The sequence below is a fragment of the Aphis gossypii genome, chromosome 2 (genome assembly GCF_020184175.1).
Source record: "Aphis gossypii isolate Hap1 chromosome 2, ASM2018417v2, whole genome shotgun sequence".
Lineage (NCBI taxonomy): Eukaryota > Metazoa > Arthropoda > Insecta > Hemiptera > Aphididae > Aphis > Aphis gossypii.
The window spans coordinates 86,223-309,646 of record NC_065531.1 but is presented as its reverse complement, the minus strand read 5'-3'; the positions used below and the strand labels follow the sequence as shown (position 1 = coordinate 309,646).

The 223,424-nt window shown below is 25.8% G+C and overlaps 8 protein-coding genes across 23 annotated transcripts; 5 read left to right on the top strand and 3 right to left on the bottom strand.

Moving 5' to 3' along the window:
* The first annotated feature begins 952 nt into the window (after positions 1–952).
* Positions 953–18,818, top strand: LOC114132744 (presenilins-associated rhomboid-like protein, mitochondrial). 3 transcript variants are annotated; one of them, XM_050199224.1, is made up of 9 exons: positions 959–1,367; positions 1,440–1,588; positions 8,281–8,388; positions 12,230–12,386; positions 16,752–16,859; positions 17,493–17,650; positions 17,861–17,977; positions 18,038–18,138; positions 18,625–18,817. In XM_050199224.1, the coding sequence occupies exons 2-9, from the start codon at positions 1,451–1,453 to the stop codon at positions 18,713–18,715; spliced, it is 978 nt and encodes a 325-aa protein (XP_050055181.1). In that variant the 5' UTR covers positions 959–1,367; positions 1,440–1,450; the 3' UTR covers positions 18,716–18,817. The 3 variants fall into 3 exon arrangements, with proteins under 3 accessions (XP_050055182.1, XP_050055183.1, XP_050055181.1); XM_050199225.1 differs by lacking the exon at positions 16,752–16,859 and having other exon boundaries at positions 953–1,367; positions 18,625–18,818; XM_050199226.1 differs by lacking the exon at positions 8,281–8,388 and having other exon boundaries at positions 957–1,367.
* A 2,728-nt stretch (positions 18,819–21,546) lies between these two features.
* On the top strand, positions 21,547–34,969 carry LOC114132743 (transcriptional regulator ATRX homolog). 3 transcript variants are annotated; one of them, XM_050199215.1, is made up of 24 exons: positions 21,547–21,902; positions 24,238–24,359; positions 24,674–24,778; positions 24,857–24,990; positions 25,172–25,928; positions 26,528–26,604; positions 26,691–26,857; positions 27,237–27,379; positions 28,244–28,389; positions 28,865–29,041; positions 29,116–29,182; positions 29,590–29,715; positions 29,780–29,917; positions 29,991–30,107; positions 30,436–30,599; positions 30,669–30,958; positions 31,245–31,420; positions 31,639–31,854; positions 31,914–31,977; positions 32,166–32,346; positions 33,697–33,897; positions 33,967–34,144; positions 34,464–34,634; positions 34,695–34,969. In XM_050199215.1, exons 1-24 carry the CDS (start codon positions 21,845–21,847, stop codon positions 34,908–34,910), a joined length of 4,191 nt encoding a protein of 1,396 aa, XP_050055172.1. In that variant the 5' UTR covers positions 21,547–21,844; the 3' UTR covers positions 34,911–34,969. The 3 variants fall into 3 exon arrangements, with proteins under 3 accessions (XP_050055172.1, XP_027854090.1, XP_050055171.1); XM_027998289.2 differs by having other exon boundaries at positions 29,113–29,182; positions 34,698–34,969; XM_050199214.1 differs by having other exon boundaries at positions 29,113–29,182.
* Positions 34,970–36,061: 1,092 nt separating this feature from the next.
* LOC114132760 (N-alpha-acetyltransferase 30-like) lies at positions 36,062–39,704 on the bottom strand. The gene is made up of 4 exons (XM_027998320.2): positions 39,117–39,704; positions 38,889–39,009; positions 38,761–38,816; positions 36,062–36,401 (listed from the first exon to the last, which is right to left on the bottom strand). The coding sequence occupies exons 1-4, from the start codon at positions 39,561–39,563 to the stop codon at positions 36,264–36,266; spliced, it is 762 nt and encodes a 253-aa protein (XP_027854121.1). The 5' UTR covers positions 39,564–39,704; the 3' UTR covers positions 36,062–36,263.
* Positions 39,705–45,808: 6,104 nt separating this feature from the next.
* On the top strand, positions 45,809–65,186 carry LOC114132765 (2-oxoglutarate dehydrogenase complex component E1). 6 transcript variants are annotated; one of them, XM_027998325.2, is made up of 18 exons: positions 45,809–46,483; positions 49,078–49,334; positions 49,409–49,621; positions 53,684–53,789; positions 55,192–55,254; positions 55,524–55,779; positions 55,941–56,175; positions 56,256–56,435; positions 57,780–57,960; positions 58,803–58,930; positions 58,993–59,145; positions 59,269–59,497; positions 59,765–60,043; positions 60,203–60,381; positions 60,473–60,595; positions 60,660–61,126; positions 61,520–61,633; positions 64,397–65,186. In XM_027998325.2, exons 2-18 carry the CDS (start codon positions 49,083–49,085, stop codon positions 64,494–64,496), a joined length of 3,258 nt encoding a protein of 1,085 aa, XP_027854126.1. In that variant the 5' UTR covers positions 45,809–46,483; positions 49,078–49,082; the 3' UTR covers positions 64,497–65,186. The 6 variants fall into 6 exon arrangements, with proteins under 6 accessions (XP_027854126.1, XP_027854128.1, XP_027854127.1 ...); XM_027998327.2 differs by lacking the exon at positions 55,192–55,254; XM_027998326.2 differs by lacking the exons at positions 53,684–53,789; positions 55,192–55,254 and adding an exon at positions 50,484–50,598.
* Positions 65,187–68,409: 3,223 nt separating this feature from the next.
* Positions 68,410–166,697, bottom strand: LOC114132770 (uncharacterized). 7 transcript variants are annotated; one of them, XM_050199217.1, is made up of 14 exons: positions 166,405–166,696; positions 166,228–166,328; positions 159,401–159,655; positions 138,421–138,474; positions 134,056–134,270; positions 99,613–99,875; positions 97,518–97,735; positions 96,305–96,460; positions 93,102–93,336; positions 92,688–92,903; positions 82,379–82,652; positions 79,094–79,585; positions 75,125–75,859; positions 68,410–68,792 (listed from the first exon to the last, which is right to left on the bottom strand). In XM_050199217.1, the coding sequence occupies exons 3-13, from the start codon at positions 159,492–159,494 to the stop codon at positions 75,131–75,133; spliced, it is 2,946 nt and encodes a 981-aa protein (XP_050055174.1). In that variant the 5' UTR covers positions 159,495–159,655; positions 166,228–166,328; positions 166,405–166,696; the 3' UTR covers positions 68,410–68,792; positions 75,125–75,130. The 7 variants fall into 7 exon arrangements, with proteins under 7 accessions (XP_050055174.1, XP_027854137.1, XP_027854140.1 ...); XM_027998336.2 differs by having other exon boundaries at positions 166,232–166,328; XM_027998339.2 differs by having other exon boundaries at positions 75,146–75,859; positions 166,232–166,697.
* Positions 105,557–108,235, top strand: LOC114132771 (small nuclear ribonucleoprotein-associated protein B). The gene is made up of 6 exons (XM_027998341.2): positions 105,557–105,761; positions 106,327–106,420; positions 106,490–106,774; positions 107,181–107,306; positions 107,415–107,504; positions 107,565–108,235. The coding sequence occupies exons 1-6, from the start codon at positions 105,759–105,761 to the stop codon at positions 107,591–107,593; spliced, it is 627 nt and encodes a 208-aa protein (XP_027854142.1). The 5' UTR covers positions 105,557–105,758; the 3' UTR covers positions 107,594–108,235.
* Positions 166,698–170,836: 4,139 nt separating the features above from the next.
* On the top strand, positions 170,837–213,006 carry LOC114132759 (H(+)/Cl(-) exchange transporter 7-like). The gene is made up of 17 exons (XM_027998319.2): positions 170,837–170,971; positions 171,061–171,165; positions 178,981–179,073; positions 179,158–179,457; positions 180,157–180,300; positions 180,950–181,133; positions 182,700–182,834; positions 182,904–183,078; positions 183,164–183,302; positions 183,911–184,004; positions 184,910–185,079; positions 185,923–186,102; positions 188,415–188,627; positions 188,708–188,884; positions 189,113–189,196; positions 206,995–207,075; positions 212,621–213,006. The coding sequence occupies exons 1-17, from the start codon at positions 170,969–170,971 to the stop codon at positions 212,711–212,713; spliced, it is 2,370 nt and encodes a 789-aa protein (XP_027854120.2). The 5' UTR covers positions 170,837–170,968; the 3' UTR covers positions 212,714–213,006.
* Positions 190,885–193,363, bottom strand: LOC114132758 (histidine-rich glycoprotein-like). Its single transcript, XM_027998318.2, has 2 exons — positions 193,196–193,363; positions 190,885–191,293 (listed from the first exon to the last, which is right to left on the bottom strand). Exons 1-2 carry the CDS (start codon positions 193,286–193,288, stop codon positions 191,036–191,038), a joined length of 351 nt encoding a protein of 116 aa, XP_027854119.1. The 5' UTR covers positions 193,289–193,363; the 3' UTR covers positions 190,885–191,035.
* Positions 213,007–223,424: the final 10,418 nt, after the last annotated feature.

The window sequence follows — 223,424 nt, the reverse complement described above, 5'->3', positions numbered from 1 at the left end:
AGCATTAAATGCTAAATCAAAACTATTATTTAACGAGATTGAACTTGTTCCAAATAAAAAAATTGTTGCTATAAATCAAAATCAATTTATTCAAAGTATAGTTGATAGAATGACGACTCGATTATGTTCGAAGTCAGAGGATGAGAACCATCAATTACTTAGTAATATTTCAGCACTAGATCTAAATAACATAAAAACTGGAAGTAGTGGAAGTATTAGACATGGAGAATTAGAATTACGAAGAATTTGTAGGCGTTTTGATGTTGATGAAATACAAGCTGTTCAAGGATTAAGAGCCTTTATAGAAAATAATAAACTGATACCAGATAATTTTAAACCCATTTTAAATACAATCGCATCATTACCATGTTCTACAGCTGAGTGCGAAAGAGGTTTTAGCCTTATGAATAATATTATTACAAATTTGAGGGCATCACTTTTAATTTCAAACGTATCAAGTTTAATGTTTATTAAAAGTAACGGTCCACCTATTGAAGTGTTCAACCCAGAAATGTACGTGAGATCGTGGCTAGAAGACCATCGTTCAGCTGATGACAACCGATCAAGATTGAAAAGAAATAATTTAACAAAATCGGAATCCAGACAATATTTATGGGATATTTTTCAATAAGCTTATTAAAAAAAAAATGTTTAGTTTAGTTTTAATTTTAATTTGTACAATTAATGTATGTGTGTTGTGTTATTTACCTTCTACCATGGTATTCGGTTTGACGATTATGCGTTTTACCTAATTTAAGACATGATACCTAATGATAGTATAAATGTTTAATATTACAACTCATAGTATACCCTCTGCCTTTTTTAGGACTACAGCACTGAGTATACTTAAATAAATATAAATAAGTAACCACTATAGTTTTTTCATAATTAATAATGTATAAACAATATGTTGACTAAGTATTTATTGAGTATAGATAGTACTATCTATAATACTCAATATCATAACCTGTTAATTATTTTTACGCTATTATACAAATATGGCTGCAGGAGTATTTTATAATAAAAGATGGTTATAAAAAGAAAGACTACTCGTTTGGTCGTTTCAAGAGAAAAGTACCTATTCCTTATATCGTCATTTGAGCATAAAAAAAATTTATCTTATAAATGCATAATATTAAAAATATTTTCATCCGTAACCTACTCCTTCTATAACCTCATACGTTTATACATCGTTTGGTTGCCAATGAATAATAATAAGATATTAATTATTATTATTAAAATTATTCTATGTTTAACAAAAAACACATTTTACATTTTTTCGAGTAAAAATACAATAATAATACGTAAACATCGTAAACACAAAATTATACTATAGAGACATATTATAATAAATAAATTTAAATTAAGTATACATATTTTACTAATTATATTATACAACAAATAGGGCGTGCAATATATTCGCATTCAATTTATCGTAGATACTAATATAATGAAATCCAAGTTGGGAACAAATGTCCAACAATTACGTAAAATATATGAGCCGTGTTTCGTTGAACGAAATTCGTCGGTGAATAATTTGAATCACACTACAATAGCTGCAATCTACCATATGATGTTCACATTAACCGTAAGAAAATTTTAATAATATTAAATAATATTAAAATAGATAACTGTAGATCACTAGATAAAGGCGGGTTTCCACTACATATACGTGTACGTGCATAAAAATACTTTTCTGTGATTGGTTGTAACGTATAAACTTTCTGGTATACCAAAAGTTTACCATGTATACCAACCAATCTGAGAAAAAATTTTCTATGCACGTACACGAACACGTATGTAGTGAAAACCCGCCTTTAAGGCTGGACTGCTGGAGCTATACACGGCGATATTCGCTGCGAAATTCGTTGAGCGGATTTCGCATCGAATATCGTTTTGTCCGGCTATACACAACGAATTCCGTCACGCGGGTTTATGGATTGTGTGATTTTGAAAAAAGTCGTCGCCCACCAACGAATATCGCGGCGATTTAATTCGCAGTGACATTGTATAGCCATGATTTAAACATATAGGTTTTCGACGACAACGAAATTCTCTGCGAAATTCGTCGAGCGACTTTCGCAGCGAATATCGCCGTGTATAGCTCCAGCCTAGGTTAGGTTTAACCTAAGGGTGTAAATCATGTGAATCACACACTGCAGCGGACACCACGCCGGTATTCGGTATGTAGTGTTTATAATAATTATGTGCCTACCTAGGTAACAACTGGATTGTCTGGATTTTAACTACAGTAAATGGTAATTTACATTTACCAAGTTACAAAGTATACACCACTTCACTAAAATTTAGATATTCATTTTATACGAGTATAAATAACAAATTTTTGAAATCGCCATTCTTTATCTACCGTATTTCACCACTAACTATCTATCTAATGAACCATAATGAGGCATTTTATTTTATATTATTATAATTCAATAAATCTCATTTTATATTTCCTAAAAATATTGTTATTTCACTTTTCTGTATTATTTTATGTTTATAATTATCAAATTGTATTGATTGTGAATACATAATTGGTATATAAGTAGACTACTCTACAGTGTAGATTGTAGACGTATAGAATTACGTACTTGAATTACAAATTTTAATTGTTTAATGTACCCATATTGTATTATGTATACTTTATTACTACTATTATTTATTTTTTTAATATTTTATAGTTAAAAATGTACACATTTTAGTAATTGAATCACATAATCTATATCAGATCATAATTGGCGACTATCGTGTATGTTTACCGGTAATGCCGGAATTCCTAAAATACTTCCCAACTTGGATACAATATACAATAAATACAACAGCATTGATATATTAATGTCACCCTGTTCAATAAAATAAGAATATTAATAAATAAAATCAGGGCTTCAAACCATAATGATTTTTTGTGGTTAATGGTTTTAGTTCGTTTACTATTTTTTTCGGTTTTAAAAACTGGTTAATATTGGTTTCATATTTTATAGTTTTTTAAAACCGTTTTCAAAATTAATAAAACCGGTTAATTTTGTTCTTTTAAAAATATATTATATACTTTTTTTTTTATATAACAACTTTATAGATACCTCAAACAATTTGTTGTCATGATTATGAAATAATTAACACATTTTTAAAATGTAATCTTTAATTACAATATTGTCAATATTCAAATATTGTTAAAAAATATATAATATATATATATATATATATCTGCGAGCCAGGCTAAAATATTATTAAATCGTGGTTCGTGCATACCACTATAATTTTTCATATTATTACAGATTAAATAAAACTAATAAATTAATTAATCTGTGATATTATTACAAACATGAAACAACACAGTCGGACCAACTTAGCAAAATCTGTAAAATTAAATATTAATATATTATTATTCATAATAATTAAACATTTTTTTTATTTCCGTTTGAGAATTAAAAATATTTCTGGTTAACTATTTCGTTTTCGTTCTATAAAATAACTAATTTTGGTTCCGTTTTTGTTTTTGTTCGTATACATTTTCCAATAAAACCGGTTAATAACAAAAACGGTTTTAACCGTTTTGAAGCCCTGAATAAAATATTGTTTGTCCCTAAGTAGGTAGGTACCTATTAATTTTTTGTCTAATATAAAAATACAAAATTGAAAATAAAGTAAGTCCGTTAAAATATAAAATAAATAAATATAGATACATGTTTATTATTTATAAATTTTTACTTATGGGGATCTGCAAAATTCTGTACACTGGGAATATACCATATATATAATAAATATGGGTCGACAGCCTATATTAATTGTACACTGACCTGTATTTTTTACGTATTTATATAAGTACACATTTATTGAAAATATAATTAAAATAGGTATTTTATTTTCATTCTAATGGTTATTTAGAGACCTAATATGGCAGATAAAGGGAAAAAACGTGAGCGGTTGTTGGGTTCACAATACCTCAAGAAAAGATTAGCGCGTGAAGTCGATTTAATGAAGCAAAAAAATTGTTTATTAAAATTTATTAGGTACATCAAATCAATCAGAAAAAGACGATCAGAATGAAAACCAGAATAAAGGTGAAGATATTATTAATGATCAAAATATTGGTATGCAGGACGAAAAAGACGAAGAAAATTGTAATGACAGAGAAGAAAATTATGGCACTGAAAATAATGAAGGTCAAGATATTAGTATGGAAGATATAGATAGTAGTAAAAAAAAAGTCGATAGTGAGGATTATTTTGGAGTTGTAAATAATGAAGGTATAGATATGAAATATGTCAATGTCGTTACTAATGGTGATATTGGTGATAATCTTAACAAAAATTCAACTGATTTTAAATTGATGGATGATCCTAACAAGTGGCCAATGATTGATGACAATTTAAGACTCTACTTAATACAATGTGAACCTAAGCAAATAAATATGAAAAAATATCCTACTAACGATAGTGGTAGATCATTTTCAACATTTCACTATTTTAGACGTTTGCCTAATGGAGAATGTATAAAACGTACTTGGCTCATTTATTCAAAATCAAGCGATTCGGTATATTGTTTTGTTGCAAGTTATTTAATAACAGAACAGTTTCTCTAGCAACGATTGGTAACAATGATTGGAAAAACATGTCAAATATATTAAACAGACATGAAATGTCACCTATACATAAAAAATTATACGAAGATTGGAAAGAATTAGAAGCAAGATTTAAATGTGGAAAAACTATAGATGACATAAATCAATCAAATATAAAAATTGAAACTGAATATTGGAAATATATATTAAAACGAATAATAGCCTTGATACTAACAATCAGTAAACAGAATTTGGCTTTAAGAGGAAAGTCAGATACACTTAACACACACGATAACGGAAACTTTCTAAAATTTATTGAATTTTTATCAATGTTTGATCCCATTATGAAAGAACATATAAGGAGAATATCATCAGAAGAAATTCATTGTCATTATTTAGGAAAAAATATACAAAATGAAGTTATTCGATTACTAGCCAATAAAATAAGATCTCATATATTAAATGAACTTAAAAATTCGAAATATTATTCTATAATTTTAGATTGCACGCCAGATTTAAGTAATATTGAGCAAATGACTGTGATAGTCAGGTTTGTAACAGCTATTGAAGCAACCACAAGTAAAAAAGAACATGTTTCTATAAATGAACATTTTATTGATTTTATAGAATTACATAGCACTACCGGTTTAAATATGACAGAAGTTATTCTTCAAAAACTTAAAGAAATGGATATTCCTATAAGTGATATGAGAGGTCAAGGTTATGACAATGGTGCTAATATGCGCGGACATAAGAGTGGTGTTCAAGCAAGAATTCGAGATCTAAATTCAAGAGCTTTCTATGTGCCGTGTAATGCACATTCTTTGAATTTGGTATTGAATGATTCGGCCAGTTGTTGTTTAGAAGCTGTTTTATTTTTTGATACAATACAAGAGACTTACGTATATTTTTCAGCATCAACACAGCGTTGGGGTATACTTCTAAAACATGTTAAAAACTTAACTATTAAACCGTTAAGTCAAACACGGTAGTCCAGTAGAGTTGATGCTATTAGAGCTATGAGATTTCAAGTTGGTGAGATCTATGATGCTTTAAAATATATAATAGATGACATCTCACTCATTGGTGAAACTGGAGTTCGAAGTCGAGCTGAAGCTAAAGGTATAGCTTTGAAATTAAAAAGCTTCAAATTTTTATGTTTTAGTAATTTGGTATGAATTGTTATATGAAATAAATATATCTAGTAAACTGTTACAAACAATATCATTGGATATTTCAAAAACAATTTATCAATTGAATAAAACTAAAAATTTTTTACAAAAGTATCGTACTGATGAAAACTTTGAAAAAATTCTAAAAAAAACAAGAAAATTGGCTAGTGAATTGGATGTTGAAGATAGTTTTTCATCGGAACAAGTTCGAACTCGGCGAAAAACAACACATTTTGCATATGAATCCCGTGATGATCCAGTAGTTGATTCCCAACAAAATTTTAAAATTAACTTTTACTATCAAATATTAGATACAGCTATTCAGTCGCTTAACGACCGATTTGTCCAACTCGAAGGCCATGGCAAATTGTTTTCATTTCTTTACAATATACCTAGTTCTGATAATTATGAATATGTAATGAAATGCTGTAAAGATCTACAAATTTCACTTACATCAAATGATTCATTAAGTTCTGATATCAATGCTATTGAACTTTGTGAAGAAATAATCGCGTTGCACAGACGTTTAAAAAAAGAAGAGAGTGACCCACAGGCGATTTTACAATATATATGCAAAAATAAATTAGTAGAAATATTTCCTAATGTATACGTGGCATTGAGAATTTTGCTAACTATACCAGTAACTGCAGCTTCAGCAGAAAGAAGCTTTTCTAAATTAAAAATTATTAAAAACTATTTGCGTTCAACAATTTCACAAGACCGTTTGGTAGGACTAGCAACAATTTCAATTGAACATGAAATCGCTGACGACTTGGACATTGACGATCTTGTCAAAGATTTTGCATCTTTAAAAGCAAGAAAATTAAATTTTTTATGTTAAGGTTAAATTAATAAACATTTTACTGTAAATATTTTAAATGTATATATTTTTATCTAATAAATCTACCTACTATTATGTAGTATATCTTACAATATAAAAGGTTTACTTTAGTTCTAATTAAAAAAAAAAAACAAAAACTTGTCTCCTATTTATTTGGAAGAAACACGATTAGTATACAGGGGCGGCAAAATTAAGTTTTGCCTACGTATAAACAATCACTAGAGCCGGCCCTGGGTATATTGTATTATTGTAACAAAAAATAAAAAATGTAACACTCATTTAAATAGGTGTCGTGTAAATAGATAGCGGATTATTATTGATAGCGGTTAATTTATAGCGTGTATAAATTGATCGCGAGTGAATTTTCATTATTTGGCAATTTGTAACGTCGTATAGAATTATATAACCAAACATTAAAGTATTAAACAACTATTATTGAAAATTATTACAATTAAAGTTTAACCAATAAAAGTTATATACACAATTTGACAATATTAATAGAATATTTATTGAATATTTATAGATACAATATTTATATTAAAAATAATAATAAAATAAATTAATAAATCTGCTATCTATATTAACGTGTACCTATCCATTTAAATATGTATAAATATAAAGTTAGAGGTACCTAATATAAAATTTCTAAATTGATGCAATCAATCATTGAGACTGTCATTTAATTTCTGAAGATAACCATTTTTTTTTGTATGAAGTATGTACAATAATCAGCATAATTTGGTTTATTTCTATATACTATATACCTAATGTATATTTGATTTAGTCACAATATTATGTATAAAACATTTTTGAAAAAAGTTGTATGATTAATATGAATATATTATGATATAGGTGTATGAAAAATTTACCTATACTATTATTTGCCATTGATAAATATAAAATAATTATGATTATAGAAATGGATAGTAAACAATACCATTGTTTTTCAATTTTGTTTTATTGTGACTTCAAATTACCATAGCAAAACAAACATTTTGAAAACCACAAAATGTACATTTTTAAACTTTATTAGGTACCTAAAAATACCTATCTAATTTCCATATGTCAGTAGTTCTCAACCGGGGTTACATGTCATCCTTAGGTAATATGGACCCAGCTTAGAGATGACATGAAAAATCAACGAAAAAAGGAAAACAAATTTTATGAAAATCATCATACCTATTACTATGTATATATTAATATCAACGTTTTGAACGTTTTTTTCTGTGTACTATATTTTATATATATATTTATATATATATATAATAGAATAATTTATATATATAAAGCTAAGATTGCTTATTGTTTTGATGTTAGGATGACGCAGTGTTAGATTCTAATGATTAAAGGTGACATGAATCAAAAAAGGTTAAGAACTACTGCCATATGCCATATGTTTTATTGAGAATTTAAATGTAAAAAAAATAATTCTGTTTACAGAAGTTTGATGACTCCTCTTGCACAATGGGATTTATACTTTTTGAGCTAATATAAGAATTTATTATAATAATCGCCATATAATCTGTATACTTTTGAATTATATCTTAATTCTTAGTTAACTCATATTGTATGAGAGTATGCTCGTAAAATATTATAATGTAAATAAAAATAAACATATATAAGATAAAAAAAAAATCTATTGGTTTTTATTATTTGAATTTAAAATAAAATAAAATTTAAATATTGAAATCATTTTTTTTCAGGTGATTTTTACAACAGTAATATTTGCGACTATTATTGAACATGGACGTATGTTTAATATTTATTGGAAAACTTTGTTGAATATTAAATTGGAAATTTTAGATAAAATGGTTAGTTTGATGATTTTGTACGACGTAATTATAACAGTTACATAATAGCCAGTAGGTACTAGGTAGGTAGGTACTCATACATTATACATGATACATCCATAACAAATTAATACAATACCTATATTAATAACTATAATATTATTAATTTATATGATGAAGAATCCAATAATCATTAGTACCATTAGTAATATTAATAATAAAATATATTTAAAATTTAAACAAAAACTCAATATAAGTATTATAGATAATAATAATGAAATATATTAATAAAAATAAAATATCATTAAATGATGATGCCAACTCTAAGATGAAAAATAAAACTTCACATTTAAAATATACTAATTTATATACTGGCTTACGCTTATTTACATTACTTAAAATTACTTTTGTAAATTTTTGTTTTAAAGAAGAATGGTTTTTAAAAACTCCCTGGTCATTGAATTATATTTCAAAATGTTGCAATCTAATATTATAATATTAACTATTAAGAGAATGATTTTTGACAAATTAAAGTGAGTATAGTGAGATTAATATATACTTATGAACTATAAAGCCATATAATAAGATACACGTATATATGACCTAAAAGCAACAAAGTCTATATAAGTTAGTGTATAATTGTATAATTATCTATAAACAAATGTAGAATTTTTATTTAAAATACCTACTTTACTATAATTTAATATTTTTCACTAAACAATATTTATTGAAATGATTTTTCAAATTTTTATATTATTAATGTAACTGCTTTACATATTATATGTAGGTAATTATTAATTATTGAAAGTACCAAGAAAAGTAATTTAAATAAAAATACAAATTTTTTTGCAAACACTATAGTATCGATTTTTCTTCTCCTAGCCAATGACTTCATGACAAATTCATTATTCACATTAATTTGTCGAAAATGTATTTATATTAAATTGCAACATTATGAAATTTTTTTTTTCGTTTGCAAATTCAATTTGCAAAAGATTTTTAAAAACGGACCTTTTCCGTTTATTCACTACCAATGACTACACATGCGTGTTTCGGCACTCGTCGCTACGCTCCTCGGCGCCGTCGCTACGCTCCGCACAAATCGAAAATATCCCTCGACTTGCTATGCAACGACACCTCAAGTAAGTCACAGGATAATCACTGCCCATATACTACGACATAACTTACCCTGTGACCTACTTGAGGTGGCGTTGCATAGCAAGTCGAGGGATATTTTCGATTTGTGCGGAGCGTAGCGACGGCGACGTCGCCGAGGAGCGTAGCGACGAGTGCCGAAACACGCATATAGTTATTGGTAGTAACTATATACACATAAAGCACACTTCATACCCCCAGAATCTAAATAATATGTTTATGGATTAATGTTAGTGAATGAACAGAAAAATCAAAAAAAGTAGTGGTAGTGAACTAACGGAAAAGGTCCTTAAAAACATTATTCTTTAAGGCAAAAACTTTGTTTTATTTAGGTATTTCATTAGTATTGTTTTGTCGCGAAATTCGAACACGATTAATAACTCGACGTTAAGGCTGGGTGCTACCCATGTAATTATTATAATAACAAATAACAAATATTTAATAAATGGACTGTATAAAAATATGTATTGAATAAATGAAATAGTATACAAGAGAGAACTTAAATTATGTTAGTCCTAACAAATACAAATATTAATAAATAAAATACTAAATACTTATGGCATAATATGCCGGATAACAGTTATTATCAATAACAAATAATAATATTAGGTATATTAAAAGGAAACGAGATACGTCTGACCTGGTCATCTCTTTCTTGTTCACTCCGGGTCAAAGCAACTTGCACCATACGATTGAATATAACAATATTACAAGCGCACAAACGTGACGTAACCAAAAATAATATAACAATACGGACGGCAATACGCGACGACTATAAAATGCGTAATGCAAGCCACACGCGCAACGACAGCCTCCTTTTACCAAACGTTGTTTATACACGTTTAATGCACGTTAAATTATAATATTTTAATATGCGGAAATCAACTAGAAAATAGCGATTAAGTCCAACATATAATAAAATAAAAACAAAACCGACGCTCAAACAAAAACGCAACTACGAACGCAATTACGCTGCGACAACGGGCGATAACGGCGAAAAAAGCACGAATGAAATAATAAATGGCGGCTCATACAGTACATTTTTTAATAAGAATAATATAAAATATGTCGGCTCGGGCCGACGCGGGGTGGCGACGAAGATAAAAATAATAATAGTAATAATCGCCATGGAGTTTACTGTCTGGCCCGAACAATTATTATTATTATTATTAAAAATTTAAATATAATATTAATTTGTATTCAGCTTATTAATAATTATAGTACTTAAAAATATAAATCTACTTTGTTGTTGGATTTTACTTTGATATTTATAAGGCATAAATAATCATACTGCAAAAAAGTGGGTACCTAATTCTCTGCTGTAGATACATTATAGGTACCTACAGGCCCTGATTTACGCAAGTGCAGATGGAGCACTTGCACTTGGCCCCCAATTTTGGGGGGCCCCCCGATCTCCGTGATTGTAGAAAATTTTGTGTATTAAAATTTTTTTTTAAATTAATTATTTTTAATAAATTATAATTCCTATAGACCTTATACTAGTATAAGTCATTCCACACCTCAATAGTCAATATAACATATTAAAATAATAATAATAGAAAATTGTTTGAACATCGGAAATATTTGATACGTAATAACTAATAAGTAATAACTATTTATAGATTTCTTCCAGCCCAGAATTTACAGATAACCCGTCGTTGGTGACGCATTTCGCTCCTACAATTACCATTTTTAAACCATTGGTTTAGATTATTCAGTTATCCACGGAAATGAATAGCGAAAAACATTAATAAATGTTATAAATAAACTAATATAGTTATAGTATTTATAGTACATGAAATAATGTACAAATATTTTATGAGTTTTGGGATATTTATTTAATACTTAACATATAAATATTTTGTTTTTATTATCAATATTTCCCCCTCCTCTCTATATAGATTTTTTCTGGAACATTTTTTTGACTTGTGGTGGTGGGGGTAGGGGGTAGGGGGCCCCCAAAAAAATAGTGCACTTGGCCCTAATTTTATTAAATCAGGGCCTGGGTACCTACATATAGCCATATTATAGGTGCCATGCGGATCACTATATTATGTACCTATAGGAGTGAAAAAATTTGAATCCAATTTAAGTATCATTGTATATAAAAAACGATTCTGAACGGAGATAGTTTGTCAGCCTAGGATATAATATATTAATATATAAATTAATATATAACCTTGATAAGTCGAAATTCAAGGGAAATGCAATTTTTTTCGAATTATCGAGGTTTCGACTTACTAATATTTTCGAGTTACCAAGGTTTTAGAAAAAAAAATTCGGCTCAAAGAGTTTTTAAAATACGATAATAAACACAATAAACGCGATTAGATCAAATTAACGCATAAGCATAATCGATCGATCGCAACTGGTAATACCGATACAAATGAAAAATAATAAACTTTAAGTAAGAAGTTGAGCGTTGACCAATTAATAAAATGTTATTTAAAATTTAAATCTTTACGAAATCAAAAACCCACGTGTAAAATAACGATTTACTGTCAAATAATTTTAGATTTATTAAAGTTAAAAATTACTAGTCATCGTAACTTGAAACATACTCCAGTTGTTTAAATTGGCATTTTTTATACATAATTTCATTTTATAGGTTCATCGTATATGAATTATTGACATCTTGGTACAGCATATTTTATTGCATTTTTAATTCACCAATGATCAAATATTTTTTCAAGCAATTTTGTTACAGATGTTGAAAGAGAACACTGTACTATCATTCTGGAAATATCTAAGTTATGGAGAAAAAACATTTGGTATTATAGTTTTCGTAAATGTTGCCATCTATCTAGCCTGGAATGTGACAAAATGGAAATCTACAATGCTTAAATATTTTATAATTAATGAAGGTAAGTTCTTTAGCTATCTTTTATTTATTATAATTTATTATACCACATAGGTATTGACTTTTAGTTTACTTATAAAAAAAATAAATAGATTTATCATATTACTTCATTGAGGCGATTTAATCAACGGGTGGATCTGATTAGGCTAAAACTAAAGGTTTAGGTGTAAACTGTATAAAGTATATCTTATTCGTATCTACATAGTATGTAAAATATAAACAATTATTATAATTTATAGATTTACCTAACATTTTAACCAAACCTTTGGGTACCTAGTTTAAATAATAAAGTCCCAAAGCGGCCAAAGCATTTTTTTTTATAAAGATGTGGGTACCGCTCTGCTGTACATTACGAGTATTAAGTATCGAATGCGGGTCCCTGTTTGCGCCGAAGCCGCTCCTACGTAGCCTACGCTGCAGTAAGCGGAAACGACTTGCGGGATGCTGGAGATGGGAAGGTTACCCAGATATTATAATAAATTAAGTATATAATATAATATAAGTATAATTAATATATATAATTAATTGTTTTGTCGAGCTTTTGGACGCTCCTATATGAACTGTAAAACGTCGATTTGTTAACATCTCATATAAAAATTTGTAAAAGGTTAAGCATTTGGTGGTTTTTAAAAATTTGAACAGTAGGCCTTCTCTCCATACGGTGTCATACGCAGCTGTTAGATCGATGAGCACGATTGTTGTCTTTTTCTTATTTTGGAACCGTTTTTCGATTCGAACAGAGATTTCTAAAATCGAACTGTCAGTTATCATTAATACTGAAGAAGTGTAGACATATACAATGTTTTTTACATCAAGCCGTTATCTGACTTCTCCGCATATGCCCGCTATCTGATGTATCAAAATGTGTGCCAATTCACTACTATCAAACTACTCACCCATTCCAAACTTATGTAACGAATTTAATTTTCAATTTCGAAAAATAAACACAAAATGTTAACACTGCGAAAAAAGTACGTAGACGGTAAACTGACATAGGCACATAGCAGAAACACGAACACAACTGACAGTAAATAGGTATAGACTATAATATAGACAAATCATGTAAAATTATAGTATAAGTAATAATAAAATAATAATTCAGATTTAGTATGATCTAAAATACAGTCGAGTCTCGATAGCTCGAATTTTAAGGAAGCTAAAAATGTATTCGACTTATATATTTTTCGAGTTACAAATATTGCATTGAGTGTATAGAAATTCTCTAGGGACAAAAAAAATTCAAGCTATCGAGACTCGACTGTATAATAAATTACTTCTTGGTGGTGGAAAATTTGATATCAGCAATGATAAGTAATAAATAATCTGAGCGCACGGTAGTGCGCTAGGCCAAGTTCCGGCAATGACAGTGTATCTTTACACGAATCAATTCGCCCAGTTTTTCTAACTAATATATCTCTGTTTCCTCTTAAGATAAACTTTTGAAATTTAAAACACAGATTAAGTATTAAGATCAATATTAAGTAGCATAGGACGCAGTAAGAATATGAGCCCTTAATATCGTGCCATTGCAAAATGGGAGGATGTCAACATTTGTAATATTGTTACTGATTCACTCACTAACTCACTCACTCATCATCAAAATTATAAGACATTTCCAGTATAGGTAGAAACGTGAAATTTGGCACAAAGGTAGGATTTACAGTTTAATTAAAGGGAAAAATCTAAAATTTGAAGTTTTTTCAAAATTAATACCACTTCAGAGAGTGTATTTCTAAACGTATGAAGTTGCGCACTTATTGACAAGCATAAACGTTTTCTTTCAAATAGCGTTACGATATCAATGTGGTAATAATAATTTGTTTGTAGTTGACTTATATATATATTTATAAAACATTATAATGTTTTCGTAAATTTATTTTATTCAAATACAAAATATTATATAATTATTCAAATACAGAATATTTTAATAATATTCGTCGGTTTACGGACGAATATTTCACGTGATAACGTTGTGGCGCGTAAGTATTTGGTACCGCGGTTGTAGCACAAATTTTCCAATCGGTCTAAAACTTACTGCCAACATGTCGTTGTCGATCTGACTCCGCGTGAGGAAGGATTTTTGTGGAGGCTAGACAGGCATAGAGGTAAAAACTAAAAAGTGACGCGAGTGCGTCGAAGTTCGTATATTTATCGTAATAATAAAGTTTACATGTACAAACAAATCGCGCGGGTGACTGGGCGTACAGTAATGAGTAATTGCGTTTCGTCGGGTGCTCGATGCTCAGGCGTGTGGTATAAGCGTTGGGGCGCACGTGAGTTCGTGTGGTTACCGTGAGCGAGTTCGCAAAAACGCGAGAGTAGGCGATATCATGTCGCAGAGATCGTAAACGTCGTGGATGTGTATACCGACGCGACGAGAGCGGGTCGATTCCTGGTTCGAGTTAAGTGCTCGTTTGTCATGGTAATCGCGAGGGATTTAACGAGACCTAACTCGGGTCAGCCATAACACCTCGTAATTCGCAATCGTCGGTGCGCGTAGTCGTGGTCACATACCCACGTGGAAAAGCGCATTAACCGTGATGGATCGGGTCGGCGATATAAAAATCAGACGGATTTGTCGTGGTTGTAGCTTGGTTGAACGTCGGGAGCAAAGAGTTAAGAAACAGAGCTTTTGTACACGATTGGTGTCGGAGCCTTCTCCAGGCCGATTTAGCGAGTACGGCGGAGAGTGAGGAACACGATCGCTGCGTCGTACCAATAAAAACGTATATAAAATTCACAATGGTCGTATACAAGTAAAAACATAAAAACGAATTTAATAATTCAAACAATTGTTAACGAATATAAAATAAAAGGTAAAATTCATGTGTCGAAAATGGTAACATCGGTCGGGCGGACTGACCAGTAAAGTGGTGACAATCGGTGTCGCCACAACGTCATAAGGAAACATTGATGAAAAAATTTATACTTTTATGAATTGAATGGAATTAATATCACTGAATTATCATTATTTTGTATAATACAAAGAAGAAATTTCCGAAATAGCCACGACCATATCATAAATTACAAAAAAAACCACTTCGTCCACGATGTTGAAGCCCAGAAAAATAAATGATACCCCCAACAAAAACCAAACGGTGAAAAAAGACTAAGTTCTAAATTGCTCCCTCCTAAAAAAATTGGCATATCAAAGTAGTAAAATCTACATTGTGGCCAAGTCTGCAAAAAAAAAAAGTCTGCAATTTTTTAATTCATAACCTCACTGCACTCCTACATTAAAGTGCAACACTCCTCTTTTATTTGTATTGTTTAACACTTGGCCAGCTTATGAATGAAGCATATAAAACATCATTATCGAATGTACTCACTAATGACTTAGGTACGTGGGTGATTGGGAGAATAGAACTCAGAAAAAAGAAAAAGGTTTAGATTTCTTCTTAAAAAAGACAGCAAATCATAAAAGTGGTAAAAAGTGGTATCTACATTGCAGACAAGTCTAGTTTATGTCCCATTCTGCAGAAACTGGCCAAGTGTTAAACACAAAGGCGTATTTGAGGAGGATGAAGGCCGAAGGGGGCATTCGCCCCCCCCCCTCACTCATATTTTTTCTATATAATACATTGATTAAATAATAAAATTCGGTACTCATATTTATATTTATTTACGCGAAAAAAAAATTAATTCCCCCCCCCCCCATGGTCACGACTCAAATACGCCCTTGGTTAAACAATACAAATAAAATAGAAGTGTTGCTCTCTAATATAGGAGTGTAGTGAGGTTATGAACTACAAAATAGGAGACTTGGCCACAGTGTAGATTTCACTACTTTAATTAGGTTAACTTTTTTGGAAAAGAGCAGTTTAGATGTTTAGAACTTGGTTTTTTTTTACCGTTTGATTTTTATTGGGTATCTACTATACAGGGTGTATCTTGTATCGTTGTACGTGGGTTTTATTTTAATGATTATGGATCGATAACATGGAATTTAAAAAAGTTTTTTTTAATTTTAAATGGCCAATTTTTGTATAACAATTTTAAAATTTTTAAGCAAGTACCTAGTTTTACCAATATCAAAATCAACTTTTTTTCAAATGGTAACAACTATATCTTTTAATGAATCTATTAAAAGATATAGTTATATAGTGTTTAAAAAAAAAAAAAAAATTGTATAGTTAACTATTTTTAAAAATATCACCTTTTGTACAATCACATATATGTAGTATTGTAGCAACTACTTTTACAAGTAGGTACTATAATTACTTATATGATAGATCCATAAAGTTATTATAATAATTAAAAGCATGTATATTGTGTTCCCTTGTGACATAACGGATCCATTCATTTATTATAATTTTTACATACTAATCAAAAGTCAAAAGCTTATAATAAAATTAATTATATATTTTAGACAAATCAAATTCTGTTTGGTCAAATTTACTTAGTGCGTTTAGTCACACTTCATTGTGGAATTTAACAGCTAATGTTATATATTTATATTATCCACTATGTAAATTAGGTAAGTCGGTAGTCGTTTAATAATTATTATAAGACATAATATATATAATAAACTATATAGGCTTCTCTATAGAAACCTAGGCAAATATTTATTGTATTGCCGAATTGGTACAGTTTATTATAAATCTTTCATTTTAATAAAATTTTGATGTTGGAATTTCATTTAAATTTTAAAACGATAAAATAACATGTAAAAATGTAATTTTAATCTTAATTTTATTTCTTGAACGTTATTAAATAAAAAAAAAAAAACATAAGTCATTGTGTAGGTATACATTAATTTATTAACATATGTGTCATCTATAACTAAAGGCTACAACTTATATTTCCATTATAAGTAATAGTCTTAACTTCTAATTAACTGTTATAATAATATTATTTACCTTTATCTATAGGTACCTAAATATGGTACAAATATTATTATATTTTATTGTATTTTTGTCAATAAGACTATAGAAACATTGGAAACTAAATGTATTAATAAATTAACCAATTTATATTTAATAATGATTACTTTTCAGGATATTTGTAACATAAATAATTATAATAATAAATAATTTGTAAAATAAAGTCTTATTAGAGATTATTTTAGAATTTTATATTATAGGTATATAAGTACACATCTATGTTATAGGATTTGTACGAGCGTGGCCGATCTCCATATTTCCACCTTATATGGGAATAGAAGAATTTTTCGTTTTTTACATTAGTGCTTGCACGTTTTCTTCTTTATCTAGAATTTACATCGAACCAAAACTAAATATTTCCAATAAGAAGAGTAAATACGGAGCTGTAAGTAATATTCGATTGATAGGATTTATTATACATATTACATAGACTTCTATAATATTTATGTGTGCCTGTATGTAAAAATATTAATTACTTAATATTATTACTACCAAATTTTAATTACTAGTCAGAACCTTTAATTAGAAGTTTTAAGTTTTTTTTAGAAGTTTTAATTAACACTTTTCATTTTCTGTATGGTTTTTTCCTCGTAAGTCTGGAGCAATATCTGCAGTGTTTGGTTATACTGCATTAGGCTTTCCTAACCGCAAATTATTAACTATACCAATAATAGTCGAAGATCAACTAAGTGTTGACATTACAGCATTTGAAGTAAAAATAATTTTATTTAACAAAATTACTAATATAATAAAAATAATGTAATAAATACAGGCTTTGCTATGTTTGTTTCTTCTGATTGTCTTGATTGTTTTCGTAATGCAATTCTCGTGGATCAACTCTACAAGCATAATCTCAGGATGTATTTTTGGAATGTAAGTAAAACATTCACTAAAGGTATTTATTTTTCTACACGATCGTTTTACGATGTCATTATGTATTTGTGTTTTATATTGATAATAAATTATATTGCATTAATACAAATTACAATAATACTTATTATGAATAAAACTCATTTTACATTTATTTATGTGAGTGTTAGATATAGTTTAAAAATGTAACTTCGACAATAATGCACAAGTTAACTATACTGTATAATTTGAAGTTTTTTTAAAACTTTTTTTATAGTTTGTCATAATCATTACGAAGTTACTTGAAGTCTAACTTCTTATATTGCTATAATAGGTATGTTACCTATTATACCTACTTACCTAATAATGCTTACTGCTGTTTCATATACTTAGGTATATATAAGTACTAGTTATTCTTAAAACAAGCTTGTTATAAATTGTAACTTATTGTAATACCTATGTCTATTACGTATCTACTTAAAGTGTAACATTTTTTTTTTTTTTTTATAGTTTTTGGTACAAATTAGGATCAAAAATCATTTGGGACAACAGAAAATATCTAACAAAAATTCTCGAGAACAATAATTATATACCTATTTGAAAATTTGTATAATAAATATATTGTACATGCCTAATATAACATTATTGTAATAGAAATAATAAATCAAGAAAAGTAAACGTATAATAAATTAGGGCATTTTTTTTTCTGGTGTTTTGAAACGTTGGTCCATAAGTATAAAATGTATTTTGGGTATACTAATTATTTTAAAGTAATTTTTTGACAAAATTAACCTTAAATGCATTTTTTGACGATTTTAATGCATTTTCTTAGTTTTTAGAGCATTTTTCACAATTTGTTCATAAAATAAACGAAAATTGTTGCGACTAATAACAAAAGCCTTTTGGAATACTACCGACGGTACGAATAATAAATTAATAAACTATATAGCACAAGTTATCATCGATGATAATTTTATCATAGCTATTATAGGCCTCATTAAGTAGGTATTAAATGAATTTTAATAAAATAACCTTTTACTGAATTAGTAACCAATTAGTACGTCCAGAACTAAACAAGTAACAAATAATATAGTAACATTATTATAAAATAAAAAATAAAATATAATATTTTTTTCCAACTTTAATAATCTATATTGTAATTATTATAAGGTTCGAATTTGAAGGCCAACGCTTTTTTAATAATAATAATAATAATAATAGTAAAATATTTTTTATCTAAAATTGTGTTTCATTTGATATCTAACTATCTAAGACGATGCAATTAATGTATTTTTTTTTACCTTTTTAGGGTTTCGTACCCAAAAGGTAAACCGGGACCCCATTACTATAAGACTGTCCGCTGTCCGTCCGTCTGTCATCAGGCTATATCTCATGAACCGTGATAGTTAGACAGTTGAAATTTTCACAGATGATGTATTTCTGTTGCCGCTATAACAACAAATACTAATAAACAGAATAAAATAAATACTTATATAAGGGAGCTCCCATACAACAAACGGGATTTTTTTGCTCGTTTTTATAGATAATGGTAAGGAACCCTTTATGTGCGAGTCCGATTCGCACTTCTTGGCCGGTTTATTAAAATTTAAGAGTAAATAAAATAAGTTGTAGAATTAAGTTATTTAAAACCAATCGAATGACTTAATTAATTTCTGTTAAAGAGAAAAGATAAGTTACATATTATATGAATTATAAAAAGGTAGGAACCTATAATCATTGACTGTTTATTTTTAAAAAGGTTTAATAAAAAAACTTATGTCGATCTAAATAAATGTTCATTTTATGATGTCTTTTCGTATTATTTGTTTGAAAAAAACAATTATTTTTACTTTTTTTTAACCTTTTTTTTAAGTCATCAATATTAATAAAGATGATTTTTGATTAAGTTACTAAAAATTCTCGACCGACTGTATTCAAATATTTTTTCCTGATAATTTATTTGAAAACAATATTGTATAGTATAATTTTAATTTACCTATAACAAATTTATATTTATTTTTAAAGTGAAAACTTTTTTAGCCGCGTTGGGCACTTTTTGGTAGGGGGTAGGGAACTTATGGGTTCGCGTCATCAACATGATCATGACTGGCGCGTGCGCGTTAGGTTTTTAACCGTCTAAGGACGGAACGGTTCTGTATTCTGTGGTAAGTTAGGGACCGTCGTGCCGTCTAGTGTTGCGTTGATCCTGTGTTCTGTTCCTGAGTTCCTGACCCGGCCGATCGTCGACGGTACATGGCCGACGGGGTTCTCTGCCGCTCTGGCGCTGGTCGGTCGGTCAGCCAGCCAAGTCAGGAACAGAACACGGGACCAGCACAACACTCAACGGCCACTCGCCACTGACAATTGACACGGAGCAGTGGCGACGAATGCCGCGGGAAACCAACGTTATCGCCGCCGTGCAGCCACGCGCAATATCCAATCACAGCGCCGCAGCGTGCGTAACCAAGCTAATAAATACAAGTTTGGAGCACAAAATCTTTCAGTTTTATGTTTGAATATTAAATCTAACCCCCCACTCACCTAGATACACTACTTGGTATATATGATTACCTTATGGCTTAAATTATCAAAGCCTCAAAGGCATACACTATACCTACATATTTACACGTTAATAAATAACATTTTAAGTTCTTGTTCTTATATAGGTAATATGTTATACGCTATCGTTAAAGTATTGGGAAACGTGTTATTTTATTTCGGGGATTTTTGTCTTAGGTTTTGTCTCGGTCTGAGTTTTTTTTCCCCGAGAATTTTTATTCCGATTACCACTTTTTAGTTTTTAGCCCGTAGCCATAATTAGCTTTATATGATACAAATGAGTCATGATAAAACTTTAACATACTTACATATTTATGTTTAGAAAAAAAAAAATCAATACGCAGTATTAATTTAATAATAAATAAATAAATGTGTATAGGACATAGGTACTAGCATTGATTATACGAGTATATATAAGTATATAGTATAAATATATTATATAGTATATAATCGTATATAATCAATGGTAGGTACTAGGTACATCAATAATTATTCTTAGATAATACACATGTGTATTATCTAAGTAATTATTATATAATTCTATTCAAATATTGAATACATAGATAAGGATAAAATTATCTTGAATTATTTGTTCATGGATTTCCGAATTTGACATAGTATACCATAAATTGTATTGTTTTATAATATGTCTTATACCTAACCTACAGTATACACATCGTGGTATCATGGTAAAATATCAATAATTCTATGTTCCACTCATGATATAATTATATCATGGTTCCACTAATAATATTCCCTGGAAAGTAGAAAAAAATAAATATATATAGAATATAAATTATAGACAATATAGACCCGCAGGCCGCAGTCCACACACACTGCACTGTCTGCACTCTGCACTACTGCAGCGATGGTATGGCGGTAAAATTCTTTTGTCTTCCACTGCGGCGGTAAATTATTATGTTCCAGTCATGATTAGAAATATTTAGTTATTTCTAATTTCTATCATAGTTCCAGTGTTCCACTATAATTAGATGTACTATGTAGTGTACTAGTGTATTACTGTCATAGTGATTACTGATTAGTGACATATACATACACGCTTGTATATTTGACACATGCTTTATTAGTTTGAATATTATTGGAAACCGATTTTTAGGAAGTTTTTCATTTGTACCTTTGATTAATTTTCAAATTATATTAATTTATCAACATGGAAACCGTTTATCCAAATAACGACGAAATACAATTCCGCAAACAACATTTTGGAGGTGAATAAAAAATTGTCTAAAATATTTCTATGATTTTACTATTAACTACTACAACAGATTATAAAATATACTTCTATAATGGACAATAATATGTTATGTATGATACTTTAATTAGAATAATGTATTTAGTTATAGTTAATTGTTAGTTATAATGTTTATAGTCTTAAATATTATTTATAAACTATTACATTTTAATATTAAGGTTAGTTGCTATCTAAAAATAAGTTATCGATTTATATGTAAGTTAGGTATCTTCTTTATTTGTGAGGTGCGTTCTCTTTTTGAAAAAAAGTTTTTGGCATAATTTTAGTTTGGCTTCCAAGCGATTTTTTGGAATTTTTTTTTTTGGCAAAATGTGTGTTTTTGTATTCTTTATTTAATAGTTCTTTCAAAAAGAAGTTATTTTCAAAAAACTTCAAAATTTTCGATTTTTCAATAAATTATATTTTTGTATTTAAAATATCGAAAATTTGTACCACGTTGGATGTATTATGTGTTTTTATACATTTTGTTTAGGTATATTCCGAGACTTATCTAAGGTGGTTTTACATAACAAGTCAAGGGATACTTTCGATTATTATTATTATTATTTTCTACGCTCACTCAGACCACGCTGGGTGTATTATGTGCTTTTTTATAATTTTACATATTACATACCTAGGTGTCAGGTGATGAAGGAACAATTGTGAAATAGTACCTTTAAATAAAAACTTCTTTATGTCATTAGTGTACTTTGTACACACCAAATGAGAAAAAAATTTGATAATACAAGTATTTGAAATATTGTAGCATAACTTTCAAATGAAGTTTGAGCGACTAAGTATTATTAAAAAAGGCATACAAAAACTCACATTTTGAAAAAAAAAATCTAAACCTTGCTTTAAGCTAAACTAGAATTGTTCCAAAAAAGTTTTGTATTTAAAAAAAAAATTATTAACCTACCAAATTTTAATATGTTTGGCTTGTAGGTATATTGTAGTAGTATTAAATCAATGTAGATTTAATAAGTATTAAGGATACCAAAAATATGAATTTCTACTTAATGATTTAGGACATTTAGGTAGATACCTACTTAAATTCCTTTAACATAGATATGTACTAAACAATTACCAACATACTAATAGCAAAGGTGGACAAGTTAATGAAAATAATTAACTGTGGCTAGTTAAGTTTATTCGATTAAATTGTCTTCAGTTACAGTTAAAAGTTAACAAAAAAAAAAAAAATTAACTAGATAAGTTAAAAGTTAAGATAGAAAATAAAATTAACTTAACTCAGTTAAAAAAAAGTTAATTTTTTTTCAATTCATAATATTCATGTCATAAATTGCACTAGTATTTTGATTTGTACAAACATTTATCAAGACGCTTACCACTGTGTAAACATTAAATTAAAAAATTATTATTATAGTACATACTAGGTACATTGTTACTAGAAACTTATAGGTTACATCTATACGTAAAAAAATTAAAATTATCTGTAAAATAATGATAACCCTGCCTTTCTGTAACTTTCTTCACATTTCTGCGATCTGTGATTTTAATCATTTTGTTTGACTGCCCCTTCTTGTTGGCAGAGCGTCCTCGCTTCTTTTCTCTCCTTCACTCTCTTAACATCACACTTGACACTAACCATATACTTTCCTTTCAATCTGTTACTGCCGTTACTGCCACGATTTCTTTCTTAATTGTGGATTGCTTTTATAATTTTCTATAGCATGTACACATAATTGTCGAAATTAATTGTAAATAACAAAATTTCAATAAGTAAAAATAAAAAGTAATATACCCATGTTTTTTTATATATATATGTAAACCATCCACTAGCAAAGTCTATTACATTTGTGGTTCTGAATTCTATAGTAAAAATATCCCAATGTGCACCTTAAGCCAATTTTTTTAATTTGTAAATAAATAATTTATTTATTAATTTCATAATAATTAAAAAACATGAAGTAGGTAATTCAGTAATTTTTTAACATTTTTAAACATAGTCATTTCAGCGATACCTATTGTCTAAATATAAAATATAGGTCTAAAATAACCATTTAATTTTATACCACCACTAACCCTATACAAACACAAAAATACTTGTTTTTCATGAGACCCTCTTTAATTGTAATTGTTATATTGTAGATATATAAATTCATAGTAATATTTTTTTTTATTATACTAAGAAAACAACTTATTCTAATGAAAAACTAAGAATTTTAAGTATTAAACTTTGATAAAAATATTCCATTGGTAGGTGCCTAATATAAAAAATAATAATATATAACCATAGGTACTTATTTATGAGTTATTACTTTTTAGTACAATTTATTTTATTTTTCTAGTTGTTGAAGACATTTTGAACAAAAAAGTTAAATGTACAATTTGTTACAATGATCTTTTAAATGAAATTATTTTGAAGAAAATAATAATGGTTCATCAAAGTCATCTATTCCTATGTTGTCGCGTGAGTTTTATGTATAAAAAAAGAAGACTATCACTGATATTAATTAGTCAGGATAAATATCATTCTACTAAAATAACTATTACTAAAATTGTTTTTCTTGATAATTCAAATAAATTATTTATTTGTGCCTCCTTGTTTAGTTCTGTTTAACTCTTAATTGTTTCAGAAAGCTATTTGTTATTACTTAAATGCCTTATGTATAATTTCTATAAATTAAACTTAAGAATAAAGTAATAAACATCATTTTTATAACAATAACTATTTCTTGTTTAATATGTAAACACTAATGCTTGTACTTAAATTTTATTTTTCAGAACTGCTTTTACAAATTATGTGAAGGCAGTAAATATAGTTGTATATTATGTACATCAAATAAAAATCTATCTATTTGTGTAAAATGCAATCTCAATGTTTGTAAAGTAATTAAAAATTGCATAATATATAATATCTATTTCAATAGACAATTATGTTAAAAATAAACTTATTTAATTTTTTAGCTGTGTGTTGAAAATTATAATATTGAAACACTGTCTAATGGTGTTTTAAGTAAATGCTTTATTTGTGTACCACAAATGTTATGGAAACAAAGAGCTCTAGCTGCTAATATATTAAAAGTATTTTATTCTCAGTTGTAAGTAAATTTTATAAAGTGAATTATTTATTTCTAAAAACATCTTATAGTTTGTTTTTATAAATAATTACAACAAATCTAATATCTTTTAATTTTTAAATTTGTTTGAATTATTTTTTTATATTTTAATAATATATAAATTACTTAAGTATACTTATATGTATATTTTATATATTTTCAGATGTATACCTAATGGTTTATTAGTAAATGAAACAGGACACGAACAAACTGTTTATAAATATTTAATAAAAGAAGCTAAAATTGGACAAAATTCCATGATAAATAGTATTAAAACCAACTTATGCATTAATTTCATTTTAAAATCATACAAGTCGTTTATTATGAATGAACTTATAGAATTTTCTTTTGATGATACTATTCCTTTTAATGAATGTATAAGTGAATTTTTTAATATTTTTGAGAATATTTTTGAAAAAACCTGTTCTACTTTCACCAATTTTAAGAGCATATTTAATATAAATTCACGTTTAAGTCATAATGTATCTGATATGATGAAATCGTTATGCTTGGATGACGATGAACTTATATTAATAAGTGATGCAAGAATAAATGAAAATTTGGATAAAGTAATAAAAAATAACTCAAACAATCTATCATTAAATAAGTCAAATATTTGTTCTACAAGAATTTTAAGATCACAAAATAAATACAAAAAGGATGATGATAATTTAAATTTAACAGTTTCTTCAAGCTTGCAATCAGAATCAAAAGCCTTAGATAAGAAATTAACTGTTGTTAAAAAACAGTCTTATGAATCCAATACATCAAGTATTCTCAATAACAAGTCCTTTAATGAAGTTCAAATTGATTTAGTAAATGATAAAATAACTGATCCTAAACATTCATTTGAAGATCGTGATAGTGAAATAGAGTGTACAAGGGAATTAAGAAATCATAGTGTATTAAAAATCATTAAGGTAAAATATCCAGCTAACTTTTTAAATATTTAGTGCTGGATTTAGTATCCTATTTAATATCAAAGATCAAAATATAAAAATAAAATTTTCTCTCAGACCATTAACCTTGTTTTATTTAAAATTTAAACAAAAGTTTATTGTTATATTAAATTTAATTTATTTAAGTTCTTCAGTGTTAGGTATATTAATTTAATGTAGTATAAATATGAAGTTTTAATTAAAAACAACACATTATAATAAATAAAATAATAATAAAAAAAAAAACAAAGTAAAAGTTAATATGATTTTTGAATTTGAATTGCATCAACCATTTTATTTGATTTTGATAGAAATCCTTAGAAATAACTAATATTGCATTTAAGTGGCTATCGGTTAATCATGAAACATATTTACTTTTTCAAAATTTCATCAAAATTTCATTAAAATAAAAAAGTTTGCTCATAAATATATTTGCTTCTTAACACTGATAACTTTTGTTTATTAAAATATTTTAATAATCAAAGTGTAAAGTTAATATTTTGTTCCCCTTTCATATTATTCTATTATAGTAAATTAAATATATAAATGTGTGTCATAAATTTTTCATTTATATTATCTAGATAAATAATCAATCAAATAATTCAACCAAAAATCAAAAAATACTTAGTGACAAATCTCATGAAAAAAAAAATGAAAGGTATAAGTTATAAGTTTATTTTAGAATAATAAATTACAATGAATAAAACTTCATAAAATAATGTAATTCGCATTTGTTTATTTTAGCTTGATGTATTTCAATGATGATGAAAACTGTTCTACAAATAAAATTGGAGATAATACTAATATTAGTTATTCTCAAAATACAAATTTGAAAATATTTCCAAAAAAAGAAGTTAATAAGTTGGAACAAATATACCAATTTATTCAAACAACTGAAGAAAACGACTTTGGTATTTATAAACTTAATTTGTACTAAAAAAAAAAATTGCTATTCATATTAAATAGTTATTAATCACTAAATAATATACAGCTATTTGTTGAAAATTAAGATAATGTTTGTAAATATTTTTTTTTTGGGGGGAGGAGGGATATTAATCCTAAATGCCCCTTCCCCCGCTTTTTAACTGAAAGACCATCACAAGTTTTTCTTTCAGACTTTGAAAATAAAGTTAAGTGGTTTAAATTAAAAATTCAAAAATTATTATTATTTTATTGGCCTAAAAAAAAAAATTATCAAGTTTTCACAATTTTGTCTGGTGTTTAAATTAACTATCAAGTTATCGAGTATTCAATAGTTTATTATAATAAATTATATTTTCATTTTTATAGATGATGTGATGTATTCAAACTTAATTGATTCTAAAAAATGTGATTTTGATTTATATGATAAAATCTGTGAAGAAACAAAATTAAACATAAATAATATGGATACTATTCATGGTTCTGTTGAATTAGAAAATAAAGAAATTCTTGTAAGTCAATTAATAACTTAATGATGTTATGTACATAATATATTGTATTAAAAAGATCAGTGCCGGCGCTAGGTTTTGCGCTGCCCTGTGCCAAACTGCCAATTACCTACAATTTGGCGCCCTTATATAATTTATATATTTTTATTTATAAACAATGCTGCCCCTAAAATTTCAAAAAAATTTGCCGCCTTGAGCGGTCTCACAGGTGCATATGCCTTCCTCCAGCATTGAAGAAGATGCTACCCATGCATTTGTTGTCTCCATCTTACATACGCTCGACATAGCAAAATTTTGTTCACTAGTTTCAATAGTGTGCTGTTAATTTTGATATTAGAGTGAATTGACCAATTATACAATTTTTAGATTATAACATTATCTGTGTTTAAGCATTGACTTCTATTCTATAGATTAATTTTCAAGCGAGATATGAGCATTTTTAATTTGTGACATTTCACTGCATTCTTGCTCATAGTATGCTTGAAAAAATTGAAAAATCGCCAACACTTAAGCAAAGATAATGTTCTTACGTCAGTTTAATCTAATATCAAAACTAATAGCAGACTATTGAAACTAGTGAACAAAATTTTGCTATGTCGGGTGTGTATAAGACGAAGACAACAAATGCATGGGTAGCGTCCTCTTAAAAAGAAACTATGAAGGTAATGGTTTTATTCTTTTTGGAACCGAAAACGCCTGATAAATGTCTTTGCAGTACATCTCCATCTTCAATGCTGCTACCTTTTATTGAAAATAATATAAAAAATATACATCAATAATACAAATCTTATTGGTGTTATTTATCTTGTTTAAAGAAAAAAAAAATTATAAGTTAATGTTAGTTATTAAATTTTATTTTATTTCAAGGAAATGTCAGTTTTGTCATCTGATAAACTTAATAATAAAGAAATAACTTGTTCAAAACAATCATCTTCATTTACTATACCATGTGTTAATAATGAAAAAGATGATTCTCATATTGAAGATAATATAAAAAATAAAGGAACAAAAAGGTGATTTAATTTTCTTTTAACTAATGAATTTATTTTGAAATTATTAAATATTTTAAGCACTTTATATATTATAATTTTTTCTGCTTATGTAATGTAATGTTTCTGTATTTACTATATTTAAACAATAATATCTATATAAATAGAAATAGAAATACCTAACTAATGGTAATAGCTATTTAACGCTTAAATTGTATACAATTAAAGAAAATTGATTTTGTTGTATTCTTAAAATTTGTATATTACATACTTATTTATAGTATTATCAACTATTAATATTACTTAAAATATAGAGTATATGAAATATATTGTGTATTGTGTATATGAAACTAGACTTCAATTTTATGTATTTCATAAATATTATAATTTTTCCGCTCTTGTCACACGGAATTCAATTTTATATTTTGTCTTTTGGTAACATAATTGTTTGTTATAATTTACTAAAATAAAAGAATTATTATATTTTTGTTGAATATAGAATTTTGATGACATCTAACTCGTCTAGTGATTCAGATTCATCATTCAAAAAAAATAAAAAACGTAAAATCAAAAATCGTATGATAAAAAAAAGCATATTTGATTTATCTACTAGCAATAGCAGCAGCAGTTCTGATGAAAGTTCATCTTCTCTAACAGTTAAAAATCATAGAGAAATGTAAGTTTTTGTATGAAAACTTACATTAAATGTAATTTAATCCTTAACAATGATTTAACTATATGTTATAGTAGACAACTATCTAATGATAATAGTTTTGATGAAGATTCTGACAATAGTAAATCATCTCATGATCATAATGTAAGTATATCCACAGAGCACAAAAAAATTAACTTGGTATCATTTCTGATTTATAAATAATGATAAATTTTTGTTACATCTCTACTTTTAGATTACAAAATGAAATAAACTCAAAACAAATTATATCCATGTATTCTAGTTGTTTTTTGTTTACTGTGTAATTTTACCAAGAAATTGTTTAATAAAAAAAAAAAAATGTACATCAGTCTTAAACTCCTTAATATACACAATAATTTTAAACAACAAATTAAATATTTGGAAGGTTTTACTTACAAGCCATTAATATATATTAATGATATTATTAGCCATTTTTAATTTACTTCATAAATATATCCAAAATAATTTGTTTAATATTTATATATTGAAAATTATATAATTTATAAGTTTTACGATCTGTTATTATTTAGATATTGATGAAAGGACGAAAAAATATTAGAAAATTAATAATACAAAATGAACTTAGTGAATCCACCCAAAATGCCATGAAAGAAGAAGAATTGCGGAAGAACCGCATTCAAAAACGTCAAAAACTAGTATATAATATATTTTTACTATTTTATTATGAATTTGATGTGTTAGTACTCTTAAATATTTTAGTATAATGAAATTTGTGACATAACAACACCTTTGGAAACAGAAATCTGTACAAAATTAGTGCTAAATTTTGATGATAACACAAATGAGGAACTTATTGCAGTTCATCCAGATCTTGTTAAGTTTCTCAAACCACATCAGGTTAGACCAATGATTCATTCAAGAAACAAATATGAATTTGTTTAAATTAATAATTTTATTTTTAAATAAATAGATGAAAGGAATAAAATTTCTGTGGAATTCTGTATTTGAATCATTATCAAGAATTAAAGAACATAAAGGAAATGGCTCAATTTTAGCTCATTGTATGGGTCTAGGTAAAACACTACAAGTATGTAATATTATACATTTCTCATAATAATTTGTACAATGTATTTATTCTTAAATATTAAGTGTCAAGTGATTGGTTTCTAATTATGATATAAATTATTGTTTATTGTATTTTAGAATTTGGTTCCTATTTAGCTATTATATTTTTTTTGTCTACACATAAATGTTAATATATTCAAAAATAATTTTTATTGATTTTTAGCATTTTGTATAAAATAAAAAAAAAACTATTAATTTATATCAACTAATTTTACTGTATTCTTATGTAAACTATTTAATAAAGAATTTTTTCTATAGTATATACAATAAAATAATTCATTTTTTTTCAGATTATATCTTTGATTCATACATTATTTAGGTACTCAGAAACTGGCATTAAAACTGTATTAATTATCACTCCCAATGCAACAATTGAAAATTGGTGTAAAGAATTTCATAAATGGTTACATGGTATTGATGAAAAAAAAAACTTTTTTGTTCTAAACTTAGCTGAGTAAGAATATTATCAAAATATTTTGGCATTTAATTATTAATTTAAGTATCTAAACAATTTTAATTTTAGATCTAAAACATATGAAAGCCGAAAAAATATTATAGATGAGTGGCGTAGAGAACATGGTGTATTAATTACAAGCTATGAGTTGTATAGATCAGTTGTTAATTACAAGTATATTGATAAGTTTCCTTCAATCTTAGAAGGACTAGTTGATCCCGGACCAGATTTGGTCATATGTGATGAAGGACATGTTATAAAAAATCATATCACAACAGTATCAAAAGCAGTTAATCGTATTAAAACACTTAGAAGAATTGTGTTAACTGGAACACCATTACAGAATAATTTAAAAGAGTGTATGTATTGTTTGTTAAGTTTCATAATTGTGATTAGTTCACAAATTGTTATTTCAATAGCGAATTAAAAATGTTATAATAAATGTTATGTCAATTGAAATAATTGTTTATCATACAATTGAGATAATGCTAAAATACATCAAAGGTTTCACCTTTAAAATATACAAAATGACAGAAAATTTTTAATTATTCATCTATAATATCTATGTCTATCTTAGATACACACATACCCTAGAAATAGAAATATTTTTACCATAGTTAATTTATTTTCTTAATGTTTCTGTAGATTATTGTATGGTTGATTTTATTCGACCAAATTTATTAGGATCATTAAAAGATTTTACTAACCGTTTTATAAATCCTATTACTAATGGACAATACTCTGATTCAACTCCACTAGATGTAGAATTGATGAAAGGAAGATCACATGTGTTGCATAAAATGCTTGAAGGATTTGTACAGGTATTCTTTATTATTATATTAATTTTTACAAAAAAAAAAAAAATTAATATTAAATTTAGTTTTGTTATTTAAAAAATTTAAAGTTTATAATATTTCTAAATATTGTAATAATAGTTTTTACATTAACAATATACAACAAAAAATGTCAAATAGTATACTTTTTTTTTTAATTACACTGTTATTATAAAATTATTGATCTTATTATTTATTTATTTTAGAGATTTGATTATAATGTTCTTACACCTTTTTTACCTCCAAAACATGAATATGTAATTTATTTGAAACTAGCTGATAAACAAATAGAATTATATCAAAAATATTTAGATTCTTACAGACAGCCAGAATTATTTACTAATTACAATATGCTTCAAATAGTTTGGACCCATCCTAAATTATTAGAGTTATATGCTGAACGAACTGAATCAAAAAGAGAAGTATAATATTTAAAAATGTTCTATTAATAACTAATATTATTAATATGTTTTGTTTTTAGAAACAAAGATGTAAAGACATTAATTATATTGAATCGTATTCAAATTCTACTGAAGAAGTTGAAAGTAAGTAAATAAAACCAAAAAATTAACATAATTAAGAATGGTTTGGATTTATGTATTTTAAAGTTGAAGTAATAGGTACTCGAAGTAATATTCGTTTTGTTAGAGAAATCTATAAACATTAATTAAGATATTAATTTCAATTTTATTATTTTAATATTATTTTTGTAGTAATAATTTTAATTTTATAGATAGGCACATACCAGTACCAATCTCAGTTCTTGACTCAACAATCACCAAAAAACCGAATACATATCTTAAATGGTGGAAACCATATGTAACAAAAACTGATTTGGAATCTGTGTACCCATATTCAAAATTTATAATGATGTTTTCAATACTTCAAGAATGTGAAAAAATTGGTGATAAAGTGTACGCATAATTTATATTTTTCATTAGCTTTCAACTTAGATTATTCTTTAAGTTAAATTTGAATTTAGGTAAATTCTGAAAAATGGATAAAAAATTTATTTGGTTATATGTAGGGCTGAGATTTTAATACCCTAAAAAAATTTCAAAAAATGCATTTAAATTATATTTATTAAAGCTTACAAATTGGAAAAAAAATTATACTTTATTTTTATAGTATTGTTACTTTATTATTTTTTACATGTTTAGTTCTGAATTGGTTACTAATTCAATAATGCTTATCAAGCCCTAGCTATGATAAAATTGTAATGGACGATAACTCGTTGTGCTATATATAGTTTATTATTTGTACCGTCGACAATTTTCCTAAAGTCTCTTGTTAATTGCAACGAAGTTTTGTTCATTTTATAAACTAATTGTGAAAAATGCACTAAAATCGTCAAAAAAAAAAAAAAAAAAAGTTACTTGAAAATATCAGTATCACCCAAAATACATTTTATACTTACAGACAGACCAACATTTCAAAATATCAGAAAAAAAGATGCTTTTGCATCAAAATCCCAGCTCTACTTTTTATAAAATATATAAATATATGATTATTTATAATATTTTATTATAAATAAAGATTGGATTTTGCATAAAATGCATGTTGCTATTTTTAATATCATTAACATGCAGTCAATAAGTGTCCATTAATCATTACTTGATTGATTTAATATCAACATTTTATAGTGTATATTTTTGCATATTATTCTGACGTTAGTGCATATTCTGCATATTTTAACAAAAAACCATATTAATATACACCTAACAATCCAAAAGGTGATGAGCAAAATAAAAAAAAATAGTTTATAGGTACGTTAATATAATATTAATATCAAATTTCTTACGTCTCAAGAATATTCGGTCGCTAAAAATAGGTTAGGTTATTGTTTTTCCAATTAACGTACTACATTATTTTTTTGTACTTTTTTCCTGTTCATATCAGTTTATCACCAGTGTATCTATTATTTAATTTTAACAAAATATTTTTTACAATAAATCAATGACTAAAAATTAAATTACAATTTAACAATTACATTTTTGTTTTGCAAATTTGTTATTTTATTCTTTGTTTATGAAAATTTTAATAAAATTAATAAATAATTATCATTGCCAAATTAAAATCAAATATTAAGTGTAATAAAAATTGAAATTTTATATTGTATATTTGGATGCATATTTTAAAATTTTAAATGCATATAATTTCGGTCTTTAGTTATAAATGTTAAAAAACCAAATTTTTAACACAAAACAGAAAAACTGATTATTATTTGTTTGGAAACTCAAAATAACTTTTTTACACTATTATAGGTTATTATTCAGTCAGTCATTATTTACTCTTGATCTCATTCAAGGCTTTTTGGAAAATGCTGAAGATAAAACTTATGATAAAGGGGGTCCTTATGGTAAATCTTGGAAACACGGTACAGATTTTTATAGAATTGATGGTTCAGTAAATATAAAAGAGAGAGAAGATTATTGTGAACAATTCAATGATATTAATAATTCTAGGTATATATTTTTATTTTCTAATATTAAAGCAATTCATTAAATATTTACTATGAAATAATTAATTTTCAGGTTGCGTCTTTTATTATTGTCTACAAAAGCTTTTAATTTAGGTATTAATCTAGTTGGTGCTAACAGAGTAATTATTTTTGATGTAACATGGAATCCATCTCTAAATGTTCAAAGTATATTTCGTGTATTTAGATTTGGACAGACTAAACCATGTTATATTTATAGATTCATTTCTGAGGTAAATAAAACAATAAAATATACTGAATAAATTTTATTTTATAATGTTTTTCTATTTAATATTTTTACTTATTATGTAACTAAATAATATTTCAATATTTATCTCATCTCTACCTATTGTAATTATAATTAAATATTTTAATTCTAGAAATTTTTATCGTCCACATTTTTAAAACCCAATTAATATTAAACATCCATAGACATTTTTTCTAATTTATATTTAATAAACAATAAATTATTCATAATAAATAATTATTGATGTATTAATAAAATAAGACCTATATTATAAACAAATTAATATGTTTTATAATATAATAAAGGGAACCATGGAGCAAAAAATATATGAACGTCAAATATCAAAGTTATCACTGGCTTTTCGTATAATTGATGAACATCAAATTGATCGTCATTTTAATGCTAAATGTCAGGAAGAACTTTATGAATTTGAGCCAAATACTACTAAATCTAAATCAATATTAAATTTACCTAAGGTACCTTTATTAAATGTTTTTTTAAATAGGATTTTAAACTATTTTTAATGTTAATACTAGAAGGATCGTTTGATGGCTGAATTGATGTTGAGGCACGAAGACCTTGTAATGAACATACTAGAACATGACTCATTATTACAAAATAATGAAGCAGAAGAATTAGACGAAGATGGTAGAAATGCAGCATGGGAAAATTATGAAAAAGAAAATGATTCAACTGAAGTTTCTATTAAACAATCGTTATTACCCATATTTTGTGGATCTGAAAGTGACTAGTAAATAAAGTATACATTGTAGGTACTTTGTCACCTATTACTAAATATGTATAATAATAATTTACTTATTGAAAAAAATTGTAAGTAATTCTAATACTCTATTTGATTTTAAATTTAAAATTTCACTTAAATTCTGATGATAAACAATGTTTTTTATATTTTTTACTATTAGTATATCTTAAGCATTATTTAAACAATTTACTAATATGTGTATTAAATTAAAGAATGTAGCAAATATTAAATAGAAAGTAAAATTTATAAAAATTTTATATGTACGTAATTAGAGATTCTTTTTACTTTTAAATAATTATTATTTTATGTTTTTAAATCTAATTTTTATAAAGAAATTATCTCAATAATGTATACTAGACATTTTATATTATTATTTAAGGAAAGATTCTAATATTTTTAAGCTTTGAGTATTTTTTTTTTAAATTGTATGTGTTATTTAAAAAAATATGTATTGATTTATTTAAAATTAATAAATACGTTTTGTTTTAATATGGCTTACACACTAAGTTTCTGTTTTACAAACATATTACCAATCAAATTTTATGGTTTTGATAATAGTTACTAAAATAATTATTAACAAAAATGATAAGTCTACCTATTATTTGATTTTAATCATTGTGGATTAGTTACATTATATCTGAAATGTAATTATCATTGGAAAAATTAAACTTTAACCCTAATTATAGAATTGGAAATAACTATATACATGACATCTAGTATGAGGATATTAATATTTCTGAACTACATAAAAAACTGTAAACATTGATAATAATCAAAACTTGGTTATTGCTAATTGTAATTATCATAAAATATAAGTTCAAATTCCAGAACACTGAGCAAGCTATAAATAAATAAAATATACTCAATAATAAATTACTTGTTTACCACTTTTGGATGATTGAATCTATTAATCATATTTTGTACATACATATGAAAACTATAATAAAAAATCGGAATAAAAATACTAGTCTTTAATTAAAATACAAATCTTATATTTGTAAAATACATAGAACATCAGTTTGTAAGTATTAAATTTACTATGAAAACTTAATTTCTGTTATTGTTTTATATAATTAATAGATCTTTCAGTTACTTATTTGAATTTATTGAAGGAAACTACTTTCAAAAATAAAATGCAAATAAAATTAAAAACGACATTTTATTGAAGAATTTTTATATAACGACAGGTAATAATAAATTTACACCATAATTAATACACATATGAATATGTATGCATAAAATAAACTAAATCTACACATAGTATGCACAGTATAAAATAAGTTTTACTGTTTTTATTTGTGTGTCATGAGACGTTTTTATAATTTAAAAGTATCATTGCAACTTATCTGAGCCATAATTTTAAACGTAATGCATCCACACCATTCAAATAGTAGCAAAAAAGACGTTTATCACGAACAAAACCCAAGTTTTCATATAATTTTAATGCTGGTTTATTGGTTATTTCTGTTTCAAGTACAACCTGTAATTAAAAAAAAATATAATTTACTAATTATTAATATTTTTTTAATTAAATCAAATATTCAATAAGATTATTGGTATTTATGGGTCTAATATTACACGTAAAATAAATACTTGACTATATCTATGTTGAATAAATAAGATAGAGGAATATCAATAAGTACCATAATTACAAATAAACTAGCGGTTTCATTATAGAATTCTAAGTTCTAACTTGTCAAATTATACAATGAAAGCACTTATATTATTTATCAGTATTCAATTTTAATAATTTAACCATTAAACTACTTAGCTTAATCAATATTGATTAAATAGTTTTAGAGGACTTTGTATTTGCATGAGCTGTCTCTGTCTTACTAACAAAATAGAAAATATGACATTTAGAAGAAAGCATTTTACTATTATTTTTAATATTAAAGTGAATTGACCTATTGAAAAGTTTAAAATTAAGAATATTTTAAAATTATTAGGAATAGTCATTGATTATAGAAAAGACAAGTCTACAATCAATGGTATAATATTATCTTTGATAATATTTTTATCATTAAATGTTATGATATTCACTGTAATATTAAAAATATAACAGTAAAATGGATTCTTCTGAATGTAATATTTGCTATGTTATGTGTTAGTAAGACAAAGATAACACATGTAGATACTATGTCCTTTAAAAATATATTTTTAATCAATGACTATAGTATGAAGTCAAAAATACTTATAACATAATTGCTACAGGTACATTAAGTGTATGAACTTAGATATTTTAATTGTTACAAAATTGCTTAGTTAAATATATTTTATGTACACCTACTAACATACAAAATAATATATATTTAATATAAATAAAATACAAGGTTGGATTTTGGATTAAATAAATATAGAGTGTTGTACTTATAGCTATACTCTAAATTAAAAAGACAATTTGGTGGCCGATTTCAATGTACATAAGCTCATAGCTTAAGTACTTGGAAGGCATACAGATGGTAAACTCAGAAGTGACAAATGAGTATTGTTTGATCACTATCCAACAAAAACTTATAATCGCCACTCACCAGGTTAGCTTCTTAACATGAATAGTGTGTATTCAACATGAGCGCCTGAAAGGATGGCGATACAGGGCAACCCCTCCTCGGGCTTCATTATATTATATTTTAATATAATATCATTTTGAAAATATTTATCTTGATTAATGATTATTGATTAAATAAACATTTCATTGATATTCGACTTGAATCATAGGCGTAACTTGGACTCTTTTCAAGGGGGCAAAAATAAATTTTTTGTAGCAAATACTAATTAATTTACAAACTAAAATTAATATAAGAATAAGAGATAAATTGCTCCATAGGTGAAAACACAATTTACTAAAATGATAGGTAATGTAATATAGGGTAGACTGAACAATGAACTTTAGGGAATATGGTACAAAAAATATTATGGTGAAAAATCCATCTTTAATTTACAATATATAAGACATAGATATTTTTAATCTAATGTTGGAAAATTCTTAGAACAATACTTTTTTTTGTTAAATCTGTCTTAAAAATTTTAATTACCAATTCTGATACAAAGTTATTAATAATAATGATCAACTATAACCAATAAAGCAGGCACACAGTGATTTAAGAGTTAAATTAATTGAAAATTGTTATTTTTTCGTGATTTACTCAGCATACACACAATATGGAAATTAGGATGTTTTTTTTTTCGATTTAACAAATTAATTATTAGTACAGCAAAAATATATCTGTACACAATTTAAATTTATGAGTAAACCTCTAGATTCACTTTCTTTAGTTTATGATTTTATACCACTAAATCTAAATATAAATGAAAAACAAGAAATCAACAATTTTCATAATTTAAATTTGCAGAAAAATTAAAAACATAAATATGGAAAAGTTAATTCCAAGTAAACTTGACAAATTAAACTGGTTTCTAGAATCCTTAATACTTAACTATATCTATCAGTTGAAATGAAAACATATAATATAATGTGATGTACAAAAACAAAAAATTATTGCTTTCAATCCTAAGGCCATTACAAAGAAAATTAGACATAGCTAATTAATATTGACCTTGTATTAATTGCAAAATATATTTGTTTTTTATAAAATTTAAAATTAGAAGGAAAAGTGAGCCATGCACAAAAATACTTCAACATTTCCTCTAATTGGTAAAAAAAACCTCTATGGAATTTTTAACTAAAAAAATAATATGTATTTCAATATAGAATAACAGCTCGACTACTTGTATAATTATACCAAACAATTATTCATGAATTTAAAATATCGATTAGTTTATGCATTTAAACTCAGAATGTGACTAATTAATATAAAATTATGAAATAAAAGTATTACCTCATCAGCTCCATCATTCACCATGGCTTCGATTGCATTTAATACTAAATTAGAACCTAAAATTGTTAAACATTCCTTATTTAAAAACATTAATTTAATTTATTAGAGTAAGTAACGAGATAAAATACCAATATGTTGTTTTCGATAATTTTCATCTACTGCCAACATTGCAATATAACCTCTTCTAACTTTCCTGTGTGCATCTAACTTACAGACAATTGCTCCAACACTTTTATCTACATCTACAGCCTGTATAAAACATAATAATATAATAACAAACAAAAAGTTTTATGAATTGTATAACCTAATGTTGAACTTGCACACTTATAGGAAATGACTATATAATTAAAACTCACAAGGAAACATAGTTTAGGCCAATTGTGTATGAAATAACGGTATGTATAGATTGAATATGGTTCAGATAAGTCTTTTTGAATTAACCGCATAATGTCCTTCATTTGTTGCTCGTTTTTATAACAAACATATTTGACACCGTCAATTTGCTGTAAGCCTTCGGCGAGATCGCTATTATTTACAGCACTAGACGAACACGATGGCTTACATTGACTAGACGACGATGAGGAAGTCGACGATATAGAATTCAAACAGGGCAAAATACTTTGCGCCACATCGCCGTTATAGACATTATTTTCGGATATCGATAACAGATTCACATCCGCAATTAGTTCGGTATTTGAGTAAACGATGGAATCGTTTACACGGTTGACAACGTCAGACAGCACTACAGCCTTGTCATCATCTCTTGTGTCTAGCTCGTGGGATTGAAGTTGTACGTCTGCCATTTAAGTTACCGTTTAATTCCGGCATTAATAGTTATTATGACATATTAATTTTTGATCCAAAATGTTATGCATGTCGAAATGTAGAATTTAACTAAGAAACTTATGCAGTAAGTTATGCACTATTATTTTATTATTATTATTATTATTATTATTATCATTGGATTACATTTGATTATGGTTGGAGTGTTAACACATTTTCATGGAAGAAACGAGTATAAATATATTTATACTATCACGATGAAAATCTAAGAAAGTTTTTTTGTACTAAAATAGATTTTTAGCATGCAGTAGCACAGAAGTACAGAACAATAGTTAACAATAAGTTTATCTTAGTCTGTGGTAGGACTAGACTGGACTACTAGAGATAGTAGAGAATAGAGAGTCAAAGTAGACAGTAGTAACATTAGTAACAACTAACAGTACCTTGAGTACCTTATCGTTATTGTGTGACTGAAATAAATTTATTCAATTTTAATTTTTAATGTTTAATATGTCTAATTCAATGTTAAAATATATTAGCAAACGAAAAACGATTCCGAGAAGAATTTTCCGAAATTTTTATATAGGTAATTAGTGAAAAAAGACTAGAAAAACTTAACCCACCACCTTCCGTCCTTCCCCATGGACGTACCATGTACTCTTTCTAAGGATATTTTGTAGTCTATTATTATTTATATTACTCTATTAGTCTATTAGGCCCGGTTTTTCAATCATACTTAACCGACAGTTAGTGAGATTTAACTGCCAGTTAAATGTATGTCTCAGTCACTGTTTATCAAGCCTGAATTAAGCTAACTGAAAGGCTTAACTAGCAGTGATTTAGTAATTTAGTAATTTAGTGATTTATTTAAATAGATTTTAACCTGTCTACTTTATTATCTAATCTAACCTTACTAAAATAGAATATTATACTACTATACAATAGATAAAAATTATGGCATTCAGATTTTAAATTAGTATTTTTTTCCCATCTAATATCTATTGAAATTGTGTATTAACTATTAACACGTTTGTCATACGTAATATAGGTACCTTCTACCTACATCGTATCTACGTCCGTATACGACGACGTGTCCCTGACTTACATTAAGTAAACCGTATACTCCTTTCATTATTGTTAATATCGTAGTATATTGTAAATTATTCTTAATGGCTATTACTATTACAATTATGGAACTATTATAGGTATGAACCTATGTCCTATAGTGAATCTACTAAAATTCCCTCCCATGCGACCATGATCCCACGACGTTCCAATTAATACCCATTGCCCGTTGGGCGATTGCCGATTACACTTGTTACTTTCCCGCACGCGTATAAGTGCAATAGCCAATAATATATATCAGTTAATAATATGGTAATTTTTAATAGTTTCAAAGAATCCTACCTTCACTGGTTTATTATAATGTATTGATGTTATTTTAACGAATTGGCATTGGAATTTGGAAATTTAAAATTTTCATAGCCCACATTTAATTAAATTTAAGATAAATGTAAAGGAAACAAAACTGAATTGTTTATTTTAAGTCGTGTTAATTATAATATCATTCTATAAACTGGTAATAACTAAGTCATATTATATAATCAATAATCATTAATCGAGTTTTAGTTTAGTATGTTTAAAAGTTATAAATGTTATAATGTTTTAAGATTTAAAATACCATACTCGCGTAACATATAGTTAAAATTGTTTTGCGTTGGATGACTTTACTCCCTCGATATTTATACCAGAATTACCCAAATTTTAAATCGAATTTTGTAAAACTTTATCTGCGTTTTAATTTTTTTGATAGTTGTAACAATGAATTTTTAATAATTTTTTTTTTTTTGATACTATATTTTCTTTATTTCCTTTATAAATTACAGCACATAAATAAATAATTAATATAATATCTACTTCTCAGTGGCGCAAATTGGGTGGTGGCGTGGTGCAAGTAGCAAATTATATTATTGCACCACCATAAAATCATAAAAATTTGTATAAGTACCTACAATTACCATTTTCAAAAGTATACATTCTTTTTACAAATTACAAGTATATGTATAAAATTTAATTTTTGTGCAATTGACATTTTGTATCTATATCATAATTCCTATTTCAACGGTACAATTTGTAAACATTTTTCCGACGATAATATAAATTTTCTATTAGTATAATTGATAAATTTGATTCAATATGTTTTAAAAGAAGACGTCGACGTCTTGTTTAAAAATAAATAATTATTTGTAATTTTTTTTTTAATTTTATATAGGTAATAATAAGTTTTTACTACTAAAATAATTTAATACTTATTTATTACCTAATTTAACATAAAAAAAATATATAATGTTTATTGAGTGGGGATCTTCAAATAAAGTTAGTATTGGTGGATTAAAAATTAAAATATTTCTCTGCATCACCAGAAATTGAGGCCTGCAATTTACGCCACTGTAACTTCTGTAAGCCTATAAACTTGTGATAGAGTAGAGTTCATACTTCATATTAAAAGGATATAGAAGTTCTTAAAATAAAAATTAATTAATAGAATAAAATAAATAAATCAATATTACAACTATTTAAATTTTAAAACATATTATTATAAATAAGAAAAAATTCTAATAGATGTCAGATATAAAAGATATAAGTATATAACATATAAGATATAAACGTAAATTATGAATACAATATAATTTATAAAATATGAACGCAAAATTAGAATGCAATGCAAATATGCAATGCAAAAAAATAAACTAATCTAAATCTAAAATATGAGTTTTATTTAAGGAGTCATTAATTTAAAAAATAACCATTTATATTTTACAGACTATCTACTTATTTTTCCTATTTATTACTCCCCCATGCATATGTATTTTTTATATACGTAGGTAATAATTGCATTTAATTAAAATAGGTAGGTTCTAAAAAAAATAGTTTACAAAAATTGGTTAAAGGATTTTTTTGAATAATTCACACTTTACAGGTAAACTGTATAGGCCTAACTATATGCTCTTTTAAAGTGAGAAATGTTTGTTGTTTGTATGGGGTTAATTCATTTTTTTTATTATAAATAAAATTGCCAATTATATAATAATTTCTTATATAGGTATCTTATAGAGAGAATTCCTAAATTTATGTAATTCATTATTGTAGAGCTAACTCTGCTAACTAAAGATTTTTTATTTAATATAATTCTTAATACATTATTTTGATTTGATTGTATACAAGGGCGTATTTGAGTCGAGACCATGGGGTGAAACTAATAATTTTTTTTCGCGTAAATAAATACAAATATGAGTAACAAATTTAATTATTAAATCAATGTATTATATAAAAAAAATACGTGTGATGGAAGGGACGAATGCCCCCTTCGACCCCCTCAAATACGCCCTTGATTGTAATGATTGTATAGAGGTTTTAAAAACTTTCTTTGACGCCTCTCCAAACTAGAAGGCCATACTAGGAAATGGATTGATAAAAGGCAAAATAGACGGTATAGATACGTTGAGTTTATAATGTGTAGCGGTAATATATCTTTAAGTTTAATGAATTTGTGTAACGTATAGCTAAGCTCTAAGCTGTCCAACTAAATTGATAATAATATGATATTTCCACCTCAAATTACTATCGAAAATGATTTCCAAATTAATAAAAATCCAAAAAATACCTTAAGTTTTCAAACTGAATTTTATTGTATTCATGTTATCAAAAAAATTAAAACTTCGACACAGATAAAGTTCTTCCTAATGCAATTTAAAATGTTGGTACCTAGGTAATTTTGTGATATTGATATAAAAATATCGAGGGAGTAGTCATTCCGCTACTGTACTTACATGTGTATAAGAAAAAGACAACGCATGAGAATTGAGAATACGACGTTCTCTTATAGTTATTTATTGTACTATACTACTATAATTAGTATTACTGTAAATTGATTTAATTTTTATCGAGAAATTGTATTTATGATTTTATTATTAATAGGTATTATATTATAATAATAATAATAACAATTTAAATATGATCTATATAAATGTATTATTAATCTATTGTTTTTAATTTTTTAGTTAATAGGTATCTTATCGTAAATTTTCCTTTATTTATTTTTGTTTTCCTGATCCTGATCATTAAAAAATTTACTGAAAATAAAACTATTTTTACTGTCTTAAAAAGTGATGACTAATGACGATCGACTGACACACAATAAAAAGTATATTCATCCTTCTATATCCAAAATTTAAAATACTAGAAAAAGTTTGTTTTTTTTCTTGCTTTATTTTTTATATTGTTTAATTTTATCGAATTTTAATGATTCTTCAGACTACAGACCGTCAAAGCGTCAGGTTACCAGGGTCTTGTAAACTGTTGATACAGGCATATATCAGCCACGTAAAAATTAATTTCCCAAGAACCATTACAAAAAAGTCGGCAAGTGGGTACCGCTCTGCTGTACATTAGGGGGTGGGGTGGACCTCGGACTAGGGTAGGTTAAATTTGAATGCAATGATAGGTATCATTGTATACGAAAAACGATTCTGAACGGAGATGATTTGTCAGTCTAGAATACTTAACGTTAGATATAAATATAAACAATTTTATGAATTTTGAATTACAAAATAATTTGAAAATATTCATGATTTTGACTAATTTTTGTCAAAATTTGAACTTCCAATGCTAATAAAAAAAAATTGTGCCTATGTATTCTTATAATTTTTTAATCACTATTAGAATAACATATGAGAAACTTTGTATACAATTTTCAAGTGTTTTGATTGGGCTTAAAAAATTTTATCGACACTTCAAAAAAAAAAAAATTTCAGAAAAATTGAAAATTTTAGTTGTCTATAAATAGCTCAAAAAAACACAAAATATTTTGAAAATTAAATCATGTAAAGAAAATGCCAATCTTAATAACTGGTAAAATTTTCAAGTATCTACGACTTATACTTTTTGAATACCTAATAACAAATATTTAAAATCGTTTGAGGATAAATAGTTATCGTTACGCGATTTCGTAAAAATTTAAAATTCAAACGCACTTAAAATTTTTTCTATAATGATGCTTCGAGTTTTATCTATAGCTACTTGAAGAAAAACCTATGGAAAACTAAGTGTTGTATTTTTAATCCTTAGTTATAAACACAAAATATTTTATGATTTTTCAACTTCAAAATTATTTGCAAATTTTCGCGTTTTCGACAGATTTTGTAAAAATTTGAACTATAAACGCTTATAAAAAAAATTGTGACGAACGATTTTTATTTTTTTTAGCTACAATAAGAACAACTCATAAGGAACCTTGTATTACCTAAATTTTCAAGTTTTTTTGGTCATCCAACATTTTTTTACCGACACTTTAAAAAAAAAATCACATAAAAATCGAAAATTTCAGTGGTCTATAAATAACTCAAAAAGTCAACAATTTTTGAAAATTTAACTGTATTTAGATAACACTAACATAAACATTTGGTGAAAATTTCAAGTATTTACAGTGATTAGTTTTTGAATTACAACCATATAAAAAAATCGATTCGGTCGAAAACTGGTTTTGCGTAAAAATTCCCGTTTTTCCGTCATTTTTTTTTTCTCGATTTTTTTGAAAACTGTTGGAAAATATTTACTTTTTACCTTTATAATGCACCAAGGATATTCACTTTTCCATCTCAAACCACCCCCGAAGTTTGAAATTGAAGCATTATTTCGACTAGTTATGCTGTACACAGACACAAAAAAAAAAAAACATACATCATTGTAAAATCAATACATTCATCACTCCGTTCAGAATCTAAAATAAATAAAATATTAATATTGGAACAATTTTATTACAATATTACAATATTTTACACACACATTGTGTATTTGTGTATAAATGTGTAGGTATACAAATGTATATTTCTATTTTTTTTATTTTTGAGTCTACTCGTCATAGTTCTTTTTTACATTTGGTTTTGATCTCATCATCACCAGTCATCAAGAGACATCAGAAAATTTAAAACGTTATTTAAGTTTTTTTTTTTATAAAATCGTGATCTAAATGATCTAATTGGTCAACTATTAATCTTAGATAAATTTGACGGCGTCTGGCGCCGCCGCCCCGGTAGACAGTGGTACGATAAATGATAAGCGGTTATCATATTTTACCATTATAGTTTTTCTTTTAAGGTTTCTTATCGATTTATGTTACGACGTCGAAGTCTCGACGACTCCCTGACCCTTACCACACTACCATAGTACCATACGAATATACGATTATACCGATCTGAATCAAGTACTGAAGTGCACAACGTTTACCATCTTGTCGGACGTCGCGCCCGTGTCACCGTGATAACACCGCGTTACACTAACTGTTTTTGCATTTTTTAGCTCTCTCTCTTTCTCTCTCTCTCTTAATACACTTCTATTTTCCATATTTTTCACGTCATTTTCGGTTTGTCCAAGGACTTCCGCGATTGTCATCAAGTTAGTTGTTGTACGTAGGTTTCTACACATGATAGTACGTACACAAGCACAACTTCTTTGCGACTAATAATTATTCATTATTTAATATGCGTTCCGTCGGTGGTCAATAGTACAAATCGTGGTATCGATACCTATTTCTCAGACCAGCTAATGATCACTGAAGTTCAGTAGTTCAGTTGCTCACTGTTCAGTAGTCCACGACACAGCTGTTCGTGCGGATGTCGTAATCGTTCGTTTGAAGGTTTTACACCATATCACTACTGAAGTATTGAACCCCCATGTATGTACTCGTGCCGAAACAAATTGCAAGGAACGGTTTTCAATTTTTTTTTTAATCGATTTCTTTTTTCTCGCGCGTGAACCGATTCACGATAACGACACGCTTGCCATAGCAGCCTATAACATACATATTTGATCCGGTGACACCGTCGTCTGACACGATATCTACAGTATCATCCATCGCGCGGTTTTCGTCCGAACGCATAAAGTAAGTCCAATCGAACATAACGTTTTACTTAGTATTTATTTTAAACAATATTTTCTATAATGGTTATGTTTTTTTTTTATATAGTCATGAATCCTTATCAAGTTTTTTTTTTTTGATTCTTGTCCGTCATATGACGGACCACTTACCTTCTTCCGCTACATTGCTAAATGAAATATTAACGCTTTTTTTTATGATTAGTTCCCAACATTGATGATTATTAGTTTAGTTATCCGTGTCATCCTACTTATCCTAGGTCAAGGTGACATTTACATAAATCATGTTAAATGATTCGAGTTCAAATCGTTGAGCCCCTAAAAACCCATTTGACCCACTGCTGTAATTAACACAAATTGATGTCATTTTTTTCTTATATAGATTAATACCAACTGTAAACATCGGCTTAAAATTTTAGTATTGCGTTGGTGTATTATACTGCAATTATTTATTGCCATAATACAATTATTTTACATATTTAAATATTTAATTCAAAATACATTTACACTTTGTATCATTATAGTATACTTTATTTGTTTTTATTGTTGTGTATTTATTTATTTAATTTTTATTATTATTATTATATCCAAAGACGATAGACCAATAAAAAATAATTTATCTATACATTAAATGTATATTGCGTTTGGTAAATGTAGGCTTCCTATCATATCATTTCACAGGGACCTATATAATAAATGATAGTGTATTAGTGTTGTGATACATATTACATTGATACTAAATTATCAAGAAACTTTTAAGAATGCATTTTACCAATTTATTCTGATTTCATATGAATAATTATCTGATTATTTTTACAGTTAATTATTTAATTTTTTTAAATAATTGGATGATAAACATTTAATACATAACACGTGTCAAATGTAAAATATTGCTCAATATTAATTCCTGTAATCTAACAATTTTGCTTATATTGATAAAAAAGAAAAACTAGTAGTTATTTAAATTACTCAATTATAAAGTAGGTAGTTAACTAGAAATTATATTGAAATGCTATGTGAAAAAATAAATACCAACTTATAAAATAATCAATATTTATTATTACACATAATGTTTATAAATTAACATACAATTTATTGGACTATTTTACCCTTATAAAAATATTTTTTCTTATAATGAGAAAAACTAAATGTCCTTGTACCGCTTTCAATTTATGTTTGGCTTTGTACCAAAAAGTAAATTGTTGAATATTCTATTTATAAAATCATTATTTGTCTTACATAAAATTGTAACGTAAAATTAAAAAACAAGCATATATATTTCATGTATACCTATAGATAATTAAAACTTGAAATTCATACAATTGTCAAAAATACATAGGTTATATTAGTATTTATTAACGTCTTATTAGGTATCTCAGTTTTTACACTAACATTCACATTTTTCTTTTTGGTATATTATACATATACAAATAAAATGTCTGAAATATTGAAATACCTATATCAGCGGTTCCCAAATTTTTTTAGTTTACGCCACCCTAAAAATAAAAAAAAATAATTGCGCCTCCCATAAATAAATGAATAACAAATTTATAGTATTTAAATACAAAAATATTTTTATTGTTATGACAAAATAACACGGCTAGTGCCTCCCCTGCCAAGTGCTCGCGCCTCACAGTTTGGGAACCGCTGACCTATATAATAAATTATAATCGTTAATCCCTATTGTATTTTGTATTTTTACATTTATATAATTTATGTAAAGTTACAGTAGCCAGTAGATTTGTATTCATTTCTTCTACTTAGTCAATTTTTAATTATATTTTTTGATGAATCACCTATAATTAAAAACAATACTTAGATACTCTATGTAAGTACACTAATTATTTAGCTGTTTTCTATTTATTATTACTTAATCTAATTATTTGTTTAACTATTTACTTTCTTTAAAAATAATTCTCAACATTATTAAATTAATTATTTAGTGGTATCTAATTGAATAGGGTATCTTATTTTTGAACTTTTTTACAACCTATTGTACCATCTAATTGTTATAATACTTTTTTACCGATTTTACTTAAAAATTCAGAATTTGTCTATTTTAAGCTCGATTTTAAGAGACTACATATTGTTAAATATATTAGTTCAATATTCTACATAAAGTCATATTTTTAAAAATATTTTAAATTTTAGTTATAGTCATAACATTATATATAAATATAAATCACCTATATTTTTAGAAGAGAAAAAAATAATTTTACTTTTGTAACTTTTTGAGGTTATTACTTTTTTTTTATGAAAAGTCTTTCTTAAAGTAAAATATTTTTTGTAATAATTTGATGTCTAAAAATTGAAGTTTTGACAATTAGATTATGTGTCATAAGTAATTAAAGTTTAGTTTTTTTCAAAAATATTATTTGTAATGAGTTATTTTTAATGACCTAAATTTATTTAAAAAATATATATGTATTTAAAATTGTTAGTATTTTTCTAATACAATGAGTGTTTTAAGTCAAATGAATCATCTTGTAATCTGTATGCATATAATAAATAATATATGTTTTGAAGTATTCTAAATATTGATGCATAAAATATTTTGTTAATTTTTTATATCTTTTAACATTTATTAATGAATTTGTTTAGGAATAATGCATCGAGCACAGTCAGTTGTAAATCAATTAGTTCCTTGTGTGCCAACAATTGTTGGCAGACAAAAATTTGCAACATGGTTAATTGGACCAAAATCTAGATCTCTGATAAGAGCTACTCAATCATTACCCATTATAGAGAATAAGTATTCAACTAATGTTAACCAAGAGCAATTTCTGAATGGTACTTCAGCTTCTTATATTGAGGATATGTACAATGCATGGTTAGCTGATCCTAAAAGTGTCAATGTTGTAAGTACCTAAATATGTTTAGATTTGTTTAAAATATAATACTTTTTATTACTTATTGTTTTACGTTTGTTTAGTCTTGGGATACTTTTTTTAAAAACTGTGATGCTGGAGCTCAGCCAGGTGCAGCATATCAAGCACCACCGTCCCTTTCTCCACCAGGTAAAAATGAGGTATTGTTGTCTAGTATATTACCTGCAGTTCAAAGTACAACAGCTATTGGTGGAGTATTTAGTGAAAAAATGATAGACGATCATTTGGCAGTACAAGCGATTATAAGATCTTATCAGGTATAATACCTTATTTCATAGTGCTGTAGGATCTTAAGATTTTAATTTATAGTACTTAGTATTAGATTAAAATTGTTTCATAAGTACCTATAATAATAATAATAAATTAGAATATGTATTTAGATTTATACAATAATAGATATGCAGATATGCTATGGTACTAGTATGTCTCATTTGGCCCTTAAAAACGTTTTCAGATAATTGACAAAAAATATAAAAATTCATACTTTCTTCCTAAAGGCCCTTCTCAATTTTTTCATATAGCAATCCTAGTCTACTTTCTCCTTAGTCTACACTTGTTGAATGTTGATATATATTTAAATCTATTTTACATAGATGTATATTGTCACGAACAAACTTTATGTTTTTAGGGCCTTAGCATAAATCCAACATAAATGTATTGTTAATAATAATTAATTGAAATATAAAATTTTAATTTTATTTTTTATAAAAAAATAAACACATATATTTAAATAGTTGAAATTTAATTTGCATATTATATTTTAATCATTGAGTATTATTAATTATAATTTAATTTAAACTTTTGGTATCTTATTTTTAGTTTATATGTGATATTTATTATTTAAACTAATTTTAATATTTGAATAAGCAGTATAATTAATATATTTCAATATTTAATAAAATTTAATTGATATTTATGGTGATATCAATGTCTAATATTTTTGTGATACTATAATACTATGTGTATTATTTTTAATTTGCATTATTGAATTTTGAAACTTAAAAATGTTGACTGATGTTTTTAAATGTAAGTTTTGTTTTAATTGATAATAATAATATTTGTTTGGAAAGTTAGACATTATAAATGAGGAATATATTACTTAAGTTTTATACACTATAGGTTCGAGGTCATTTTGTATCTCAAATTGATCCCCTTGGATTTACGAATGCAGATCTGGTAAATGCTCGCAAAAAAGGTAGACCTCATGATGTTGTTCTAAGACAACATTCAATTGGTAAGATTGGGCTAAGAATATAAATAGACATGTAAGGTATTTTTAAACTGTTTTGTTTTTATGTTATCAGTACTAGTGTGTGCATGTCGAAATTGAGTTTTTCTGTTAACACTAAGTAACTAAATTATTGATTATTTTTATTTAAAATATTAATTTTGATCAATTTCATAATATAATACGAGTGTAATTATATACATACACATTATACTAATAAGTAATTTTTATTCATGTATTTTATAATATTGTTATAAATATTTCTATAAAAAACCAGGGTGAGTTTTTTATTGAGATAAGACTCAAAATTAATAAATATAAAAAAATATTAATAAACATTTTAGAGTAATTTTAATCCAAGGCCCATATATGAACACGTGCAAAGGTTTATCATAAAGTAAATGGTATATTATACATACATTATCTACTAACAATATTCCAAAAAAATAATTATTATAGTAATAAATAATTAAATAAAAAATCCATAAACATAATAAAAATATGGAAAATTATGAATATATTATTAAAAGACTAGATGTTGAGTGGGGTCACTGCAATGTATGTACTAAATTTGAATTCAATAATGTATTAGTGTGTACGTAAAACAATTCTGAGTGAAGATAATCTGTTGTCAATTTATCAACTAAAATTATTTTGTTATTACTTATAAAAATGTATAAAAGCTTTAATTTTTATACTTAAGGTTTGACAAATACAGTGTTCCTCATGACTAGTTTATATTAGACATAAAAAATCCAAAAAACTAAAATCATAATTATTTTTGTATAGCTGATATTTTAAGTTCAAATTTAAATATAGTTATGTATTTTATTGATGAATAACAATTTTAATTATTTTTTTACAATTCAAAAACACTCATAGAAACGTAAAACGTGTACATATATTATTATAAATTTTACTAGACAAAATAATATTTTAAAAATATGGGTATATAGGTATGTAGATTAATTTTAAGATAATATCTATCTATATTCTATCCTATCAAACTGTTTATGGTTAAGTGGTTAATATCAATGGTATAATATGGTATAAATAAATTTTATTATAATAATTAAATGCTATTAATATAATAAATATAATATTCTTAAAAATTATATCAACTTACTGTAATACTAATATTGTATTAAATGTTTTAAACTAGTTATGTCTAAAACATATGATGTACACTTAGTGTAAGCTAGGGGTGTCCAACCCGCGGCCCGCGGAAGATTTTGATGCAGCCCTCACTTCAATTTAAAACCCATGAATTAATTATATATAATAATATATTAATATTACGAGAACAAATTTATTTAAAAAGTATAAATCATCAAATAACATTCGTGTTTTTACCGTTGCGGCATCTTATCTTGTATTACATACGGATATGTGCATCAACAACTTCAATCGATCCAGATATTGATTTATTACTTTCACAAAAAAAGCAATTTCAAATTTCACATTAAACAAACTAATGACTTAACTTTTTTAAACTAAAACTTTTTTTTATTAGAAATAAATTTATTTTTCTGTGTACTTATAATTAAATTATTAAATATTAATACTTATAAAAATATTTCTGCTTATTATTTGCTTTTATAAAATTATAAAAAAATGTATTGTTGTATTATAGATTATAATTTAATCATTAAATTTGAATGTATTATTATTAAAAAAAGTATGTGGCCCACAACAACTTCTACCTATATGATGTGGCCCAATCTTTACAAAAGGTTGAACACCCCTGGTATAAGCTGACAGTTCATCTCGCTCAAAATCATTTTTCGTTTTCATTGATATATTATTAAATTTAAATTTAACACATCCATTACAGTAATCCAGTAGACATCTAATATAACGAATAGCAGAGTAATTGTTGTATTAAGATGACGTTATACCCATATATGTTGTCACTGTATTAAGCATGTGTGACATAGACAAAACGCGTTTACACAGTCTGACTAGAACTTGCACAATTTTGGTTTTAGGGTAAATATACTTATTAAAAAATTGAATTGTGACAATATTTTTGAGAAAAAGTCACTGTGTTTTTTTTTAAAACAAATAATTTTGAAAAGTTAAAGGTTATTTAAAAATGTTGACATTTTCGTTATTTAACGATATTGTGAACATTGTTTTGGGAATAATGAAAAAATATCATCATCTTGCCCTCAGAAATAATGTCGCAATGCAATTTTATTATAGATATATTTACTATAGAACTAAAATAGAGAGCGAGTTCTACTTAGACTGCTTGAACGCGTTTTGTCTATGTCATTCATGTTTAAGACGAAGACAACACATGCGGGTATGATGTCCTCTTAAGTTAATCGCTTAAACTCTGGTAATTGGAAATAAGTTTAGTTTTACTGATAATTCATTTTTGGCAACTTTTTTTATAATTTCAAAAAATTAGCTAGTTTTAAAGAAGCTTTTTACCATTTTCTTGACTACAGTTGACTAATATCTGTGTTGATTTAATATGTTTTTTATTTTGATATTTGTAATATATTGATCAATTTAATTGATGGGAAAATTATTTTTGTGTAGATTTTTTCTATGTTTAACTTATTGATCAATATTAATTAAATAAGTGTGTACAACGAATCTATAATTTAAAATTATCTGAAAAGCTTTTATAATTGATTGGTTTTAGATATTAAGTTATATATTATATCATTGTATATCAATATCAATATACATTTTAATTATGTGCTTACAATTTTTATACTGTCAATTGTCAATTTAATTCAAACCATATTTTAATCAGATTTAAAATTTTGAATCTTATATAGTATGTTTTTACTACAGTTCAATAGAAAATATGATGTTTAATTATTATAGTCCATAGGGGATAGATCGATCGTCATACACAATTTAGTTAGGCATTGGGTACTTATATTATTTATTTGTTTTTAATTTTACTGTTTGTATATTTTAATAATTAAATTATTATTTGATCCTATAAAAAGTATGATCATAACCTTAAAATGTATCAAATTAATATGATTTTTGATTTTTACTAATATAAATTGTTTGTTTGTTTTAAATAAATATGTTTGTGCTTTTTTTTTGTTTGTCGTCCCATTAGATACGAGGACATCATATTGCACGCCTTGATCCTTTAAATTTAAGTAAAGTCGACCAAGATGATAGACTGCCCCAAGAGATTTTATATGGTTGCTACCCTCCATTTGGTAAGTAGTACAGTTTGCATTGTACACTAAAATCTTAACTACAATATTGTGTTGGTTTATTAAATTTGTTTTGTGAGTCTAGTTTTTAGCTATTTTTTTAAATAAATTAATAAATACCTAATAATATTTAGTTAATTTTAATGCGTAATTTGCATGAGGTTTTAACTAATTTTTAGTTTATATAATATATTAATATTTATATAATTCCCAATATATTATGTAAAGTTAAAAGTTTATTATATTGTAAACTTCATTTGATTAGTTCTGAGTAAAATATTCAATCTATAATATTAAGTATTTTAATTATTATAATATCTAATAAGTAATAACATTTATTCAATTTGTTAATAACTTTTCTATTGCATGCTTATGATTGATTTTTAAAATAATTTTTAGATAATATTTTCATAGATTAAAAATGTAAAATGTATAATGTATATTTATTTTTAAATATTTAAAGATTTTAAACACTGATAAATTAACTGCAGATTTTATGGAATTTATAATAAGAATATTTATATATACATTACATACCTTATTTAATGGGAAAATGTACATTAGGTAACAACTTAAAATATTAAACTAAAAAATGTAAATGTATTTTCTATTTTTAGGTAAATGTTAATAATCACTAATAAATAGTTATTCATCAAATTATATTTTATTATAAAAAGAGCAATATTTTCTCATTATTTCTGTTAATATTATACATAATATAAATGCACACAATTTGATTTATATTTGAATTACTGCATTTTGTATTAACACAAAGTATTAGCCACATTATTTCTTAATTTATTAAAAACAGGTTCATAAAATTTGCTTTTTGTTCATTGCTGCTTGTTTTGTCAATCTTGCTTTTTCATATACATTTATAATTTAGCTCAAATTTGATAATGACAAGTTAGTATCAGACCATTAAATTATAGTGTTTACTTTAAATCAAGGCCCTAACTTTAGTACAAATTAGTAAATTAAAGTGACATTTTATGTATCTCAAGAAAACAATTTGTTTAGAAAATATAAAATTAACATTTATTTGTTAAAATAATAAAGAAATCAAACTTAAATTTATCTGTGACTTAAATTATTTTGAAAGTTATAAAATTGTTTTGCTAAATGTCAATAAAACAAATCTGTTATCATTTATTTAACATTGTAGATTGATAATAAAGTTTAACTTAGTAGAAATTATTTTATCAATTAGATTTTATTTTAGTTTTAATAATTTTATACTTAATACAATGATCTTTTACTTTTCACTTATAAGCACTTATTAGAAATAATTATTTTAACCATATTTTTTATTTTTCTCTAATTAAGTATTTCTATTTTAAATTTAATTAATGTTTTTATTGATTTTTGGACTTGTTTTTTTTTTAAACTGAGAGTTTATTTGTAGGCAAACCGCCCGATAATACTACATATTCTCAACACCTACAGAATAAAGTAGCCGAATTAATGGGTATGTAGTATGTGCTATTTATACATATATTTTTATTATTATTTATGCATGCTATACATTATGATGATTTTGTGTGTGTTCTGATTGATTTTTAACTAACATAACTATTTAATTAAGTTTTGTATATCTGTATAATCTCATTATTTAGGTGCACCACCTACACTTGAAAAGATAATGTATTTTGACATTTGTTTTATTATTACTATTATTATTTTTTTTACTGTTATTTTTTAAGTTAATTCAACTTCTTTGTTCTAATTAAATAACAGAGGAAGCTGATATGGAACGTGTATTTAAGCTACCATCTACAACATTTATTGGTGGCAAAGAAAATGCATTACCATTAAAAGAAATTTTAAACCGTTTAGAAAATACTTATTGTCGTTCAATTGGTGTTGAATTCATGTTTATTAATTCATTAGAACAATGTAATTGGATTAGACAGAGAATGGAAACACCAGGCATAATGGAAATGGAAAAAGAACAAAAAAGGCTCATATTAGCTCGACTAACTCGCGCCACAGGGTATAAATTCAATTTATTAACTAAAAAAACAATTAAATATATTAATTTATTTAAAAATATCTAGTATTTCTAGTTTATATTTAATTTAACATGCACCTAAATCATTCCTGACAATATAGTAATTTTTTTAGTGAATAAAATGTTTTAATTTTTTTTATTAGATTTGAATCTTTCTTGGCTCGTAAATGGTCTAGTGAAAAACGGTTTGGCTTAGAAGGATGTGAAATCTTAATACCAGCTATGAAACAAGTTATAGATAAATCTACTGAATATGGTGTAGAATCAGTAATTATGGGTATGCCTCATCGTGGAAGATTAAATGTTTTAGCAAATATTTGTCGTAAACCTTTAAGTCAAATATTTACTCAATTTGCTGCATTGGAAGCTGAAGATGATGTAACTTAATATTTAATTTATAATTTAATCACATTTAAGAAACGATTAAGAAATCTATTTAAAATAAATATTATTTTTAGGGATCAGGAGATGTGAAGTATCATTTAGGTACCTATATAGAACGTTTGAATCGAGCAACAAACAAGAATGTACGTTTAGCTGTTGTGGCTAATCCATCACATTTAGAAGCTGTAGATCCAGTGGTACAAGGAAAAACTAGAGCTGAACAGTTCTATAGAGGAGATGGCGAAGGAAAAAAAGTTAGTATTCCAACTAAGTTTTATTGTCAGAATTTCAATTAAAAGTAAATAGAACAATACTATTAATAAAGAAATAATAACTCTATGTAAATGGATGTAGTTATAAAAATAAACTACACTATCATATTTTGAATATGAATTAACCAAATAATTTAAATTTAAATATAAATGTAACTTACAATGACATTACTTTAGCAGCACATTACCTTCAACAACATTTAAACCTTATAGACATCTGGTTTACCAACTGCATGATAAAAATCAACAAAAGTAAATCCTCTTAGTCACTTTTGCACTTTGTCCAACCATAATATTAAAAATAAAAACATACTAGTTCTAAATGAGACCAAAAACCTAGGTATTACTTTAGATACGCACCTTAACTTGAAATCCTTATCTAAAAAACAACAACAAGCTTGCTAATAGCAGACTTCATCTCTTTCACTCATTCCTGAAGTCTAAACTGAATCTTAAACTAAAATTGTATTATGTAATACAATGATCAGACCCAGCAGGTCATCTACCATACAGATTTAGGGGCTGTCCAAACCATCCAATATCTGTCTTCTCTAGTTTTTCCAAAGCATAGCTCTTTGTACTTTAAATGAGGCCCAATTATATATGTACATTGTCCAACTACTCACTTCATTAATAAAGACTTATAAATTAAAAATGTCTTAGATTTTGCTTAACTTAATTACAATCGATTTCATGCTATAATTAACTCCAGTATTAATCCTCTCATTAAAAATGTAACAATAGAGCATATTACAGGACACTGCCCGATCTGAGCTTTTAATGGAACAATCACTGATATTCACGGCATTTCTGATGCAGCTTTTGCTTGGTTGGGATCACTCGACGTTCCCCTATAAAGTGTTACCCCACTACACAGAAGTTACCAAAAGTTCAACCAAAAACTTGACTAATTATATTATAACTTTATTATTTATTTTCTAACCTAACCTTTGTTTTATTTTTATTTTGTTGTTGTGCTTGCTGAATACCATGCGATATATATATGTATTAAAAATATGGCTACATTATAAAACCCCATCAAATCTCCTCACAGGCTTAAATGAAATTGGTGATTTGTTTTACTAGTGATTGCAAATTCAATTAATTAATGTTAGTTGGTGATTATTGATTAGTGATAACCTTTTCAAAATTCTTTCAATGTTATGTTTATTTAGTGTCCAAATTACTTATACTATGATTTACAGATAATTTTGTGATTTTTAATAAAAAAAAATACATGTATATTGTATACGTACACAAATATGTTTTAGTTATATAATGTATTGTATTTAGTATAATTTAAAATTATTATTGTTTTTAATTTAGGTTATGTCTGTTTTACTTCATGGAGATGCAGCATTTTGTGGTCAAGGTGTTGTGTATGAAACATTCCATTTATCTGATCTTCCTGATTATACTACCCATGGAACAATTCACATTGTTGTTAATAATCAAATTGGTTTTACCACTGATCCGCGACATTCACGATCCTCACCGTATTGTACTGGTAAAGTTTTCAAATAGTACAAAATATATTAATATTCATATAATATGAAATGGTTTTATAAAAAATTCATTTATATTTACTTATATATGTACATTATTACAGTAAAAAAAAATTATTTAATATCAATTTTTTATTTAAACTCTAGATGTATATTTATTTTATGAATAATAAGAGAGGTGGAACTACATATGATTGAAGGCGAGATTTTCTGAGGGCCTTGTCGTTATAGGAGTCTCCCAGTAAAATTTTGTATTGTTTAAAAAAATTTCCGTTCAAGTAAATAAAATCACGGAATATTAAAATAATACAAAATATACTAATTAGTGATAACTGAACATTTTTACTGATTAACCAATGTCAATGTGATAGTATATAGACATTATTTTTCATTGAAAAATAATACTAAATTGTGATTCGTATACAATCATTGTGGTCGTTGATGTTACTTAAATATTAGAATCAGTCATATTAAAACTAAATATTTTCCATTACATCTCCACAAAGTATTTTATGTTATTATTACATTTTAAACATAATAATATTATTTGATTCTAATTTATCATTATTATTGTTATTGTAATTATAATTTAATAAATTATTAATTTATTACGAATATTAATTAATTTTTTTATTGTATACAAATAAACTACCCAATGTTTAAATAGTTAGATTACAAATATAATAGGACCTCTAAAAACATATTCACAGGCCTCAATGATCATAGTTCCACCACTGAATAATAATAATATGTACCATAATGCACATTTGAAATAATATTAAAAAATTCTAAATAAAATAATATCAAGATTAATTAAATATATTATATTAATTGTTTGTTATAGATGTTGCTAGGGTGGTAAATGCTCCAATTTTCCATGTAAACTCTGATGACCCAGAAGCAGTCATGCATGTCTGTAATATTGCTGCTGAATGGAGAAATGTTTTTCATAAAGATGTTGTCATTGACCTTGTAATGATTTAGTAATAAATATATATTTATGTTCATATTTAATTTCTATATTTCAATTAAAGGTAAGCTATAGAAGATATGGTCATAATGAAATAGATGAACCCATGTTCACACAACCTATTATGTACAAAGTAATAAAAAAAACCCCGCCAGTTTTAGATAAATATGCAGAAAAATTAATTGAAGAAAAAGTAGTTACAAAAGAAGAAGTTAAGGTAATCAGTTGAATTTTGTATTTTTAATTTATACAATGTTAAATATAAATTTTAAAGTAATTATATTTATATATAAAATTATATGGTGTATAATTCTTAATATATTTATACTTTGCTTTTTAGGATGTTTGGGATAAATATGATAAAATTTGCGAAGAAGCTTACTTGGCCTCACGAAAAGAAACAACTATTAAATATAAAGACTGGTTAGATTCTCCTTGGTCAGGATTTTTCGAGGGTAAAGATCCTTTAAAAGCCTCTAAGTCTGGAGTTAAAGAAGAAACATTAACACATATTGGTAAACGATTTTCGTCACCTCCTCCAAATGCTGCTGAATTTGTTATACATAGAGGTACATTAAAAAGTATTATTCATTTATTTTATTTTTTTTAGTGAGAGAAGAGTATTTGAGATTTAATTAATTTTTTTTTTAAAAGAATACATTTAATACATCACAAATTTAAATTATTAATTTAAGGTTTTATTGAAATTAGATAATATTAATATAAATTGTGCCGCGGCAGTAATGCGAAAGCAATTCCCGCGGCGTCATCGGTTCAAACAGGAAAATAAAATATTAATATAAATTATACTTTTAAATATATAAATTTAATTTTAGGTATTGAAAGGATTTTAAAGGCTCGCATGCAAATGGTTGAAAATCGTACAGTTGACTGGGCATTAGGAGAGGCAATGGCTTTTGGATCTCTATTAAAAGATGGAGTTCATGTTCGATTAAGTGGACAAGATGTTGAAAGAGGCACGTTTTCTCATAGACATCATGTACTTCATCACCAACTTGTTGACAAAGCCACATATAGACCTCTGTGCAATTTGTACCCTGATCAGGCACCATATACTGTATGCAATAGTTCTTTGTCTGAATTTGCTGTGTTGGGTAACTTTTTTTTTAATATTTTTATTAGTGAATATATGCAAGTATAATGCATACTTTAAAATATTTATTTTATCATTTGATATTTTATCTTATTTTGGGTTGGATAGAAAAATAATGATAGATTTAATTTAATTAAAGTATACCATGTTTCCGCTTAAGGTTTTGAGTTAGGATTTTCGATGACCAATCCAAATGCTTTGGTATGCTGGGAAGCTCAGTTTGGTGACTTCAACAACACTGCTCAATGTATAATTGATCAATTTGTTGGTTCTGGACAAGCTAAATGGGTTAGACAATCTGGTCTTGTTATGTTACTGCCCCATGGTCTTGAAGGAATGGTAATACATTAATATATTATTATTATTATTATTATTATTATTGATTTTTTTGTATAATTAATTGACATTTAATTATTTTTATATATTTCAGGGACCAGAACATTCATCAGCCAGACTTGAAAGATTTTTGCAAATGAGTTCTGATGATCCAGATTATTTTCCTCCAGAAAGCGATGAATTTGCTGTACGTCAATTGCACGATATTAATTGGATTGTAAGTTTAAGTTTTTTTATTCAAATATTTACTATTTTTTTTAAAACATGGTTTTTTCTCATAGGTTGCAAATTGTTCTACACCAGCTAATTATTTCCACATACTTCGCCGTCAAATTGCCCTACCGTTCCGTAAACCACTGATTATAATGACTCCTAAATCTTTATTACGTCATCCTGAAGCTAAATCTAGTTTTGATGAAATGAATGAAAATACAGAGTTTTTGAGAATAATCCCAGAAAAGGGTACTGCAGCTGATAATTCAAGCAATGTTAAACGATTGATATTCTGTTCTGGAAGAGTATACTATGATTTAACCAAAGCAAGAGAAGAACATAATCTTGTAGATACTGTAGCTATTGCTCGAGTTGAACAAATATCACCATTCCCATTTGATTTGATCAAACAAGAATGTGCCAAGTACCCTAATGCAGATATTGTATGGTCACAGGAAGAACATAAAAATCAAGGACCCTGGCCTTATGTACAACCAAGGTTTCACACAGTATTGAACAACACCAAGACTATTGGGTGAGTTAATTTAAAATTTATTTGGGAATATAAGAGTGTTATTAGTTTAAAAATTAAAATACTATGATTATGATAGTAGGATAGAATACACAACTATAGACAAATATAAGCATATGTATTGTAATATTGTAATGGTTACGCCGGTTCAAGTTTACAAAGCATATTTTTTCTTTAATTTTTATATTGTAGAGGTATTATTTACAATCAATTTAATTTTAAAATAGTACAAAACATTTTTTTTACCTGAAAAGAAGGATTTTGCAATAAGTTTTTGACTAATAACATAAACTTTTGGAACTTTAATTGCTTTCCTGGCCTTATTTATATTTAAACAAAATACACAGACAAAGAGTATGCATAGGAAACAACAATAGTATTTTGTTATTTGTGCAGGCCATTTGTTAAAAATTCTGACGGATTTTTTTCACGAATATTTTCTTCGTGGTCAAATGACGGTGTTACAAAAACAAGTTTATCCGACCAGAAAAATACAACTCGAAGTATTAGGTGAGATTTCAATTAATACGTTTACTTTAAATTCTGAGTAAGACAAGAAATGCGTTTATGTAAGAATAATCGAATGATGTTTGTTTTTTTTTATTAGTCATAATCTTTTGGAACAGTAAACATGATTTAATAGTGAGGTGGTTTCTGGAAGAATATTCATTCTAGTTGGTAGTTTTGGAGGTTTGGGAGGTTATATTAGGTTAATACCAAGTTCTTCATAATTTGTTGATTTTTCAATTAAAACATTTCAAAAATCTATAGTCACAATAGGTTAAGTTATTAGTTATTACATACAGGTTACTATGATACATTAGATATCGAGTGGGTCACTGTTAAAGGTATATTAAATTTTAGTTCTACAATATATCATTATTTATTATATAAAAAAAATACAGATTTTAAGTAGAAATGATGTATTAGCCTGAATCACCAGGCACTATGTTTTGTTTGATATAGCTATTAAAATATTTTATTTTACTATAATATTTTAGTAAGTAGGTTGATGTAACTTTTTTTTGAAAATATTGTATTTGCTTGTATAATATTAACCCTTGAGCACACGCATCACAGCCAAAAACACCGGGTTTTTAGAATTTTGTCCATTGCTTCAAAAATATGGAATATTAATCTAACCTAATCTAGGTACCTTCTAATTAAGTAATTAACTAAAATTTGATACAACTCCCAATTGAATACAATTTGATGTTTGTAGTATAGAAGGGTTCAAAGTTCATTATGTATTGAAAATACTGTCTACAAGACTGTGCGCGTGGTATACTGTGATATAACCTTATATAGTTATATGTAATAACATTTATATGAAAGTATAATTTGTTTATATTAAGTATCAATAAAAGCATTTGACAATTTTTATTTATTATTTATTATTTATTGTGAATTTGTGATTATATTAATTAGTTTAACTCAGTAATCTTCTGTAAATACTGTAAAATAGTAAAAATTGATTCATAATAATTATAAATCGATAATATTTTAAAATAAATCAAAAATGTCATTACTTTATAGCAAAAATCTTACTGGAAATATACTTAGTGATATAGGTTGACATACTGTCTCCACTCAGAATTGTTTTTTGTATATTATAATGAATTAGTTCATTATATCGTTAAAATCAAATTTAACAAACTCATAATGGTGACCCACTCGACATCTTATGTACAGCAGAACAGTAGCTACTTGTTAACTTTTGCTTGGAACTTACTAGACTTACCAGTCTAGATAAAATTCAAAGTGCATTCCTAGGTGTTTAGCTGGATAATTTTGTGGGGTTGATGATTGGTTGATTCAATACAATTTGGATATTTTTTGGTTTATATAATGTATAGTCAACATGTACCGATATATTACATCTTAATTGCCGTATTGTTGGCAAACAGTTATTGTGTTGTTTGGTATGTAGTAAATACTAATAGTTCCTAAAACATTATCTTTTGGTACTCCTATTGTTATTTTTTATTTTTTTGTTAATTTTTACTGACTCTTTGTATCTATCTCAGAATTGACATTATGTATAATTTAAGAACTGCACATCAGATGACATTGAAAATAGGCGATATCTGTTTTGATATTCTCACTCGAGTTGTGGTAGTGTCAATGTTGAAAAACTTACTAAGATCAGTTAAAAAAAATTAATGTACATTAGTATTGTTGAGTCGTCACTTTCTTTACATTAAAGTTAAATGTAATGTTGAATACTTTATTGGGTTTAAATGTTTCATGTGTTATTTGTGGGAACATATTATGTTGCATTGAAGAAACACAAAAATAAAACCAAATAGAGGGTGTTTTTTTATTATTAAACACTCATTATTTAAAAATCTATTGATGTTTTAATAAATATTTTTTTTTTTTTTTACATAATTTCTTCTCGAAATAAAACATTAAAAAAAAAAAAAATTATTCTTTTTCTTTTTTAATGACAACATACATTTTTAATTTTGTATTCCAAAACAGAATATTTTTTGAAGTGTTTCGATACACCAAAAAATCAAAATTTATGAATTAAAGTATTTAAAGTTAAAGTTAACGGAGTGGAGTGATATAGGGATACTCTACAAAATGTTGGTCTTCTACTCTGCTTATCTTTTAAATACTTATAACTACTGTATTGTGTACAGAAAATATTAATATAAAAATTTGGTAAAAATTTAATTACCTATCTATGGTTGTTTGTATTTAAAATATAATATAATAATAAAATCGATTTTGTCAAAAACAGGTTTTGCCTAAAAATTCCAATTTTTCCTAATTATTTTGACCAACTAGAATCACAGTTCTGATAAAATAAGTGAAAAATCAAATTAATTTTTCTATTATAATTGAATAAAAAACAAACACATTGTAAAATTAATACATTTTATTGCTCTTCTCAGAATAATAAAATTAATTAATACTCACAAAATATTAAATATTTTAAAAAAATACAGTGTAGTCTTGTAAGTATTTAAAACTGAATACATATAAAATTTATTATGTATATTAACTTTTAATGAAGTATTGCTTATAATGAGTACTTAAATGATATAGATAAAATTAATCTTTTATAATCTAAGAATGAGCGTTTTAACTTTGAATACAAACAAATCACCACAATTATATTCATTTTCCTATCTGACAGTAGTTGCTTAATTTTTTTGTCTTTTTATAAACAGATGACTTATAATACTTATATTTATTTATATATATTGGAAAAAATGTTTATTTATTACATTTAATTGAAAATTATTGTATTTGTTTTTATAGTTATGCTGGAAGACCAACAGCTGCATCATCTGCTACTGGAAGTAAAATGCAACATTTAAAAGAGCTTAAAGCACTTCTTGATCGATCATTCGCAGTTTAAAATCAATAAATAAAACTTAAGTTATTTAAATATCAATATATAATATCCAAGTATGTGGTAGATGTTATAAATCAAATCCTCTGTATCTTTCAAACATAATATGCCAACACTTAATGTATGATTCAAACTTATACATACATTGTATTAAAAATTGTTAATTTATTATTTAATAAAAATGTTATTAGTGTATAATTGTATCATAGTATTTGATTTACAGCTTTAAGTATAAGTACTTTATTTTTTAACTTAAATATTATCGATTTAAAAGCTATTATTTGTTTTTAATTTCTTGAACAGTTTCTTCATCACACCTAAAGATTTTAATATCTACTATAGAATTTGTTTATTGAATTCACAAAATGTTTGCAAACCAAACCAAACTAAATTATGTACTTATATGATTATATGTGAAAGTATTTATAAGATAGTGAATATTTAAATTGACTACCAAAAATGTATTTAGTTAACTGAGTCTTCAGTATTGTATGTTATGTTATATTATTATGGTAGTCGTAAATAATTTAAATAATTAAATGACTTGTACCTACTACAAAAGTATTCTTTTAAACAATCACTAATGTTATTGATTAAATGCACCAATTACCTACGATCAACTTGTATGTATGTTTAAAGCTATAAAGTGTTATTCGTTAAAATATATTTTGGTCCACACTATAGACTTTTAATTTATATTGTGTTGTATTTTGTTATGCTCTATAGAGCATACTTATTGAACATTTTAGAAAGTCAAGTTTTGTTCCTATATCCTTGCATTTTTGAGATGTTTTTGTTTTCAAATTATTATCTCACAAAGTAATTGCTATTACTTTTGATATAAATATATTTAATATTAAAATAATCAGTTGTACTTAAAATGTTTGATGCTCTAATCCCAAAGAAACTCGTTACATTATTATAAAATTGTATAACAAGGGTGGCCAAACCGTATCAAAAACGTTTGTGGGATTTGCATCTATCGTAACATTTTTACAAAAAAAAAAAATGTTTAATATGAATTTATGTGTATTATATAATAATATGACCCCTATTTTTTTTTTTTTACATTTTGGCTCTTCAATGTTTATTAATATATTTGGTGGCTTGCGAGTCTCTTTTCGCTGGTCACCCTTGTTATATAAGCCATTATCAACATGGTTTTCTACTAAAACATTCTATTTTCACTATAATAATCTTATGATCTTCTGTGTTACCAAACTTTATGTTGATGATGCTAAACTCAACTATCCAATTAATACTATTTCAGACTGAACTTTTGTATAAGAACTTTGGTTTGTTATTTAAGTCATATAAAACTAATGATTTAACTTTAAATATAAGGTATTATTTCCTTTACTTGTTTCAATAATTCAATCAGTTTTAAAAATAGAATTAATGTTGTGAATAATTTGGGTATTAATTTTGAACATGATTTGTCATTTAAAATTAATCATCCTAATAGAATTATTTCTCTAATCTACAAATCGGGTCTAAAAGCCAACATTATTAACTATAAATTGATTACAAAATTATCTTTATTTTGTAATTACTAAAAAAACTAATAATTTTTTTTTATCTTTCTTTCAATAATTTGTTTAACTCTAATCTGCAATACTTTATAGAAACTATAGAACTTCGAGGATGGTGCAATGGTGCATTGTAGGTTTTACCGGTATAATAGCCAACAGGAAAACTATACCTCCAAATAATAATACCCCCGGGGGGTATGATTTTCAGAATTTCCTAGGTTAATAGTATTAACTTAATACTATTAACTTAATAGTAGTTTATATATTAATATATATACATTAATTATTACATTTTTATAAGATAATTTATTTAATTAGTAGATGTTTGATTATGTTGGGAGGTAAAGTCAAATCCTGAGAATTTTTTTGTATAAGAATAATTTATAATATTTAAATTGGTACATTTAATAATGACTATAAATGTATTTTACAAATAGCATTCAATTAAAAATTCACATATCGTAAAATTACCTTGATATTTTTTTTATACTCTAATCTAAAATAAATTTTACTTTCAAAAATGAAACGAGAAAAGAATTTATCAAAAGTGTAGCAAATAAGCAGAGAATAATATAGGTAAAAGTATAAAGATAGTATCAGCAGACTGATATTTAAAACTACAATATGTTATTATTATTAATTATTAATTTTTATTTAAGACGAAAATTACAAGAAAAAAATATGTCGCAGAATAGAATGATTATGTGTAGCCTGTGTAGGTAATGTTAAATAACATACATTATAAATATAAATATTTAGTTAACAGTTCAATTATATTATTTCGTGTTTAAATTATCAAATAAAATACTTTAACTCTATATCTGAGTTTATTAATACTTTCAAGTTTCAATCCGTAAAAAAATATTTTTTTTGTAAAAATTTTCGTAAAAAATATTTTTTTTAAGAATGATTGTACGAATATATTTTAATGTAAATTTTAATAAATTATCTACGATAATGTGTTTTTAAGATAGGTAAATAAAAAATTAAAACAAATTTAAATATGTTTTTGCGAACATTTTCTTTGATTTGTTTTTAAAAAATACTTGACATTTTGACCTTACTAAAGTACAAACTAGATCCAATTTACTATACAAAATCACCCTTAAATTTGAAAATTGAAGTACTGTAAAACTTCGATTACCCGTCAGTCTTGCGACCACAGTTTTGACGGATAATCGAAAAGACAATTAAGCGAGCAATAAACATTTTTTTAAGCATACCTACATACATATTATTTTTATTTTTTTAATAATTATGATATGCATAGATATTGTATAATCAGGTACTATTACTTATCTGATGATAAAAATGCTAGTCGGTTTGCAATAACCTGTATATTTTAATAATGATGCATGTATACTATTGATGCGTACTTACTATAGTTGTATATAACCTAACGTACTAACGTAGGTAACCTTTTTTCAACATTATAATTATAGCTGGAATTCCATTCCCTACCAGAGTCTTATGCTGTTGAGTATAAGTCATTATTTAAAAACATCCATATTCATCCATTATGGTTTCAATCCCTTAAGTTGAGCCGCGCCGCCATAACCTGATACACCAGATTACGCACTGGTCAACAGCCTACTACCACACTACGCATTTAAATTCGGACTCAAATACTCAACAGTAGTACGTATTGCTCTCTACTCAACAGTGGTGGAGATTACTATGATTTCCAACACTTACTTCTAAATTGTTTATTTATCTCTATCCAAAGAACTCAGTTAAGACTCTTTTTTCTACCTTTGGTATTAATTTTTCCCTCTGCACTGACGCGCAATCAACCGACAATGTCAACTTAATTATTCAAATGGTAAATTTTATGCTATAATCAGGCCTCCAAATTTAAGAGTGTAAGCTTTACCAACTTCTATTATATGTAAACATATACAGGTTCATAATTATTGTCGAGATACTATAATAAAATGTTAAAATCTTATTAATAAATAAAAAAAAAATCATAATTGAATTATTATTTATTATCATAACACAGGTTATTATGTGGACTCAATGAATATTTGTTTATAACTTTCATAAACTTATTTTATTTTATGTCTCAGTGTATTTAAGTCACTACCAATAATTATTCTACCTGTGTATACGTAATTATTATTTTAAAACATATGTTTAATTTATTATAAAAAAAAGAATAAAAAAAATTAGGTACCTCGTTGGTTTGTTCATAAGTGTTTTTTCTTTTCAAGTTTGAAAAGCTTCTTTCTGAAAGTGTGGCTGTTGAAACAAGCAGTACAGCAATACTTTATGTACATTATATATACTTAACCAAACTTAACCTTGGTGTTGGAGGTATTTGCATCTTGGGTAAATTACTTTACAGATAATAGATATCCAACAGAGAGTAATAATATAAAATCGACTTATCCATATCTTAGGTATATTTTTTAATATATTTTAATATAATTATACAACAATAATATTCTATAGTCTTTGTACAATAAATTTAGTTAAAATCTACTTTGTAGGTATTGAAACAATTAATAAATGAGCTTATTTAATTTATATTATATAATATTATTATAATTTATAATTGAGTAGCGTATACGCTATGTCGCTATTATTATATAAATACGTTTTCATTCATAGTTTATAGGTAGGTACTTAATTAAAAAAAAATTATAATAATAGTGATAATGAGCGATTAATTCATTCGCCGCATATAGATATAATATAATATTATATGTATATGGATTTTTTGTTGTTGATCCGCAAACTTTTCCGATTATATTCGTGTTCAGTAATCCTGTGGAATATACGTGTGCGGATTAATTATAGTATACAATTTTAATAAAATAATGTTAAATTACTTCGATAATTACTTAAGTATAGGTAACTAACATTATTGATAAATATTAGTACAACATAAAAATGACAAGTATGCGAGTATAAAACCATTAAAACCATTTGTTAATTTTTTTTATTTTACCAATATAATAATTTTCGTAAAAAAATTTAAAAAAGTTTGTAGTTACCTATTTATAATCTTTAACAATTCCTAAAATATTAATCTGTTTACGGTAAAAATGTAAAATAATCACTTTGTTCTGTTAATTGTATAAGTGGGCATTCTATTCGTTATTGTATATTATGCTAAATTATAGAATATATTTTTGTCACGCCTGCACCGAAAGTTTGGTTTTCGACCACGGTTGAAGCGTTCGAAAGCGTCCTTTTTCCGTCCAGCGGGTGGTAAAGTGGAAATCCCCAAAGTGCCGGGCGGAAAAGAGGAAATCCCCAAAAGTGCCGGGCGGAAAAGAGGAAATCCCCAAAAGTGCCGGCCGACGGGCGCGTAGGTATCCCCTGCACAACCAGAAATTAAAATGTACACCTACCACGGTTCTTACAAAACATAAACTTTTGGTTACATCTTAAATGTATAGTAACCTCCTTGCATGACGCATAAACATTTAAACATATTTAATTTGCATTGTTCCTATATAAGTGCGTCGAACGATGCGTTAGTAATAGTCTATAATTGTTGCATAGATCCCTGCATAACCTTTTTCATGAACGCAGGGGCGTGACAAAAAATAGTATGTGTGGCTCGCGCGGGAAGGCCATTTCAGTCTTGGGCGAAATGCGGCACTTGCCTACGGCTCGTGCCGCACACAACGCCCGCGACTGAAATGGCTCACTTCCCGCCCTTGCCACACAATATACTATATATTGTATTAATTATTAAAACTTGTAATTTTCATGTACATTTTCCCAACCCCACCCATATCAAATTTTCCAAATTTTTCTAAGCTAATATTTAACACGTTATTTGCATGAATTCGTATTGCCTAAGAAGTAAGTATAAACCGTATTCGTAAATATAATAACTTATATTGGAACTCTATATATTGAATTCTTATTAATATCCAAGAATTATTTTTATCTATCAGGTCTGAGGCGAAAATACACATAAATTTCATGGATATTAAACGACCAATAGGTACAATCTATTTTTGTGATTTTTAACGTATTCACATACTAAAATAATATTATCTAGCTATAAGAGATAATAATTCAGTTGTCAGTTATTGTTTTTGCGTGATACACTTATGGATGTTTTTTATAGATGTAATGTTTTTGATCGTTTAACTGAAATCTAAAGTTGTCACGAAAAGTCGAAAAGGAAAAAACAGGTTTAATAACAAAGAAAAATAGAAATTTCGTATAAATTAAGAATCAGTGGCTAGGGGGACCGCATTATATTCTAATATGCAAAAAAAAAATCGTCATAAATGAATGTAGAGTGGTACTCGTATCTGGTACACGAATAAAATGAAATTTGTCAGTCTAAAAATAAAATCAAAACATTCCGAGAGCTCGTACTGAGACCAGATCGACAATAATAATTATTATTGTTATCATTTATTACCAGTTTTCAACAACGGTTATATGAACACAACTATAGAAATTGATATATTATAATTCTGTGTTTCGATGATATTAGTTGGTATTATGATTATGTAGGTATGTAATAGTATATTGTGTGGCTGCAAGGGAGGGAAGTGAGCCATTTCAGTCGCGGGCGTTGTGTGCGGCACGAGCCGTAGGCAAGTGCCGCATTTCGCCCAAGACTGAAATGGCCTTCCCGCGCGAGCCACACATACTATTTTTTGTCACGCCCCTGCGTTCATGAAAAAGGTTATGCAGGGATCTATGCAACAATTATAGACTATTACTAACGCATCGTTCGACGCACTTATATAGGAACAATGCAAATTAAATATGTTTAAATGTTTATGCGTCATGCAAGGAGGTTACTATACATTTAAGATGTAACCAAAAGTTTATGTTTTGTAAGAACCGTGGTAGGTGTACATTTTAATTTCTGGTTGTGCAGGGGATACCTACGCGCCCGTCGGCCGGCACTTTTGGGGATTTCTTCTTTTCCGCCCGGCACTTTTGGGGATTTCCTCTTTTCCGCCCGGCACTTTTGGGGATTTCCTCTTTTCCGCCCGGCACTTTGGGGATTTCCACTTTACGGCCCGCTGGACGGAAAAAGGACGCTTTCGAACGCTTCAATCGTGGTCGAAAACCAAACTTTCGGTGCAGGCGTGACAAAATAATAATTATACACATAATAGGTATATTAAAAAAAATAATACATTTATATTTGATAGATATTATTTTGAGTCAATGTAAAAGAAGCGTGGTCAAGTGGGTATCGCTCTGCTGTACATCAGATGTCGTGTGGATCACTATTATAAATAGTAGTGTTAAATTTGAATCCAATGATTATATGTATTATTGTATACGAAACACGATTCTGAAAGGAGATGATTTGTCAGCATATGATGTATTTTCCACTAGGTGGTGAAAAAGGTGGTTTATGTTTTAATGACCTGAAAACCTCAAAATTAAATCATGTACAGAAAACGTCAACTTAAACAACTGGTGTATATTTCAAGTTTCTACGACTCATAATTTTTAATCAAAAAATATTTGATAGTAAATCGTTATTTTGTAATTGAATTTTTGATTTTCAAATTTAAACTAAGGATAATTTTTTTTTAATCGTTCAAGTTCTCTTATAATTATTGTAATCCAAACTTATAGAGAATCTTGTATTAAATTTTCATCCCTTAGCTACTCATAAAAAAATGTTTATAAATTTTAATTACCTTCAAAATAATTTGTAAATATTCATGATATTGACGAATTTTTGTCAATATTTGTATATTAAATGCTAATAAAAAAATATGTGCCTATGTATTCTTATAATTTTTGAATTAGGTACTACAAGACTAACTCATGATGAACTTTGTATTAAATTTTCAAATATTCTGACTCGGCAAAAAAATATTATCGGTTTTTATATAAAAAAAAACTGAACAAAAACGAATATTTCAAATGCCTATACATAACATTAAAATAAGCAAAATATTTTGAAAATTAATTCATGAAAGGAAATCCCATTCTAAATTAGGTATTGATGAAATGGGCGTAGACCATTTGGGCGAATCGACCCAAAATATAGTCTGTTTGGGCGAGAATTATTAAATTAAAAATACCGTTTGAACTTAATGAAAATGCTTATAATATACACTTAACAATTAATTAAACATAATCATACAAAATATAAGTAATCTACAATCAAAAATCATATAAAATATAAGTAATTTACAGTCAAAAATCATATAAAATATGAATAATTAATAATAATAAGTCAAAAATCATATTACATATAAATATTTAATAATAAGTCAACTATTATAAATAAAATTACATGTAATATAATTATAGTACTGTTTAGAATAATTTATAATTAATAATAGTGATTAATAACGATTAGCAATAATATCATCAGTATCTGTCACCCGGTTTTTACCTCGCCCAGGTAAAAATAATTTCACTCGCCCAAACGGACTATTATTTTTTTGGTAAAAAGTATTACCTTCGATTAAACGACCACCACCCGATGAATTTTTCAAGTATTTCGATTTATAATTTTTGAATCATAACAAATATTGAAAATCGTTTGAGGAGAAATCGTTATCGTTACGCAATTTCGTAAAAATTTGAAATTCAAACGCTCATAACATTTTTCCTATAATAAGGCTTCGAGTTTTTTTATAGCTATTTGAAGGGAAACTTAGTGTTGAAATTTTTAACATTGGATATATATAAACAAAAAATTTCATGAATTTTAACTACAAAATTACTTGCAAATTTTCACGATTTTGACGTATATCATAAAAATTTGAACTAAAAACGCTTTTAAAAAAAATTGTGAGGAACGATTTTTGATTATTTCTAACTAAAAGAACAACTTATACAAAACTTTATATTAAATTTTCAAGTTTTTTTGGCCATTCAAAATTTTTTTATCGACACTTCAAAAAAAAATTTCTCACAAAAACGAAAATTTCAATGTCTATAAATAGCTCTGTTCGCGCCACGCGTCGTCGTATTCTCCGATAAGTATTATTATGTTTCTCCACAAATATATAGGTAAATTCTGTTCAACATTTATATTATCTTGTACGAGGCCGTTGGCCAAAATACGTTGCACAACAGCATGAGATTCGGAATACAGTCGGTCTGCACTCTGTCTGGTCGATCGTCGCGAATAAAACGCTGCAACGGGCACGTTTGACGTTGGGAGGCGTACAGATGAGCTACTAACCTTCCGCCGACTGTAAAGGACCGAATCTATGTGCTGTGTCATAAATGTTCATTACACCAGTAACGGCATAAGGGCTCACGGTGAGCAAGGACAAAGCGTTTGGCGACCCGCGCGTTCTGCGCCGGAGGAGCCAGGGTCTGCACGTTGGCTACTGTGACACACTTAACTAAACGGCCGGTCCCGTGTTCTATGACGGAACGCGGAAGCGCCCACGCGCTTTAGCGAATCACAGGTTAGAGTACGCGTATCTTCGCGCGCTTTAGCCAATCACAGGCCAGAGTTTGCGTATCTCCAAGCGCCAACGAATCACAGTCTACGGTGGGCGTGGCTTCAAGTGCCTTAACGAATCACAGGCCACGGAGGGCGTAGTTACGACTGCAATAACCAATCACAAGACAAACGCGGGCGTCTTCGGCGATTACACAGCGCTGCCGCCTATAAATACCAGTGCGGAGCACAAAATCAGTCAGTATTCAGTTCTACCTCGACCGTAGCAAGACCTACCCAGACAGACTTGAGTGGTTTTGGGACCTTCTGAATATACGGTACCTCGCTGTAGCAAGACCCACCCAGGGCAGACTTGCGCAGTTTGGGACCTTTTTGCCTACGTGACTACTGTAGCAAGATCCAACAAGGGCAGACTTACACAGTTTGAATCGTACGACAAAAAACACAGCGAAAACCACAAGCGAACGCACGGCAACCAAAATTACAGTCCACTTGTCAAGGAACAATACAAAAGAAGCTCAAAAAAGCCAAATTATTTTGAAAAGTTAACCGTGTATATATTATGCTAATTTAAACACGTGGTGAAAAAAATTCTAAGTATTTCAGTGATTAATTTTTCAGTTATAAGTGTTACAACCATATAAAAAATCGATTTGGTTGAAAACTGGTTTTGCGTAAAAATTTCCGATTTTCCATCACTTTTTTTTTTTCATTTTTTTTCGATTTTTTGGAAACTGTTGGACCTAACCTAACCTTACTTTTGACCTTTATAATGCACCAAAGATTAATTAGCCATTGGAAACCACTCCCGAAGTTTGAAATTGAAGCATTATTTCGACTAGTCATGTCGTACACAAAAAAACACACACATCATTGTTTAATCAATACATTCATTACTTTGTTCAGAATCTAAAAATTAATTAGAGTGTTATATTATAAGATAATATATTTTGTTATGGTAATATAATAATAATTTGGTCATTCTTATAAAATAATTCAGAAAATATAGTATATTATGACTATTTTAAATGTCGTATACTCGTATCATATTATTTATTGCAAGTAAAAAGTTATTTATGTTTCTATGACCAATAGAACCATCATATATGTTTTAGTTTATTTTGAATATTTTGAAATTTTTTTTTTTTTTTGATGGTTTGTTCTAATCCTCTTTTTAACAAATGAGTTTTGATAATATTTTTAATGGTTGTGTATTAGTTGTATAATACTAAATAATAAATAATAATATAATGTACTTAAGGCTGATATTTTTTATTTATTATTATATTATTATGTAATTTTACATAAATAATAATCATACGGATTTTTTTACGTGTCACCATCATCTATACTTTCTAGTCTATACTGATGTTAAAAATTTATGTTATTACTTAAATTATGTTTTTGGCGGCAGTAAAGACTAAAGACATCAAAATTGCTCAAGTTTATCGGTCGGGGAAAAACTTACTAGTCTTTACAGGATGCAAGGGCTGATTTTATAAATTCAACACTTAGTATACAAACATTACGACGTCAAGCTATTAAGTGAGTCTATATTTATTCTGCTGATCCATTTACCTGCAGTAGTATAGTTACTGTATTTACAAAATTTTTCTTTGAAAAGAGTGGTTTTAAACTTAAAGTTCTTAAGTTACTGGTAACCTATACCCCATCCCGGAAATTAATAAACCAGCGATAAGTACGCTTAGATAGTTACGATAATATACCTTTTATTATTGTAAGGTTACCGTAGAATAAATACGATCAGTTGACCTGTCACTCAAGGCCATTGCACGACGACCGGACGCCTCGGGTCTGTCACTTCGGAGTAATTGGCGGCGGTGGCGGCGACAGTAAGTGCTGGCCGCGAACAGCGATGCGCTGAAGACAACTATGGCCGCAGTGACAGCGGCAAACAGCGCAATGGCCGCTAGGGCACCGGGGTCGTCACCAACACCGGTGTCGACAGACCCGACCGATCCATGGTCCCACCGGTTACACGTAGACGGCGACTCGTCGTTGGGGACACCGGGACAGTTTACCACGCCGTTGCACACGGCCCGGGCTGGTAAGCACAGTCGCTCGTCACCCGGGCACAAAAAGGCACATTCATTGTCGGCCTCAGACGTCCGCCTTGCGGCACGTGGTGTTCCGTCTGGGTTCCGCGGCAAGTGGCTCAGTTCAGACCACGCTATCTTAAACTGCGCCTTGTGCGGGTAAGCGTTGCCCACGAATCGGACGTGCACATAACGCCGCTGCCGTCGCCGCCGCTGAGACGCTGAGTTGGCCGTTGTTGACGACTTGTCGACGACTTCTTCGACGTCCTTGGAAGTCAGCAGTGGTAGGTTTTTGAGCGCCGTGGCGTTGTGTCCACACGCCGACATGAACGGGTAATCTACTGACCTAGAAGGTAAATACACTTCGAGCCGGCCATCTTGACAGTCATCTGTCACAAAGTTCACCTGTGCGTTACAGTATAATAGTAATATAATATTTTATCATGCTCATAATACGTATATACCTTTATAGATATATAGTACTTATATATATATGCATATATTAGGTCAGTATTTGTCATGTTATGAAAACATTTCAAAAAGGTAATGAATTATCCTATGCTATACTATTATACAGTAAAATATGTTGTTTTTTTTACCTTTTTACTATTGTTATATTTTAAAACTTTAATAATATTTGGTATAACTATTATTACTTATTTTTTAATACTTAGATGTTAGAAGTCGGATTTTCAAAATAATAATTATATTTATATTTATATTAATATATTTTTCATAAAATCGTGCCTGAAATTTAAATAAATAATATATTAATATAACGAGTATATAGGTATCCGACAAACTCACAACATTAGTACCGATACAGAATTATTATATAATTATTGTTAAAAAAAAAAAAAATGATTTTACTAACATTTTTAATATATTGTTTTTTTAAATTTTATATAGGTATTATACATGGTGTTTTAAATAAACAAACTTTACTGTATTACGGTTTTTAATGGTATGAACATTTTTTTGATTGAAACTTAGTCTGTATCTTATTTTGTGGAAACGGGTATTAATGGAAAGGAGAAGGTACACTTTTAATGAAAACATGTTACTACGCTCTGAGTGCGGGAGATATAACACAACAATGCTGATGACTTATTTTCTTCTTCGTATGAACACTGTAAAATGAAGTACTTTATATTTACATAAAAGGTGGTTTTATCCCTTAAGAAACTTATTCAATCGACTACAATTTAGGGAGACAAATTTTTAAGCACTTATTAGTCATTTGGCAAAAAATATAATTTACTCGTACTAAGAATATTCGCACATAATATTATAATTTATATTATACAGGGTGTTTCAAAAATCTTCATCCGATAACGAACTGATATAGCTCGGCAACGGTTTATCGCAGGTTAATGACCAATGTATTAAGAGGATGTCAGAGCACTATTTGTTTTCTCTCTCTGGCCCACACGCAACATAGACAAAATGCATTTACACAGAATCATTTTTTCTATGATTTTAAGTAATCTTAGAGTAAAAACACCTATTACAAAAAAGATAGATAATAATGTTTTTGAGGGAATGACATATTTATTTTATATTTTATTGTTATTTGACTTTCAAAATAAACGATATAATGTTGTAAATTTAAACGATGTTTAAATTGTTTTGAGACCATATTTTGACAAATCGATAGGTTATTCCCTCAAAAATATTATTCTCTGTCTTTTTTGTAATAGGTGTTTTTACTCTAAGATTACTTAAAATCATAGAAAAAATGATTTTGCAGAATTGCATTTTGTCTATGTTGCGCGTGGGCCAGAGAGAGAAAACAAATAGTGCGCTGACTCCTCTTAATGGGAAAATTAGATAATCAAATTTATTTTAAGTTATCTGGTTGATAAATTGGGCGGATCTATTTTCCTTCAAAAACGACATACCAATTTCCTCAACTGTCCATCCCCCCCCCCCCCCCCCAAAAAAAAAAATTAAAATGTTGACCTTTTTTTATTGGAGGAAAAGGGTACCTCGTTTTTGGAGGAAAATGACTACGGTCAATAAATTTTGTACCGGAATAGCGATGGATTGAGCGTAAAGGAAACGACGATTTGGTGATTTATTCTTGGGCATCACGTTTCCCCGACCTCACAGTGGCTAATTTTTTTTATGGGGCCACGTAAAAGAGAAAGTGTATGTACCATAATTACTTAAAAACGTGGAAGAGCTTAAAATCAGAATCAAAGATTCTGTTAATGCCGTGACACCAGATATGAACAGCAACCTTTCTAGTATAGCCCCAGAATAAATTTACGACCAATCCACTGCCATTACGGTGCCAAATTTACCAAATAGATAACTTATTAAAATAAACTTGGTTTTCTAACTTTTCCATTAGTACATTGGTCATTAACCTGCGATAAATCGTTGTTGAACTATATCAGTTCGTATCGGATGAAGACTTTTGAAACACCTTGTATATAACGCAAATTCTGCTGAATTTGGGTTTTTCTAGGACCTATATCACTTCCGAGAAAGATTCTAAAAATTAGCACCAGCACTGGACTATTTTCTGAATCTTTGAAGTAATGTATGCCAATTTATTTCATCAAAGTGGCTTAATATTGTTAGTGCCCCTGCCGCCTAGCTAGATCTATTATAGCTCCAATAATTCCATCCATTATTCTGTAAAAAGTGATCTTTTCTATTTTTTATCCCATCGTGATTTGTTATTTAAATAGTACTCAAATTTTACAGAGGGGTTTTTTATGTATTGAGATTAACTTACTAACTTGTAGTTGTACCGGTTTTTTTATGTAACTAATAATAAATAATCAATAGTCATCTATACTATTATCCATACTACGGTTTTTTTTTTATGAAATTTGAATCAGATTTTTATGTATATTACTTACCAATTTATTGTTCAATTCAACTATTGCTTATTAGTAGCTACAAATTCAAAGAGTTAATTTAGTAGTTAATGAGAAAATTATACTTTTGATTAATTGTGTCGCCGATGATAGGTCAAAAATTATTTCTCTATTATATAAAATAAGTCAACAATTTTTAAATTTTTTCAGAAATAAATTGTTATTATTAAATTCTTTATAAATCATATTTTTTGTTTTTAATTATACTTAGTATACAAAATATATTTGTTTGTTCAAGATATTTATTTTAGATCTTTAGGTCTTTTAAATAATAATATTTCTAGGCATTTAAAAAAAATTATACGTTTTAATATGATTTTGGTTACCCCCAAGAAAAGATTCATATTTTCTATCTATATTTCTAGTTTAATAATTGTTAAAAATGTATTTCAAATAATTCATATAAATTTACCAGTTTTTGTAATATCTTTTATAATGTCTAACTTATGTAAATACAACATAATATCAATATTATTATTATATATTATGTAATAATATTTGGTTTTTAGATCCTAACTGTTCACCGTTTACCACAACGAACTTATATAGTTATATATATATGTATAATATAAACTTGAGAGATTAAGGTTCCTATAATATATATAAATTCTCGGCCTCTAACATAGCGTTTACTCCAATAACGACGACTTTTAGGTAAGTAGAAGGCACTATTATTATTGGCTAAAGGTACCACCTATCTATTGATTCTATTGAGCATTACGATAATAGTTAGCTTCTTACGACTTACCTGGTTAAAATGTAACCATAAATCCCGGTCTTCGCGAACCCGTATTTCCCAAATACATTCGAGCGTTTTCGGTGGCTCTACAAATCCCATGGCGTCAAACCGTGGAAATATAAGCTCGCCCTCGTCGACCGGCTGTATGATAGAAGGGCCACATAGAGGACCGTGCACGAACTCGTATCTGGCTTCAAATAACGGCACGTCGTACTTGAAATAGCTAAGGGCCGCATGCAGTGGGTTTAGATTCAATTCGACGTTCAACGAGTTTCCCGACGAGACAAATTTTATTTCACTGGTATACGGGTTGGACGTCGTTCTCGTTTTATTTACATTGTTGAACAAACAAAGACCGTTGTTGGTGTTCGATTGATTGATAATTGTCCGATTTAGACCAAAACCTGCATCGATCTCCTCTGGTTCCCATATCAGTAACTTGTCACGTTCACTGTACCAGCAGTCGTTATCTTTTTCAATGGGTGTCTTATAATTGTGGTCCTGTAAACACACGTTATAAAATCAAATGAATTGAAACCAATGAAATCGTTTTATAAGCATACCTACTCCAAAAAGTTATATACTTAATAGTATAATAGTAATAATAGTATTCTTAAAATGTTAATGAAAGGTTTATGTCAAACATACAAATAAATTGTTGTATTCTGTCTTTATTTTCAATGCATTATAGTATACGAAAATCGAATAATAAATTGTTCGTTGTGTAAATTATCTACTCATCGTTAGTTTACGTTATATGTTATTTTAAATATTATTACGTATAATATTGTTTATAATGAACTGAGAGATAAAATTATTAACCATTTATACACTCTACAGGAAACGTCAAGTCCAAGACATAAGCATGAAAAATAATTTGACACAACTCTGTTAAGTGTGATATACCTTATTCCAGCACGGTTATCGTGTATCCCCGTAATCCCATCAAAACATAACCCATCCGACACGGTGGGACAAATAGCATATCACTTATAATCTATTTTTTTTCTATTTTCAGTCATCTGTTAGGTTAATTAAAGATATTTAATATATTTTCCATTATATATAGCTAATGCATATAAATTCTTAGAAGGCTAACATTATTAAATATAATTTAATTAATTTTTTCAAATTATTATTTTTAAATATTTAATTCTTAAAACCTATAATGTTTAGTTTTCTCTTTATTGAATCGGTCTATTTGTTTGATTATTATTTCACTGGTTTACAAATATAATATAGTTTATTTTGATTTTGGTTTTAATTAGCTATTCTAAGTATATATTCTAAAATCTATGTTTGGATACATTTCTAAATACAAAACAGTAACGAAAAAAAAAAATTATAAAAATGTATATGTTTGTGCAACAGGAGTTAGAAAATACTCAAAACCTCGTGCATGAAAGAGGTAAACTGTAAAAAGGCTAGTCTATAATCAGTTTTGACGGTTCAAAAAGTTTTAATACATAAAAAAAACAAAAACAAATAGAACAATTTTAAATGGTATAGTCAAATTAGTACTCGAGTGGGTAACGCTCTGATAATAATTTAACAGAAGGTATCGAGTGGATCTCGGACATAGAGTAGGTCACTATAATGGATTTGTTAAATTTGAATGCAATGATACTTGATAGTTATCGTTGTATACGAAAAACGATTCTGAACAGAGATGATTTGTCATCCTAGGATATATTTACTACTATCTAGTATGTGGTGAAAAAGGTGGTTTATGTTTTAATAATCTGAATACCTCAAAATTAAATGATGTACAGAAAATGCCAATTTAAACAATTGGTATATATTTCGAGTTTTTACGGTTACTAATTTTTAACTATGAAAAAATCTAATATTGTTTGATAGTAAATCGTTATTTTACGAGTAAATTTTTGATTTTGTAAACATTTAAACTTTAGATAAAACTATTTATAAGCATTTGAAATATTTATTTTTTTATATATACGTATGTAAAAATTCTAACATTAAACGCTTATATTTTGGATATTTTTTATAAACAACTTATATCTCATCTTATAAGGAATTTTCAATATTTTTGATCCAGTAAAATAATTTATTGATATGCGTATAGAAGAAAAACAAAAATAAATTGAAAATGAGCAATGTTTATATATATTTGGCTTAAAAAGGTAAGGCTAGTTAAAATGTTTTGAGCATTTTATAATATATAGAAAATATTGGTAATATAAACATTAGATGAAAATGTCAAGTATCTAAGGTTAAATTGCTTTCATCAAATATTAGTTTTATGTAAGAATTAAATTTTTTTCTTTTGAACTTTTTACTTTTGAAAACCTCCCCCAATAAAGTATTAATAAGATCTAATGATCAGCTATACTAAAAAACTACTCTTTAAAGTTGAAATGGCATTTTTACTTCCACATATTTCCTCAAGAGGTAATTTTAAGCACTTCTAGAATCAAAACCTATACAACATTACTTAACTTGTCAGATCAATACATTATTTTTTCTTATCAAAATCTAAAATATTGTTTGATGAAAACATTCAATAGATAATAAAAGCGCACAAAATTTTAACTTACTATTTTGTATTCTATCGAAAAAAGATCGATTTATTTATCAGAATATTATGAATCTCTGAAATATAAGTTCACACCTTCAAATCACCAAAAACTCATAGGTACATTTTACTGTATATTTTGGGTCACTCTCTTAATAATATAGTCCATCTCCAAATTTTCACAAAAAAACTAAAAATTTTAAATACTTGCCATTATAGTTAACTTGTAAGGCTTGAAATTTAGTTATGCACTATAAATCTATAATACAATGAAATATGTAGTTACATACATTTACACTAAAAAAACTTAAATACTGCAGGTATGTATAATTATTTATTGTATTATCAAATATTCAATTATGTATGAATAACCTTCAAAATATGTATAACTATTCAAAAATTGTAATAATATGTACCTATACAATTTTTTTCTTTTAAACTTAAATGATGTACTAAATATTTAGATACAAGTGTTTCAAATTTGCTACTCATCCATATCCCAAATCTCAAGAATTAGAAAATACGGTATATTTAATACCTATTACCAAGAATCAAGTTTTAAATATTGAAATAAAATATTAATTAATATTATAAATTATAAATATTAATTATTAAAAAAAGGTGTTAAGCGTTAGTTAAAATAAATCGCATTTTGATTTTTTAGCACTTTTGAACCTATAATTTTGTAATTATAGAACATATTATTATATACAATTAAAATGATAATATTTCGTTTGTTTAATGAAAATAATTCTAACCTTGAATTTAATAGACTCAATTTTCAATACAATGCGGGCGAATAATCGCACATCTGTCATAAATTTATAATGACAAATTATTGGTTGAGATTTTGCATCAGGATCTGTAACCGTCCCTTGTCGTTTGTAGACCAATGTGTTCACTGGTGATCTGAAATATCCCGAAGAAGGTTTCCAACTAACGAATTCTTCATCACACACTGTATCTGGTATAGCAGTACCAAATTTCGTATTGTTGAAAAAGTCATAGTGAGCCCAATAATACAACGATGACCTAAAAACGAATTACACCTCTTATGTATTATTTTATTTACTTAAAAATTACTTTGATTAATATTGTAAGGTTAGTACCTCTTTTTTATGTGATTGCCATTTGCTAAATAATAAACAGTTGAATATTTTAGATTTCTAATCATGTTTAGAATATTTAATATACCCATTGTGTCCTTTTGTTCATTAAAATAACCGGTACATTATTATGTTATGGATACAATCGGTTTGGGCGTGGCCTGTTTCGCTCAAAATCAACCTTTCCCGTTGACCTAACCAAACCTAACCTAACTGTTTTGACCAAAGCCATTTTAGTCGTTTTGAAATTAAGTTCACTTGACTTTGCTACTTGGTATACATCTATAACTCCCGGTGGCGTAATTTGGTCATGTTTGTAGGGGGGGGGGGGTGAAATATTTTACATTTTACCTATAACCCCCCCCAAAAAAAAAAAAATTGTATTTGTCATAAGCATCTCCTTTCAGTGCAATCAATGTATTTACGCATGTGACATGGAAACAAATAATTACAAAATATTCCATAATACACAATAATATCAGTAAATAAATGTAATTAACTAGTCTTTTTTTTTTAAAAAAAAAAAAAGTTCAAGGAGGATACCCGGATATGACACCCAAATTCTCCCCGTAATTATGTCACTGATAACTCCTGCACTCCCATTCCCTCCGTGGTTTCATAAATAGCCCATAATAATTATTATATTGTTCGTTTTTCGAGACTCAGATTAGGGCACAATTTACTTCCTGCTCATATATTTTTTTCCTTTCCTTAAATGACTCTCTCCTTTGTACTCGCTATTTTGAAGAAGATATCTGCGACTTCATTCATATTTTTGCTTACATTTTGTCCATAATTCTCTAATCCCCATTTACAATTATTTTATTTCTTATAGTAACAATATTATCCCAATAGACCCTCAAGTAATTTTTAGGCCTGTTGTAATTAATATATTAAGAATTTTGAATTTTCTGGTTTCTTAATTTCATTGTAATGTGATTGTGTAAATACGTTTTCAGTTGTATTTTTATATACTATATATTATTTGTAGTGACCGTTTTTCTTTTTTATAAATATAGTGTTAATACAAATAATTAATAATTATTTATTAGTCAATGAATAGTAAGCAATTGACTACAATATTTGGTGCAATATTGAAATGTTCTATCTACATATTAAGTATAGATTTTTATGAGAAATCTCAAAATTGTTTTAGTAAAAAATAAAACAATTCTGTTTTCTAAATCGTTGATGTGTAATAAAAATTGTTTATTTTCTTAAGTAACATCCATCTCGTCCAAAATATTATGAACTAAATTTCTCGTTTCAAGTAATTTTGGAAAAATTGTATTACGAGCTAGTACTAAATTTTTTATAGGTACAATACATCAGTAGTTATATAAATATCTATTTTATATTGTCTTAATTCTGCGTGTAATAACTATGAAGGCTTTTCACCTAATAATGATTCAGTTAATGCTTTTCGATTTTTAAAGAGTTACTAATTTCTTGTATATAAAGAATTTGTTCAGATAATAGTATATGATTATTATGATTCAACTTCCTTTCGTTCAATATTATTTTATTATTTCATTTACTTTTAAAAAAGCTTTGCATATTTTTGCTATACAGTTCTACCGTTTTTTATTGAATTTTAACTTCTTCCAAAAACTAAATTAAAAACCTTAAATTATTTTAAAACATTTGATATTTATGGTAATTATGTTTCGTATATTGCATTTATCTATTCTAAACACTAGTTAAAACATTTAAAATAGATTAATAATTTGTAAAAATAAAATCGTAAAACGAGAACGAGTGTTGAAAATCAACTAAATGCGATGGTTAGGTAACCTAACCTAACCTAACTCGATCACTTACGATAGCGTATATTATTTATAAATAATAAAAGTCTAGCTAACGTCTAATTTGAATTGCAGTAGTCTCCGCTTAATGTAATAACTTTGGCAAGGGACAACATTGATAACATAAACCACTTAATACCGCTTAACGAAATTTGAAAAAATAATAAAACATATTATGTTAAACTAAAAAAAAATAAATAGTGTTATGTTGAATCAAATTAATACATACATAATTATAAAAAAATATTATTTAATTCATTACTATTTAAAATATGTAGCTTTAATAAATTCAAAATTGTTTGAAAAAACTTAAAATGTACATATTAACTACTGTCAATTACTTAGAACTTTTTTGAATTATGTCTGTTATTGTGCTGTTAAAAGACCATTGATAAAATGTTTCTATTTGTAATATAGTTCAACATTTTACAAATGATTTTACACTCTTCTTTGCAATACTCGTAGGGCCTTCTTCATCTCAGAAGAACTTGGAGGTTTTTCAGTATTCGTTTTTGGCTCGAGCCAATCTCTTCATTGTCAATTTCTCTAGGTTTATTTGTTTTTATCTTAATTATGAACCATTTGACTAAAACCTTGATTGTGTATATTTAATACTTTTATTTAATTTGGACATAATGTTGATTTTATGACCTCAAATTGATAGGTAATGTTAGGTTATTAGGTTATACATTTACACTGGGTGTCACTGGTTTCCGCCAAAAATTACCTTTCCGTTTTCCGCCAATACCTTTTTTCCGCCAAATTAGAAAAAACGTCATTCCTTTTTCCGCCAATTATAAATTATAGAATTTCAAAGTTTAGGAACCCTTACGTATCATAATACTCATAACGATAAACCTATGGTTTATTTTGAGATATAATAGTCTATATTATGGTATATAACATCTTATATGGTGGGTTTTAAAATTTTATACCTGTATGCGTCTTTATCTACGCAGAAAATATTATTTCATAGATATAGATAATATTATCTAATCTGTCATCTGATATCATGCTGCAATAGTTGGTTCGATTTGTTAGAAATATTACGGTATTGAGTACTGAGTAGTGACTAGTGATGTGTTTTAAGTTTTAGCTACAGTAATGTCTGCACAATTAATTACGAGTAAACGCGAAAAACCACAAATTGTGATTGATAATTTTAAATTTAGTAAGGTATATGAAGGAGTAAATAAAATTCGTTGGAGATGCATTAACAAAGTATGTGATGCAAAAGTATATACAAAAAAAAATTTCGATAATGAAGTATTGTACACGGAAAATGAACACCATCACGAAGCTGTTAATGAAAATACCATAAATCGGCAAATTGTTAATACCTCGTGCAAAAGGAAAGCGATAGAAGACGTAAGTACAAGACCAAAAAAAATCATTTTACAAGAAATAGTACATAATGAGTGTGACAAAGAAATAACAGTAAACGACATTAATAGAATAAGAAAAAATATGTATGAAAAGAGACGCAAAACCCTCCCAGCAAATCCAAAATCCATTTCTGAGGTACACCAAGCTTTAAATGTTTTAAATATTGAAACAAAACAAAAAGAAAATTTTCTACTATTAAATAATGAAAAAGAAAATATTATTATTTTTTCGTGTTCCACAAATTTAAAATTTTTGACTTCGGTAGATACTGTTTATATGAACGGGACATTTGATTATTGTACTCGCTTTTTTATGCAAATGTTTACTATTCATGGATTTCAAAACGGCCACTATGTTCCACTCATATTTTGCTTATTACCAAATAAACTAACATCTTCCTATATTTTTGCACTTCGTTCTATTTGTGAAAAATGCAAAGATATGAATTTGATTTTTTCACCTGCAAATGTGACTATTGATTACGAAAAAGCTATTATAAATGCAGCTACTGAAGTTTGGCCAGAAAGTAATATAATTGGTTGTAGATTTCATTTGACTAATTCTTGGTGGAAGAAAATACAATCTCTTGGTTTATCAATGGAATATAAAGAAAAAAATTCCGAAATCGGCAAATGGTTACGACACACATTTGGTCTTTTGTTTCTTGATGCGCAGGAAGTATCAGATTGTTTTTCATATGATTTTATGAGTGATCGTCCTAAAAATGACGATTAATCGAAACGTTAATGAACTATTAAAAAAATACTCTGACTACTTAGTTAATAATTACATAGGAGACGATTGTTCTTACCCTCCATCACTGTGGGCTTCGTTATCGGCAAGTTTAACTAGGACGACGAACGCGTGTGAGTCATTTCACGCTGTATTTAAAGATCATTTTTATAAATGAACACCACATATAATACCATGGATTACTGTACTTATAGAAAATATTCAAACTAATGTTTATGTTACTTTAAAGAGTATTAATGAATGTAAAACACCAAGAAAAAATATGAATGATAAACGTAAACGAAATGAAGAATTAATTTCAAAATACCAACGAGATGAAATCAGTAGATATGAATTCGTAAAACTGATATCAAATCATTATGCTAAATAAGGTTCGAATAAAATATTTAAAATATTATATACTTATATTATATATATATTTAATTTTATTTCAACTATATTTCAGTTTTTTACAATGTGATTTCAATTTCAAGTTTCGGCCAATTAATCAAGCGCTGACATAGTGACATATTGTCATCAAGACAATGCAAATATAAATATCATTTTTTTTAATACTTATATCTATATTATATGTATATCCTATGTATATCTATCTTATATCTTATATCTATATTTTTTAATACTTATTTTGTCGGTACACTAATATCATTACTAATATTAGTAATATATAATAAGTAATAACTGGAAAAAATATTATTATTTTTTAACTCTATAGTATGCAATTATTAAATCTTTACGTAAGGGTTCCTAAACTTTGAAATTCTATCATTTATAATTGGCGGAAAAAGGAATGACGTTTTTTCTAATTTGGCGGAAAAAGGTATTGGCGGAAAACGGAAAGGTAATTTTTGGCAGAAACCGGTGACACCCTTTACACTGTATGGTATATTGTACAAATAACCGACATAATTTACTTAATATTTATGTAAGTATAAGTATAGGTACATGTGGCCTGTACTTAAACTTGTCAATTATAATAAATGGTTGATAACTTTAACTGTGATAATAATAAACGGCAACTACTGTATATCTTATCATTACATAAAAAAGTATATTATCTTAATTCTTAGTAGTATATGTAAAATCGTATCAAACATTAAATAGTTATAAAAAAAATTATGACTTAAAAATTACAAACTTATTTTAATATCTACATGATATTTGAAAATGTTTGGAACTAATTAGAAATTTATTACCTGCCCATTAGGAGGAAGGAAACTATACGTAGGTACTCAAACCTTTTTGTTTCATCATAATCATCATTATATACAGCTTAAGGGACCGTTGAGGTCCAATGCTGTCATCACAAATGTATTCTATTATTTTCTATTGTACACCATGTCCGCCTGAAGCATTTCTTGAATTAATTTTAGATTCTTCACGACAGAGTCCCTCCATCATATCCTGGGCCTGTCCACAGGTCTTTTACCTCTCATTTCAGCCACAAGTGCTTGTTTAATAATTCGGCCATCCGTCCTCCATACATGATACATGTTTTAACCGTTCAAGTCTTATGCTTCTCGTATATGAAAGAATATTTGGTCTTCTGTATCCCTCTTGTAATTCGTTATTAAAATTGGCGTGAAAAAGGGGGGGACTTAGTTAGCAAAGTCCCACCAGTCTATAATTTAGTAATTAGTAGATAGTAATTTTTAAATTCTGTGGTACTAAGCATATATATTTTTATTATTATTATGGAATATGGGGGGGGGGCTTTAGTCCCTCCAAATAAAATTAGGCTATTTGCGCCTATGGTTATTATGTATTTTTCAAATTGTTCTGTTTCTCTGTTTTATAGGGCAATACATTTTTCTTAAAAATTTCTTTCAAAGGTGATTACGCTTTCGCGGTTGACCATGTATCACATATATTTTAGGATCAGCCTAATGTAACTGGTGTATAGGATTTTCTTTGATTCATAAGATAGATTTTTTGATTTTTTTTTCGGTTTGGAATCGACGACACCGCGGGGACTGCTTTCGCATTACTATTTACTATCGCGGCGTAAATATTTTTTGATTTAAGTAATTTAAAAAAAAAAACTAAAAAATAAGCACTTGTTAGCATTTGCCAATCTATCTCTTATTCCATCATGCCTAACATTTGCACTGTTCATGTTTACTCTTAGGTATATGAATTGATCTACTCTTCCGAAAGTAAGACTATCTACCTTTATATCTAAGTTATCTGCCTCTGTTCCTTATTGTTTATGGTAAAATTTAGGTTTCATCGGAAGATAACTCGTGTAAATTTGGGAGTCAATTCGTATAAAGATGATTGACCTTTTTGACTTCAGGAGGCAACTAATATGCGCACTTTATCTCGCTATAGAATTAATAACATGATAGTAGATTATTATGAAGGAGTTTCTATATTAATGTAACAGTTTCGTAATAACGCAAAAATAAATAACAAGGAAAATAAAGGAATTAAAAATATAATTATTTTTATGAAAGTAATTGTTTTGTTTTAAATGAAGTAGTTTAAATAAATTATATCGGCAACCACAAGGACACAAGCCTTGAATGATCGCCTCAAATATATTTATAAGTTATTAGAGATTTGTCGATTATTTTAGCCTATGTTTTATCACTTTAAATTTACGGAATCACCTTCCTCCTGATGGTCGGAGGGTTCTCGAGGTCATGCTTCGAGAACGATCAAGTAAACTCTATAATACTATTATTATTTAAATATGGATGCGCATGCACCTTACCTTATCCGCAGCTGTCTTTGATTGCAGTCGACGTGACAAGGATAGAATTTATTAATTTTTATAGCACTCAAAAAGAAATAACTAAACACTTCAGCAAATTTCGTTTTTAGAAAAAGGAAACAGTAAAGTTGTTGTAGGCAGTGTCTTTTGAGTGGTCGTGTGTAAGTATGCTGTGCTCCTGCACTTGTCTGGTTGAGTGGTGCTCGTGCACTTATGTGTTTTGGATGTGCTCATGCACTTCTCGCTATGGAGGGTGCTCATGCACTGATGAGAGGAGACGAATTAGGTCAGGCCCGCCAGAGTCATCGGCGGCCCGATCAAAGGTGTCGGTGTTCCCAAAGAAAATTGTCTTTCTCCCTGGTGAAAGCGACCTTGACCGGACCATCCCCTGTCTCCGGCGGCACATGAAAGAAATCGCATGTGTTGCACCGTACCGTTATAATCCCGTACAGTGTCCTGTACGTGATTAGATAATAGGAATCGTTCCAATCATCAGTGACTTGATTTATTGGGTTTTTTTAGAGTATATTACATGCGTGCGACAACTCGACCGTTATTTATTTTATTAAATAAAAATAACGACTTTACAAAAATCATGATATGTAAAATCGAGCATATCATTACAGTTTCATAGGACAGTGTTTTTAATTCAACTTTATGGGCATGCAATTCGGCGAACTTTCAATTAACATCAAATGCGTTAATAAAAACGTTTATTCTAATTCTCCACCAGTCAAAGTTAGTTGAATATTATACGCAATGAAATCCAAATAGAAAAGTATATATAAAAATGAATAGCGTAGACGCGTTGAAATTCTAATTTCTAATGATAATAAAAGACATTTGATAATAAATAATACAAATGAAGAAAAGTCAAGATATAACAAAAAACGTATACTTTCATATAGATCTGATAAAATAACTAGGTATGAATTTGTAAAAAGCACGTGTATAAATTTCAAAAATAAAAATTTGTATTTTACTATGATTTTTTACAAAAATTTTAGTAAAAAATAATGATATATTGTATTGTTTAAAAACCATTGCCAGCTTAATTTTCTAATGATTAAATTTGCTTTGGTAGAAACGGGCATCTGGCCAAAGTGGGTACCGTCAGATCATATTCACAATTATTCATACTAAAATTATTTATTTATTATCTAACAAACTGAACCCGTGCACGTCATAGCCCTTTGAAAATCCCATTTCTTATATGTCTCAAGCTGTGTGTTAAATTGTTTGTGTTTATTTGTTTGTCCTTTATGCATTCCTTAATGACTAGACCAATTGCGACGAAATTTGGTACAGAGATATATTTAGACCTTTGGGCAGAAGATAGGCTAAGTTGATAAGTATAGGCCCACCAGGAAGGTGCTCAAACAGACATTTTGAAATTTACGATGGAAAATTTTTGTTTATAGATGGTTAGTCATGATGTTTTCATGGCAGCAAACAAACACAGAGGACAGACAGATGTTTATTATTGAAACTAATAATAACCATCTATAAACAAAAATTTCCATCGTAAATCTCAAAATGTCTCTATTTTATGCTCTATTTACCCTTTAAAATGCAATTTTCAAAAAATCTTTTCTTAGTGCGTCTATATATAGTAATAAATACATTTACTGAAAATTTTAAATAAATCGGTTCAGTAGTTTTGGCTGTACGTTGATTCCACCCTTCATTTATATACAAAGATATCTATATTCTATATAGTTATTATACTAGTAAATCATAGATACTATTGTTTGTGTTAAGATTTTATAAGATTTCTATTCAAGTAAATAACATACTAGTCTATATTAAAAAATAGGTATCAAAGTATAGGGTGTTTTAAAAGTCTTCATCCAATTACAAACTGATATAGTTCAGAAACGATTTATTGTAGGTTAATGACCAATTTATTAATGGAAAGATTGGATAACCAAGTTTATTTTAAGTTATCTACAGTACGGCCAGCGAAAAATGTGCCGTGACCGTCGTGTTACTAGTGGTGAATTTTAGCGTAACCAGGGGTTCTCCGTTTGAAACATGGCGGAGTACGGAGTGGTACGGCGAGTGAAAAGCGAGCGGTGACAAAAAGTTTTAGTAGCCCTGACAAAATTCGGTCACCCGAAGCACTAACCTAACCTATCACGGCTCATTTTTCGCTGGCCGTACTGTAGTTGATAAATTGGGTGAGTCCATTTTCCTCCAAAACGGTATCTTGTTCTTGGAGGAAAATAGCTACGGCCAATAAATTTGGCACCGTAATGGCGGTAGATTGGGAGTAAAGGAAACGACGATTTGGCGATTCATCCCTGACCTTACAGTGTGTAGTTATTTTTTTTTATGGGGCTATGTAAAAGAGAAAGTGTATTATGTACCATAATTACCTAAAAACTTGGAAGAGCTTAAAACCAGAATCAAAGATGCTGTTAATGGCGTGACATCAGATATGATCAGCAACCTTTCTAGTATGGCCCCAGCATACATTACGCCCAGCCCATCGCCATATAATCTAGATAAATTAAAATAAACTTGGTTATCTAACCTTTCCATTATTACATTGGTCACTAACCTGCGATAAACCGTTACCGAACTATATCAGTTCGTAGTCGGAGAAAGACTTTTGAAACACTCTGTATATATATTTAGTAAAGTATAAATTATAAAAGTTATTGTATTATATGGTAGAATTATAGTTAATTGTGTCTTATTAAAATATTGTTGGAAACTGAAAATTTAGTACACTCTTTAGTCTTCCTAAATTGTTTGTATTACATTTGATTTGAATAGTTGAATCTAATACTATACTAATACTATACACTGATTACACTGCTAACATAAAACCAATCTCAGTAAAGGTTAGGTTAAGTATGCCTACTTAAATCAACTCTACACTTCCTTTAGATTGTAGGCCCTGATTAGGATTTATATATATATATATATATATATGGAAAGCATCCTTAGAGTTGGTACTCACACTCTTTTTTAAAATATATTTTAATTGTATAATTATGATGATTTTACGCGTGATATATTACACAATTAAAAATAGTGTCACTACTCAAGACGGTGCACTAGGACTATTGCTGTATAGTCCAATTTTAGAGTACTAATAATTATAATATATTTAACAACAGGTAACCTATTGTGTCTAATAAGCTCATCGCCCGATTAGAAATATTAATAATATTTATGGATATATTATGTATCTTTCTACACAAATTAATTATCATTTAAGTATCTAAGTATAGAATAAAATATTATAGGTTTACATATACTTACAGGCTATAATAATAATTATTATTCTTACCCCGAATAACTACCGGTTTTGCTTTCGAATCGGATGAACATTGAATTTCCAGTCGATACGAAATCGTGTTTTTCAGCTGGCTTAGAAAATGTATCACAAAATGTTTTTATGATTCTCGTGTCATCCGGTTCGGCGGCATCGTAGAGTGTTAAGCTTTCCCCGCAATCTCCAGTCCAGTCGCTCGTCACTGGGCTCTCTATCCCATTTACTCGGAAGCTAGAATACCGTTAAGTATTTTTTAGATAATTTCTGCACAATTAATCACTATTTAAAAAAATAATATTAAGTATGTAAGGAAAACATAGGTTTCAATAATAATAATTATTATTTTTATTATATAATAGGTAATTACTAATTAATTGTCATTGAAGATCAAATTATTTTATAAATAATGTTTAGAGCGAGTCGACATACCTGGGAAAATAAACTCGAACTACTTGATTTGGCAGTCCTAGTAAATGATAAGTGCAAGATGTGTGTGGAGGATACCAGTGAGCAATTGACATGAATATTCCTTCGGTATGGTGATCTCTGCTCAAATGTTCGCTCGATAATATCCAATCGCAAGAACCATTTTTTTCACCGGCAGTCTGCATGTGACCGGGCATATTCCCAACATTAAAATGGAAACCAGTATTTAAAAGCGGGCCTGTATTAAATAATAAATTAAATAATTAAGAGCAAGTATTCATTCGCACTTATATTATTATTACGAGTATACACTATACACGTAACATAAAAGTATTAACTCAACAAGAGTATCTAGAAAAACAAATACATATTTATTAGTTATTAATAGGTGTAATTTCGAAAATTTTTGTAAATTATAATGATTATATATCAATTGAACTATCCATAATATAAAACAATAATACAATTTCTTAGGAATTCTTCGAATCTATTGCACTCAATAAAATTCAGCCAATTGTCAATTCTATTATCATGGATTAGCAGCATGGGTTCCGGCCAGGTCGATCTACGTCTATATGTAATGCGGTCTTTTGAAATCATATATTTAAAGCCTTTAACGCCCATTCCCAAATCGACGTCATTTACACTGATTTTGCGAAAGCTTTTGATCGTGTTGATCACTTGTCCCTTATGAGCATTTTCTTAAAGAAACCGGCTTTGGTTAGCCACTTCTTTCTTGGTTTCGTTCCTACATTAATAATAAAAAGCAGTGGGTAAAAATTCATGGTGTCTGTTTTACTGTCCTTCCCATGTCTTCGGGCGTTCCCCAAGGTAGGCACCTATCCCTCTTGCAGGTACACTTCTTAGCGTTTGCGGATGACATACAATTATTCTATCAAGTTAACTCGTTGGCCAATTGTTTAATACTTCAGAATGATTTGAATAATTTAGTTTTCTGGGCTACTAAGTTAGGTCTACAGTTTAATACCTCTAAACGCCATTCAATGATCTTTACGCGTAAGAGTTCTCCTATTAGATTCAATTACACTGTAAGTGGCTCTTCTTTGGTTCCACTCGACAAATCTGTTAATGATTTAGATTTTGTCTTTGATCCCAAACTGAATCCTAGCTTGCATATAGAACAGATCTGCTGTAAACTTCTCAAAACCCTCGGTTTTATCAAGCTGATAGCTGCCGAATTTAAATTAGTATCCTCTTTGAAAGCACTTTATTGCTCTCTAGTTAGACCTATTTTAGAATATGGCTGTCATCTGGGAACTTCAAACAGCTTGTAATTCAGTCATGCTCGAAGGAGTTCAACGAAAATTTCTGAACTATGTTGGCAACACTTTAAAAATTGAATGTCCAAATCACGACTATACGCCAGTCCTTAAGTCCCTTTAAACTAGAAACTTTAGCAAACCATAAGCAAGCAGCAAATCTCACCTTTTTGGCTAAATTATTGCAGGGGAAAATTGACTCACTGTGCTTACTATCCAAAGTCTCGTTCAATGTTCCAGTCCAAACCTCTCGCCATCCTGCTCCTTTTCACTTGCCCCCTCTTCTACTAACTTAGGTCAAAATGAACCATCACGTCGCTGCACGCATTTAGCTAATCTAGACCCTTTCTTCTCACTAAGTCATTTTTAATTTTTTTGTATATAATCTATCAATTGTACTAAATTGTTTTATTGTTAATTGGGCGTAAGCCTGTGTTGTATTATAAAATAAAATAAAAATAAAAATAAATTATTTGTTATTAAATATAGGTATGGTTTGTTTTAAGCTTTTAAAAATAATAACTTTTTAATAACTATAATTACCTTCACTGAAATAAAAATGTTAAAGGATTTTAATATTTCAATTAAACCAACCTAGGTCTACTTGATACATAACATACTATATTAACATACTTATCCATTATTCTTACTATTTATGTGTACAATTCTAAAAATGTCTGAATAACGCATTATAGGTTATTAAATTATTGCCATTTAATCTAAAGTTTTAAAATGAAAATATATTATTATATTAATATACCTACTGGTTACTACATACTATATAATTATACATACCTATTTGTTTCTCCTCACACTTAATTAAATTTAAATAATCGTAATTCATGAATTATAAAAGTGAGGAGACGTAAAATAAACGATTAGATGGAGAATAATATTTTGCTGAATAGTTTTATGACTTATAAATAAACTTTAAGCCATATTAACAATACGCAAACTAATATTTACTATTAATTATAGGTAATAAGTATATAATATTATTAAAAAGTTAGTCTGTATATAATAATACTATAATACGCTGAAAGATATTTTAAGACTTATATAATTACAGTAAAATACGATTGTGTATATAGGTATTTCAAAGAACATATTATGTTTACATTACGATGTAATGTAATGATAAATATATTATTATATAGGTTATTTCTTTATGCAGTGTAGCACGAACTAAGATATATATAACTAAGTATATCTTAGTTCGTGCAGTGTAGTGATGGGATTTTTCGTTTATTTTAGTGAATCATTTCTTTTCTTCCAATTAATTCATACCATATATGTCCTCTTTAAATATACAGAAAAAAATGTTTTGGTAACTACCTATATAACATCTATGTTTAATTATCAATTTAAAAATGTTATGTGTTTGAGGTAGAAATTATAAATAATTATTATTTTATTATATATATTTACTATGATATTAAGATCTAAAAATTATCTATAATTTACCAAAATAATCACATAGAGCTTGTAAACTAGGAAACTACGAGTAGACTCTTATTTCAGACATAGATACGTCTTGACTACAAGTATAGCCATATAAAAACTGAACCGATACAGTAAATATAGTATATACATATTACGCATAACCAGGAATGGGCAAAATACTCAAAAATCAGTATCGCGATACTATAGAATATAGATACTAGGTATTACATTTAGAGTTTAGAGTATAGAGATAGTAAATAATCGATATTTCATATAATTGTATCGAGATACAAGATATTAGATATACATTTTACCTAAGATACTTAGATACTTTTATATCAAAGATACTGTCTAGCACTGTACATAAAATACCTATTTATTTACTGTATAAAAAATCTTACTAATTTAACCATTTTAAATATTTTAATTATAATTTTTAAGATTTGATATAGATTATAAAAGTATAAATTAGACTGTACCTACCTGCAGCTGATGTAACAAACTCCACAAATAAATCTTCACTTGTGCCAACAATTGAGTGGGGAAATTTTCCCATTCCACAAAAAGTTCCAATCTCTGGGCTAGATGCGTTTTTACCATCATAGATTTTTATGTAATCATATGGGCAATACTCAGCTCCTTTAATATATTTTAATTGTTTAATAATTAATACTATCATACAGTCAATATAAGTTTATTTGTTAAAATTAAAAATATTAAAGAATTGTTAATAACAAATAATTTATTAAAATACTGTTGGTATTCAATATACCACCAATCATTGTATACCATAAAAAATATTTGCATTCAATTATATTATTTATTTTATCTTCACTGTGCGTCGAATATTATACAATATCTATACCTAGGTAATAGGTTATTAATTTTTGCTTTAGAAATGAAACTATTATTTCAAATGTATATAATTAATATCATTAAAGTGAAATACCTATGATCATTCTATTAATAATTTTAAAATGCATATTTTTTTATATTGAATTTAATTTTAATTCCAACTTTTTGTTTTTTAGACAGATGAAGTATGTATTTAAATAAACTGAATGAATTCCATTTTTAAGGTGTACTATACACTGTACAATAATCATAAATGACCCTTCAAATGTTGGAACAGATTATAAAGATAAAGATTAATGTTAAACGTTAATCAAAATAAATAGCAAATGTGATGGTTTACAAATATTATAATTTATATACATAATATACAATACACATTACACATATTAATTTTTAATGATAAGTACCTATAAAAAAGTGCTATTTTTACGGTAGTTTTTACACTCAGTGGATTGTTAACTATTAATTTTTTATCTATCGTATGACATTTAATATATTCACACTTTTTATTATTTATTTTTCATAAAACTATCTGGGTCAAATTTGTAAAACAAGTGGGTTCTACATAAATTAAATTTGAAATTTTTCTAATGTGAAATATTTAAAAATACATCTTAGATTAATAAATGAAATAGTATATTAGTAAGTTATTATTGTAAAGATATTTTACTAAATCTAAGTCAGTTTTCTTAGGGTCGAATTCATTCAAAATCGTTTTTCTGGAAGTACAATAACTTTTATCATTCATTTTTTTTTCCAGAAAATATATTATATAATAAACAATATTACAATACATACATGATACATAGATATGATAAAACCCATATTATTGTATGGTTACCTGAAGTGATCGGTCTCATGGGGCATGTGATTATATTTTCACAACGTTGACCGTCCACATTAAATTCTTCGTTTTGTATGTATAGACGGATAAACGGATTTTTAGTGTTCAACCAATAATTGCACTTGAGATTTCTTGGATACACTCCTGGATACGCTGGACTTTGGACATAACACGTTTGTAGTCGACATTCTTTAAATGTCCTATCACAATAGCTCCTTTAATCAATTTAAATATGGTACGTTAATTTTTTACATTTTTTTTTTTTTTTTTGATTTAATAAAAATGATTTGCAAATTTCTGTTTTAATTATGTAAGTTAAACATTGAAAAACAAGTTGAAAATCTTTGAAGATGTATCAACAAATATGCGGTAGGTTTAATTTTGTTTAAAAAATAAAATAAAATTTTCCACAACTTAACAAATATTAGTGTTAGATCCACTCTTTTAAAGGGTATATTTTTCATAAATTAAGGTACCCTATCATAATATGTGACACCGTTTGGAGACTTTGAGGCGAAGTGATGACATTCGTCAATTTTACAATAATGTATTTTTTTTCGGTTTGTTGACTGTCATTACTTTTGGAGCAGTAAAAATACTTAGATTTTAAACGTTATAAGGGATGATTTCTGGTATACAATTGAATCTAGTTTATACTTTGGAAGATCAAGATTAAAAAATTTCCAGTACTTGGAAAAACAGTCAAGAAAAATAAAAAAAAAATAAAGAAAACCCGGGACTTTTTATACTAAACTAGTTCGAAAAGGTTAAGTACCTACCTATAATTCAAATTGAATAACCAACGAAAATTGAAATTTTCACTAAATATTGAAATTATCATTTTTTTATGCATAGCATAATTTTAAAATACTTGTATTTTGATTCTGTTTGAGTAAATTATAAATATGAGAAATTTTTGATTTTTTTAAACATTTTTTCAATGAATTTGATAAAAAATAGTTCACTTGGTAAAAATACTTAAAAATCGAATTGTTTCTTTTTCATAAGTTATTAAGACAAAAATTCAAAAATATTAAAAATATATAATCACAATATTTTTTAATAAAAATTTACAAATTATTTTGAACACTAAATATTGACACTTCAAAAAAAAAATTTTCAGAAAAATTGAAAATTTCAGTTGTCTATAAATAGCTAAAAAAAAAAGTCAAAATATTTTGCAAATTAAAATGCCAATCTAAATAACTGACGAAAATTTCAAGTATCTTTATCGTTAGGTTAGGTTAGTTATCGTTCCGATATTTCGTAAAAATTTAAAATTCAAACGCAATTAAAATTTTTCCTATAATGACGCTTCGAGTTTCCTCTATAGATACTTGAAGGAAAACTTATGGAAAACTTAGTGTTGTATTTTTAATCCTTAGTTATTAACACAAAAAATTTTATGATTTTTCAACTTCAAAATTACTTTGCAAATTTTCGCGTTTTCTACAGATTTCATAAAAATTTGAACTATAAACGCTTATAAAAAAAAATTGTGACTAACGATCTTTAATTTTTTTTTTAACTACAATAAGAATAATTTGTAAGGAACCTTGTATTAAATTTTCAAGTTTTTTTGGTCATCCAAAATTTTTTTACCGACAATTCAAAAAAAAATTTGCATAAAAATCGAAAATTTCAGTGGTCTATAAATAACTCAAAAAAAGTCAACAAGGTTAGGTTACAAAAGAAAATTTAACTGTATATAGATAACACTAACATAAACATTTGGTGAAAATTGTAAGTATTTACAGTGATTAGTATTTGAGTTACAACCATATAAAAAAATCGATTTGGTCGAAAACTGGTTTTACGTAAAAATTCCCGTTTTTCCGTCACTTTTTTTTTTGTTTTTCTCGATTTTTTGAAACTGTTGGAAAATGTTTACTTTGACTCCTATAATTACAGTGACCCAGTTAACACCAAATGTAGGTACAGTATTACAACAGAATGAAACACTGATACTCACTAACTCACTTGCCTACATTCTTTGGTATCTTATTCATTTAATTAGCATTAGCAAGCACACCAATTTTTGTAATAAAATAAATAAAAAATATTTAAAACATGTAATTGATATTGTTCTTACCCAGGGTTCAGCAAGCCTCTTCTATTTGGATAAAGTTCTGGATGCTGTCCATATCGTAAGTAAACTTGAGTTTCTTGTTCAGCTCTTGAATCGAAACTGTAATAAGTTTGATCTGTAAAGTTATTTGTCTGAAAAATAACTCTAACTGAACTTGTTTCCGATAAAAATGTTTGTGGTTGTTCGATTTCACCACAATATGATCCTGGCACTTCTTTTTTAGATGTTATTGTTGCAGCGTTACCTTTGCCCGCATGATCAAGTATCTTAAATCAAAAAAACATATTTATTTATCACATTAATTTCAGTACACATAATTAAAATTATTTTTCAATTTTTTGACAGTTATTAAGTTATTATAAATTTATATGATAGTCTTTTACGTTTCTTGTTATTTTTTACATACTTATCTATAATAATTTCATTAGAAGACGTGATTTTTACTAAGCTTAATCTATAAGATATATTTATCTTTATAGGTATATTATTTATTTTTTTTATAGTTAATTTTACGTTAAATAATCAGAAAATCAGTTTGAAAACATTTGTGACTATCAAGATACATCCAAGTCTTAATGAGTTCAGACAATTAACACTGACTTTATGCACGGGCATAATTTATGAGGGTAAGGTTATGATTAGGGATGGAGTGGCCAAGCGTTCTAAGGCATCGGTTGCGAAGCGCACCGTTGCTGGTTCGAACCTCGGTCACGGTCGGCACCTTTCTTCGGGCAAGTCACGGTGTCTGGAGAGAGAGACTGCCATCCCCCACCCTGGGCATGGCAGAAACCTACGGGTGCCCAAATAGTAATTCTGCCTATTAGGCGTCCGAACCAGGTCTTCGGGCCTACTCCCGGACCATATATTAACCTTATAACCTAACCCAACGTCATACGAAAAAAAAATTTATGAGAATTAATTAGGTTAGGGCATATAATTATTATACGTGCCTCTACTATATACACACATATAATATTTAGGAAAATGAATTATTATATAAAGTTCTCTGATCAAAGATATTTATGGTTGAAGTCGGCATCAAGAACAAGAAAATACACCAATTTAGTAAATTTCGTTAACATTATTCATTTTTGAATGTAAAAGTTCTTCTAGTAATACGATTTACGCCATGTGTTAATACTTCGACACTTCGAAAACTTACCGAAATAAAATATCATTTGAGTAAATTATTGTGACCCTCCCTCGGAAGAGCTATAAAAGAGCTATAAAGTTCACAACTATTGAATCATGAAAGAAACTATCTGTAAACCTATGCTAGAGTTCACGAATTATTTACTTTTTTATCACGGGGCGTTCAATAATTTATTCGAATTATTTGAGGACTGAGATTTTGTTCACAAGTGTATAATATATAATAGATAATAAGTTCATAAAGTATTATTACAGAAATAAAATGAATTGAAATTTATAAATAGTATTGAAACCTAAAATCTAAATCATATAGCTATTTAAATGCATAAAATAAATAATTACCTAATTCATTGTAACTTTTGGTTTTTCAACACTCAACAATAGCTTCGGTTTAAAAATTTAAAATACTTAAGTTACTAAAATTACTATTGTATTTTTATTAATTTTGAAATATTAATGAAAATAACCTAACCTAACCTATTCGTATATAAAATTTAGTTTGCAGTATAGACTTTTGGCATCAATAACTAATCACCAACCACTTATTAATTAAATCAAAAACTTGTATCTATATTATTATATTATTTAACTTTAACACAATACAATAAACCAAAACCAGTATCTACCTATTTGTTAAGACTATTTTAATAATTTTTTGAAATTTTGACTTATGAATGATACCTATAAAAATGTACGATATATTATAACAAATAACAATATAATATGAACAAGGTCACACAAATTAGTATTTTATATTGACGTTGATTTTATAGTAACGAATATACCTACCATTCAAACACCCGATATAGTTTATAAAAGGTTGAGTTGTTGTTATATTTTTAATTTTTATTTAGACGCCAGATCAATAATTCATCTTGATATGATTCATTACATTTTATGTTACTTTATATTTTAAAATGTAATTTTTATATTATGCATTGATAGATTAATTATTATTTACAAGATCTAAGTTTATATACATTAATCATAATCATATAATACTACGAGTATAAACAATCTGAAATGTTTGAATTATTTTCTTTAAAGTTTTATAAAGTCTGTTAGAATATGTCTTATATTATAGTAGGTATTACTAGAAAAAGTTTAAGATCAGTAATGCATACCTATTATAATAAGTTATTTTACTTACCTAAGTTTTTTATTTATATTTTGAACGGAAATAAGAAAGTTTAGTGATTTAAAAATATCTACTATAGGTATGTTTATTTCAAAGAATACTTTCTGATATTTGCACAATAAAAGTACTTTAACTGCAGTTATATGTAGCATAATGGCTAATCATAAAAAAATATTTATTAATTATTTACCAAGTTAGTACCAATACGGCAATACAGAAGCAACTTAGTATCTACCGACTATCATAATTGATGATAAAATATTATTATAAACAATAGGTATAAACATAGCAATTAGAACTATACATCACAATACTAATTTATTAATGTAGTTACAATCTTTAATTTAAAATTAGGTACCTATGCATAAAAGCTTTTTTTTTCACAATATTCAAACTCTTCAAATGAAATGAAATTGCAGGTATTTTACCCTATTTTATTTTCTGAAAAATATTTTAAATGATAATCTATCAGCAAATCACTTATAAGTTAAAAAATCGAATAATTACTATATATATATGCTGGATAGGATTTTCATAACTTAACAGCAGCTCAGCGTTTTATCGGCCGTAGCCATTTTCCTCCAAAAACGAGATTCAATTTTCCACCAAAAAAAAGGTTATGGTTTCCATTTTCCTCCTCATTATTTTTGACTAAAATAATGTCTATTTTCCTCCAATTTTTAGGCAGTGTTGCGTTCTGTATTATAAAGATAGAGCAGAAATTAACCTGACACAATCACGGTTTCGAATAATTCAAAGTTTTGGTTTAGTTTAAGAACCAAATGTGAAAAATGTATAAATGTGAACAGACACGTACATTTCAGAATTTGGGAAAAATCATCATCTTCATTATTATAAACTATACCAATGTATGCAAGTTATTCCATTCACATTTTAAAGAAAAATAAAACATATTTACTTGGCTCAATATTATGAACTCAAATATAAAATATTTATTAAATATAATATTAAGCTTAAGTTCAAACTTATATTTATTGTTAAATAAGAAGTATATTCTGGTATTCATACTCCAAAAAACTCGAAAGACTACCGAGCAAACACACATCGTATTATTATACTTTGCATTACTTTATATTATTAAAAAATATAATATTATATACTATTTTATTATTTTATTTATTGGAGGAAAATAGACAGTAGAGGAAAACGGTATCTCGTTTTTGGAGGAAAAAAGACCCGCCCGTCTTAGCAGATGTTTATATCATTTAGTCATACCCCATAGGTCACAGTGGGCAAATTTAAGTTCCTATACGAGACCTATCAGGTAAAAAATATACATATATTAGTTCTTACACGTTAGAAACAGGTATACATAATATGTAAGTTATATAATAGTTGTAGACCTGTTGTTATATTTTGTCAAAACCATAACAACCAAAAAAGAATTAGCGAAATTAGTCAATGTCCATCGTAAATCTCAAAATCACAGTAATAGACTAACATAACAAGTTATACCAAGTTTTATTGTTTTACCGATAGGTAACAATAAAAAAACCACGAGATGATACATTATTGTATTTTATCCACCATAATAAAAAAAAACTTTGAAACTTAAGGGTTAGAAATTATAAACTTATGTACACATCTCACGGGGTCCGCAATCCATCACGGGTTGATTGCCTACCTGATAATATACTGCTTGCATAGGTAATCATAAGAGTCTCACCACAGAATAAATCTATTCTGTGGTCTCAGGGGCAACGCCGACAAGCAGAATGACTATAATATTATTATTACTTGACTAACTCACTGACTGATAAACGTAGAGCGTGAACAATGATAGATTAATGCTTGCAATTTACACGGTACATTCGTACAATTGTACCACAAATTTAGTGTGCAATAAGAAAGCATTTTAATGTGGTGCTTTCAAAGTTTTTTGATAATCAAGATAGTCAAGGAAAATGTCTAAGTTTTGAACACCGTTAAACTGAATATTAACAAATTAATCAAAATTCGAATCATATTATAGAATTGGCATTTTAACGGGCAACGAAGTGCACGAGTTCAGCTTGTATATATATATATATGGCCATATGGGTAGCTGAACCCTACATGTCTCAATTTGTTGGCGATGTGATGTATTGTGTTTATTCATCGATCGCTAAAAAAAATGAGAAAAGTTTTGCCTGCGCCTCCCGGCGCATCCTGGAAATACAATCCATATCCACCGTTGTTTTTTATTTTTGTTTCCATGGCAATAATAATTAGTGCGAAAGAAATTATTATAATTACAGACACAGGTCTTTACTCTTTATATCCTTTAAAATGCGAATTTCGAAAAAACCTTTCTTAGTGCGTCTATGCATAGTAATAAATGCATTTATTGAAAATTTCAAATACATTGGTTCAGTAATCTTAGCTGCACGTTGATTCCACCCTTCATTTATGTATAACAAATTAGGTAATAATAATAATCATTTTGTCTGGGGGTAAAAAACGCGTTTAACAAAAAAATACAAAGGTTTTTGATTTTCTTAGTAAAGAATTATTTCGCAAGATGAAAAATATCGGGAAACATGTTCCCAAATTGGTAGGTACACATTTTAACATTTTTTATTGAATATTTACAAATACAAAATTATAATTCGTACTTTTCCCATCATAAATCATTAGGTACTTAGAACTTACTATTACTTGTGGATATAAATAAATACCTACCTATCTTATGTTTTTCCTAATATTGAGAAACTAATGGTTTCTTTTGTGTTTTGAAACATCACATTTTCTATTTTTCTATCATTCTTGTACTGCATACAAGTTACGGCACCTTTTATCTTCAAATAATTTGGAACTACAATTTTTGTAATTTAAATTTTAAAATATCTTTCTTTACCTATCAATGTACGATATTATATTAAAAATCAAATACCTAATCATTATTTACATTTTATTGACTAGATAGTAGATATTAACAATAACAAGTATTTCTTAAAGACATTTCAATATAGAAAATAAAGATGAAGAATAAATAAACCTAACTAGTAAAAGTAACTAACAACTTACTGTGGACAAGTACCTAGGTAGGTAAGTAAGTAGTAACTAGTACCTAAATATTAAGTAGGTACCATAATAATTGCATTAATTGTTCTGACTTGAATTTCATTTGTGATGACTGATGACTATGACAGTCGTGATTCGTGAATCGTGAAGGACTGATGGACGATAGTTTCAAGTTTGGTAAGTTTGGTTGTTTGGTAATTGGTATTAACTATCAAGCAGTGCTTAATAAGCACGAACTAAGCTGCTGGTAGCATAGATAATAAAGAATGGATAGGCCACGCCTATGCTTATAACATTAGGTGCCTCGTTCCTAAAGAGCAGATATCTTCTGTCTCACAAAGGTGCCTGTTATCTCAACTTTTGGTTATCCCTTATTGAAAATCTGATATATATATATATATATGGATTAATAATAAAAGCACCTACATTCATAATTGTTTGAGAACGTATGATAAGGTCGAATGGCCTATCCATTCTTTATTATCTATGGCTGGTAGTCACTAGTCCGACAGAAATCGTGGATTTGTCGTTGGTTGTTGTTGGCACTCCTGTTGAATGTTGATCCGTTTCCATAACTCAGTACGCGGCGAATATACGTGCCTCAGTTCAGTTTATAAGCAGTGAGCGGCGAGCGCGGCCGCAATGCTAAGGTGTCTACGGTGTTTCGTCGTTTGTTTACTGATTAGGAAAATCATAAAGTACCGGATCGTGTACTCGATTTTTATGTGAAAACTAAACGTTTTTTAACGTATCGACTTACTCGAATTTCTAAAATTCACTTCAAAATATTCACATTATTTTTTGTATCCTGTAGTATTACGCATTAGCAGCAAAAATGGTGAGTATTATTTTACAACAATATTGTGTTTTGTTATGTCTTATTTTGTATTTTGTAATGCGATTTGTGTGTTCAAAAACCTAAACGTTAAGTTGTATTTTTCTTCAACAGAATTTCATATAATATTTAAAAACCAATGTGATATTTTCATATTTTTTTATCTATTACAACTTATTTTATCAATTCCCATCAAAATTCACATCAAAGTTTATTGAAGATAGTTGTCTCGATAACTCGAATATTAAGAGAAATAATAAATTTGATACAATTTTATAAACACCTCTAGGAGTAAAAAAAAAAAATTCGAGTTTTTAGAAAGTTTTTTAGCTATCAATGTTTTATTCATTGTGACTTGTCTGTCTTGCAGGTAGATTTAACTTAGGTATCGCCCTAATTGGCTTAACATAGTTCATTAATTCAGTAATTAGACAAATGCATTTCTTTTAATTAGTTATTCACAAATACATTCAATTGTTACTTGTTTTATTTCATAATATTTTAATTGTATGTACTATTGATGGGTAAACTGTCTTTTATCGTGAAATAATATTTTTATTGCTTATAGCCTGTTACAAAGAATAACAAGATGATGCAGCACATCAATTATAGAGTGCGCGTTATATTACAAGATTCCAGAATGTTTATCGGCACATTTAAAGGTTATTTTTTTACTGATATACTTAACTGTTGACATTTGATCATTTATTAAATTGTTTTGTGTTTCATAGCCTTTGATAAACATATGAACTTGATTTTGGCCGATTGTGAAGAATTTCGTAGATTGAAAAGTAAAGCCAAAGTACCCACAATACCCGCTGAACCGAGAGAAGAAAAGCGTGTACTTGGTTTTGTCTTATTACGTGGACAAAATATAGTATCTATAACTATTGAAGGACCTCCTCCACCTGAAGAAGGTCTTCCTAGAGTACCACTGCCAGGTGGGGGTGGTCCAGGTTCTAGCCGTGCTGCTGGACGAGGGATGCCCTCAGTTATACCATCAGCAGCTACACCTGGTAATATTTTAGAATTAAATATTTTTTATTCTTTAAGTTAAGTGAAAATAGCATTTTATATTTTTTTAATAACTAGGTTGGTTTTTATTTTATTAAAAAAATATATATATTAACTTGCAATTATTTTCATAAACATAAAATAGTATTTTTAATTAGACCTTGAGTATCTATTTGTAATAACTGAATTTATTTTGTACAATAATATCATTATCACTTTATAGATAGGTTGTAGATGATTCATAATTTAATATAATATGTAATATATTAAATAAATATTATTTTAAATTTGATTTTTTTTTCTCAATTATTAATTTTACTATTTTAGGAATTCAATTGTTATAATAAATTATATGTGTATGATTTTTATTTTAAAATTCCATGTTATTTATTTTATTCTTATCAATAGGTTTACAAGGACCAGTGAGAGGTGTTGGAGGTCCTTCACCAGCTGCAATGGCACCCACTAGAGGTGCTCCAGCTCAACCACCAATAAGAGGTCCACCAATGATGGCTCCTCCACCAGGCATAATGGGTAGGTTAGGTTATTAGGTTAATCTTATAGATTAATTTTGAATATAATACATTATTTACTACACATTATATTGATAATGTATTTAATAATATTTTAATCATGTCTTAGCTGGTATGCCACCAATGCCTGGCATGGGTCGAGGTGGACCACCACCAATGCCAGCCAACAACATGCGTGGTCCTCCACCTATGATGAGAGGTAAGTAGTGCTATATATTAAAATAAATAAATTTTTAAATTTACAATAATTTCTATTTAGGTCCTCCAGCTGGTCCAAGAGGATATTAGTAGGTAATACTATTATTATCTGCTGAAGATTTGATATAACTAAATAAATAATTACATAATATTTAACAGTTATATTACCAATTTCATAAATAAGTAATGTTCAACTACATATTTAATTTAATATTGTAAATTCTTTTGATTTAATAACTACTAATGATAAAATAACATGATTCTATGTACTATTATAATATGTATAATATAAGTATGAAATTGGGCAAATCTATAAAATAATCAACGTCTATTAGTTATTTATATTGGTTCATCTTTGTTGGTTTTTTTTTTTAGTATATGGACTGTATTTGCTAGTTATTTTCGTGTGTATTGCATGTATAATTTTAAAAATTAAAACTTAAACTATTTTCTATACATCATATTAGCAAGTATTAATTTACTTGCTTATAATTTTGTACATAAATTAGTATAAATGCTCACATATTGTGTTGTAATATTATTTTTAAGGCATAATTTTATCTCATCTATAAACTAAATTGAAAAAGTTAATCAATGACAAATATTGCAACAAATTATATAAAATAAAATAATTGTATTATTTATAGAATTAAAATGTCTGTAATTGTTTTGATATAATTACCTTATTTATATTCCATTTATTTTGAATAAATAAATGTTTATTTTTTTTCATATAGCGTGTGTAGCAAATTTAACTTATAGGTACTATCAATTTTTAAATAAATTACTGATATTCTAAATGGTTATTATGGTTTGAAAGTACATTTTGATATTTTAATTTTAAAATTAAATTATCGACCCTTATCTTATAAAATATCAATAATATAATACAAATTCAATCTAAAACAATGTAGAAACTATTTACTTTTAAGACTTCTTATTTTAATACTATGGGTACAATTGGTACATGAATTTTTTCCTATTATCAAAAATGGAAAAATCATTGCAATTATTATTAATTATTTTATTTTTGTGTAATAACAAATATATATTTATATTTAAATAAATATAGAATACTATCTAAATTCAATTTAAATAGGTAATTATTTCATTCAAACAATGATATTAATATTGTATATTATTAACTAATATAATAAATAGAAAAATAATTATGGAACTTATGTACCTACTACCTACCTAATTTTTTTTATTTACAAAACAATTATGTAATAGACAAACATGTATTTACTTAATGAAGATTAGTGATACTCATAGACCTAGGTTAATTAATATCAATTATCAACTGAACTGTACTCAAATGTTACCTATATTTTAAAAGGTATATGTAAAATAGGTGTATTATTCATTAGGTAGATTAACTTTTAAAAATAAAGCATATAGAATAAAATAGATTGATGATAGCTATATCTCTGTATAGTGTATTGGTACATCTTTTTATTAACTATCAATGTAAAACACACAATTTCTTTAAAAAGTAATATTTAAAAATTGTATTTAGTTGCTGAAACATTTGATTTTTATGAATTATATTTGTTATAGATAAAAGTGTAATAAATAAAAGTATTTAAATTTAAAAGACCAATCTTTTGAAAGTATCTATTAAGTAGATTTTTATCAACCTAATAATACAGCCATAAAGCCACAGTTTTCTGCAATCACGCATTCACGAATGAAAGGGTGCGATGCGTAATCATGCAAAAATTGAAATACTGAAAAACAGTTCTGTTTATTAATAATTCTCGCGTATGAACAAAGCAGTGTAATAACATACACAAGCACATAAAAAAAAAAATAGAATTCAATCTCATTAAAAAAATTAAATTCTTATTATTTAGTTTCTAGTGATTCTCGCAAACCGAGATTAGTTGAAGTACACATTATACATTTCCGATATTTAAGCTCTAATATTTTTTGAGCATTATAATATATTACAAACCTATACCTACAATCTATAATAAAATAAACTTTTCTGATAAATATAAAAAAACATATAGTTTCACTCTTCAATTATTTATTGGATTATTTTTATAGAAAGTGTAGGTATTTATATTAGGGTATTTCAGGATAGGTACACCCGAACAACTTCACTCCACTCAACTTGTTTACACTTTTAAACACTTACTAATCATCTAAACTTTAATTTCCATACATTGCACTCTTTGCAATTCTCACTTATTACTGTTGTATTAGGATTTAATGAATTTCAATAATTAAGCAATAATAAAAAATAGAATTTAAATAGGTTAGATAACAATTATGAAATATAGTGTTGTTAAACTTTTATATTTTAGTTAGCATAGTAATCAAAACATAGTAGTAAGAAATGTAAATAAAATTAGTTATTAATTGGGTTAAAATAATAATTACGTAAGTTAAGGTGTATGAAATGTAAATTAGTATAATAAGAGAATCGATAATTACTCAATTGTAAATTTAGTATATAAGAGATATGGTTAAGGCAGAAAAGGGGTCATTACAGGTAGTGATCGTGTGACTCGATTACCACTGGACGTCGCGTTCAAATAAAGTATTTCACATCATTTTTGGTCTTACTTTATTTTGGTATACGTCCGAGTAATTGGAGTATACGACATTACAAAAAAATATTTTTATTTTGGATAAGAAACTAGGTTAATTATTTATAGGCATGAACAATTTAAATTTGTTTTAACTCAAATTTATATAAAAATATTGAAAATAAATAGGTACAATTTGTTTTATATACCTATATTTAAAGTTGAAATAAATTGTGAACTGTTTTGTAGTTAAAAATGTATAATACAATTTATTTTTATATATTTTAAGTTTTAAAAATTAAGTATAAGATACCTTATAAATGGTTCTGAGTTAATATAGATATCATAAAAATCTAAAAATATAATATACAGCCAATAATTTTTAAAGAAATTTATTTGTGGTATATATATGTATGTATGTAATTCATATGTTATACGTATGATATTATTCTAAATGTTACTATACGCAATAATGTTTTTGATTTCTTTTAAAATATTATCTTTTTATACTATGAATAAATTACTATTTTACGGTACTTTAAGTAGTATTTTACTAGTTATTACTTTTATCAAAAAAGTGTGGTCAAGTGGGTACGCTCTGCTGTACGTTAGGTGCCGTGTTGTGTGTGGATCACTATTATATATAGGAGTGTTAAATTTGAATCCAATGATAAGTATCATTGCAAACGATAAATGATTCCGAAAGGAGATGATTTGTTAGGATATAATATACAAAATATATTGTATTTTAAATTGGGTGGTGAAAAGGTGGATTATGTTTTAATGACCTGAATAAGTAGGTGTTAGGTACCCAAAAATTAAATCATTTAATCATGTATGACAAATGTCAATTTAAATAACTGGTGTATACTGTATGTTTCAAGTTTTTACGCCTAGTAATTCTTAAATATAACAAAAATCTAAAATTTTTTATAAATAACATTTACATATTATATTTAATACAACATTTACACATAACATTTTTTCCTATAATGACGCTTCGAGTTTTCTCTATAGTTATCTGAAGGAAAACTTAGTGTTGAATTTTTTAACCTTAGATATAGACAAACAATTTTATGATTTTTCAACTACATAATTACTTGCAAATTTTCGCGATTTTGACATATTTCGTAAAAATTTGAACTTATATTATAGACAACTGAAATTTTCGATTTTTCTGAGTATTTTTTTTTTTTTTTTGAAGTGTCGATATAACAATTTCGGGTTCCCAAAACAACTTTTTTTTTTAATACAAGGTTTCTTATTAGTGTTGATCTTATTGTATCTAGTTAAAAAAAATCGTTGTTATCAAAATTTTATTTTTTAAGCATTTAAAAGTTTCGCAGAAGTAATGTGAAAGCAGTTCAGTTAAAAGTTCAACATTTTACGAAGTATGCCAAAGTCACGAAAATTTGCTAGTAATATTGTAGTTGGACATTTATAAAAATTTTTATATTTATATCTATGTTAAAAAAATTTCACAGTAATTTTTCCATAATTTTTCCTTCAAATTGCTATAGAGAAAACTTGAAGCTTCATTATAAGAAAAAATATTATGATGTGCGTTTGAATTTTAAATTTTTACGAAATTGCTTAACGGTTAAGATTTATCCTCAAACGATTTTAAATATTTGTTATTATTCAAGAAGCATATAGGTCGTAGATAGGTACTTGAGAATTACATCAGTTATTTTGATTGGTATTATATTTACAGAATTTATTTTTCAAAATATTTCGCATATTTTAAGGCTATTTATAGGTATTTGAAATATTCGTTTTTGTTTAGTTTTTTTTTTATAAATATCGATAATTGTTTTTTGGCTGAGTCAAAATACTTGAAAACTGAATACAAAGTTCCTCGGAAGTTAGTCATAAAGCGCAGATACAAAAATGATAAGAAAACATAGGCACAATTTTTTATTATTAGCATTTGATGTTCAAATATTGACAAAAATTCGTCAATATCATGAATATTTCGAAATTATTTAGTAGTTAAAATTTATAAAAAAATTTTTATAATTAACTAAGAGTTGAACATTTAATAAAAGAATTTCGATGAGTTTGGATTACAATAATTATAAAAGAACTTGAACGTTGGCCAATTAAAACAAAATTTATCCTTAGTTTAAATTTTTACGAAATGCAAAAGTCACTCGTAAAATAACGATTTACTATAAAATAATTTTAAATTTTTGTTTTTCACTACAAAAATATATAGGTATCTTAGACTGACAAATCATCTTAGTTCATAATCTTTTTTATGTATAATGGTACCTATCATTGTATTCAAATTTAATACACTCATTGTACCTAGTGACCCATTCTATATCAAAGATCCACTCGAACCCTATTGTAAAGTAGAACGTTACCCATAATACCCACTAGAGTACTAGACCACCTTTTATTTAAAATTTGTTTTGACAATTTGTTGAGCTTGGATTCTTGATATCTATTCGGTATATTATTTAAATATTTTATAGAAAAAAAAAACAAAATTATTATTATTAATTTAAAGTTTAAACTCTGATTATATATTTACTTACATAGATATATAGTTACTATGGGTAAGTATATAGTACTTAGTTCTATACACTATACACTGTGTAATAGTATAGCAGTTGTACATTCGATTTATTTAATAGTGAACACTTTATTGTTGAAAAATAATTTCAATTGTTTTTTAAAAATATTTTTAAGGTGTTATTCAAATCAAATACATCATTAAATGCACATATTATCAATCCTTTTCACTTTTATGTTTGTTATTGGATTTACTATTAAATTTTTATTTTAAATTAGCAACTTATAATTTTATAATACGAAGCTGCAAAAGTGCTGAATACCTACATACATTTCTAAGAATGCATACAATCATCGTTTTATGGAACGTATAAGAAGACGTATCTATAGATTGTTTAATTCAATGAATTGTGGATCATTCATACATTAAGCCAGTGTACAAAACTACAAAGGAATAACTGTTAATAAACATAAACGGCTATAGAATTAAAAAAATGTAATTGCTCTTGCGTATAAATGTAGGTAGGTACCTATTAAATAGTAATTATACCAAGTATACCACCATACAATGTATAATATAGTGTTCCTTTTATTATTTTAAACGTATTTTATTAATTATATATTATTAATTATTATAGTCTTCTGGTCTTCATCTAATGATTGCAGTTTTAAATGTATAATAATACTTTCGTATTTCATTAATGGTTATTTCTGACCGGTCTATTATTGTTTCAACTGTTTCAAGTAAATAATCGTGTTAATTGCCAGTATAATAATAACATTTGGTTCGTTTGTATTTTATGGCTTGTTATAAACTTATAAAATTATTTTAGATGAATTAAGTTTACAATTTGAAAAAATATTATAATTGAATTGAATTTGTTTAATAGAACTTTATTTTTGAAAAATTATGCATGTATAGGTAGTTCCGTTATTGTTGAATTTAATATAACCAATTTATTCGAATTCTTTGAAGAGTATTCACGATCACGAACAAATTAAAATAATTATAGTTAGATATAAGAGGACAATATTTTATGTAATGTGAATACACTTTTATTGTTTTATATACATTTTGAATTAATAATTACAGTAAAGATATAAATACAGTACTTATTGGATAATATTTTTAATCTTGTACAAATAATGATCTTCTTTTAGCACTTAATAGAGTCTCTAAAAGTTTCCACCACCATTACAATTTTCCTCACTTTATCTAGATATAGAATATGTATATCATGTATTTTTTCGAATATTTAGAAGATTATAAAAGTATAATAAGTATCTGTGTATTTATTAACTAACTGTGACCATATTATACCCATATAAAATATAACTGTCATCTTATCTGTTGTTTTTATGCATTATACCTAATAAATTAACATGATAATCAATTAAAATAGAGTATATTATTTTATTTCTCACATTAATGATTAATTTATAGTGCTATATGTTTAGTTTGTAATGATACAATTTTTGATGTTGACGAAATTAAATGTATAAAGTGTATATAATTCTCATACTTCTAATGTTCTAGTTATAAAGAAACGGATTTTAGAAAATCAACACCTGTCCTGAAGAAACTAAGCTAAAATTTGTCTGTTCAAAAAAAAAAAAAGAAATAGGTCAACTTAGGTCTGGCAAGTTAAATCAAATAATTAAGAGAAGTTTATTAGATTAAATGAGACTGTATCCAATTTAATTTCTTCGGTCAAATGTATGAGTGCCAAATTTGATGATTTTGGTAAGCGGGTGAAAGAAGTATCGAATAATATTAATGATCTGAAAGATGACATTAAATTGTTAAAAGAAAATAATATTAAATTGTGCTTAAATATTTCAATTTATCTAAACTTTGAATTTACTAGATCAAAAATCAACCTGAAATTATGTTGAAATAATTAGTGTATCAGAGTTGAAAAAATAGAGTAAGATCTTTCAGCCAAAACATGTCAATCAGCGTAATTGATTAAGGATTTCCAATTTTTAATACAAGTACAAATATACCTAATAAACCAATGAAGATCATAACCGAATTTGCATTAAGGCTTCAAAAGTAAACCTTGATGTAATAGTTAAAAATGAAAAAAGGTAAGTCAATTAATATAAACAAAAGATAGGGAAATATCTAATAAATAAATAATCAAAGTAAGTAGTTAATAGTTATTAATAATTAACAAGTAACAATACTATGTATTGCACAATATAATATTATGTATTTTATATAAGACTATGTATGTTGTTAAAGAAAATGGTTTTAAGTTCATCTAATTTATTAATTATGAACATGTTATTAAAAAACTAAAATCTTAAAGTCAATATTAAATATGATGAGATAAATCTATTAACAATTTAAAATATAGTTATAGATTAATATTTTTAATGTTTAGCAATTTTTCTAGAATATTGAAAAAATTTGTTAAAAACAGGTTCATGATAATTGATAATATTTTAGAAAAATATAAGCTCCCTTCAAAAGAGTTTCCATCAGTTTGGTTTTAGATCATGCTTGGGGACGAATAGGGCTTATCATAAGCGTGCTCAGCCTCCGGTTTCAGAGGCAGCAAGAGATTAATTCTGCCCATTCCTCCAAATTCACTGGCCCATAGTTTCAATTTTTTACTATTGGGCATCACAATTTAATTTATACTGGTTATTTGTTTTTTTATAAAAAGTTGTACAGTAAGGACCAACTACCAAGCTACTAAAGGTGTACTTTTCCACAAGCCTATATAGATAATATTTACTATTTAAAATCATGACTATTTTTAAAGCAGTAGTAGACAGGTCTATTATAGTTTATTTACACACTGGTAAATTCTACAATCCTAAAATATTTATTGATATTTTACCAAGAAAAAGAAACGAATTTTGTAATTTTTTTTTAATTTAAAATGGTCGTAATTAGTGGAAATATAATTTTACCGAGGCCCATTATTCAATATTTATTGGCCGCGGTAGTTTCGAAGAAAGTCCAGGGGCAGCATATGGGGCTTATATAGAAAAACACATTTTATAAATGACGTTCTTGATAATAGCGTGAAAGGTGGTAATCGTAATTTTCTGGTTTTGACCGAGTGTTACAGTCGTTGCCAAATAAATTGAGACAGCGGTGGCGGCGCAATAACGAAAAACCATGGGTTCTCTGAATTTCAGTGTTACTACCGATAATGTATTAATATATATATTATATATATATTTATACATAGATAGATTATTATAATACATAGATTTTACACATCGCGACTAGTTTGGGATACACCTACTGAAAAGAGCCACCGCCGCTGTCTCAATTTATCTGGCAACGACTTTAATCTTTAGAATTAATTAATATTTTTCCTAATATTATATCAGTATATTTATCTATTGGTAAACCACTTGTATTTGTCCTAAAAGTAAGATTTTGTTCCGTAACAATACTAGTAACACAAACAAATAATTTATTGTTGGGAATAAAAACAAAAAATGGCAACAGTGCTTCAAAGTTGCAGCTTGCAGATAAAAATTGTATGAAATCGTGAACATCGAATGTCTATTAATTTAGGATGGGCTCTCTAATAACGCTCTAAAATTATCATGGTTTCAATAATGATAATTAACCACAGATAGTGCACGTGTAAGTCTTAAAAAAAGCGTAAGTAGAATCTGGTTGTTATATTATAATTTCAAGAAGTTTAACGTATTATCAGTAAACTTAGTTTTCATCTAATTTATATTGTTTTTCTGAAAAATGTTTCTGTTTCTTTTTTTAGATTCTGAACGAAGTAATGAATGTATTGATTTTACAATGATGTGTTTTTTTGTCTGTGTACAGCATAACAAGTCGAAATAATTCTTCAATTTCAAACTTTGGGGGTGGTTTCAGATGGAAAAGTGAATATCCTTGATGCATAATAGGAGTCAAAAGTAAACATTTTCCAACAGTTTCGAAAAATCGAGAAAAACAAAACAAAAGTGACGGAAAAACGGGAATTTTTACGTAAAACCAGTTTTCGATCAAATCGATTTTTTTATATGGTTGTAACTCAAATACTAATCACTGTAAATACTTACAATTTTCACCAAATGTTTATGTTAGTGTTATCTATATACAGTTAAATTTTCTTTTGTAACCTAACCTTGTTGACTTTTTTTGAGTTATTTATAGACCACTGAAATTTTCGATTTTTATGCAAATTTTTTTTTGAAGTGTCGATAAAAAAATTTTGGATGACCAAAAAAACTTGAAAATTTAATACAAGGTTCCTTACGAATTGTTCTTATTGTAGCTAAAAAAAAAAATTAAAGATCGTTAGTCACAATTTTTTTTTATAAGCGTTTATAGTTCAAATTTTTATGAAATCTGTAGAAAACGCGAAAATTTGCAAAGTAATTTTGAAGTTGAAAAATCATAAAATTTTTTTTGTTAATAACTAAGGATTAAAAATAAAACACTAAGTTTTCCATAAGTTTTCCTTCAAGTATCTATAGAGGAAACTCGAAGCGTCATTATAGGAAAAATTTTAAGTACGTTTGAATTTTAAATTTTTACGAAATATCGGAACGATAATGATTTATCCTCAAACGATTTTAAATATTTGTTATAATTCAAAAAATATAAGTCATAGATACTTGAAAATTTCACCAGTTATTTAGATTGGAATTTTAATTCTTAAAATATTTTGACTTTTTTTAGCTATTTATAATGAATAAAATTAATACATTCATCACTCCGTTCAGAATCTAAAATCAATACATTCATCACTTCGTTCAGAATCTAAAATAATATATTAAAATTATCAAAAATATTTTATCCGACATTGCACGTATTACCCATATTATAATATTGGGTAACAAGCATAAGTATATAATTCAGAATATAAAATTAATAATTATTAAAAATTTTAATTATGACAAAACAAATTGATAACAACGATGACGATCAGCAAAGAAAAGCCTCCATTATAAATATAATTAGCAGAAATCTGCTAGTTAAATCGAAAAATGTAAATTACAAGCATACATGTTTGTTTTGCCATGGTATTTGTATTATTTTGTGTACCTAGTTCTAGTAGATACACAATACACATATTAGATTGTTATTGACATATTGTATATCTTGATATTTTATCAATGTATAATAGGTACTTTGATAATAATATTATAAAAACATATTGTACGCTCTTCTATACAAATACAAATTTTCCTTAATGTTTAAGGCGTTTGTGCTCAAAATGTTTTGCTTTGGTTACATCTTGGACAGTTTATTGATAATCTATAGTTATAACTTATGTCAATTCGTCTAAATTAATAAAACAATCACATATTCTATAATCGTTTTAAGAATAATATATTTTGCTTAATTAACATATTAATGTATCAAAATCAGTAGCGGCTCGTGAGTTAATATTCTGGGGAGACTTAAAATTATATAACATAAACTACGTACAACAACGAACAAGAAAAACCCTATTATTGAAAATCTAATAATATTATAGTATTACATATTTAGTTAATATTTTTAAGTTTAATTTGATTTTTTTGTTCGTAAGTTAAAGTATTAAAACCACTAATTAATAATATGTCTATTATATTGTATTTTTGCATTTTTAAAATAATTAGAAATATAACAAATATCAAATAGAAGATAGTATAAAACCCTGTAGTAAACGTGTTATAGTTATTAAATCATAAAAATGCATTAAATTATGACAGCGGTCAGCGACTAAGAACGGAGCGCGGTACGGCAATTATTGTCGTGAACCCAGTCTCAATAGAGTCTATAATACGCAGCTTATTCTCCCTGCCCCCTCCGGCCCTCCAACGAACCGGCCGTACCATTTTACATGTTATGATTGAAACTGTCGGGCGGCAGTTTCACTGTAACGGCGACCGTCACCGTCATCGATAAAACTAAAATAGCATTTCTATTAAAATAACTATTTAAAGGTTTTAGATTTGGTTGCTTTCAATTTATAATATTAAACAAAGAAAACGATATAAATTATATAATATTATATTTTCAATTCGAATAAAAATATTTTTATGCATTATTATTTTAATTAATTATTATTTACAAGTAACTGGGTTTTTTTAAGGGGGAGACTCAGTCTCAAAGTCTCCCCTGACGAGCCGCCCCTGATCAAAATGGAATTTAAGTTTTAAAATTATAAGTTAGTAATAAAAGTTGTTAAAAGTAATTTTAGATTTCAAAATTTCGGTTACTACAATATTAAACAAAACTATTATTATTTTACTTAATTATATCTACAATATAATTGACACAAATGATAAATGTAAAATATTTTTAAAATAATTACATTGTTTTAATATCTTTTCGAAAATTCATTCAAAAATTATGAAATTATAAATAGAACTTTATCATTTTTGGCTTCAATATTGTGCGTATATATGAATAAATAAATAAAAATATATAAACACAAAACTTTAAATTCTTAGATAAAAGTAATTTCCAACAACCGACAAAAAACTTGAGTTTTATCTTCTTTGAATGTAAAAAACTTAATTTAAAGTTTTTTTTTCTTTTGATCGAAATGGAAGTGAATTATTACAAATGTATCTATAAAGTAAGTTCTAGTATTCTACATAAATATAAATATAAAATAAACTTACAAATTAAAGTAGAGTTTATTAGAGGAATATTTTAAGATATTCAATAATAGAGTATCTATTGTAATTTTCGAATGTGTTTTATGATTCGGTTAAACTGAACATTATGGTTTCCTTGGTGTAGGTATATCAGTAGATAGTTGGAATCATGCTTTTACGATTTACAATTAGACAGGAATACAACAAAACATAAAATCAACTAAATATTTTTAAAATAGCTTAATAATTTGTACGTTTATGTAGAAGTATAATGTAATTATGTAAGTATTAAATTCATATTAGATTCTAAACGAAATTATGTGTATGTGTTTTTTTTGTGTCTTTATACAGCATAACTTACCAAAATAATGTTTCAATTTCAAACGTTGGGGGTAGTTTCCGATGGCAAAGCGAATATCTTTGGTGCATTATAGAGGTCAAAACTCAAAAAGAATAATTTTCCAGTGGTTTTCAAACAAAATTGGAAAAACAAAAAAAAGTGACGGAAAAAAGGGAATTTTTATACTTTTTAGGAGTTATTTAAAGACAACGTAAATTTTCGATTTTTCAAAGTATTATTTTTGAAGTGTTAATAAAAGAAAATAGGTGCCCAAAAAAACTTAATACAATAGAAAATTAGAAAATTAAATATTAGGTTCCTCATAAGTTAGTCTTATAGTGATTCAAAACTTATAAGAATACAATATACATAGGTACAATTTTTTATTATATGGTTAAGTTAGGTTAGCATTTGAAGTTCAAATATTGATAAAATTCGTTAAAATCATGAATATTTGCTAATTATTTTGTAGGTATAATCATTCATAAAAAAAATAAGTCGGCAAGTGGGTACCGCTCTGCTGTACATTAGGGGGTGGGGTGGACCTCGGACTAGGGTAGGTTAAATTTGAATGCAATGATAGGTATCATTGTATACGAAAAACGATTCTAAACGGAGATGATTTGTCAGTCTAGAATACTTAACGTTAGATATAAATATAAACAATTTTATGAATTTTGAACTACAAAATAATTTGCAAATATTCATGATTTTGACGAGTTTTTGTCAAAATTTGAACTTCAAATGCTAATAAAAAAAAAATTGTGCCTATGTATTCTTATAATTTTTTTATCGTTATAAGAATAACTTATGAGGAACTTTGTATTAATTTTTCAAATATTTTGACTCAGCCAAAAAAATTTTATCGACACTTCAAAAAAAAATTCTTAGGAAAATTGAAAATTTCATTTGTCTATAAATAGTTCAAAAAAAGTCAAAATTCTTTAAAAATTTAACTGTGTACGGAGAGCGCTAATATAAACATTTGGTGAAATTTTCAAGTATTTACAACGATTAGTTTTTGAGTTATAGCAAAATAAAAAAATCGATTTTGACGTAAACTGGTTTTGCGTAAAAAATCTCGTTTTTCCCTCATTTTTTTTTAGGGTTTTTCTCGATTCATTTAAAAAAAATTCGAAGCATTTTTACTGCTCCAAATGTTGTTGACAGACACAAAAAAAAAACACACATCATTGTAAAATCAATATATTCATCACTCCGTTCAGAATCTAAAATGTTTGTATAAGTAGCTAAGAGTTGAACATTTAATACAAGATTTTCCATAAATTTTGCTTACAATATTTATAAAATAACTTAAATTTTGGGGTATTCAGGTCATTAAAACATAAACCACTTTTTTCACCACCCACTGGAAAATATATCCTAGCCTAACAAATCATCTCCGTTCAAAATCGTTTTTCGTATACAATGATATCCATCATTAGATTCAAATTTAACATATCCATTATAGTGACCTACTATACAGTAGGGAATTACTCTCTTTACCACTTTTTGTGATTGAGTTTTTCTTATTTTTTAAAAAATGTATAAAGTATAATTTTAAATAATATTCTTTTTATTGACCGAGAGTTTCTTACCGATACTATAAGTTAATTATATTTATTTCAGATAATAATAATATAATGTACGATTGAATCATTCACTGCGTTTTCTGTAATTATATTACATTAATTTTTATAATAAATTAATTCTACTACTTTTAACACTGCAAAGGGACGATGTATTGATATATAATGTATAATCAATAATCTGTGCTGATACTTCCGTATTTTAAAACCTAACCTTTTCATGGCAGTTGTAAGTCAAGAGAGCTTAATATCGTACTGAGTTGGCTTGAATTTTATTGTTATAAACAACTCTAACGATTGGTCTAGACTCTAGGATCTTGTTATTCATAATTATTTTTTTTTTAGATTATCTGAATTTAGTTTTGTTATTATTATTCATCAATTAAAAAAAATGTCCAAAGTTATAAAATTGTAGTAAATTATAACGTAAAATCAAACAGTGCTTGTTTAAATGAATTGCTTAATTTGTTTTATACAGTTAAAACATTTATAAATGTATAAAAAAATCTATACAAGTACATGCACATTTAATCCATGTATTGTATTATGTTTATATGGAACAAATGATTTTTAAAGTTGAATATTACTATGTATGTACAATATTGTATTTGCGTGTGAAACTGGAAAGTAAAATAATAAATATACAATAGTCAATAGCTGTAGTATAATACATTATATTATTAATTATTATTGTACAATATACATTCGAATAACTTACGCTTACGAGTTTTTATCTAAACAATTGTAAATAGAAAGTGTTCATAATCATTAATTTGGTACCAAGTAGAGATAGGGCTAACCTAGGTTTTTCGCCACCCTAGGCAATTTTAGAATTTCTGTATTTTAGATAATAATATAATAATTAAATCAATTTTGTTCATTCGAAATTTCGAAATGTTCGGCCTCTAAACTAGTGCCACCCTAGGCGGCTGCCTATTTTGCTACCGCTTTGGGCCGACCCTGAGTAGAAGTATGGTTTTATTTTTTTCATATTTATACAATTCCTACGAGACGTTTTCTACGCCATGTAATTTTTATCGTATAATCTGTACATACCCTCGATCCATTTAACGTAGGAAACACATTATTTCAAAAAACACTAACGTTTATGAACATATTACTTTTATATAATTTTAAGTAATTATAAAACTGCATTTTTTTTAGAAAAAATTATATTTTTACATTTTTACTACTTTTTATTGTTATTGTTAAGTTATTACATTTCTAAATGACAACACAAATTTTAAATTCTGTGCGGAGCGATGAATGTATTGATTTTATAAAGATATGTTTGTTTGTATGTGTGTGTTTGTGTGTGTGTGTTTTTGTTTATATATGTCTAGTGTGTACATTGTACACATAAGTAATCGATAAAATGCTTTGACATTCAACTTTGAGGGTGATGGTTTTAAATAAAAAATTAGATCTAGGTTAGATTTTAAGGAAAAAAACACAAGATTAAGGGAATATGGGAAATGTTCCTTAAAACCAGTTTTTGAAAAAATTGATGTTTTTTAGTTCAAAAACGAATAACCGTAGATACCTACTAAAAATTTTTGTTATCATTTTCTATTCATGGTATAATTTTCAGAATATTTTGACTCTTGGGCAATTAACTGGCATTATAAATTTTCAATTTTTTATCATATTAAAATTATTATTATTTAAAAAATTTAACACACATTTTTACCACATTGCTTATCTCTGAATTTAGTTGTTTTATCGTTTCTCTTATGTAAATTTTTTTTTTTTTTTAATTGAAAATAAAATAAGTGCCTAATACACTTATTATGACTCATATAATATTATAAAGACATTAATAAGTGATCAATTGTAATTAAATAATATAAATAAATACAATTTGCTCTCAGATCATAAATTTTTGTCGTTTGTATAACCTTATATTTGATCACAGATTTATTAAAACATTTTTGAATTTTTATTTTAAAACGATCCAACAATATTTCTATTTATTTACAAAAAGAACTTGTGATCTATGAAACAAAAGTCCAGCATTTATAAACAATTATTAACAAATAAAATTTAAATTAAAAAGAAATAGTTTAATGATTAATAACGTATGAAAATAAAATTGTTGAACTTAGTTCGTTAATAAATGATGTGCTCTTTTATAATAAAAGAAGAATAGTAAGAAAAAAATATTTCTGACAGTTTAAATATATCATTAAAAACCAGGGATAACTTTAGCTGAATAATGAATAGTAGATTTTAATTGCATGTAACTCAACATTGAGTAAGGTCATTGTTATGGATATGTTAAATTTAAATGTATTGAGAAATCATTGTAAAAATATAAGAAAAAAAATTCAATAATAGACGGTCTGTCAGTCTATATATACTTCTAAGGTCAAAATATGTTTATATAGGTATGTATATATAGGTGGAGAAAGATTCCGCAAATTTGCGGAATCGTGTTGATTTTAATAGCTATTGATATACATACACGATTCACCAAATTCCATTCCATACATATATAGTATACACACACACGATTCGGCCTAGAGTTATAGCCGTACATATATACAGGGTTTCTAAATAGGCAATATCTTAAAATTAAACTACATATTTTTAAAATGTTATTACATATAGTAAAATTCATGTTTATAAAAGTTCTAAGTTCCAACGAATAATGTTTTTGAATTATAACAAAATAATATATCATTGATTTTATCAATTTAGTTACAAATAAACATAAAAAATAATTGTGTTTGAAAGTTTTTATGATTTTGAAGAATTTTGTAAAAATTTGAATTTTAAATATCTACATATAACAAAATATTGTTCTATGTGTTTTTATAGAAATAAGAACCACTTATGTGGGATTTTGTATTACATTTTCAAGAATTTTGACTCAGCAAATAATTTTAAATCAAAATGTATTGAAAGAAATAGTCAAAAATTTCTCATGTCAATAAATAATTCAAAAAGATTCAAAATATTTAATATATAATTGTATCACACTATAATAAAATTGATAATATAAATAAATAATAATACAAACACTTGGGGAAAGTTACAAGTTTCTACAATTAGGTATTCGCTTTTGAATTATAACAAAATATTTTTGATGTTAATAAATGATGCTTATATTAAAAATATTTACTACCCGAAACTACTTTTAAAGTTGAATATCGAAACTCTTATCGAATACCTATTTATTGTGTACACAAACATAGGTACACAAAATACATTATTGTAAAATCTGAGATGATATTATTAGATATCATGTAAAATATTTAAGGAGGTTCTTTAAATACATTTGAATATTGTAAGTATTAAAAAAGATAATATTTAATACCAAGGCTTTTTTAACCTAGCTTTTTCTTAAATTATGTTCTTAAACTATGAAAAGAGTTTTGATAATAGAACTTTATTTTTGAAATAGCAAAGCCATTTGAGATTGTACCGTACATAGTTTCTATTCTACCACGTAATAATTAAAATTTATTGTATAGTATACAAATAAATCATTGTATTTATTAAAAAATTGGTTCAATTACATTTTTGTACACTAAGCATATTCACCCCTATTTATGATTCTGAGCGGAGCGATAAATACATTGATTTTATAATGAAGTTTAATGAATCGTGGAAAAAACCCAAGAAAAAAAGTCCACGAATAAATAATCCACTAAGGAAAATTTACAAATTACAACATAATATTTCAATAATAATTCTTCATTTTTTATCCCTATACGGCCTATCCTATAAATTAAATGATCTTTAAATTTTTTTGGTGTTCTTATTTATTTATATTTGTGGTTCAAGTTTAATTTTATGAATTGTAATGGTTTAAATATAAGGAAAATGGATATACCTACACTTTTCAATAAATTGCATTTTTATCACCAAACTAAATTAAGCAACATTTTGACTGGTTTAAGCAAAGTACATTTATTTTATTTATATTATTTTGTATTTATCAATATAAATTAACTAAATTATACTTTGCTTAAGAGGATGCCACACCTACGTGTGTTGTCTCTGTCGTATACATGCGTAACATAGTTAAAAAAATATTTTGCATAGAAAGACTTGACTCCCTCAATATTTATATTAAAATTACCAAAATTATAAATTGCATCGGGTAAAACTTTACCTGTGTTGTAGCTTTTTAATTTTTTTGATAATATTAATAAAATTAAAGTTATCAGTTTGAGAACTTAAGGTTTTTTCATTTAATTATTAAAAATTATTGGTTACTAGTTACTACTACCAAAAAATCAAAATGCTACGACACAGATAAAATTCTTTCCAGTGTGATTTATAAATTTGGCAATTTTGTTATAAATATCGAGGGAGTAAAGTCATCTTCGCGCAAAACAGTCTTTAATTTTGTTACACGTGTATAAGACAGAGACAACATACAGGTGTGGCGTTCTCTTAAGTTAGTTAAAATGTCATAATATATTTTATCAATAGTGCATTAGCGCTGTATAGGTAATAAAACTGTAAATGCAATTTATATATCTATATCGGCTATATGCCTATATATTCATTAAAATAGGCATCCCAGTACTTAAAAATATAAAATGTTCTATTAGTGTATATGACTTGATAGTTGAAAATTGAAATAGTATATAAACTACAATAAATCTCAAGTTCAAAACTGGTTTTTACATTTTTTTCTCATTAAAAAATGATTGAGTTCATTTTACATTTTTCATAATACTATTTCGAACGTTTTAACAGGACGGTAATTCTCAATATCAATCATCATTGTCCGGAATAAAAACAAAATTTTGATTTTTATACATTTAAAATTTATTACTTTAATTGTAAAAAATATTAATTATAGATTTTGGAAATTCTGAAACAATTTTCTACGTTCTATATAAATTTTTTTTTTATGACCTTAATATAATTTCAGTTTCTGCTGGAAACTTATTTATTCAGTTCTTCCGAGTCTTACTAGTCTTGTAGATATGGATTTAGAAGCTTTTTGCTTGCAATTGTTCCTTAAAAACTAAATAATAAAGTACTAGTAAAGGATGATAAGTGGATGAAAAATAATTATAAACATGTTTAATACTTGTAGTCTGTAGCTTTGTCTTTCGTTGAAATTTGAATGTTCGTGATCGCTATTTACAATTGTTGATAGAACTGTGTTATTCGATTTCATTAATATTGTAACTGAACATATTTTTTCTGGAAGTACAATTATCTGGTTGGTAAAATTATCATTTATTTTATTAATTAAGCGATATTAAAAATTTTTTTACAACGAGTTAATTTTTTTTCCAATAAAAAAAACACGTACATCTTTTATTGATATTATTACTGAAAATAATATATTAGTAGGAACCTTAATTACATACGTGTGAGTACATATAAGTATAAGTGGAAAATTCAAAATTACGATAAAGATGAAATAAATACGACATTAATTATCTTAGAATTCATATTATTGTGTTATTAAATTTGGTAACATTGTACTATCATGTAATCGTATTTAATGCACGCAATTATAAATTAAAGGATGCTTGGAAAATCATCCGATTTGTTCATTATAGGTATATTTCAGTCAAAAAATAAAGATGACTTTTATTTTTTAGATTCTGAACGGAGTGAATGTATTGATTTTACAATGATGTATGTTTTTTTTTTGCGTCTGTGTACAGCATAACTAGTCGAAATAATGCTTCAATTTCAAACTTCGGGGGTGTTTTCTGATGGAAAAGTGAATATCCTTGGTGCATTATAGAGGTAAAAAGTAAACATTTTCCAACAGTTTTCAAAAAAATCGAGAAAAACAAAAAAAAAAAAAGACGGAAAAACGGGAATTTTTACTCAAAACTAGTTTTCGACCGAATCGATTTTTTTATATGGTTGTAATTCAAAAACTAATCACTGTAAATACTTAAAATTTTCACCAAATATTTATGTTAGTGTTATTTATATACAATTAAAAATAGCTAAAAAAAATTAAAAATCGTTAGTCACAATTTTTTTTTATAAGCGTTTATAGTTCAAATTTTTATGAAATCTGTAGAAAACGCGAAAATTTGCAAAGTAATTTTGAAGTTGAAAAATCATAAAATTTTTTGTGTTAATAACTAAGGATTAAAAATACAACACTAAGTTTTCCATAAGTTTTCCTTCAAGTATCTATAGAGGAAACTCGAAGCATCATTATAGGAAAAATTTTAAGTGCGTTTGAATTTTAAATTTTTACGAAATATTGGAACGATAACGATTTATCCTCAAACGATTTTAAATATTTGTTATTATTCAAAAAGTATAAGTCGTAGATACTTGAAAATTTTACCAGTTATTTAGATTGGCATTTTAATTTTCAAAATATTTTGACTTTTTTTTGAGCTATTTATAGACAACTGAAATTTTAAATTTTTCTGAAAAATCTTTTTTGAAGTGTCAATAAAATTTTTTTGGCTCAATCAAAATACTTGAAAATTTTATACAAAGTTCCTCATATATTATTTTTATTGTGTTTAAAAAATTATAAGAATAAATAGGCACAATTCTTTGTAGTTCCAAATTCATAAAATTGTTTGTATTTGTACCTAACGTTAAATATTCTAGACTGACAAATCATCTCCGTTCAGAATCGTTTTTCGTATACAATGATACCTATCATTGCATTCAAATTTAACCTACCCTAGTCCGAGGTCCACCCCAACCCCTTATGTACAGCAGAGCGGTACCCACTTACCGACTTTTTAAATTTAAGAACTCATTTTAAATAATGATAAATTTAGGTAAAAATATGTCTGGTGCAATCATATTACTATAGGCCATTCATAACACAAAAATAAGATATATACAGTATAATAAGATAAAAGAGCTTATAAGTATAGTCAAATCAACATCTTAACTTTCTTAGCAGTCTACGGAACGTATTTGCCCACTCACCCATTGTTCAAGATTGCCTATCGTTCCAATTATAGACGAGCCCTTTATAGAAATCTCAACGCGTGTTTAATTCGGCGTAAATGATTTTGAAATATTACTTTATCTATACATTGTATATCTATATAATATATAATATATGTGTTATACATAATACATAATATTATATCTGTGTACCTACCTACATATATAATATTATTTTAGTTAGGGATATATAAACAGTGTGTACATTATAAAAATCAATACTTACAGTTACTTTTGAGGATTTTACCTTCCTCTTAAGGGTATATCTCACACATTATTATGTATTTATATATTATATATATGTAGGTATATCATATTATGTTAGTACCATAGCCATATATAGAATCTACCAACCAATTTGATATAATCTAAAGTATCGTGCTCATGATTCGTCCAGTCGGCTTATCGCAGCGATCGTTTTAATGGGCGTTCCCTCTGCCAATTAACTCTGTGGACGACAAAACTTTTTCCGACCCGAATTCTACAAATATTTCCCTATCTAGAAATGGGTAAATAAATTTAAAACACAAAAAATATCTAATTAGAATTAGTAATTAAAATTTCTTTTACACGATAAGTAAATATATAGGTATTCTCAACGTTATATTTACCTACGTGCTAAATAAAAACGGAAGTGACAAGAAATGAGAATACAATTAAATAAAACATAGAAAAAAAATATAAAAATATATATATATATAAATATATATAAATATAAATAAATTGTCTTTCTAATAAGGTACGGTTTAGCACAAGATAACATATTATTTAAATATACCTGACTATGTATAATTATTAGAAAAATATTCTAAATGAAGCTTATTGATTAACTCAATTAATTTTAACTTTTTACTGTTTTTGTAAATATTTTGAAAAGTAATTTAAGTAAATAATATTTAATAACAGTTAAATGTTATAAATAATTCAAGTTTTTAATATGCATTTAGTTTTAAAAACGATCAATGTAGATTATAGGTACTATGGATATTGAAGTATAACTTGTATAGGTATAATTTATTTTCAATAGTGAATTATGTAGATTCTATTTAGTAGGTATTTTATCAATTATATTCAATAATTTTTGATAGTGTTCAGGAGAAACAATAATATCACTATATGACAAATGAGACAATTTTTTATTGTCTTTACTTTATACACATCATTAATTGTGTAAACTGTAGCCTGTAGGCATGTCTTTCTTTTCCTTTTCGATAACGATAACTAGTTAAAGATAAATGCTGTTACATACAATTATAATTTTAAATGCGAACATTACAAATGTGATTCATTTATTTATTTTAATATTACCTTTATTAATTATTAACATTAATTATTTATTGATTACACATATAAGGATTATTTAAAAATGTATTTCTTGTAGAACTTTTTTGTGGAATACAAAGTTAAATCGACCTAAATTAAATATATAACTATTAAAATTGTACTACTTACTTCACTATAATTTCTTAGTCATTTATTTATTTTACCTAAATTATATAGACACGTTACGTGTCACTTATTCACATATATAACTAATCCAAAAACACATTGTTTTTTTTATAATGATAATTTAAAGCATGCGCATGGAATTAATTAAGTGTTTTAGGGTCAGCATAAAACACAAATATTAAATGTTATACACAGTTAGATTCGCCGTGGCTGGATATTCACCGCGTTTTTTGGCGTCGTTCCCCGTAGGTACACTAGACATTATATTAATATATACAGTATTATGAGATCATTGCCGCATAGTCCCTAAAAGGGATAAGCTTTAATCTCATTCCTGGACCCTCGACCGTCGTTTATACCTGTGATCACAATATTTGCGCAAAACGGCTTTAGGTTTTTTTTCCATTAGCTTTAAACATTTGCCCAGTGCTTAAATGCCAGCATTTTGAAAATTCTGGCAATCAATAAATTCTCAAATTTAGCGATTAGGATTAAAATAAGCGTATTATATATGAAATTGTATATAGGTTTGGAATACATTTTGATTTAGTGTAATTTTAAGCCTATAGGAGCATTTTATTGTCAGCAGATGTTTTGTTTGCTATATTTCATATTATATAATATATTGTATAGTATATTCAAGTTGTGGCAAAGTTTTCTATGAATCGTAGAGTTTATTCTGAATACTAAAACATCAATACTTCTACCAAAATAGGCATTATTATTTGACCTGGAGATAGTGCAAATGTAATTTTGCATTCAATTCACATGCAAAATTCTTATGTATATATATGCATGTATATAAGTAACAATAATAGTGAATGATGTGACCGAAGTGAATGAGATGTAACCAGAGGAGCGCTCAGATTTATTTTTTTTACTTCACTATATAAATTTTTTCTATTTCTACAAATAATTTTATTCAGTTAGTGTCTAATTTAAAATAAAAGTGTTTCATAATAGTTAGCCCTGGGTGAAGAATTAAAGAGGATAATAAAAATAGATCTAAAGCATGTAAGCTTTTTGTCAATTTTTTTTATTTTCATAACTTTTTTATTTTTTCAAGAATATATTTTTAATACATATACAATGTTCATATAATTATTATTATTATGAATCATAATGTTCAATTTTAACAGGGATTTGTATTTACTACTTACTCGTATACACTATACATAATAGTTTAAAATAATAATCATTTAAAATACTAGAAGCGCATTATTCTTATATTATATGTATTTAATTTGATATTCCATTATAAAAAAATTTATCTATAATGGTGTAAAATAATGTATAAATATATCTGAACGCATCATTTATTTTGAATATACTTGATAAATATGAATAATGTTTATTTATCTAACATAAATTAACTCGAAAATCATCGTATACATTATTTATTTTTATAAAATCTTGAACAATTTTTTATACTAATCAGTAACCGTTTATTGAATATAATCATGAAAAATGACCATCTTATAAATTAATATTTATGACAACAACATAATTAATAATATGTTACCTATGGTAAAAGTAAGAATGCCGGTGAAACCTAGTATTTACCAGTAAATCCTAGGTTTTATTGACATTAATTGATATAATTAATTATTATACCATTTATATATTATTTCATTATATTTTATTACTTTCAGCCATCAGCTAAGTACAGTAGTATAATATTATAAATATTTAAAATTATTTTTGTATATTTGAATCTTTTAACTGAATATCGGAATTTAGTAAAGACACATAGACTTCTTTTCAACTTTTGTTCTATATAGTTATATTTTTACAATAATATTAGAAAACGATAATACTTACTTATTTTATACTGGATAAATTTAAGTTAATATAGTTGTACTAGGGTAGGCTGAAAAGTAATACACGCATTCTTATTTCTTAGAGAACGCGAACAAAAGCAAATAGTAAGATCGGGCTAAAAGAATATTAAATACACTTCTTAAGGTTTATTTTTCAAAGTCAAACAAATTTTTCCATCCCATCACGAAAGAATTCTTCCGATTTTTCTTGAATACAAGATATGATAACTGCTTTCACTTAATCGTTTGAAATGTTATGATTACCTTTGAGTAGAGAAAAGAATTAAAAATAGCAAGGCGCAAAATCGGGGGAGTAAAAAGGGTATAGAATCAGTTCAAATCTCAAGTGTCACAGACATGGGCGTCAATTAGAGGGGGCAAGATAGGGCACTTGCTCCCCCTAGACAATAAATATTATGGACTTGTATAGCTGAATAAATATTATCATAACATTATTATTATCTTCATTAACTTACATTTTTTATTTTTTTTATTTTTACCCCCCCCCCCCCCCCCCTAAAATGTTACTTATGGGCGCCCATGGTCACAGAGGCTTTTTGGTTATGCGTTATTATGTTGCAACTTGCAAGATTATTGACACCAAACTGCCTCTACTTCGACAAACTCAACATCGAGGGTGTTGTAGAGTCTTTATGTACTTGGAAGAATATATCATTAACCATCATTCTATAGATAATCCGATAATCAGTCACAGAAACTCGGTAAGTATCCCAAAATATAATCAAAAGGAGTTTTTTGTGAATGGTTGTGTTTTGATTTTTTGAACAAAATTTTATTACTCATCGATTTACAGTAGAAATTTAAGCTGTATTGTCACCATAAAGAGCTTTTAAATTATGATATATCTCGCTGACAGGTCGAAATTACATTTTCAACAGTTAAAAATTCGATAACAGCTCGCTGTTTAATTCTCATTTATATAACATTATAGAACACGTCTCCATACTTCATTCAAAAAAGACTAGTAAACGTCCAATCTTCAAACTAGGTGTGTTTAAAGGGAGAATTCAATTTGTTAATGCCACCAGACACGCTTTTGTAGGTCATTTTCTCTATGTATCCTCGTAAATTATTGTTTATAAAATAAAGTTTGGCTATTTTTAAGTACCTATAAATTACACTTTGTTCAAGTAACTTAACCATAAATACATAAATCCCAAGTATTATTATTTTATATTAAGTCAAAAATTTATTGAATTTTTTTTTTTGGGATAATTTAAAAACGAATAACCGTATCTAAATATTCGAAATTTTCAAAAATATCAATAAAAAATATTTCGTTGGGTAAAACTTCTTTGAAATTAAATACAAAGTTTTTTATAAGTTGTTAATTTACTAAATAAAAACATCATAAATACAGTCACAAAATTATTTTATAAGCCTTAAAAATGAGAATTTTGACAAAATTCGTAAAATCTCAAATATTTACAAATTATTTTCCAGTTATAAATTAACAAAAATTATTCTTTTTATTCAAAGATTTTAAAATTCAATAAAAACTTCTAAATTCTGACGTTTTTCTACCTATTAAAAATAAAACAAATGTTTGCCTGAAAGTCACATTAATTTTTTATGATCGTTTGAAGTTAATATTTAAGAACATTGAATCCGTAGAATAACAATTTTACTCAAACTGTTTTTGATATTTCGTTGTAATTAAAAATAAATGTCATAGTTTCTTTAACTTACTTTTATATTATTATTTTTTATAGATTTCTAAAATATTTTAATTCTTTTAGTTATTTATAGGAATGAGAAATTTTTTTTTAGTTTTTAAAAGTATAAAAATGTTGTACAAGATTTCTTATACATTTTTATTATAGTTATTTGAAAATATTAAAAATAAATACAATTATCCTACTGCAATTCTAATAGTAAAATAAATTACTTTATTAATAATAAAAAAACTTTTCATGACATGTACCTACTCAGTAGCATAATATAATAGCTAATGGATCGTTCCATTCAGAATCGTTTTTTGTATATAATAATACATTACTGAATTCAAATTGAACATTATTATCTATATAATACCACAGTGATAAATTCGATAACTATTGTACAGTAAAGGAGTGATACATACTGAGTACTGGCTGATCTTTTTATTAGTTAGATATTTCTAATTAAATTGCTATGATTAATAATAATATTGGCTTATTAAATTTATTAATATTATTGAAGACATTTTTACATCTGTACAATTGTATTTTAGTTCTAAAATTAATGCTTTAAAGCATATTATACTTTTAAATTTTAATATTTTTGGTTTTAATTGTATGGTATTATTTGTTTAATATTTATAAAATAAATATGATATTCAACTGATAAAACCACACTTTAAAGTATAAAGTTTTTTGAATGTCTAAAACTTAATATAATTTGTTATGAACTGAAATAATTAAGCGTAAAAGTTTACTCCCCAGATTGTCGTTTGGTTAAAGGGAAACTCGTTTTTATAAATATATTTTTTCGTATAATAATAAGGAAGTTTTTATTGTTATAGAAAATATGTTTGTGATACCATTCTTGAAATTATTATATCTACTTTAAAAATGATAGTAGTACCTACCTAATTTTAATAAACAAGATTTAAGATTACTTAAATATAATATTTTCACACTCCTAAAGTACTATTATTATAATATTTTAGTCTCAACACCTTTATTATAACGTGAAGGTAGGTACATAAACATCCATAAAATAACTTATTATAATTTACATTCCTTAATACGATGTTAGTTTTAATTAGTCCGCATATATTAGTATTAACTACCTGCATGAATCCTCCTTGACAAAATGTTCCATTGACTAATACTCCAAATTTAAATTTTTTAAATCTTATTCGAAGAATATAGTCCTTGGGCGTTCCTTTAAATGAACGAAATCTGTACGAACAGTAAAGTGGTTTTCCAAAATTCGATGACGTTACTTCCGGACTAGTGATATCTTCATAGATATCAACAGTCTTATTGCAATGATCTATTCTACCTAAAAAATAAACATCAAATTAGTATAATAGTTTAATATTTATCAACTTAATTGATCTATAGTCAGTTTTTAGATAAATTTGTTTTAAAAAAAATTCGTTATGTATACAATTTTGAGTTTTTTTATGAAAAACTATTATATTATATAATTTATACACATTCAAATTTTTAAAATTATACTACATCATAATATATTAATTAAATATTTTAAATCATCTATGTACAGAGTAAAATTTATTATAAGTATGTAATTAATGGAATATGAAATAAATACCCATGCGATTTTAAAATATATTAGAGGAAACTACATCTGAATGCGATATCTTCAAAACGCATAATATAGGCAATTTGTCGTTCATTTAGCCTTGGTAAGTTTAATAATATTAGAGTGAATTAACCTATCCTCAATTCAAAGAAAGAATATTATCTAGTTAATTTTTATAGTTTTTTCTTGATTTTTTAATTTTAAAGAGTGTTAGAATTAAAAAAATAAAATGTATTTGTAGAAAATGTTTTGTATATCTGTATAATATATAGGTAACTAAAATGTAGTGCAGGTAATAAATGTAAACGTTCGTAAAAAACGTACAACTGTTTTGTCGTTTGTAAATTTATTGTTTATTGTGTTAAATTAAAAATAATAAACTTAAAAAATGTCTTATATAGATAAACCTGTAAAATGTGAAGAGGATACACAATTCGTATTAATCCATCCCAAAGGTGTAAGCTTTTTGAAAATGATTAATACGTGGTAAGTCAACTCTTAATAAATTAATAATTAGCTGACTTACTGTGAATCAGCTAGGTTTTATTTAACGTTTATTTATGTATTAAAACTTTAAGTTTAAACCATATAACAAATAAAAACGAGTTATCTTTGGTAATATATACATAGAAGTATGTATTTATACGAGTACCAGGTTATTACGCACATTGTTCTTAAAGTTTTTATTTACATTAAAATAATACATAATTAATATCTGTTTTTAATTTTTTTAATTGTAAAGCATTTTGAATTGTTAAATAAGGTTGTCAAGTAAGTACTATTTGCTATGTCACTTTGCTGTTTATTAGGTGTCGAGTAAATAACTGTAATGATTGTGTTCAATATAACAATATGAATTCAATAATATATCATTGTGCATGAAAAACGGGTTTAAACGGAGTTGATCTGTCGGATTATAATATCACTAAGCTTATTTCATGATATTATGTTTTTTGAAGTAATTGTTAAAATAATTATATTACATATTATTAAAATATTAATATTTATATTAATAAATTATATGATTTATTAAATTATATTATTATAAAATAATTAATTATTTTACTATTAGTATTACGGTATTAAGAAATAAAATGAAAATCGTTGATGAATTTTTTTATTTTAAATATAAATTAAAAACAAAGACACATTTTTGTTAATAATAAATTAATGTTTGTTTTTCAAGAATACTAATTATGAAATAGAGCTTTCATTACATAATGTTTATAAATAATTAACGGTACCTATATATTCTTTCAAAGCATTTATCTTAATTACAAATTGGTATCATAATTTATTATACACTTTATTTTAATGAAAAACTTCAATTATGAACGATAAGTATGTGTTAGATAATATATATTTTTTTAAAAGTACAATATGTCAATACATTATGAGTTTTAACAAATATAAATGCAAAACATTATGTTATAGTATAAAATACTCATTAACTCAATCCAGTGCAATATTTTAAGTAAGAATTTTTTTTTTATGTTTAGATTATTGCTTGTGTAGATATTGTGTTCGAAAAAATTCATCATAGTAAATTAATAAAAACATAAAAATATTTTTATAGTCTTTTTATTGAAGGATAATTTAAAATGTTATCTTAAAATTACAAAATATTTTAAGACATTGTAGTTAGTGTACATTGAAAACATTTAAAATTATAAAAAACGTACAAATAAAAGTAAAGTATAACATATAATACTAAATATTTATATACAAATCTAATTGAAATAATGCGTATCAATTCTATATATTAATGCTCTTATAATGTACCCACAACGATGGGCAGTTATTATTGTTTTGATAAATTCATAATTTATATGCACTTATAATATTATACTCGTAATGTACCTACGAATCTTATTGATATAAATTTAATTCCACATTACATTAAAATTTGATAATAAATTAATTTAAAATTACGTACATTTATTATTTTGTGTACTGTAATGTTTATTTGTTTTATATAAAGAGTGATTCGCTAGCCATTCTTACCTTTTTTTTTAATAATGCAAGTATTCGAAATCTGAGTTTTGGAGTTTTTTTTCTAATGTTAATAATTTTGTGGATAATTTTTCTGTAAATACTGGCGTAGGTATCTAAATTTAAATTTAGTCAGCAGTTTATGAGTTATTTAAATTTAATTTTATATAAGAAGGACAATTGGACAGTGATAATTGGTTTAACTAATATGAGATCTATGGGGATATGAATATTTTATTAGGTAATTTATATTACCTATTAAAATAATATAATTATAATTAATTTTATTAATTTTTATAATTTATTAAAATTATCCAAATGCCTATTATAAATATTAGAGTCTAGATCCAATTTTTCATTTAATTCATAATTTTTTCAAACCATTGTTAAGAACTACTATCCTTAATATAAAAATTTTAATAACTGAAAAATAACTGTCACAAAATGTTAAATTAGGTAAATCAATATTTAAAAAAAAAATATATCTATTAAATAATTTATAGAAGAAAAGAAGGTTTTTTTTTTAAAAAAAAAAACATAAATTTGAAATTCTACATGATACTCCTTAAAGAAAAAATCTCCAACATTTTAAAATATGGTCCAAATATATTTTAAAATATAATTTCTACAAGAAAACTTTACAAAGAAAAACGGGCTAAACAATTCCACGCACCTTAGTTTGCTGAGGTTATATCATGAAGGTCGAGTGATTAACGTTTTGTGTCAGTATAAGCAATATTAGAATCGGGGCATAATATGTAATTTGCGACAAAAAAAAAAAAAAAATATATGATTTGATCTACATCTAAAAATTAATTTTGGTATTACAGCTATATAAAACTAGATAAAAGGGCATTGTGTAATTATTTATATCATCTTGTATCAACAAAAATTATAATTTGCGTCACTTTAGAATATTAAATAATATTGTTATATAAATTAAATTTATAAAAATGTATTTTATCCATTCATAAATTAAGTCTATTTCAATAGATATTTTTCAAGAAAATAATTAAAATGCACATAAGTAAAATAAAAATGTTTTTTAAAAATTAAAAAAAAACAAGTGCAATTTTACTTTATATAGGTTTAACAATTTATGTATACTCTAGTTAATAATAACTAAATAAATATAATTAATTTTTCAAATCAAAAAAAGGTTTTGTTGTCTGTTTTTTTTTTTTTATATTTGTTGAAAATATTTCAACTGATTCAAATATATATATTTTTTGACAGTAAATTTTTAATTATTATAAAGTAGGTAAATAAATTGTTATTGTTACATATACCGATCAATTTTTTCATTAGATGAATTTCATAGATAAGTAACCGGTTCGTCCCTGTTTTATTTACTATCAGTAAGTTATTAACACAAGAATATTTTATAATAGTGTTTCTCAACCTTTTTAGTGTGGTGACCCCCCAAATTGGTGTACAATATAGTAAGTTACTTCGCGACCCTCCCATGTATATTAAGTAAGTACAAATTTAAACAATATATAAATATCATATCATTAACCAATTAACCAAAGGAAATATACCATTTATAAATACCATGTGTAGTACCTAATTTAAACTTGTTACAGGTATAAGTATTTTCTTATTCAATAAACAATTTTAAATAAAAATATTTATTTTGTAAATTATCGTTTTATTATTTTTGATCTACGTGACTCCTATAGTTAAGGTGATCGTGCCCCCCAGGTTGAGAAACAATGTAATAAAGACATGCATAGGTATTAGTGTAGCATGCCTTATTATAATATGGCGTAGGTTACACTTACACATGTATGTACTAAATATACCTGTTAGTTGCAAATTAAAAGTACTACAATATGCGCAAAATACTATCTCTTTTAAAGTCCATACCCCGAAGGAAGCTTAAAGGTCTTACATTTGCTGTTTGTTGAGCCTTGCACTAATGGTACTTGTCGTAAATCTGACAAACCTACAAAGAAAAACGCATCATTACGATCCTACCAAAATTACCTCCGATAAAATACACGAAGCTAAAATATTTCTAGATGGGAAACTGAAATGTAAAATCGTTGTAAAGGGCTCATAGATATATCAATATCTTATGATAGTGATATGGAATTTTGAATGATATTAACTGAATCTAATTGCAATTCAAGAAACAAAAAGGTCCAGATAAAAAAAATTATAATAAATAATTGAAATTATTTCTGTAGTGGAGACTGAATCAACAAGCAGGGATTGGTTTTGTTATAAGCGACAAATCGTCACCTAACGTAAAACAATTTAAAGCAATTAATAATAGAATATGTTATTTAGAATAAAGTTTAAATGCTATAAACTAGTTACAATTAACTGGCATGCACATGTCATACTATATAATATGACTTATTAGTTATTACCAAATAATAAAGTAAAAATATTACTGGGAAATGTTAACGAAGGTAGGTCAAGAATCAATCTATATTTCGACAATAGGTAGTAATTGCTTACATAAGATCTCAAATGGCAATGACACAAGAATTTTTCATAGCATGAGGTATAATAATAAGTAGCACTATTTTCCTCAAAAACATAATAGCCTTGTCGAATTAAGCGAATGAAAAATCTGATAGATCATGTAATAGTAGATAATAGAATTAAAAGATGCATAATAATAATTGATTTACTCGATGACTGACAAAAACAAATTAAAATAATATTAATGGTATTAGAATGAAAAAACCCAAAATATTCTAAAAATCAAAATGTATAAAATAATTATTGAATAAAAAAAAAAAGTGGGTACCGTTTTGCTGTAAAGTTGGTCACTATTATTTATGTTTTACATTTGAATCTAAAGATAGATATTATCATTGTATACGAAAAACGATTCTAAACGGAGATGATTTGTCAGCCTATGATATACTTTCCAGTTAGTAGTGAAAAAGGTGGTTTATGTTTAATGATCTGAATACCCCAAAATTTAATTTTTTTTATAATTATTGTAAGCCAAACTTATGGAAAATATTGTATACAATTTTTATGAATTATTCCTACAAAATAATTTACAAATATTCATGAATCACTATAAAACTATAACTCAGTGTTTCCCAATTTTTTTTTACTCAACGCCTCTCTTAGATTTTAAAAATCTCATACCACCCTCCCCCCCTCAATAAATTTTTTCAAAAGATTGACATTTTAGTTTTTAATAAGCTATTTAATTAAAGAAAAAAAATAATTTAAAATTTTATATTTAAATACCTACTAATAATATGAATAATAAAACTGTAAATAATAGATGAGTACCCTGCAATTAGCGCCCCACTCAAAAAAACAGCCCCTTTAAAATAAAAAATGCCCACAAGGGGGCGATAGTGCCCACGTTGGGAATCACTGCTATAATTTATGAGGAACTTAGTATTAAATTTTCAAGTATTTTGACTCAGTCAAAAAAATGTTATTGATATTTATAAAAAAAAAACTTCATAAGGTTCATAACATTTTTCCGATAATGAGACTGAGTTTTCTTTAAAATTATTTGAAGTTTTATGGCAAACTTTGTGTTAAATTTTTTAACCTTCGATATAAATACAAAAAATTTTATGAATTTTCAACTACAAAATTACTTGCAAATTTTCGTAATTTTAACGTATTTCATAAAAATTTAAACTATAAAAAAAAATTTTGACTAACGATTTTTGATTTTTTTTTAACTACAATAAGAATAACTTAGATTAAAAACACACATCATTGAAAATCAATACATTCATCATTTTTTTTAGATCTAAAAATTTGAGCTAAATCGGTACCGCCGTTATCAACTAATAAATTGACGTCAAATTTTTCACACCAATTTTTATATACGGGTATATAGCTTATTTATTATATTATACAATATACATATTTATAATGCATGTGAATCATAAATTATGATTTACATTGTGTACGTACTCAGTGATTAAAATGAGCGCCCTTATTTACAAACATCATGGGCGTATAATATTGTGTTACTCTATACTCCATAGTTTGGAAAACAATATTCGCTATAGTGCTATACGATAGGTGTTCTACATAAACGTGCATATAATATAACAAATGTATATTATATGTCATTTTATAATATAATGTATTGTTATTAATTAAAACTCGTCGCCTGTAGATGATGGGAAGGCGGACCGTGCGAGTTAGTGTATACGCAATAGTAATATTTTTATATAACATTATATTAATTATTGTATATCCTGAGCCGACGAGAACTCTATTGGTGTGTATTTCTCACAGGATGTTCTAATAATTATTATACGTACCTATTTTATTTAAAACGACCCTCTATATTCGACTAATTATGCTGTGAATTTCCTCTTCTTTCCCACCGCCAAATGTACCAATAAAAAGTTTTTAATTTATTATAATATTTCCTATACTTTTTTTTTTTTAGCTTTGTCATAATGAGGACATGTTTTGATTTTTTTTCTGAGTTAATAACATATATATGTATTTATATATATATATATTTATTATTAATTTTTTTTCATATTAACCAAGTTCTGGTTAGAAACTACTAACCTCATTTCAATAAAAGTTATACTAATAAATTCCCTTAAACTTGGAGCGTGTTATAAGTTTCTTTGTTTTATCCTTTTAAATTGTTATAGAGTGCTGAGTGGCTAAAATATAAATTTCGTTTTAGCTCACAAAAATCGAATAATATATTATTATTACGTATAAATCTGAGTTCTATAGGTTTTCAAGTTACAAAAATAAAGATTTATAAAAATAAAAATTGTAAACACTAACCACCCACGGCTATGGGTTGCTATGGGATTTGTTTTAAATAAAGAAAATAACATTTAGTTTATTGTTTGTTATTCAAATACACAACATTGTAGGTTTTGTTCATTGCTTGTAACTTTAAGATTCAAATACTGCTCGATCGATTTTAACGAAAGTTTCAAAATTTGTATTTGAAGATATTAGGAAAATTTAGAGAGTAATTTGAATCATGTTAAAAATATACCAAGTTTTATATTAAATTATCCACAGGCAGATTGACTATCTTGGTTGAACTAATTCACTATGCGAGATGTTTAAATTAGTTTCTAAAATTAAATACTCCAAATTATATTAAATGGAAAAGTAATACAGAATAAAATAAATATTTTTAGAACGACAATGGTTTATTTTGTAATAGGTACTATCATAGGGACCAGGCGGTGCAGAGTCACACGCTATAATTTTTTTTCACTCGTTCAGATGCTGTTTAAATTAGACACATCCGTACTTTTATTTTATGAAAACTTAAGCTAGGTAGGTAATAAAGAAACAAAAATATACTTTTTTTTATCGGTTATGTTTTTGCAACACCCTGCACGCATTATGATGTCTCGCGATGTACTCTCGCGATATATATTTTTGCTCTTTTCACCCACTGTTATGACATAAAATGTATGTGTGTGTGTAGTGTATAACCATATAAAAGCACAAATGGTTTTTTTGATTCCCTGCAGAGTTATTTTAAGCCCCAGTTAATTCGATTTTTTGATTGCTAGATTAGTATGTTTGATTTGATTTTTTTTATCTTTCCTTGGATTGAAAATGTTCAGTGTGTCGAGGTGAAAAATGTTCACTTATGCACACATACTATATTTTACACTTTTCGATATACGCGTATGTTCTATATATATTTTTGCTAGTATAATATATTATGCATACATCATACACATACATAAACACATTATATATATATAAAAGTAAATTTCCGTGTATATTCCGTGGCGGTCAGTGTGTAAATATGATTTTGATTACCTATATTCAATTAAATTAAACGAGCGAATCACAGAGGGGATGATGTGTATACGTATACGTGAATTTTAATACGCGTTGGCAGCGTTTGTTGGTGTACGGTATCCGATATACCGTAAGGGAAGGTTAAGTTAGGGAAAGGCGGGTGGAAAATGGTAATGCCAATAAAATAGGGTTATTCGAGTGTATGTGAGGAAAAGAAGAGAGTTTTGGGGACCTGCAGTTTCAAGAGAGTGAGTGAAATAACGTTTAATAGTTTTTGTCGTGGGCCTGTGGAACAGTTGGTAGCAAAGGGGCAGTTGAAGAAAAAAATGTTTATTATAAAAATACGAATTTTAATGGCAGTCATATTACCACCGCTGAACCGAACATAGTTTTTGCAAATCACATTTCACACCTGCGGCAATCGCATTAACACCGCTCTACTCACACGTAGACACGTCATGTAGCAGCGGTTTATTGCGTTTACACCACACATACACGCGGTCGTATTTATGTATCATATATTGGGGTATAATACAGAGTGATTCACCAATCACTATCACCCTCTTTTTCTTCTTCAATAGTACAATTACTTAAAATCTGATTTTTGGAATTTTTAATATTATATTTTTTTAAAAACCATGTTATTAATTTTTAATATTATTTTTACATCGATATGTTGAAATCGTAACGCTGTGATAAAACATAGTAAAAAGTTGGTTATATTTTTTTAAAGTTATATAAATAAATACATTGAAACAAAAAAATCTATTTCAAAATTTAGGGAAGTCAAGTGCAACTGTTAAACAGAATTTTCTGTGTATAGAAGATAAAGGATAGAGGAATTATATTATAGCATTTACCATAGTTGTGGTATTTAATAATAGCAACACGGGAAAGTGTGTATACTTTTATACATTATAATATATCTAATACCAACTATTATATTATATAGCTCACCAATAGCTCTTTTGCAACTATATAATAATAACGTTTAACATATGTTGTCGTATATACATTTATTGCGATACGTTATCGATATTATCTATTTATAATTTAGTTTTAGTATAATATTATTATCATATTAAATTAAATTATAGGTATTATGAATATTATTAAATTTATTCAAAATTTTATATAGAAATACAAAATATATTATTATACAGGTTAGGTTAGGTTGGAGGGGAAAACTGTTCTGTTGGATTTTATAATTTTCGCATCGCCGGGAAAAAATTTCAAACGGATATAATTTTATTAGTAGTATCTTTCTAACAACTCTTTATGACGGTCATTTTTGTGCTACCTATAGATTACAGTGTATTATGATATTATTTTAAATTGAAAAAAAAAATGATATTATTCATATCTAAATGAAATCACATAATAAAATAATGAATAAATATTTCAACTCTGATTTACACTAGTTGTATGGAATACCAACTGCTTGTATAGTTGTATCATACGTCATAATAATCATAATATATAAGTATTACTGTACAATTACTATTTACTACAATTTACTTGATTAGTGATTACACAATATTTTGTCCAAATTTATTTTTACATCATAGGAGCAAAAAGCACACTATACCTATAGTTTTAAGAAGAACTTCTTATAATAAATTATAGTCGAATACGAGGTCGTATAGTGTAACACGATTATAACAAAGCCATAGTTGAGGTAGCTGATGGGTAACTATAAATTATTATAATATTGTATGTTTATGTGTATTTTGTTCAACTATATACTAAGTTATATCGAAGTATTACTTTTATTATTAATATTATAATCTGTAATACGAAAGGCTCTTATCTACCCCCTCCTCATGTGATAAATTGACCGTATCTGTCACGTGGATAAGATAGTTATCCATCAGTATAGTACGAATTTGATATTTAAAATATATCACGTGGTGGCGTTCATACTTATAATATAGTAGAGATTGTCTTTTGTTATTTTTATCGTATTCACCGGATTTGGTAGCGGGTTTTCTATACGCAGTACTGTAGTACACACATATTTACTTAACACGTTATTCGGAAAATATTTGCATCCCTTGGTTCCAGAATTCGTTATATTATATACTTTATGCCTAACCTCTAACTTTTATAGACTCAAAAATACATATATACATTATACACATAGATTATAGGCATATCCGTTTTCGAAGTTATACGGTACCTACTACCTATTCATACATATTATATGTATTATATAACCTTTTTGATTTCAATATTTTTTCGTTTATACACTGCGTAAAACGCATAAAATGTAAATATACATAGGTAACGTACTTTATTTTTCTGGAATTCTATATAATTTTGTGGATGTAAATTTAAATATATACTTATTTTTCATCTTTTTAAATTATTTTTAAGAGTCGAGAGAAAACAAAACCGGCACGTATTGTATCCGTTTGACAAAGTATTAATATAGTACTGTATAAAATATGTAGACAATTATAAAAATGTAATCTATAAACAATTTGTGAACCAATTTTGTGTTGTTATCTTTTAAGTTAGAGCAGTGGTTCTTAACCTTTTGTAGATCACGAACCCCTGATGAAACATTTTTAGATACTGTGACCCCCTTATCAATTTTTTTCGAATACAAATTACGATGTATTAAAGCTTCCGCAGACCCCGGACATGAGTATCGCGGACCCCCAGGGGGCCGTGGATCACAGGTTAAGAACCGCTGAGTTAGAGTATTAACTTATTATCAAATTTAAGTCTAGGGAATATAATATCATTAATATATCGTTTTAAAATGAAATATCAATAAAATCCTATGAGGTGACCGGTGACCTAGGTAATATTCTCATCTTCAAGTTTAGATCATTAGGTAGTCAATTCACTCTAATATTTATGCTACCAACACTAAATTCATTGTGGTGAATGTACATTTTCTATGTTCGACGTTTATAAATTGGAGACAATAAATACATGTTCAATATTTACTACACACCGTATTAAAAGACTTAAGAAAACTGATTTTTTTTTATCACGTGAAAACATATTATAGTGCTTCCAAAAAGAACAATACATTTTAGTGGTCTAATAATTGTTGTCGAATAATTCCTTAAGTTTTTAAACATAAGTCGCATTTCTCGCTTGATGTCATAAAATATCATCTGTGGACGGAATAATAATATCATTTATTTTTACTATTTTGATAGTTTTATTTTTAATCGTCCCTATAAAATAATCCTGAAAAAATGTTTGATGCCTACTATAGAAATAACACAAACATATGAAGAAATATAGAATTGTTTTAAAAACGTACTTTTATAATTTAAAATTTTAAAAGGCAAATAATTATTTTAATGATACGAAGTCAATACCATGCGTACAGCACATCAAGTGGTGTGATTTTATGACGTCAAGCGTGAAACGCAAATTATATTTAAACACTGCTGTAATTGTATTGTTCGACAATAATTTTTAGACCACAAAAATTATTCTATTTTCACACAATAAAAAAAAAAAAATTGCATCGTAAACATAGTATTTATAGTTTGATTTTGTTCTTACTTTGTGTGCTAGGTATACATAATTTTGTGAAAACAATATAGATGGTTTCCGGTTAGTAAATAGTAGACAGTAGATATATTAGTAAATATAAGACATAGGTTTAATAGTACATTCATTATCACGTATTTTAAGCTATACTGCTCTAGGAATTATAAAGGCAAGTATACAACTAAGGTTTTTTTAAATCGTTAATAAGTTCAATTTACTCGTTCTAGATGAAGCGTTCTTTTGTTTTCTGACAAACTTTTCACCGCACTAGTTTTGTTCATTTTAATGCAATAAAATTAGTGAAAGAGGATGACATTGAGGACGAAAAATGTTGAGTCTAAAAACATCGGTGTAAATGAGGGTATAAATTTAAAGCGCTCTAATCCTGACAAACGATTGCTCGAATCTCTACTACAATACAATGTATAAAGTAACTTTTCATTCGATTGCTTAAAATGTAATTAATTTACAGCTCTTAAACGTTTGTGACAAATTAGCTAAGGTAAATATATAATAAATTATACCAAGAACATAAAAAATTACCCATTTTAAGCGATATAATATATACTATACCTAGCATTTTCTTAAATAAATATTTATTATGCGACATTAGTAAAAATCCAAGAGTTTTAGTCGATATTTTTTTATCAATTGACTGACGAATCACATATAAAAATATACTGTTTAAATAAAGACAATTTTAATCTACAGGATTAATCGTTTGAAATATTCTTTAATATGATGTAATCACTAAACTAATGTTCACTATATGTTTTATAATACTGCAACACTATATATAACTATTTTAAATGGATTTATTCCGTAAATATTTAAATGAAATAAAATAACTGTATCATTTAAAAATGGTCATTAACTTAATAATACTAATTTTATTACTCTCTGCATAATGTTTCTAGGTATAATTGTTACATAATTTCAAATTTCACAACTTATATATAATATAATATACTATATATAATTAGTTTCTTTAATAAATAGTCATATAGATATAACAGAAATAACATAATATAATATATTAACCATTCTATTATATATGTATATTAAAAAAATAATATTAATGAATACAAAATACACTATACACATATAGTTAGTTAATTACATATTTTGTTAGCTACATCTATTACACTCAGTAGTCAGTATATACATACATATTTATATGCTTACATTTATATTATACTACCTATTTATTTATTTAATTTATTCTCGTGGCCGCATAAACCTAGATGCAAAAGGACAAGCGGCAGTTTTTGAAGAGTGGCTAAATTTTAACTATTTATTAAAAAAAAAAAAAAAATAGATGATACCTAAAATAATAATTTATAAATCATTTGTTTTTCTTAACAATTTAATTACTATGACACAGTTAAAAATTATTTATAAATTGAAATCATAACATTAAACTATTTTAATCTTGATTGGATTTAGATTTTGTAGAAAAATAATATAATTTAATGTATTATTAAGGATTTTTCTTCATAGAGAAAACTATCATCTGTTTTGCTGCAAACAAACACATCACATTCGTTTTTTAAAACTTCGTTAGCAAAATCGTTTTCTGTCTTAAAACGTGTTAAAAATTATTTGAAACAATAATCATTAGTTCAACAAAAACATGTGAAGTATATTGATATTATGCAATTGAATCTGATTTAATCAAATATATTAAGAGGGAAGAACTGTATAGGTATATTAATTATTTACCACCTAGAAGTCGGTAAATAGATAACAATTTATTATTTAAATATACAACTATTGCTACCTTTTAAAAGATATTTGTATAATGAAGTTTAATTTTTACTAGTTTTGTTTAAATTGTTATTGTGATTTACTAAAATTGCAATAATAAATATATATTTTCATATGCTGTAATGTAAAATACGATTAAAAGCTATTTTTTTTAAGTAGCAGAGTTCCCTTATATTTCAAAGAATTATTTAATTTATCTAAATTCTAAAACTTTCATTTTAATAATCAATTTTTTGCATATTCAACTTCATCATTAATTTTTCGATTCACGCACTACTTAATAATTGTTTATTTAAAACTGTTTATCTAATATTTTTAAATTGTTTATAAGTTATATAATATACCTAAACCTAATAGATACCTATAAAGAATTTTAAAATTAAATATAATTTTATATTTTAACATTTTAGTAGTCAGATGAAATCATATTATTTTTATTAATAATGAGCTAAAAACTTTTTTTTTCAATTATAATATTACGTAATTCTATAATTGTAATTTAATAAAGTAGATATAACGAAAATACCTGATGTTAATCAATGTAACAGTATCTACTTACAAAAGTAACTTAAAAAACATTATTAAATTAAATTTTTGGTAAAAGTTAAATTCACAGATAAAATATATTTTACTGTTTTGACTCTATTATCATTTGAAATTCAATTGACATAAAAATTAATTATACAAATAAATAAAATTAAAAATATTTTCAAAATCAATAATTTCTCTTGAATAAGTTAATCAAAAAATAAAAAATAAAAAGTGGTCAAGTGAGTAACGTTCTGCTGTATAGTAGGTCACTATAATTAATGAAAGCCAAACTTATGGAAAATCTTGTATTACATTTTTAACTCTTAACTACTGTACAAAATTTTTTATAAATTTTATCTATAACATAAAATTTGCAAATATTCATGATTTTGACAAATTTTTGTCAATATTTGAATTTTAAATGCTAATATAAAAAAATTCAACCTATGTATTTTTATAATTTTTAAATCACCATAAGATGAACTTATGAGAAACTTTTTATTAAATGTTAAAGTATTTTATCAACATTTAAAAAAAAAAAAAAAAATAGAAAAATTTAAAATTTCAGTTGTCTATAAACAGCTAAAAAAATCTAGAATATTTTAAAAATTTAACCATGTATAGATAACACCAGGCCCGTATACAGGGGGGGTTGGGGCTCAACCCCCCACCCCAAAAAAAACAAAAATTAATAGTTGTATAGTTAATTTATATCATCATTCATCGCTAAATATTGATTATTGTAAATTTTTTATTTTTTTAGTGCCTCCCCGAATTTTTTTTTTGTGTACGTGCCTGGATAACACTAACATTAAAATTTGGTGAAAATGCCAAATATTTATAGTGATTCGTTTTTGAGGTACAACAATATAAAAAAATCAATAATTTCGAAAACCAGTTTTGTATAAAAATTCCAGTTTTTCAGTCACTTTTTTTGTTTTTCCCATTTTTATGAAAACTAAACTTTAACCTCCATAATGCATAATGCACTAAGTATAATCACTTTGTTACTGGAAACCAACCTCCCAAGTTTAAAATTGAAGCATTATTTCGAAAAATTATGCCGTACAGATAAAAAAAAATTATTGTACAATCAATACATTCATCACTTCGTTGAGAATCTAAAAAAAATTATAATAATGAATTTTAATTTTAAAAAATCATTTTTTAATTTCTCTAAAAAAAAATATTAAGTTCAATATAATAGCACAGTAAAACACTAAAACCTCATTAATCCGGACTTGATTAGTCTGGACTTGGTTTAATCTGGACAGCTGTTTATAATACATACATTTATTATGCTAGTTTATGCTTGAAAGGCGCTAGATTATAGCGCAGTGGTTCCCAACCTTCTTTATTCAACACCCTCTTTGTAAATTTACTTAAATCTCATCTCCTCCCTTAAATTAGAGTTTATGTGATTTTTTTTTTGTGAAGTGTACAAATAAATCATACAAAATAATTATGTATTATACAAATATACAATAAGCAATTGTACAACTATTTACTTTTATTATTATATTTTATTATTTTCATCATTTTACAAATGTATTAGGTATAAATCAATTTACGAAGTAATAATATTAAGCATAAGAAAAATGTATTGAGTATAAAAACAAAAATATTAATATAAAATTATAAAATATACATAACGACGGTATTAAAAGTACAATTCGAGTGATGCGTAAACTGTAAACATAAAGTTGTGTCTAAAAAATAGAAATAACATTTCAACTTATGTTCACATCTGGATTCAAGTATCCGTTATCGAAAGCAAACAGATAGCCGTGAGTTGTGAGAATCAAACTTTGAAAAGGACTATCGATTCTATCGTTGTATAATTGTTATCGATGAGCGATAATCTGAAAATTAATATAGTGATTTCAATTTTACTCATCATTATTTTCGTAATGCTATCATCACTATATTCCCCCCTCCCCCGAGAAGACTCTTAATTTCCCCCTGGTTGGGAACAGATAAATAATAGGGATAAATAAATCGTAAAAAAATTATGTATCATTCATATATGAATAAATATAATATACAGAAAATAATAGGGGAAATACCTTCTTGACGGGGTTCAACTAGACCAGTACTGTATTTTTAATATCATTATACTGCAAATTTAAAATAAAACAACTTATACCTAAAGAACATAGTATATAATGTTGTATTAGGCCTTAATGAATTTTCATCAAAATAAGAGATGTTAGTACGTAAGGATTAAGTTAAGAAAATAACCATAGATATTAATTACAACGGCAAAATTCGATAAATAAATAAAATTAAGCAATACCAAAAAATGCATGTAAATAGGTTAAAATTACGATTATGTAATTCAGTGTCAATAAACATTAATATTTCAACTAGCATAGTAAGCAAAATATAATAATAAGAAATATTAATAAATTGGATTAATAATTTAACGGGTTAAAATAACAATTGCGTAAGTTAGTGTTTATGAACTGTAAATTAGCATAATATAATATAAGCATATAATATGTAGAACGATCGATAGTAATTCGATTGTAAGTTTAATATACAAGAGATATGGCTAAGGCAGCACCAGGGGTCAGTGGTGGTGATCGTGTGATTTGATCACCACTGGACACCACGTTCGAATAAAGTACCTATTTTTAAGTCATTTTTGGCTTTATTTTATTTTGGTATATGTTCGAGCAATTGAAGTGTACAACAATAGTAAATATAGTATATAGTATATAGTACATAGGAACATCATTTTTACATAAAAAAAGGTTAATTAATAGAACAATTTCAATATCTATAAATAGCACAAAAAGAGCTGTTTTAAAAAAAAATAGAAAATGCTTTAATGAATTTTCGGTGAGAATTTGAAATCTCTATACTCTGTCTCAAATAAGAATAATCTCTATTGGATACTGATTTTGTTTGGTTTGGTTAGACTATACGTCTACACTACATTAAATAGGTTTTCATTGAATTTCGTCGATAGTTTTTATTTTAAATGATCTACTGTGGCTGAACAATTTTTTCTGTATTGATATTATGAAACTGCAAGTGGTTATCGGAATAATAAAGTGACATTTTCGAGTTTTGAGAGTGTGGTATACGCTCGTGTTAACACCCTCTGCCACTGCCACTGCCATACGCAGAAGCCTGTCGACTGAGTTTATTATAGTATTTGAAATAGAGCCCATAATTATTAATTTTAAAATTACAACAAAAGAACAAAATCAATTTTGTATTATGTAAATATTGTTTCATTCCATAATTTTATTTTTATTTTTTTATAATTATTTCTAAAATTAAAAAACTCACTAAGAATATTTAATTTTTGATCAGAAATGGAACCAAAAAATTGATTTATATTTTTTTCTATTATTTTAAAAAGTACCGGGAATAATTTACTTTTGACCATAAGAGGTTAATTATTAATAATTAGATTCCACACTTTTTCACCATAAGGCATAAACCACTTTCAAAGTTGAAAATTTATGCATTCTTATTGTTCCAAAATATCTATACAAACAAATAAATAAAAATACATTTGACACATAATTGTAAAAGTAATACATTTATAACTCTACTCACAAACTAAAATATTAATTAAATTTAAATGGGAACAGCATAATTAAGTCGTTACCTTTTAGTGTTAGTTTGAAATTATATACAGGTTTATATTATACTTATTTGGATTTATTGCTAGTTATTATTATTATTTTAACCTATACTAAGCATATTATATAGTGCCTATACTTATTATGAATAATAAATATACAATGTAACTAGCAATGCAATGTTACATTTATTATTAGCTTATGGGCAATAAATGGTAGGCATTCGATATCTTGTTGTAACGTTAAAGAGTACCTATCTGAAATAAGTGTACTATTGCCTACAGCTAAAATTATAAGACTCATTTTTAAATTTATGATACTTATTTTTTTATAATTATCAACTTTTCAAACTAAGAAATAATTTAAAATGTGTGATAAACTGTATAGATTTTTCTTCCAAATATAATAATTAAAAATTTCTTATATTAAATTCTAATCTCCATTTAATTTATTTCACTTAAAAATTCAAACATCAATATAATTTACCTAAATTGGGTTAAATATTTTTTAATGGATTCTGATTTATCATTTCTTCTTGGTTCTTTATCAAAGAAAACATCATATATACATTTTAATACAAACATAATAAGTATTTTATTCATATACTTGATCTTATTAAATTCAAAGCTAAACAAGTAAATTTATTGTATATTATAGTAACTTTCTCGTATAATTAAAGGTAATACAAAACCATATTGTACAATTTTCACATTTTACATTACTAAATAATTTTTTTCCTTATTATATTTTATAATAAATAAATATAACCTTTTAGCTATTAATAGTATATCATAATTATATTGAATTTAATAAAGGCTATACGAAAATAATTATAATAAATAAAATTTGACTGTAATATAACGTCTATTATACAGTTAAACCATTATTTTATTGAATGCTATATCAATGTTTTAGAATGGGATAAGTTTCGTAATATTACGGACAACACTCATTGTTCAAAACAAAATAACAATGACTAAAATATTTATTGAATAACGTATACTATATTTTAACTATTCTTCGTGAAAATTGGGATGTGAACCGGAAGAAAAACATATACTACTATGTTGTCCAATTTCACAGTCGATTTGATCACTAGCGTTCTACCCAACCATATTAGCAATCTGGATTTTTACCTCTTATAATAAAACGTAAAAATACGAATAAGAAATAAAATATATCACAAATAAACTTTGATTTTGTTTATTTATTTAAGAAATTTAAATATGGCCGCTGACTATATCATGTTATTATTCAAGTTTAGTTTTAAATTGTATAAATTTTAATTTCCCGAAATAAAATCTTCATTTTAATCATAATTTATATTTTTTTTTAAATATTCATCAGCTATATAATTTCTATGAATTTTTGGAAAAGTGAAAATAATTTACACAATGCACTGAAAAATCTATACAATAACAGACTGGATCAACAATTAAGTTTTACTTGTTATTATAATATTGTAAACCTTAATTTATGATCTTATCCACGATAATTTATTGAAAAGTCTATCATCTATCAATCATATATCTGACTAGATGCATTGCACAATCACTATTCACTAATGATATCATTGATTAACACGATAGAAGTACCTAGGTTAGGTTAGGTTTTTTAATATATGTTAGGTATAAATTAGTGTTATAATGTTAAAATATTTATTAAACTCAACTGAAATGTTAATGTTGAGTATAGTATAGCCTTGACGTTTTTGATATTATACACATAAATATGATGCTATAATTAAATTTTTATTTTGTATAATTTATTAAAGATAATTTATTTTTAATATTAAAATAATTATTTTTTTTCGACAAATATTTCTTAACAGCAAACGATAAAATACCTACCTTTACACAAAACTAATTTATTTATGCATATGAAAAAATGTTGACATACTCTATAGTTTACTATTATACTTGTTTCTTTTTTTTTATTGAAAACATTTATGTAGGTTGTAAATTTCCCTATATAACGTGCTATGATTTCTAAATAAATATCCACTATATAATATTCGTCGTTCGATAAGATTCAGTTAAATATATTTTTAATATTTTCTAAAATAATTATCTTAACAAAATGTAGTTAAGTTATATTATAAGAATATTAATCGTATTAAAACAATTAGAAAGAATTTATGAAAAAAATAAAATAATAATCTGTAATTTGTTAGATTAGAAAATTAAGTTGTACATTTTTTTTTTAAAGACTAAAGCATAGTATAATATGATCATTGATCAATGATCATAATATAATAATAATATTAAAGAATTACTTAAAACATAGATAAAATGTTTATATTTACGGACTTCAATTAGTAAACTGCGCTAGCTGTAGATTATTTAACTATAATTATAGTCCTTTAATAATATATGTTTTAAAAATTTTTAACTTGAAAAATGCATAGTTAAAAATTTAATGATATAATTTGTTATACTAGATAAATAAAACATCTTTTATAATAATGTTGTGTAATTTACTAGCGTATAAAACGTTTAAGGAAATGTATATTCAGTTCATCAATTTTGTTTAATATGAGTACTAGGTGTCGAAATGTGTATAGGAATATAATTCATGTATTGTAGTATAATAGTATGTATATATTATCAACATAAATGTAATAAATTATTTAGAACAGTTCAAACAAATATAAATGAACGCTTTTGTATTTTTATCATTATTAGTAGTACTCTTTTTGTTTTTACAAATCTCTATTTAGTAATCCGGAATACGTTCAGTTGTTATAGCCAATGAGAATATATTTATATATATTTGAGACCATAAATTAAATGAAAGGGCCAGGAAGTTAATAAACTTCCAGTTGCAAAAGGTCGTTTCGCATAAACATGGTCTGAAAAGGGAACAATATTTTTTATGAAACTAATTTATAAGTTTTATTTTTTTGTAAAAATTGTTGGTACTGAATTTAGTGGAACAATGTATAAAATGATTTTAATATTTACGCTTTGTTTAACATTCAAACTAAAAAGTAATAATTTTATTATTTAAAAACATTTATAATATTTGTAAAGTAATATACGAGTATATTAAAGATATTGAAAGATGAGTGTAAATAAAGTAGGTAAAGTAAATAAAATATTCTACTATAACAATATATTAAATAAATTATAATATCAGTAAATAATGTTGTATTTTGTAATGAGAATTATATTTTCTTTAATATTTTTATTACCTCTAATAATATTAATAGTGATTAAACATAATACATTTAACAAAAATGACAGAAATATTTAAATATTTTACGATTCTTATGAAACTCCCATACCTAATTGTTATTATACGAATTATTGATCAACAGCAGATTGTATATACTATATACTATAATAATAGGCGTATTATATTAAGCATACGTCTGATGTAGACAAATAGTTTATTTTGAATTTAATTCAAGATTCTGAACAGAGCGATGAATATGTTGATTTTACAATTGTTTGTGTGTTTTGTAAATTTGATTTAGCTTCTACTTTAGAGGGTTCAAAATTAAAAGTTCACAGTATTTTTTTTAAAAAATAATCGGGATAAACAAATAAAAATTAAGGAAAAAAATATATCATTAGTTAAATATGTTAATTTATTATAAAACAATTTTTAAAATTTGATAAATGTAAATGCTTATAAAATACATTATGATATTTACAAATTAGTAAATAATTTGTTTATGAAAAACTGTATATGAAATTTTCAAAAATAATTCTCAGTACTTTTATTTATAATCAGTAAAAAACAAAAAGAAAATTTTAAGAAACATGACAACTTTTTTTTAATCAAATTTTTGAAAAAAAAATCGATTTTGGTTTTTTGATGTAAATTGAAAAGGAATAACCGTACCTAGTTAGATAAAATTGTTCAACAAACGTTTAAATTATATTTTTTTTTTATTTCCAAAATATTTCGATTAATTTTTTTTTATAAATATTGATTAAAAATTATCAATTTGGTAGAAATGATTGAAAACTTAAAACAAAGCTCCTCATAATCATTGTGTTTTTTAGTTGAAATACATAGAAAATCTATTGTCTCAATATTTTTTTATAAGTGTTTAAAGTTAGACTTGATAATATTTTGTAATTACACATTTAAATTTTTTTTGTTTTTATACCTAAGATTTGAAAATTTAATACATGGTTTTTTATAAGTTAATATAAGTTTATATATTATAGTTAATATATAAAATTCTACATAGGCAAGCAAAATAATTATTTATGAGCATTTCGATAAGGTTTTTATTTTTACGACATTCAATATTCAACCATAAAATAACTACTTTTATCTCAAATTTATTTATTTATTTATTTATTTTTTTTGAAGTAGGCAAGTGGATACTATTTTACAGTATATTACATGTTGAGTAACGCACTATTATGGTTGTTTTAAATTTGAATTCAATGATATATACCTAATTTTATACAAAATACGGTTCTGAACGGAGATGGATTGTCATCCTATATGATATCATTAAATGTATTTTATGATAATATCTTTTTCTGATATAGTGCTTACAGTCATTTTTTTATTTTTAGTATAATAGTAGGCTGATAATTTTTTTTTCCAAAAATACTAGATTTATTATATTATTATTTAATAGTATTTAATATTTTAACATAACAATAATAATATGTATTTAAACGTTATGCCATATTATATCAACTTATCCGTATAACTCAAAATTTAAGAATATATTTCTATAAACACCGTAAAACGGTAAAAATTGATTCATAATACAACTAAATCAAAAATGAGAGCGCCCAGGAACTAGCCCACAATTAACCATTTTAAAAGTTGTACAATAATAATTGGTCCAGTACTGTTCTACATATTTTATAAAACCTGTAGACCCTTGGTTGATCCATTATCTCCATTAATTTTTATTATTGTATCCTGTAATTGGACACCAATAAATTTTAATAAAATAATATTTAATATATAATATGTCCCACATAAATTTCATAATTTTTAAAATGTTTTATTGTGAGTTCAATCAGAAGTTTATATTAAAATTAAAGCGTATAGGAGTTTTAAAAACAGGAAAAAATGAACTTTAATTCGAAAAAATGATATTTTTAATGAAATTAAAAAATATGAAGAAGGAGAAAACAGATTTGAATTTATAAAATCTGTATTATATTATTTAAAGTGTTGTTATATTAGTATGTATTAGAAAAAAATATTTACAACTAGTTGACTAATTTTATGTAACCTGTTTTTTATTAACTTTGTAAAATCTGTATGGTATTATTTAAAAAAATAATAAAATATAACATATGCGGGGAATTATTAATTATTATTTATTTTATATTATATATATTTTAATTATAAAGTTTTTATTACATAATATTATTAACGTATTCGTTACATAATGTTTTATATTTATAAATATAAATAAGTTGTCGCGATTATCGTAAAGACATTATTAATTATATTATTTATATTTTTGTATTAATTATTATTTTACACAGTCGTTTTGCGTCCGCTGCCGTTATGAAATTTGTGCGAGTGATCAGCTCATTAATATTTATATATTATCTATCTTTATTTTTAATATTTTATATTGTATGTTTGGCATTTTAGTGTGTTATTATTTTATTCATTATATGTGGCGCCTTTAATAAATATAATATTATACGAGGTGATATTACAGTGTTATACTTATTACGTAACTTTTGGATACTTGGTCGATAGACACATAATCCAATCTTCGGATACACTTTTAAAATATATATTTAATTTACAGGTAGTAAAAGGTAAACAAATAGTTAATACGAAGCAGGTAGATAAAATGTGGGACAATTACCAATCACCAAAAGTGTCATTGCATATAATAAAATTTATAATAATATAATATACACACACATTTTACAAAAATTATAATAAATAAAAAAAAAGTCAGTCATCAGTCATTAAGTACATTAAGTGCCGTATGGATCACTATTATGTATTACAGGAGTGTTAAATTTGAATCTAATGATAGGTATCATTGTATACAAAAACAATTCTGAACGAAGATGATTTATCAGCCTAAGATTTAATTTCCAGCGGTTAGTGAAAAAGGTGATTTATGTTTTAATGGCCTGAATACACCAAAATTTAAGTTTTTTTTATAATTATTGTAAGCCAAACTTATGGAAAATATTGTATTAAATTTTCAACCCTTAGCTACTTATACAAAATTTTTTATGAATTATACCTACAAAATAATTTGGAAATATTCATGATTTTGACGGATTTTTGTCAATATTTGAACTTAAAATGCTAATAAAAAAAAATTGTGTCTATGTATTCTTATAATTTTTGAATCACTATAAGACTAACTTATAAGAAACTTTGTATTAAATTTTCGGAAGTATTTTAATTCGGCCAAAAATATGTTATTGGTATTTATAAAACAAAAAAAAAATAAAAAACAAAAAAGAATATCTTATTGCCTATAAATAGCATTATTTTAAAAATTAAATCATGTATAGAAATGCTAATATTGCCATTCTAAATAACTTGTGAAATTTTCAAGTATCTACGACTTATACTTTTTGAATTATAACAAGTACCTATTGAAGTTCGTTTGAAGATAAATCGTTATATCGTTACGCGATTTCGTAAAAATTTAAAATTCATATAGGTACGCACATACAATTTTTCCTATAATGATGTTTCGTCTTTCTCTATAGCTATTTGAAGGAAAATTTATGAATTTTCATCTACAAAATTAACTAACCTAACCTTTAATTAGTTAACCTAACTTTTAAATAAATGATTTCGTAGAAATTTGAACTGAAAATGTCTTTTAAAAAATAATTGATTTTATGTATTTATTAGATTTTATGGTTTCAATATGAACTACTTATAAAAAATCTTGTATTAAATTTTTAAACATTTGATACAAAATAAAAGTTAATATAAATTTCTAATCACAAAATAGTTAAAACAACTTAAAATTACTTATTTAAAGATAAATAATGATGTTTTCCTATTCTGTACCTATTCAAGAAAAACTAAAACTATTGTTATGTATTGTTATTGCTTATTATATTATTATGAAATTTACTATATGCAATGGAATGTTTGAATTCTTTTTAGATGATATCTATTTATGCTATGAAATATAAATCTATTTTTATTGTTTACAGTATTTACAGAAAAATGTTCTTCAATTTTGAATTATATACTTATAAATTGAAAAAATTAAAAATATGGAATAAATAAACATATTTTTGTAATAAAATCGAATAAATTTACTATTTTTGGGAAAAAACTTATTAACTTACCATAATACTAAAAGTGAAATAAATTTAAGAGCTATATCAAAACATACATTTAATGATATAAAATGACCTACTGTCTTCACGCAGCATCGTTTATTGTATATAATATTGTTAGGTTAGGTTATATTAGGCTAACCTAACTTAGGCTATATTATTGAATTCAAAAATAACACAACTATGATAGTGACCCACTCGACACCTAATATAAAACAAAGCTGTACTCACTTGCCTGCCTTCTTTTAGTTTTATTTTCCACTTAATACTTGAAAATTGCATTTCCTTATCTGTTATATTATAGTAAATAAAAGTTAAAATTACTATAAATATTTCACTCCGATTAATTGATGTATTAAGTACGGTAACATTAAAAATAAGTATTATTGTTTGACTATTCTACTTTTTAATAAATATTAATTGCGTTCGCATTATTAACCTTTTGTAGAAGTACCAAAATCAGATTGTACCATTTCCGACGTAAGTATGTACCAACAGCTTAGTACACCAAGCAGACTGGAGCACGTTTTCATTATCAATGTGTTTTTTAATCGTACTTTAAGAAGATGTTGTTTTATCGATAGATACTACAGAAGTTGACAAATGCATTATATCCATTGAATGAACTGAATGAAGACGTCTCAAGATCCCGTACAGTAAATGTGTATTGACATTACAAATACAAAACTCCAAACTGAAAAAGTGATGTATAGGTATTAAAAATCATTATGTTTTATTTACCTATTCAAATTAAATAAATTTATAAACGTGTTATAATTATTCATATATTTTCTATATGGAACAATAAACTTAAATTCTATTAGAAAATCTATAGAAAAATTTATTTTACTTAACATTTCATTTTATGAATAACGAACATACATATAATTCTAAATTAAAAAAATAATTTATTAAAAAAAAAAAAAAATACTAGCAGCAAGAGTACCTATTTCAAAAGTTTTTTGTGTATCTATTTTTTGATTAGTGTGTTCATTTACTCGGTACTTTAAAGGGACAGTTAATGTTAAAATTTCTAAAATATTCATAAGCGTAAGAGAATATTTTATTCAACAATAAATGTTAAAAAAAAATAAATTAAGTAACTTATAGTGTTTTAATTAATAACAATATACTTTTTTGTAAACATTTTAAACTGAATTAGTTAAAATATTCATAATTGACACCTTCCTAGATGTAGCTCAAGCCTTTGATCTAGTCTACAGTGGCGTATTTACGAGGGGAGATGAGAAAGATATATTGACACCCCTTTATCTTTTTTTTTAGCTTATATCACTGAATTAGCTTGTATTAAAATATTAAAAACATGTTTAAGAAACTCTATGAAGGAGGTAATATTCCCTATTCACTAATGAAATATTTGTTATATTAATTAATTATTTAAACGTTGAATATTATTTTAATTTTAGTCCAGATTGAATGGACTTACAAAGCTTTACATTCATAATAATATAAGATTGAATGTTGAAGAAATAGCTAAAAAACTAGAAGGATATCTATAGTTTATTTTGTAAATGATAAATAAATAAATGATTCATTATTTAATATGTTTTATGTTATAATTATAAGATTTTTGAACTTACTATGAACATATATAATAAGGACTCAGATTTTAAAGCATATAGGTACTTCATTTTTTATATATATGAGATAGAGATCTAATTTTTATACATAAATTCGTTTCACGTCATTCTGATTCCAAATAAACCAATTTTTTTTGCTTTTTTTTTAAATTATTCCAGCTATGGATTTTTATATGTTAATTATGCTATTGTAATAAAAAAAAAAATGAATAATTAATAAGAAATGTAAAAACCCAGAATGCAAACTAAATGGTTATATTGGATAATTATTGTTTTCGTTACTGACTCGTTTATTAAATATATTAAACGTATAGATTATCGATTTACATATAGCCTGCAATACCTATACGGTCGATATGTTTATAACATCAATATCAATCGTTTCAACATTTAAGATTTAGTGTTGTAATTTGAAATCTCTGATATGAAGTACGCACCGATCATTTTAGTGGATGTAGAGAGTTTGTTTTCTATATATAAAATTATTCTGTAGGACATTAGAGTCAGTTTCACTACTGTAAATCTAGGGAAATACATGGTAAATAATTCTTTTTTTTTTTAATTTAAATTAACTTTTCAAATTTTTTTATTCATTGTTATAACTATAATTCATGTTAATTTTTGATCGTGCTTTTTTAAAAAAATAAATATGTTTCTTTTTTGCATTATTAAAACAATCGTGTGCTTTTTTTGTTGCTTATTATGTTTTAAAATCCAAGCCCTGTATGTATTATATATTGGGTATGACGTATGAAGTAATAATTAATTGATAGTATCTTCTAATAATAATCTTTATGGATTTCGAGTGGAGAGAGAAAAACTATTTTAGTCATATCTCTTCTCAAATAAATCCTAAATACGCCACTACTAGTCTGTAACAAACGTATCTTCTTCAAATTAAAATCTATCTTTTCTCCATAGTGTTATCTATTATTTAAACTATTTAAATTTTATTTGAATATAAGATCAGGATTATCTATGATGTCTGAAATATCATCAATCAACGCTGATTGTTGTAGTAGCAGAAGCTAAACCCAGGAGCTGTTGCAAGCTTGCAGTACCTTTACTATGCAATATTTTCATCTTTGACTATCTCACTACCCCTTATACCACCACTGAAAACTTTTCAATAATAAAGCTCTCTTAGCACTTCACTCTGACCCTGTGACGACCTCAAATCTTATCCAAAATTACCCTAACTTGCAATCCATTTAGTACAAATAATGGGGGATAAAAGTTAACTAAACAAAATCCATCTAGTGCACATTTACACTAAAATAAACTGCCCCCACGTATACTTCAACAACGTACTTACTCCTAATTGCTCAAAATGTTTGATATCTGGGTCTGTACCTATATCTCCGTCCAACTTGGCACCCATATCTATCTCAAGTGCTTCACCTTAAATAACAGTTCCTTCCAACTACCCTCCCTACTTTCATCAAAATATCTTAATATCAAAAATAAACTCCTTATGTACTCTTTAAACCTATATGGACCTGTGGCACACAACTTAGAATATTTCCCGGCCATATAATATCATAAGATACATAATACAAACTCCAGCAATTTATTTTATATAAATATATTTAGATACTATGTAGTATATACATACCGATTACCGATACGATAACATATATACATGCATCATATACAGTATATACCTATGTGTTATTAGGTATATACCTACAATCTACATGTATTGTTTAATTAAACCTATCCTAACCTATGTTGGATACAAATTGTTAAGATTTGTGAGGTTCCAATTTATTTTTAAGTTTTAAGGAAATATACTAAATATTATAATAACTAAAACAAGTGTTAATTCTACTAAGTCCGTGCTGTGTCATTTAATATTTTATTTAATATGAAACTTACAAAAATATTTAGCCAAAAGGGCAAACAATTCATAATGCTAAGTAGTGTTAAATTTAAATTTAAATATAATTAAAAAATAAGTGGTTATTCCATATTAAATTGCTCAAAGAAAACATGCAAAACCTAATTGGTCTTAATAAACGAAAATATTTCTCTACAAGAAAAATAATTTTGATCTCGACCAAGCGTGGTTTAGAAAATTACAAAATTTTGGACTATCTAAGCTGTATATTAAAGGAACATTTTTAATTTATACTTTTGGCTTTCCATTCCTTAACAAAGGCTCCGTACTATGTCTTTAACGATACTTTTCAAAAATACTTATCTATCCAAACAGTTCTAAATATTGACAACATTTTCTATAAACATTTTCATTCCAATATACACAGTCATTAAACTAATACATGAACTTGATAGCCACACTATCTCTGGGGACCTTAAAAGACACCCGAAGCGAACATAATATTGAAACCTACTGCTACTATCTAACCCCCATTAACAACACACACTGAAGTCTCAATGCTGGTTAACTTCTCTAGACATGCCTACAACTGTCTTGATATTGATATTTATTTATTCATTTTTTCTAGTTTTTTTTTCTATGTATAAATATTAAATAAAAAACAATAAAAAATAAACTTTCTGTAGTCTGAATAAATTAAATATAATAAATGATTTTTTAAAACTGTGCTAAAGTCTTTAAATCTCAATTTATAAAAAAACTAAACAATTCCATTAATAAAAATAAAAATTGATTATAACTAGTAATTACTTAATAATAAATGATATAATTGTACATTTTAATAAAATATAAATTACAGACAAGCAAAAGATTTGTATATAAAAAATATCAGTTATTTACAAATTTAATTTTCTGTAATGAATATTACTAATAATATTGTAATGATATTATTACTATTACTTTTTCTATGAAATAATTGTATAATACCTAAGGTAATAATTGTTAACAATATCCTATTTATGGTCTATCATTGATATCTGTTATATAATTTATATAGTTTTAGAAAGTTTAAATTATAAACACAGGTATACAAATATTTGTAACTATAAGCTTCAATAACAAACTATGGTTAATGGTTATATTATTATTATAACAACTATTTTTTACAGATGCTTATTATATAATTGTTTTCAATTAATTTTAATTATATCAAACCTAGAATAATTTTAAACCATTTTTTAATTTATAGATATGCCATTTACAGACTATATACATTTCTATTATATGTCAGATTTCTATTTTTATTATATTTATCCTTTCAACAAATAAATTTTTTGAGAATTAAACAACAATGATGCAAAGCTTTATTATACATGTGAGGAAAATAAACATTTAAAATAAAAATTAATGATACATTTTAACTTTGGCTAATCTGCAAGATTTGATTTACGCTTAAAGATACCTAACTTAAATTCAAATACTCTTAAAGTAGAAATAATTACGCATGGATTCAAACAATATAGATAAATTTTACATAAGCAGAAAACAAAAGATACATTGACAATAATAAATATTATCATCTTAATTAGTTTATAATTACAAATTGTTAATATATCAATAAATAAAGTTAGGTTAGGTAAAATTTTGGATTATGTTATCATCACTTAACATTATTAAAAAAATATAAAATGTCCATCTATGCAAATTATTTACATGTTGTGCTATAAGATACTATTAATACTTATTAAGTTATAAATTAAACATAATTAAAAACTAAATGTTATTATTAGATTATTATTAGTAATTATATTAACAGTTAATATTATTTTTTGATATATTTTTATTAATCAAAATTTTTATAAAATATTTATGAAAATTTGTTTATAACCTCAATGTATTTATAATATTTTAACGTACAACCTTATAAAAACAACAAGTAAACTGCAGTTTTAAATTCAATTTTTATGAATTGACTTTTTAGGATTATTTTAAATTAAACATCGAACATTATCTTGAAATAAAATAATATGTATTTGTATAACAGTAAAAATGATTAACATGAAAAATATATTCATTTTATTGGAACTATTTTGTTAAAATGTCATATTTATATTCCTACTGATTTTATTTTCCTGTTTAAAAATTACTTTCTTTAACTTTTATTTCGTAAATAATTTCAAATTACGAGTATATTTTATAGGGTTAAATATTTTTTTCTTCTTGCAATTAATTTTTGAACATGAAAAATTAGTATTAGAAAATATCGTTAATTTAATAATAATTTTAAAATGTTAAGCTAAGTATATTACCTTGACAAATACTGAAATTTTAAGCTTAGTACGTGAATTTATAATTTTTTATTATTACTGAACCGAATATGATTTACTATGTTATTTAAAAACTATTCGGTTAGATAGTAGGTAGGTATATCAAAATATAATAAATTCATATGTATAATAATAATCAACTCGATGCTTGACAAACTTTACTGATAAATTCATTCTATAAAGTATGATATTATTGTCATATTTTTAGTTGTACCTATACAATATTTAATCATAAAATATGATTAATGTATGTATCATAATATACACATCGAGTGTGTATAATATTTATTTAAATTTAATCTTTTATAATAAGTGTATGTGCTTTGTAGCAGTTGTTAATTAGACAGGAATACTTATACCTATATATTATTATACCTATAAATGTGTGTATTTAAGTAATTTTGGAGGTGTTGCATAATAATTATTTATCTAAAAATTAAAAAATATATTTTTTGATTACAGTTTGTTTTTTATGGACTTATTATATATTTATAAACATTTTTTAGCTAAATTACTAACTGAATATTTAATTTGATTCATATACATTTTCAAATTACAATACAATATAAACTGTAAAATATTTATAAATTCTTAATTTAAATATGCATAATTATTTCTAGTTTTCAGAGTAAAAATAACATGGAACATTTTGTTAGATAATGCAGTATTTAGGGTGTACTCGTATAATGAATGTACACAATTCGTGTATGAAACATTCATCAGTAACTGAAAACAGTACTAATTTTATAATAATTGGGACAACCATATTTGTATATACTAAATTTATATAATATGGTAATTCGATTTGTATATTGAATAGACATTATACGTATTAATTTATCATTATGAGTTGGTCATAAGTTTGTAACGGTACTAACAAACTAACAATTTATTTATTATACTATGCTTATTTTACTTTACTCAATGTCAATCAACATCAGCTTATAAACTTATTTTTTCTTAGATATTTTGATATTTTAAATGAATAACGTTTACAGTCAAAAGTAAAAACCAAGACAGAATCCAAATAATAAGTTTTGGAAATTTGTATCAATTTGCTTAATTCGGTGTCAAAAAGCCGTGCCGATTTCTTATTAAAGTAATTTGTTAAGAAACTATGATAAATTAGTCTGAAACCGTAAAGCGATTCTGAGCGGGGTTATTAGTATTTAAATAGCATTAACAAAATGACTATCAAGCATTTCAAAATAATTCAACAATATAAATAAAATAACATTTGAGTACATTTAGGTTTTGACTAAGGAAATAAAAACTGAAAATTGAATTGTATAAAATAAATAAAACAAAAATAATCTATATTTAACTCTTAAGTGTACACCAAGTTTCAAAAAAAAGTTATTAAACGCATATTCCTAAAAATAATATTATGTAACTATTTAGGTGTAAGACATACAACTCTATAGTCTATAATCATCATTCAAATACAAAGAAGTTATAGGTATAATAATATAAAATGTGGTATTGGAAAATTTTGTACCTACAGACAATGGCTCCGTGTTAAGACGACTCGATAAAATTCTGATCTCGACGATAACCGTAGCGTACGAGTATTACGACCGATAGTAATGCGGGATATGGCTTAAAAATAAACGAATATTTGAGGATATTTTAAATAAATAATTTTTTCTTAACAATATTGAAATATATTTTACACCTTTTAAATTTTAATATATTTTAATATAACTATTGTTGTTGTACTCTGCGTGCGCGGGGTGGACGAAATAACGGAAAAGCAATAACATTTCAATATTATATTTATATGGAAATAGTATATTATTGTGGTGTAAATACGCTCGCAACGGCGGAAACGACGGAGGTGGATCACGCGTTTTTACGTGGTGAACGAATTATATCCTGTTTGCAGTGCACGCGACACGACACTGAATTCACCAATGTGTGCCTGCGGCGGTGGCGACGACGACGGCGATGACGACGACTACATCGACCCTGCCGCCGCGGCCGACGGGGTTAACTTGAACGAGCGGGTATGTGTATGTGTGTGTGTGTGTGTGTGTGTGTGGTGTGTGTGTGTGTGTGTGTGTGTGTAGCGCTGCTTTTCGGTGGACATTTACGCGATATCATCGCGCAAACTAGAAAACGATCGCAGCGATTCTAGCGAACCGTGAAACTTTACAGATTTCCGGCATTATCGGCAGTGGATGCGGATGCAAGAGAACCTATGTACATAGCGGCAAGAGAGAAAAAATGAGAAAAAGTACGAGAGAAAAAAAAACTCGTAATACCAGCATTTATTTCTCGTACCCCCTCCACCAATCACCGCATACCGTTCGATTGCCTCTACAAACCGAAATGCGATTGTGTGTATATATATATTATACCATGTGAGAAATACCTTTATATATACCTATAATACATATGTATTTATACAGGACGATCATCTTAACAACGCGCAATATTGTCATACATTTTATCGTCGGTCGGATTTCTGTTTGAAATTCTGTACTTATTCATATTTTCATATATTATAATATTTTTATTGCAATAATATTTCATTTATTTACCGCGTTTTAAACTTCTCGTATTAGAACACCAGAAAACGTCAATGCACCTTTAATAATTAGGTTAGGTTAGGAGTCCGGTTATAACAATCGGTGAAAATCTAATTTTTAATTATCTATCTAATAAAATCAGCATCACACACCTCATAATAATAATTCAACACCTATTAAGGACCAAAATATATTAATACTTTATTTTTCAATTATAGAATTTATCATATCATTTAATAATAAATATGCATTATTTAATCAATAATTGTCAATAATAGATGCAAACAATGATTAATTCGGAATTATAGTTTGAAAATTAATTCAATATCCACGTAAATATGATCAAATTATTAATTTTTCTCAATAATAAATTATCATTACTCAATTGTTAATGGAAATATTTTGATTTTTTTTTTCAAATAATCAAGCTTGTTAATTTTAACTTACTTAATACCTATGTATTAAACTATTTAACAATGTAAAATCATAATTGCTAGTCAAAATTGACAGTTTTATAGAACTTTAAAATAGTCACCCTGTATATAATATAGTATGTTTGTGTATGTATGTAAGTACGTAATACTGCAAACATAAATTTATCATAATGTTCCGGAATACGCTCGTACTTATACTACCGCACCCTTTGAAATAATCTCGAAAGGATTATAACTTCTGGATTACTATATACCTACTGTGGAGTGAGCTGGTAAATGGTCAAGGGGCGAGTATGAAGTGGGCTGAATTCGCGATATTACGATCGGTTCTCAACTTTACCAATATATATATATATATTTATATTGTATAAAATCTATAATATCTGCATACCTGTTAGTGCAGCTGGAGGATTTACCGCGTGATAAATATTTGGCGATAACTATTATACGACGTACCACACAGTCAACACAACGGTAAATCTATTTCGTACTAGTCAAAGTCTAATATTATTTTAGATTCTGAACGAAGTGATGAAAGTATTGATTTTTCAATGATGTGTGTTTTTTTTTTTTGTTCTTGTGTCTGATTACAGCATTACTTGTCGAAATCATGCTTCAAATTCAAACTTAGGTGGTGGTTTCTGATAGCAAGTGAAGATCCTTGGCGCATTTAGCATTAAAGAGGTCAGAAGTAAGCTAAGAATTTTCAGGTTAGGTTAGATTCAAAAAAATCGAGAGGATTTTAACGCAAAACCAGTTCTTGAAAAAATTGATTTTTTTTTTTTATAGTTGTAATTCAAAAACTATTTACTGTAAATACTTGAAATTTTAACCTAACCTAACCTAACCCGCGGGAGTCCCTGGACGATATATAAGGGGGCCCAGATTAGGCACATTTCAGACGTGATCCACCAGAGTTAGAGCAAGCACCTTCACGTCACCCAGATCAATAGTTTTGTCATTTGAACTTAGAATATTTTTCACAAGTTTAATTATTTAATTTATTGGACTTAGAATAATTTTCAATAAAAAACACTTTGAAAATATTTCAAGAGTTTTCATTTTTTACAACAACCTATCCGATACTACATCATTCTACTGCTTGTACGTGGCACGTTACACATCTATAAATAGTATAGTTGGGAAGACCCAGCTCACTATCATGGAAACTGTCACATAGCCAATATGTTTCAGTGAGACAGATAAACACATAATCAAAAATAACAACATTACATTTGAAAATACATAGTTTGGTTTTTAGACCGTGAACATTTTGATAAAATCCTAAGATAATATAGTTACAAATAAATAAATCACTAAATCACTACATAAACAATAATCATTACTATTGTTATTATTAACGTGTATATTAATAAGAGGAAGACTGATAGACGAACACGAAGATACTAGTTTTTTGAGTGGTGTTTTGAATCATCTCGGGAGTACGACGACTCCAAAAAGTTTGACAATTACTCCATTAAGCCAGAATTTAGGGTCGAAGACAATATTAAGCTTTTCTGAGGGTAAGCGTACATGGAAAGAAGAGTATGATGGGTGTCTTGTAACCATTTTGTTGATTGTCACGTCAGAGTAACCCTTGAAGAATTCTGATTCTAACAAGGTAGTTGTAACACATGGATCAAGCCTTGAGACAAAAATATCAACATGCTTTCGCACCGGTACTGATGACAGCTTGGAAGATGAGTATTTTTGAGAACCAACAATAAATTTTGACTTTATGGACGAAGAAAGGCTAGCAGTTAATTATTTTGTGGGCAGAATAGAACAAAATATATCAGTAATCGATGTAGGGTGTATAGCAATTTGCAAATTAATGGGTTGAGTATTTGATTTGGGAAGTGAGGCACTAGCTGTCATATTGAGACGGTTGAGATTATATGTATACGAGTGTTGAGTATATATTATTATTATTTATAAATACTATAATAATTAAATACTTAAAATAAATACAATGTTTTCGGTAAAATGATATCAATCTATTGATACAAGTATTATAAGCAATATCATAAAATATACTACGAAATATACACTTATATTGTAATATAAGGTCATAGACTGTCTCTAGACAAAAATCGTTTGACTTTAAAAAGTTATTATACAGGTGAATATTCAATATTGTAAAAATTTCAAACGATCATAAAAAATAAATAATTAAGTAATGTGAATTTTTAGTAAACCTTTTAGATTCTGAACGGAATGATGAATATGAATAGGTATAAAGATTCTATAATAATGTGTTTTTTTTTTTTTGGTTTTACATAATTTGTCGAAATAATGTTTCAATTTAAAACTTCAGAAGTGGTTTCCAGTGGAAAATTAATTATTATTTGTGTATTATAGAAGTTAAAAGTAAGTAATAAATTTCCAGAAATTGAAAAGGGTAGGGGAAAACCACAAAAAAGTGACGAAAAAACTCGAATTTTGAAATTTTTATGCAGTTTTTGACAAATTGACTATTCGATTGTTATTAAAATTTAATATTCGTAGGACGTCAATACTTCGTTCAATTACCAATTAAAAAATATCAAATATTTATAGTCACGATTTTTTTTTACAAGTGTCTAAAGTTAGAATTTCGACAAAATTTAAAACGAATTACCACAATACTACAATAGTAAAATAAATTACTTGAATATAAATGTCATAAAATATATCATGAAATTTACTTAGTGATATAAGTTCATAGATCGTCTGTGCTCATAATCTTTATTCATATTTATTTTATTTAATGATTCCTATTATAGGTATCATTGAATTCAATATTAACACATCATAACCTAACCTACTGTTTAGCAAAGCGGTATCGGTATCCACTTGTCTACCCTTTTTATATATTTTATATTTAAAAAAAACATCAAAATATTTAATATAAACATATATTTATTTATATTTTAATATATTTTATATATATATATATATATAAATATTGAATACTAAAAATAATTAATTTAACAATAATTTGAGTGTATTTTTAAACGGTTTCTATGATTTAGAATTGTATTAAAACTCTAATAAAACTATATAGAAAATACAATCATAACCATTGTGACGAAACCTTTTATAAGTCACAAAAAAATGTCATTGGTAGACGTTGTGTGATAAATTTTGGTGCCAATAGAACGACTGCATTCAGTGTGTTACATCGCTACCGATAATTATACAAATCATTAAAAAATCAATTGTTAGTGTTTTAACAATAACTTATGTTAATATTGATGTAAACTCATATTAATTATATTTAAAATAAAATAAAATGGCAAGTTTATAATACATTATTTATATTTATAGTGTTATTGACGAAATTTACATTATTTATGTGTTTATATATATATTTTTTTTCATTAGAATAATGCAATTGATAACTATAAATGTACAACGCATGTTTTAAATTATCATTGGCATAAGCCGAAATTTATGAGCGGAGTTGGATGTATGAATCATAATCGTGAGGTATTTATCAACATTATTTATTTAAACTGCATATCTAAAAATAACCTATAAATTATTGCCATAATTATCATTAATTATCATCTCTTTTGTAATCTACTGATACATTTTTAATTTTTCTTTAAATTGTTTAAAAAAAAATAGTAGATACATTGTACATATATTTTTAAATATTATCAATCTTCATTCATAATTTTTATGTATTTTGTTTTTGAAATATCCATAAATATTCAATGATTTTCTATGATGTTCTATGTTATAATTGTTGAGGTTTTTTTTTTTTAATTTTAAATTAGTAGGTACATAGTTAAAAAAAATACCAATTTTATTAACCATAAACTAACAAATATAATAACTGTACTTCAAGTTAATAATACATTTATTTAAATTGTTTCCAAAATGTTTTAAGTTTTAATGACATGAAATATGTCAAATAGTATTAAAAAACTCTATAGTATATTTATACATTTTTTTTTTGCCAACTGGATGAATGCCCGATTGAAGCAGAGGTCGACATTTGGCATTGATGTGAAACTTTTAATTTGTTTTATTACGAAATATTTAGTGTATCTAAATAAGGTACATTAAATCTTTTTATTATTATAATTAAAAATACATAACACTTACAATCTGCACATTAAACAAGATAATAATAAAAAAAATAGATAATTAAGAATAAAATTTAACTTGGTGGCGTGTTAAAAACACGTTTTTTAACGCCACCAAGTTAAATTTTATTCTTAATTATCTATTTTTTTTATTATTATCTTGTTTAATGTGCAGATTGTAAGTGTTATGTATTTTTAATAATAATAATAAAAAGATTTAATGAAAATATATGATATAGGGCGCTTTAATATAATAACTTAAAATACTAACCTAACCTAATACTTTTTAAATTTTAAACAGGGTAATGAATACGATAAGTTATCAATAAAAGTATTTATATAAATTTAATAGGTCAACCTTAAAAAAAGGGTGGTCAAGTGAGTAACGCTTTGCGATACACTAGGTCACTATTATTTATATTTTAAATTTGAATACAATGATAGGTATTATTGTATACGAAAAACGATTCTGAACAGTAATGATTTGTCAGCCTAGGTTATGTTTTCCAGTGGATAGTTAAAAAGGTAGGTCCGTCAGCCTGGCACCCCGAATTAAACATTTTTAACTCAAACCTTTTTAGATAGTTAGTACCTAACTTGAAACAATTTGTAACGCAAAAATTGGAATTTGTAACACAAGTCTTACCCCCGAAAAAAGTGTTATTGTTTTCGGGGTTCTGGGCTGGCTGAGTTGAAAATTTTGAATTTGTGGTGCTGGGCTGACGTCAGCCCAGCGAAAAAAAAAATTTTTTCGGGGGTAAGACTTGTGTTACAATAAATTTTAATTTTTGTATTATAAAATAATACAAATAAGGTAGTAATTATCAAAAAATGTTCGGGGTAAAAAATTTGAATTCGGGCTGATGGACCTGAAAAGGGTGGTTTATGTTTAAATGACCTGAACACCTCAAAATTAAACCATGTACAAAAAATGTCTATTTAAACAACTGGTATATATGTTTCAAGTTTCTACAACTAGTAATTTTTAACTAAACAAAAATCTAAAATTATTTGATAGTAAATGGTTATTAGAATGAATTTTGGATTTCATAAAAATTTAAACAAAAGACAATTTTTTTTATTTTGCTAACGCTTAACATTTTTTATAATTATTGTAAGACAAACTTATGGAAAATCTTGTATTACATTTTCAACCCTTAACTACTATTACTTAATACAAAATTCTTTTATACATTTTTAACTACAAAATAATTTGCAAATATTCATGATTTTGACGTTTTTTTGTCAATATTTAAACTTCAAATACTAATAAAAAAAATTGTGCCTAATGCCTATGTATTTTTATAATTCTAGGATCACTATAGGACTAACTTATTATAGGAACTTATAGCTTAAAAATTAGAAATTATAGCTTACCGACGGGAAAAACTACTTATCGTTTATAATATATTAATATGCATATAATTTAACAAGTTAGTATAAACAATCTAACTAAAAAAAATATTTTGATTTGTTTGATTATTTTATGTATGTTTTGAACTAGGTATATGCCTATATGATCCGAATTTTTTATTAGGAAGCAATTTTTTAAAACATTCAGAAATAAATGCACTTCAATCTTAAACTCACACCTTAGGTTTATTCAAATAACAACATATCATAATTTTATTATAAATTAAGAAGGAATAATAATATATAGTTACATAATTATTACCTTAGAATGTCCTATTCTCAAAAGTTATTAAAATATTAAAAAAATATACTTCATATGAGTTTATAGTTAATTATTATTTATTTCATATTATTTAGTTTTGTAATATATTATATTCTTATGTAGTTATGTAACAACAGTTTATTTTTACTATGCTGGGAAAATTTAAAAATTAGTATATTAAAATTTAACTTATAATTCATTTATCATCTGATTAATTAATTTTATTATTGCTAAAAAACCACTTACAATACCAGGAGAGTAATAATGAATAACTTTGCTTGCAATACGTCCCCAAGCAGCTCCGATCAATAACGAAGGTAAAAACAATCCAGCTGACATGTTAAGACCAACAGTTAACTCGGTTAATATGAAATAAGTTACACAATAAACTAATAATGAGAATATTGAATATGCTTCTGTAAATAAACAAATAAAAAATGAAAGTGGATTTACATTGTCTTAAATTCTGTTAAATGTAAATTAGGTACCTACATATATTTTTTAACACAGTAATTTAGATGGTTTTGAATAAATATAAAATAAAAATAAAAATATATAAGTACTATTTTATTTGTATAATCTTATATCGATAAAAGAATATTTGTTTTTAATGAGGTTTTTGCCAATAACTCCCAATATTAGCACTTTTTAAAAATTTTTAATATTGGTTCTATATTCTTTTTCTCATGTAATAATTATCTATGAACCAAATTTCAAAACAGTAGACTTAGCTGTGTATCGTTTACACACACATACAGTATATACATTGCTTTTTATTATAGATATTGAAAAATAAACAAATTATAACAATAATACGAATTAATAACATTAAGAGCTTTTTTTTTAAAAAAAAAAAAAATAGAATCTGGTATAAAAAATAATTCTTTAATGTTATTATTACTGTTCAATAGGTATTCGATATTAATAATTTTAATATATTATAATGCGTACATTGTCCATACTTAAATACATGTAGTTTTTTGCTTGTAATAATGTTAAAATATAATAGGCGTATTAAATTTAAAATGCATTTATATTTTTATATATTTATATTACATACGTATTATTCTCATTCTAGATTCTGTTTAATATCTAGTATTTAACAAACATTTTTTTTATAGAAGTACAATAAGTAAATAACACGTACATTATTTATATTATTTTTTTTATAATATAATCATTTAAAGATTTTACATTTTAATTCTAACCTTGCTTAAGTTATTAATAATGAATAACTTTGCTTGCATACGTCCCCAAGCAGCTCCGATCAATAACGAAGGTAAAAACAATCCAGCTGACATGTTAAGACCAACAGTTAACTCGGTTAATATGAAATAAGTTACACAATAAACTAATAATGAGAATATTGAATATGCTTCTGTAAATAAACAAATAAAAAATGAAAGTGGATTTACATTGTCTTAAATTGTGTTAAATGTAAATTATTGGTTCCGACCCATAACCCCAGAGGCGGTAGAGGAGCATCCGTACAATTGTGACGATAGAGTGGTAGCCTTTATCTTTGGCTTAGACGATGAGACAGTGCGATGACAACAAAAAAGACATCGGTTTCTGTCTGTCGTTCGGAGTGATGTACGTAGAGCCTTCAGGACAGTTTGCTGTGGATGTGTAAAGCTAGATTTACGTGATATTGATTAGCAGAGGATAACAGAGTTTTTTTTGACAGACGTTCAGATAGATAGAAATAAGCAGAAGAAAACCTAAAGACGGATGTCTGCGACACCGTGCACCGGCGTTTCCTATCTGGTGCATCCGGTCTTGCGGCATCGGCGGCTGCCGGTAGTTCGAACTCGACCGCCAGGGCACCTGGGCAAAAACTACATATCGGACACACGGACCAGTGCGGTGGTTCACCCCGAATTTTTGCCCCGGTATCCCGTCGGCTGAGCACGAGCGGCCGGCCGCTATCCATCCCAGCCATTGCACCTGAGTTTCCGTCATCGCCCGCTACCGCCGTTATACCCCGTCCAAGTGCACAACGTTATAAGTCTGCAGACATCTTGAATTTTTTTTTTCCATCTGGACCTGTCACAATAGTTTTTAAGCGTTTTTTGGTTATTTTATACCTCTATTTGTTTTGTTACAAAAATGTCTTTTGTTTTGTTATAAAAATTATTACCTTTGTTATATTAAAATATGTTTTTTGTGTACATAAAAAATAACATTGTTTTTCATATTTTAATCAATTATTATTTATATTGCATGTACCTACCAATACATGTTCTATTATTTGAGTTGAAATGGTTTACACCCAATAAGAAATTTGGAGATCTAGCGCTCTACAGAAAAATAAGTTTCTAGTGTAGTGCCTATCACGACTGCTCGATGTACCTAATGTGGTTTGTTCAACTTAAATTTAAGTCGCATTTTTATATTAAACTAGAGAAGTATATTTGGTAGTTAATTATACTAATAGTAGTATTTAATTAGTATAGTATATACATAATATATTATTTACTATAAATACTGTAAAATTATGGAAATATGTTCATATGATAAAAAGATAATCTCTTAAAATTAATCAACGTATTTTTTAATATCATTATTAAAATATGTAGGTACTCGTAGCTTAAAATTTATAAAAAAATTTGTATAATTAGCTAAGAATTAAAAATTTAATTGAAGATTTTTCATAATTTTTACTTACAATAATTATAAAAGAAGTTGAGCATTGACCAATGAAAACAACTAAATCTAAAGCTTAAACTTTTACGAAATCAAAAATGCACACTTAAAATAACGGTTTACTATCAAATAATTTTAGATTTTTTTTATACTATAGTAGTTAAAAATTACTAGTCGTTGAAACTTGAAACATACACTAGATGTTTGAATCGGCATTTTGTGTACATGATTCAATTTTAGGCTATTCAGGTCGTTAAAATATAAACCATATTTTTCACCACCCAGTGAAAAAATATCCTAGGCTGACCAATCATCTCCTTTCAGAATCATTTTTCGTGAAAAATGATACCTATCATTGCATTCAAATTTAATACATCCATTATAATTTATAGTTACCTACTCCGATGTGGCAATATTCACTCGAATACTCGATACCTACTATATAGCGTAACACTCTTAACCACCATTTTTTATTCATTTTCTTTAAAAAGTCTAACTATAGACTCTCATCATCTCATAATTATATTTATTTTTAAATGTAAATGATATAACCCGATACTTAACATAATATATCAATTTGAGGTTTATAGGTCATTAGGCAATGCATGCACGAATATCCTACTACCTATAGCACTGAGTATAAATACTATAATATAAATTATAAAATAACTAGTAAATGGTATATTAAGTTAATTTTTATTTAATTATTTGAAGTAAACCCTAAAACCATATCAATTATAATTTATAATATTGTACAATAAATTAAAAATAATATTATTTCTTTTGAATTTTTATTGATGTATATCCAATATTCATAAGTGTGCCAACATGATTTAGTATATACTTTATAAATAGCTCAAAAAAATCAAAATATTTTGAAAATTTAGCCATGTATTAATAGCCATAATATAAACATGTGGTGCAAATTTTAAGTATTTAAAGTGATTAGTTTTTGAGTTACAGCCATATAAAAAAATCGATTTGGTCGAAAACTGGTTTAGCGTAAAAATTCCCGTTTTTCCGTTACTTTTTTTTTGTTTTTCCCGATTTTTTTTTTTAGATGACTATTGGAAATTTTTTACTTTTGACTTCCTTAATGCACTAAGGATATTCAATTTGCCATCGGAAACTAACCACCCTTGAAGTTTTAAATTGAATCATTATTTTGACAAGTTATGGTGTAAAAAAAAACACATATCATTGTAAAATCAATACATTCCGTACTCCGTTCAGAATTTAAATATTAATAATTGCATAAATCAATAAAGTTTTTTTTTATACATTTCCCACGTTAACATTTTCAACTTTTGTTATTCTATTCCTGAGTTATAATTGCTCAAAGTTGGGTGTTTTTAGAAGATTTTTATGTGCTATACATACATACTAATCATCACCGTCGAAACTAGTTCTTTTTATTTTCAAAGACCAAAGACCAGTAGCTATAATAGTAATAAATTTTATACCGTTGAATCTACGATTGATAATTATTGCGCTTTGTAGCTATTATAATTTAAACCATTTAAATTGTAAGTCTTGCACAAAGCTCGTACTCTGTTATGGATATAAAATGCAGCTGAAAACAATTAATTACCACCAATAAAAATCCTTCTTTTGATGGTGCTGATTAGTATGTATGTATAACACTTACAAACCTTCTAAAACCACCCAACTTTGAGCAGTTATAACTTGCCAACGAATAAATTTAAGTTCAAAATTTTAACGTAAAAATTCATGAAAAAAAATAGCTTTATTAATTTATGAAATTATTAATAAAGATTGAAATTTGAAAACCAAAAGTATTTGGTTAGTAGTGATAGTTATTTTACTATTAAATATAATAAGAGTGAAAAAAATACAAATTTAATACATTTGTAGAAATACATTTATCTAAAAATTTTAAAAAGTATACATTTTTTTTTGAAAAAATAAGTGTTTAATGATAAAACCCCTTAGAGATGTAAGACATTTTTAATTTTAATTTATTATTTTTTTTGCTTTAATAAATGTCAATTAAAAATTATTTAAAAATACTTAGGTCAGGTTAGGTAAAAATACTTAAAAATGTAATAAAAGTTTTTCATAAGTCGTTAATTTCTTAATTGAAAAATGTCAAAAACTATACAAACACAATATTTTTTTTCATATGCTTTTTAAGTTAGAATCTTAACAAAATTGATAAAAATCGCAAAAACTAGTAAATTATTTTGTAGTTAGAAATTCATAAAAAATTTTGTTTTTATACCTTAAATTTAAAAATTGAATATAAGGCATTTTATTAGTTTTTTAACTTCATCGTGAAAAAAAAAAGATTTTACTGAAAAGTAAATTAATTTTCTATGAGTATTTAAGTTCAGAAGTTTACGCATTCAATATTTACCCGTAAAATAGTTATTTCTTCTCAAACAATTTTTGATATTAGGTATATTGTGAAGTAAAAACAAAATAACAATAAATAGTAGATACTTGAAATTTTCACCAAATTTTCATATTATAATTGTCATTATTTGAAAATATTTTCATAATTTGTTAACTCTTTATGAGTTATTTATAGATACAAGAGATTTCTAATTTTTAAAAATTTTATTTTATAAATATCAATTTAAAACTATTCGATGGGTCAAAATTTTTGAAAATATAGTTCTAGATCTCACAAATATTATTCTTATATCTGTATAAAAAAATTAAAAATATAGGCACAATTTTTTTTTATATATATACCTATTTATTTTATAAGTTAGAATTTTGATGAAATTCGTCAAAATCGCAAACTATTTTGTAGTTTTGACGCCTAATAAACAGCTAAGTAGTATCCACTTAATTACGAGTATCTTTTTAAAAATTACTAATCGTATTCTAATTACTTTACCATATTTATTATTATTTATACAGGGATCTAATCTATCAACAACTAGTAACGCTTTAGCTGCAGTGAACTCGAAACCTAGATCTCACTCAATAAATTACGTATCATCGGATTATGAAGTGAGATTTTAACTTTGTAAATAATAAATGTACAGTGGTGATTTTTAATACTTTTAATAAAACAATAAATTCTTATGTTTTTAGAGTTTGGATTATGATCATTACGAAAGTGAACTTACTGTTAGAGAAGAAAAATTAAACGGCTATAAAACAGTAGTAGCGACTAATGTGATTAGATGGCTTATTTATTTTTCGATTGCTATATGTACAGCAGCAGTTGGAATTTTTATTGATACCATAATTGAATATTTGTGTAATTGGAAGTTTCAATCGATTCGAAATTGCATTGATGTTAAGCACTCGACGATGGAGTGTTTGATTATTTGGATACTTTTCACCGTCATTCCTACAATTATTGGATGTTGTGTAGTACTATTTATGGAGGTTAATTATAAAGTTTTATTTATATGTAATAGTTTGTATAACATGATGATGTCTTAAGCAGCAGCTAATACAAATATTCAAAAACAAGTATTACAGTAATTTAAACTATATCAACTTGGTAAAATACTATGATACCCATTAAATAGTTACTCAACATAGTGTAGAAACTATGTTTCAAACTATTTTGCTATAAAACAAATTGATATAATAAACTATTTATAAAAAATGTTTTGACTTTTTATTTTTAAACATTGTAAGTTTTATAAATTCAGCATACTTTACGTAAATTATTTTAACTGTTACAAAAAAACTAAAAATAAATAAATTATAATTATTATAGTATATTATTATGATTAATTGTATATATGTGTATTACCATTGAGTATAGATAGTATATAGATAGTACTATCTATACTCAATGGTATTACCTATTCAAAAGTAAATATGTATATTTTTTATAAACATTCGATATAATTGAATTATTTTTCGAACTTCTCTATGCAAATTAACACATATTTTAAATAAAACAAAGTTGTTGATTGAAATTTTTACATTTTTATTTTGTCATAATAATGGCTTATAAAATAATAACGTTCTTTGATATACTGAAATGAAATGAAAAGTATTTTTTTTTTTTACCAATAATTGTTTATTTTATTCCATATTATAATAGTTAATACTTTAATATTATATATTTAGCCTTCTGCTGCTGGGAGTGGTATTCCATTTGTAATATCTTATTTAAACGGAGTTCGTATACCAAGAATGACAGCCGTTCGATGTTTATTGGTAAAAGTAATAAGCGTGATATGTGTCTGCGCAGCAGGTCTTGGTGGAGGAAAGGTATATTTATTTTTTATTTTTATACTTATGTATGTAATACACAGATAATATAATAAAAAAAAAAATAAATAATATTATCAACTTCCTTAAGCTGGGGTAAGGAGTAATCTTTTAAATAATTTTGATTATTAAATATGAATAAAAAAATTAAAACAATATAATATTATTATTATATATTTTGCTATAATAATATCTCTAATAATAATAAATTATGCTATATTATTTATCTTTATTTACAATGAATGATAATATGGAATTTTTAAACTGGAGTAAAAAAATATTTTAACACTACTACCAATCCCCTTATTTTATATACAATACTTGTGATATTTGTGATCAAAATGTACAGACAAAATGTTCAGCATTATATAATCTTATTCAAGAAATGATGATTATTGATTACTATTGAAAAATTAAATTTGATGTATTAGAAACTTGGTGTAATAATTAAAAAAATAAATAAATAAATAATTAATTTAATATACGTATTTACAAATATTAAAAAACAATATAGAACAATATACCTAATGCAATAAAATATATTTATACAACTTTAATTAATTAGAAATTAAATTAATATTTATATATTGAACAAATTATTGGGATCATTTATTGGGTAATTGTTATTGAAAATGTATCAATATTTCAGGAAGGTCCATTAATCCACATTGGAGCAATGGTTGGTGGTTCAGTCGTAGAAGCTTGGTGGAAAGGTTTTAGAAGTGGTCCTGGTCGGAAAATCATTGGGCCCTTACAAAATGATCAAGAAAGGAGAGACATGATGGCAGCAGGTGCTGCCGCAGGATTATCGGCTGCTTTTGGATCACCTGTAGGTAAATAATATATAATTTTAGTTTTCAAAAATTATTAGATTTTAATATTATAAAAAAATAAAATTTTCTTATGGTAAGTATAATATATTTATAAATTATAATACAATATAACTTTGATAGATTCTGGACAATATTGGTAATGCACTTTTGATAACTAATACGAACCTTTATAAATTATAATTATATGATTGTATTTAATATTTTTATGTATTATCACAATTTTGTCATTAGATACCATCATTAATTTATTGATTGAATGTTACAAATGTAAATGATAGTTAAGCTTAAAATGTTTGACAAAAGTCGATACCATGCTTTAAAAGTTTAGTGCAGTGTTTACTGTGTATTCGAGGGTATTTCTTTAAAAGTCCGACGATTAATCAATTATTTAAGTTCAAAATGCATATAAATAAAAATACATACTTTGATTTTCAAGTGAAAAAAATCGGTTTTAGAATAAGAAATTAAAAATATTTGTAGTCATTAAAAACAGAAAATAAACTATTATAACAATTATAACCTAACCTTTACAATATACATATATTATACGTTATACTTATAATTATATTGAGGTGGTTTGCGTTTGGGCAAATTTTGAAAAATTATAATGTCTTTGGATAATTTAACATAATACGTTTGGGCGTGTGATTTTAAAACATAGTAATATTTTTGGGTAACCTTTTTTAGTATCTTGGGATGCGTTTGGATAATATTTTATCAATCCATTTTCTTCCTGACAGACTTGGGACTGTCTTCCGTGAATTCTATAGATATGGTGTCTATGGTAAAAAATGATTTGTAGTTTATGCATGATAAAAAAATGAAATAATTTGAATGGTTAAAAACAATAAAATAATATAATAATAAAAAAATTATTTGTGTTTTGTTGTTTAAATCATTTTTCATGGACATTTTAAGTTTTAAGTCTTTTTAGATTGATAAAAAATTCCCTGTTGATTTTATATAATATTTTTATCTTAATCCTTATAAGTAGTTTGATCTTTTATATTGTATCATACTCGCCCTAACACATTATTTTTATTATGTGTGTAAAAAGATAATTCACCTAAACCTATGATGCCCTTATTTGTATATAATTTTTAAATACAAGGTCAACATATAATATTTTTAAGGATAATAAACTTTACTTTTTGTGACTTAAACTTTTATGTTTAAAATGTATACTTGTCGTTCAAAGAATTTTTAGGTGAATGATAATGATGATCAACTAGATATAGTTAGAATAACAAAAATAAAAATCCATAAATATAGGTAATATTAATATTTAAACAATATTTTAAATATGAAAAATCATTTACTATGAATGAATATAATTATTTCTTTTGATAAATTTTTTTATGAGTGCATAAATAAAATTATTTAAAAATATAAATCAATAAATTAAAATATATTCCAAAGCAAATACCTATAATGAAAAAAAATAACAGCAAAAAATAAAAATAAATAATGGTTAAAAGAAAAACTATAACTTTTACAAGACTTCATATATTATGTTTAAATTATATAAAATAAAAACTTGTGTGGGTACTATTTTTTTTTTTTTAGGAGGGACATTAATGAGTCTTGAAGAAGGGACAAGTTTTTGGAGCTCAAGTCTTATGTGGAAAGTATTTTTTTGTGCAGCAATAGCTTTTCCAACATATAATGCTGGTAAAAACATACTGTATACTAATAATACAAGTGAGTTTTCTTAAATTGTACAAATATGTCTCATAATAAAAGATTTAATATACTTATACTTTTCTATAGATCCATCAGAATCTGTTCATAGCAAAAGTATTTACTTTTTTGGAAAGTTTAATGAAAATACAATTTATTTTTCTTATTCTGAATTTCCCATTTTCATTATATTTGGGATATTCGGCGGTGTACTTGGAGCTTTATTTGTCAATATTAATTATCGATTATCCATTTTCAGAATGAAGTTCGTTTTTATAGATAAATTTTTTATTCAATAAATAATTTATTGTATAATATATTTTAATAAGCATTATGTTTTATTTGTTTAGACACATTATATCAAATAGAAAAAAACTTCTGGAATCTGTATTTGTTGCTGTATTTGTTGCTATAGTAAATTTAACAACCATGATTTTATTAAACAACTGTCAAAAAAAACTAGAGATAAGCTCGTTTAATGTAGTACAAGTAAGAAACACGTTAAAAATAATCCAATAAGATAAGAAGAGTTCAACGTGTCTTTATATTTTTAATTAATTTTCTCTCATTGTCTTAAATTATTTTTATTTTTACTTAATACTATAGTATTATGGTATTAACTAAAAAAGAAAAGCATACTTTTCTCTTATGGGTATAAAATGTCTTTATTTAGATGAATACTTACAAGTAGTTAACAATTTTTGTATTACAAACAACTAGATATTATACTAAAAACTTAAAATTATAATCTTCACAGTGTTTGAAAAAAAAAAGTTAGAGTTTAAATGATTTATAGTTTATACATATACATACAGTGTATAATGAATACATTATATTTATTCACTTAACTAAAATATTGATATTTAATTTAAAATCTAAAAATTAATTATTTTATGTTGATAATTTGTATGTTTTTTCAGTTAATCTGTCATAATGTTTATTATGAAAACAACTTGTACATAAAATATGATGCATTTAAATGGTGTACAATATAGCGATGATAATTTAAATAAAATATTGAAATACGAATACTTTTATAGTTTTAGATTATAGTTATTATGAAAACGGCTTTTACCTTTATGATAGGTTTGTTGCAGATGTTTTGTCCAGCAGGGAGTTATAATGAAATAAGCTCATTTTGGCTCCATACCCAAGAAGAAAATATTAGGTCACTATTCCATTATCCAATTGGTAATTATGTGTTTTTGTATAATTGTGTATACTACATTTTGCATATTTTTTATTTTGAATCCTATAAATCAAATACAAGTAAATAATTTATAAAATCAATAACTTAAGCAAGGTTAGAATTAAAATGTAAAATCTTTAAATGATTATATTATAAAAAAAATAATATAAATAATGTACGTGATATTTACTTATTGTACTTCTATAAAAAAAATGTTTGTTAAATACTAGATATTAAACAGAATCTAGAATGAGAATAATACGTATGTAATATAAATATATAAAAATATAAATGCATTTTAAATTTAATACGCCTATTATATTTTAACATTATTACAAGCAAAAAACTACATGTATTTAAGTATGGACAATGTACGCATTATAATATATTAAAATTATTAATATCGAATACCTATTGAACAGTAATAATAACATTAAAGAATTATTTTTTATACCAGATTCTATTTTTTTTTTTTTTTAAAAAAAAAGCTCTTAATGTTATTAATTCGTATTATTGTTATAATTTGTTTATTTTTCAATATCTATAATAAAAAGCAATGTATATACTGTATGTGTGTGTAAACGATACACAGCTAAGTCTACTGTTTTGAAATTTGGTTCATAGATAATTATTACATGAGAAAAAGAATATAGAACCAATATTAAAAATTTTTAAAAAGTGCTAATATTGGGAGTTATTGGCAAAAACCTCATTAAAAACAAATATTCTTTTATCGATATAAGATTATACAAATAAAATAGTACTTATATATTTTTATTTTTATTTTATATTTATTCAAAACCATCTAAATTACTGTGTTAAAAAATATATGTAGGTACCTAATTTACATTTAACAGAATTTAAGACAATGTAAATCCACTTTCATTTTTTATTTGTTTATTTACAGAAGCATATTCAATATTCTCATTATTAGTTTATTGTGTAACTTATTTCATATTAACCGAGTTAACTGTTGGTCTTAACATGTCAGCTGGATTGTTTTTACCTTCGTTATTGATCGGAGCTGCTTGGGGACGTATTGCAAGCAAAGTTATTCATTATTACTCTCCTGGTATTGTAAGTGGTTTTTTAGCAATAATAAAATTAATTAATCAGATGATAAATGAATTATAAGTTAAATTTTAATATACTAATTTTTAAATTTTCCCAGCATAGTAAAAATAAACTGTTGTTACATAACTACATAAGAATATAATATATTACAAAACTAAATAATATGAAATAAATAATAATTAACTATAAACTCATATGAAGTATATTTTTTTAATATTTTAATAACTTTTGAGAATAGGACATTCTAAGGTAATAATTATGTAACTATATATTATTATTCCTTCTTAATTTATAATAAAATTATGATATGTTGTTATTTGAATAAACCTAAGGTGTGAGTTTAAGATTGAAGTGCATTTATTTCTGAATGTTTTAAAAAATTGCTTCCTAATAAAAAATTCGGATCATATAGGCATATACCTAGTTCAAAACATACATAAAATAATCAAACAAATCAAAATATTTTTTTTAGTTAGATTGTTTATACTAACTTGTTAAATTATATGCATATTAATATATTATAAACGATAAGTAGTTTTTTCCGCCGGTAAGCGTTATCTCCAGAAAAAAATTATTGCTGAAACTGCACAACGCAAGTAATGCAATATTCACGGAAATTCACATATTCAAATTTTAAACACAGAATATTTCAAAAGTGTTTTTATGAACATATATATATCTAACAATTTAATTAAGTATATTGATATACATATATATTATATTGTTAATATTTAATATTTCTAATTATTATCTACATTATTTATAAAAAAACATTATTTTAAATAAAAACATATCATTTAATTTTGATGTTGATTTCGTGAGTCTTATTATTTTTTTAAATTTTAGATTGGAAATGATCCAGGAAAGTACGCATTACTTGGTGCTGCAGCACAATTAGGTGGAATCGTCAGAGCTACTATAAGTCTGACTGTCGTTTTTATAGAGGCTACAGGAAATGTTCAGTTCTTATTGCCACTGATGATTACTTTATTCACCGCTAAATGGACTGGTGATTTTTTTACAGATGTAAGTAAGACTATAAGATTACTATTATCGTATTATGTTGCTTAGATATAATTGAAATTGTACAAATTTATTTATTCATCACAAATTTTATTTAGTAGAGAAATATTAATTGATAACAATTTATTTTTTAATAGACTACAGCTTCAACACTCTTAGTTATTTGAAACACTAAATAATTAATGGATTAATCTAGGCATTTATAACATTAAATAACAATCTTATTTTTTAGATTCCAAGTGAACTGATAAATGTAAACATTTCATAGTGAATCAATAAGTGTATTTTAGTTATAAGTTTTAAAATAGTTTTTGTTTTTTTGTAGGTCTTTGGTTCAATCTTCAATATTGTGGGAGGATAGTTTCGGAAGAAATGTTATGTAGTTGATACTTAGTTTATAAAACTTTCAGTTATTTTCTAAGTAAATGAGAAACATAAAATTTGAAAAAATAATACTTATTTAAACTAGTTTAAGTGACGGAAAAACGGGAATTTTTACGCAAAACCAGTTTTTGACCAAAGCGATTTTTTTATATGGTTGTAACTCAAAAACTAATCATTGTAAATACTTGAAATTTTTACCACATGTTTATATTAGCGTTATTAATACATGGTTAAATCTTCAAAATATTTTGAATTTTTTTGAGCTATTTTAAAACTGAAATTTTTAATTTTTCTGAAATTTTTTTTTTTTGAAGTGTCGATAAAAAAATTTGTCCAAAAAAACTGGAAAATTTAATACAAAGTTCTTTATAAGTTGTTCTTCACAATTTTTCTTATAAGTGTTTATAGTTAAAATTTTTACAAAATATGTCAAAATCACAAAAATTTGGAAGTAATTTTGAAGTTGAAAAATCATAAAATTTTTTGAGTTTATATCTTAAGTTAAATAATTCAATACTAAAGTTTTCATACATTTTCCTTCAATAGCTTTAAAGAAAACTCGAAACATCATGAAAGGAAAAATATTATGTACGTTTGAATTTTAAATTTTTACGAAATTGCGTAACGATAACGATTTATCTTCCTACCAAATTAAATATTTGTTATAGGTAATTTAAAAAGTATAATTCATAGATACTTGAACATTTCACCAGTTATTTAGATTGGCATTTCTTTCCATAATTTTTTTTTCAAAATATTTTACTTTTAATGCTATTGATAGGCATTTCAACATTTGAAATATTCGTTTTTGTTTAATTTTTTTTTATAAATATCGATTAAATTTTTTTAACTGATTCAAAATACTTGAAAAATTAATACAAAGTTCTTCATAAGTTATTCTTATGGTGATAAAAAAATTATAAGAATATATATGCACAATTTTTTTTTATTAACATTTGAAATTCAAATATTGACAAAAATTCGTCAATATCATGAATATTTGCAAATTATTTTGTAGGTATAATTCATAAAAAATTTTGTATAAGTAGCTAATAGTTGAAAATTTAATATAATATTTTCCATAAATTTGGCTTACAATAATATTATAAAAGAACTTAAATGTTGATGTATTCAACCCATTAAAACATAAACCACCTTTTTTACCAACCACTGAAAATTATATCCTAGGCTAACAAATCATCTTCGTTCAGAATTGTTTTTTATGTACAATGATACCTATCATTGGATTCAAATTTAACACTCCTATAATATATAATAGTGATCCACACAGCACCCAATGTACAGCAGAGCGGTACCCACTTACCCGCTTTTTTTTTATCAGCATTAATAGTTAAAATTTTTACGAAAAGATTAAAAAATTAAACACTAAGTTTTTCATTTATTTTCCTTGAAATAGCTGTAGAGAAAACTCAAAGCATCATTTTAGGAAAAAATTTTAGGTGCGTTTGAATTTTAAATTTTTACGAAATTGCGTAAGGTTTTTGTTGGCTATTTTCAGTATAAATTAAAAATTATTTTGATTACCTAAGACCTAACCATGATTATTAATTTTTACACGATTTAAATATAACTGTAATATCAAGTAGTGAAAGTATATTTTAGATTACAAGAGGAGTGATGAATATTTTCAATGATTTGTGTTTTTTCTGTCTACCGTTGCTTTTGGGATAGAAAAATGATTAGATTTTTTACTTTAAATGGAGTTCCTGATAAAAAAATCGTATCTAGTTGGTCAAGATTAAAAACAATTCTACTTTCTTTAATATTCTAGAAAAATAAATTAAATATAAATGGATCAATATTACTATTGAGACTACACAAATTTTATCTTGAAATTGTTTATATGAATGTAAAAAAATGAAAAAAAAAATTGATCATAAATGTAACAAATTTTGGTTTATGTGTTAAAGGGTATTTATGAAATGCAGATTAAACTGTCTGGTGTTCCTATATTAATAAGTGAACCACCACCTTTAACTAGTGATATAACGACAGAAGACTTTATGAGTGATACAGTCTGCGCAATACCTCATATACTAATGGTTGGAAAATTAGTGGATATATTGAACACAACTAAACACAACGGGTTTCCCGTGGTAGCATCAAAAGTTTGCTACTGTCGAGTAAATATATGAATAAGAGCTTTACCAAGTTCAACAACTTGTTAATAATGTCTTAATGTCTTCTAAAACACTGTTCACAGACAACTATAGAACATAAATGTTATGGCTTACTTAAAGGATTTATTCTTCGGTCCCAGTTAAATGTCATCCTAGAGCACAATTTATACCTTAGTCCTTTGCACGATGAAAATTATTATACGAAACTGGAACTTATTAGAAAGTCAACGTTTATTTGTGATGATACTCTACTCTTCCAGGTTAGTTTATAAAATTTTAGTTATGCTTTCAAGCATGAATGTTTATAATATTGTAAATAGTTTTTACTTCATAGTTCACGCCATCCATATAGAAGGTATATCTAGTGAATCTGATAAATTTAATGAGCAATATTGTTAAAATCTCAGATACACTTGTCTATATAATTTGGAGTGTATTTTAATGTTTTTTTCGATTAGTCTTAATTTATATATATTTATATATTTCAGAAATTAAAAGTCAAAGAAGACGAAAGAAGTATTGTTATCGATCTGCGACCATACATGAATTCAGCACCATATATTGTGAGATTAGTGAGTACCTACTAGTTCATACAATTTTTACCATAATTATAATACAAATAAAATAAATTATGAAGATAGATAGGCTAAGTCATTTTTTATTAATATGATACATTAAAAAATGCAATTAATACACGACATTAGAAATATTAAGCAGATTATGCCTTTGAGATTATTTAAATTATTTTTCTTTTGAGAAACCCACATCATATTATATTTTTTTTCTTTGGAAATACCATCAGAGTGATGCAGGACTTGTGGACCAATTGTAGTTTTAGATTCTGAACGAAGTGATGAATATATTAATTTTAAAATGATGTGTGTGTTTTTTTTGTGTCTGTACAACATTTTAAAACGCCGTTAAAAACAATTGTTAATAAACTTTCTTCGATTATAAATAATGTGCTTTTCAAATGTAAACAGTCGCACATATGATCCTATAATATCATTCTTTTTTTTTCAATAAAGCTTTAAGTGGATATTATATTATAACATTGTTAGTCATTATGAAAATATAAATTATTTTATATTATACTTATAAGATAACTTCACTATACTTTTACCAAACGAGTTTCTTTTTAAGATTCTCTTAAACGTTTATTTATTATGTTAAATATAAAAAATAAAATAAAGAATAAATAAATAAATAAAGAATTTAATAATTTATAAACACTTGAATCGTAACCTATCGTAACCTATCCGATTATGTTAATGTATTTTTATTTCATTGTATTATGTTTGTATTGCCTTTCTGACTACTAACCTTCATAACCTAACCCTAATAGGTTAGAAGTAAAAAAAAAAAGAAACTAAAGAGTATCTACACTACATGCAGATACATCGGTACATGTATATGTCTTGTTTCTACTGAATATAGTTGACATAAGAATGTCAATGTCAATTTGGTATTAAAATAAAAAAAAAACAAATAAAAAATAGTAAAAATAAAAAAAATAAAAAAAGTTAAAAATAGTTAGATTAAACCAATAATATAATATATATATATATATTTTTTTTTGTTATTATTATTTTTATACATTTTTACATAGCAACCTGTTGCTATAACAACCAATTGCTATAAACAATCGCCGTCTCAAAAAGTAACATTCTTGGTGTCGGACAAATTAACAGAATGACCCCCAGCCATAAGACATATACATGTCAAAAAAATGTAATTAGTATTACAATTTCAGCCATGCTTTTTTACCGTTAAATAACTTAAATCTTAATCGATATAAATATTAAATCTACCTCAAAATTAACGTAAAATAAGTAATATATAAAATATATATAACGTAAATAGTAAATAATGTGACTTTTACTAAAACGTTTTATATTTCATGGTCCTCCTAACAATAGATAATATATTATCGAATACAATTTAAAACGATGTACATATTATAAATTAATATTTTTTTTATAACACCTAAACGTGGTTTTATACAATCATAAACACAAACTTTTAATTTTGCTTTTATTTTTCGAAGTTATTTGTATGTATAAAGAAGTATTCAACATTTTATGTGTTAGGTATATAATAATATATTTTTTTTCTTCTACTATTTATATTTTTTAGATACAAACCATTAAACCAAATCTTCCTTGTAGTTTAGTAAATAGTATATTAATCTTTTATTTTTTAATGAGTTAAATCATATCTCAACCCACATTAAGTAAGAAAAAAATAAATTAACACTCAATTGTTTGTTATAGGTAAAAATTCTATGATAATTATCATTTATTCTGATTTTGAATTAAATATGATACATCAATAGTTATGAAAAAAAAAATACTTTTTAATATAATATAATATTATTGTACTGTATGTATTAGAATGAAATTGTTTTAAACTTAATGATGTCCGTATCCGCCACCTCCGTGGTGAGGTGGTTTGTGGTGAGGTGGGTGGTAGTGAGGTGGTTGGTGGTGAGGTGGTTGGTGGTGAGGTGGTTTGTGGTGAGGTGGTTTGTAGTAATCTCCACCACCTCCATAGTAATTTCCACCACCTCCATGATGACCGCCACCGCCACCATCCTTGCGTGGTTCAGGGGCTGGATCAGAAGTAGCTTGTTGGATCATTACGAGAATGACAAAGCACAAAGCTAATATCTAAACAACATTAATAAACACAACATTATAAAGTTTATATTTTAGTAATCCTTTTATTGTAAAATGATAAAATTCTAAAGAGTATTAATATTTTTAATATTTTTATGTATTTATCAAATGAATGCAAATGTAAGACAAATTTGGGGTTAGGTTTTCCGCCGTTTCAATATTATCAATTCCGCCTGCTATCAATTCCGTCTTATATTTGTGTATATTGATTTCGCTCGATATTTGTCTATATTGATTCCGTCGAATATTTGTTTATGTTGATTCTGATGACTGTTTATTGAACATTAACATTAACTGATGTATCATAAAATAAATTATTTTTTTTTTAACTAAAAATATAGGCACACTCAGTTTACTATATATAAATAAAAAATTGTCGCTTAAAACCAAAAATATAACACAAATTGTACGTATAATATGGAAAAAAATAAGGTATTAAATATAATTTAGAATTTGTTAAAATAGTAAAATAATGTAATAAAAATACTTATAGTGATTAGTTTTTTACAAAATAATTTTACAATTTAAATTGTTAGGTTAATTTATTAGTGTTAAGTTGATTTATTTTTAAAGTAGAGGTTTGATGCTAGTTTTATATAAGTTAATCTATTACTTTTTTATTTAAATAATCGTCATACATTTTTGTTGCATTTTTTTTTTTTTTTGATTTCATAATTTCATTTTTTTTTTATTTTTGCTCATTTTATTATTATTTATCCCTCTTATTATATATAAGAATCAATTTAGAATTAATTTATATCTTTAAATTTAATACATGGAAAAAAAACATATTTGAATGTGCTTCGATGAATTGCTTGTTATGTTTTGAATGGAACAATTCACAACTGTTAGTAAGTTGTTAATTCCGAAAAAATTAAGCTGATTCAATATGTAAAAAAAGTTCGGTCGAATCAATATGTAAAAAAATTTGGTGGGGTTGATATAAAGTGTAATCCATAGATTTCTTACAGGTAAAAATGTTATTCCGGTGCAATTGATATACGTCCAAATATTTAAACTTTTTTGTTTAATTTCAACTTTGTACCTATTACAATTAGTTTTGATAATTAGATATTATCGAGAAACATAAAAGGAACAATGTTAAATAAAAGTTATTTACAAAAATAAAAAGAAGAATATAAAACTAAATTAATAAACCTATATAGTTAAAAAAGATAATATAATATTAAGTATGAATAGTATGATTTTTTTTTTTTTTATCAATTTAAGAGAATATTTTTAGTGCCAAAAAGAACGTTGGAAAAATTAAAAAAAGGAATACTAGAGGATCATGTTGGGAAATAGACTGTGATAGGTGAAGATTAGATCGGTAATGTTAAAAACCTAGCCTAACCTATCCTATTAGATCGTTGTGGAATGTGCAGAGAAGAGAATCGTTTGTGATAACGAAAGCTTAAAAAAATGAGAATAAAGTAGAATGTGGACAAAACTAAGTGGACACGATAATAATATGCTTCACTTATTTAAACAGTTATTTAAAAATAATAATAAAAACAATTATTCATTAAAATAACGAATTGTTTCATCAATACATTTTAATACTAATATAATATATTAAATACATTAAATATATATATCAAATCACGCAAAAAACTATAGTAGGTACATTCGATACAAGTATTAGTTTAAGTCTTAAAATTTTTAAAGTAGAAATAAATCCTTCAAAAATTGTATTTGATGTAGGTAAAGTTAAGTTTTTTTCATTTAATTATAAAGTTGTAATTGTTCTTAAAGTACCTATTTCAAACTGACAAAAAATCTTTTGTGCAATATTATCTTAGGGAAATATTTATTGATCTATCGCAAAAAATTAAAATATGATTCAAATAAAAAACTTTAATGGACTAACAATATACTAAATAAACTACATACCGCTGTGTAAGATTTCATGATTCTTGAGACTGCTGAATATTCGTCTTTGAAAATGTAATATACACTGATACCTCTGCACTTACTAGTTACCATTTATATAGGATCCGCATACATTCTTTATTTTGTCAATATTTGTAGTAAACAAAATTTTAATCACTTCTAGTGTATTGACCTTCGGCTTACATGAATGTTATCCAAGGAAATACCCAAACCAGTCTCTAATTTTTTCCTTTTTAGTTTTTACGAATAAACCGGTTAACTTAACTTCATATAATCATTTTATTATATATTATAATAATAAATCGTAAATAATTGATGTTATTATATTATTATTGTTGTTGTTAACAGATGGGAAACAGTTTTTTAAACACTTAACGAGAATTTTTTTTATTATATCAATCTTGTTAAGATCAAAACACAAATAAAATATAAACATACTATCGTAGATAATACAGCTATAATTTATACATTAAAAGTCTTAAAAGTAAAATCCATTATCTATCTAGTTATTATATTATTATCTTAACTCTATAGTCACGAGATAGAATAATATAGATAGACTAGATTGGGTATCTATTTTACATAGAATTAAATATACCAACCTACCAATTCTAATACAATGGAACTTATTTATCTGAACATTAAACCACAATCGTGAAATCAACATAAATTAAAATGTATTTTTATATTTTCACAATCAATAGAGAATTAGGTATAAGAAAAATCACCCATAAGGAAAACATTATTTTAAATTTATTGTAATCGGTAAGACGTATAATATAAAAGGAAAAAAATAATACAATTATTTTTTACTCAAATTTCAAAACTCAATAAAAAAATAAAATTCGTCATGCTTATAAACAGATAAAAAATAATTGGACAATTTTATGAAAAAGTAATGAAAAAGACGGTATAAAAATTTTTTTGTACTGTTATTACATTTTGAGCGGAGCGATGAATCTATTAATTTTTCAATTATGTACTTATCTATGTTTATTTTTCGTATACAAGTATAAGTGGAAGTTTACCAATTGCACTTTAAATTACATTTTCATATACCAATTGAGTTTTAAACATTTTAGGGTCGATATACCAATTGCGCTCTAAAAATGTTAGGGCTGATAGACCAATTGCGTTCAATACATTTTACATTACCTAAGGAAAACTTATTAGTTTATAACATAATTTTTTTGTTTTTAACGTATTATTTAAATTTAACTTGTTGACGATAGTAATTTATCAAAACCAAAAATAAACATTGTACATTTGTAAATATTTTAGGACCCCCTAGGAATTAAATTTTGAAGAGTACCAGTATTCCGCGTTTTTGATTTCTTTTGCTATAAATTCAATAGGCCGTACCAATATCCCGAGCATCGTTAGTAGCGATTTTTTTGCGGGTATTAATGCATAATACATTGTGAGATTTTTAATATTTTACTACCTTTGCGCTACTTACCACCCATGAATCAATGGGGAGCAATTTACTTATGACCTATAAGTTGCTTGTTGACCCTAAAGTCAACAAAAAAAGTCAAAAGTCTTCCAGGTCGGTGGAACTTATAGGATTTATACAGTTTAGTTAATGAAAACTAAAATAAAATAATATTAATAATAATAAGAGAATAAGTAGTTAAATCATAAAGATATAATAATAATAATAAGATTTTGAGTTTAAGGTAATCATGATGTTTGTATATTGCATGTTTTAAGAATAATAATAATTTGAGCATGGCAGTTTAGAATAGTATAATTTGAATACAAGCGTAATTGATATATCGACCCTAAAATAAAAATGTTGTTTTAGGCACAATTGGTCCATTCCCGTATAAATCTTCCATAAAAATCTTTGATTTTAAAAATTAGGGGTGGCTTATAATAGAAAATTGAATATATCTTGTACTTTCAGAATATCAAAACAAAAATGCTTAGTACTTTTTTTATAATCAACAAAAAGAAAAAAAAAATAATAAGAAAAACCGTAATTTTTTACGTAAATTCAATTTTTGACAAAAATCTTAATCTTGATTTAACTTTAGAATGAATAACCGAACATGCATAAAATGTTCACCGAATATATATTTATATTATTATTTCTACTTAATAAAATTTTCAAAATATTTCAACTCTTTTTGAGCTATTTATAAGTATGATAAATTTTCATTTTTTTTTTTTTTTTTTATAAATGACTATAAAAATTATCCACAGGGTCGAAATTCTTGAAAGTCTAATACAAGATAAGTTGTTCTTATATCTATGTAAACATATTAAAAATACATATGTTATTAAATATTGAATTATATAAGATACTATTGGTATAGATATATAATAATATAATAAATTCAATATTTTTGGGAAAATATGTATCAAGTATCAACCTATTGTAAATTGTAATTCTAAAAGTAAAATAAATTACTTTAATAGCTATTATCAAAAAAACATAACACGTAATGTACTTAGTAATATAGTCTGACAAACTGTCTCCTCTCAGAGTTTAAAATTGTTTTCATTTTTCATTTCAAAATGCATACAGATTAATTATAGGTAATATACTTATATCAACTACCCATACAATCAACATAAATTATTAAATACTTTTATGTTAAAATAGTAACTTATGATAGATGTTGTATTCAATTTCCAAGCCTTTTTACTAAGCAAAAATATGTTTTCAACATTTATAGAAATAAAATTAAAACAAATTTCGAATTTCAAACATCTATAAATAATTTAAAAGTAATCGACTGTTTTGAAAATCTTTTCAGGTACCTATAGCAAATGATGATTAAAAATTTAAAACATTTGGTGAAAATTTTAAGTATTTAGAGTTTATTTTCTTATTACAACAAATAATTATAAATAAAGATAAAAACGAAAACATTATCGATATTTATAATTTATATATTTAAAAAAAAATAACTGGATAAAATATAAAAATTCTATTATCTATAAATAGGTCAAAGAAAGTTGTAATATTTTGGAAACTATATTATTATATATTGAAAATAATTATAAACTTTTGATGACATTTTCAAAAAGAATACGATTAATTATTTTTGAGTTACACCAAATAAATCTTATTTTTTTTCAAAAACTTAATTAGAGAATAAAATTTACTTACTTTATTGTTTTCCCAGTATTGTTCCAAACAACCAAGAATCTTGATCTGTATGTACTAATTAGATCCGATTTTCTATTCAAATCCACTCTCAAAGTTAAAAATCAAACCATTTTAAGTAGAAACACTTAAAATGTATTTTTTTTATATATTATTATTATTTAAATTGAATTCCATTTTGAACAATCTTTCAATATTTTTTTTTACATTATTTTAACTTAACAAATCTAATTTAATAACTTGTAATAATTTAATTTAAAATCAATTATTTTCTTAACTGATGTAAGTAAATTTTTATTAAATGTTCTATATGTTTGCGTTTTTAAATCTGGGATAATTATTAAACAACTAAAAATATTAAACATATTCTTAATCTCAGAATTTTATTTAAAATACCATAGATTTGTAAATTTTATATTATTATTATTACATAGATACACGTTATTAATCATATGCGTATCTTTGACTGACAATATAATTAAAAATATTGTACATTTGTACGAGTGAAATATTAACTGAGTATGATTATAATTAATAGTATAATGTTTTATCTTAAGTATACCTATACAAAATGTATTTTTTATATTGCAGCTTAAGTTTCAAAAACATGATTGTATTCTATAGTATTTTTCTCGTGTTATTTTAATTAGGTTCATTTTAAAAAATAGATCTTTGTACATTTTTTTTTATTATTATTATTATTAGTAAAAAAGTTCAAATGAGTAAGAGATATATTAACTTTGCAAATCAAAAACTTAATATTATTTTGTTCTTATAATTAATATCTTTTGTAATAGTCAGTATGCCATGATTATGTTTAAAATATTAATATCATATCTAAGGTTAATCGTATTATATTCTCACAATATCACTATACATATATACGCACAAATCTTAATACGCTTTTTTATGTATGATGGATAATTCAAAACGAAAAATCTCGTAATAATTTTATCGCGTAAGGTAAACTTTGCAACATTTTTTTTTTTATAAAATAGTGAATACTTTATCGATATAATAGGTGAGCGAAACTAGACAAATGACAATCATTTGTAGATATCTTCTGTTGGAATTCGACTCTGACAAATGTTGGTATTCGTAAAGTAGATAGAAAGATTTTAAAGACCTAACCTAACCTTCTACATACATGCAAATCACTTATCGTGCACAACAAAATTTCATTATAAACGATAAAAATTTTCTAATATTTTAATAGTTTATTTTTCAACCTAACCTAACTAATTCAGGTTAACTTATCTAACTATTATTCATATATTTGTTCAGAATAGAATTTTAGATACTAAACATACTTTACATATATTATAATTAACTATTATGGTACCTGAAAACACTGCCCATACGTTTTCATATAATTTTTTTTGAATTAATGATTTCTATACATTTGTATGTAGATAATACTAATATACATCAGAAAAGTTGTATCTAAATAAAAAATAACGATTTCAAATATTTTGTTATTAATTGTAGGGTCCTAAATCTTTCCATCATTATATTATTATGTTGTATTACATATTATGGGATTTTTTTTATATATATATATATATATAAAAAACGAATCTTTTTTTTCAACAGTTAGTAATAGTTATAGTTATTTGTAAGTTTTTTATATTTTTAACCGAGACGATACATGATTTATATTATTTAAGTTGTAATTATTGGCTGCTACGGAAACAAAACAACATAAAAATGAATATAAACAATATTTTACTGTACAAAATATACATTGTGTTTTCAAGGGTGCACTGTGAAATTAATTCGTTATGAACAAAATAAAAATATAATAATAACAATAATATTTTTTAACTCGTTTCCTCATTTTTAATATTATTAGCTACAATTTTTTAATGCGTAATAAAACATATTTTATCTACGTGATTCATGATAAATTCGATCCTGTATCCTACCAATAAAATTTACGTTTCTGTTATATGTATACCTATTGTACCTATACATAAGTATATTGTATATTATCGCTGATTTAAAAAATGCCGTAATGAGATAACGTATTCACTACTCTCATGTTATATAGTAATGTTGTCACATCGTTGTCTATATACGTATGGCTTATTAGTTTTGTTTTATCAGCACTTAATTAATTTTATCTTTTTTCTACTATATCGCACATCAACCATTGTAATTCCGTATAATGCAGCAGCGCGTATTTATTACGCCATGTTGTATAGTCGTGTTTGCTGATTTAGTTAAATGTAATTTTGGGTGGCTTTTGAAATTGTTAGACGAAATAATATTAATTGTTCGATATACATTATAATATATATATATATTATAAATAGGTACCTAATATATTATGTTCTCAATTTATAGACATAACTACATAAGCATCGATAAATACACAGAAACTTCAAACGAGGAAATCAGCTAGTATATAGAGTGATTTTCCTTAGTTTAGTAAAAATACTATTTTTATTTGATTAACATTTTAATTGCTTGTGGGTATTAAAATGAAGGTATCATAAGTAGCTTTCAACCAAGACCAATACTCATTTAAAAAAAAAAAAGCAGTTTATATTAGCACAGAACGCTTCTTAAGTAGAACAAATAAATTTAAGAATCGTAATCTATGGTTTTTAAGAATAAGTAAAAATTTCAAAAAATCAGACTTTGAAGTTTGAATAACTGAATTTTAAAGATAAAAGGTTTATGCTCTAATCATGCATATGATCGCATTTATATATTTATTTATTTTGAAAAATTTAAAAAAAATATATTTACTGTGCATAACTCAACAAGAATAGTACAATTACTATATACAACCTAACCTAAAAAGTTTATTGTGTATAATAACTACAATCTATTGAACGTTTTAATATTTCCCATTTTTATATAGATATATTGGGAAATGTTATAACTCAAACTTATATTTCACATTATCCGAGTCAATTTTTTATTGGTTGGTAAAAAAAAGTATTTACATAGCTTGAAGTAACACAACAATTTTTGGAAAAATACGAATTTCTACATTTCTCATGAACTAGATTTATATTAAAATGTAATGACAATGTATAGTTTCAGTTCTATATTATATAAACTTAAGTAGAATACGCTTATATAGATGTCTGTGTAACTATTAATAGGTATTGAATAAATAACATTAAAAATAAAATTCTTGAAAATAATTTAGTCATTTCAGCAAATATATTTTTAATTTTTTTATTAATTTTATCTCTTTTTGAATAACAGCGTAGATTTTTAATTTCATATTTTTAAATACAATACATTTTTAGATTTTGAACGAAGTGATGAATGTATTGATTTTACAATGACGTGTGTGTATGTTTTTTTTTTTGTGTCTATACTGTATACCATAATTTGTCGAATAGATGCTTCAATTTCAAACTTTGGGGGTGGTTTCAGATGTCAAAGTGAATATCCTTGGTGCAAAAAGTAAACATTTTACAACAGTATTTAAAAATATCGAAAAAAACAAGGTTAACAAGAAAAAAAAAATTAAAAAAAAGCGACGTCAAAACAGTAATTTTTACGCAAAACCAATTCTCGACCAAATCGATTTTTTTATATAGTTGTAACTCGAAAACTAATCACTATAAATACTTGGAATTTTCTCCAAATGTTTATATAGTATTATCTATAAACAGTCAAATTTTCAAAATATTTTAGCTTTTTTGAGTTATTTAAAGACAAAATAAATTTTCGATTTTTCTAAGAATTTTTTTTTTGAAGTATCGATAAAAAAATTTTGGGAACCCAAAAAACTTGAAAATTTATTACAACGTTTCTTATAAGTTATTCTTATTGTAGTTAAAAAAAAATTTTTGGACACATTTTTTTTTATAAACATTAAAAGTTCAAATTTTTACAAATCAAGTTAAAATTTGCTAATCATTTTGTAGTTGAAAATTCATACACATTTTTGTATTTATATCCAAGGTTAAAACTTCAACACTAGGTTTTTCATAAGTTTTACTTCAAATTGTTATAGAAAAAACTCAAAGTATCATTATAGGAAAAATGTTATGAGCATTTGAATTTTAAATTTTTACGAAATCACGTAACGATAACGATTCATCCTGAAACATTTTACTAAATATATATTTATTATTATTCTAAAAGTATAAGTCGTAGATACTTGAAAATTTCACCAGTTATTTAGATTGGGATTTTCTTTATTTATTTTAATTTTTAAAATATTTCGCTTACTTTAATTTTATTCTTAGGAATTTGAAATATTGGTTTTTGTTTAGTTTTTTTTTTTTATAAATATCGATAAAAATTTTTTAGCTGTGTCTAAATACTTGAAAATTTAACAAAAAAAATTCTCATAAATTATTCTTATAGTGTTGCAGAAATAATAAGAATACATAGGCACGATTTTTTTTTTATTAGCGTTTGAAGTTCAAGTATTGACAAAATCATGAATCTTTGCAAATTATTTTGCAAGTATTCATAAAAATGCTTGTATAAGTAGCTAAGAGTTGAAAATGTAATACAATATTTTCCTTAAGTTTGGATTACAATAATTATAAAAAAGCTTGAAAGTTGGGCAATTAAAAAAAATTTAATAATTAGTTTAAATTTTTATTCACTCGCTAAATAACGACTTACTATCAAATTATTTTAAATGTTTGCTATATAGTTAAAAATTATTAATCGTAGAAATTTTAAACATGCACTAGTTATATAAATTTTCATTTTCTGTAAGTAGATGGTTTAATTTCGGGGTATTCAGGTCATTAAAACATAAACCACCTTTTTCATTACAATACTTAAAATATAATATATTTTATGTATTATATCCTATAGACTGACAAATCATATCCATTAAGAATCGCTTTTTATATACAATGATATCTATCATTAAACTCAAATTTAACATTCCTTTAATATATAATAGTGATCCACACGGCACCTAATGTACAGCAAAACGATACCCACTTGACCTCACTTTTTTATAATATTATGTATCAAATCGAATTTTTAACTAGTAGTTAAATTACAGTAAAATTATAAATGTATATTTTATATTTAAATTGGTAGAGTATTAATATAAGTGTTAGTTCAAAATTAATTTTTTTTTATAAATCAAAATTCTTAGAAATTATTCTGCTTATTCGGAGTATGAGTTTAAAAATACAGTGTGTTATCTATCAATAAAAGTAAAAACATAAAAATAATATTAATGAAAAAAATATTGTTTTTTAAAAGAATTGTTTTGTAATGAATTAAAATATGTTAAAAAATAATCTTTTGAAAATGTCAATGTCATTCAAAATACTGAGTGTTACAAAATCACCGTATAACCAATACGGTAAGTTATATTGTATGTTTGTCCGTCATCAATCATTCTACTTATAGAAATACTTGTTTGGGTCCTATGCAGTAAGTAACGAGAAAATCGTATCATTATCATTATAATTTATAACTATTAAGTTTTACGATCTTCTAATTAAAAAAAAAAATTAACTATAGTTCTCTCGGCAGCTAAGCGGCGGAGACACAGTTCAACGTTGTTCATTTATTATTCATATTTTGTAACAATGTAACTTTTAAACTAAGGACTTGAACTGTAACCCATCGTATATTTTTTTCTTCTTTGTCTCAGACATCTTCATTTCTCGTATCTCCGTGTTTACCCTACAGATGTAATATTATCATTAAGATTCGTATCAACTATTTATTCACTTGCTGAGAATAAACAAAAAAAAACGACAGGCTGGACAAATAATAATATTACTGCGAATAGTGGTCGGTAGCGTAATTTTTGAGCACCCTTATTGCAATATGTAATTTATCATTATTTTTAAACTGTTAAGTACAATAACGACGCATATCCTTCGATGTTACCATATAATAGTGGAAAACAATTCCGAGTATTTAAAATAATATTATAATTTTTTACGTACCTGCCATAATGTACCTGATAGCAAAAAATGCTACGGTCTAGGGGTTAGGTTAATAATAATAGATGTATTGGATTGAATAATTTTGAAAATAAATTAAAATTTTAGTCTGGTGTAAAATTTATAACGTATTATTATAATTACAGCTAGCCAAATTCCAACAAATAACAATATTATTTTTATATTTTATCGAAATATTATTACTATATAGTAATAATCTAGTATTATAATCTAGCATGATGATAGAGTTAATAATATACTACAATCGTTTCGTTTTACTCACTTAAGCAGTTATATTAATACATAGGTATGCTGTTAAAAAAACTTTTATTTCACCAAGTGGTTAGCCTATTTACGAATAAAAATAATGTTTTTGTTGTAACATAAGTACATTTAAGTAATAAATTTTAAATCGATTTCCCCATAAGTTACATAAAATGATGTTAGAATAATTTTCTACGCCCAATACTACCATTTTACGTCTATTAAATTATTTATATTATACAAAACATTATGTAGCTGTACTTATGTATGATAGCAGTAAAGAGTAATATAATAATGTGTAATGTAATTTTCTTCAAGTTAAAAATCAATGAATCTTTAGGTTATTTTATGTAAAGAAACAATTGTCTCGTAACTAAAAATCAAAAAGTCTATAATAATCTTGTGATAGTACCTACGTATAAACTACAAATTCACCATTATTGGTGTCTTATAAATTATACCCCTAGAAAAGTTCATAAGTTAAAAAAATATTATATTCACCGGTTGACTAACTTTTCTCAACATTGTGATGTATCAACATCAGAATGAATATAAGTACATTTTAAGTTATTTAACTTTGAGTAATAAGGACATCCTAACCAAGGTCCATAATAATGCGTTTAAAATAAATGGAAGGTATGGTATAAACATTTTAGTAATTAATATTAATCTACAACTTAATATTTTGTAAAAATGGTCCAAATAAAATAAATACTAGATCCAATATTTAAACTATCCATATTTTTTAAATTTAAAGTAATAACTATAATTAATTATAAAAATGGTATTATAATTTATGACTAAAATTATAATCCTTAAAGATTAATATTCTTAATATACAATTTTATCAACTGAAAAACTAATCGTTCAAATTACACATAGGTACATTGAAATTAAAAAAAAATAATTTACTAAATAATTAATTGTAAAAAAAAAAAATAATTCTTATTTGTATCACCACACTAAAAGAATAAATATCAAGAATTCAAATTTATAGCTGACGTAGGTTTTGAATATTAAAGTCTTATTTGAAAAACCCAGAGAAATTAATTGAAATATTTTGCATGTATTTTAATTATAATCAGCAAAACAACTTTCATCAAATAATTAATAAATTAACCGCTTTATAAAAAATAAACTATTTTTTAAACACTTAAAATACTCTAATACTCTCATATTAAACGAGTTTTTGTATTATCATATTTTTGTCTTAGGTTTATTCCAAATAACAGTTAGTCATACGTATTATTTGTACATATTAACCTTTTGTCGTCATGCATAATATTAAGGTATAATAACTAAAAGTTTCAAAATACTATTTCATTATATAATCTTTGTTTATAATTATTTTTTCAGAAATTTTACTTCATGAATCAATATTAACTATTTTTACTATAAATTCTGAATTATAAAAAACGAAAATTTAATATAAAATTTGAGTATAAAGTTATGTTCATTTTAATTTAAAACCAAGAGCTCTATTTCAGTTATAAAATAAAGTTACCAAATTAGATTGTCCAAACATTTTCTATGTCAGATACAGAAGTTATATTGCAACGCAAGTGTGTTCCATACCGAATTTTATAGAAGATACCTAAATAGTTAATTTACTCTAACCCTACTACAATAATTAGAATATTTTTATGTAGTTTTCAACTATTTTCCATTTTTAATAGTTATAATAGTTGTTGAAACACTACACTTATTTGTAATTTACAATGAAATAGGGGTAGTCAATATAAATATGATCGCAAACCATATAAATAAATAAAATAATACCAAGAACCAAAATATTAACAAATGTAAAACAATAAAAATAAGACGTTAGCCGCATTGATTGCCCTTATTGCAATAGACCGCTTGACCATAAATAAATTATTTTATTATAAATTACTTTTATTTTGAATATAGCTACAAGCGTGTTGCCAGCAAACAATTATTAATATAGGCCAATTTGGTCAGGTAAATAAAACCACAAATGCACTCTACAATATATCAACCCCAAATATCAAATACACTGACTTTTTGGCCGTTATTTTTCCTATATAAATTTGATCACTAAAATAACATTATTAAAATAAACATAAATATATTAAATTACTATAATATAGAAAAAATGACTCACTTTTCTATAAAATCGTGATCATTTTCCAATTTTAAATTATTAGAGTCTAAAAATTTAATCAAATAAAAAATTCTTTATTTAAAATCATTTCTACTACGATTAAATTAAGTTATAGTACAGAATGTACATTCTGACTAAAATAAATAAATAAATGATTTGCATTGATTAATTTTATGAGTAATATGTAATTTGAATTTTGAAAGAAACAAAAATTTCAAGAGACTTGAAATTATAATAAAAAGTTGATTTTAACTTAAATGTGTTATAAATATATTAAATAATAATATAATATTATTTTAAAAACAAAATAATAATAATTTCATCACAAATGGTTAAATATTTGAAACTTATATTTTTAAAATTTTCCAACAATCTCATTTTATATAAATGTTTAGTTTTGCATATTATCAGACATAACTTTTTAGTTTTTCAAGTGCGATGATTTTTAATTTACTTCAATTAAATAATAATAATACTGTTTTGTACCAACTTTCAAGTACTAAGTAATTTATATTGTACATCTGTTTATTACAACATTTAAAATGTAATTAACCACTTTAAAATTATCTTTGACATGTTTTTATTATTTTATGATTAAACGTCTTGATTCTGAAGATACATACAATTTTCTAATAGTATATTTTAAATATAGAACTGTCAGGAAAAACGAATATTTTTACCAATATTAAATTTTTTGAGACTACACTATTCTAAAAAATAACAATATGGACTTAAAAGTGTCAAAAATGTCAAAACCCAGAACCAATATATACATAGCTATGTAGGTATTATGCATTGGGGATGATTATTATAAAAGTTTATACATAAAAATATTTTGTGAAATATATATTTTTTAATATAACTTAAAAATAAAACCATATATTTCATCGTATTTTTTTATTAAGTTTATGAGGTTTATGTGTACAATATCGTTAGTTGTAAAACTTACAATATTAATCAAATTTAAACAAGATATACAAAATAATTGAATTGAAGAAAAAAGAGCCAATTGAAAATATGAACAAAATAACTAAATACTATAACTACGGATAAATTTAGAAATTTAACTTAGCGCTTTCGGTTGGCTTATATTTATCAATTTATCATAAATACCCGACAATATTACACAAATTAACCCGAAAGCAATTTATTTTATTCTAATTTTTTTTATAATTTAGTAGCGCTCGTGATTACTTTAACACCATAAACCTATTTTCACACTGTTCTACGATACGTCAGTATTAACTTTAAAGTTAATATCATTTAAAATAATTATTGTATAATATATTATGCTATTTATTTTTGAAAAAATGAGTTTAAACTACCATATATATAGAGTGTTTCATTAAACATTCCCGTCCCTTTTTTCAGTAATGAAGTAATTAAAAATCTAGGTTATGTTTGGAATTCCTAAATATTCAAAGAATCCAATTTTTAAATGCTTGATTTATTTTATACATGACACTTAAGGAGTGTGCTACATAAACTTTATTGTTTTTCAGATTAGAACCTCCTTTTTCACTGCAAATTATTTAATGGATAATTTTTTTTTAACATAATAATGATACATCAACCTAAAAATTTAAATGATTTTTTCTTAAGTTATTTATCTTAGAGTGTAATAAGGATAGTAAGTCTATGATAATAATGGGCTATGATGTTTTATACATTTTATCAACCGTTATAATTACGATTTGAAAATTTTAATTTGTGAAAATAATCAAAGTTAAATAAATACTAGATCCAATATAATATCTAATTTATACTTGTATAAAACCATTTTTAAGGACTATATTATCCTTAATATAAAGTATACTCATTTTAATTACTATAAGAAACTACATGTTCAAATTTTTAATTAAGTACATATATATTTTCAAAAAAATTATGCACTAAATAATTTACAACAAAAAAACATGCTCATTTGAAAAATAGAAGTTCTTATTGCTACATAATACTCATTAATTAATACAAAATATGTTAACATTTAAAAATACTATATTAAAATGTAGAAAGTTCTTCATATAGCTAATAATAGTTCTTAAGAGTATAGAAGAAAATAATTTAGTTACCTACGAGATTAGTTATTGTACAAAAAATTAAAACAGTTTTATTTGGTAATAAACAAATTTCGCAGGTCCTCAAACTCATAAATTATTTAATTTTTAAAAATTAGGTGGTTGGTTAATTATAATGTAGTTTATACACTAAGTATAGAAGTACGGGCGAGCACGTAAAATTGGTATTAAACGGCTATAATAGCAGATCGATACTTAACACTTAAAATAATAACTTTAGAATAGGTTAACGTTTTACATTTTAAGTATAGATATATGATGTACATTTTATTTACATACTTCTTTATAATTAAGGTTTTTTTTATTTCTTTTAGGAAACAAGTTTATCAAGGACTTTTAGATTGTTTCGCACTTTAGGACTGCGGCACATAGTTGTTATCAACAACACTAACGAGGTACGATGAAAATAATATGTTAAACATATTTTGTATATTATTATTTTGTGATGTTCAAGTCTATTATTATCTGAAGTAGTGATAAATTTTTACCTAACCTAACCTTGTTTTTTTTTTGCATCTCTTCCTTATTCCACTCTAATTTTATTATAACTATTATTCACGAAGAGTTCAAAGAGCTTGTTTCACCTTTCTAACTTTCGTCTTTGTTTGTCTAGTATAAAAGCACGAATAATTAAATTAATTAGTTTTATTTTTAACATTTAATTTAGTTAAGTAGATGCGACAAATTATTTCATGTTATTCCCCTCTCTATTTTATGGTGATTTTATTTTGTTATTAAATTATTATAAAACCTCTAATAAATACATATTCCTTGACACTATTTACAATAATTGTGCATCCCTAACAGACTATTCAACTGTTTCCTTTTATCATTAATCAATTCTGTAATAATTTACTATTTATGTAATATTACCTTCTAGCTAAATCTTTAAGTGATTAAGAAACTAAAATATTAACTTTAAAAATAAATAATTTTAAAAATTAAAACAAAATTATACAACCAAAAAGTGGTTGTTTTTTTGAGTAGGATATTACCTAATATACATAATAAATAACCGATCAATTAAAGAACATATATGTATATTGTATATAAATCAATTAATAATAAACTATTAACTATTTGTTTAAATTAACTATAAAAGATACTTATTATTTGACAATAGTTCTATCTATATATATCCTTAAAATGTTTATTTAAATATATAATTCAAAAATACATATCATTATATACATAATAACTAATAATGTATAAGGTGTGAATAATGATATGTAATATATTTTAATTCGTGATAGTTAATATAACAAACTTCAATGGCGTATTTAAGATTTTTTTCAAGTGGAGAGGGGGGATATACGTTTCCAAACAGTATGGTTAACTGATTTTGTCATTATCCCAAGGAGAAGGTTGTTCATTAATAGGTACCATAATCATCATCACTGTTTCTAAAAAATGTTGAGGGTTGATATTATCAGTATTTCACTTAATATGTGTTTTCTTTTAACAAAAAATCTCTTGCATAAATTAAATTATCTACTCACAGTAAAAACATGAATAAAATAGAAGTAAATGGGTTGCTAAATATTCAAATATTGTATACATTTTATTATTTACTACAGATCCACTAGTTATTCCCTTAAAATAACAACCAATTGAGTATTATTAGTAGCATAATTATAGCTAGACGGTTATTAACAAATAATAATAATGAAGTTTGACGATATTTCATTATATAGAGCATTTTTAAACTTACTTAGCAGTAAATAAGCAATGTATGGACTACAGGTATAATTAACCATTATATTTTCAAACACTTAATACTTATATGTATACTTATAAACATTCAATATTATGATAAAGTGTAGCATTATCGATATTATTATTCTGTATTTCTGTAATATTATCTTATATCACCATAAATATGTAAAACAATATTATACTTATTTATATTTGAAAAAATACCAAGGGGTATCTATGTCCCTCCCCTGTAAATACTTCACTAAAATTTAACAAGGAAATATAATTCTTGTTCACTGTTATACTCGTCGAGACTTTCTAGAACGGTTTATAATAAGGAAATTAATGCAAACGACAATTAAAAAGTATTGGAAATAGAATACACTGATATAACACTTTCTCGGCTAGCAATTACTGGAAATGTGTAGTACAGTATAAATCTCCTATTCTCTTTGAATAAAAACTAGTGGAACATTTAACGGAGTATTACGAATTATACGCCATTTACTTACAAAAAACCCAATTCAAAACACACCGTTAAGTGTGTTGCGTAATAATTTGTTAAATTCACTTTTGTAAATTAGATATATAGGTACTGTAAAAATAATTATGAAATATTGGTTTTGGTGTCGCAACGATTAGGTTAGGTTAGTTTGTAAATTAAAACTCAAAAAATATTATGTAAAGCATAAGTGCATTACATCCTTTATATACACAGTACATACAATATACATATAATACATAATATAATATAAGGAGGGTATATGTAGGCGAGTTGTTAGCTTAACGATCAATCAGTCGTCAGCGTATTTTGTGATCAGCGATAAATATGTTAATATCATTCTGGAGTTAGTTATAAGTAGGCTGTAGGCTAACATTTATGTGTAATACCTAGTATATTTTTTTGCAACTTCTGGTTATTGCTTTTGTCAGTAATCCCCACGAATCACCCCATGATGAGTGATGATAGTGGTGTTATTATTTTCCGTATTTTCGCATTATTTTTTTTTTTTTTGAATAATATTAATAGTTAAGAATAATATTTTATTAATTTTAATTTTTAATTTTTTTTGTATATTATATTATTTACATTTTTTTAAATGCATATATTACATTTTTTTTTTTTTTTTTGTTATTGAAACTTTGTGGTTTTACAATTTATTTCAACATTTACATATATATTTACAATTACAATTTTTTATTACATATAAATTCTAGCCCTAGTTATAAATATAAATACCTACACGATACACATTAATACATAATAATACATTAAACTTTACTTTTACTGTAGATTAGACATAATTATACTTGAAATAAATATTCATTGTTATTTATTACGTATTTTACTATTGTTGCAATTTTTGAATATACCACAGACTTCTAACTATTATCAAAAATATCAGCTATAATCACCAGAATTAGTTTGAACTTTTTTTTAAATTTTATTTATCAAATAATTTGTAATTAAGTATTGTATTATGTACGTATTTGGGTATAAATTATTACTTGAACACATATGAAAAAAGCAGTCACTCAATGGCGACATTTTATAAAAAGACTTTACTAGAATTGATAACCTATAATTTAGGAAAATTGAGATTAAGTCTCAACATTATTCTCTAAGTTTACGAGGAGGATTACCAAGAATGATATAGAAACTATAAGAGCAGAGATCAGTGGTTTTGAATGATTTATTTATTGAAAGCTAAATCATTTATACAGGATTTTGGCAGTTCCTTATATTGTATTTATTTTTATGTCTGAATAAATAATATGGTTAGAAACATTTATAACCATACGAAAAATTGGATTTTTTTTTAATTTGATTTATTGTCAGTATCACATACTTATGGATACCGTACGTCTAAAAAATCATCAATATGGTTTTATGAAAGATTAATTTAATTTTTATACTAATTTTAGAAAATGTACCGAGTAAATAATTAATCAATTTTATTCTAGAAACTAAAGTTTAGAAGAATTTGATTGCTTTTTATATAGTCTGACCAAGTTAAATATTAGTCTAAGATTAAAGATATAGGTACCTCAATAACGAGAGTTTGAGAATTTTGTTATAATTTGACTATTTTGACGGTTTAAGGTGACATATGTTACAATAATTGTTTATTTCAAGATGAAGTAACATTAGTTATAAAAAGAAAAATTCAAATAAATTCAAATTACCTACAAAATTATTAATAATTGTTTCACAACTTTAGACGAATTTCATCAAAATTCTAAATTCAAATACAAATAAAAATGCTTTTTGCCTATAATATTTTTTTACAAATATAAAAATAATTTATGTAAAAGCTTGTAATACATATTCAAGAATTTTGAACTAGTATTCGATTTTTTTCGATATTTAAAAAAAAAAAACCGGTCAAGTGCGAGTTGGACTCGCGCACCGAGGGTTCCGTACAAACCTGTAGGTATATAAGTAAAAGTTCAACCAACACGACAATCAAGTCATAGTTATGGTATTTTTATTGCAAAATGAAATTTATAACATTAAAATATGAAAAGCTGGAGGATCATAAATTAATGACAAAGGTATCTTTATCGTTCCAGAAATCCTTCATTTTATATTAACATCTATCATTTATTTTATAATAGAACAAGGGCAAGCTTTTTTATCAAAGTTATTTATTTATATTTGAAAATATTATCAAATTTACTGAATTATTATTAATGTTTTTATACTTTAACCCGGCAACGACGGGTAATTCAGCGTGTTATATTTTATTGTAACAAGCTGATTGAAAAATGTTGTCTCCTCTCAATAAATAGAGATAAGTTGCGGCCATTGCGGTAACTACAATTATATTTATCAACGCGTTCATGAGATAAGAAGTAGTAACTTTGAAATTTTCAAAATTGTCAAAAATATTTTATTTTTATATGATGAAACTAAAAATTTATGGTTTTCGTAATTTTTCCTATATCTGTACTACAAGACGTGACTTCGTACGAAATTTCAAGATTCTAAGTTCATGGGAAGTACCCTGTAGGTTTTGATTCCCGTGCGAGTTTCGAAAATTTGCGGAAATTTGCGGCCTAAATGGCTGTATCTTTTGATTGCGTTGGCTTAGATGGTTGATTTTTCTACAGCTTCCAGGGACAGTAGACCTGAGTATTATATAGAAATTTCAGTTTGATACCTCCACGTGTTCCTGAGAAAAACGGTCTTGACAGACGGACGGACGGACAACAAAGTGATTCTATAAGGGTTCTGTTTTTTTCTTTTGAGGTACGGAACCCTAAAAATAAAGGAAATTGAAAATTTAACATGCCTATAATTAGCTCAAAATGGAAAAAATTTATCACAGAACAAAAATGATAATATAAATATTTTTGAACATTTCCAGTATTTACTTTATTTGTTTTTAAAAATCCAGTGTTGTAAAACTTTGAATTTTAATTGGTCATAAAAAATTAATTTGGCTTTCTAGAAGAATTTTTTTTCTTAGAATGAAAAACTTATAAAGAGCCTTGTATTCAATTTTTAAATCTGAAGTATAAACAGAAATTATTTTATGTATTTCTAACTACTTATAAAATAAATTCTATTTTTCAAGATTCACACAAATAAACAAAAAAAAAAAATCCAACTGTCTATGAATAGTTCAAAACAAAAAAATTTTAAGTTTTTATAATAATACCTGCATTTTAAAGCTATAACAAAATAAATAAATAAATTTAGTCAAAATCTAGATTAGCACAAAAATTCCATTTATTAATTTTAATTTTAATCTTTCTAAAGTAAAAAATATTAATATAGAAAATTGAAGCATCTTATCAATAACTTATCGTAAACTCATACAAAAAAAAACACATATCATTATAAAATTAATAGATTCATCACACTTCTCAAATTAGGTTATGTTAGGTTGAAATAAAATAAAATAAATATCAAGGGAAATGGATTTTTTCATTTTATACAAAGTTCGATTATAGTTAACGCTATAATAAAATAAAATTAAGTCAGTTTGTAGTTTGTAGCCTTCAATATTTTATTGTAACATTTTCAGAATATTATATTTTTATTATGAATCTATACGAAGGAAATTTAGTATTTAATATTTAAAATTTAGCCACTAAAATTATCAGACTATTATATTTTTTTATTCTCATAGCTGTTGAATGAACTACAATTCATAAAATAAAAATTTAAGATATCAATAAATATTTTGTACTAAATATTAAAAATAAACAAAATAAACTTTGTATTTTATTTTTTAGGTGGTCGGTATCATAACTCGAAAGGACTTGGCAAAATTTCGACTTTGGAGAAAAGCTGCCACAATGGGATTAAAAGAAGTCAATGTATACTAAAACATAAAATATAAAATATTATATTTATCATTTTAAAATGTATTCTCGTAACTTAAGTTTACACTTATATATGTATTTTTGGATTTATGAGGTAATTTCGCTGGACTCTACTTTCTTCACATCTTTATGTGTATTTAAATTTTATTGAATACTGATCTATTTGCTTATTGTATAATATGTACAAATAGATTGTAAATAAAAAATAGCAATGTCATTCGTTAAAATATTTTTTAAAACACTGACTTGTACACATATTAAGTTATGTATGTTCGTTAACACTTGAACGGTCATTTATTATATATTCATTATTCATATTTAACAAATGATCAATTTTTAATATAATATTTATAATTTTATAAAGGTTTTAGGCGAAATATTACTATACATTTTCAACAAGCTTTAATATAAGATGCAGTAACATACCTACTAATTATGAACTTGTTAAGTAGAAAATGCAAATTATACAGTTAATAATATATTAATTTATAATATATAATTATATATACAATTGCGAAATGCATAAAAATAAAAATACATAAAATACTAAGAAGTCGCTTTGCTATATTAGGCCTATTATTAATAATACTAAAAACCTAATCGAGTTAATATTTAGTAAAAATAATTATTATTATTTGTTATAGCCTTAGAGGTATTAAAGAAATTTGACTAATTTACTCCATAGATATTGATTCATGACAACCAACGCGGCGCGTACCTTTTTTTGATGTTTACTTATAACTTATAACTTATAAGTCATAAGAGTATTTAGTGGATTAGTGAATAGTGGATTATGCCTATTAAATTTATGTTATCAAATATATTATATCGCCATAATGTTATTACCTCTGATCTTAGATGCTCCAATTAATTTATAAAAACTGTAAGTATTGCATACTTGCTTTTTTGCTGTTAATTTTTTATTTTCATTAAAGTAACGAGAAAGATAATATCCTCATGAGATTTTTTGTCAACTGCTCAAATGAAGTATAATGTAGTTTCTATTTTAAAATTTAAGACTTAATTAATTATTTGCTATGAGGCTGTTACCGATTTAGTTCCCGAACTTTTAGCCTAAATGCCGAATCGGTTCCCGTTTGAAAAAGGTATTATTCAGATCAAATAGTTCTAATTTTCACTTTTAAGCAATTTTTTGTAATATGAAATCATAATAATATGTAAAAATATAAATTAAATATTATAAAATATAAAAAAAAATAAATAAATTTAAAAATATAAATGTGCTTAACATTAAAATGGCAATACATTTTTATATTGACATGTAACCAAATTATCACTGATACTGGATCGATTAAGATAACATTCATAGTATCAGATATTGAGGTACTTATACGTACTCTTACTTATTGGTATATAATAATTATTCTATAAACGTATAGTAATAATGTTAGTGAGCATTGATCAGTCTCGAATAACACATCGTAATTTATAAATCAATTTGTTTTCGTTTTTTTTTTTTTTAAAAAAAAAAGAGAAATAAGTTGTTGATTATTGAAAAGTATAAGTTCGAATTTTAAAATAATCTCGCAAATAATATACATAGATATTATGTACAGAATTAAATTGTAAATCATACGTTAAATTGATTTAAGTTTGCTTGCGTAGCCGTGTGAAATCTTAACATATAACCACGAAAAGGAAGGCGATGTTGCATAGTTATATGACAACAATTGACAAATGCGTTAAAAAGAAAATGTGCCAAACTTATAACAAAGTGACTATTCTAAAATTATACGTAAGGAGATATTAGCTTCAAGTTCAAACAGTTATAGTGTGTCATTAATTTTATTCAAAATGATATTAACAGAGTGTGTAAAATTTGTATACTGATAAATTAAGAACAATTTCTAATTTACCTTCTAATCTTGAAAAACTCCACAAAAATGTGAGCGAATATTCATTGATAACTTATCTCGGAGAATACTTTGTTCATACATTTATAACAATGATTCTATCAACAATAAAATTACATTTACATGCACACAGAACTTGAAACAATTCAAGTTGTTCCAATTATAGGTTATATTACTTGTTTATCGATGGAAAATTCAAAAGCTGTTCAAATCAATTTAATCAATATTATTTTCTATTTTTATTAAAATACGCAATAATTGTTTATCTATCTTTTATTGCCTACTCTCGGAAAAAGCTATTAACACTTATATTTTTGCTTTAAATAAAGCCACAAAGGCGCAAAATATCTAACAATTGGAACGGTTTTCATTAATTTTGAAACAGCTATTCATAGTACCATAACTTCACAGCTATAACAGGTTACAGGGATAATTTACAGATTACATTAATGTCAGTCATGATGATGAAAAATTAAACAATTAAGTCTCACTAATGAATTTAAAGATAATGCTTCTGAAATTGAGGAACTTCTGAAACAATTTTAGATTCTGAACGGAAAGATGAATCCATGAATGTATTGATTTTACAATGATGTGTGTTTTTTTGTGTGTCTGCGTACAGCATAACTAGTCGAAATAATGCTTCAATTTCAAACTTCGAAGGTGGTTTCCGATGGCCAAGTAAATATCTTTGGTGTATTATAGAGGTCAAATTAAACATTTTCCAACAGTTCTCAAAAAAATCGAATAAAACAAAAAAAAAGTGACGGAAAACGGAAATATTTACGCAAAACCAGTTTTTGACCAAATCGATTTTTTTATACGGTTGTAACTCAAAAACTAATCATTGTAAATACTTGAAATTTTCATCACATGTTTATATTAGCGTTATTAATACATGGTTAAATCTTCAAAATATTTTGAAAATTTTTGCGCTATTTTACAACTGAAATTTTCAATTTTTCTGAGAAATTTTTTTTTGGAGTGTTGATAAAAAAATTTGTCCAAAAAAACTGGGAAATTTAATACAAAGTCCCTTATAAGTTGTTCTTCACAATTTTTTTTTTTTTATAAGCGTTTATAGTTAAAATTTTTACATAATATGTCAAAATCACGAAAATTTGCAAGTAATTTTGAAGTTGAAAAATCATAAATTTTTTTGTGTTTGTATCTAAAGTTAAATAATTCAATACTAAGTTTTTCATAAATTTTTCTTCAAATAGCTATATAGAAAACTCAAAACATCATAAAAGGAAAAATGTTATATGCGTTTGAATTTTAAATTTTTACGAAATCGCGTAACAATAACGATTTATCTTCATACGAAATTAAATGTTTGTTATAGGTAATTCAAAAAGTATAAGTCATAGATACTTGAAAATTTCACCAGTTATTTAGATTGGGATTTTCTTTACTTAATTTAATTTTTAAAATATTTAACTTATTTTAATGCTATTCATAGGAATTTGAAATATTGGTTTTTGTTTAGTTTTTTTTTTTTTTTTTTATAAATATCGATAAAATTTTTTTAGCTGAGTCAAAATACTTGAAAATTTAATACAAAGTTCCTCATAAGTTATTCTTATAGCGATTATAAAATTATTAGAATACCTACATAGAAACAATTATTTTATTAGCATTTGAAGTTCAAATATTGACAAAAATTTGTCGAAATCATGAATATTTGCAAATTATTTTGTATGTATAATTCATAAAAAAAATGTTTTTATAAGTAGCTAAGAGTGGAAAATTTAATACAAGATTTTCCATAAGTTTAGCTTACAATACTTATAAAATAACTTAAATTTTGGTGTATTCGAGCTATTAAAATATAAACCACCTTCTTCACCAACCACTGGAAATTATATCCTAGGCTGGTAAATTTAATTAGTTAAAACGTTTGATAAATGAACCACGGTAGTATTAAATAAATATACATATTTAATCGAGTTGCCAATAGACATAAGTACATTTTTAAGAGTGCATAAAGTATATCTTGAAAAAATAGATGAAAGATAAAATATTTAAATATTTCTGGAATTAAAATGGTTTATTCTAAAATTTAAACGGTCAAGAATTTCAAGATAGTCAATAATATTATTATGTAATAGTCTATACAAAAATGTACAGTTTATGGTATTAAATCTTTTATTCAGAGGCATTATTGAAAAAAAATTATAAATAGGTAGTATCGTGTCCAGAAGTGGAATTCTTTTATAATAGGATTTCCAAGATAGGTAAGATAGGTCTTAGAAAGTTGTTCTGGACCGTAGATAAACTATAATTTTAGATAATATTGTTAGTTCGTAAAATTAAATAGGCATAGTCAAAATGATACCGAATTAGAGTGAAATATGTAATAAATAATATAGTATTTTAAGAACTGGTACGTCGGAAAAATTTTTACATGTAACTTTTAATAAGTCTTAATTCTAATATAAATATATGATTATTATTATTTTTTATTCCTATACCTAGGATTTATTTTTTATATAACTAAAACGATAGTTAAAAGAAAGTTTTGAGTCGTAGAAAACGTCTTTAATAATATGTAATCAAACGGAAACTTATTTTTTTTTTTTTTTTTTACAGAAAATTATTTTCGTTACACCATTGATAAAGGCGTTTAGGTCATTTTAATGTCAAGCTATCCGTTGGTCCAAGACTTCTTTTTTAATTTTCTGCGGGCAGATAATATGAATAATCCCTATTTTCTCTCGATGTCTTTTGTCTACCAGTACGTTGGCTTTTTTCCATCTTTAAATGTGCCATTTGATAATTTTTAAGTTAAATTCACTCTCTATGTAATCCACAAGTATTCTAACACATGCGAATGCTGAGCCCGCTCTCTGTAACTGATACTCGTTCAGGAATGTCTGACATTTTCCTTTGTCCAATCTCTTTCAACTCTACTTTTTCAAAAGTTGATGGCTAAATAGTTCATCCGTATTGGACGACAAGTAAATGTGATATATCTGCAGTGCAGGTTGAGAGATTCGGTTTCATCGAGAACTTTCCAATCACTGATCTTATTGACTATACTTGATGATCCGAAAGTTATGTCTAAGAAGGTCTCTAAATTTCCGCGAGTGAATGTTCCCAAATTTCCGCAGTTACAAGTTAACATATTCAATGATGACATCAGCTATCAAGCTAGATAAAAGAGATCTCCTGGCATCTTCTATGGAACTTCCCTAGCTGCCAGACTTTGAATTTAAGTCTCCAGCTACGACTGTCGTCCGAATTGAATCTCGAATACTGGCTTCCAGTCGCTCCAAGAAATTCGTGATTCGGTGATCATAACGATCATATGAAGCGCAAAGTCTTCTCAAGTCACTATAACAAAGTGATATATTTGTGTAGTTGAAAAACATCCATATTATAAAAAGCCTGTTTTTATAATAACGAATTTTGGTTCATTATTTTTATATTATTATAATAGAAAATGTTTTATCTCAATAATTCCCATGTATTATTATTTAAGATAAATCATTTGTACAAAAAATACTGTTTTAGGTAGATTCGAGCGAAAAAACAATTTCAAAAGGAGGCTGCAGGTTGTAATATTCATCGGTAAATATTCGAAGAGGGTTAGTCAAGGAATAATAAATGATAACGCAATAATATCACAGCAGCTGCATCAGTAGGTGGATATAGATATAAATATAAACGCAAAATATTTTATGCATTACGTGCTCCGTCTTTATGAAAAATGTTTATATTTAATATTGTGCCTTGTTTGTATAAACGTCTTTTCAGATATAATAATATAAAAATATCGCGGTATTCGAAAAAAAATATACCCGCGTATAAAACGATTTGTACCTATTGTTCTTGTTTTGTTTACTGAATACATTCTAAAAAATTCTCGTGAACAATAAGAGACTAATTTATTGTTTAAAAACTTTTCATCATATATATATACAGTGTGTTTACCAATTTAGGGAACACTGAATTTCTTGGATGAATTATTTTGGAATAAATCGATTTTTTTTTTACAAGCTGGTGGTATATAAAATATAAATACACACTTATAGATACATTTCAAAATTTTTTGAAACTGGTCTGCGCATGTACAGTAAAAACTTTTTTTTTAATATCAACACCTGTTTTGAACACCACATTCGAATAGGGCTATTTTTTTAAGCAATTTTGATGTGTAAACTATAGTTATAAATTCAAAATTGACTGAATGAGAGTCATATAAACTTTAATAAATAATACATTTTTTTTTTTAGAAGTGTTATAATTTTATACCCATATTACGTTAGTTTTATTTATAACTTCTAAAAATAAAAACTTACAAATATTCAAAAAGTAACCAATAAGAATCAACTTTAAATGATTTTATTAACTTGTATGTATACAGGGTGATTTACTAAAGATGATAAATACAATTTTCCTTTAAATAATACATCTATTAACCCTTTTACTGCCAAGCTTTTTTAAAATTATGATTTTTGAAACTTTGAAATATTCTTATAGCCTAGACTTCAAATTCTTGAAAATGTTGGTGTTATAAAAGGAATTTCCAATAACGATATAAATAACTTCTACTTTAAAATAGAAACCCTCTTTTTATAATTTTTTAAAACTTTTAATGATAAACATAATTAATTATTAATATTTTTTGTTTAATGTTTTACTTATTTCAAAATCCTAACGATTACACTATTTTAGTACCTAATTAAAGTATTTTGTATTAATAGGTAATAATAGTTCTTAAAATATAGAAAAATACAAAATAAATGTATTATTATACATAATATTTATTATACTTTATACTTGAACTATTTTTCCAAACTACAAATATAGATAAATTAATATTGATTACTAAATTGTTAAATTTAATATAGTCTCCTACATATATTAAAAATCATGGACCTATTATCCTTATTACTCAAAGTTAAATAACTAAACAAGTACGCTTGTTTGAATTTTAATTTCAATAAGTTAAATTTTTAGAAAAATTGTTCACAAAATAATTTCCAAGAGAAAAGAGGGATTCTCAATTGAAAAAACAGAAAATTTTATTTATACAGGATACTCCTTATGTAGATTAAAAAATAGAATTTTAAACATTGTCTTTAATAATTAATATTAAATATTAATAAAGTAACAATTCATTTAAAAATTCTATAAATTAAAGTTTGAATTATTGTATTATTGAAAAAAAAGGAGTGACCACGATATTGGCGAATGAATTACCCTGCATAATAAGCTACACACTAATAAACGTATACTCGAATGACGTAGTCACGTTATTATATCGACAGGTCCACCTCATCGCGGCCAACCTGACTCGTGTATTATATTCATAGCCATTAACCTCACCAGGTGTAAAATTCCTTTCACGAAGATTAACTAATTGATACGTGCTACAATATAAAGCGCGAAAAACGCTGGAATTTACATGTATACTTACAAGCTAAATACGTCGAAACTCGACCTAAAACATCATATTCACCATTAAGACTATTATATAGATACCTTCAACTAGTCTATCATGTATAATATTATATAGGTTATTTTAACGGCATGGTTTGGTTTTATAATTTCATCGAGTAGGTAACCCGTAACCGAAGCTCAACAATTTTTTTTTTTTACTGTCTTGCGTGTGTGTTTGTATTTATACAAGTAATTCACCAATCATGTTCGTTCTTTATTTTTCTTCAATAATACAGTTATTCAAAATTGGAGTTTTGAAAATTTAAGATAAAAGTAAAGACCATATTTTAATTTCTTAAAATATTTTATTTTACTTAAGGAATGACTATTTCTGTTTTTAAAATAACAATTAAGTCAATTCCCTTTTCCTACTGTAATTTATTTCACTGTAACACAATTGCGTCCCACAAAATATACGAGTAGATTAGGCGTTAGTCCTATTAACAATTTTCTTTCCCAATTTTATAGGCTTAAAACCGATAAAAAGAGTAATTTTTTTAATTTGTAGAAAATTGTTTCATATTATGACATCAGTAAACTCAAAAACTACTTAAAAAGTTAAAAATATTAATACATCAAAAACTACTTACGCCTGTATACTTTTACTTAATACGAAATACCCGGTTATTATATAATAGCTTAAAAGATCAGTTTAAAAATTGTATGTCTTTATTTTAAACACATTGGAATAATACAAATATTTATTTTGCCATGTAAAATTTGAATGCAATATTTTTAAATAGTGTATTGGAAAATTGTTTTAAGACAACATACAAAAATAAATAAATATATATTTTGTTTGTGCCATAAACCCACAACTACCTATATATTATTAAAATATTTTTTTTTACTTACAATTCATATCTTTTAATTTCTTTGTTTTATATTTTGTAAAGGATTATTAATACCAATTTTAGTATTGTAATTGAGCTATTTTTTTTGAAAACCATATTATTTTTGAATTTTCGGGATTTTTTTTATAAAACAATAAACCTTCAAGATTTTTTTTTTGTGGGAATTTCAATGTCGACATGCCCTATAAAGGGTTAAAGATGGTCCTATGGCGATACAAACTTCTATTTTTCAAATAGAAAAGTGTTTTCTTTAAACGTTTCGTACTACCCATATGCAGTCCTCCACATACCACTATAGCGAAGATAAATAAAAATAACATCATCATGTAGCTGCAGTAGTAAAGTTGTACACCGAAATGGAACCGAGCTCGAAACTGTTATTCGTTAATCCGATAGGTAATACAATTAACATTTCATTGCTATGAGTGTAAAATAAAACTTTTAAATTGATGATATAATTTTACGTATAGAAATAATGCTCTAATACAAAGATATCAAGCTATGCGAAGCACTCCAATACTACATTACCACAATCACACGGAATTTCATAAATGCTTTCACAAAACACGCGTTATGCTGTTATAAAATACACTGTGTTATGTTAAGAAGTCTGATGTCGTATGTAAGAATTCATAATATCATGTCACGGCGTCAAAAACATGAAACCGAAATATGTATACAACGCGCAATACGCGAACCTAAAGCTGTATCAAGACTAGGTATAATGTACACGTTATTAATTATTACTAGGGCTAGGGACTTCTAGGAGTTTGCATGTTTTTCAATAATCATTCAAAACATAACTAAGTAATATAGAAATTTGTTTCGTGGTAATACGAGTTCATATTTAAAATTTATAGTTGTATATTTTGCATATTTGACCATTTTTTAATTATAAGTGCATATTTGAGCATTTTTAATATGAAAATGGTAGTTTTATAATTAAATAAATGTTTTATACAAACAATATTAAATATATTATAATAATTATTAAATAGTATAAAAATATATTCAATTTAAAAATGTTTTTTAAAAAGTTTTTTTTTTTTTATTTTAGACTAGAACTTGGGTATTAGAAGAATATCAATTATTTATTATGACAAGTTTTTTTACTCTAAATTAAAATTTTATTAATTTTGTCTACATATTAAAATAAAAAGATTTTTATTAAATACTGTTATTTATTTTTTTAAGTACATATTTTAATAGCATATTTGGTAATTTTTAAAGGCATAAATGCATACATATTTTAAGGTTTTTTAGGAAATGAAGTCCCTAGCCCTAATTATTACGGTCTTGCCAATCTGAAGAAATGGTGAAATATTCAAGTATCTACTAATAATTATACTTTTTAATAATAACAAATATTAAAAATCGTTGAGGATACATTATCGTTACGCAATTTGTAAAAATTTAAAATTCAAACGCTCATTATAACATTTTTCCTATATAATGAGACTTTGAGTTTTCTCTATAGCTATTTGAAGGAAAACTTAGTGTTAAATTTTTTAACCTTAGATATGAATAAAAGATTTTTATGAATTTTCAGCTACAAAATTACTTATAAATTTTTGTAATTTTGATATATATCGTAAAAATTTGAATTTAAAACGCTTATAAAAAAAATTGTGACTAATAATTGTTTTATTTTTTTTTAAACTACAATAAAAACAACACTTATAAGATGTTTGTGTTAAATTTTCAATTTTTTTGGGCACCCAACATTTTTAATCGGCACTTCAAAAAAAATACTTAGAAAAATCGAAAATTTCAGTTGTCTATAAATAACTCAAAAAAAGACAAAATATTTTGAATATTTTGAAAATTTAACTGTATATCTATATATAGGTCACACTAATTTAAACATTTAGTAAAAAATGTCAAGTATTTATCAGGGCTTGAAACCGTTTTTAAAACCGATTTCAGAAACCGGTATAAACCGTTTTAAAACCGAAACCGAAACCATAATCAAAACCAAAACCGAAAATAATTGGATACCGGTATTTAAGTCAAAACCGAAACCGGCAAAAATTGGATACCGGTATTATAATTTAAAACCAAAACCGAAAAAAATTAAATACCGGTATTAAAGTCAAAACCGAAACGTAAAATAATAGGAAACCGGTATCAAAATCAAAACCAAAAAAAGAAAAAATTGTAAACCGTTAATTTTTTTTTTTTTTTAATTTACGTGTTTTTAAAATTTTAAATACGTAAATTCCATTAATATGTCCGTGAGATCGTGATTAAAATGTTGATAACCATTTCATTATTTGCAAAATTATTAGTTGTTTTATTAATAGTAATGAATATATTTCTTTTAATTGGTAAGTATTGTTTAATTTTTATCGTTAAGGTTAGGTAACCTAACTTTTTCAACTTTAATTTTATCTAAATCGAAACTGAAACCAAAACCGAAATATATAAAAACCGGTATACAAAACCGAAACCGAAACTTAAATTTTTAATACCGGTATTGAAAAATTAAAACCGAAACCGACACCAAAAAATTTAGAAATTGGTATACAAAATCGAAAC

What these genes read in the sequence shown, in the direction of transcription:
- LOC114132758 (XM_027998318.2), bottom strand. Translation starts at nt 193,288, where the DNA reads ATGGTAACTAGTAAGTGCAGAGGTATCAGTGTATATTACATTTTCAAA. An exon ending in TCATGAAATCTTACACAGCG is followed by an intron (nt 191,294 to 193,195) that starts GTATGTAGTTTA and finishes AATGTTGTTTAG; the next exon opens with ATATTAGCTTTGTGCTTTGT.
- LOC114132743 (XM_050199214.1), top strand. Translation starts at nt 21,845, where the DNA reads ATGGAAACCGTTTATCCAAATAACGACGAAATACAATTCCGCAAACAA. An exon ending in TTTGTTCTAAACTTAGCTGA is followed by an intron (nt 30,600 to 30,668) that starts GTAAGAATATTA and finishes TTTTAATTTTAG; the next exon opens with ATCTAAAACATATGAAAGCC. An exon ending in TGCTTGAAGGATTTGTACAG is followed by an intron (nt 31,421 to 31,638) that starts GTATTCTTTATT and finishes TATTTATTTTAG; the next exon opens with AGATTTGATTATAATGTTCT.
- LOC114132759 (XM_027998319.2), top strand. An exon ending in ATTATTACTCTCCTGGTATT is followed by an intron (nt 185,080 to 185,922) that starts GTAAGTGGTTTT and finishes TTTAAATTTTAG; the next exon opens with ATTGGAAATGATCCAGGAAA. An exon ending in CTGGTGATTTTTTTACAGAT is followed by an intron (nt 186,103 to 188,414) that starts GTAAGTAAGACT and finishes TATGTGTTAAAG; the next exon opens with GGTATTTATGAAATGCAGAT.
- LOC114132765 (XM_027998325.2), top strand. Translation starts at nt 49,083, where the DNA reads ATGCATCGAGCACAGTCAGTTGTAAATCAATTAGTTCCTTGTGTGCCA. An exon ending in AAGATGTTGTCATTGACCTT is followed by an intron (nt 58,931 to 58,992) that starts GTAATGATTTAG and finishes TTTCAATTAAAG; the next exon opens with GTAAGCTATAGAAGATATGG. An exon ending in TGCACGATATTAATTGGATT is followed by an intron (nt 60,596 to 60,659) that starts GTAAGTTTAAGT and finishes TTTTTCTCATAG; the next exon opens with GTTGCAAATTGTTCTACACC.
- LOC114132744 (XM_050199224.1), top strand. Translation starts at nt 1,451, where the DNA reads ATGAAATCCAAGTTGGGAACAAATGTCCAACAATTACGTAAAATATAT. An exon ending in ATATGATGTTCACATTAACC is followed by an intron (nt 1,589 to 8,280) that starts GTAAGAAAATTT and finishes ATTTTTTTTCAG; the next exon opens with GTGATTTTTACAACAGTAAT. An exon ending in TTATCCACTATGTAAATTAG is followed by an intron (nt 16,860 to 17,492) that starts GTAAGTCGGTAG and finishes TCTATGTTATAG; the next exon opens with GATTTGTACGAGCGTGGCCG.
- LOC114132771 (XM_027998341.2), top strand. An exon ending in ACCATCAGCAGCTACACCTG is followed by an intron (nt 106,775 to 107,180) that starts GTAATATTTTAG and finishes TCTTATCAATAG; the next exon opens with GTTTACAAGGACCAGTGAGA. An exon ending in TCCTCCACCTATGATGAGAG is followed by an intron (nt 107,505 to 107,564) that starts GTAAGTAGTGCT and finishes ATTTCTATTTAG; the next exon opens with GTCCTCCAGCTGGTCCAAGA.
- LOC114132760 (XM_027998320.2), bottom strand. Translation starts at nt 39,563, where the DNA reads ATGGCAGACGTACAACTTCAATCCCACGAGCTAGACACAAGAGATGAT. An exon ending in GGCCTAAACTATGTTTCCTT is followed by an intron (nt 39,010 to 39,116) that starts GTGAGTTTTAAT and finishes TGTTTTATACAG; the next exon opens with GCTGTAGATGTAGATAAAAG. An exon ending in TTATCGAAAACAACATATTG is followed by an intron (nt 38,817 to 38,888) that starts GTATTTTATCTC and finishes TAACAATTTTAG; the next exon opens with GTTCTAATTTAGTATTAAAT.
- LOC114132770 (XM_027998338.2), bottom strand. Translation starts at nt 159,494, where the DNA reads ATGAAAACGTGCTCCAGTCTGCTTGGTGTACTAAGCTGTTGGTACATA. An exon ending in AAAACCGGTAGTTATTCGGG is followed by an intron (nt 82,653 to 92,687) that starts GTAAGAATAATA and finishes ATTCGTTTTTAG; the next exon opens with GTCATCGTTGTATTATTGGG. An exon ending in TATGGTTACATTTTAACCAG is followed by an intron (nt 75,860 to 79,093) that starts GTAAGTCGTAAG and finishes TGTAACGCACAG; the next exon opens with GTGAACTTTGTGACAGATGA.